Source organism: Equus asinus, chromosome 15 (assembly GCF_041296235.1).
Source record: "Equus asinus isolate D_3611 breed Donkey chromosome 15, EquAss-T2T_v2, whole genome shotgun sequence".
Lineage (NCBI taxonomy): Eukaryota > Metazoa > Chordata > Mammalia > Perissodactyla > Equidae > Equus > Equus asinus.
In genome coordinates this window covers 29732367-29983673 of record NC_091804.1, presented here as the reverse complement: position 1 = coordinate 29983673, position 251307 = coordinate 29732367, and the positions used below count along the sequence as shown (strand labels likewise).

Sequence of the window (251307 nt, the reverse complement as noted above, 5' to 3'; positions counted from 1 at the left end):
CAGCCTCCAGAACTGTGAGAAGTACATTTCCGTTGTTTAAGCCGCCCCGTCTGTGCTGTTTGTCACGGCAGCCTGAGCTGATGAACACAGTAGCATTCCATGAAGGGAGCACAGTTTGTCCCTCCACTGGTGGCAGCAGTTTTACAGATGAGGAAGCTGAGATGCCCAACAACTTGCCTGAGGTCCCGCAGGTGAGCTGGGAGCTCAGACCGAGTCTGTGGGACTGTGGAGCCTGTACTGCAGCTGGAGGAGCAGCATGAAACTAGTGCTTGCAAAAGCCAGCAGAGGGGGAGCCGGTGCCCTGGGAGTCCGGACTGCCCCAGTCGGAGCCCGGAGGACCATGCCAGGTAGGAGGGAATGAGTAAGGGGGAAGCTCCTTGCCTTTACTTTCAGACACAGGGATGCACCGACCTTCAGCAGGAGGCCAGCTGGAGGGGTGGGCAATGCCTTCAGCAGGCTGAGGAGGACTGGGGGCAGGAGAGAGAGCCACAGACAGAGACTGTCCAGGCCCAAGGAAAAGAAGGGACACTGGGGTCTGGGCCAGCCCACCAAGAAGCATCCTGTGGCTTCTGGCACGCTCTGATACCCTGTCAGGCTATTCATACACCTCTATGAAAAGCATGGCTGTCGTTCATTCATTTATGCATTCATTCCACAAATATTGGCTGGATATCCTTTGTGTGCTAGAAACTGCTCGATGCTGGAGATGTGATGATGGGCAGAACTGGGTAAGTCCTGGCCTCTGGGTCTTCCAGGAGAGGAGGTGGGCATCAATCACAAGATCACTGTCTTGTAGTCTTAAAGGCCCGGAAGCCATCCTCAGAGCCCAGACCGAGAGGCCGTGTCTCCGCTCTCAGCAGAGGTGCTTCTTGGTGGGCTGACCAGAGAGGGAGTGAGGAGCTGTTGTTCAATGGGTAGAGTTTCTGTCTGGGAAGATGAAAAAGTTTTGGAGATGGATGGTGGTGATGATGGTACCAACAACGCGAATGTAATTAATGCCACTGAACTGTACACCTAAAAATGGTTAAAATAGTAAATTTTATGCTATGTACATATTTTTAACAGTGGTACAGTATACATAACTCCACAGTACTTAAATCATTCCCATGGGTGGTCAAGGTCACCTTCTGTCTCAGTGGGGTGGCCTGGTGGCCATGGCAGTCTTCCATGCAGGGTGAGTCCCACCAGGAGCTCCAGGTGCCAATGTCCAGGCTGCAGGGTGGGTGGAGAAGGCTCAGGAGGGAGGAGATAGGGCAATTTAAGGGGACATGTCCACTTAGGTGATTTTCCCAGTAACCCACCAAATCTGCCAGCCACATGGTTCCTTTCCTTCACCAAATATCTCGTGAGTGTGTGCCAAGTGCAGGTTACCAGGCGGGGCTGGGGTGAGGGGTGCAGAGGCAAACTAGGCCCAGGGGCTGGTCTCCGGAGCATCCAGGCCAAGAGGAAAGGCACGCTGCCCACATCTGTAAAATGGGACTAAACGTCCCCGTGGGGTCAGAAGGGATGAAGCCTTGAAAAGCTCCTGCACAGGGCCTGGCACAGAGCAAGAGCCAAGGAGCTGCCACCACTGTGCTTGGGTTTTTGACGTTTAACCCTCATATGAGGTAAGAGGGTCCAAGTTAGTTGGCCAGGGGGTTCGGGGTTCTGTGAAAAGGGGCAAAGCCAGAGAGCGTATCTTTCCTGTTTAAAAATTTCTTTCCAATATAGGAAAAAAACTCACCAAGGGAGCAAAGTGGGTTTTTGGCTAAGGGTGGTTTTTCCGCATTTCCCCACCCCCACCCCAGTCAAGAGCCTGATCTATCATCAACCGCCTCCCCCCACATTTCGTGCTCCCACCCCCATGACTCACGCTCCTCAGATCCAATTGTTCTCCGGCCTCCTCAGTCCAAAGCTCTTGATGGATTTGGTAATTGGAGTAATTACGGTAATTTTACCTTAAAGACAGGCAGCTGCAGATTCCCTATTGGGGAGCTCCCTCCCTGGGCCTCCTGCCAGCCAGCGTTCAGGGACAATGATAAGTGGCTCCTGTTCCCCTCCCCCAGAATGCAAAGTGGCTGGGGTGGGAATGAGGGGTTCTCAATAGAAGGCATCTCCTGCCTTCTCAGCAGCCCCCCAAGGGGCGGGGGACAGCAGGATGGGTTTGCCATGGTCGTTTTCCTTTCCACCACCCCAGCCTTGGTTCCAGGACTTGCAAAGCACAGCAGTGACATTTGCTTGTTCCCCATCCAGGCCTGAAAACTGAGACAGGGGACCCCCGAGTCTGTGGATGAAGTCCTTTACGGATCCTTTAAATCCCCAATTGCATGTATCCTGTGGTCTCCAGGTATGAGAGGCAGGTAGGGGTGATGGACCCTTGGACGTGGCAGGGGAGTCACCTGCCCACAGGCAGGTACCAGGCAGCACCTTCCCTTCCTCACCTGAACCAGAGCTGGGGCTGCCCTGCCCCCAGTGACAGCCTGAGGAACACTCACCTTCATGTCTGTGCCGCCACATGCGAAAGAGCAAAGTTGTGGGGAGGACACGGAGGCAGAGCTCTCTTCTGATGTCAAGGTTAGAAGGCTTCTCAGAGGAGGGACTTCAATGAAGGCTTCGAAGAATGAAGAATGTGCCAGACCCCTTTGAAGGGCCTGGGGCAGGGAGGGACCCTAGCCAGACCCCAGAGCAGACCTTCAGGGCAGTCTCAGGCAGGGCATTTGGGGGCTGTATTTAGGGTTGCTAAGGGCAAAGCTGGGGGCGGTCTCAGAATTCCCAGGCTAGGTGGTTTGGTAGATTCAAACCCTTCCAGTCTTCCCAAACCTCTTTGGATCCATTTCCAGTCCCTGCCCAGTCTGTCCACTTGTCCTCTCTCAACTCCAGGCACACCAGCCTTTCAGCGTCACCATCACGCCCAGCTCGCCTGCTCAGGGCCTCACACATGGTTCCTTCTGCCCAGAATGCCCTTCCACCAGTCACCTGTTCATCTTTAAAGTTCAGCTTCAATATCACTCCTGACAGAAACCTCCTGGGAAACTCCAGAGCTGGTCCACTTCCCCTGCCCTGAGTGTCTGTGGCTTCCTCTCCTTCACCACTCACCACAATTTAATTATATAGCAATTTGAGGGACGAGTTACTTTAACGTCTTTCTTCCTTCATGAGACAAAGCTCTGAAAGGAAGGTCTGTGTTGATTCCAGGTTCCGTCCCCAGTGCCTGGCTGTCAACAGGAACTTCTGTTGTTGCATGTTGAAAATTTTCAACAAGCAGAAATCGGCTGAGGGTGCATTCCAAGAGAGGGAACAGCATAAGCAAAGGCTCTGAGGCCAGAATAAGTTCAGAAAATGTTGGGGCCAAAGGCAGGGAAGGAGCGAGGGGACAGGTGTGGGGTGAATGGGAAGGGGCTTGCTCCACTGCTGGGACTAAGCGCTGTGGTGCTGGTTGGGTCCTGCCAGTGAGGAGGAGTATTGGTGGGTGTGGAACCCCCAAGGAAGGTGCACCCTGGAGACACCCTGCCTTGTTGCAGAGATGCTTGAGTTGGGGAGCTGGGAGAAGGGTTGAGGGAGCAAAGGTCAAAGGAGGATGTGGTACCCTAGGTTAACCTCGCAGGTGTGCAGGAATCACTGAGGACTGGACTCTGCTTAGCAGAATAATGAACAAGTGAGGTGACACTGTTTGTACTCCATCCATAGCCCTAAGGCTTTGTGACTTCAGTACGCTCCAGAAAGTTCCAAGCACATAGGGCTTCCCCCAACACACACAGGCTGGCAGTGCGGGGGAATTAGCCTCAAAACAACCCTCAGCCGATGACTGGTGGGGCGGGCTTTTAAATACTCCTCTTCCTCGCCCCTCAGGGTGAGTAACTCTGAGAAGTGTTCCACGCTGTCCCCGTGCATTCCTCCCTCAGTGGGCTTCTGCTTTGATTGCCTGCAGTGGCGGCTGGTGTGATGATGTCCTCTGTGCTGGCTCCTTCCCTTCCCTGTCTCAGGCCCCCACCCCCTGCTGTTATTTCCTTCACCAAATACACCACTTTCACTGAATCTTCATCCCAGGGCCTGCTCCTGGGGACCGGCACTGAGACAGCCCAAGCCAAGGGATGCCAAAGGGCACTCTAGGGTGGGCCCAAGGGATGTTCTGATGGAATATCCAGGGCCTGGGCTCTGCCCCCAGCTGGGCCACTGCAGACAGGACACCCCTTTGTGGGGTCCATACTCCAGTGAGCCTCCCTGGGTCACCTCACTGCCATTCTCCCCATCTGATCTTGCCACTAGGCTAGACTAGGGCTCCCTGGGGTTGCTGGGCGGGGGTGGGGGTGGCTACTTAGGGCCAGAAGGAGGCATGCCCCCCATGTGACATGTGACGTGGAGCATCACTGAATGCCCAAGGAGGCTCATCCCTGTCTCCTTGAGCACTGGGGAAGTGAGGGCAGTAGCAGCTGCAGAATTTCAGCTTGTCTTGCCTCTCACCTCCCTCAGGTGGGAAGCATCTCTCCATCCCTTCCACTTCCCTCAGAGGCCAATGAATGGATGGGGTTTCCCAAAGCCACACCCACTCTTTCCTGGCCAGCCAATCACGGACTCCACTGTAGATAAGTACACAGTGGGGGAGGGGTCTGGATGAGGTGGGTGGGGAGGGCAGGGGTGAAAGCTCTGGGAGGGGGCCAGATCCATCACTTAGCCTGGCTGCCACAGACAACCCCTCTGCCAGAGCACATGCTGCTCCAGCAATGGCCTTAGCTGACGTCTTTCTGTTCCCTCCATATGCAAACCTCTTGTCCTGGCTCTCCTGCTGGCTGGCCCTTTCTTATCACTTTGGTGTCAGTTCAAGTCACCTCCTCGAAGAGGCCTTCTATAGCAGATACTACACCCACATCTACCCCACTCACATCCCACGGCCCCCACCGTTCCTGTCCTCGCTGATGGCTTCTGTCATAAGTCCCTAGGACTCTCTGCTCAAGGTCGTTCTCTAACACTGGCAGTGCTCAGCCTTTGTGCCTGTGGGATGGACCAGACGGGCCAGGGAGTTAACACCCCAGAGCAGCACTCATCCAATTGAGGAGGAAGAGGTGGATGACACTCTGTCTTCTTTACTCCTTGGTTGGCACGTGTTGAAGGCAAATCTACGCCGTTTCCCAGAAGTCTCTGCAGCACCAACCCTCAGCTGCCCACCGCTGTACGCTGCTCATTAGCACACCCTTCGCGGGCTCCAGACCTTCCTGTCTCACGTCTCCACTCTTGCCTCCACACTACCACCTCCCAAATAAACTGCTTGCCTTCCAATTCTTGGCTCAGGGTCTGCTTCTGGGGGTCCCCAATCTAAGATCCTTCCATGACCCTTGAAACAAAGATCCACTCAAGTTGTCCACACCCTCACTCCTCTCTGTGTGCTTTATTTTCTCAGCAGAATTTTATCACAATGTGAGATCATTTTGTTTCTTAGTGTGTGCCTCTCTCGATAATCTAGGGGTTCCATGAGGGCTGAGAGCCTCCCTGTCTTGTTTATTACTCTGGCCCCAGCCTAATCCAGTATGGTTGCATAGTGGGCACTTAATGTCATTGTCGTATGACTGCAGTTTCCCTCATTTCACCCTCCCCACCCTCTGCGATGATGTAGAAACAGTTTGAGTCTCTGAGGTCACAGAGAGGTTGGGCAAGTTACCTGCAGCCCCACAGCAGTGGACTGGAGCCCAGGGTCTGCCATCCAGTGCACTGTGGCCTCCTCTAAACACTGCCTCTCCCAGGGAGCCACTCACCTGGATGCCAGGTGAGACATGCCCTCTGCTCTCGGGTCAATTCTCCCCTGAGGAAACACTCTCACTCGAGGGCATCTTTCTGGGTCCCACCTGCCTCCCTCTTAGAAGCTGGAGACGACAAGAGCTTGTGTCAGTCTGTTTGGGCTGCGTAACAAAACACCACAGGCGAGAGGGCTTCAAAATCAGACAGTTGTTTTCTCAGTTCTGCAGGCTAGAAGTCCAAGCTCAAGGTGCCAGAAAATTTGGTTTCTGATGAAGACTCTCCTCCTGGCTTGCCAATGGCTGCCTTCTCACCATGTCCTCACATGGCCCTTCTTCTGTGTGTACGGCGGGGCGGGGCGGGGGGTGGGGGGGGAGAGAGAGAGAGAGTTGCAGTGTCTGTTCTGTGTATAAGGACAACAGACCTATGGGATTAGAGCCCCACCCTTATGACCTCGTTTGACCTTAACGACCTCCTTAAAAGCCCTGTCTCCAAGTACAATCACTGTGGAGGTTAGGGCTTCAACACCTGAATGTGGGGGAGACACAATGCTGTTTGTGTCAGGGCTCCTTAAAAGAAACGTGATCACAGCCCCAGTCGGCCCTAGACTGCAAAGAGTCTGGAGAAGCTGGGCACCCGCTGGGAGCCGTGCTAACCCAGCGGCAAGGCTGGTGCAGGATCATCAATCACCATGATGAGCCCTCAGATAGTGCCCAGGATGAATGGGGAAACTGACATGATTAAACTGGGATTGTCGCGATGGCTGACAGCCACTCCCAGTGCAAAGTAGCACCACCAGGCCTGGGCTCCTGGCACCCGCCAAGGCCCCTGCCCCTCCTCCTGCCAAGGTTAAAGGGTTGTCCCTCCAACCACACAGCTCCCTGTCATCCCAGCATGAGGGAGCAAGGGGTGCAATGGGACCAATGCAGGTGCTGGGAACCTGGGGGGATAATATCATCAGTCACCATTCAGGCGGCCTGGCCCTTGTTAATAATTAATAGTAACAAGGAGGGCACTGAATGAACACTTGCTGTAGATACTTCAGGTGTGTTTCCTCATTTCACACATCAAACCAGGGAGGTCAGAGTTAAGTCAGGTGGTGAGGGCAACAGTTTCTGGAGGAAACAGACAGATGGGCAGAGAGGGTTTCATTTCTCCATTTATTCATCTATTCACCCAACTAATTTTTATTGAGCACCTACTACGTACTATTATATCCACAAAGGTGAGCAAAACCCACATGGTCTCTGCCTTCCTGGGGCATGGATGATTAAAAACTAATTAAATAAGATAATTTCAGGTAATAATAAACGCTAGAAAGAAAATTAACTAAGGTGGTGCAAGAGAGAGTGGGAGAGGAAGCAAGTTCAAATGGGATGGTCAGAGAAGGCCTCTTGAGGGAAGGGACATCTGAGCTGAGACCAGAGGTGGAAGGAGCTGGCCATGGGAGTCGCTGGGGAGAGTGTCCTAGGCAGAGAGAACAGCAAGCGCAAAAGCTCAAAAGCAGCAATGAACTTGGTGCATCTGGGGGGTTGAAAGGAGGCCCCTGAGGCTGGCTCTGCAAAGTGAGGGGGGTGTGGGTGAAGTGGCATCAGAGACATTAGACGGGCCTCGTAGGACAAGGTTGGGAGTTGGGATACTATTTTAAGTGGAATGGGATCCCTCTGGAAGGCTTTCAGTAGAATTGAAGTTTTGTTTTAAAAGAGCCACTGAGGCTACACTACAGAGGATAGACAGAAGGGCAAGAAGGGAGAGTAGTTACAAGGCGTTGAAGCCATTGAGGCTTCGTACCACTGTCACCACCATCATCACCATCACCACCATCACCACCGTCATCACCACCGTCATCACCATCATCACCATCATCACCACCACCACCATCTTCACTGCCACCACCATTATCACCACCACCACCACCATCACCACCATAATCATCACCACTGTAATCATCACCATCAGCATCACCACCACCATCACCATCATCAGAGCCATCAAGATGATAGTGAGTTGGACTAAGATGGTCATAGGAGCAAAGGAGTGAAGTGGGGGGATTGGGGTGTATTTTGGAGTGAAGTCCAACAGGGCTTGTAGGTGGATTGTGGGGGGTGGGGAGGAATTGGGGAGGAGAAGCAGCAACTCTGGCTGAATCCCATGGTATTTCCCCCACTTGGATAATCTACCCAGTCTCCCTGCTTCTGTCTTGACTCTCCCGTCTCACTAGCAGCTCCCAGGTCCTGATCCTGCTTCGGGCAATCGTGGTGTGGCTGAAAGGGCTTGGAATTGGGCATCCAAGCTTCTCACTCTCTGTGCGACTGAACACATGGTTTAACTGTCCTGAACTTCAGTTCCTTCATACGCAAAATGGAATGGTGGTAATACCTACCTCATAGGATTATGGGGCTAGTGCTGGACTAAACTTGCACTTCATCCAGTCTGGGCTCTTTGGATGGGGTGGCTGCGGAGACTGAGGCCACTCAAAGACTCTTAATCAGCTACAGGTTCCAAACACCCTGTCTGGCAGTTCCAGAATTAATGTCAAGAATCTCTTGGTTAAGGAAAATGCCTTCTTTCCAGTTCTGAGTGTGTGTGTATTGTGTGTGGCAGGGAGAGAGAGAGGGAGACTAAGGAAGTGACTATCATCAAAAACCTTTAAATATGGATATTTCAGGCAAAATAGTTTGGATTTATGGTCTAAAACAGTTGAGCTTGAATCTTTATACCAGATTAACCTGCATTGGAATTGAATCCTGTCACCTATTAGCCATGTGGCCAAGTAATATTAACTTTCTGAGCCTCAGTTTTCCTGTCTTGTATAAAGGGAATAATAATAATGTGTCTCGTAAGGTTTTTGTGAGAATTAAAGCCTTAATTTATGTAAAGTACCTGGTACTTAGCAAGTTCTTGGTGACTGTTAGCTGCTGTCATCACTTCATCACCCAAACTAAGACACTGGATTATTGTGAAGATTAAATTTGAAGCTCTTGGCATCATCACCATCACCACCACCATCATCACCATCACCATTGTCACCATCACTATCACCACCACCATCATCACCATCACCATTGTCACCATCACTATCACCATTACCATCATCACCATCACCATTGTCACCATCACAATCACCACCACCATCATCACCATCACCATTGTCACCATCACTATCACCACCACCATCATCACCATCACCATTGTCACCATCACTATCACCACCACCATCATCACCATCACCATTGTCACCATCACTATCACCACCACCATCACCATCACCATTGTCACCATCGCTATCACCATTACCATCATCACCATCACCATTGTCACCATCACTATCACGACCACCATCATCACCATCACCATTGTCACCATCACTATCACCACCACCATCATCACCATCACCATTGTCACCATCACTATCACGACCACCATCATCACCATCACCATTGTCACCATCACTATCACCATTACCATCATCACCATCACCATTGTCACCATCACTATCACCATTACCATCATCACCACGGCTATCACCGTTATCATCTTCACTGTCATCAGCATCACCTTACAGGGTGAAGCAGGTACCATCAATGTACCACCAACTTCCCTTCAGCGTTTACCATTTCAGTGTACCGTGGCCACCTTCTAATTGCCACATCTGTATCTCTTTACCCAAGGGCTTTCTCTGGCTCCCGGAACCCACGAAGCCTGTGCTCATGCAGCTGGAAGTGCCAGGGAAGAAACGCCCACCCTCCTCAGGTTCAGCCCTCAACCAATGACTCACAGGAGTTGAGGAATAAATGTCCCTCGGGTGGGGACAACTCTGATGAATATCTTCTACATGGGTTCTCAGAGCTCCCCGGCAGAATTAAGCTCTGGTTGCCCACAGTGGTAACTTGCTTGATCACTTTCATGGGCTGCCTCCCCTTCTCTATCTCGCCTCCCCACTGTCTGGTGTTTCCTGGGATCACTATTTGCCCTGGAATCATTGTCTCAGGGGCAGCTTCTGGGGGAACTCAAGTGGAGACACTGGATCATTGTGAAGATTAAACTTGTAAAGCTCTTCACATATACCAAGGGCTTAATAAATTTATTGTTAAATGAATGAATGAATGAGGCTTCACCTGCCCCGAGGAGACAGACCCAGGGTAGGGGAAGGAGGAAGGGAGAGACCTGGGAACTTGGAGATGAGAGGGGTGGGGAGGATCCCAGAGAAGCTGCCCCTGCAGCACCCGCCCCCTGCAGCAACTGTCATGACTCCGCCCCTCCTTTTTCTGAGTTCTCTTCCCGGCCCCTCCAGATGGCTGCAGGTTCCAGGTGTGGCCAGACCGCACTGAGAAACAGGAGGACGTTCTCATCGCCAGGCTCCCGTGTTAACTCCCCAGGAGGACCACATCCACTGAGAGCTGGGTTCCAGAGAACAGAACTTGAATGAAGTAAAAGTCACATTCAACGTGTGCCTTTCATGTTCAAACAGAATTTAAATATCGTATTACAAAATGACAAGATTGTACAAAGCAACATTTAAAACATGAGAGCTGTGAAGGGAAGTCTCCGTCTTTCTGGTTCTCACAGGGCTGTTCACGGCCACAGTATTTGACCCCCCCCCCCCCCGAGCCCCAACCTTCTCATATCTCAAGGGGGCTCAGAGAGGGCAAGGGGCTTGCCCAAGGCTGCAGAGCTCTTCTAGCTTCATCTCCAGTACTGTCCCACTATACGCTGTAGGGCCACTTTCAAAGCAGTTTTTCGAGGGGTGGGGGGGTGGGGGGGTGTGCAGAACTAGCCTCTTGATAGAGGTGCTGCTTTTTTTCTTCTCCTCAGGGCTTGGAATCACGGACAAAAATCTATGGAGACCCACGTGGTGTCCTGCATGGTGCAGGAGCCGGCTGTCCTGAGGGCTGGGGAACACAGGGAGTGAGGGCTCTGTGTTCGAGGTTCTGCGGGGAGGATGTGAGAGGCATTTCAGAGGAGAACACGCCTTGGAGAAAGACGGAGACCTTCCCCTTGAACAGCTGTGCTCCCACGCTGGGTACACAGGCACAGAGTCCGTGGGGGCAAGGACATGACATCCAGGGCTGCTCCTCAGAGTCCTAGGGCTTAGGTGGGACTCGGTTTAATGACCCACTCGCCATGCGGGTTGGCGCGGTACAGATCAAAGAGGTAGGCGTCTGGGTCCAGGCGATGCTCACCTGTGGGAAGCAGGGATGAAGGAGATTGAGGTGGTGGCTGTGGAAGATGCTGCTGGCTGCCCGGAGCCCCTCACTGGCCAGGGGACCACTCCCCGAGCTGCGTAACCCTTGGCTGCTCTGGCTCACAGCTGCCCCACTCTCTGGAGAACTGACCTTCGCTGATGTCAGGTGCCTTGTCAGGGAAGTTATGCCCCCTCCAGGGCAGCCCACGGCCAGTGATTGACTGATGCAGAGGTAGGAAAGACCATTCTCCCTGCCTCTGAAGGAAACCATCCCAATGCAATTTGCGCTCCAGAGCCCCCTTGTGGCCAAACTAGGCTTCACCCCTTCCTCTCCTTCCCTCCCCTCCCTTGTAAGGCTTTGCCGGAGGAGCACTCCCTCAATGCATCAGGACTCCCTAAGCTTTGTTTAACCTCTGCTCCTTGGCCAGTGGCTCTCAAAGTGCGGTCCCTGCACCAGCAGCCTCAGCAGCACCTGGGAACTTGTTAGAAATGCAGATTCTCAGGGCCCAGGTGGCTTAATGGCCCGCGCGGGTGATTCTGATGCCACTGAAGTTTGAGAGTCGCTGCTCTGGAGAAGGCAGCTGACAACAGCTGCCCATCCTTGGTTCCCACAAAGCCATGGGACTCTCAGAGCTGGCACACGTCTGCAGAATTCCTTAAGGAATCGATGACCACTGGCCCTGGAGGAGGTCCACTTCAGCCTGGGCGGCCCAGAGACATCAGTGAAACAGGAAATTCTGCCCTCTCCATGCCCACGGCCAGCTCCAGGCAAAACTCCAAACTCCAGGGTGGAATCCTAAGGCGTGGCCCAGGCTGAGCCTAACCTCACAGCAGGGTTCCGTCTGGTTTCAAGGGGGACAGAGGCCTGAGGGGATGGCTCTTCCTGAGGTGGACTCTAGCCTCCCCCAGAGAGGCCCAGTGAGCCGTCAAGGTCAAAGAGCTCCCAGGGTCCTGGGCTCCGACCCACTCCCCACCGGAAACTTACTGATATTCCCTCCAACTTCATACAGGAGGATGTTGGCTGACATCACGGACCTGCGGCTGCAAGACAGAGAGAAGAAAACTGCTGACCTCTTCTTCTGGTGGCAGCGAGACCAACAGCTGCTCATGGACCCCAGGCCTGGAAGGGGCAGCCCTCACTGATATTTGATCCCAGGTGGGAGATGGGCAGAAGGACCCTCCTGAGAGAGCCGGAGCCCAGGGACAGGGAAGATGCAGTTGGGCTGCACCTGGGGAGGGCCAGCCATGGGTCCCCCTGCCGCAAGACCCCTACCTACTGGACATCGAATGGAGGCTGCGAGGGTGGGGGGATAAGGAGTGATAGACGGGCACAGGAGCCTGCTGTGAGGGGCGAATTCTGAGGCAAGATGGACTGTGGATACTGCATAATTATGTATGAAAATTATAATTATCATACAGGTATCATATAATTATCATATGATAATTATGGATAGCCTGAGTTCAATTCCAGAATCTGTCCTCTATTTGCTGTGTGGCTCTGGGCAAGCCCCTTCCCCTCTCTGGGCCTTAGTTTTCCCATCTGTACATCTAGTCCAGGAACTGGACTAGATACTTGCTAAAGACCCACAGTCCAAGAGTCCTTCGTGCCAGTCCATCAAGGAGGCTCCTGAGAGCTCAATCTGTTTCTTGCATCCTGGAATGACAGAAGCATATCGGCCCACTGATCCTCTTTCAGCTCTTTGGCCATGCTGCCTCAGCACCTTTACTTATGCAGTTTTCTGTGCCTGGAAGCCTTACTTCATTCCCCAATCTATACCAGGTGCCTTGTTTTACATTCACATTGTGCCCTGTATTTCTTATAAAATCTAACACAGTTTGTAACTTGGTATTTACTTTGTGGCTATTTGGCTCATGTCTATCTCTTCCACAGGGCTGTGAACTTGCAAGGCCAGGGCCCTTGTCGGTTCTTTTCATTATGATTCTAGCATTCCACATGATACCTGGTCTATAGTAGGTGTTTAGTAAATACCTGTGAGTGAATGAATGAATGATGACTATTATCATTATTATTTGGAGCAAAGAAGCTCTCTAAGAAGGTTGGAGAACCCAGTTCTGACCACCCCAGAAGGGGAAAGGCCAACAGCACGTGCAAATCCCCTCAAAGGCTTCAGCTCTCCCTGCACCTACTGCCTGCTCCCTGCAGGGGAGAGCTGCTTATCTCAGGGGGGCCCCTTACCGTGGGAGGAGGCTGTCTGTGTCCTCATTGCCCTCTTGACCCTGGGAACTGGCGCTGAGGTGCTCTGTGAACTGCCTGAGGACGTGGGCCACTCTGGTGCCCGGGGTCAGGGGCACCTCCAGGGGACCTTTGATAGGCCAGGCCACCTGGATCTTTGCTACTTTGGGAGTCTGCAGAGGAAGAGAAAGATCCATACAGAGGCACACACATGCATGCCTGGAATTCAAATGTGTGTGCATAAACACACTTACACAAATACCCACACTCAACATGCAAAATGCACACATACACACCAGCTGCTTGTGCACAGATCGTAGCATGACCACATACAGAACGTCCCCCAAAGTGTGCATACATAGACACAGGCATAGAAACATATGTGTGCACAGGCGTTCATACTCGTACACACAACAGGAGTGCATGCAATGCACTTAGAAACGCATGCATCTAGGTTTATATAAACACCCATCATGCACAATGCGATACTGGTCAATCAATTTCTCTGTTCTGGACTTTCTTAAGAAACCCGGTTCAGGACTCTCCCCAGGATCATTCCGTATTCTTGGAAGGCCTTTCCCTTCTCCTGCCCACCTGCACGCCCCAATCACTCCAGACAGCGACCCCTACTTCCCCAACCCTCAGTCAGGGACACGAGGGGCTGCTTAAGAACGGCGCAGGGGAGATAGCGTCTAGAAACCCCACACCACACCAGTTTCCCCTTTCCTCAGCCCGTCATCTCCCTCGTTTCCGAGACACCACCTCCTCGCTCGCTCGCTCGCTGTGATGGGGCTGGGGCGCCCCCTGGTGGCCGAAATCGGCAGCGCCGTGCCTGGTGGCCCGGCAGTCAGCACCTGGAGGATGCGGATGCCTTGGGCCCCAGGCGCCCTCCGGCCGCCCATGGTCCCTTCGTCCCTCCTTCTGCCGCGGGGGGAGGAGGGGCGCACTCACCGCCTCGAGGCCGTCACCCGTCTTGTCCTTGTCTGCGTGTATCCTTCGCAGCCAGGTTGTGAGGCCCCCGTCGCAGAGCTGGGGGCGCCGCCCACTGCTGTCGTTCAGTTTTCGCACCTGGGCCACCAAGAAAGAGGCGACCTGTCCGGAAAGAATCAAGTCTTAGCTGGCCCGGGGCTACTGGGTAAGAGGCAGAGCCCTCCAGGGTCGCTGTGGCCTCTTGCCTGTCCCAGCAGGGCTTGGCAATACATAGTGGCTGACATACTAGTTTGGTGTGAGGAGGGGGGCCATTTAACCCCTAAAGAGGGCCATGGAGTAGGGATCTCTGAGAATAGAGGCCACCCTTGGGCTAAGTGGACAGTGGTGTCCCCTCACAGAGGCTGGAGCGTCATGCACCTGCTGTGGGACAGCTGCTCATTGGCACACTCAGGCGGGGTGTCCCCAAGAGCACACCTAGAGTGGGCTAAGGCTCTGAGAAGCCCCAGCCAGCCCCAGAATGGCAAATTCCCAAAGACGCCCAGGTCAACCCACTCACCTCTGTGCAAACAGAACCCAGCAGGCAGAGTCAGGAGAATCCAGACTCCACGGACTCTGATATTAAGAGCATGTGCCCTGAGGTCTGACAGAATGGGGTCCATTCTGGGCTCCTCTAATTACTGGCCCTGTGATGCCTGAACGAGACGATCCACACAGTGGAAGGTGAGGGGAACGCTTCCATTTTACTTTATCTACATTTATGTTGCCTGAAAATTTAAAAGAAGGCACTTGGGCATTTCTTGAATTTTTGAGACTCCCTACAAGAAAAAGTATTAGAATCTAATTTATTTTAGTAGTCACATTACCTCAGAGAGCTGAAAGAGCACAGAGAAGCAAGGAACTATGGGAGTGTAGGCGTGTACCTGTGTAGGGGAGGGAGGGCTGTCAGCAGAGGACGTGACTCTTGAACTAGGTCTTGAAGAATGAGCAGAGGGTACCAGGCTTCTGCCCTTTCTAAAAATGGAAGGGGGGGGGCTGGCCCCGTGGCCGAGTGGTTAAGTTCGCGCACTCCGCTGCAGGCGGCCCAGTGTTTCGTCAGTTTGAATCCTGGGCGCGGACATGGCACTGCTCATCAGACCAAGCTGAGGCAGCGTCCCACATACCACAACTAGAAGGACCCACAACTAAGAATATGCAACTATGTACCTGGGGGCTTTGGGGAGAAAAAGGAAAAAAAAATAAAATCTTTAAAAATGGAAGGGAATTGCAGGCAGAGTGAACTGCATTAGGAAAAATCCAGAGCTGTGAAGTACAGGGTGAGTTTGGAGAACCAACTGGCATTTGGTGTGTTTAGAACACAAAGGAGTGCCTGGGTGTGATGGGGGAGAAACTGCGTACAGTCAGAGAGCTTCACTTGCTGGTTTCTGGAATTAAAAAATTGATCCTGATGACTTTATGGATGGAGGAAGGGATAGGAGGAAGGAAGAGAGAGGGAGGGTGAGGGAATGGATGGATGAGTGGAGGAGTGGATGGGTGGGTAGGTGGAGGGATGTATGGGTTGGTTGGTGGGTGGGTGGGTGGATGGGTAGGTGGAGGGATGCCTGGATTGGTGGGTGGGTGGATGGGTAAGTGTAGGGACGTATGGATTGGTGTGTGGGTGGATGGGTGGATGGATGGATGGGTAGGTGGAGGAATGTATGGATTGGTGGATGGGTGGATGGATGGATGGGTAGGTGGAGGGACTCATGGATTGGTGGGTGGTTGGTGGGTGGATGGATGGATGGGTAAGTGGAGGGAAGTATGGATTGGTGGGTGGATGGATGGGTGGATGGATGGACGGGTAGGTGGAGGGACGCATGGATTGGTGGGTGGATGGATGGGTGACTAAGTGGAAGGATGAATAGAGAAACGGATGGCAGAGGCTGCATCTCTCTCAGTACAGTGGCCTGATCAGCAGTGGTGGGCCATGCTACCTTGTGTTCGTGGGAGTCTAGAGGGCTGGCCAGGTCTTCTCAGCGCTCCTCCTCCACCCTCAACTTTCAGCAGGCCTTGCATGCCCACAGCACCAAGGGGTCTCTCTCCCAACTCTTGCCCCTCGCCCTTGCTCTGGATTCTCACTCAGGGCAAGGCTCTCGGGGGCGGAGACTGTCTTGATTATCTGGCTCTGGGCTCTGTCTTAGGCAGGCCCTGTGCTCTGAGCCTCACGGGCAGGGCTTTTTCAGCATCACTAAAGCTTTGATGTGAAGGAACCCTTTGTGGGAGCTCAGGGAACACCCATAATGTGTGGCAGACCAGATGGCAGTGGACTGACTGAGAGGTGTGGGAGTAGAGACAGAAAGTGAGGACACCTCTTGGACGCTAAGCCAGGGGGAGGAAGAAGACCCTGGCCATACACAGGATCCCACAAAGGTCCCACAAGAGACACAACCAGGGATTCAAAAGGACAGTACCCACAATCCTGGATGGCAGGGACATCAGGGCAGCTGTACCCAGAGGAGGACGGCGGCCTGTCCCTGCTACCCGGATGGACAGCCCCTCCCCTCCACTCCTAGCTGGGCAGCAGCACTCACCGTCCAGAGCAGATCCTGGTAGTGCACCATCATCCGCACCACCTCAGCTGCCCCCTCCGCCAGCTGCTTCTCCTTGCTCTTGGCGAGTTTGGGGGGCCGCCCTCGGTGGAGGAAGAGATTGGGGGCCATCACTGTGGAAACGTTCCACAGCGTCATCTTGTTGCTCTGCTCCCGGGCCACCACCTTCCTGAGGAATTCCAGGAGAGCCTGGGGAAGGGCACAGCACTGCCCTCAAATCTCAGCACATCCCTGGTGCTCCCCACCTTTCCCAGAGCATCCTGCTGTGCAGCCTGCGGGTACTGGAAGAAGCCAGGGACTGGAATAGCGGTTTTCCATCAGCCCACCCCATGACCTCGCTGTGTCTCAGGTTCCTGCTCTGTGAAATGTGGCCAAAACCTTTTCCCTTCCCTACCCTCTCAGAGGTTAATGAGGCATCCAGTTCAGACTTCAATTTCCAGGCCCAAAAGAGCCACAGCTCTGGGAAATGAGTCTTTTCCTGGTGAGCCCCAGGTCAGCTCCTTCTTTCTGGGGTCTAGATCTGCCCAAAATGCAAAGGAAAGACTAGGGAAGCAGAGACAATGGGAAGAAAGGAGGAAGATGATTTTACCGACCTACCATTTGTTAAGTATTCTTTGTGCTCCTGGCCCTGTCGTTAGCACATGTATTTAATCCTCACAACAACTCTATAAAATAGGTTTTACCATTGTACCCATCATGCAGAGAAGGAAACTGTGGCTTGGAGAATGTGCCCAAGGCCACACAGCCAGTAAGGATGAAGGAAGGGAGGGAGGGGATGGAAGGATGGAAAGATGAATGGATAGATGGAAGGAAGGAAGGAAGGAAGGAAGGAAGGAAGGTAGGCATCTATTGAGCACCTGCAAAGTACCACATCTTCTACTCTATGATTCGTCATGTGTTAGCTCTTGAAATTCCCAAAACAATCACACAAGATGCTATTATAATCCTCAGTTCACTGAAAAGGAAACAGAAACTCAGAGAGGCTGTCTCTTTAACCAAAGCTGAGGCACAAGGAGTGGAGGTCCCTGGAGCCCAGCTCCACCTGATTACAAAGACTTCTTGGGGCCTCATACGCCCACACCAGATGAGGACTCCAGGAGACCTGGGGCCTCCTCACAGCTTCACCCTAGAGATGCATCTTGGGTTTGACCCAAGGACAGCCAGGAGGGCGCTGGGAGCCAAGTGAGGGCTGTGCCCCAGCTCCAGCCCCCAGCCCTGAGCACCCACCCCTGTAGCACACAGTGGGAGTTCCCTGAGGGAGTGTTTCCCAAACTGGTGCCCCACAGAACACCAGTGCCATGTGAGGATTTCCACAAAAGAGGGAAAGTGCTACCTACTCTAGCCCCACTCAGAGAGCCCTCTTCCCTGTGCCTCCTGTTGGCACCACACAGAAGTGATGCTCGGCAGTGCCCACTCCACTGAGCACTTGTGCCTTTCAAGATTCATCTGCTTTCTTTAGGGAAAAAGTCTCAGAAAGGCCATGGCCATCACTGTTGGTCATCCCTGCACCCCAGCACCTGGCAGAGTTGTTGAATGAATGCATAATCACATTTGGAGCCCTTACTGTGGTTGTGGGCTGAGATGATAGAACAGAGGCAGCTCATAGTAATTCTTACCTTCAGAGCGTTTCTGTTGGGTTCCGGAAGGATCAGGATGAGCAGGTGAAGGGCCTGCAGGCGCTGTTTCAGGTCGGGGATGTCTGAGGGAAGAAGGGGGGCCTGGGTCTCTGCTCTCCCAGGGGAGGCTCAGGCTCTCTCCTTCCCAGGCCCCTTCTCAGGGAGGGAAGATTCCAGAGCTGGGAAATCCCCAGACACAGCCAGGAAAACCTTCTTTGGAAGGCCTGGAACTGTTTCCTGGGCTAGTGTCAGAGCCAGACAGAGCCCCAACTAGTGCTGGTCGTGAGGTCACTCTCGATGCTGTGTGAATGAAAGGAACACACACACACGTGCATGCGTACATGGCCACACACATGTGTGCACATACAGGCCCAGATGTGCAGTCTGAGAGCTGTAGCTCAGGGTCAGAGATGCAGTGGGCCAGCAGTCACCCTCAGGAGGGGAGGTGGATAGCCTACTGTCCTGGAGAGAAGGTTTCAGGAAACCCCATGCATTCTGAGGCTTGAAGAGGAAAAGCTCTCCCGCACTGGGGCCAGGGAGAAGAGGAGGTGGGAGGTAGAGAATTCAGAGAAAGAGTTCACCAGAACCAGGCCAGACCAGCAGCTGAGAGCTCGCTGGAGCCTGGAGACGAGATGCGGAGGGGACACAGAGGCTGAGCGGCCCAGGCTTCGCCCCCAGGATCCCCTGTGGCATTCATTCATTCACGCACTTGACAAATATCGTCAAGTGCCTATCAGGTGCCATGCTCCAGTGCAGGGACCTCGGACACAGCAGTGAAGGAGCCAGACAGGTCCCAGACTTGTGGAGCTTATGTTTCAGGGGAGAAGACAGACCATAAACAAGCAAAGGAATAGCTGAGTATCCTTAGCCACTGCCTCACCCTGAGAAGAAACTGAAGCAGAGTCCTCTGACAGGCGGCGTCTGGGTCTGCCAGGCGACCTGGCTGCCAGGTCAGGGAGGGCCTCCTGGAGGCGCTGGCATTGAGCCGACATCTGAATGGCAAGAAGCAGCCAGCCAAATGAGGGGGACAGAGGATTTCCAGGTAAAGAGAGCAGCAGGCGCAGAGGCCCCGAGGAAGGAAGAAAATGGGCCTGTTAAAGCCGATGGTGGGGACGGAGGGGGACAGGAGGAGAAGGATCAGAGACAGGAGGGCCTGAGCACGGAGGAGCGCCCTGTGGGCCCAGGTCGGTGGGGAGTGAGGGTTTATTCCAGAGGGGTTCCAGGGGGTGTGGAGCCATAGAGTGACATGATTTGATCTGATCTATTCGAGAAGCAAAGGCTGGAGAGGATTTCTCAGAGGGCCCGCCCTGGCTTGGGGGTGGAAATCAGGCTGCCAGGAGCCCTGCAGCCTTTTAGAGAAAACAGAGTGTGAGGAAGAGAGCGCGCCTCACACCTGGGCTCCCCTCCAGGTCACCAGCAGGCTCTCAGGTGGGTCGTTTTATTCTTTTGAGAAAAATAAAAGTGATGGTGTTTGCGCTCTGTGGATGGTGAAGAAGTCCAGGCAGGAACATGTATTTGCAGAATATAGAGAGGGATCTGTGCAGTGCACGCCGATCTACAGATGTGCACACAGACAGAGGACAAGGACACACACGTGTGCCCACAGATACACAATTAGATGAGCCTGATAAGCTCAACCCCGTGGACATCATGACGGGGAAAAAACTGTCCATGCGAGGACGTAAGGACTGTGGTGTGCAAAACCTTACCCTCCTCTTCTCCCCCATCACGCTACACACACACACTCATGCCCATACACAAACAACACACACATGCACACACATGCTTATATGCACAAGCACTTGTACATATATGCACACACATGCACACACACACGCTTCTTCCTCCATCAGCTCGAGATCACAGGGAACAGGTAGTCCTGCCTTCCCACCACTTCCCCTCTCCAACCAAGGTCGGTGGCATCGAAGGCTCTTCTCCGCCCGTGCAGAGGGCTGGGGCACACTCACTGGGCACCACAGCGAAGGCCGGGAGGTACTCGGCAGTGAGCAGAGGCGCCGGCAGCTCCCGGATGAACCTTTTGAGCAAATCGGATGCGTCGTTGTGGTGAACCTCGTCCCAGCTAAAAACGCCAGTGTAGAAATCCCTCTCCAGCTTTCTTTCCAGCCCCTGGAGGAAGGAGGGACACTCATGAGAAGCTGGCCCAAGGCTCCAGTAAAAGCTCCTCCACCACTTCTCTGGGCCTCAGTTTCCTCATCTGCAAAGTGGGGACAATTCCTAGCAGCCACCTCCCAGGGTTGATATGAGGATTAAACGGCCAATGCGTGTGAGTCACTTAGCACAGGGTTCTGCTCAATACATGCTGGCAGTCTGACCCCAGGGCCCACACTCTTAAACCCCATGCTGTGTCCTGCCACCTCTGCCCTTTCAAACCCTCCTGGAATCCCACCGCTCAAGTAGAGACCAAAGACAGAACACAGGCAGCTAGGAACTGGATTCTCTCCCGGCTTAATGCGAAGGTGAGGGTGCTGGGCGATGCAGCCTCGATGAAGGCAGGGGGCCAAACCATTACCTTGACCCTGGCCTGGGACCCAGGCACCCTGAGAATGCCTTCCGTGTCCAGCCCTCTCTTCTCCAAACAGGACAGCAGCTACGACAGAAAGAAACCAACGTTTAAACCAGCAACTATTGAAAAGTGGGATTCTAACTGGTGTGTTCGTACCCTTGAAAACCGGGAAGAGGAGAGAGCTCAGAGAAGGGTCTCCCTCGAAATAAGAACAATAGTTTTCTTGGCCACTTCCATGAGCCAGGAGTTGCTCTGAGAGCTTTATATGCGTGTTTCTCATTTAATCCGTAATAACAGGCTACTGTTGTTATAACCCCACTTCACAGACACTCACCTCGCAAGTGTTCGAGGCTGAATTTGAAGCCAGGTCTCTCAATGCTAAAGTCACGCTCTTATCCCCCAGGCGAGACACCTCCCAACAGTGGCACGCAGGGCCAGCCTCTCAAGGGCTAAATGAGCCCAATCTGGGAGCAACTTACGGCTTGAAGGACCAGCGGGACCTGGGTGCTGGGGAGGGCTTTGCGGTCAGCTTCGAGCAGGGCATCGAGGGGCACACCAAAAAGGCGAGTTTCTGCGGGAAGTCAAGAGAGCAGAAGGGGCCTTTCGCTTCCTGGAATGACAGCTGGGCTCCAACCTGAACGATCTGGGTACCTAGACTTGGACTCCTTTCCCTGCGTAAGGACTGAGCTCTCTGGAGAATGGCTGAGCTCAAACCTGCCCACAGTTCTCGCACAGAACACTCGGCCTCAGCAATAAGGAACACGGTAGGTGCGTCACAGAGCAGAGTCCCAGCGGGATGAAGGCATTGAAAGGACAGCGAGCTGCTGCCCCAGGGAGTGCTGGGTACAAGATATCAGAATGATCTGGGTAGGTGTCTAGCTCTGCAGGGATGGGCCACATTCCCAAGAAATGTTTCCCAGGTCTTCTCACCCACCCCACCCTGTAGTCTTCTCGGGCCAACTCCTCCTTCTGAATCTACTCTGCAATTTCCTCCTTCTCCCATCACCCGCCTGCCCCTTTCCCTGCTAAACCCCCACCCCTGGTCTGTCTTATCCACCATCCTCTTGTCTTAAAGAAACAAAAAAAGAAATCACAACGTGTAATGTTGACAGCGATGCAGTGAGATGAACGGCCTCACACACTATTGAAGGGTGACATATACCAAGAACTTGACCATATTCTAAAATGATCGAAGATGCATTCGAAGCTGCATGTACAGCAATAGTGATAGTGCTTTATAACAGGACAAACACAGAAATAATAAATGTCCACAGATGGCTATATCCATAAGGAGAAAAATAGTGCCCTCATTAGAAATTATGTTTTCAAAGAATGTTAGAGTTCTGGTAAATGATATATTGTTGTAAGTTCATTACCCCTCCAGAACCCACACCCTTGGCCATGTGAATTTGCTACTCCTCCCATTAAAGAAGCAGAAAATACTTCCCCACTCCTTGCTAGATATCTTTGGCCAATGGAACGCTGGCCTCCGTGATGCAAGCAGAGGCTTAAAAGGCATTGTGTGGCCCATTTGTCCTCTTGTGCTTCCGCCATGGCCATGAGAACAGGCTCTGGCTTGCCTGCTGGTCCCAGGAGGACGAGAGACAAGAGAAGCAGACCCAGCCCCAGCCCACAGCTTGGAGCCAAGACCAGCCCGGAGCAGCCAACAACGCCGAGTCCGCCCCTAAACATGCCAGCAAGAGTTTTAAGTCATGAGTTTTGGGGGTGCTTGTTACGTAGCATTATTGTGGCAATAACTGAATGGCACAACTGGGAAGTGTCCATTAGTCTATAATATTAAGCGCAAAAAGGATATAAACACATGGGGGAAAAAAGGAACAAGATAACACTAAAAGTTAATAGCACTTACATCTGAATTGTACTTTTCCTTTTTGTATTTTACTGTTTCCCAAATTTCCTACAATGAGCAGGAATTGTTTTCATTCATATGTTTTCAGAAAATACCTATAACGGAAAGAACTATGGCAGCCAAGCACGTTTGGGTGGAAGATGCCCCACGCAGCTCCTGGATGAGGAAGCCGGGGCTTGAGCCGCTGGGTCTGAGATGCTGGGACTGCTGACCTGTGGCCTTGCGCTTGGCTGCCTTGCTCCTCTTCAGGTCCAAGCCCAGGATGTCACAGAGCGCTGTCAGCTCGATGAGGGCCAACGAAGGGATCTTCCCCATGTCCTGCAAGGACAAGTCTCCTATCCTTGTCAAGCCGAGTCTGCCTTTGGGGATCCTAAACTTCTAGGGAGGGAAGTAGACACGATCGCTCAGGTCAGTGAGGGGTCTGTGTGTCGAGGCTCCACCATCCCCTCCCCCAGCGCCCCTGGCGGTCAGCAGGAGGAAGAGCCGAGTGGAGGAGAGCAGGGGCTCAGGATTCCATCGTAGCTCAAGTCCAAGCTGTCCCTGTGACTGGATCACAGGCTGAGCCTCGAATTCCCCATCTCTAATCATAAAATAGTGCCTACCTCAGAGTTTTTGTGCGGGTAAAACGGGATAATAAGTATAAAGCGCTTAAGGGTGCCAGGCACATAGCGGATCCCCAGTCAATGGAAGTTGTTTTTACTACCTGTATTCCAACCTGAGGAGCTGGAGTAGAGGGTATCACCCCACTGGCCTTTTATCACTGCTTCTATTCTGCTCTTTTGTTGCTCTCCCTCGCCCCATCTGTCCCTGTCCTTGGCGGTGCCACCACGGCTCAAATGCTCCTCTTTCTCACTCTGAATAATAGAGTATTAATTGAAAAATAAAGGGTGCTCGAGCGCGCCATCTAGAGGCCACAGTGGGGATCTGCAGGCAGCCCGGCGCCTTCCTGCCGGCATCGGGTGAAAAACAGCAAGAGGTGGGGACGGGTCTGTTTACGTTGCCGGGGGGACTTGACCAGATTATTCCCCAGTGTCCCCTTCCAGTGCCCTAAGGGGGGAAAGGAAGCATACTGTGGTTGTAGGTAATAATATTCTGGCTATAATACAGCCTAGTGCTCACTGTACGGCTTATGGAGTCACACTCTGGGATCAAATTCCAACTTTTACCTGTGAGTTTGGGCAAATAATTTACCTTTCTGTGTGTCAATTTTCTCATCTGTAAAATGGGGTTAATAACAGTATCTACTTCAGAGGGTTGTAGGGGAGATTAAACTACATAAAGCATATAAAACACAATGCCTGACACATAGTGAGTACTCAATAATTATAACTATTACTATTTTTTGTTTATTTACACCCACAATTACTGTCAACATAATAGAATGAAATTAAATAGTGTATGTAAAATTCTTGGTATAATGCCTGGGCCATGGTAAAAGGTCAATATGTGGTACCCTTGGATTATTAATTATTATCATCATTCATAGTTTAGTGGGGGAAGCCATCTCATCAAAGCTAGAAGATAATATTGAGCATTAATTATCTCTGATGCTTTACAAATAGAAAGTCATTATTTAAGAATTTTGTTTGATGTCCTATGGTTGCCTAAGAGATCACTGAGAGAAAGTAGGTACAGAGTACTTGGAAACTCTGTACTATTTTTGCAACTTCTTGCGAGTCTAAAATTATTTCAAAATAAAAAGAAAAATTCTATTTGAATGGATGAAATACTTTCACATTGCAGTAGAGGTTACTGCGGGGTTGGGGGCAAATTTCCTAAGCAGTAGGGAGTAACGGTCATTCAGGAAACCTCTGGGGGCCCCAGCATCAGCCGGCTCTGTCACTTCTCTATGAGCTTCACTTCTCTGTTTTCCATCGGTAAAGTGGGGGTGCCATGACAGCACCCACGTCCTAGGGCGTGGTAGGGAAACAAGCCAGTGTGAGCAAAGCCTCTGGAACAGTGCCCCGGGGCCAGGGAAGCCCTCAGTGAAATGTCACCTAGGATTACCCAAACACATCAAATGTGGTCATTGAAGAACCTCTTCCCTTAGGAGCAGTGGGACCTGGGAAAAACTAAGCCTGATGAGAGTTACCTGGTTACCCTGGGGGAGGGGTCTTAACTGGGAGAGGGTATGGGGGGCCTTTGAGGGGGTAGAAGTGGGCTATGCCTTGATCTGGTGGGAGTCACACAAGTACACACATCCAGCTGTGCATGGCAAGTATCTGTGCACTTTACTGTGAGTTTTACCTCAATCTTAAAAAACTGAATATAAATGATTATATCCTAATTTGGAAGGAACTGTGCTGAAACAATTTGGAAAAGAAAAAAACTGAGATGTTGGGTCTGTCTCACACCAGACACCAAAGTTAATTTTAAAAATAAGTAGAAAAATATAGATAGGTAGATAGTTGTCAATTTGTTGGATGAGGGAAGACCTTCTAAGGCTAAAAGCAAAAAAGAAGGGCATAAATGAAAATCTTGATACTGTTACTAGACTCTAGCTCCCCGCCCCCAGTCCTTGACATGGGCAGTCACTCAGTAAATATTGGTGGCATGAATTAAATGAGCGAATGATTCAACAACTGTCGTGCTGGGTGCCGGGCAGCATGGAAGGGGTGGGGGCGGGGGGGGGCAGGATGCGCTGGTGCCTAAGGATGGGGCCTGGCCACCAGCCCTCTGGGCAGCGTCCTCACCGGCAGAGACCCTTTGCTCCAGGCACAGGGGCCTCCCGGGGACGGCCCGCCCCTCTGCAGGAGCAATGCAGCTTGTTCCGAGTAGGCAGAGTCCATGTGGAAGGCTTCCTCCCTCCCAGCCTGCGCCTGTGGCCCCTCGGGCTCTGCTGCCACTGGAGAAACAGAACAGAGCAGCAGTCAGGTCCAGCTGCCTCCCTACCTGCTCCAGGCCCAGAGCCCCAGGAAGCCATTTCCCAGGCTTGTGTCCTTGCTCAGGCCCCGGGAAACTCAGTAGCAATTGCCTAAGATTAGGGGGCTGAGATCATGTCCCCAGGAAGCAAGTTCTTAGGCTGAGGACTCAGGCCCTTTGTCCCAAGAAGTGATTTCCCAGGTTCGAGCTCAAGCCCCAGGATCAAGTCAATAAGCTTCGGGCTCAGGCCCACTGCCCCGGGGAAGAAATTTTCCAGCCAAGGCCCATTGCTCCAGGAAGTAATTTTCCAGCTAAGGCCCATTGCCCCAGGAAGTAGTTTCCTTGCTAAAGTTCATTGCCCAGAATGTGATTTTCCAGGCTGAGGCCCAATGGGCCTGATGGGAGAACCCCATTCAAGGGCCCAAGTTGTCCCCTTGGGGCTCCTTCCTACAGACCCCAAGCAGAGAAGGCAAGGAACCAACAAGAAGGGGAAAATGCTCAGAGGTATGCGCCTTCTCTTACTTCACAGAGCAGCCCTTTTGTGCAGCCTGGAGGATTCCCAGGGCCCTGGAGAATGAAGGCCGCTTACCTGGACATGTAGAAGTCCCAGAACTGAGTTGAGTCCATTTCATACCCGAGTCTCCATTCTCTGAAGTCATTTCCTATGCAAGTTGCAAATTACAGACAATTCCCCATGAGTTGTGTGGGAAGCAGATGATGCTCACACAACACTGGGAAATAGGAGCCATCCATGACCCCTTCTTCACAGAGCAGCTGAAGCTCAGAAGGTCTTGCCCAAGATCCCATGGCTGCTAAGTGGGGGAGCAGGCCCTGGGACCCAGGTCTGTCTGGCTTCAATGCCTGTTGTATTAATCACATGTTATGCCACTTCAAATCTATTCTGAGAAAGAAGATGCCCATGATCTGTCAGGTTACAGGTGCCAGCAGGATATACAAATGACAATAAAAGGTATTATAATTGTACTGATAATAGTTATAGAGAGAGAGAACCTAAGCTTTCAGGCCCACCCAAGGACACACAATGGCAACAGGCAAATACACACCTGCAACATGGGGCCACAGTGGCATGCAAGCAGGTATGCCAGCACACGCCAACACAGCCCTGCAGCAGAATCACTGCGTCCCCTAGGACGTGGTGGCATCACAGAGGCCCCAGGCAGACAGAGCCTGCACTGACTCTTACGCCACTTACTTACTCCTGAATTGAAAACCCCAAAGACGTCCCTGACATCTCTGACAGGTGCCTTGTGTCGTCTTCGGGTCGAGCGGACATAGCTATCCAGCCGGCGACACACAGCGGCCACCTGGGTCTGTGTGAGGGTGGACAGGAGCCCCTGGTGATGACTGTCCAAGTCCAGGCCACCAAGGAGGCCCGACAGGCCTGTGTCCTGCAGCCACTGGGATTCAGTGTCTCCTTCTGCCAACAGAGGGAACAGCCAGATGAATATACCCAACTACACACTCAGTCACACGCACTAACCAAAGCCACATGTAGAAACACACACTCATATAGACGCAAGGAGCATCCACGTATCTGATCATGAGACCCACTGACACCAGCCAAACTCTTCAACGGGGAGAAGATCTAACAAGACATCTGAGAATGTGGGGGGTACCGATGGCGTCAATCAGTTGGATTTAAACCTGTGCACCCTGGGAAACAGAGCAGGCTGAGGAAGGGCACCTGTGTGTTCTGATCCTGGAATGTAGCAATGAACTCTCATCCTCTCCCAAATCTAGCAGAAGCCACCCCAGGGTCACGTGGGCCCAGCCGTGCAGAGCGTGGGCAAGCAGTTGGTGTCCCCTTGGAAAGTCCCTCTCTATGCAAGACCTTATTTATGTTGGAACAGTCCCCTCAACTGGGCTTCATAAGGAACTGCTGTGGTCCTACAGTAAAACCCTTCATCCAAATCGTGGGGCCCGCTGAGACCGCAGGGTCCTGGGTCCCGCCTCCAGAGATCCCGTCCCAGGAGTTCAGGCCCAGGGCCTGGAAATCTGCACTTGGATTGTCCTCCCCAGATTATTCTAATGCAATGGGGTCTTCAGATCACACCTGAGAACTGGCCTGGCGAATTCTTTCCTTATTGTGGGGGAAACAGGTGCAAGTTCGGGAAGGAAGGGGTATACACGTGTGAGCAGATTGGGGGCGTGTATTCAGTTGTGACCAAGTTAGTCAACCAGGCGCTGGTGGTTCAAAATACCTATCCTGCTTTTCAGGCAGCCTGGGTTGTGCGGATAAGCCAGACACAGAAGTCTTTCCCCCAGATCTCCCTTCGCTTGGGAATCAAACAAATGCTTCCGGGGCGGCCACAACTTTGTGCGTCCTCCCCGAACATGTGTCAGCTGGTGGAGGTGCTGAGGCTATTGTGAAGCCAGGACTTCCTTCTCTCCTGCTCACCACGGGGTCAGTCGTGCAGGATCTTATCAATAAACCAGTGTTTCCCGAAAGGCAGGCATTCGCCAACCACTGTATAATTTTTATCTGTACCTAAGAAGTCCTGGAAAATTATTTACTAAGTGTTTTTCCCTAATCATGGGTCACATTTTTACTCAATCTATTTTAAAAGGAAACACTAACCCAAGCATAAGTGGATCATCCACCATCACCTGCCATAAGTAGAAGTTAATGGGAAAACAATGAATATATTAACATTCCTGGCTCCATGCCACCCAGAAGCTCCCACTGCCCCGTGAGTCTAAAAAAGCCCCTGTTTCATTTAGTTGTCCAAAAAAAGTTCTCCTGGGGCCAGCCCAGTGGCGCAGCAGTTAAGTGTGCACATTCCGCTTCAGTGGCCGGGGGTTCACTGGTTCGGATCCCAGGTGCAGACATGGCACCGCTTGGCATGTCACGCTGTGGCAGGTGTCCCACATATAAAGTAGAGGAAGATGGGCATGGATGTTAGCCCAGGGCCAGTCTTCCTCAGCAAAAAGAGGAGGATTGGCAGTAGTTAGCGCAGGGCTAATCTTCCTCAAAAAAAAAAAAAAAAGTTCTCCTTTCGCCACCCTGACCCCAAGCCTTCTGTTTTCTTTGACATTAGATTGCTGGTCATATCACGATGCCTGGCAGCTGGCCTGTGGTGGAGGGCATCTCTTAGAATCCGCTCTTGTACCACCAGGGATTTGCCGTCCACACTTGGAGACACTGCAGGAGACCATCAGGCCCTGGGGAAGTCTGGATCCCTTATCACCCTTATCACCATTTGTGTTTTGTGAACCATGGCCTGGCACAGCTGAATTCTATGCCCCACACCAAGGAGGTTTCCGCGTGGATGCCCTTTTCATTCCCTCATTCACTGAACAAGGAGGATGGAGCATGAGAACGTGCTCAGTCTGTTCCAGGCGTGGAGGATGCAGCAGTGAAAAGGACAGACAGTGTCCCTGGCCTCCTGGGGCCTACGTTCCAGTGAGGGACACAGATGAAGGGATGCCTGTGTCATGGCAGGTGACGATAAATAAAGCCGGGCAGGGGCTGGAGAGTGAGGGGCAGGGGTGCTGTTTACACAGGGAAGCTGGGGACTGTTTTCCGAGGAAGTGACATTTGAGCCCAGTCCTGATTGGAGAGAACAAGCCACACAGGTCCTGGGGGAAGAGCTGCGAGGCCAAGGGAGCAGCGAGGACAAGGTCCTCGGGCAGGAGTGTGGGGGAGGCCAAGTGGCGAGGGGCAGAAGCAGAGAGAGGCAGAAGCAGAGAGAGGCAGACAGGGCGGACGAGATGGCGCAGCTGGGGCACAGGGGTGATTGTGTAAAGCCTTTTAAGCGATGCTGTGGTGGGGCTCTGTGTCCCCGAATTCCTCTACTCTCACCCCGCTAAGAGGTGGGGTCTAATTCCCTTCCTCTTGGAAATCAGCTGGAACTAGGCAAAGAAGATGCAACAGAAGAGATGCTGCCCCGCCTCGGAAGTTGGTCATAACAGTGAGACAGCTACCGCCTGGTGCTTGCTCTCTCTGTCTGTCTCTCTCTGTGTGTCTCTCTCCCTCTCTTTCTCTTTGGATTCTTATTATTAGAACCCAGTCGCCATGCCACGAGAAAGCCCAGGTCACACGCAGAACCCAAGAGTGGGTATTCCAGGTGACAGTCCCAGGTAAGGCCCAGATGACGGTCACATCCACGGCCAGACACGAGTGAGAAATCCTTTGAGGTGACTGCAGCCCCAGCCACTATCTGACCGTAACTGCATATGAGTCCCTGAGCAAGAACTGCCTAGCTCGACCCTTCAACTCCTGGAACAGTGAGATCTAACAATTACGATAATGATGATGATCGTTGCTTTACCCCGTTAAGTTAGGGGTAGGTTGTTACGCAGTAATAGATAAGGAGACACGTGGTTGTCTATTATTCTGAGAGAGAGGGGGAGACCTTTGGGAATTGTGAGCAGAGGACGTAGAATTCCACTCAACTGTTACCTCCACAGGGGACTTTGTTTTGTGTCCACTGTTGTGTGCCCAGTGCCTAAAACAGTGCCTGGAAAATAACAAGCCCTCATAAACATTTGCTGAATGGATTCATCTAAGAAGGGACACCATCTAATTTACAAGATTAAAAGATCATTTTGACTATTGTGTGGAGAGCAACAGCAGGAAGCAAGGGTGGAGCAGGGAGCCCAGTGAAGAGGATACAACAGTCCAGACAGAGATAAGCCCTTTCATGTTCTGGTTCATGTCTGGACCTCTCGCATGTCCTCCCCTGCATAAGACCCTCCCTTCCGCCCCGCAGGCCCCAGCCGGGGCTCCTCACCTTCTGGGAGCCGGCCTTCGCTCCCATGGCTGTTCTCTTCTTTCAGTTCATCCCTCTGTTGGATCCACTCCACCTCCGTCCAAAAGCCATCCATGGACGAGCTCTCCGCTGGGGACAGCCGGGAGGGGGAGCCCTCTGCCGGGCATGCTGCTTGCACGAGGTTCTTCTGGGGAAGCTGATTAACTGGGCCTGGGGAGGGGCCAGAGCTGCGGCAAGTGGGTAAGGAGGAGAGGAGTCAGGCAAGGCTCTGCCCGTGGTGGGGTCTGTCCTGAGGCTTTGTGGTTCTCCAGAAATCTGCCTGGGGCCCCTGGGAGCCGGGCGAGCTTCCCAAGCACGTTTCTCAGGGTGACAGACACACGGCTAGTCTCAGTAAATGGACCAGTTTACCCATCGCCCCACCAGAATCACTCAGAAACAAATGACGCTGCAGAGGATGGAGAAAGGGCCAGGAGGCTCTGCTTCTTTCCACCTTCTTGGGCAAGGTGAACAATCTTTGACACACGTGGTAGAGGAAATATTAATAAGAGGGAAGTAAACATCAGGACAGGTGAGGAAACCACAGGGCAGCCCCTGCCTCATCTCACTGGATTTTTACCCAAAATGTCTATTATCTTCTGCCTACCCACACCCCTTTATTTGTGACTCTGACTTTCACTGCTCAGTTTTCCTATTTATAACATGTGACCACCTTGTCCCTTCCCCTCCTCCAGCCAGATCTGAACAGACCGAAGTACCAGACCACAGAGGTGCTATCATCAAACGAGCCAATCAGATTGTCTCGAGTTGTTGAACCAAGAGATTGAGGGGTTCAGTGTCAGGCACATGAACTAGGAGGCCGTGTAGAAATGGTGGGGCTGGAGCAGCCATTCTTCCGAGAGAAGCAGGCGGGACCCTCTGCAGCCATGGAGAGATGGGGGACCTCAGTTTGCTTTTCCAGGTCCCAGTTCCAGCCTCTCCTGGCCCAGCCAGCAGCTGTGTGATTTCTCTTAGGTCCCGGATTCCCTGCATTTTTCCTTTAATCCCCCTCTTCTGCATAAACTTCTACACATATTATTTGATTCCACTTCATGCAAACAATCCCAGAATAGGACAGTACAAATCTCTTGGCCCAGATTAATGATATTCTGGGGCTCCAGATGAGCTTGGGGATAAAATTTCTATGCTGCCACCCAGAATCCTTGAGAAATGGTGGACTCGGGACTGGAATCCACATAGACCTCTGAGACCTATCAGCAAAACGGATCATAAACCGCCCTGCCACTAGAGAGAGGAAATACATCCCCAATGTCCTCAAATGACGAAAAAGTATATTCTGTAAATTCTACAGATATTTGAGTTCAATAATGATCCCAGGCAAGATTATAGAACAAATTTCTTTATTCCACCTGCAAACAGACAAAAGGCACAGAATACAATAAACATAGATGGTCTGAATAGCCCTATTAAAAAAAAATGGACTCGGGGCTGGCTCCGTGGCCGAGTGGTTAAGTTCGCGCGCTCCGCTGCGGCGGCCCAGGGTTCAGATGCTGGGCGCAGACATGGCATCGCTCGTCAGGCCACATTGAGGCGGCGTCCCACATCCCACAACTGGAAGGACATGCAACTAAGATATACAGCTGTGTACAGGGGGGTTGGGGGAGATAAAGCAGAAAAAAAAAAACAGGAAGATTGGCAACAGTTGTTAGCCCAGGTGCCAATCTTTAAAAAAAAAAAAAGGACTCAATTTGGGTAAAAAAGAAAGTCATCCATTGTCGCTTTTAAAAAGCACATATGCGGGGGGCTGGCCCCGTGGCCAAGTGGTTAAGTTCGCGCGCTCCGCTGCAGGCGGCCCAGTGTTTCGTTGGTTCGAATCCTGGGCGCGGACATGACACTGCTCATCAAACCACGCTGAGGCGGCGTCCCACATGCCACAACTAGAAGGACCCACAGCGAAGAATATACAACTATGTACCAGGGGGCTTTGGGGAGAAAAAGGAAAAAAATCTTTAAAAAAATAAAAAAAGATGTATAAAAAAAAAAAAAAGCACATATGCGCTAATCATCAGGGAAATGTGAATCAAAACCACAATGAGATAGGGCCGGCCCTGTGGCATAGTGGTTAGGTTCAGCAGGCTCTGCTTCGGTGGCCTGAGGTTCCAAGGTTCAGATCCCGGGCTCAGACATGCACCACTCGTCAGCCATGCTGAGGTGGCGTCCCACATACACATGAAGGAGGATTGGCATAGATGTTAGCTCAGGGTTAATCTTCCTCAAGCAAAAAGAGGAGGATTGGCAGCAGGTGATAGCTTAGGGTGAATCTTCCTTACCAAAAAAAAAAAAACAACAACAAAAAACCCACAATGAGATATCACCTTACATCTGCTAGAATGGCCATCATCAAGAAGACAAGAGATGACAAGCATTGGCGAGGATGTGGAGAAAAGGGAACCCTTGTGCCCTGTTGGTGGGAATGCAAATTGGTGCAGCCAGTATGGAAAACAGCATGGAGGTTCCTTAAGAATTAAAAATAGAGCCAGCATTCTCAGTGGTATTGGTCCAGCAATCTCACTGGTATTGGTATTCATCCAAAGGAAATGAAATGAGCATCTCAAAGAGATACCCGCACCCCCATGTTCATTGCAGCGTATTCACAATAGCCAAGACAGGGGAACAACCTGTGTCTGTCGATGAATGAATGGATCAAGAAAATGTGATATATATATATGTATACACACACACACAGTGGAATATTATTTGGACATAAACTGAAGGAAGTCTTGCCATTTGCAACAACATGGATGGACCCTGAAGGCATTATTGCTGAGTCAAGTAAGTCAGACGGAGAAATACTGCATGATCTCACTTCCATGTGGAATCTGAAAAGGCCGAACTCATAGAAACAGAGAGTAGATTGGTGGTTGCCAAGGGCTGGGGGCGGGGGTGGGGGTGGGTATAGGGAGATGTCGGTCAAAGGGGAGAAACTTTCAGCTATACGATGAATAAGTTCTGGGGATCTAATGAGTAGGAGAGTGACTAGGGTTAATAATATTGTATTGGATACTTGAAAGTTGCTAAGAGGGTCTATCTTAAATATTCTCACCACCAAAAAAAAGGGATAGTAATTATGTGAGGTGATGGAGATGTTAACTAACCTTTTTGTGGTAATCATTTTGCAATATATATGTATCAAATCATCACATCGTACTCCTTACACACTGTTATATGTCAATTATATCTCAACAAAGCTGGGGGGGAAGCACACATAATGCAAAATAGCCAAGGGTAAAGTAAAAAAAAGATGACCAAATATTGGGTAAATGCCAACAAAAATGACAAAGATATCAATAGTACTTTCAGATTAAAAATCATTCAAAGAGGGAAGAAAGAGTAAATCCACAAAGAACCTATGATGTTAGGAACCTTGATGCACTTAACAGCACAGCAAAAATGTAAGCAAGAACTGCTGGAAATGTGAGATTGACAGAAACACGCCAGCCTCATAGTTTGCTACTCCCCACATGAACCTCATTTTCCAGTTATGAGTTTACAGGTTCTCCGGTCTCTCCCATACCTCCATGTCTTTGCATAATTTGTCCCCTCTGCCAAGGCAGGGCTTCCCCAATCCTGGCCACTGCATCCCTTTTACATGAGATCTGGCCCTCTCCTGTTGCACTGGCGTCATTCTTAAAATGAGAGCTTGGTGAGGTAGAGAAGGCAAGTCCCAATGACAGGCGCATTGCAGGAGGCCGTCGGCATCATGGGACAAGGGCAGGATAAAGGCAGGTCACACCGTCACAAGTGAGTGGAGCACAGGTGTAGTGGACATCATGGCTGCCTTCCCAACATCCTTTCCACTCATCCCCATTGTGTGGCAGCCACCACCCACTCCATCCTAGTCACCGAAACAGGTTCAGTTACGCTTAGGTTAAGATCCACTGTGTAAATGCCTGCTAATGGGTACAGCGTTTCTTTTGGGGTGATGAAAATGTTCTAAGATTGCTTGTGATGGTGACTGCACAATTCTGTGAATATACTAAAAACTGTCTGATTGTATGCTTCAAATGGGTGAACTATATGGCATGTGAATTATATCTCAATAAAGCTATTATTTAAAAAAAAAAAACAGAAAAGAAAAGAACCACCGTGTGCATTCCTCCAGTCACAAGAATTAATTCAAAGAAGGTAAAGCTCAGGACTTCTGTTGGGAATTCTGGGATATAGACAACTTGCTGTAGACATGGGTGAAAAACAAGTAGCCCCAAGGAGTTGGTGGTCACACGATGGGGATCCAGGCTTAGAACAAAGAGGACACCACATCCAGCAATAAAAAGAAACTTTAAAAACTAGGTCCTAGACGATATCATTGAGCAGTTCAATCTCAAAAGGGACACCCACACAGTGCATTTTACACAAGATGTCCTCATCTGGGGAGGTGCCGTGGTTTTTCATCCATCCCCTCTTGACAGATGCTGGGGTTCTTTCCATTTATCAATATCACAAGGAACCCTGAGATAAACACCTTACTCTCTACCACCTTTTCCTTTGTGCCGAGGTAACAGGAGGAGAGAGTGCTACAAGTGCCACTGCTGAATGAAAGGGGTTGTGGAATTTTGACATTTCTTGTCAAATTGGCTTCCAAAAAGGATTGTTCTGTTGGATTTGTTTGCTTGCTTTTGTTTTTGCAGCCCAGAACAGGGTGTTGGTTTTGCTCCTGCTGTCTACCTGGCCCCATCTTGTGTGGTCCTGTGCCCTGGAGGCCCTGAGGCTGTATTTTGCCCTCAGCTTGAGACGCCACCCATAGATGTCCCCCCAACTTCCGGAGGTGTGAGCTACCACTCAGGGCCAGCGTCAGCGAGGTATGACCTGCTCAGTCACACAGGGACCCATGCTTAGAAGGGCCTCATGCTTGGTTTAATGCCCCACTATTATCATCTTGAAATTCTCGGTGATTTTTGAACAAGGGGCCTTATGTTCATTTTGCATGTGGCCTCTCCGGCGAGCACCTTACCCTTAGACTTTGGCTGTGCCTTTCCCCAGGAGTCCTGTCACACACCGAGCTCGACTCCAGGTTATAAACGCTCCCATCCTGAAACACACTCAAATGTGGAAAGCAAAGAAATCTCAGGTCCACGAGTGCCCACAGGAAGAGGCAGGGCACACAGCCTCTCCCCGGCAACAGCTTGGCCGTTTTCCCCAAGCAGAAGCTTCACTGGAGACCAATTCCCAGTTAATTATAAAATTGGCTGTTCCGCTTTATTTATTCTTTTCAAGAAAACTGCTAGTCAGTGCGCCTCCTGTGAATCTGTTTGGTACCCCATGCTGGTGCACAGCTCGGTTCCTTTCATTGCTCTGCGATTCGCTTGGAAATTACTAGCATCTGTGTGTTTTCACGACAGTTTGAAAACCGCGGTGAGTAAACCAAAACAGAAGGCGTCAACTGTGTCACCGCTTTGACGGCTAAGTGGTGAGAGGGGAGCAATCATTTCTCTGGGTGAACTTTTTGAGGCAATCAGACAGGGGCACAGGAAAGAACAGAAATGAAATGACATCCCATGGTTCTCAATGTGTCATTGTTCCAAGTTCCCATGTCGCAGTGTGGCAATGAGTCCCCCATTTAGCCAGAGAACGACGGGTACGCAGCACATCCACAGAATTTGTTTCGAGCTTCACAAACAGGTCAGGTTTTTTGTGTTTTGTTTTTAACATTTTATTGATGCATAGTGTTTGCAGAAAAGTGCACACATCCTAAGTGTACAGCACAATTAATTGTGTCTAGTTGTAATTTTGTTTTTAAGCTTTTACTGAGCACTGCCTGCTTGCCCACTAAACAACGGATAACCAGATCGGCAAGTTTCAAAGTTCAGACAGGCCTGACTTCAACTCCTGGATCTGTCATTGATTCATGTAGTGATCTTGGGGAGCCGTGAACCTGGCAGCCTCAGCTTCCTCATTTTCACAGGGAGACTGCCTCAGGCAGCACAGTGTAAGAGCTCCTTCTTTATTGAGCCTCTCGATGGCCAGGTAGAGAGGTGGAGAAAGGTGCCTGGAACAGGAAGTCTTCCGTGAGTGTTAATTTGATGAATATGTGTTGCTTCTGGGCGCTTCCCACCTGAGACTCAGGCAGGATGAGTGACTTGCCTGAGACTGCCCAGCCGGTGAGCAGCTCCTAGCTCCTGTCCTACAGCAAGCAGCCAGAGTCGTGCGAGCCCAGCTTGTGGATGAGATACGCCACCAGATCAGAGGGCCAGGGCAGCCCTCACAGCTGCTTAGAACTTTCCCGAATGCAAAGCCTTTCTCTCCGCATAAACAAGCTCCTTCTCCCTCCCGGTGACCTGTCCAAGCCCCTCCTCACTCTCTGTGTGACCGTGGATGTGGCCCTTTCTCTCTCTGGGCCTCAGTTTCCATAACTGTAGAATAGGCAAACAAGGGTAGGGATGGGAGATTTGCAAGACCCTTGCCCTTGGGGTCAGGGCAGGCCCCAAGAATCAGATGACAGGGCGGCAAAAGCAGTTGCCAAAGGGCAGGGCCGAGGAAACTCAAGCTCAGCTGAGAGCCTGCTTAGAGAGGCCAGAAGCCAGCATGACCAAGGGACCAGGAATGCAGCACATCAGGAGGTGCGGGTGGAGGCGTGGCTGGCCTCCTCTCCAGCTCAGCCTGGCCGAGGCCTCCCCACAAAGTGCAATAGGGCTCTTAGGCAGCCCTGGACTCCTCTCAGAGCGCCTGCCCTTGCTGTCGCCTCCCTGACTCTGATGAAACACTGACAGGTTGCAGAAAAGGGCAGTGGCTGCGTGGGCAGCGTTCTGGAGTTAAACAGAGGCTGAGCTCCATCCTTACGCCTTGACATCCTGGGGGAGAGGTTTCACCTCCCTGAGCTTCCATCTCCTCTGCAAAGCAGGGGCTAATCACAGCCACCTTCTCTGGGAGGACCCGAAAACATGTAAATAAGATGGCTGGCGAGATATCTGGCCTATACTAGGTGCACAAGAAATAGGAACTGTTGTGATATTAATTATTATTATTAGCAGCATCACCACTATCTTCATCTTGATTGTTCCAGAAGCTACAATGAGTTAAGAAGGCTCTAGTCACAAGCACAGCCCACATGGTCATAGTGACAAAGTGACCCTGACACAGGCCATGGAGTGGCTGGCACTGAGCACTCTGACCAGTGTGCACTAACATTTACCAGGTGCAAGGTGCTGCTCTGAGCACTGCAACCGGGTCCCTCCCTCAACCCGGGACCCTGCAACATTTCGGTTGGGTCATTCTTTGTCCTGTGTATTGCAGGATGTTTAGCAGCATCCCTGGGCTCCCTCCACTAGATGCCAAAAGCATCCCTCCCACTTATGACAACCAACAATGTCTTCAGACATCACATGTCCCCCGGGGGGCAAAATCTCCCCCGCTGAGAACCTCTGCTTTACATGGAGTAACTGTAATCCTCGCAAGTTCCTACTGTTATTACTATCCCATTTTACAGATGAGTAACTTGCCCAAGGTTTCCTGGCTAGTAAATGGTAGGACTGGACTTTGAACCCAGGAAGCCTGGCTCCATAACCCATAGTCTCAACCACTAGGCAATTAGCCCCTTGTGTAACTTTTTGTCCTTAATTCTGACTTTAGCTTTTTTTTCACTGGCCAGATGCAGCCTGTGGTTGGAAAAGAAATACCACCGGCCTGGACTCAGCCCCAGCTCTCCCTCCTACCAGTAGTTCCGACTCTTTTGAAGATTCCTTGTCTCCTAGTTATCGTTGGATAATAATCTATCATAACGAGATGGACTGAGCTCAGTTCCCAGTGGGGCACGCCGGAGGAGCAACAGGCGGTCACTGTTGGGGAAAGGCCAAGCTTCACTTTGCTGAGTGGGGAACACAGGCAGGTAAGAAGCTGTGAGTGAAGAGAAAGGAGGGACAGAGGGGATGAGCTGATGGCCAGAGACGACTGCCCCCACGGGCGGAACTGCTGTATGGGTGTGATGTGATCTGTCTTTTTTCTCCTCTCCGAACATTCAGGAAATCAACGTTACCAGCCAGTGCTTTAGGAGTTGGGTTGTTTTAGAGGCCATATGATGAAACACGGACACCAGTCTCTGGTTCAGCATGGGACAAGGACAGTTGAATGCTGAATGCTCAGAGGAGCCTGGTGACACCCAGTGACAACCGTCCTCGACTTTGAAGAGTGCACAGGAGAAGATGCAAGAAGGAAAAAACAGAGACAGTGGCCTTTCCACAGTTTGCTCCCTGTTCATACTCTCCCATGAACTTTTATACATGGCATGGGTGCCAGTGGGGGCTTATGATGGAGGGTCTCTCCTCTGCTGCTCTAGGACTTGCCAGTAAGTCTGGATTCTCCATGCCCACACATGCACTTTTGTATAACTTACATGGCTATGATGTGGATGGTGCCCCTTTGGATGTAACATCTTTATGCAGTGTACAACCTAAACATCAGTACACAGCAACACTGCCATCCATGAAGCAATCCCTATGGGGACAGGGTGGCGGTGGGTCGTAAAAGGCAAATCCTGCATTTACATTTTTGAGTTTCATCTTAACTGAGCTCCTAAAACCCCTGTAAGGCAACAACTTTTCCCTTAAGATAAGACTGGCTCATTCCAGCCAGTGTGCTCATTCTTTGAATTGTTCAACGATGCTCACCATATTTCTTCCACATAATAATCCTGCTGGAGCTGATCTCTGGGTTGTGGAATTTTCAAGTATGGCTATTTTGTGCTATAGACAGCAAGAATGAGAACATTCTGAAATACAATCAATGGAATTTAGATTCCTGAATCAGATCTGAGGCTGCGCCTGGAGAAAGAGAAAGGCACAGCTGGGGGTGCTCCCTTCAGCTGGTCAAGGTGGGCAACAGCCAGAGAAATGGGAGACCCGCTGGCCAAGAAGCTGTGTTTCAGGTGTGGAGACCAGGCCAGTGGTTCTCAGACCTCACTGTGCACTGGACCCACCCAGGCAGCTTTTCAAAGTCCCAGCGCCCAGGCGACACCCCAGACCCCTGCACCAAGGCCACTGGAAATGGGACCTGGGCATGCATATTGTTCAAAGCTGCCCAGTTGATTCCATTGTGCAGCCAGGGCTGGGAGGCACTGCCTGGGAGCATCATTATGTGGCTGGGGTTCAAAGAATTGCACAGAAGGTTTCAAAAGTGGGGTGGGAATGGATGGATTGCATTGAAACTCACATAGCACTTCTGGGAGGGGCAGCCTGCATTTTTGAGATGGCTGGGGGCAATTAAGTTACTGCCCATGACCTCTGAGATGACAGATGTTCCCAACCAGAAGATCAGGATTGACCATTCTCCATTTGAAATGGCAGAACGGCCACCCCCACTGGCTTTTACCACGTATGAATGTAGCTTGCCATCATCTGAACAGGAGGAGGTCTCACATTTAAAAGTCCTCTAGTTTCAATTTCTCTTGGGAAAAAAATCAAAAGAGATGATAATCCTGGGGCCCCATCCTTCAGTGACAACAATTAGCTGAAGCCGAGTGGTGGCTGCCCCTTCAAATGAGCTTCCAGCCAGCTGTCCATCCCCTTGGTGCTTGCCAGAGAGGTTCTGAAAGCTCCCCAGGGGTTTGAGGCTGGCCCTGATCCTCTCTTTGCACAAGGTCATAGACACTAGCTTGTTCCTCCCTGAGTCACTTAATCAGATATTTTAATATGCTGGGCAACGTATAGAACAGTGTTGGCCAATACGGTAGCCACTAGCTGAGTGTGACTACTGAGCACTTAAAATGTGGTTAGTATGACTGGAGATCTGAATTTTTAATTTTATTTAATTGTAACTAATTTAAATTTAAAACTGGATGGTTGATTCAGTTACTAGAAAACTTGGATATGCGAATCTCTCCAACTTGGATGTGCAAAATCTACTCTGTAAATTCTCAGTCCTCGTCCAAGATCTACTGAATGAGAAACTCTGGGGGTGGGTGCAGTAATCTGGGTGTTAATAAGCCTCCTTGGTGATTCTGATGCACCCATCCAACCTGCAGCTTCTGCAGGGGTGCGGCGGGGTGAACTCCTGGGGGTAGAGGCAGCTGACTACGGTTTGGAGAAGCCGTGTGGAAGAGTGGCTGTGTAGACAGAACACTGCCCTTCCCCCGAGAAAGGCGCCCAGGTCCTAGCCTCTGGAGGCTGTAAATATATGTTACATGGCAAGGCGGGATTAAGGTTGCAAATGGAATTACGGGTGCTGATCAACCGACCTTGAGATGGGAAGATTATCCTGGATTATCTCGGGGGCGGGGGGGGGGGGCGGTGGAGAGGAAATGCCAGGGTCCTTAAGTGAGGAAGAAGGAGGCAGAAGAGTGAAAAACAGAGATGACAGCATGACAGGGACTCACTGGCTGCTACTGGCTTGAAGACGGAAGGAGACCATGAGCTGAGGGGGCAGGCAGCCTCTAGAAGCTGGAAAATGGGTTCTCCCCTCAATTTTCCAGAAAGGACCACAGCTCTGCCAACACCTTGATTTTAGCCCAGGAAGAAAGACCCATTTTGGACTTCTGGCCTCCAGAGCTATAAGATAATAAATTTGAGGCAATTTGTTAGGGCAGCAATAGGAGACGTTCCACGCAGTGGCCAAGGGTTGATGCCCTGGAGTCAGATGGTCTGAGTCTGGGTCTGTCATTTTGATGTGTGACCATGGGAAACTATTTTAGTCTTCCCTCCCTCACCCTGCACAATGGGGATGATGACGATGACGATAGTATACACAGGGCTGTGAGGATGAGGTAAAATAGGACATGCAAAACATTTGGCTCATCGTAAGCGCTCCAACAGATGTTTAAAAGCAAAACTGTCTTCTGACTAATGAGCTGCCTACAAACCACCTAAGATGGAGCAAAGAGCCCTGAGGGACAGAGCAGGAACCAGAGCAGGATGGGCTGCAGAGAGAAGGCTTCCTGGAGGAGGTGACGTTAGAACTCAGTTTTAAAGGAAGAGTCAGTGAAAGTCAAGGAGGGAATGAGATATGCAAAGCTCAGAGGAAGGGGGCAAGTTGTTATGCTGATAAGTATAAAGGAATTTTGCTGGATGGATAGGAGCCTGCATTAGGGAGTGATGAGAATGGAGTTGGGAAAAAATAAGGGGTGGTGGGGAACACCTCCCCAAGCAAAATAAAATCCAGAAGCCATAACTGTAAACACCTGAAGATTGACTGTATCAAAATTTAAAACTTCTGTATTACAAACAACACCATAAACAAAATCATAAGACCAGTGATCAGCTGAGAGGAAATATTTGCAACAAATGATGAAGTGTTATTCTCTAGTCTATATAAAGAGTTCCTAGAAATCAATAAGGAAAAAAATATCCTCAAAAAACATCCAATAGAAAGGTAGACAGCAGATATGAATGAACAGCCACTGAGGAGAAAATGTAAATGCTCAGTATGAAAAGATGTTGAACCTCAGAAGTAATTAGGGAAACGCAGACTAAGACAATGAAATATTTTCACCCATCAGATTAGCAAACACCAAAAAGATTGCTAACACCCAGGGTTGACAAGTGTCACAAAAAAGACATGCTCACGCTCTGTGAGCATGTGCTGGCCAAACCTGGCAGGAGGGGGGATGGAGAATCCCAGAGTCGCGAAGGGCGGCAGCCTAACCCCTCAGTGAAGGGGCGCCTTCTCCTTCTGCTTCACTGTGAGGCAGGAGAGGAAACAGAAAGGCCTGTCAGAAGGGACCCGCCCCTTGCTGGTGTGTAAACAAGAGTCAGCCCATTTCCTCCTGCTGTGAGGCCTGGAGAGATGCGCCTGCAAGAGCATCTGCTGTAAAGCCGGGCGGAACCACCAGGGCTGCAGCCTAGTCCTAGGGGCTGCAGCACATGGTGACAGCTCTGTAGTGGAGATCTGGGAAGACGTGTGTAAACAGCAGCAAGTATTAGAATGGCACTTATTTTGCAAATAAAGGAAGCAGTTCAGAGAGGTGCGGTAACTTTCCCAAGGATAAATAGAGGATTTAAGACTCAGATGCAGGACTGGCCTGGTGGTGCAGCGGTTAAGTTCGCACATTCTGCTTCAGTGGCCCAGGGTTCGCTGGTTCGGATCCCGGCTGCAGACATGGCACCACTTGGCACACCATGCTGTGGTAGGCGTCCCACATACAAAGTAGAGGAAGATGGGCACGGACGTTAGCTCAGGGCCAGTCTTCCTTAGCCAAAAGAGGAGGACTGACAGCAGATGTTAGTTCAGGGTTAATCTTCCTCAAAAAAAAAAAAAAAAAAAGACTCAGGTGCGGATCTTTCTATCACTCCAAGGAGTCAGGAGGCTTGAATTCACTGATCACATGAGAACAAACCTGTGCTATGTGGGCTGAACCCCGAGACCTTTCCTCTAATGGCCGGTGTCTGGCACATAAGGTGCGCTCCCTTCATACTGCCCTGTGCTGAGCCCTTCATACACATTAATTTCATTTCATCCTCACAACAAGCCTAAGAGGCAGGAACTGCCGTTCACAACCATCCTACAGAAAAGGAAACTGAGGCTCAGAGAGGTTAAGTAACTTCCCCAGAGTCCCACAGCTGGTAGGTGGTGAAGCTGGGCTTTGGTGAAGATTCAGGCTGTCCTTCTACCACTGATACATTTAAACTGTGTGTGGTGATTCAATAGGTGCTTGGGTTCACATACAGGGGTGTGTGTCTGGAGGTTTAAGGGTACAGGATATCTGGAGAGATCCATTGACATTATCCTCAATGGCAGAGACCTCAGAGCTGCACATGAGCAAAATACAAGTTTAAGGGCCGGCCTGGTGGCGCAGCGGTTAAGTGCGCACGTTCCGCTTTGGCGGCCTGCGGTTCGCTGGTTCGGATCCCGGGTGCGGACATGGCACTGCTTGGCATGACATGTTGTGCTAGGTGTCCCACATATAAAGTAGAGGAAGATGGGCATGATGTTATCTCAGGGCCAGTCTTCCTCAGCACAAAGAGGAGGATTGGCAGATGTTAGCTCAGGGCTAATCTTCCTCAAAAAAAAAAAAAAAAGAAAAGAGTTTAGGTGGACTTTGTAAAAGTGAGTTATTCTGCAAAATACCTGTGTGCAATTGGTCGAGTCCCTTAACCCACTGTTGATTAAGGGAATCTGACTGCTGCTCTAGATTCAAAATGAGTCTTCTTGCCTCTGATCTATCAGACTCTCAGCCTGTGAAAAGATGCTCAATTGCACCAATAATAAAAGAAAGTGAGTTAAAACAAGATACAATTAGCAAAGACTAAAAAGAGCAATAATGTCCAGTTAAGAATGTCAAGAACATAAAGAAACAAAGGCTGGTAGCCTCTTAGTGAGTCTGTGCAACCCTCCTGGGAAACCACTTGGCAATATGTTTCAAAGTTTTAAATGTCTATACCTTTGGACTCAGTGATTCCTATTCTGGGACTTTATCATAAGAATAAGTGAACAAAGATATATACCTAAGACAATGCAGTGTAGTTTATAATAACAAACAGAAAGGAAAAGAGAAAGAAACAGTCTAAAAGCCCATCAGAGGAGGCTAGTTAACGAAAGGACAGTTCAGTCATAAAACGAAATATCAAGCAGCGTTTAAAGGGAACAACGTAGATCTCTATTTCCATTAAAAAATTTTACCAAGTGGGAGAGGTTGTTTCACACTACTACAGGTAGTATAATCCAATTTGCGTATATAAATATAATCACATACATAGCCTAGGTCATAGATGTTTTCCATGTATGTAAATATGTTTATGAAGCATAAAATCTTACAGGCTTGACGCTGAACTGCTCACAGTTACTATTCTAGTGGGTTGGAGGGGGGAGGGGGGAGGGGATTTCACTTGCTGGTTTTTGCATTTCACAGCAATCGTGAATTCACAGAAAATACACGCCTATTTGGGAGCGAGGATGGAGGGAATCCTAACAGAGTTGTCTTGCTAGCGTTGGGTCATTAAGGCTCCTCCCAAGCTAACACTGCAGGATTCTAAGACTCAGTCCACACAGAGAGCAAACTCTAGTCCCATTCACTTTACAGGAGGTTCTGTTTGATGACAACACTGACTCCAGTCGCCGTTGCTCAGACCTTTCCCATCAGCATTTAGTGCATCATATTGTAGCGGACCAGTCTTATATCTTCCTCCTGCACCAGGCTGTGGACATCCTAAGGGCTGAGAGAGCATCTTACTCATCCTCATACCCCATGCCCATCGTGGGACTTCACACAGAAGCAGTGAGTGTCATTCATCCAGCAAACATTTCATGAGCACCTACAACGGGCCAGCCCTGCCCTGGGTGCTGGAGATACAGGGTGAACAGAACAGACCCAGCCTGGCATCTGAGAGCTTACCGTCTCCCTGGAATTTATTGAATAAATAAATGACTCACAAGTGAGTGACCAGTGAGACAAATGAACTCAGAGGGATGGAAGAACTGACATAGTGACCGTGTTGATGAGGATCAAGGCTGCCCCTGGGAGAAGCCCCAGGCGTCCTGCCCTACATACCATCTCCGGAAGCATAGGACGTCCTGACTTAATCTGATCTGATTCTTATCTAAAGTTATAGGACCACCCAGTAACCAGACCCCACCTGCACTGATAACATTTTAATGATTTTTTTTCATGATCTTTCCTTTGTCTTGTAGAGAAATAACTCACATACCTCTGCCTTATAAATTTAGCTCTAACCCTCAGCACATTGCAGCTCTTCACTGCCTGTGGGTCCTGTCCCCATGCTATTCTCTGAATAAAAAAAGCACTACTGTTAGACCTTGAGAGTCCAAGAAATCTTTCTTTTGACTCCTTGAATCACCGAGCCCGAGCCCAAGCCCGTATCAGTGTGAACCATCCACAGGAGCATTGGCCTGGGGAGGACAGACCAGCCCTGCCCCAGGGAAGTGGTTTGCACATTTTTTTGATAGTGGAATCTCCTCTCAATGAACAAAAGAGAGAACAATGATATTATTGTAAACTCATTTTATAAGTTCAATTTAAAGTGTTTACAGATCATACAATCTATATCATTTTGATAGAGACAAAAAATATTTGGGATATACCACAGAAGTGTGTGAGGTGTTTTTTACTAGTTTTTTGATATTTAAAAAATAGAATAAAAATTAAATTCAAATAAAACTTTGACAGAATTCTGGAGTTTGAAAAACCACTGTTTTAGACGTAAGAGTGCTGGATTTGGGGGTTTTTTTGGTTGTGTGTGTGTGTGTGTGTAGAGGAAGATTGGCCTGAGCTAACATCTGTGCCAATCCTCCTCTATTTTATGTGGGATGCCGCTATAGCATGGCTTGATGAGCAGTGCTAGGTCCATGCCTGGGATCTGAACTGATGAACCCTGGGAAGCCGGAGTTAACCACTACACCCTCCCCCCCCACCCCCAACCCCCCCCCCCCCCCCAGCCAGGCCCCAGAAGTAAGAGTGTTGTTTTAAGTAACAAAAGGAATGCAACAAAATTCATTTGTTTATTCAACCATTAAGTATTGAGCACATCCAATGAGTCAGGCACTCTTATAGTGAATTCAATACTAATAGCCTCAGGGATCACAAGGAACCAAGAGATTAAGGGAAGGCCTCGGGTTGTCGGAGAACAGCTGCGATAGATAGGTAGGTGGGTAGATAGAGAGATGGATGAATGGATAATTAGAGACAGAGAGAGATGGAGAAAAAGGGAGAGAGAGAGATGATAGATGATAGATAGATAGAGGATAGTGTGATACGTTGAATAATAGCCCCCCAAAGATGTCCACTTCCTAATCTCTAGAACCTGTGAATATGTCAGCTCACATGACAAAAGCGGCTCTGCAGACGTGATTAAGTTAAGGATCTTGAGATGCGAAGAGTCTCCTGGATTGTCAGAGTGAGCCCAACGTAACCACAAGCGTCCTTATAAGTGAAAGAGGGAGGCATGAGGATTGGAGTCAGAAAAGGAGGTATGACAGAAGTGAAGGTCAGAGTCAGAGAGATTGGAAGATGTTACACTGCTGGCTGTGAAGACGGAAGAGGGCCATGAGCCATGGATGCAGTCGGCCTCTAGAAGCTGGAAGAGGAAAGGAAACAGCTCCTCCCTACAGCCTCCAGGAGGAGCACAGCCCTGGTTTTTAGGATTTCTGACTTCCAGAACCATAAGACGATAAATTTGTGTTGTTTTAAGCCAGCAAGCTTGAGGTGATTTGTTACAGCAGCAATAGGAAACTAATACAGGCTAGAGAGGGAGAGAGAGAGATAACAGATGGATGGATGGATGGATGGATGGAAGGATGGATAGCTGGATTGACAGATATGCAAACAGGCACGTCTTTGGCTTATTAAGATGGATTCGCAATAAAATCACGTCCTGAGTAATTTTCGCCCAGGATAGGACAGAGCCCCCCACGCACAGGAGCTCAGTGAACACGCTGAATGAATGAAATGATCTCCCTGAGCTCTCTGCCTCTTCTCTGAGCCTGGAAGTTGTTCCCGCATCTAGGAATTCTGTGGGCTCAGTTGTTCTAGGATCAGGTCCCCCCATTCCCTGACTCCACTCTCCACAGTCAGGCCACAGTCAACCTTCAGGTCCTAGGGTGGAAATGAGCAAGGCAACGGGGTCCCCTGCTGTAGGCGTGTTCTGAGCTACAACCTTCTTGGAGCGTAATTGGGCAAGATCATCAAGATTCTAATTCTTCCTTTCAAACCTGCAATTATGCTTTCAGGAATGAGTATTACCCACACAAATCCCCAAAGATGTCCATTGCAGTATTGCTTAAAAGGGTTAAAAAGAAGATGTGGTGTATATATATGCAATGGAATACTACTGAGCCATAAAAAAGACGAAATTGTGCCATTTGCAATTACATGGATAGACCTGGAGGGTATTATGCTAAGTGAAATAAGTCAGACAGAGAAAGACAAATACAGTATGACTTCACTCATCTGTGGAAGATAAACAAACACATAGATAAGGAGAACAGATTGATAGTTACCAGAGGGGGAGGGCGAAAGGGGTAAAGGGGCACATATGTATGGTGACAGATGGAAACTAGACTCTCGGTGGTGAACAGTATGCAGCCTAAACAGAAGCCGAAATGTAATAATATACACCTGAAATCTATACATTATACACCAATGTGACCTCAATAAAATAACTTTAAAAAATTAGAACCAAGCTAAATGTCCATTAGCCAGAGACTGCTCAAAATTAACCAAAGAACATCCTATAAAGTTGGATTCTGGGACGCCATTAAAATGAATGAGTCAGATCGCTTTGTTACCGACATGTAAAGATGTCCATAACGCTAATTAAGGGATAAAAGGAAGCCTAGAAGCACACGGTAGTGGGATCCTATAAAAATGTTCTCCCAAGGTATTTGCCAAAATTTTAACAGTAGTAGATTCTGGAAATAGGCATACAAACTTCTGAACTGTTTGAATTTTTATAATAATCATATCATAATATGCTGTAATCATAGTTGGGGAAAAATGACTTTTTAAAAATTCTGGCCTGTCAGAGGCAGACTGAGTAGGGAGGAGGGGTGAGAGTTCTCAGCCGAGGTGAGCACACGTTCACATCGAGCCAGCTGAGACTCCAAAGCTTAAGGTCCTGAATCTGGAGCCCCAAATAACCCCTGGGGTCCCTAATAATCTCTACATCCAGAGGAAGGGGAAATGGCACATACTGGGGGTCACTTACGTCTCTAAGAATCGAAAAATGAGTGACCCTGCAGGGGGACAGCAGCAGGAGCCCAGGGCAGTGTGTGTCCCAGGAAGGGCCTAGGTTTGGGGTCCAGGCACCAGGGTTTGAAATACGCACCCCCACCACTTGGCAGCCAGTAACCTTGGGCCATTTACTGACCTCGCAGAGCTTCTGCTTCCTTATCTGAAGGATGCGAGGGGAGTTCCTGCCTCACAGGGATGTTGTGAGGACTGATGACATGCACCCCTGGCACATAGTAGGTCCTTGCTTTGGTCTCCTCACCCCTCAGGCCTGGCCCTGAGACACCAGAGGCCAAAGGACACCCTCCCTCCCTGCCCCACCGTGATGTCTGTACCTGCAGCCCAGGTCCACCCAGCGCCGGGCACAGTGCCCTGGCCGCCTGGCGATGCGGGCCCGTGGGATCCGAGGACACGGTGAGGCCAGGGAGAATGGGGCCAGCCGCTCCATCTGGGCGGTGGGGAGAAGGGCAGGCTCTGCCATGGGCTGGCACCTTCGTGGTTCCTGGGTCAGCTGCCTCGCTGCTGCGGCCGTGGGGCTGATTCAAGCGGCAATGAGCACAGGAGGAAGGCTACAGGGCCTCTGGGGCACACCCAAGTCCCAGACACTCCCACGCCGGGACAAATGTCCAACCCCCTCCTGGGTGGGGTTGGCTCAGCCAGGGCCACCTGCAGGCAGACACACACACACACACACACACAAGAGCCCTGCCCACCTGCCTGCAGTGCCGTGAAATGGGAACGGCGCCTTTAAAAACGTCATGAGATACTACTCGTACTGTTGTTGTCACTACCTACAGCTATCTGATTTTAAATAAAACTGAATCAATAAAGTATAGGGCTAATGTGGGTAGAAAAAAGCAGCCATGACCCAGAGGTCTTCACCCTGGCCTGGCCACTCCCTTTGTGCCTTTGAGCAGGTCACTTGCCTTCTCTGAGCCTTGGGTTCCTCCTCTGTGAACCGAGGATGATGACATTTGCCAGGAAACAAGAAAGCAGGCAAACAGGAGTGTGTTGAGCGTGTGACAGGGCAGGGCTTGGGGTAGGGGAAAGGGGGATGCTAAGGGAGGATGCTAAGTAAACAGGAGTGGCCGAATGTTGGGGTCCAGAAGGGCCTCCCTGGGAACTGACATTTTGCCTGGAATGTGAGGAAGTCGGAGCTCAGCATATGCAAAGATGTAGAAGTGGGGCATTTAGGGACAAGTAAGGGACATTCCTGCCAGCTTCCCTGGCTTGCTTCTCACTCCCCATATCCGTTACGCACCAGGAGTCCCTCCTCTTGCTCTCTGGCCAGGACAGAAGGCCATGGTCATCCCCAGCTTGGCCTGGCCCACCCTGCCTGCCTCTAGAACTCTGGGTGTCAGTGACACTCCCGGGCAGCGGATTTGCCTTCACACTAAGAGCAGCCCCAGGAGGAGAGGCCCAAGTCCATGGGTCACCATGGTCTGCCCTGGCCTTGGGGAAGCAAGAAATGAAGCCTAATACCTGGAAGTATTGCCCCACTGGAGCCACAGTGCCCAGGACGATGCACGGCCCAGCATCAACAGATAGGGAGGAGCTCACAGGACAAAGGGTCCTCAGGAGCCCCAAGTCCCTGGCCGTCACTGGCTCCCATGTGCAGACTAGGCTGTGCAGAGAACCAAGGGCCCACTTTTCCCAAGCCATGTCTGGAACCATGCCACCAGAAGGCTGAGAGCCGGGGTCCCATCAGTGCACAGATCCTCCCTCCCAATACGTAAGCTGAACCAGCAGCGAAAGTGGGTGAAAAAGCACATTGACAGTCATAAGGAGCTTTGTGTGGGCAACACGGTAGGTGCTTAATAAAGGATGGATGGATGGATGGATGGATGGATGGATGGATAGATGGATGGATGGATGGATACGTGGAATAGTGAATGGCTGTGTACCTGAATGTGCGAGAGCATGAGTGAGTGAATGAATGAATGAATCAGTGAGCCATGAGTGAATGGGTGGATAAGTCAATGAGTGAATGAATAAATGCCATGCTCCGGTGAGTAAACAAGCTAGCACCTGAGTAAATAAACTTCCAGTCCAGAACAGAAAACCTAATTTGTTGTCACCTCCCCTAGGTGCAGGGAAGCCCTGGGAAGAAAGCAAGGAGGGAGAGTAGCCTGAATCTTGAGCAGGCGGCACTTTCAAGCTTCCTTAAGGAAGCACCACTTCTCGGCTTCCTGGAGAGCCGTGTGTACTCAGAATGAAGTGAAGGGTGCCCGAGCTCAGGGCAACATTCCTCGGCCCCGCTGGGCCCTGTCCCAGCCCTGCAGTATCGGCCAGGCCGGTTAGGTCACAGTGGAGTGACTCAGACCTGATGGCCCTGCCCCCTGGCAGCCAGTGATCCAGCCCACCCTCTCACAATCTCTGAGACGCATTTATGCCCCTCGGGTTCAGAAAGCTCCCCAGGGCTGTGTGCTGTGTGCTCAGCATTTCCTCCCTGCCTGTCTAGCCCTCCAAGCAGCTCCCACTGCCCACTGTAGCACTGTCCAACCCAGCATGAGGTAGTGGAGCCTCAGAGGCATGGGGTGAGCCTCAGCTCTGCCACTTAAGCTGTGTGTCTGCAGGCGAGTGCCTTAACCTCTCTGAGTCATAGCTTCCTCATCCTTTAAATGAAAATCTTGCCTGTCTCGAGGGGTGGTTGTGAGGATTCAGTGGGATATGGGATCGTACATGCTGAGCAACCAAACTGTGCCCGGCACATAATAGACACCAAGCACCTTATTCCAGGTGCTCGACTTTTTCTTTTGGCAGCAGTTTATGGAGATTTTATCGAGTGCCAGCCAAGCACAATGCTCAGAGCTTTACGTGCATTACCACATTCAGTCCTAACAAGGAGGGCGTTAGGGGTTGAACTACCCCAAATGTACACAGACGTCCTAACCCCCAGGGCCTCAGAATATGCCCCTATTTTGAAATACGATCTCAACAGAGGTAGTCAAGTTAACATGCAGTCATTAGGGTGGGCCATAATCTAATGACTGGTGTCCTTATAAAAGGGGAAATTTGGACCCAGAGGCAGACACGCACAGAGGGAAGACGAGGTGAAGACACAGGCAGAAGCCGCGTGAAGATGGAGGCAGAGACTGGAGTGAAGCGGCCACAGCCAGGGACCGTCTGGAGCTGCCAGAAGCTGGAAGAGGCAAGGCAGGCTTCGTCGCCTGCAGGTTCAGAGGGAGCTTGGCTCTGCCGGCACCTTGATTTTGGACTTCGGGGCTCCAGAACTGGGAGACAATGAATTTCTGTTGTTCTAACCCACCCAGTTTGTGAAACTCTGTTGGGGCAGCCACAGGAAACTAAGGCAGAGGGATGGGCCCCATTTTGCAGATGATGACACTGAGGCTCACAGGGATGGTGGTGAGAGGGTGAGGGGCTTGCCCTTGGGATTCCAGGGTTCAGGGGTGGAAAATACAGCCCTTCCTGGGAGATGTGTCGTGACAAGGGGTTCAAGACTGTCATATGGCCCCTGCAGCTCCCCCACCGTACCCCAGTGACTGTCCTCCCAGCCTCCCTGAGCTCCTGAGGCTGGGGAGCCACGTGCACTTATTGTTCTGAGTTTACTCGTGTTTCCTACAGGCACCAACAGCGTAACCTTAAGCTGCATCGCTCTAGTCCAGGAAGAGCCAGGGGTATTACTGTGGATATTGAGAAACACTTGTCAGTTAAGGGGCCAGCCCAGTGGCGCAGCAGTTAAGTTTGAATATTCCGCTTCCGCGGCCCAGGGTTCACTGGTTGGGATCCCGGGTGCGGACATGGCACCTCTTGCCAAGCCATGCTGTGGTAGGTGTCCCACATATAAAGTAGAGGAAGATGGGCACGGATGTTAGCTCAGGGCCAGTCTTCCTCAGCAAAAAGAGGAGGATTGGCAGTAGTTAGCTCAGGGCTAATCTTCCTCAAAAAAAAAAAAAAAAGCGAGAGAAATACATCAGTTAAGAGTCAGAAAATTGAGCCACTTCCAGGCTGTGTGACTTTGGGCAAGTTACTTAACCTCTCTGACCCTCAGTTTCCTCATCTGAAAATGGAACTATGACCTACCTCACAGGATTGTTGCAGGGCTCAAGGAAGATAATGTGTGGGAAGCGCTTGGTGCTGGGGCAGGCACACAGCAACAGGCACTCAGCCGTGGCTGCTATAACGGGGATGATATCTCTCAGGGAGCCTACCACTGGAGGATCACAGGGTGTGTTTACCAGACACACACACACGTCTCCTGCTTAGCAGGACAAGATGCCAAAAAGGCGGCCCCAGTCCACATCCTCAGAGGCCCACCCAGAGCAGGCAGGCGTCTCCCCACACTTCCCCACCAGCTACCGTCCAGAGCCACTTACCGGCCAGGGGCCCCAAGGAGCTTCCCCCTTGCCTTCTGCCACCAGTGCTCCCAGGAGCATGGCCAGACATCCTCCCTGCAGAGCCCGGGGTGCAGAGCCTCGCCGTGCCCACTCTCCCCTGGGTCTGAGCTCCCCCGGGAGGTCCTCTGGCTTCCCCAGAGTGGCTGCAGGTGGGGGGGCGGGGGGGGGGTCCGGGGTGCGCTTGACTTTTCTAGATCAGCACAGAGGGGGACAGTCCTCCGGAGCCCGACAGCACAGGGGGCAGTGGCCGACTAGCTGTGCACAGGACTCCATGGGGCAGGCAGGTGGAGAAAATGCCAGACAAAGGCAGGGAGGAGCTCCAGCAGCAAGCGGGGCTGGTTACCAAAGCATCTACTCTATGCCGGGAAGGCTCCCGGGAAAACACAGCCCCGACAAAAGCTCATCAGCCAGAGCAAAGCACGCGTGGAGAAAGGAGTGCGTGGGTGTGCGTGTGTTTTAGGGGGTGTACAGTGGGGGCAACTTGGCAATACCTCCAATATACAAAAGCGCAGACCTTATAGTCAACATTTTCTCCTTTCAGAACTTATCCTCCAGATGGAAGGACACTTGTGTACAAAGATCTAAGTTCAAGGGTGTTCACTGCAGCCTTGTTGGTAAGAACACAAACCTCATGCAGCAAATTCAGTGGGGCTCGGATCCCAAAGGGTGGTTCTCTAGACCACACAAAGAACTCTGACTTTAGCCCTGGGACAATAGGGAGCCATAGAGGGCTTTAAGCAGGGGGAGAAATATGTTCTAATTTGTGCTTTGGATGGATGGTCCTAACAGGGCAGAAAAAGCAGAGCTGGGGAGACCAAAGGCCAGGAGATAATAATTCAGGCTCCATTCTCTCACCTGTGGACATTTTAAAAGCCTCGTAGGGGCTGGTGGGATGTGGGGTGAGAAAGAGAAGACAAAGACAATACCCGGGACCCGTCCCCTTCTCCAGCCCATCAACCCTGCTGCCTCTGAGTAACCAGTGGGGGCAAGGACAAGGGACTTCTTCAAAGGTCAGACTTTGCGCTCCCCTTATGTTCCCCAACACTCCAACCTGGAGAACTGGCCCAGTGCATCAGGCTGGGCTCTGGAGTCCCAGGGCCTAGGTTCAAATCCTAACACCACCAATGTGACCCTGAGCAAGTTACTTGACTGCTCTGCGTCGCATTTTCCCCATCTATAAAACAGGGATAACCAAAGCCCCTACCTCCTGGAATTCTTGTGAGGGTTAAAAATGACGACGTGTGTAAAGCATGTAGAAAAGTGCCTGGGACACAGTAAGTGCTCATTAAACGGGAGCTATTCTTATCATAACCAGGCACGTGGTAGACACTGTAGATACCTGTATAATGAATACTTGTTATCAAAATCAACCTGAAGGCTCATCAAGGAGTTTGAAACTAGAGAAGGGAAGTTCACAGCAAGATCCCCCAGTCCTTTGAAGACATGGGAAAGAGTCAGGGGTTCCCACACAGCATCGGGGACACAGCCGGGCCCCACAGCTTCTTGAACAAATGGACTTGCTCAGGCCCAGCAGGTTTGTCAGGGGTCTCCTGAGCACAGGCATCCCCTCATTTCTTTAATACGGACCCACAGCCTCCATTCCAGCCCTGCCCCAGGACCTCCTCTGAATTCAGTTGGCCAGCTTCTCCCCGTGCACCTGCTTACACCATCTTCACAGACTCGGGCTCCTCCATGGGGCCCAGGAGGCCATCTGCAATGGAGACTAGCTGAGTCCTCTGGAGGCTTTCGTGCATCCATCAGTGGAGGAGAGAAGTTGGGGGTCCCAGGTAAGCACCTCATTGGCCAAAGTCCTCTTCCCTTCCAGGTAAGTCTTCCCCATCCATTTCGGCCATTGCCGCTGCCCAGCTGACTCCGGGAAAACCAAGCTGGAAGCAAATGGAAGGTTGGGTCTAGGGGTGACGATGGAATGAAAGGGGACAGATACGTGATGGGCTGGGAAGGGCTCTACATAAATAGGACAGGCACCTTGAGCAGAGTCCGAACGTCTCCTTCTCTTACCTAATTGTAAACAAACATGACAGGTTACATAATTTGTGGGGCCCGTTAAACATGAACATGTAGGGCCCCTTGTTCAAATATTAAGACTTACAAGACAGCAGCAGAAGAGCACTAAACCAAGCATAGGGCTTTCATGAACACGGGACCTTGTGGGACTGCAGATTACAACCCGTGAAGCCAGCCCTGAACCTAAAACCCTGAGCATATGCAGTTTGCGTTTTTCTGGGGAAGGGCCCCTCGTCACAGTCATGACCGGGAAAGTTTATTTATTTATTTTTGGAAGATTAGCTCTGAGCTAACTGCTGCCAATCCTCCTCTTTTTGCTGAGGAAGACTGGCCCTGAGCTAACATCTGTGCCCATCTTCCTCTACTTTATATGTGGGACACCTACCACAGCATGGCTTTTGCCAAGCGGTGCCATGTCTGCACCCAGGATCCGAACCAGCAAACCCCGGGCTGCCAAGAAGCAGAACGTGCGAACTTAGGCGCTGTGCCACCGGGTTGGCCCCCGACTGGGAAAGTTTAAGAATCGGTGTAATTGAAGTGAAGCGAGGGGCCCTGCTTCTCACTCCCACCTCCTTTCTCCACTCAGACACGCAGGAGCTCCAAGCTGTGACTCAAACGGGGCAGAGTGGTGGGTTAGTGACACATCGCATGAGCAGACTTTGGAGTAGGGCAGGCCATGGTGGCTGTGGGGACAGAGACCAGTGGATGTATGAGAGATGGAGTCCAGGACTTGCTGATGGACTGGATGTGGACTGGAAGGAAAGAAAGGAATGAAGGAGGACTCCCGGATTTGTGGCTTGAGCAACTAGACCAACAAATGGTAGTGCTGTTAATGGAGATGGAGAAAAGCTGGCAGAAGATCAGGTGTTGTGTTTTGCTTTGTTAGGTAGAAAAAGGAATCAAGAATCCCATTCTAGCCATAAAAAGGTGTCAAGGGGCCAGTCCCATGGCCGAGTAGTTATGTTCCCACGCTCTGCTTCGGCAGCCCAGGGTTTCACTGGTTCGGATCCTGGGCACGGACATGGCACCACTCATCAGGCCATGCTGAGGCGGCGTCCCATATGCCACAGCTAGAGGGACCCACAACTAAAACATACAACTATGTATTGGGGGGATTTGGGGAGAAAAGCAGAAAAAAAAGGTGTCAAGCAGACAGATCACAGAGCTCAGAAGGAGGATTAGAGCAAGATACACACATTTTGGGGTCAACGGCATAGAACTGGCATTTAATTCCATTGCAATGGATGAGGTCTCCAGGCTCTTTAATGGATTCTAGAGCTCTGTTCTTTGGGCAAATTATTTCACTGTACTGCCACTCAGAGTTTTCATTTGCAAAAAGGAGAATAATATCCTCTTCGAAGGACTTCATAAATGAGCTCATGAAAGAGAAATGTTTAGCACAGGCCCTGGTACCTATGAAGCACCCAGTGAATATCAGCCATTACTATTATTATTACTATTATTATGTCATTCCTACAAATATCTGTTGAGCCCCCCTTGTGTGTCAGGCATTGCTGTGGGTGCTCTGGATACATCAATTATCGAGCATGTCAGAAGGCGGTAAGTCCATCTACCGTAACGGAAAACGTAGAGCAGAATAAGAAGGGTCCAAGAGGAGGGGGGAGATTGCAATATTAACGAGGGCGATCAAGGTGCACTACTGAAAAAGTGCCATCTGAGCAAAACCTCAGAGGCGAGGAAGTGCACCAAGTGACGTCTAGGGAAGAAGGGTTCCAGGCAGAGGGAACAGCCAGCCCAAAGACCCCAAGGAGTGTGGTAGGAAGTGAAGTCCTAGAGATAAAGGGTAGGGGACCTTTGTTAAAAAAAAAAAAACCCTTCATGGGAGAGGTGGCTGTTCTCTTATATGGCAAAAACAGGTCTCCAACACAACGAGACAGAAGGTTCTCCAACATGGCAGAGATAGCCAGCTCTCCAGCATGGCTGAGGGAGCAGACCTCCAGTATGGTGGAGGCGGCCAGCTCTCCAACATGGCAGCCACCCTAGGCTTTGGGCAGGCCCTGAGGCTCCCCCTTCCAGCCTCCTACCCCCTAGAAGGGCCTCACCTGGCAGAACAGACTCACCAGCAGGGCCTCTCCTCCTCTTGGCTATGAAGTGTCTCCTCCCAGCAAAATTCAGCTGGGGCTTTGCTCCAGGGCTCCCAATCAAAGCACAAATCTGAGTCATTTTCCTCTGTATCTGTGAAGGTATGAGACAAGGGCCTCTTGGGTGGTCACATCCTGTCTCGTCCCCCTGACCCAAAAGGAGCAGCCTTGTCTGAGGCCAGGGAACCAAGGCAGAATCCTAACATATGGACAGCCCTGAGACCTCAGGAAGACTTCAGGGCCTGGAATAGTGAACAGGGACCAAGAAAGAAGGTTGTTCTGTGACTTGGAAAGTAGCCATATCCATCTGCTAAACAGGGAAGGACCCTGGAGGTGAGCGAATGACCTACCTGCATTGGGTGTGGTCCAGGAGCTGGCACGGAGGAGACACAAACTCAACCATCTATTCGTCTATCAGTTCATTCATTACCAAATATCTGAGTATATACGTACAATGCTTTCCACTGAGGCCCTGTTTTGTGGTACACACACACACACACACAATAAAACACCTTGGAGACCATGTGTGTGCCCATGACGTCTGGCTGACTGAAGTGCAGCACACTCACACCGCATGGAGACCCAGCCCATCCATCCAATGGCGTGTCATGAAGCTGTCAAAATGACTATATTAGATCTGCATCTTTCCGCTTGCAGGATGTCTATGATAATCATCACAAGTAAGTTGCAGAGAGATGCACAAATGTTTTTTTAAAAAAACAAAGAACAGACTCCCCCTTTTTGGGAAAATCCACCTTATTAAATGGGTACGTGAACTTGCTAACATGGCTTCTCTGGGAAAGGCAAGGTGACAAAGGACAGGGGGAGGGGAAATTATTATTTTTCTTACTATACGCAAGTTGCTTCACTGGTTGCACAGAAGTAAAGGAGGCTGAACAGAGCCCTCAGATGCAGACTGAGAGCAGGAGATAGAAGAGGCTGAGCCTGCTCAACGATGAGGGTTAACTGAGGTAAGACACGCAGAACAGGCATTCCACAACACTGGCAGTTACGATGAGCCAAACACCAGGGCGATGGCTTGAGGTGACTGTTCTTCACTAGAGGTCGATTGCTTTTTGAACACATACTATGTGCTAAGTGTTTTACAGGCACTATTCTCACTTAATCCTGTTAACTTCCTGACGGCGATCGCTAGGCGATCACTAGTATCGTTCGTATTTTACAGATGGGGAAGGCTCAGCAAGGTGAAACACCTGGGCTCACAGCCAGGAAGGGGTGGTGCTGGACTCAATCAGCCTTCTGGCTCCGCGTGCAGTTTCCATTGGGTGCACTTGTTTGAAGTCAGGGAATTCAAAGGGAGCTTCGAATTTAACATCTCGCTCCAAGGACCACCACAAGGGGGGTCAGGACGCTCAACAGGCACAGCCTGTTGTGTCCACTCCTGTGTTTCAGCCCTAAACCCTCTCTTTGGAGGTTTCTTCCTTCTGCAAATTCCTTTCCAATCGCAAAAGGAAACCATCCTTGGCAGAGCATCTTCCCTTTGAAGCACATATGTGGCTTCATCCTCTCTCCCCGTGTCTTAGCCAGGGCTTAGCATTATCCCCACTGGCCAGCTTCCCCGGGGCTCAGCTGCCCAGGATCATTTTTTGCCTCAGTGCCAGTCGCACTAGGCAGCTCCCTTCTCCTCCCCTTTTGCTCCCCCCTTGACTTGGGGAAGCATGAATTCTTGGGTCACGTGGCACTCGCTGCTCAATTCTCTGTCTTCTGGGCCCTCAAACTGCCCTGCTGAGCCAGGCCAGGAGGGAGGGGGAAAGGGGGCGTCAGAGCCACGCAACTGCTTTTCAGAGTGGATTCCAGGCCAAACCGATTCCAATAAAGAGATCCACAGCAGAACAGAACTCCATATAATGGGGTGCCCCAAGCCCCGGGTCCCCAAGCCCTGGTGGGCCCAGAGCCTGGGTTTGGGCCAACTCCTGGCACAGGGACAGAACAGACGCTACAACACTGAGAGTTCCAAGAAAACAGGAAGCCTGAGCGAGGACCACTCGCCTCACTTTAAGGACGGTTTCTCTTCATTGCAAAATTAGCAAAAGGACTTATTTCAAAATGCCATGTGAGATGAGGAGAAAGTCTGAGAAGGGGTCTGGCAGGGCACACTGTGGATGGCTTTAGAGCAGAGCCTCCAAGGAGAATGAATTGCTGGAGGAGATTAAAGCTTTACACCTGAGGTAAGGTGTCCCCCACTTCGGGAGAAGGCATCCAAAGCCACTCCTACACTTCCTCCTACCTTGATGAAACCGACACTCACTGGATTATTTCTCAGCCTACAAGCACCTACTACAAGTGTACGCATACTGTGTGCCCTGCCTTGACGTGCATCTCTCCACAGCCCCAAAGGGTCAGCACCATTATTGTCTCCACTTTGTAGATGAGAAAACAAAGGCTGAGAGAGGACTCCCCCAAAGGCACACAGCTGGCAGGTGGCAGATCCAGGATCTGGTTGACATCAGACGATCGGCACGCGGTACTTCACAGGTGCGTGAGCTTAAGCAGGTTGCTTCTCTTCTCCAAACCTCACTTCCCCCCAACTATACAATGAGGATTACTTCACAGGGTTATTCTGAGGACTAAGTGATATAATGCACATCAAGTGTTTACCACAAGGTCTAGTACACAGTGTTCAAAAAGCTATCGTTATGAACGATGAAGGGGCGAGGCTGCCATGTAGGCCCACGTCTCCCAGACTCTGGAGACATGGCTTTTATAGCCACGATACACACAAGCGCTCTGACTTCCACCAGCCACTGGCCCGACACCTGAGTTGTGCCCCTCAGGAAGGGCTGTGACCCACCATGGGAATATGAGAAGAACATACTTTAAACCAACATTTCCTGGAAGCTCTAGCCAGGAACTCCCAGTAACTGCACAACTACCAGCCCCCACACTTGAGACCATGGGGCAGATTAGGGGGTGAACTGCTCACCCTATCTGAAAGCCATCTGACCAGAGCTGTTAGCACACTCAGTGCCCTCCTTGCCCAGCTGGCCAAAGGTCATGAGGCTGAGGAGAGGAGGCGGCAGGTCAAGCAGTCCCCAGAAAGAGGCCCCTCAGTGAAGGGAGTGTCCAGGGAGACAGGACACCTGAAGAGCGGAGTGTCATTCCTGCCACATGGTCAGGCTGCATCCCAGGCCCACTGGCCGCCTGGGTCCCTCATGGCCAGCTCTGCCCCACCTCCTACTCCTCTCAGTGGCATCTTGAGCTCAGGACAAATGTCAGTTGACTTCCATGATCCTGTGTTCCAGAGAAACCCAGATCCTCCCTGATTTGTGGCCTGGGCAGAAAACAGTATGAGTGGTCCCTGGGCTCCTGATAAATGCCTAAAGCTGCCGTACCCCATTGTGCAAGTTCTTTACTGCACAAAAGCACCAGGCCAAGGGCGTGAGGGGCTGAAATCCAGCCTACGCTCTGCTCACCGAGCCTTGCGCCCCAGCTGCATTCACAGGAAGGGGCACCTTTTACTAATTCATCTGTCCAGAGGGGCTACCTCTTTCTGACTTGTACGAGAGAACTTACGTGCTAGCAGTGGCCCTGAGGGGACACAGATGTGCACCCACACATCCTGCTTCTCAGGCAAACTCAGGGATCTGCTTTTGGACTCTAGGTGAAGAAACTAACTACCAAATCAATCCTCTTCTCTTATAAGTGGCTGCCTGTCAACTCTGAGCCAGCAGTGAAAACGTCTGAAGGAAATCCCTCTCCGCAATTGTTTCAGGATGCCCTGCTCTATTTGACCCCCTGCCCTGCTCCAGGATCAGGGCCCTGCCTGGGTGGCTCACCCTGGCTAAGAAGGAAGCGTAGCCAGACGATCGACAAGAACAAGAGCAAGCCCACGGGCAGGCAGAGCCAGAACACCAGGAAAGAAAATGTGAGGTCGTTCACCAGCGGCACCAGAGGGTACTTCATGTTGCATGTGCGGCTAAGCGGGGCCAGCCTGGGCTGGGCTAGCAGGGCTGCCCTGGGACCTGACGGGCCAGACCACGCTCTGCTCTCAGCCCAATTGTGACTGAGCCTGTGACATAACAAGGCGGCCACAGGGTCCTTCAAGCGAAAGGAGAGCTGTTTTAACAAACAGGCAAGAGCCAGGGCAGTGAGACAGGCTGGCTTCCAGGCAGATAGGCAGGCAGGCCTGAGTTTGAATCCCTGCTAAGATGTTATGGGTTTACACGACAACTCCTTGATGCTCTTGTAGGATGGAAATAATTCTTACCTCATCATTCTGCTAAAAGTTAGAAAAATAAATGACGAGATACAAATTGCCCACAGGTGGGTCTTCATATACTTGAGGTCACAGATTCCTCCAGGAACCAGTCAGGTCCCAGGTCCCACAATTCAGGCTACACATGCTCACGTTTACACTTTGTGGGAGTGCTGGGGGCTGAACAACCTGGATGGAGCTGGGTACATCTAAAGCAGGCAGGCAGCAGTAGCTCCAGCCAATAACTGCTACACGAGAAATGCAGGTCCAGTATGGCCAGATCTCCTGACTTTTCCAAGAGAGCCAAAAAAATCTGGATTTTTATGTGAAACCTCCCAATTTAAAAATGTTGAATCAAACCTTGTTAAAAGATTCTTAGCTAAACAAAACAAGTCAGCTGAGCCAAACTGGGTCACTGGGCTGCCTTTTAAAAACCTTCTAATCTAGTAGGCCCTCAATAAATGACTATTATTTAATCTAGAAGCTTCCGAATCTCTCTTTATAGGGTTTTCAGTGAGGGGCTTCTAAGACCTTAATCTTGTTCCTTTATCGCCCAAGTGGGCAGAACACTCCCAACTGCCAAACTTCTCTCCCTGCCTCTCCCCTGTCATTCATTCATTCATGAAGTAATTAGTAAACCTCCATGTGCCAGGCCCAGTGGCAGGAAGAGACGCTGGGCCTCTCAGGGCCTGACAGCCCCTAAGCTGCAAGGAGACTCAGGCCAGACTGGGAGCCTGATGGGTGCAGGAAGTCCACAGGAGGAGCAGCTGCTGCTCATGGAGGGGAGGGGACAGAAGCTCAGTATTCTCCAAAAGGGTACTTGGACGACCTGCCTCAGTCACTGCCAGCAGGTGGGTGGGGGCTGGAGGCTACTTACGAAACCGGCCCATTCCCAAGCTCACCCTGCTCTACGGAGGCAGAACCTCCAGGGGGTGAGGCTTGGGACTCCACACGTTAATGAGCAACCAGGCTGATGAAACTTGTCTTTGAGACCACAGCATCTCACGGAGCACAAGTTGGGAAAATCAGGCAGACCCTGTTCCAAGCTCAGGGAGCAGCTGCAGGAAGTGGGTGGTAGACCTAAGGGGAGACATGAGGTGAAAGGACCCCCTCATAGGCAGACACCAGGCCAGGGAAAAGGCAAGAGGGGCCAGCCATAGTAAAACATAGGGGAGGAGAGGGGACAGCTGGAGTTTAGAGGGCCAGGGTGTTTAGAGGGAGTCTGAGCCCAGCTGTGAGATGAGCAGAGTCCCCAGAAGAGGAGGTCTGGGCAGATGGTATTAGAATGTACGTCCAAGGAGCATAGTGCCCTGGTGGACTGTGCACTCAGGGCCCAGAGGCCAAGAACAGGAGCGGGGTGGTCTGGGTTGGGGCTGAGCATGATTTCTTGGCACGGGGTCCTGAAGGGGCTGAGGTCAGAAAGAGCTGAGCAGCACAGGTGGGAGAGGCTTGAATATATTTTCTTGCCAGACCCCAAAACAGGGCCACTGTGCAGTCAGCCCAGGGAGAAGCTTCTCTGGCCACCAGGGCCCAGCTGGAGGTCCTGTGGTGAGCAGGCAGATCAGGTATGGATACACAACTGCGGGGGAGGCCCCTCCCAGCTCTGGCTTTAGGGTCAGGCTGGAGCAGGTGGTGCTCGGCAGAGGCATGCACCTTACTGCTTCCTCAAGTGGTACAACCACCCCACCGTGTGTAATCTAGGCAGTAAGGTACTAATCTGGCCCCATTGAACACAGCCAACCCTACTCATAGGGGTAGCAGGTGGTGGGGGGATGACCTCCTCTGCATCTCTCCCCTTTCCTGACTGGCCAGACCTGGCAGAGCTCAGATCTTCGGCAGGCAGAGAGCATAGCTTGCATTTTTGTGTTCCCAACTCAGAGAGAGCCAGCCAGCCCCTCGAGAACTGCAAACCTCTGTAAGGTGGCACTCTGTTGGCAGTACTTTAATTATACAAGCTCCTTCTAGCATACAAGTGCAAATACTTTTAAAATTAATCAAATTTCGACTATTTCCTGAAACTCTACAAAGCCAGAGTGAAAACCCACAGATCTAAATTACGAAGGGCAGCCAAAGCAGAGCTGATGGCCCTGGGAAAGGATAAATTAGGAACACCCACACAGGAGTCAATCCCCCAGCCTGCAACCAAAAGCACACACGATGTTATTAGATAAGAATCTCCTTAAAATTTAATTGACTAAATGTATTACATTCAATATTCCATGGGTTTCTTCTGGACAAAGGGTCAGCATAAATACAAACGAGCCTCTGGGCCTTCTTCCCTAACCAACGAAGAGAACACACAGGAGGCGAGGGGGCACAGGTATGCCTTCATATTTACATTTCGCCTTTACTTTACAGTTCAGTGCCAGAAATATTTACAGAAAATACAATAAGAAAAAGATCATGTCTTGGCAACATAGTGAAATTCATACAAATTGTGTATATGATTTCAAGCAAATAATGATACTGCTTATGTTTTAGCCACAACTGCCAAGCCCTTCAAGGAGAAAGATGTTCTTGGTTACTGCAAGAGACAAGGGCTTGAGAAACTTGGTTTGCTTCAACAAATAGTTATTGGGCGCCTACTATTTGCAAGGCACTGTGGAATCCCAAATTATATCTTTTCCCTCACCATTAAAAAAAGAAACTCTGAAGAACATGAGTTGATACTCTGAGAAAAACACTATACAGTACATGGCTTCTTTAGCTACTGATAACCCACAGTTTGATTCCACATCGAGCGAGTAGATTACCTCCAATCTCTCCATCTCAGGAAAAGAGGCTGTCATGGAAATGCTTAAAACAGACCATCTAATTCAACTCACCATTTCATGTAAACATATAAATCAATTCTCTTTAGGAAGATATAACCTGAACGGGTTTTAAGATGCTGAGTGGAGAACGAGAGCCAGGAGGAGTGCCAAATTCCCTCCAGCACATCTTCACATCTGCCATGAAACGTGTCTTTAAGCAAGGCTGACTCCCACTTTGGGTATAGTTTCACTTTCCAATAGACATAAATACTCTTGAAGACTCTGCCTGTCTAAAAATCACTCTGCAGAGCCTGACAAATGCTTCCTCAGTGTATGTAGAAAGTAACCATTCAGGAAGGCCTCACACACGACCTACAGGCAACCGACATCACTGGCCAAAGATGCAGGTATTTTGTATTTATAAATGAGTCCAGAGGAGAACGGGCTGCCCTGAAATAGAGGACCTAGAGATGGAGGACAGCATGCATACGTGTGTGTGTATATATGGCCAAGGCAGGAGGGGGTCAACCCACCACCTAACTATTCCTGTCAAAGGGCTAATGGACAGGAGCGGGTCTTAGGAGGAAGCACCAGACAAAAGAGAGCTGGCTGAACACAAAAAAGGCAAAAGCCCTCCTCACTGTCCTCAGTGCTCCCAACCAGAGAGTAGGAGGAAAGCCTGCGTTCCCCAAATGTGAGAAGGGACTATGAGAGTCTACCTGCCTCCGACCCTTGGGTAATGTTTTTCTTGTCACCAAATGCCACACTCATCCACCCCCTGGTACACCTGTCACACGTAGCAACTAAACTGCACAGACCAAAGTGGTCCTGGCTTCCCGCCAAAGGTTATGAACATATGCTAGCAAATTTATCAAGTGGACTACTACAGATTATTATTAAAGACTAAATATGCTCCCCGGCATTATTCTACTCAACGTGATTTTTAACAAAGGTAGCTGGGTGAACTTAGTGACCATGAACTCAAACCTACACTAGTGAAAGGTCCAAGGGTCCTCACTACACTTCCTTTTTAGGCAGATGTTATTCTGAGCAGAAGGAACCAGCACCTGAAAGGTATACGTACACCATATTCTGTTTGTGCCGTACACACTGGGTTTCATGCCTTCGGGAGCTGCAGTCCTGCATTCATCCCTTCTTCCCTGGAAGACCACAAAGTCTTCCAGATCACAAACTGCATTCAACACGGCTGTTCACTTATCAAGGCCATTAGAATTACAAAGAGTTGCCAGAAATTAGAGCAAAGTGAAGGATCAGGAAGCTCACCCCCAACACATACACCACTGTACATTTTGCTGATAGTAAAACTATACCAAAGATAAAAATTTTATCTGAGGAATCACACTGAGGAAGCAGACCTACATCAGTTATCTTTAACCTCTGGAATGTTATAAGTTGCACATCAATTTACACCCTTCTTCGTTCACATCCACTATTACAAGGACCCATTTTTCCCTTGAAACGTCAATCTGGAATTTCCATGAAAGTCGTTAAACCTCACCTTAACATTTTTAGGGTAGAACTTGCTAATCTTTATCATATATCCCCCTCCCCTGTGCTACCTTCTGGAAACATCAATTTATTGCCCAGATTAAACATAAAATCAAATATTGAATAGTATTATACCTGAATGGAAACTGGAGTCATAGAAGGAAGAGGTTACCTTTACCTGAGCTTAAAAAAACACGAAGAAAAGGGTACGGCAAACTTAAAACCAAGAGCTGCTATGCCCGCATTTCTTACTCACAGATGACAAAATACATACTTCTGGAACAGAAACATCTGCACAGGGAACTAGGTCCTACACTATCCCTCTCTAATTAAACTACAAAACATCAAACCAAACAGACCACTGTAGCCCTGACCGAAGGAATCTACTGACTTCAGAATTCAAGTGGGAAATCACCCCTTATACAACTGTGATCACTCCTCTTTGGACTTTAAATTTCACTTAATCTTAACACAAAATAATCTTAATAAAGAAGAAAGCACATAAGAATAGGAGAAATGAGCAGTGTACACTCTAGCACTGTAACAGGAATCCTCGTAAGGATGTTCTGGGACTGGCCACCTCAAAACACTTATCCCTGGCTGAAAAGGAGCAGCGAGGTAACAGCAGTATTTCCAAAACCCCAGGCAGGGATTTGTTGTGCCTTCAGCTGGCAAAATAAAGAAAATATGACAACAGCCATTTCAAACAGCAGCCACCCAAGGAGGCGGCCACTAATGTTTGCCAATTATGATGAAATCCAGTAGCTCTCTACGAGAAATCTGAATTAGGAGCATTGAGAGGCTATTTCCTGAACCCCAAATAGCATCCTTCATAAACTACTGCAGTTTCCTGCTTGGTCCTGAAATAAGAGACAATGAACGAAACCAAATAATTTTCAACCCTTGTTGTGAATTTACATTTCTTAATATTTAACCAAGAAATTACCAAGGAATTACAAATGTTTAACCCATTATTATGTCATCAAGCTAGATAATAATGGAGAGCGTGGAGGCATCACTACTGTCTTACAACTTTTAACTCCACAAACGCTATTTGTATCCCTATTAAAGGACGGGGCTATGCCTCCATTTCAGATCTGTTCCTGGGCTGCCCAGAAACTGAGGCCTTCAGACAGATCTGTGCAACAATGAGAATGAAAGCATTTTGAAATGTGGAAATAATGAAATATTTTAATGTCAGACTTCTTATCTGAGCAGAAAACATTTACGTTCTTTCTGTCAGTTTGACAGTTGGATGACAAATGGACGTGTGAGCGAGCAGAAAGTTGAGATTTCTTTCCTTCTCCTCCATGCTATCAACATGAGTCTTTAAATGTGCTGGAAGATTTTGAGACAGATTTTAATTTTGAACACAACCTCCTAAAAAGTGAGGTATAAAACTATCTTCAACTTCTAATTTGCAAATTTGATACTACCAATGCATGTGTTTAACTGAGATGCATCAAAGCCTTTCTCTTCAAAAGGCTTATATTTAACTAAAATTGTCACTTTTAAAAGAAAGTTTATGGCTAAAATGTGTATCATCATTACCAGCAGGAATACAATTGTGTCTGGGAGCCCATTTCACTAGAAAGCCAAAAGTCTTCCATCAAATGGGTTTACAGTGTGTCCCTTCTATTCTGGTGATTAAACAGTGAGCTCCTGGGGAGTGATTTGTTTTTATTTTTACAGTGATCACCTATCAAATTGTTTTGCTTTGATGTTATAGCCCCAAACTGTAGTTCAACAGTCCTAGACAGACAGTGGTCTAAGAAGTGCAGTTCTTGAGTCCAACCTCCTGAAAAAGTGAAGTATAAAACTCGGGCTCCAACTGCTTGTTCCGGTACTTGTTGACAATGTCGGTGATTTTCTGTTTCCGGCGGACATGTGGGGGACTGTAGGAGTCACTCTCCAGTCTCTTTCTTCTACAAATATTAATTACAGTCTGCCTCACCAGAAAACCTTGAAAACAGAGGGTTTTAAAATCAATGTGAATAATCAGTCAGCTAGGTGAACTATACAGTATTCAGGGGAACTATGCTCTGCAAACTCAAACTATTTCATTCCACTCATTCCCCGGAGAGATGGACAGAGATTTACTAAGATAAAACTGTCAGAAGAAACACATAATGACAAGGAAAAACAGAATCAATATCTGCTCTGACAACCCGTTTCCTGCCCTGGATTACAAACAGCTATCTTCACGTCCAATACTGGAAGTTTGTGAATTACAGCTCCACTCATACTTATTAGATTAAGCACTGTTCAAAATAGAACAAAACATGCTTCCTTTTTAATAAGAGCCACAGCATTTTCTACATGTGGAACCTATTAAGTATTATCATCACTTCCTTACTTCTACTACTTTTTGGTTCATAAAAATGTCAAAGACAAAAGGAGAAAGTAACCTTAACCCTTGAGCCACATATGAAGACCTTACCGAGTGCTCGCCTGCTGACAATCATCCCATCCACAAGAGGGATGACCATGTTAAATTTTCCAGTGGCTCCTTGAATTTTTATCCGGAATAATCCAGTGTTTAAAGGGTGGATGAAGATGACAGGAACTTCTTTTTCAAGAGTGGTAGATCTTAAGGAAAAAAAACACTTTTTACCCCAAATCCTCAAGAGTTGAAGTCTCCCACGCGTAATATAAGAATACCAAAAGGACTTGCTGCCAGGTAGTGTTTGACAAGAGCCAAGGGGTCAGTCTGCTCAAAATCCTCTTTCTGGGAGCTCATGTTGAAGCCCCCCATCAACACCTGACCCTAAATGGTCATCACAGGGGTCAGGCCTTTTAAGCTGACAAAAAAGGGGCTAAAAAATGTGCTTAGAAAACCACTGGGGACATGGGGGTGGAAAGAAAGGCCAGAGAAATATATTGTCGGGGGCTACAGATCTAGCACCCAGCTATGGGACTTTCACTTACTTCCTCCTTCTTGTAAGAGGCAAAAGTGGGGCTGGCCAGAGTGCAGGTAATTCCACCACAGTCAACACTGCAATCTCAGAACAGAAGTAGGAATATAGCTTAGGCTCACTATGGGAATCTTTGCTATAATTTTGTTTTTCAGGGGTTGGGGAAGGAGGTTGGGAGGGCCATTAGTCTGGGCCACCTGCAAGCACCCTCCTTAGCAGAGGTGATAAATGGCTGCATCGTGGCAGAGCCAAAGCCCTCAAAGCCTCTGAACAGGTAACAGGTAGTAAGGTCAGCAAAGGCACCTTTGGAAGACTGAGTTACATATCACGTGTCAGGGATATGCCAACGCATCTAGAGTACCCATGCCACTCTGATGCTACACGGCAGGTTGGTGTTTCTTCCCCGCAAGACAATGAGCTTTCCTTTCTATATAGGTAAAGTGATTTCAGCCAAAGAAACAGTGCGTTAATTTTTCAAGACATTAAATAAAAATCAATCCTGTATTAATTCTGTCCCAAGACAAATTCCAAACTTTGCTAATCTAACAATAAAATACAAATTTTACAATCTAATTGTATTAGAACTTTTGATCTAAAAAGATTAAAACAACAACAAAAAACAGTACAAGACACTTAAAGGTTCTCTTCCAAACTAGTTTGAGAGAAGTCCACCTCATGAAAACTATTCTAGTCTCTTCAGCAGGTGGTGTCATGGAGAAGAAAAGGAAAACAGGACTGTTCTGGATTAAAAGAGACTGAAAGATTTAATACCAGATGCAAGGTCCTGGAGTGGATTCTGGTTGGAACAAACCAGCTGTAAAGGATATTTTTCAGGGAAAATGCATAAATTTGAGTATGAACTGGTTATCAGAAAAAATTAAGGAATTGTTATTAACTTTATTATTGTGACAACATTTTCTATTTGAAAAGTGTTCTTAATTTTTAGCGATGCATACTGACATATTTAGAATGTTAGGATACCTGTAATTTGCTTTAAAATACTTTAGCATAAAAAAACATGAAAGTTTTAAGAATGATTTGCCCCCTTCCAGAAATTTAAAAATATGATGTTAAAATAAATCATCTTTACTGACTTCATTTCTAAACAATAATCTAACACATGCAAAATGAATCAGATCATGTAAATAGAAGGGACTTACTCAAAGCTAAAATATCAAGTTTAACTTGATATTAAGGGTAAGTCTGTGATGTGGGAGATGAAGTTACCATTTGGGGTCAGGGGCCTGGGTTCAGATTGCTTTCTCCTTCATTTGCTGGATGTGTGACATTGAGGAATAACCTCTATGAGCCTATTTTATCCCATTTATAAAATGGAGAAGATAATTGTACCTCTTGAAGCTGTTTTAAAGTATTTGTTTAAACCAAAAACAAGCAAGCTAAAAGCCCAGAAACTATAAAACCTATACAGATAAATTGTTACTATTCTTGGAATCATAATTTTTTAATCCTTTTTGTGCATGGGGAGCTAAAATAGAAATCTTAACATTACAATAAAGTTGGTACAGTCATGCACTACATAATGATGTTTCGGTCAACAAAAAACTGCATATACGATGGTGGTCCCATAAGATTAGTACTATATAGCCCCGGTGCGTAGTAGGCTATACCATCTAGGTTTGTGTAAATGCACTCTATGATGTTTGCACAATGACAAAATTGCCTAACAACGCATTTCTCAGAACGTAGCCCCATTGTTAAGTGATGAATGACCATATTACATTTTACTTAGAAACATTTTTCCATTAAATAGTTCATGTGATAAGGACATTTTAACTGCTATCTATCCAGAATGTTTTGGCCAATTTAATTCCATTATTTCTATCTACTGTTGCTACCCTATTATCAGTCTTCATTAATACTTAACTGCCTCCACTTCTTCATTTGTCTTTTTGCTGCAGATAAATGCAAAACAGTAATTAATTATGCCATTTACAAATCCTTGCTAATTTATCACCTTGTACATTTATCTACAACTTCCTAATTTGATTCTTTTTCAATAATTATGTTTATTTCTTATTGCCTTCATCCCTTTTGTTTCATTAAAAGTCTTTATTTCTTGATTAAACCGCAATCAACATCTAAAAAATAGGCTTCTCTATGCTTAAAGACATGCTGATAAACTTTGAGCAAATAACAGTGTACCTCAGAGACGTGCTACTATTTGCAGTAGTTTCCACACCCGTACTGATTTCTGTCATCAGGTCTGACAGGGGAAAATTTTCTGGAAGAAAATAATAGCATTATAGTTAATATCTCCCTCTTATTTCCTAAATAAATAATAGGAAATCTAATTTCCTAATCTCTTTACAAGTAGGCAACAAATATATGGACTGTGCCATCCTAAAATATATAATCCTGACTATTGCTCATAAATAAAAAAGAATGCTCCCTCCTTTATTACAGTTCATCTAAAGCAGAGAGGTTTGAGAGAAGATGACCTGAAGTCTTTGAGGGCTTTGGAGGGGCTGGAAGGCAACTATAACACTTTCCCCCAGACTCTGAGCTGCAGGAGACCGTAGGTTAAATATGCATTTCTAATGCTCTGATACTGCTTACATAAAACTCACGAGAAACTTATTCATAGCAGAATTTCTGTTAATCTCTACACTAAAACTAGACACAGCAGGGTTCGTGGAAAGGGGGTGAGGGAAGCGCTCCCCCTTCCCCTTTCCAGAGGTCGCAGGGTGACTGGGAGCTACGTGCAGTGGCAACAAACCACTGTCATACCAAGAAGAGCTAAAGACTTCGTACCCACCAGTCTCATCAGATCTTCAGGACTCTGAAATGAGTGTCACGAATGTCTCCATTTAACAGATAAGTAGTCCAAGGCTTAAAGAAATTAAATGAGTAGTGGAACTGGGATTCAAACCCAGGCTTGCTCAACTCCAAACCCAGTTCTTGGCCCACCACACCATGCCTATGCTGCTGCTTAGACATTCAGCAAGTCACTGTCATTCTATGCTAATTTTATTTATGGACAAAGTCCTTATACAGTACCTATATCATCATAGCGTTCCACCCAAACTACAGAAACTCTTGTCTCAGGTCCAAGGGGAGGCACAGGGCGACCCTGAGGCAACTTCTTCATTCTGGAACTGGGACTGAGCTATATGAGGCAGAGAAAAGCAGAAGAGGGGGGAGAAAAAATAACTGGCTTAATAAAACTAAAACCATACATTCATCAAGCTGCCCAGTGACAGTATCAGGTCATGGGCAATCATTTCAGAAAAAAAGTGTGAAATACATTTGCAAAAAAGCTCTTCTTCAGCTCCTCTGTTTATCAAGTCTCAACCTAGATCAAGGAAATGAAGGCCTAAAATCCTCAAAGGAAAAAAAGGTAAGAAATACTAAACACTTATGTGACACTAATAAAAATTAAATTTGTGTGCTATGTCTTAGTGAGAGCTTAAAAGGCTCTGAGTCTACCTCTATGGCCAGAAAGCAGTAAGCTTTCCCCCTCACAGCAACATCCCTGATTTGCCTGGGGATTCTAATTTCTTAAATGTTCCATTAGAAAGTTATTCCTAGTTCTCAGACCAAGTATTTCCTACTACAACCTAGACCCCCCGAATTCCTTTTTCTTGTCAGCAGAAAGAAAAAAAGAGTTGCTTAGGTCTTTGCTGTCAGGCACAGTTTGCTTCTGGCTTCCCTGCCCACCCAATCAGCTTTAGGTTTCTTTGAGAGGCTAGCAGGACTATGTGGCTCCCCATTAGCAAACTGGCACTCTGAGCTTCATCATTTTTAGGGCATGCAGCATAGCTGAGTTTATGCTAAAGCCCTACACAAAGCTATGTGTACAGAAGGGAGAATCCCATCCTTGAATTTTAAAAATAAAACTGCTTTATTAGCAGAGAAATATACATATCTTTACCGGATGACAAGAGACCATGGCAACTCCCCTGGATTCTTGTTTCTATTCTGGTATTCACAAAAAACAACTGTGACCAAGAGACTTTGCCCAAACTAGTTACAGACATCCAGCCACACTCATGGACTATTTTCTTAGCATCATGGCTCCTAATCAGCTTTGAATCTCTGACTTCCTCCATCTCTGTCTTCCAGCCCTAGATTTAAAGGGCTCCTGTGACTAGGTCAGGCCTACCTGGGTATTTTTCCTCTTGATTAACTGAAAGTAACCTTAGTTACATCAACAAAACCCCCTTGCCATATAAGGTAACATAATCACAGGATATATCATCATATTCACAGGTTCCACCCACATGCAAGGGGAGGACATTATACAAGGGCAAGAGTCATTGGGGGTCATCTTAGAATTCCACCTAACACATTGATCTTCTTCCCTGAAACCTTGCTCAATAGATCTGGTAGATTTTTAAAAATAGATTCCTCAGTATTTTCTACATACATGATCATGCCATCAGCAACCACACAGAGTTTTATTTCTTCCTTTCCAATCTTTATGCATTTTACTTCTCTTTCTTGTCTAACAAGACAGAAATATCCCAGTACAGGACCTCCACTACCACGTTGAACAGAAGTGGTGAGAGGAGACATCCTTGCCTCGTCCTCCATTCAGGGGGAAAACTTCAAGAATAATGTGTAAGGTATCAGTATAATGTGAGCTGTGGGTTGTTGGTAGAGCTGTTTCAGGTTGAGGAAGTTCCCTTCTATTTATGGCGTGCTGAAAGTTTTCCTCATGAATGAGTGTTAAGTTTTTGTCAACTGCTTTTTCTGCATCTATTAAGATAGTGATTTTTCTTTTTTTAGTTTGTTAGTAGTCTGCAATAAAAACATGATGCTTTAAGAGTTGTCACTCTTTGGATTTTAAGGCTGCTGGCATTCAGAAGATGAGTACAAGGGCAGCCAGTCACCGACTATGGATCTGACTCAAGTCCTGCATTACTGCCAACACTGACTCGTTCATCTCCTAACCATATTCTGTGAAACCTTTGTAAGCAACTCTGATTTTCAAAATCACTCTACTTCAGAGAGTCTTATACAACTTAACTATTTTCTCCTAAATCAATTTTAAAGGTGAAAATCTCTCCCATACTAACCATATACCTATGTTAAAAATAATTTTCACTATAGAAGGCGCCAAATTAAAATCTTGTAAAACGGAAGAATGGCTTCGGTCAAGTTTATACTTTTTTTTTTTTTTTTTTGTTCTAAATCAATCTTCTTATACTTATGAACTGATCCTGTACTCTTCCTATCACTACTTGACCACTTTCCAGTAAGGATTTAGAGATAACACGAGGGAAAAACACAGATAAAGGCACAATATCCACTGATATAGTAAGAAAAAAGTATAAAAGCAAAATGCTCTCAGGGGCTGGCCCCGTGGCCAAGTGGTTAAGTTCGCACACTCCGCTGCAGGCGGCCCAGTGTTTCTTTGGTTCGAATCCTGGGCGCGGACATGGCACTGCTCATCAGACCATGCTGAGGCAGCGTCCCACATGCCACAACTAGAAGAACCCACAACGAAGAATATGCAACTACGTACGGGGGGCTTTGGGGAGAAAAAGGAAAAAATAAAATCTTTAAAAAAAAAAAAAAAAAGCAAAATGCTCTCTTCTTATAATAGCCACTGTGTGCCTCACTCAGCATGTTTATTCAGACACTGGGCTATTCTCCCAAATGCTACCATTTATATATAGTCATACTTGTTTAAGTTGAATGTTGCATGATTAAACATGTGAAGTGTATAGCACTGCTGTACCTTTAGTGGATTATTTCAGGGACCAAATAAAAACCTAGGCCTGAGAAGGAATGGGTGAAAGAACCCAGCATGGTACCAGAATGGCTAAGTCAAGGAAAACAACAAAGGCTGTCTTAGAATGAACTATTTGTTGAAAGCTGAAAAAGAGAAATTCTGAGAATTTGATTGAAAAAATAAAAAAGATACTAATGAATCAGTACTGCTATAATAACACTCTGGGTTAAACTTAAAAGCTTTTCAGGTACGATTCTATAATTACCCCCATTTCACTACAAATTTTTGGAGATACATCAGCAAAGCGACTTACCCTTTGTGAGGAATTAAGATTGTCTGTGTGATTAGGGAAAAGCTCAAGTGTCAGGGACGGTTGTTTCAGAATTCCTGGCATAAGATCCATGTTTGAATCACTATCTTGGTCCGAGATGTTACTTTCCAGTGAATCATCTAGGGGGTAAAGAAAATAAATAATTGTAATACCTACTACTTCTTTGGAGCAAAAGTGTTAAAACCAGTTATATTAATAGTTTAACCTAAGTCACTTAAGCGAAACATCGCTTCTAGATTAAGGTTTGGCAAACTTTTTCTGTAAAGGATCAGGTAATAAATATTTTAGGCTTTGCTGGACATACAGGTCTCCATTGTATATTCTTCATATTTTATTTACAACCTTTACAAATGTAAAGCCTGTTCCTAGTGTTCTGAATCTAATCTGTATGCTGTGGTATGCCGGCTCCTGCTTTACAGGATAACTGAGGTAAGAGTAGAAAATATTTGACTTTTTAGATGTAGAATATAATAAAAGCCATCTGCTATTCTCTGAATTACTTTGATTATATATTCAATCATGCAGCACAGTGCCAAGTAGCACTGGGGCACCCCAAAGCTACAGAGGACCTTGTCTCTGTGATTAAGGTGTGATCTAGTTGGAGACAAGCACACAGAGATTTATAAAAAACAAAAACAAAGACAGACAAATCTCAAGAAACAGGAGGAGGCTGAGCAGGAGCAGGAGCACAGTTGGTAGGGAGGCTGTGTCATGACAGGAGGTAAAGACCTAACTGTGGGAACTACAGTGCAAGGACAAGGATCTAGCTCTGGGAGGACTGCGTTGGTGCAAACAGGATGGGCCAGAGACACTAGGCAGGGACTCAGTCCATGGAGGACAGACAGAGCCTGGTTCCCGGAATTAGGGTGGCAGATTACAGCTTTCACATAAAGGCAAACAGCTGCTAAGATACTGACCTAGACCATGGAAGGTCACTCCTGCCGGAACACAACTGGCCCCAGAGTATGAGATAGGGAGGGCCAAGAGTGAAAAATCAAGAGTCCAAGTACACAGGTTAGGAGGCTGCCAAGGTAGGGCACACAAAAAGTCATTAGCCTAAAGATGAGACTGTGAAAGTGTGACGTGTAGCACCCCATCCTACACATGGTCTCAGTGAAGAAGGAGGTGAAGTTTTCCACCTACCACCTGGTCAGGCACAAAGAAACAGGCTTAATTTGCAAGAAGCAAAGGTTCTAGGCAAAATAAGACTATGAGTTTAGACTGAGAAATAATAATCACTCCTGATCCTTAAGAAGAACAGGCTTGATCACTGTCTTTTCTAGGCTGCTGAAGTTTCTCCCACTTGATGTTAGAAAACCAGCCAGGTGCCAGCATGAGAGCCTTCCAACTGCAGGATTCTCTGAGGTTCCATACAAAGGCTCTCACACGAAAACAGGGAAATAGGTGGGCACTCACTCAGAATTAAAGAAAAAAATGAATCAAGTGGAAAACAAGGCTTCTACATATTGATTAAATAATTAAAGAAACACGAAAAATGAGTTGAAGTGGGTCTCCTTCATTATTTAAAAATTATCAGAGGGTCAGTCTGCTTGTCTTTAACTACTTTCCTTAAGAAAGTTAAGAGAAGCTAACATCCTGTACCTTTGCATAGTCTAAAGCTATCATGTCTCAGAAGCCGAGGAATGCCTTGGATGACTTCAGAACCTCTCCAATGCAATAACACTGTACAAACTGGTGAATACAAAAATAGATCCTAAAACAGCACCATACAAAAAATGCTCTTACTTAAGGACTCCACAGGAGAAGGAACCACAAAAGCTATTTCCGTAAGGGCATCAGCATAATACAGCACTTTCTTCTGTCCATTGAAAATGCTAGCCCCAACATCTTCAGAGGAAATCACTTCATCTGGAAATAAGAAACACTACATTATTGCTCCAAAAAGTGGGAAAAAACCAATATCATCCTGCTCGTGAAATTTTAACTAGTTAATAAAGTGATTAATAAGAAGGTATGTTTTCAACAAGAACCGATTAGTGTGTAAGAATAAACTATAAATGTTCATTAAATGTCTTTACACTACTTTAAATCATAAAATCTTAATTTCATAGTTTCTGAAATTACTCTAAATCAGACTACTTCTGATTAGCAGGGCCTTTAGCTCATCTGTATGAAGGGACAGTCTTTTTGGACGAGGTAATAATGAAAAGAAAGAAGACCACCACAGTCCCTCTGAAGGGGTGGAGGCAGGTGTCTGTGTGTGTGCTCCTGCTTTTATGGCATTCCTGTCCCTGGTCTCTCTCTACTGCTCCTCTGCTCTGTTTCTGCTCCATTTTCCCCAATGATCAGTGATATAATATTAAAATGTACAGGCAGTTTTAGTAATAGTATCTGCTCTAAGCCAGCAAAACTGAATTAATAAAAGTAACATTCCTGAGAGCTAGTATAGTTCTCAATTAAAATGAACACAGGGGCCTGCAGTAGTTAAGTTCGCACATTCCACTTCAGTGGCCCGGGGTTTGCTGGTTTGGATTCCGGGTGCGGACACGGCACTGCTTGGCTTCAAGCCACGGTGTGGGAGGCATCCCACATATAAGGTAGAGGAAGATGGGCATGGATGTTAGCTCAGGGCCACTCTTCCTCAGCAAAAAGAGGGGGATTGGCAGTAGTTAGCTCAGGGGTAATCTTGCTCAATAAATAAATAAATAAATAAAATGAACACAACGTCTTACCAGTAATACATTAAAGACCAACAACCTGACAAAAAATTTGGGGAAGGGAAATTAACAAGTAGTTCTCAAGAAAGAAAGAAAAATACGAAAAGATGCTGAAACTCAATCACAACTAAAAAACAGGAAATTTCTCATTTAACAGATTGGAAGATACCTAACATACATGGCAAACAGGAAGTTTAGAGCAGAGGTTAGTAAACTTTTTCTGTAAAGGATCAGACAGTAAACAAGGCTTTGCCGACCATATGGTCTCTGCCATGACTACTCAAGTCTGCCATTGTAGCAGGAAAGCAGTCATAGACAATACATAAATAAGTTTGGCTGAATTCCAATAAAACTTTATTTCCAAAAACAGACACGGGCTGTAGTTTGCTGACTCCTAGTTTAGAGGCTGGGAAGGCACTTTGCATCTACTGTAGTAGACACTGTGGTTACTGCCTCAACACCCACCTCACCCTCCCCTCCTCTGAAGCAGGCCTGAACTGTGGGTGGGACTGACCCTTCATACCAGCTCTACCTTTCCTATATCTATAGGGTCATTCCATCTCTCTTGCCATAGCAACAGGTTCAGGGTGGTCCAGTCACTGCATGTCTCAGGATCTGGGGAGTAGGGAGGTTCTGAGACCCAGCTAATCTCTTCTCTTCAGGCTAGTGTGGTACACCAAATGCAATGCCTGGAAATGCCTTTTTCCTACTGTGAGAGAAGCCAGGCTGGGGACAGAGTCAACACATGGAGAGCAGAGGTGAAGGAAAATTACAGAGAAATAGAATAGGAATGCCGATCAAATGACAACAAAAATGTACACTAATCTCTGGAATTTTCAGTTACGTAAAGCAATAAATGACCCTTAAAATCTAAACCAGTTTGGGTCAGGTTTTGTTACTTGCAACAATAAGCATCCAACTTACATTTTTATCAAACTGAAAAATGTTTATGTCCTTTATCAATTCTACTTATGGAAATTTAGTCTACAAATATACTCAAGCACATATTAAAAGATATGTGGAAATTAAAATTAGAGTATATCCCCAATACTTTGCTTCAGCCTTAGCTGAAATAAGAAAAATCTACATGCCACAAGTCACAATGGTATTTAATGGGAAACCTTGAGAGAGTATAATCGTGTTGACGGAGGAACTCTGATAATTCAAAGCACTGGACACAAGCATTACCTACTTCAGAGAGACAAGATTAACCTTCTGGTGACTTCAGGAGCCCTCAGAACAAAGAACATAAGCCAGGTGGGGCAAAGTTCGCAAGTTTAAATTTATAATTGCTGTGGTACTTGTTACCCTGACTATAGTTCCTTAGGAGGGTTTGTAGAGATGGGCATGAATCTGTCAGAGATGGTCAGCTGTTTACTACAAAGGTTTTTATATAATATCCCAAGAATGTAACCTTTAATGATAGCCACAAAGTCTATAAAACATGCCTCTTAATAGAAAACTACATTTATTAGACAAAGTACACTTCTGAGTAAACTGTATTGTTAGTTATAGATAGCCTAAAATTATTATAATTTTTTTTTTTTTTTTTTGAAGATTAGCCCTGAGCTAACTACCGCCAGTCCTCCTCTTTTTGCTGAGGAAGCCTGGCCCTGAACTAACATCCATGCCCATCTTCCTCTACTTTATATGTGGGACGCCTACCACAGCATGGTGTGCCAAGCGGTGCCATGTCCGCACCAGGGAATCGAACCGGTGAACCCCGGGCCGCCGAGAAGCAGAACATGCGAATGTAACTGCTGAGCCACCGCGCCAGCCCTATTATAATATTGTTATAGCAAATGGAATTTGTTTACTCACACTATAAAAAAGGAACTTATTAGCCTTCTGATAATTAAGCCATTAATTTTGTATTAATTAACTCTATCATTATATACATACACACAGAAAATGTCTGGAAGAACATGCAAACTATTATTAAGTGACTTCCTATGAGGTCCAGGATTAGGAGAAGGAGGATTCTCAGTTATACACCTGTTGCTTTGTTTTTTTAATAAGCCTACAAACTCATAATAAAGGGGAAAAAATCAAGAGTAACAAAACAAGAAAAAACAAATGACCGTTACGAGTTTTACCTTGTTCGGGTCCTTCAGCATCATCACAAGTGTTAATAGACCAACTAGTAGAAACGTGCCCAGTCCAACCAGGGTGTTTGCCCACATCTACTGACCAGCCAAGAGAGAGCAAAAATTCTAGGAAATGTGGCTGAACATTTCTGGAAGACTCCACATTCTTTAGAATCTGAAATACATACCAATCATCAACTATAATGAAGGCAACAAAAGAGCATATCAAAATAAATCTTCATAAAAAGTGGTTAGCTTTGATGTGTCTGACAAATCGAGTCCAAGCTCAGAATAAACTTGTGACTATATCACTATTGTTAAAAATGCATGCTTTTGAGTTAAACAGATTTGGGTTCAAATGCTGGCTGGGCCTTGGGCAAGTTTCTTAACCCCACTGTTTCAGTTTCTTCACCTAGAAAGTCTGGATAATAATGATGGTTGTAAAGATTAAGTAAGACAATGCAAGTAAAGCCCTTATCTCCCTCCCTAGCAAACAATTATTGAACCAGACAGGTTTATAAAAAGTAAACAAAAACCCTATGCCCCCACCTTCAGAGTTTACTGTCTGATTAGTGAGAAACATTACATAGGTATGTGATTATTTAATTACAAATCTTGACAAAAGTTATCAAAAGCACAAATCTATTAAAAATTCAATAAAGATTAGGTATAATTAATAAATGAGCATGAAAACATCCTTCTCTTAGTCCAAAGAAGAGAATGTAGTCATTCCAGGAAAAAATGAAGTGACTAGAAGGTTCTCTCCTCTTCACTAAGTACCAAACTTAACACCTGGGCTTTTTACTGGCCTCAGAAAGAAAAGTCCCTTCTTCTAAAACAGTGGTTCCAATGGAGCTGATTTTGCCCTCCAGGGGACATCTGGCAATGTCTGGAGACATTTTTGTTATCACAACTGGTGGGGTGCTACTGGGTATCTCGTGAGGAGAAGCCAAAGATGCTACTAAATGTCTTACTTACAGGACAGCTCCCAAAATAATTATCTGTCCCCAAATAGTGATAGTGCTGCTGTTGAAAACTCTATGCTAAAGGAAGGAAAACGAGAAATCCTGTACAAATTAAAAATGAAAGGGGGAGAGAAGTGTATCAAAACCACTTAAAGAATTTCTTAAACGTAAGATTCTCTTAGCCCACTCCAGACCTCCTACATCAGAATCAGCAGAGGCAGGATCCTGGAATTACTATTCTTAAAAGCTCCCCCAAACGACTGTGATACAGCCAGTCCACAGATCACTGATACGGTTCACGCAAGGCTAATCTACATCAAGACCATCCGAAGGCCTGATAAAGTCAAAATATGGGGTGTTAAGTTATTACTTCTCAATCCACTGTGCATCACTGCCAGGCTATCATCTCTTAAACACGTTCTCTCTTGTCTTTAGAAGTGTACTGTTTAGTTCACCCATATCCCTTCATATTCTTATAAGTGCCAGGAAACTGATTTGACAGCCAGCTCCAGTTTTCTTCAAATTAAAATTTTTATTCAGAAGTAAAACTTTTAAATAAACAATTTATCGATCTTTTTGTAGTTCTTAAGTGTGATGATTGGGTGTTCTTGCTGTTGTGTGAGATGTGCCTCCCACAAACCTTGTTACAATGTCAGCACATTACCCGTCTGACGTAAAAAAATAAAATAAAAAATAAAAAACTTCTGAAAATTTAGTCGAGATGCAATAAGTGAGTCAAAATCAACTTGCAAGCCACCGGCTGGCAGCTAGAAATGAATCTAAGATCTAGTTCACCACTATAATCCTGGCACCTAACTGATAGCACACACTTACTAAATATTTATTGATTCAATAACATGAAATGAGAAGAACTTTCTTATAAATCAATCTCCTTTTCTAGCAGCTCACCAATAACTGGAAACAGCACTATAAACAAACATTTTGTGACTCTGGAAATTTCTTAAGCTCTGCTCAATTTGATTACCTAATGGTCTTACAATGATTACAGTAAAATTCCAAGATCATATAGTCACAGTGCCCTATGCATCTGAACACTGTACTTTACAGATCTTCCTTTGGCCCTTTCCTAGTGACAGTTGGTAACTACCTGCCCCACTCCATGTTTCAACTATCGATTTCCAACACACACTTCAAATCCCTTGCCTTTTGCTCTCAACTTCCCATTCTCACCCATCCTGTATTTTTCTTCATCCTTCTCCTAGTCTCTTTATGAAACACATCCAGCTGTGTTTTACTTAGTCTTCTGTTTTTATCTTTTACTTAATTTCAGGTGTTATTTTCCCCCACTGCACACTATGCATGCCTCAACTGAGATTATTTGTCCATGAAATTAGCTCAAAGGGGAGCTTCTGACAAGACGACTGTTATTCCCCTCCATATCCTGGCACACTGAGCCACAGGGAAGATGTTCAGTAAATATGTTGCTGTTGTTTTACTCTTTCTAAGCAATCAGGCCTAGCTTTACCTTCTTGTGGTTAACCTTCCGTATTTTCACTTCTTTTCTCTTATAATCTGAATTCCTTAAGGGGAAAAAAGACATGCTATAGCTCTTCTCTAAATCACATTCATGGAGAGTCAAAACACTCAGGACTCTTGGCATCATAGTTTTCATTAACTCAGTTTCAGAACTTGTTCACAAGTCTTTAAGCATCAAGTACAACTCATCTCCTACTATGGATAAGCACAAGCCATGTACAATTTTTCGTATTTATTGCATAAAAAATTATCCCCTCAATCTGGAAATCTTACCTCCTGGTTTGTTTTCTGACCCGGTTTCATATAGAAAACAAAAACTGTGTCAAAGGGACGACATGGCAAGAGGTCCAGATATCCAATGTCATCAAAAAATCCAGGTATTGTAGAGTCAAGTGCAATAAGGTGAGGAGGTAGACGACTATTTGCAGGTTCCTACCACCACAGAAAGAAAGAAAGAATTATCATCTCTTTTCACTATTCTAATTATAAAAGCATGACTTGCTCACAGTTTAATAGGTAAAAAAATTATAAAGTGGCAGGAATAAGCACAACCATAAGCCTAAAGAAACTATTTAATATTCTTGTGTACTTCCTTCAAGTTCTTTTGTCTTTTTTTGTTAAAGACAACTGAGTATTATTCATATAATTTCGGATCCTATTTTCTCTACATCATACCACCTTCTAGCAATTTTTTTAATGCATTTTTTTCTCATTCATTACTGGTTGGAATGCAAAATGGTAAGCCACTTTGTAAGATAGTTTGGCTGTTTCTTGCAAAGCTAAACATAGTCTTACCACACAAACTAGTCATCACACACCTTGGTGTTTAGCCAAATGAATTAAAAACTTATGTCTAACAAAAACCTGCACATAAATGTTTATAGCAACTTTATTTATAATTGCCAAAACTTGGAAGCAATCAAGATGTCTTTCTCTAAATGAATGGATAAATAAACTAATACATCCATACAATGGAATATTATTTAGCAATAAAAAGAAATGAGCTATCAAGTCACAAAAACACACAGAGGAACCTTAACTGCATACTGCTAAGTGAAAGAAGCCAATCTGAAAAGGCTATGTATGATTCTAACTATAAAACATTCTGAAAAAGGCAAAACTGTGGAGCCAGTAAAAAGGTCAGTGGTTGCCAGTGGTTGGGGGAGGCAGAGAAGGAGGGGTGCATGGGCAGAGTACAGCAGCAGTGAAACTAATTCTGTACAATACTGTAATGGTGGACACATGTTATCATACATTTGTCAACACCCACAGAACTGTACAAGACAGAGTAAACTCTAACGTAAACTATGGACTTCAATTAACAATGCATGGATACTGGTTCATCAATTTTAACAAATGTACCACACTAATGCAAGATGTTAATAATAGGGGAAACTGGGGAGTGGGGTGGGGAGGGGGAGAGGGTATATGGGAGCTCTCTGTCCTTTCTGCTCAATTGTTCTGCAAACCTAAAACTGCTTTAAAAAACGACGGCTATTAATTTTTTAAAATGCATTTTTTTGTTTTGTTTTCCCCTAATCCCTTATCTTCTTTGAGATCTGATCTTGCCCAACAAGATTTTGCCATCCATGGTATTTTTCAGGAACGCACCCACCAGAGATGGCAAGGATTACTCTTTTCTACATTAGCAAGGATTGTAAGCCTGGTCTTCTAGTCTGTTACATAACATTCCTAGCAAGGGCTGGGGCAACATCCTACAACCAAAGACACTAACATTTCTGCAAGGGAAACCGAAGAGTATTCACACTAAGTGAAATAAGTAAAGACTACAAAGAGCCTAGTGTTAATTCTGGTCAGATTTTGCCACTCAACGAATCTGCTACAAAAAAACTCCCGGTTTTCAGCTTTTATTTTGAAATCATGGATAATGAATTGTGGATCTACCTTTAGCATGCTGTAACAGACCTTGTAAGGCAAAGCTTCCAAATTTTCTTTTCTTTTTTGTGAGAAAGGCCCTGAGCTAACATCTGTTACCAATCTTTCTCTTTTTGTCAAAATCCATCTAAGATTGTCACTGGGCTAACATCTGTGCCAATCTTCCTCTATTTTATGTGGGATGCCACCACAGCGTGGCTTGACAAGCAGTGTTAGGTCTGCGCCTGAGATCCAAACCTGCGAGCCCCAGGCTGCCAAAGTGGAGCATACAAACTTAACCACTACACCACGGGGTCGGCCCCTTCTTCTTTTTTAAGTATGCTGCTTCATCAGCTTGTCCCCTTCTTTTTTTTTTTTTTGAGGAAGATTAGCCCTGAACTAACTACTGCCAATCCTCCTCTTTGTGCTGAGGAAGACTGGCCCTGAGCTAACATTCATGCCCATCTTCCTCTACTTTATACTTGGGACACCTACCACAGCATGGCTTTTGCCAAGTGATGCCACGTCTGCCACCCAGGATCCAAACCAGCAAACCCAGGGCTGCCGAATCAGAACATGCGCACTTAACCGCTGAGCCACCAGGCCGGGCTGGTCCCTGAATCATATTTTTAACTGGATATTACAGCTGCAGTCTTTAATTTCTGTACTTTTTTGTGTGGTGATCTTAGTTTTCTCATTTATTTCAAACATTTTATTGAATCTCTTATGGTTGTCTAATTAGAAGTCACATTACCTGTGAACTGTCTTCTTTCCAATGGTTTTTTACCTCTTATTTAGTTTCTTTTAATATTTCATTGATTTTCCTGGTTTTGACATTGTAGTATAGTTATGGTAAGATGTTACCAGTGGGAGAAACCTCTCTCTCTTTTTTTTGCAACTTTCTGTTAATCTACAATTATTTTAAAGTAAAGAAAAATTTCATTGACTAAAAATTCTCACTGTTAAATAGTGGTTAAGGTAGATACCCTTTGCCGCTGATTTTAACAGAGGGTCCTTCCAGTTTCTCACGGTCTGCCATTTAATGAGATCGACTTTACTGGTCCTGGTTAAGCTTTTGTTTTCTTGTTTTTTTTTTTTTAAATCAGAATGAATATTGTTCTACTGAATACTGATATATTGTTTTATTGATTGGTCTGCTAAGAGGATCAAATTACTTTCTTAATGGCTTTATTAATATTTCTCAATAGCTAACTCGCCTTGAGTTCCTAGGATAAATCTTACTTGGTTGTGGAAGGTAATTTGCTTAACATGCTGCTGCATTGAGTTTTACTAGCATTCTCCTTAATATTTTTGTACATAAAATCAAAAATAAGATTGGTTTATAGCTTTTTTTTATGTGTGCTGTCAGGTTTAAGTTATTAGAATGAGGTGCTAAGATTCATAAACCAGGTAACTTTCTGACTTTTTCTTATGTTCTCACACAGATGAGAAAAAAGCATGAGAATTATTTTCTAGAAAACTTAAAATTCTCAACTAGCATAGATAACATGAATGGAAAATTACTATCTCAGAGACAGTGCTATTAGGGCTCTTGTCTCCCTTCAGCTTAGGGGATGTAATAATTTTCTTCCAGTATATTTTTATCTACTGCTTCTATTCTGTTCAAATTTCTCCATTAGGAATATCACTAATCATTTGTAGGTTGTATCTTTGTTCCTTGTCTTCCATATTTGCCACTGTATTTCTCATTGTTTTCCTCTCTCCTCTTTTCTTCTACATTTTAAAAGAGTTTTTATGTTCATACTCCCCATCACCAACTCACTTTTCTACAACGTAAAATATCTTCCATCTATATGCTGAAATCCAAAATCAGCCAGCCATGTTCCCTGCTTTCCCAAAAAGTTAAACGACCTTTGATCAAGTAGATGCTAGGGAGTAAGGGCAGAGGATAACCTGTGCAATAAGCAACTTCTTGCCTGGCAATCTCAGTTGTGCTTTCCAAAAGAAAGAGGCCCTACTAAAATAACCAAGACAAAAAATAACAAATGTTGGAGAGGTGGTATAGAAAAAGGAACCCTCATACACTGCTGGTGGGAATGCAAACTGGTGTAGCCACTATGGAAAACAGTATGGAGATTTCTCAAAAAATTAAACAATAGAAATACCATATGACCCAGCCATCCCACTGCTGGGTATCTATCCAAAGAACTTGAAATTCAAAGAGATTTATGCATCTCTATGTTCATCACAGCATTATCCACAATAGCCAAGATGTGGAAGCAACCTAAGTGCCCATCAAGTGATGACTGGATAAAGAAGATACGGGATATATACACAATGGAATACTCCTCAGACATAAAAAAGGATAAAATCGTCCCATTCACAACAACATGGATGGACCTCAAGGGTATTATGTTAAGTGAAATAAGCCAGATAGAGAAAGACAAACTCTATATGACTCCACTCATATGTGGAAGATAAGCAAATACATGGACAAATAGAACAGATTAGTGGTTATCAGGGGAAAGGGAGCTGGGGGGTGGGCACGAAGGATGAAGTAGTGCACCTATAATATGAATGACAAATAATAATGTACAACTGAAATTTCACAAGGTTGTAAACTATCACAACCTCAATAAAAAAAAATCTGAGGGAAAAAAAAGAGAGAGGCCTTAGTACAAACCCCAAATCCACCACAGGCAAGCTATTTCACATTTTTGAGCCTCTGTCTCCACATCTGTAAAATAGGGATAGCACCACTTTCCTTGTAAAATTGTTTTAAGGATAATGGAATTAGGAATAATGGCAATATTCACCTTACAAGCTGGCTTACTTTGTGTTAAGTACTACACGAAGCACCTTACACAACCACAATGAGATGGATACCTTTATAATCCCCATTTTTTTTATAGATGAGGAACTAAAACTCAGAAAAGTAGGGCAACTTGGCCAAAACCATCTAGCTGGTAAGTAGTGATGCCCGGACACAAACCTAGATAGTCTGGTCTCATCTTGGAAACTGTACAACTTCAGAAGCGCCTAGGGGGCTGGGCTGGTGGCGCAGCAGTTAAGTGCACACGTTCTGCTTCAGCGGCCCGGGGTTCACCGGTTCAGATCCCAGGTAGCGGACATGGCACCGCTTGGCATGCCATGTTGTGGCAGGCGTCCCACACATAAAGTAGAGGAAGATGGGCACGGATGTGAGCTCAGGGCCAGTCTTCCTCAGCAAAAAGAGGAGGACTGGCAGTAGTTAGCTCTAGGCTAATCTTCCTCAAAAAAAAAAAGAAATGCCTGGTTCACAAATACTTCCTCCTTTTTAAAAGTGGCATGAAAGAGCAGAGCCAACTGTAGCCCATACTTTTAGTAATAGATTTTACTAGGGGAAGATTTTAACATTCCTTTTCTAATTATCTGTAGATTTCACTTATATATCTAACAGGGGTCCTACATTACCCAAGAAAATTCAGAGCTGGAGGTATTATCAAAGCAGTCTCCCCAGAAAGAACTCTGAAAGCATTCACAGGACCGACTGTCAAGGACTCGTATAGTAACCTGCAGCACCACAGAATCTCATTTACTTGCATGCAGAGCTTAAGATTTAATCAGGTTTTTCTTTCTTAATTACCTCTAGCCTCATAAAAATGTTTTAGCTATCATCAGCTGAATGTTAATTTATGAATATATATTCTCATAAAAGTTTAAGAAAGTTACCTTCAATGCTTCTAAGGACAAAAACCCAAAGTGTGAAAGGAAAAGGCGTGCTGTTTGGAATTCCTGGGCTGGAGGTGGGGGCTTACAATCCGTAATCGGATCAGGAAAACTTCTCTTCTGCAATGCTTCTTCACTTTGTTGTTCGAGGTGTATTTCATAAGCAATCTGCTGGGCCATGCCATTCCTTAATTTTTCATGTCTCTCTTCCAACTGAAATAAACCAAATATTTCATTTTTGGTGAATTATTATAAAAGTAATAGGATTAATCTTATTTTAAAATGAAAATAAAGCTACATGCAACAAAGTAAATGAAGATAATTTTCAGTGATCGAGTTTCAATTCAATACAGAGTATGCAACCAAGCAAACATGTTTCAACATTAAAACAAACACCAAAAAAGTTCCCGTATAGCCTCAACAATCACTCCTTCATCTCCTTGCTATAAATGAAACCATCCTGTATCTGCTTCCTTTCTAGCAGGCAAGAAAAATGGAAGAGTTGTTGCTCTCACGCGCCCTTCCAGATCAGTGTCTACCTTCATCCTGCAGTGACCCCCCTCATGTTTTGGTCCATATGGATTACTCCACTACATTCTCAGGAACTCCCGCTGACCCCTCCACACTTCCCTTCCGATCAATCCTAGTTAAAACTTCATCCTCTTTGGTGAGCAATGATCCTTCTAACAGCCTGGCCTCTATTTCTACAACTTCCTCAACTTTCACAACTTTGGCCATCCATGAGCACATTTTGTACCTCAGATGCGCTGTACTTTCAAGAGCTACAATTCTGAAATTCCCTTCTCTAATCACAAACCCCCTTCCTGCAGCTCTCCCATGGCTTCACTCCCCGAGCAGTGCTGTCTCTTCAGTGTGAGGCATTCAATTCCTCCCTGTATTTTCCCAGGCCATTAGCTTCCTTCTGGCTTCATCTACTTCCCAACCAAGCCTAGACCCCCAAATCTAACACCTTAATACCTTCTCCTAAGCATATAAATGCCTGTCTTTCCTTATTCTTCTGTATTCTCACCTCTGTCAACCTCCATTCCATTCAAATTTTTTACATATGCCTCCAGATCCCAAGGACTTTTGAAGAAAGTCAGCAGAGTAAGTTAAGTAACTTCACTACAAATAATGTTACTTAACCTCAGGTGAGCTGCCTGGCAATTTTAAGACCCATTTTTGATTCAACGCTTTGTTCATTGCTAAGAACTAAGATTAAAGTTTACATAAGCTCCTTCAATTTCCCTCCTTTCTACCTTTAAATGTCTTCGAATCTTCACCTACACTCTCCTCTCCTGTCTTACCAGAAGTATCCCTTTTCTAGACACAATCACACAGACTCTTGACCCTAGTGCCTCCAAGGCCTTACTCTATTACTTGTCATTTCCCCCAGTCCATCTTACAGTGTTAGCAGATACAGACCACTCTCCACTGGTTCCTTCCTTTCAACCTCTAAGCATGTTCATACTCTTCCCATCCTTGAATTAAAAAAAAAAGAAAAGAAAAAACTAGTCTTGCTTTTCTCAGTGAGGTCATTTCCTCACACTATTATCCACTCTGTACCCTTCCCTTTACTGCTAACAGTGTAGTTTAGATTCACTGCCTCTCACTAACCATTCACTACCCAGCCCCTTATATTCTGCCCCTCACTTTAACACTCTGGAACCTGCTATCAAAGGTCACCTACAATTTCATGCCCCCTCCTCTTAGCGCCCCTTCTCCCTGATCTCACTAGCACTTAATAGTGCAGGCGGCTTCTACTCTTGCCCTTCTGCTCTCTCAGGCCCTGACGGACCTCTGTCCCCCATCTCTTAAAATTCTTCTCTCATGACCTAAGATACCAGTGACTTCATCCAATTATCTAAATTAATCTAAAGCCAAATAAATTTTTCCTGTCTTTCCAAACCTGTCCTCTTCATAACGTTCATACTTCCGTAAATGGCACCGCTATCTTCCTTCTCACTCAAACTCAAAATCTAAAGTTCTCTGGCTCTTTTCCTTCCCTCAGCAATTCGAGACTACCTGGGTCTACGTCTACAATACATTCCATATATTTAAACTTCCACTATCAATGAGGTAGTCCTTCCTTTCCCTTGCCTGGACTGTCCTAACAGTCTCTGAATTGGTCTCCCTTTTCCAAATATCCTCCACTAGCATGTGATCATCTCACCACACTACTGAGATTACCATAGACCAGCCGAGACAGCTCAGCGACACCTCTCTCTAAGAGACACGTAATTACTTTCAATCAGCCACAATCTATACTTGCCTTACTACGTGGTAACCTCTCAGATAACAGAGATCCAGGTCATCTTATGAATCGCTTCTAATAACACTAAAAGAAAGGCAGTGTCTTGCCCATGGAAGTTGTTTAAGAATGTTTTTAGTCATTCCCTTAACAAGAGCTAACAATAATTTTTCTTACTTCCTCAGTGACGATTTCATGCAAATCTGGAATGCTTAGATCTGCTTTCACAAAAGGAATCTTATCCACTTCTTCTGGAAATGGTCGATGTTTCACAGTATATTTAAATCCAACATCATTTTTAGGAACTGGACGAGGTTCAGGCACAAAAAGCTGTTAAAACAAACAACATTATATTTATTACTCCTAGTGTCATCTATAACAACCACGTATTTCCCTGGTCTCTTAGATGCCTGTGTTTCCCCAGGATTACATAACACAGAAACTCAGTAAGAATCTGCAGATACTACTGCTAACAGTAAAGGTAAACAGTCTAGTGTATTCTATTTTTAGAAAAATGTTCTTTTCCAGAAAACTTATTCTAGATTTTGTGACTGATAAATGGGGTTGTGAATCCCAGTACTCCAGGCCTGAATCTTCCATATTAATGGGAAGCCAACAGATAAGGCATTTCAGAGCTTAAGCCTCAAACTCCCTTCTTTCCCAAGTGCTCTCAAATCATTCCATATAATGAAGCACAAGTTTAGGCACACTGGGCATCTCTAGACAGTGAGTTTAATTAGAACCGTAGCTGGCTTAATTGAAAGAATATGGGCACAGAATCTAAGTCTTCATGGCTCCAAATCCCTGCTCTAATATATATTAGTTGTGTGGCCTCCGTTTTCACATGTGAAAAATGGAAAAAAACCCAACACAAGATTGTTGTAAGGATTAAATAAAATACATATGAAACATATTAAACCACCACCAAGTTCTAGTTCCTTTCCTGATCTCCTTCCTCCTCAGTCTTTGATGCTAACTTAGTGGCTTACAGTGCTGCTGACAGAATATGATGTGCATGATGCCACCAAGAGAAAATAGAAGTGTGCTCCTCATAGCGTAATAAACATATCTCATCTAACAGAGACATCTAGGATTTTAAGTGATTTTAGACACACGCTCCAATTTTGCAGGTGTCTCTTAAATGCTGGTAAAATTTTATTGGCACGTTTTAAAGATTTTTAGTAACGTAAGTAAAAGCTTACTATGTGATAAGTGAAAACAGCAGTATACAAATATGACTCAAATTCTATTTAAGTGTTATTGTGTATAGAAAGGAAAGACTGGAAAGAAATCCACTAAAATATTAACAGTGCGATCTACTTTTGGAGATTGAGAAAACAGGTGATTTAAAATTTCTTCATTATTTGAATTTTCCCACTTTCTCCCATGAGGAAATTTTATTCACATAATTACAAATGTTATAAAGTAAATAAACTATGCCAAAACAAAAGAAGATTTTATTAAATTATACAACACATTAAAAAAATTACAGAGACTATTACCAATTATACAAGAATAAATCATATGAAACAATTTGAAACTAAGTCCTATTGCCAGAGTCATCAAAGGTCCAGCCAAGTTTTTTTTCACATATGGCATGTACCTGAGTTTTATTATATTTAACATTGCATGAAAAAAATTGGGCCCACTGTTCAGAACAGTAGTTCTCAATCATAAGTGGATGTCAGAATTACCTAGGAAGCTCTTTGAAAATACACCTGCCTTGAACATGTCTTTAAAGAGTAATTCAGTGGATCTGAAATTCTAAGCTTCTAAGACAATACTGATGTGAACCCACTGACTGAGAATCTGGCTAGGACCAAAAATATTTATTTTATCTGTGATTTTTGTTGAAATGTTATTTAACTTTTAAATCATAACACACACATGCACACACAATCACATTCACTCCCAGTCACTTCTCTGTAGCTTCTGATGGATACCTTCTGATTTGCTTTTGCTCCTCTGGGTAAAAGGCAAAGTTGTTGTGCCCAAGCAAGTCTTCCAGACATTCCCCGGACCAGCACAGTGACAGAGGGGAAAAAATCATCTAGAATAAAATGTTGGTGTAAAAGTTTTTATTTCAGACAACCACCGCTCAAAATACACCTATTGTCAACTGGAGAGCCTCTAATAATCAAAGCCCTAGCACAGTGTCATCCTTTGTGTACCACCTCTGTGGTTTCTGCCATACCCATGTACAATAAGAACTATTATCTTACTTTCTATCAACCACTTTCTTTACTTTTTTTTGAAACAAATTTATTTTAAAAGGAAATTGTATATCTCTACTTTAAATGAGAAACCATGAACTTTGGTGTGCTAATTATCTATTTTTTAAACACATGTTTAAAAGCACATAATGTTCACTAACATATTGGCTAACATCATCTCACAGACCTCCAGTGGTACACATAAACATTTTTGGGAAACACTGTCCTGGCAAATACTGTTGGAAACGACCTAAGCACAGGAAGACAGCCTGGGTGCTGGCAGGGCTAATGTTACATTCACCCATGCCTTTCTGTACCTGCTGTCCACCACAGGATGGCACTGTTCCATCCCAGCAGAAGTTCAGGGGCAGGAAGAAGGGACGTAAAGAACTCAGGATGTACTTCCCGAGTGACCCAGATCCTTCTTATTCCCTTTCGTCTCTGGTGTGGGAGTTGAACTTGCTCAAATGTCTCTCCCTCACTTCCTCTGTTATTAGCCATACAATGAACTATTAAAATGTCCTTGTGAATCCACAAATTCCAATTGTTTATCTTTTTGGTAGACTTCCAATGCAATAAAATTACTTGGAATGAGAGTAGGGGAGTCCTAAAAGTCTGGAAAAGGGTTAACACTTACCCCGGGAAACCCGGAGGGGATACTGGAATTTTACAGACTCCTTAGCAGGTGGCTTGGGAGTAGGAGGCCAGAAGAATCATGAATAATAGGTACAAGCCAGGAAAGAAAGTCAAGCAAGCCCTACGTCTGGGGTAGAGGAGGAAGAGGTGCCTGCAGGAAAGACGGGACCACCACGTTGGAGTTGGGCAATAATAAAAGGCCCCATCTATTTCATAGTAAAGTCATTGTATTTTACCAAAACATAATGGAAACCCGTGATGGCATTCATTCATCCCTGAACTACGAGGAAATGTCTCACTTTCATTCTGTGAATTTAGAAGACCCTACTCATATATGCTCAAAATAATTTGCATGGGACTCTAATACCCTGTTCACCTTTGCAAAGGTAAGAAGGCAAGTCTTTAAATAATGAGGAAAATCCTATCACTGTGCTGCAAAGATAACAGAAAATTTGGATTCTAGTCCCTTCACACTGTATACTTCTCAAGTGACTCTGGACAAGTCACATACCTTCTCTGAGCCTCAGTTTCTTCACCTGTAAATGAGGGAATTGTATACTAGGTGGTTCCCTAAGGTCCCTTTATGTCCTCCCACAGATTCTGTAATCTTCACCTTCCTTCACCTTCCCAGCAGTAAGGATCTCTCTAAGAACATGCTTCCTTTACAAACTGGCTGATTCCAATCACCATCAGGAAAAAGTGTACTGTGAGTAGTCTGGGTTACAGTGGTAATCACATGCCTTGAGATGGTCTATAACTGGGGGAAAGGAGAGGAGGAAAATGGTACACATTGTGTCAATGGAAAATCACTGAAGGGTTTTCAGGAGGGCACTGGCATGATCAGATCTGTATCTGAAGATGAATACTATAGTGGCAGCAAGTAGGATGGAGGTAAGGGTAAACAAATTTTGGAACTGGAAGGTGCGGGGAGAGGGGATCAGATTATGTAGGAAGCAACTGCAATAACCTAGGTGAGAAATAATAAGGTCCTGGGGCTGGCCTGGTGGCATAGCGGTTAAGTTCGCATGCTCCGCTTTGGTGACCTAGGGTTCGCCAGTTCAAATCCTAGGTGCGGACATATGGACCGCTTATCAAGCCATGCTGTGGTAGGTGTCCCACATATGAAGTAGAGGAAATGGGCACGGATGTTAGCTCAGGGCCAGTCTTCCTCAGCAAAAGGAGGATTGGCGGCAGTTAGCTCAGGGCTAATCTTCCTCAAAAAAAAAAAAGAAGAAGAAATAACAAGGCCTTGCATTTGGATGTACAGGAAGGGATACAGAGGAAAGGAAAGATATAGTAGTCACCAGGAAGACGGAAACTTGGAAACCAATTACTTAAGGGAGAAAACAGAGGGGAGCAGGCAAATATGACTCCTCAAATTTCCAACCTGTTTGGGTGGCACCAATAACTGAAAGAGAACAACAGGGGGTGAGGGGCAAGATCTGAAGTTCAAGAGGGAAGGAAGAGTGACAATAATTTTTATACCCAGTAAACCACAGAAAATATCCCACTAAAATAAACTTCTTATAAAACTAGAGTTCTTCTCCAATATTTCAGACACACATAAAGAGCCTCTAAAACAGTCTATTTAATATGTATATTCCATTTTCTGACCCTCTATTTTTTAGTCGCTATTATCCCACAGCTAGAAGTCTTTTTGACAAATGCAAAATTACTTAGAACTTGCAGTCTTTCCTTCCCTGATCTTGGGAACAGCTTGCTGGAACCGATGAACATGTGATTTAGAAGAGGAGAAGGCCCAAAGTGCTGAAACTTACTCTGTTCATTTCCAAGAGGTTGCTCCAGCATTGCCAGGATGACACTGTTATCCAGGACAAAGTACCGGAAACTATGCTTGTTTATGGTTGGCAGCCTGGAGTATTTAATCAAAGTGGTCTCATTCACCAGACTACAAGGAGAGGCAGGACCACTGGGAGAAGGAAACGCGCCAAGCAACTGCATTATACTATGGAGAATGGAAAAGATAACAGTTAATGCCCAAAGGAAATCTTAAGTTTACCTCATGCATCAATGTGTCTTTCTGCTATTTTGAATTTTAATTGACCACAGCCACACTTCTACTTCGCAGGTCAGATTTACTCCCTGTAGTAGATGCTGTGGTGAGCTATCCAGATTTGCCCTTCCAAGACTGATTCATTCCCCTAGATGCAAACAGATGGCGGTCCCAGCTTTCAGCTGAGTCCATCTCCAGGACTTGCCCTCAGTCACAAGAACCACCTCAGCCAAGATCACAGCTTTCCCCTGAGAGAGCCAGCATCCAGTGAATTGTTGATGCAGGGGTATTAAGTCCCAGCCCCCTTGCCCCAACTTGAGAGAACTCTGAAGGGTCAATCCAGCTCCATAGCTCTTGGTTGCAACTGCATCACAGTTTAGTTCCCTCTGCTCAATCCCACATCCTTCATTTCCCCCATAGGGACTGATCCCGAGAGCACTTTCCAATAAACTCCTTGCAAGCAAATCTCTCTCTCAGAGTCTACTACCCAGGGAACCTGACTAACCACACTTTCAAATCATGAAGCTGCTAAGGATATATTTAAAACTTTTGTGTGCTTCAGGTTTCAGAAGTATGCTAGCCAAAGCATTCTAGACCTAGAAAAGGACCCAAAGATCAGCCAAACCCCTTCAATTTTTCAGATGAGGAAACTCAGGCTCAGAAGAGATAAGTGATCATTTAGAGACTGGAAACCAGGGCCTCCTGCCTTCTCACTGTGTGGCCATGAGTGGACAGCCTCATTTTACAGATAAGGAACTTGATGCAGTAATAGTTACATCTCACAGAAATGTAGTAATTATTAAATGAGAATATACAGGCAAAAAAATGCTTTGTAAACAGGAATTCAACTGATCAAGACTTAACATTCAGAAATGTTTATATCCATAGATATTTCCACACATTCACTGAATAATAACATATACAGCACTTACCATGTCCCAGGCACTGATCTAAGCACTTTTCACACACTATTTTATTTAGTTATTATAACAACCCTATCATAACAACCCAAGTGCCATTATTATTCCCATTTTACAATGAAGAAACTAAAGCACAGAGAGAATTATCTAGTAATGAAAACATAAAGATTTTATCTTGTGGTTCTAATATCACCTGACCCTTCATATGCAACTCATTTGGAAAACTAATATTCCCAACACCACTTTGATGATCTCAATCCTGAGCTTCAGTGGCCTCTTTCTCTTTCATTCTAATGCTTGAACCCAAACATCTCTGATAATGGACAGCAACAACGCTCAACAGATATTTTCCTTCCATTCTGTCGCCTCCTAGGAGGAGGATTATCTAAGAATTTCACAGACCAGGAGAATCTGATGATTAGCTCAGGCCTAAGGATTTGTGGAAAATAGGCAAAATACCAGGAGACCAGCAATGGGAAAACGTGGCTTTGGTTTTCTAAAATGGGACAGAGATGAATGCCCCAAAGCATATAGACCACGTGAGCATGTTGTGTTCCATGCAAGATTCTAAGACATTACCAAATAGGTTGCTAGCAAGGGAATAGGTCACTATGATCAAATCACAGCAGCCTAACCACATTTTCTCTTCTTGATAGTGACTACACTGGAAAGGCAGAGAAATAGTTCTGAAATCAACACACGCAAGTATGTGACAGTGTACCCATTATAAACTTGTAGACAAGATTTAAAATTCACTGTGAACCTGAAGGGAGTCTACCTCTGTTCAATATATATATATATATTTTGGTGAGGAAGATTGGCCCTGAGCTAACATCTGTGTCATCAGTCTTCCTCTATTTTGTATGTGGGATGCCGCCACAGCATGGCTTGATGAGCAGCGTGCACCTAGGATCCAAACCCACGAACCCCAGGCTGCTAAAGCGGAGGGCACGAACTTAACCACTATGCCACTGGGCCCACCCCTCTATTCAATATTTTTATCAGTATCTTTGATTAGGACACACAGGACAGGTTCATTAAATCTTCAGTTGACCAAAAGTTGAGCTACAGAGTTAATCTATCAGAGTAAGAGTTGGGATTCTAAAAAATCTTAAAAGACTAAAAATAATGAGGTAAATCTTACATAAAGAGATTCCAGATTTAAATGTAAAGTTCTGTAAATTATATCCAAATACTCCCAAACAAATAAGTAAGGATGAGAAAGACAGACGGAAGGTAAATGTGTGAAAGAAGACTCAAAAGATTTTAGTTGACTTAACGCAAATCACAGGTTCTCAAAAACCCAATGCAGTCTCCAATACATTTTAATGAAAATGCAATATTCTAGAGTTTAAAGGTCACCGGACCCCATCTACTAGCATATTATACTCAGTAAATGACCTTTAAGAGGTACATAGTCAAACCTATGCCCATTGGGAGGAGAATGACCAGGATGATAAAGGTACTTGAATCCTGTCATATGAAAAACAGCTGAAGGTACTGGCAGAAATGACTCAGAGAGAACATGAGCATTGTCTTTAGACATTGCTACTGCTTGGATTTCACTACCAAAAGTTTGAATCAGGACCAACAGGTAAAAGTTAAAGTGGGACAGCTTTTAGCTCAATGTAAACATCAAGTTTTTAATAATTAAAATGAAATGGGCAACCTTGGGGGTTAGAGTATCCCAAAATTAGAGAGTAAACAACTTGGTAAACATGTCTTAAAGGCAACTTAAGCAGAAGGGCTGCCGAAATGACTCCCCAACATTCTAATTCTGAACTTATATTTATATATATATTTTTAGATATATTTACTTTTATAAATATATTTATAGTTATATATATATATATATATATATATATAAAAAGGGAAAAAACCCAACCAGCCAATCTGCACTCCATAATTGTCTACTGTACGCTCAGCACTGTTTGGGGTGTGAAGAGGGAAACATGCCTCTCTCCAGGTTGAGGGGACAACACTAGCACATACCGAATATAATCAGGTATGATCATGACAGTATAGAATGCCATGCTCTGCGGTAGGGTCAGACTGAACGAGCATAGAGGTGCAGAAAAGAGTCATCATTCAGAAGCAGAATAACCAAAGAAGGTCCCACAGAGGTAGCTAGATTTGATATATACACTGAACAGTGGAGGATGTGGCTGAGGGGGAAGAGGGAAGTCCTGAAACCCAGGGGAGGTACATAGACAGGTATGAGCATGCCCAGTTCACAACCACAAGTGGCCTGCCAGGCCTGACTATGGCAGAAGGGATGTGCTGGGAAAGATGAGACAGTTCGAGTGGGGACAGAATAAGGAGGGCCTTGAAAACAAGACAAAGAAGTTCACACAACATGGCAGGAAACAGAGATCTATTCAGTTTTCAATTCAACTCAAGCAGTGGAATTAAAATAGTGCCTACGGATAACGAGTTGAGCAATAGAACGCAAGATGAACAACCAGAAAGGTAAGAAACTGAAAACAGGGAAATCAGGAAAGAAGTGACAAGGGTCTGGAGTAAGATACTATCTGAGGTGAGAGGGGTTGGAGGAAATACTTTCAAAAGTCAAGTCCACTGGGCTCAGTCACTGGCTTCATGTAGGGAATGACAGATAAAGCAGAAATAAATAAAAAAAAAAAACCAAAGTTCTATGTTTGTATAACTGGAAAACAGCAGTGATACTGACACAAAGCTCTAATTGTGAGGGAACAAAGAAATTTGGTTTTGGACATGTTTCATGATAACAGCACTCTTCACAGGGCACTGTTCAAGACGGTAAACTGGAGATACCCTTTGTGGATTTACCAGCAGGGACGAGACAGATGAGCCATCTAGGTAACTACTGGCTAGGTTTGGGGTAAGCATCCCAGGGCTCTCTACTCATTCTGAGTACATATCCAATCCTCACTGCCAATTATACTCCGATAGGAATAGCCCATCCAGGGTAGGATGAAGCCAACTTATTTCTGTATAATGCAGACTTCCTAGTAAGAAATGTCCTGCCCCTTTCTCTCCATATCCTTCTTAATCTTTGAAGTCCACATCAAGTCTTAGTTCTTTTATAATTCTTTTGAGTCTACTCCTGCCCACACATGGTCTTTTCTCTGAACTTTTATTATTTCTAGTACTCATTCACATTTTTCCTTACTTTTTAGCTATTAGCCAAACCTCCACAAAGTCACCAAAACCCCGCATTAGCATAGTGAGCAGGACTAAACTAAAGCAAGTATGCTTCTAAAATTTGACTGGATGACCTTAAGCCCATGAGGAACAGAAATAAATCCAACTTTATGGTGCACACCCTAAGTTATCAACAGACCACTGAACTCACAAAAGATTCTGGCATCTTGGTAAGGGCTGATTTACACGCAAATCTTCAAGCAATCTTGCCTGCTACTTTACTTAAAAAGACCAAGATGAGCCAACCCAGAAAGACCTGACATTTCTTCCTGCTTTTATGTTTTTCCAGGTTTTCATCACATTTATCCCTTCATAAGCCCCATCTTTCCATCTGTATTGATTCTACCTAATCTTCTCCATTTACCTCTTCCTTTCAGTCCATAAATGTGCCTAAACTGCCTTCCTTCACTCCTTCTACTCTTCTCACAAACTCTCTCAGCTCTCTTGGGTACTTTTTCAAGGTATCAACCCGTCTCCGTCCCTTCGCTAACAAAATGCTTGAAACAGGAATCTTCTCTTGCTGCCTTAACCACTCAGTAATCTGGCTAACAGCTCAAACTTTACCTATCCTCTAAGAGGCAAGGCCAATGTCATTTTCCCTAGGAATCTTACTTTGATTTTCCCTTATCTGGAAGCATTCATTTCCTCCTTCCAACTCTCCAGCATTTTATTTGTATCTCTTCTCTTAGAGCACGTCTTTTCCACCTAATATCACAGTTATTTGCATTCATATCTTATCTTCCCTATTGAATAAGAAGTTCTTTGAGGGTGGTGATTGAATCTGATTTATCTTTATGATCCTACTTCCAGTATAAGAAGGATTTCATAAATCTTGGCTGAATGAACCTGTAACATGTAATATAAAATAGCGTAGCAAAGAATATAGACCATTGACCTAGAGCACAGGAAACCTGATAGTGTGACTACAGACAGATCCCGTCTCTGGACTTAGTCATCAAAGTGAAAGGGTGGAGTAAGTCTATCCAAGATCCGTTCTAGTTCTAATATGATGACTTGAATTAACATCAACCACCATGAAAAAACAAGAACCAAACTCTCAGCCCCAAGTTCCTGGTTTCTTTTGGTCCAAAAAAACAAGACATTTTCTTTTCCATTTTATTTCTGGAGAAAAAGTATCCTCAAAGGGTTGTGTCACTTAATGTTAACAATCGGGGATGAGACGAAACAACAAGGATCACAGGTAGCCCATCTAATTCCTAGGCACAATCCCTGTGCAGTCACTTTCATACCATGTTAGGGTGGCTTCGGCAGCATCCTTTACCCTCATAGATGCAGGGTTTGGCTCCTTATCTCCTTTGTACTTGACCTCTTGCTCACTGTTCTTGGACTTACTTCCTGAAATACCCAGTTCCACAATCTCCAGTACTTCCTTAAGACAGTCCTAGAAGCAGGAAAGGCAGATCAGTTTTTGTAATACACTTAGAAGAGGAGAAGAATATACACCAAAATGCTAATAATGGTTCTGTTTTGGTGATGGGGCTCTAGTTTCTCATCTTCTTTAACAGGTATATGTTAATTTCATAATAATATTATAAACTTTGCCTCCCCTAATTTCTCTTTAAAACTAGTGTTCAGAGAGTTAGATAATAATGATAAATTCAATTCAATTTTATCAGTCACAATTCTTTAAAATTACCATGTACTGTAAATCATGAAAGCCCAAGAGAAAGAGATGTAACAGAAATTCACTTAAACCTGGATGGTTTAAAACATATTAGATTATCCAAAGGGAAGTTCATCAGTTATTGACATTTTTAAGCAATTTCTGGTACCATAACTTTAGAAGCCATAATGAAAATGACTAAGACTTAATTGACAGTATTATTTTTAAAACTATAAAGCTCTCTACAAATATCTAATGAGCCTGATATCTTGTCTTTTTTTTTTTATTTTTTTTATTGAGTTATTGATAGGTTACAATCTTGTGAAATTTCAATTGTACATTAATGTTTGTCAGTCATGTTGTAGGTGCACCACTTCACCCTTTGTGCCCACCCCCCACCCCACCTTTCCCCTGGTATCCACTAAAATGTTCTTGGTCCATAGTTTTAAATTCCTCACTGATATCTTGTCTTTTATTTACACTGTGAATTCTTTATAACTGCCTGCCTCCCCATAAGAAAGGTATTACATGGAACAATGCCAGGGAAAGCAGCCTAGGTATCTGTGTCTACATGAAGATGGAGAAATGTGTGTGATATGAAATTTCTTAGATACAAGCAATCTTTAAAGACAAGCTGTGCTCTAGGTTTGCAGCCTGGCTATCAACTGCCCCCCCCCTTTTTTCCCCCTTTTTCTCCCCAAAGCCCCCCGGTACATAGTTGTATATTCTTAGTTGTGCGTCCTTCTAGTTGTGGCATGTGGGATGCCGCCCCAGCATGGCTTGATGAGCAGTGCCATGTCCGCACCCAAGATTCGAACCAGCGAAACCCTGGGCCACTGCAGTGGAGTGCGCGAACTTAACCACTGGGCCATGGGGCCAGCCCCTCAACTGCCCTTCTTGGTGTGATGAAGGATGACCAAAGTGCCTACTGGCCACCTCAAGGCTACCATCCTTTCAAGAAAGAACACTCTTGATAGTTCAGATAAATTAGTCGAGACCTCATCTTTCAAAAGAACTTCTCTATGACTTAATTTGCAAACGAATATAAGCACAATGACCGTTTTTAAGTTGTGCTCAAAACGACAAGTGTTCTACAGAAATATAACAAGCATGTTGGGTATAAAGTATGCAGTATTGTATTTAAATTTAGATATTCTCTTTTAAAAGACATTTCCCAGTATACATTTTTGTTTCTATTTACTGTTTAAAGATCTAGTAAACTAACCTTTTCATCAAGCATATCAGGGTGCTCTGTAAGCCAGACACAGAGACACTGAAAAGCGGCCACTATCATGGAGTGCAGATCCCGGGAGTGAAAAGGAGCTGGCCGACTACACTGGTACACAATATAGCTGCATATGGAACTGATGGCTCGCTTCCGGTCTCCTGAGTCAACCATCACCTTCACCTAAGCATATTCATATGGGGAACATAGTTAGCTGGGAAACATTGTACCAATTTCAAAGCATCTGTACTGAAGCCCAGCCTTTCTGAGAATGTGACACACCACTGGAAGCCTTGCTTTTTAAAATATTATTTATATAGAGGAACAGAATATTTCAGATGTACTATCATACAATACTCTATAAAAATAGAGGACATTTTTCAAACACTAAAGCAGTATTTCCTTTCAGCATACTTTTTCATGCCCTAAAACCTAAACTCTTGGGGTGTACCTACTCATTACTGCCAGAGATCAAAAGAACAGCTGGCAATAGAACATGTACACATTTTTTAAGCCCCCTAACACAACCTCGCAGTAATACTCTATGGGCTACAAACCTCTGTGCAGATGCTTAGAGGTATAACTAACATACAGTAAACTACAGGTATTTAAAGTGCACAATTTGATAATCTGGGCATAAATATACACCTGTAAACTATCACAATTAAGATAGTAGACATATGCATCACCTCCCAAAATCTCCTCATGCACCTTTGTAATCCTTCCTTCCACTCCTTTTTGCCCCCTCCCTACATTACTGCTGGTCTGCTTTCTGTCACTATAGGTTAACTTCCATTTTCTAAAGTTTTATATAAATAAAATCATATGGCATTGTACTCCTTTTTTGCAGTGGGGGAGAGGGGTCTGGGTTCTTTTACTCAGCATAACTACTTTGAGATTTATCCACATTCTTGTGTGTATCAATTGTGCTTTCTTTTTTATTGCTGAGAAATATTCCATTGTATGGATATACTACAATTTATTTATCCAGTCACCTGCTGATAGACATTTGGGTTGTTTCAAGCTTCTGGATATCACAAATAAAGCTACTACGGACATGCACGTACAAGTCTTTATATGGATATATGCTCTTATCTCCTAGGAGCATAATGATTGGGCCATAGGATAGATGTATGTTTAACTTTTTAAGGAACTGCCAAGCTGTTTTCTAAAATGGTTGCAGCATTTAACATTCCCTTCACCAGTGTGTGAGAGTTCCAGTTCTTCCACATGCTCACCAATATTTGGTATAGTTAGTCTTAAAATTTTAGTCATCCTAATAGGTATGGAGTGGTATTTCACTGTGGTTTTAACTGCCTTTCCCTAATAACTAATGATATAGGGCATCTTTTGATGTGCTTATTTGCCATTTGTATATCTTTTTGGTAAAGTGTCCAACTTTTTTGCCCATTTTTAAACTGGGTTGTTATATTATTGAGGTCTTTTGTTATTATTGTATTGCCTTTTTAAAAGATTTTATTAAAGGTCTTTACAAAGCAACATCCAGACTCTAGATTCAGTTGCCAAGAAGACCCTGTTATGCAGCAGAGACTGGCTAGCGCATGGTAGGCAGCTCTGGCTTCCTAACCTGTTGTCCTTGAGATGGAGATGGTGGATAGTATCTCATCTTTAGAGTCCACAATGCTCCTATGGTCAAGTAGGGACTTCTTAGGGCCATTCTTCACACATGGGTCCCAGGACAGCATCATCTTCACTTTGACACCCAGCATATGCGATCTGAGCAGCACGTGGTGCAGAGTAGTATCAATATAGTAGTTAATAGAGTCCCTAGTGTGGATCATCACACCATCCACAAACTTCATGGATTCAGCCCCGTCCTTGTAGTTTCCCTGACACCATGACCTTGTAGCCCTTGGCCCCACTCTCCATGATGAACTGCAGCACCCCATACTAGGCTCTCCACACAGCAAGCCCTCCTAGGAGTTTGTAATGCAGAGACTCTGTCTGGGCAATGGCACACAGACCTATTGTGGCCACCTTTTCAGCATGCAGCTCTACACAGCACCCAGGGTAGCCGATCTTCTGACCTTCATTGGCCAACTCCCAGATCCACTGGTCCTTCTCACCAAGAACATTCTGCATCGTGGAAGCCAAGGTAATGATTTCTGTCCTGGTTGGTAAAATTCAGACTTCATCTCCAGGGTAGCCATCTTCAACAAGTCTCTGAGCGAGTAACTCATTCAGTTTAGCTCTGAAAATGCCATCACCAACAAACTTCCCCTTCTTGGAAATCTGCACCACCATACTACTATTGCACATTGCCAAAAGGAAAGGTTATTATTGAGTTTTGAGTTCTTTATATAATCTGGATACAAGTCCTTCATCAAATATGTGGTTTGTAAAGATTTTCTCCCAATCTGTGACTTGTCATCTCATTCTCTTAACAGTGTTTTTCAAAGGAGAGTAGTTTTTAATTTCAATGAAGTGCAATTTAATAGTTTATTCTTCTATGCTGTAATATCAAAGAAATCTTTGTATAACCCAAATCTTTGTACAACCAACAAAGGTTTTCTTCCATGTTTTCTTCTAGAAGTTTTAGGGTTTAGATTTTACATTTAGGTCTACAATCCATTTGGGGTTAATTTTTGTACATCATGCAAGTTATGAGTCAAAGTTTTCTTTTTTTTGTATGCAAGTAACTGATTGTTCCAGCACCATTTGTTGAAAAGACTATCCTTTCTCCTTGGAACTACCATTGCACCTTTGTCAAAAGCAGATGTCCACGTATGTGTGGATTTCTGGACTCCCTATACTATTTTATTGATCTGTACAAACTTACTCCAATACCAGACTGTTTTGATTACTGTAGTTTTATAGTAAGTCTTGAAATCAGGTGGTGTTAGCCCTTTATCTGAAGGGCTGGAGCAGCACTCTATCTAGGGCTAATTATTCCTTAATACTGAGAGTATACTGAAGGTCACAGGAAACAGTACCTCGTGCTCAAAGACAGTGTGGTCCTGCATGTCTCATGAAGGGCTGTTCTTACTTTCTGCATCAGTAACTGCTCCTCACATAATGATGGCCATTACATCTATTCCTGACAATCTCTGAGGTAAGCTTAAGGGGCAGTAAGAACACCTTAGGTTTTCTTGCCTATTTTGTCTCTCATGAGTTAGTAAGTCAAAGCCTCTGCTCACCTGTCCCTACATCTGTAAAACAAAAGGCTTGAACTTTATCATCTCAGACAATATCACCTTATGTATGAACATTACCTTTTTGTTCAAAAAGTGTCTTACGTATTTCATTTGATTTGATCCTGATAACACCAGGTGTTATGCACAAGATAATCCTGCCCATTTTACAGATAAGAAAACACTTAGACGTTAGTGAGAATGTAGAGAAACTAGAACCCTCATACATCACTGGTGGGACTATAAAGAGATTCAGTTGTTGTGGAAAAGAGTCTGGTAGCGTTATTCACAATAGCCAAGAGGTAGAAAGAGCCCAAATGTGCATCAACAGATGAATGGATAGACAAATTGGTGTATATAAATATGATGGAATATTATTCAGCCATAAAAGGGAATGAAATTCTGACATATTCTACAACATAAATGAACCTTGAAAACATGTTAAGTCAAAGAAACCAGACACAAAAGGTCACACACTGTATGATTTAATTTATATGAAATGTCCAGAATAGGTAAATATATAGAGAGACAGAGCACAGATAAGTGGTTGTCAGGGACTGGGGGGAGGGGACACCAGGAAGCAACTGCTTAATGGATACAAGGATTTCTTTTTGGGGTGATGAAAATGTTTTGGAACTAAAACATAGAGGCGGTGGTTGCACAACACTGTAAAAGTACTAATAGCCACTGAACCATTCACTTTAAAATGGTTAATTTCACATTGTGAATTTCACCTCAATAAAAAAAGAAAATACTTGGAGAAGTGCAAATGGCCACCCAGCTCTAAGCTTCCACAAAACTGAAATAATAGCTGTGAAAGAAATTTGAAAGTACAGCCAATTTTCACTTACTTCTGATAATGGAAGATAAAAAAGTCACAAAAAGTCCCAAATGGTATATTTTAGAATAATCACTCTTTGTAAAAAGAGCCTCTTTTCTTCCTTTACCAAAGCTGTGTTTGTTTATTAAAATTAGATGATCCTATAATGGCACAAAATGTCATGCTGAAAATTTAAGGGTACTATATGCAAATACAAAATCAATAGGTATTTTATTATGTCCCAATAAATAAACAGCAAGTATTAAAATGTTTCCTGTAATTTAACAGCAAAAATATCATTTATACTCTTTGAACTTATTAAAAAAAAAGCAAAGGCCATTTTGTAAAGTCTCACTTGGAGGCTCATTCCTGCACACTATGGATACAAACTATGTTTGCGTATAACCAATACTGCAATACCCACACCAAGTGATCATGAGATACAGAAAAAAGAGCCAAGATCCAAGTTCGCAGGGCTAAAATGAAAGGGCTGCCCTTCTCACCTTTGCCAGGCCAGAAAGGAGCTCCAGAGCAGCCAGTGATATGCTCATGTCTTGCCGCCACTGGGAATTAAGTCTTTGGGTGACGAGATGAATGCTGCGAATCAGGAGCCCAGCAGCTGAATCTGTATTAAGAGCTAGGATATAACCCCAATGCCACATCCCACAGGGAGGGAAAACAACTAAGCATTAGTAACGAGAAGCACAGCATTCCACCAGGCACAGACCACAGCAGCCACAGTGAGCACAATGGGCACCCACACAGTGCTATGCTCCCCGCCCCACTGACCTGAGCCATCAAGCCTGACTGAACAACAGTGCATGGGGCACACACACTGGACCAGGGCAGCTCCTAGCTCCCAGCTCAGGTACTTTCACACAGACATCCACCGGGATTTGGCAGTTTCAATATCAATCTTATAACAATGTAAATCTTAAAATTTCTAAATTAACTCAATAGAGTTACATTTTCAAAAAAACAATGAAAAGACTATCAATTATTTCCTTGGAATGTTATAGAGGAATAAATTCAAATTTTAGAATCCCCTCAGATGCTGGGAATTATCTGAAAGCATCTGTTGAAATTGTTCTCAGGGTTTAAACCATCCAAAGTCACATGCAATGCCTTTTCAAACACATGTTAACATTTAATTCTCTAAGACTACTTTAATACTTCTAAAAAGAATTAAATAACCACGTCATTGTGTTTTTATTTGGCCTCCAATTCTATATTTAAAAGTAATTACTACTTAGCTAATAATAAATTAGGACAATTAAACTGAATTTATAAAAGAAGCTTTAGGGACATTATACCTGTCGATCCTATCAGAAAGAGGGCAGTGACAACAGAAAAAGGAATGATCATTAAAGAGAGACATTCATGCGACACTAACACAAATCTGGATTTCTTAGTAAAAAGTATTTTACGACATTACAAGCAGAACTCACTAACACCAGTTCAAAATGCTGAAACAAACAATACTCACTTCAAACATTTATATTAGAACACACACAATAATGCAAATATTTCTTTAGCATAAAAGTGTTTTAGAAAGCATGAAAAATAAACAAATTTTCACCAATAGTATACTTAAATCCACAAACATAATGAGTAAGATAATTTAAATAATTTCTTCAAAAATGCCATATTTAAATCTGTTGAATATCCACAAAACGACCTTATGTATCTGACAGGCTCAAGGATACTTTATAGCAAACTTAAACCACAGAAACATGCCTGCACTCCTAGGCTCATAAACTCTCCAGATGATTAAAAAATTAAACTCACATCTAAGAGTCTAGATTTCATTCCAATCTAGTGGGATTAATAGTCACAGATTCAATACACTAATTTGTGAATAAAAACATAAAGGCACCCACAAACTTAGAGAACCCGTAAGGTAATTGCCCAGGGTAAGGACCTCATTGAATAGGATGCTCTGTTGGCAAATGTTTCCTTAAATTATAGGTTTTAAACACGAAGACACTCTCCTCTGGGTTACCAGATAATGCATATCCCATCATGTACCCTGACCACACTGCAATAAGTGCTGAACTGGCAGACTCTGCCATTAGAATTTGAGGCACAGCCCATGTCCTATTTGACTCTGTATTACCAGCATCTAGTACAGAATCGAAAAATGTTTCCTAACCACCTCTTACAATCCTTTATAAAATCTAATAAACTACCCAAAGTCTAACTGCTAGAAGCTATAGAGCTAAATTTAAAAGAGTTTTCTTTTTCTTAATCTTTTAGACTAACAGCCTCTCTATTACACTTAAGTACATAAAAAATCATGAACATTAAAATTTTTTTAAGAAATGTTTGCTTGTTTGTTTTGTATATCTGGGCATTAAAAGTCATTCCACAAACAACGAATTTCAAAAAAATAAACGTGGCTTACCATAATCTCTTAGGAGAGCTTGAGCAGGTCTTTCACTATCAGGAGTTGTGGGCTCCGTGCTTCCACCACTTGCTGAACTAATACCACTATTAGTGCGACTGTGACTCTTCAGGTTATTTTCTCCACCACCCTAGTCAAATAAAAATGAATCAAACATTTGAGGGCTGTGTACATAGTTTACAACTATAGACAGAGGTCAATCATTAAAAGGTATGTTGATAAAATAGAATGTGCTAATTAACCAAATAGCACAAACTGATACACAGATAACAATTAACAAGGGATTAAAACTGCCATGATGTTTTTGCATAGACACCAGCTACTGGAGGGTAAGAAAGGTCTGATGATTACAGGTGCCCATTCTGGGGTCTTCTTTGCTGCTGTTTATAAAGGGCAGCCCAGGACCTTTTCCATCATCACTAGACTTCACTAGCTAATGACTCTGGGTCCTTAAAGAAATACCCTAGTGCCTCTCAAGCAAACTTCAGAACAGGAATACAATCTTAAAAAAACAAAACACAAATAAACAAATAAAGTAACTTTCAAATGTATTTATATAATGAAACACAAACAATAAAATACTATGGTTAGGGGCCAGCCCCGTGGCCGAGTGGTTAAGCTCCTGCGCTCTGCTTCGGCAGCTCAGGGTTTCCCCGGTTTGGATTCTGGGCGTGACGTGGCACCGCTCATCATGCCACAACTAGAAGGACCCACAACTAAAATATACAACTAGGTACCAGGGGGATTTTGGGAAAAAGAAAAAAAAAATACTATGGTTAGTATAAAGATTAATTCCTATATGTACAGGGGCTAACAAAGCTATTAAAGATTTCCTCTTTTTTTTTTTCCTATATAAATACAACTCATTATAACCAGATCAGTTGATTATTATTAGCCACCTACTGGTACATGAATTTTCTTAACAATAATTTGATTGCCCATGCTCCATCCACCCAGCTCATCCAGTATATTCTACTAATTTCCCCATTCCCCTGCCTCCACTCTAGGTATAGGGATCACATATCTTGAAGACAGAAGCAGGGGGCATTGGGAGTCTCTGGGAAGCTTTTCTGATTTAGGAGCATTAGTGCTTTGAGGAACCTTCAAACTTCGGTCTAGAGTGGCTAGAAAGAGCTGATGAGATGGTAAAGAATAAACCAGATGCTTGCTTCCAGCCAGCACTAGATCTACCAGGGATGGAAGGATTTATAGAGTAGGGGACTTTTCCTACACTATTCAAGCCAACACACCAGCACAGCAAAAGGGACAAGAGCTTTAAGTAGACACTGTCCAGGAATAAAGACTGCATTTAGCCAGAATTTCTCTCATGCAAAATCTCTCAAGGCCCTGACTTACAGTTGAAGAGCCAATGAAAGGTATGAAATCTCAAAATACATGACATTTTAAAATAGGATCCTTATGAATCATGGAGCTGAATTTACAAACAAATGTCTTTAAAAATCACAAGCACAGGGGGCCGGCCCCATGGCTGAGTGATTAAGTTCGCACGCTCCGCTTCGGCGGCCCAGGGTTTCTCCGCTTCGAATCCTGGGCGCAGACATGGCACCACTCATCAGGCCATGCTGAGGTGGTGTCCCACATGCCACAACTAGGATGACTCACAACTAAAATATACAACTATGTACTGGGGGATTTGGGGAGAAAAAGCAGAAAAAAAATATCCCAAGGACAGACATTTTGGAATGTAATTTACATAAAACTAGATGTTGACATTCTCTGACAGATAACATGTGGTATGCTTCTTACCATCTCCATTTGGCAACCAATGGCTTCTAAAAGTGCTGAATCTTGAACAATATTTAACATTGCCCCTGCAACAGAAAAAAATGCATTTTATTTAAATACATAACAAGAATATTAAAATGGCCAAAACATCTCAATTAACAGTAGAGATAAGAACATGATTTTAGCTGAGTACTCCTGAAATTTCCATAAAATTACTAACAAATCCATTGGTTGGTCAGAAAGATACTCTTTAGAAATGCCCTAATTCTGATCTGCCCCCAAAGTTTTAAAACCACATTTTTCTAAAGGTCGAACTTTGCCTTACATAAAAACATGATGATTATCACATATTTTTTAATTGCTGCGAAAGACCAGACATAAACATCTCAATTTCAAGGGTAATACAAACTAAGAAAATATTATGGAATACTTTTAAAACCCAATGCTGACCTTTTAAAAATAAAAACAACACAATAAAAATCACAGCTATTATCTTTCTGACTGACTGCTTTTTAAGAATAATTAAAGCCACATGGTTGCCCATGGCAGCATATTCTAAAGGCAAGTTGCATGTATTTATCAAGAAACTCATAGCCCTAGAAAGGGTAGGACAGAAACAAAGATGGTGAGCCTAGCACACTGCTTCTCATCTCCCTGGGAGAGTACTCTTGCCCACAATGAAAAAAGAGAGGAGAGACGCAGTTTTGCCAATCTATGACAAGAGTGACAAGTGACTCTTGAATGTACATAGGGAGCTCTTTAGAGCAAGAGTAAAGCAAAACTACTCTATCAACTGTAGAAATCATCTGATTTCAAGTGATATGCTATTTGGATAACCTAAAACACTATAATTCGGAGGCTCTCTCATATCGAGATCTAACCTCTGTTCTTTCAACTCCCTTCCAAAATGAAAGGATTTACTCTTCCCTATGTCCTTGTCCTTGTGATTGCCCCCGTCCTTGTGATTTTTAAAGACATGTGTTTATAAATTCAGCTCCATGATTCATAAGGATCCTATTTTAAAGTATCATGTATTTTGAGATTTCATACCTTTCATTGGCTCTTCAACTGTAAGTCAGGGCCTTGAGAGATTTTGCATGAGAGAAATTCTGGCTAAATGCAGTCTTTATTCCTGGACAGTGTCTACTTAAAGCTCTTGTCCCTTTTGCTGTGCTGGTGTGTTGGCTTGAATAGTGTAGGAAAACCCCCCTACTCTATAAATCCTTCCATCCCTGGTAGATCTAGTGCTGGCTGGAAGCAAGCATCTAGTTTATTCTTTACCATCTCATCAGCTCTTTCTAGCCACTCTTTCCACCTTCTTGCTGCATAACATACTATCCTTCCTGAGCACCCACTCCAACCACTACTGCCATCACCAATTCTTAGGCCATGTCATTTCCTCTCCTAGAATGAAACCCTGACTTCATTTCTGCCTATTCAAATGCTGTCCTAAAAGATCCATATTAACTTCCACTTCCCCCTATGAAGTCTTCCTTGCTCTTTCAGTTTGTTCTCTCTCAACACTGAGGACACCCCAAATGACATGACATGAAGGCAACAAGCACTGCCTTCTGTTGTTACCTGACAATTTTGTGAGGGTATTCCAATCTCTGCAATGAGACTTGTTCAAGGATAAAAGCTATGCCATTCACTTCTTTAGTATTCCCACCAGAGTACTGTACCTAGGACGAGGCCCTTGGCTTTGATGAAAAGCCAGAAGTACAGAAAGAGACAGATGCAGTAATCAAGCTGAGACGTGAAGAGGGCTCAGAATTCGGCAGTGGCCATATAATGATGAGCCAATTAAGACAGAGAATCAGTATGATTAGGAGACCAACAGAAATCAATAAGGAAAAAGGCAGGAGGCATAGCAACAGCTACTCCTCAATTTCCTCTTGGCAGGGTTCTCACAGGGCTTCCAGAATTAAATCCAACTCAAAATATTTTCACATATATGTAATGGGCAGGAGGAAGGGGAAGAGGCAGAACTCAGGAAGGAGGAAAAGAGAAGAGAGGAAGGGGGGAGTAGTGGGGGGAAACGGGGATAGAAGGAGAGAGGAAGGGCTAGTAGAAAAGAGAAAAACAAAGAACACAAATAAAACTAAGCAAAAATGACCTACCAAGACCACTGTAATGCTTTTCTTCTCTCATCTCACCCCTTTAAATTTTTTCACATATAAAAGCAAACAAATTCTGCCTCTGATTCAGAATAAAGCTTCAGGCTTGGGCTTCCACCCCTGACCCCTGCCTCCTCAGCAGGCTGGGGTGAACAATAACTGGATTTTCACTTCAAAAAAATGAGTGAACACAAACCTAGTATCATTTGAGTGTTGTTGGGGTCCGTTTCCGTTTGCAAGGCACCTATTAATATATTCACAAGTCTCAACTTCAGGGACAAAAAAGTTATTGGTTTATCATAAGAAGAGCTGTCATCATTACTAAACTTTCCTTCCAGGACCACCTACGGAAGAAACAAATAATTTTTAACATCAACTGTTGTGGTACACTATGCCCAGGTAGGAACTGCTACAGTGCACAAAGGAAAAATGAGTCTAACAAGCAAGGCTTTCAGTCTGCCTAATATTAGCCACTGTGCTAAGTCTGTCACTAACTCACACAACATATGGTATCAGATGTCACTAACCTAACACCACTTGAAATGGTAGACCAAGGCATGATGGCTGACTGACAGAAGAAATACCACAACAAACCAACTTTGCTGATTCACTTGAAATAATTTGAAAACAATTTTTAAAAGCTCCTATTCCATTTTCAAAATGTAATTTGACTTGAATTAGTACACAAAACAAAATACAGACTATGAAAAACTTTAATAAAACATTACCTCAGATTTGACTGTGCCAAAGTGATGCGGGAGGGGCAACAAAGAAAGTAGGATATTAATGGAAGATCTTCTCAATTCTGTTGGATTTACATAACTTTTGAATTTTGAGAGTTCTCTGCCAAAGAAAAAAAAAGCTATTAGCATTTCTGAACTAAAGTATATTTTTAGCTATTGCCAAATATACATTATGCCAGTTTTTCACAATACAAGCACTGGGTTTGGTCTCATAGAGAATGCAGTAACTACTTTCCACTGACTTTATATTCTGCAATTTGTATGCGTGTGTGTGAATCTCTATGTTAAATTGTTGGGGAATTAAACTAGACTCTGACAGATTGATTGACTGATTTTAAATGTAAGGTGGACTCTACAAAAGTAGGACCTCTGAGCTACTGCTGCTCTTACTCCTCTACATCAGGCCAAAAAGGATTCAACCAGCTCATGGACAAAGCAGAATGGAAGCAGTTCAGGGATGAGGTGGGTCTGGATGTTCTACACTCATTTAATGTGGCCTGAGTCTCCTCGGGCTACGAAGACAACTGGATAGGATAAATCAGGAAACTGGGGAGGCAGCACCAAAACAGACCAGGTCAAACCCGACAACTGATATACTAGTACAGAATGATGGCTTACCTGTCTGGCAAAATGGTTTCAAGAGCTGAAATAAAGTAAGGAACCACAACATCAATCCCTTTCAAGTCACAGCAGAACAAAGGAGGGGAGTTTAGAATAACGCTGGCCAAGACAGGATGGCACACATAATCATTTATCTGCAAACCTTGAATTAAAAGCATGTAAAATCTAGGAAAGCAAGAAAAAAATTTTAAACAAACTGCTGATCAACTGTTTTTATAATTATTTATATTTTGTACATAGTCATCTGAAAGTCTACTTCCACTCTTCATTACTTCTATCTTTAAAAGCTATTACTGGAGTTAAACAATTCAGAATCAAATACACTAAGAAACAAATGTTCTTTCCTAATGAAAAGGAAGAAAAGATTCACATCTATTATACCTTCTGGAAGTTTTAAGCCTTGTAACTCAAAGTTACAGGTGCCTGCAAATGAAAGCAACCAAAACAAAACCAAACAAATGGCTGCAGTAATTATCAATAAACTGGAGGAATTACTGAATTGAATTCCACATCAGTAAAATTTTGCAGCATTTCACAATTCCTAAAAAAAAGTGTGTGGTTGTGCCTTTTTTCCCCTTCCCCATTAGTTTTGGAGGGACAATGAAAGGAAGAAACCTCATTCAACCATGCGTTCATCATGATATGAAGGTAACTGTGAGTAAAACTCCTTTTGAGAATATACTTGCGTATACCTTACTTTTAACCTCTACCCCTCACCCCCTATCCACTAAGTGTTCAATCTTCCATCTTTCAGAAGCAACTACATCAGTATACTCTTCTACTATCGTAAGGCACTCTTCTCTTCTCTGCAAAACTCTCCAAAAACAACTTCCTCACCTCCTGGTCACTGTCAACCCATTTCAATCTATCTTCTTGCTCTAGAACTCAACTAAAACCAGGTTAGCAAATAACCACTGGCCTCTCAATTGCTAAATCCAGAAAACATATCTAAGTCTTTGCTTTGCCTTTTTAAAGCATTCAACCCTTTGATTACTTCCTCCTTCTCTCTTTGTTCTTCTCTGATCTCTATGGCTATTTCCTTTAACAGATTCTCTTACTCCACGGCCTCCTAATATTGGTGTTCCTCAGTTCTCTAAGATATCTCTTCCACTAGCCTAGTTTTAAACACTATTTAAGCCACCGAATATAATCCAATCAGTCTCTAAAAGCCCCTACCTCTCAACTGAGCTCCAGATCTATTAGCCAAAACTGTACTGGATACCCGAGGGCAGGACATGTCTACTGATTACTCCAGTACTCCCTGTGCAGTGTCTGGTACAAAGTAGAAACTTAGTAAAAGTCTGTAAATATTTGTTGATAAATATCCCACAGGCGCTTCAAATAGGTTCAAAACTAAGCTCATCACTGGCCCCCTCACAAATCTGCTCTTTTGGTTGGTCATACTACCACCCATCCAGTCTTATGGGCCAGACAGAAAGCTCATGGTCACAGCCTTCTCCCTTCCTTCTATTGATACCATATGGGGTATCTCCCCAACCTTAGTCTCCCTCCTAAGAAATGTGGCCCCACTGCAAGGGTGCCAGCATCCCATGTGGCCCACCTTCACACTCATAGCTAACTAGACAAGAGGTAGACATCTGATTAATCAGATCCTCTTTCCCAGGAATCTGAATATTCGGATTCAGAGACACTAACTGGCCCTGCTGGTCACCTAGACCAAGGCCACGGAAATTAGGAACTTAGAAGTAGACTGCAATACAAGATAATGATCTGCAGAGACGAGAAGAATGAAGCAGTTCTGGGAGACCATTTAGACAGAGAACAGAAAGGAGGAAAGTTGTTTTGGTCCTTGAACACTTTCTAGTCCCTGGTTCCTGCCCTTTGTGAGGCCCTACTGCATGTCCTGACCTTAGAATATATTAAATAGCACTAGGTTCTCATAAGTCATCCCCATTTTGCTTAAGTCGCATCGAGAGGGTTTTCTGTTACTTAAAGCCAAGAGCCTATTAAGATATCCCTGATCAGTTCCCAGCATGTACCACTCTGTTTCATATCTATATGCTTCTGTACTTTGTTCCCTGATAGAGTCAATTTAATCCTCTCTCCTGAGAACCTAGTAGGTACACACACACCTGAATGCTCTTGATATTAACATCACTTCAGTAGCTATGTGAATGATCATGTGAGGAAGGAAAATAGAGTCAAGAAAAATAGGAGGCCATTACAAATTCATTTAGGAAAAAAGTGACAAGACGTGAAGTGTTATGGTGGGAACAGAGAGATTAGAAAGAGGATTAAGATAAAGCAGAAAGGCAGGAGTTGGTTGACCAAATAAAGATACAGAGGGAAAGAAGAGGAGTCTAAAATGACTCCTAGTTTCTTGCCTGAGCAACTGAATGAATGGCAGAACCATTCACAAAGACTGAAGTCATAAATTTGGATAAGATGATCCCACCCAACTTGCTAACACAGTCTAAACATTACCCATCCTTTATAAGTCGAGCACAATCACCCAATCCACTATAACTCCTTCCTGAATCCTCAGGGTAAGTATATGCTGCTTCATCCTCTGAATGCCCACAGCACTTTATCTGTGCCTCTCTCCTCTCTGACTTCCTATTACTATTGGATCATTATTACCTGTGTTCATGGCTTTGCTCACTCAGAAAAATAAGCTCCTCAGAGGCAGGATTTATAGTTAACATTTATGGACCACCTACAGAGTCGAATATTGTGTTAAAAATTTATTTAAAAATTACTGTGGTCGTTCCAAATCTCTCCATAATTAATAAAAGGCAAATAAGATCAAATAAATAATACTTCTACAATAAAAAAGGTCTTAAGGATCTTTACCAAACCTGATAAGGCAGGTAAAATGAATGGAAGAAGTTAGGAAAAATTTTTATTACTTACAGACATTTGCAGGTACTTCAAACCAACATTTACTTATCAATTCAGCCTACGAAGCCATGCTACAACAGTTTCACCATCAAAACTATATAAATGGAAAAATAAACAAAAAAATTCTAAGACCTGGATAAATAAGCTGGCAGAATCTCTTCTCCAGTCTTCTTGCTACAAAAAATCCTACATAGTGTCCCACAAGCCTCAGCTCTTCCTGCTTCATAGTTATCAGGAAATTCACTTGCATCAAACATAGGATTGGAAACCATGGTGTCTGTGGACATTTGTGACCCTTTCCGTCGAAACTCCATGCTAGCTTGTGTTGTAATGGCTGGGGAGAGAAAAGGAGGGTTTTATTATATTTGTCAATATGCAAATAGGCTCATGGGACCCTGGACACAAAGATCAAATGTTGGTGTCATTAAATAGCTACTTGAATAGAATCCAATAATGCTTTTGTTTAGCAACTATGTCTTAATTTTTTTTTTTTTTAAAAAGGGCTCTCTGGAATCTTTGAAAATGGGTAACAATTAATTTACAGTGGTATAGTCATTTTAACAAATTCTACAAGAAGCATTTTTCAACTGAATTTTTGATAAGCAGAATACATTTGTAATATATCTGTATGTGAATACAGATACATAACACAGAATTTGGCTTTTCTATTATTTATTCTGTTTCTTTCCTCCCCCTATAGAATGATGCTTAAACATTAAGAAAAACAGCTACTGCAATTTATACAATACCCCAGACGGACATATCATAACTGAATGGGCAATCCCATGCCAGTTTGTATACTTTTGGGAGAGGGCAAGGAAGGATGAGAAATGGGTAGGGAGGAAGAGAGAGAATTCCCACCACCCACCCAACTCCAAACACACACCAAAGAATCGCCCAACCAAGCAAAATGAGAATGAATTTTAACAACCACAGACAGCAGCTAACTTGAGGTTGATACATCAGAAAATCGGATTGGTAAGAAAGATTATCATGGTCATTTGTTGTCACTGAAACAGAAGCCCTTCGAAAGTTGCTTTTATTTTTAACAAAAGATTTCACAGTGTAATGAAAATCACTCTGAAATCTTTTATCACTCTACATGAAATGTTTAAATTATTTTGTAATAATAGATTTAATAGAATGCAGAGTTAAGCATAAATCTTTATGCAACTTCCCATGAGCCATTTTTCGTCCTGAATAAGCTATCCAGCAATAATACATTTGAAAAACACTACATGCAGAATGCATACAAATCAAACACTAAATCTGTATAAAAATAAGCTTAAAGCTTTAAAAAAAACAAAAAAAGCCAAAACACAGTTAGTGCAAAATCCTGGAATTCATGACATGACCAGACTAGTGTACAGAAATAATGGGACTGATTCAGGCAGATTAATTTGCTTTTGCCAACAATCTTCCCCATTCAAAACACAGAAAAGTATTTTTCTTCCCAAGTGCAAAAACTACAAGAGACAATGACAATCAAATTTTTTAATGGAATTATGAAAAAAATAAAACATGACTGCAATTAAGGAGAAGCTTCTGGTTCCTACTTACAAGATTTATAAGAAAGAAGAATTTGGATAAAAGATGCTGCAAGATAATAGAAATAAATGGAAACAAATCAAAGGACAGCAGTAATTATAAAATACTTTAAAGATGGTGAAATTTTACAGTAAGTTAAGAAGCTTTTTAGCTTTTTAAAAGTTAGATTAAAAGCTTTATGATACCACAAGCTAGTTCAAAAACATAGGAAATTGTGCATTCAGATCCAAAATTATGATTTTTGTATCATGCAAAACAATGAACGAAGAATATTACACAACTACAAAGAATTGAGATTTTTGAACTGCCCATAACGTGCATTAAAATTTTAGTTTATTAACCCTTCCCAGCTCAATGTTACTTTTACAAATCACAGTGTACTGTCATGTAAATCTAAAGCTATCCAGTTCATAGAAGCAAACACTTAAAGTTAGAGGTGAACTGCATGGCAGAATTCCTTGATGGCAGCCAGTACTTAGAAAACAGACTAACAGTGTTAGCATTCCGAAACCTCCCACCACCCCCAACACCTCAAGAGTGGCACCCAATAGCACTCTAACTCATTCAGCTATCTGGACACTCCTATCTCCTGGGTCATGTAACAGACTTTCTCACCTGTGAATATGGGGCATTGGGGAGTGTGAGGGGGGCGGTTTCTAGCCTTTCCCCACCAAGGCAAATGGTAAGAATTAAAAACAAGAATTTGTTGGGGCCAGCCCGATGGCAAAGCAGCTAAGTCCACACTCTTCACTTTGGTGGCCCAGGATTTGCCAGTTCCGATCCTGGCGTGGATCTATGTACCACTTATCAAACCAGGCTGTGGCAGGCATCCCACATATAAAATAGAGGAAGATGAGCACAGATGTTAGCTCAAGGCTGATCTTCCTCAGCAAAAAGAGGAGGATTGACAGCAAATGTTGTTAGCTCAGGGCTAATCTTCGTCAAAAATAAATAAATAAATAAGAATTTGTTGCCCACATATGATTTGAATTCTGGTTTCTACCTTTTGGCACAAAATGCTGAGCAAAGCTGTTACAAACTCCCTAGAGTGGGAAGATCAGTAAGTTCCCAAGGAGGCAGTAGGTTGAGCCACTCTGGATTCAGAGATTTTAGTGTCAACAGCTTGATATCAAAAGTTACACTGTAAGAATTGCATCTTAATAAAAATAAAAATGACATACAACTGACTCATTCTAGAAACCACAATACAAATTATAAACAGAAATCCCAAAATATAAAGCACATGAACATAAGAAAATAAGCCAAAAATGGGTTTTTAAAAGTTTTCATTTAGTCATAAGTAAGTACATTTCCTTATCCATAATTAAGCACTACTTTCAAACTTGTAAATAAATATAATATGGAAATGGTAGAATATAAAGTGTCTGAATTCAACAAAATAAACAAAGGAATCCCTAACTCAACCATGCAACCTCAAATTATATTCCTGAAAAATGTCTTTATATTCACAACCCTTCTAAATTATTTAAAAGATTTGTAAGAACACCCAAAATAAATGTATGTGTATAATGCTAACAGACACAGACCTTAGTCCTAAGATGATACATAATAGCTAAGAATGCATTTCTGAGAGAAAGCAGAGACCCTTATGACCATTACATTAGTTTTACCCATGGAATTAACATTCTCCCTAGGGATGCATAAACTAATGCAATTAGGCATCCTTTTATCTCAAGCTATTTCCAACCCCAGTGGAAATGTGCTTTCTTAACACACAACCAATATACTTATTAACGCATATAGCACAGTGCCTGGCACCGAGTAACTGCAGCTCAATAAATCCTGGTCATCATTATTCAGCTTTATAAGACATGTCATAAATATTCAGTACGTTCTGCAGTACCCCACCCTCCCACCCTGTACCCTATTGCCACTACTTCTAAGTATAATGGTAAGATGACAAAAATAAATCAGATTTTATTAAGACAGAGTTTCATCACTTCTGTAATAAAATCTAAATGAAGATATCAGGGTTATTAATTCTCCACCAGTCTTATTTAGTTACAGAGCAAATGGTATTTTTGAAATAAAGTTCTCTATAAAACCTAAGAGGTTAGAGTCTTTTGTGAAGCGAAAATTTTCCGATATTTATATGTACTAATGAGTGACTGGTTGTCAAAATCTAAGAAAACACTTCTTGTAAATAAATTTCTGGTCAAAATCTTTAATTCTTTATATCAATATTATTATCCTGGCTGACATGAAGGTAACTTCCAGGTCACCTACTGAAAGGAATTTGATTCAACAAAAAGTGGCTAACCTGAAGTAAATAAAACCAGACAAAAGCCAAACCTCATAGAACATACATAAAAAGGACAGGTAGGAAAACTTCCAAAATTCTGTTACTTCAGCTGGAAGGGGTTAAGCACAAGACATTGCTTGGTGAGAGACAGAGAGCTTTTTAAGAAACATTAATCTTGCAGGTAGGAAAGATTAAAAAGAAAAAAGAAAAGGAAAAAACATGGTAACGTATTTCTTGAGCAATATTTACCAGTCATGCTGCTGTCTCTGTTTATCCCATTATGAAGTTTACAGTGAACAAATGCCGCATCAAATAACCATGATCCAAAGAGATTCAAGATGCTGTTAACCTTTGGTCTCCGAGGTGCAGGCAGTGGCCTGGGTTCTGAACTAGTCTGATTTGGACTGGACAGAGGAGAGGTGGAGGATGTCTGCTGCTGAACTTTCGAGGCATGAGCAGTACTAACCTATTAGAAGAACACAAGAATACATCCACACATGAAAAGTTTGAGAAAACAGGAGGACTTTTTAAAAAGGATGGCAGATTAAAAAGCCAATCTTTATACAGCATAATAACGGTGATGAAAACTCTTACTGTGCTTGTCTTCATGGTGGCCTTATTCACAGTAACAGCCCGGTGCCTCCGGTTATGTGGTGGAGTGGTACTGACAGCAGTGCTTTGAGGCATACTTAATCTATTCACGGGTGTTGGAGGAGCACTGTCTGATCGGGGTCTAGAAATGCCTTAAAAAAAAAAAATGGAATTAATTTTCATAGTTCAAAAAAGATGGTCAGAAAATCTTCCTCAAGCAACACCAGTGAAGGCTCAGGACAGATTAGAGCAGAGACGGCTAGTTGCCTCCCAATATCCACTTGCCCTTTCTCCCTGAGAAAGACCACAAATTTTAGCTGAAAATGACTACTCAGAATAAACAACTATATTTTGAAGCCTCCCTTACAGGTAGATGTAGCCATGTTCTGACCACAGTGAAGGGGGTGACTGTTGGATGGATCTTCCAAGAAATCTCCTTAAAATGGCCAATCAGGGGCCGGCCCCATGGCTGAATGGTTAAGTTCACACGATCTGCTGTGGCAGCCCAGGGTTTCGCCAGTTATGATCCTGGGCGCGGACATGGCACCGCTCATCAAGCCATGCTGAGGCGGCATCCCACATGCCACAACTAGAAGGACCCACAACTAAAAATATACAACTATGTACCAGGGCGCTTTGGGGAGAAAAAGGAAAAATAAAATCTTTAAAAAAAAAAAAAAAAAGACCAATCAAGTGTTGACTCTCCTTCCTTCCTAATTCCTGAACAGGATGGCTGGAACTCATTCAATCATCATGGCCCATGAGTGAGTGCACAAAGGATGGAGAGTCACAAGACGGAAGGGCCATGGGTCCCTGACAATAATGGAACCACTATAGCAGCCCTGTACTACCTAGCCCTGGGCTTCACATGGGTGAAAATAAATTATCTTGTTTAAACCACTGGTATTTTCGATTGTTATGTGCAGCCAAACTTAATTTGAACTAATATATTACCTACGTAACATATGAACAAAGTGTACAAAACAGTCGTTTTAGAAAATGATAGATATTAAATATCACTGCCTTTCAACAACAGGTTAAAAAAGTTCTGATTTTTCATATTCCTAAAATGTGAAAAACAGTTTAAAACAGTAGTTCACAAAAGGTATAATTTGCTTCCTAATGATACATCTAAGAATGACCCCTAATGCATTTTAATCTGTATTTTCTTATATTACTAATGAGAATGAACACTTTTGTCTTTTGTAAATCATTTATTCACATCCTTTGTCCATTTATCTACCAGGTCTTATTCTTTTTCTTAGCAGTGTTTAATCTATTTATATGAAGACAACCAAAACTCCCTAGCTATAACATTTCTTGCAAATAATTTTTCCCAGTTTGTTATTTATAACCAGATCTGTTCATCTTTTTCTTTGGTCTTTCCAAAATAGTTTCTAAAACTAGACTTTAGAGTCATCTACATTCAGCTCTTCAAACATCTAGCAACATACACAAAATTCACCTAAGAATGCATCCACCAGACAGCTGATTCCACGCATGGCACGAAAAAATATTTGAGGCAGATGTTTAAGGCAGGGATACTGATTCAATTCTTGTGGCATTCCGCTCACATTCAAGAACTGTTCCTGAAATTTGGGAGTAGAGCTTATAATGGCTGGGTTACTCAAATCCACGGGATTACTATCAAAAAGAGAGAGAAGAATTAATTAAACATTTAGAAGTTCCTTTAGCAATAAAACGCATGCAATCTAATTTAACACCAGGGCTGTCTGTGCCTATTTCTTTGATTCAGAGAGGAGAATGATCTCTATTTAATAGGCTAGGGACTCAAACGTCAACACTCCTTTACAGAAAATTTTCAGTATGTTTACACAAACTTACTCTGCCTGTCCAGAGAATGAGAATCAAAATAAGACTAGAAGTTTCTAATTTTTTAAGAGTATATGTGGATATTTTTCTAATATGTTTGGAATTAAGTGATGGAATGGTAAAACTATAAACCAATCAACAAGAACCCCAAGGAAAATATCTTATTTTAACTTTTCCAATTTCTTAAAAACTGTCTGAAAATCAGGATTAGTATTTGTGTTCATGTGTAGTTACTAAAATCATGTATTTCAAAACAATGCATCTGGGCTTGAGTTATATTTTGTGTATAAATAATTTTAACTATTTCCATTAAAAAACAGATTTAGATTTATACTCAAAATGGTCTGCTTAGCTGTCCATTAAACAGCCTATTCAACTCAAAGTAACCTTGTTAAACAATCTATAGCCAGCATCTGGAAAGAATTCCTACCAGCTACAAAGCCAAAAGAACTAGGCTGAGAAATACAAATCAGTGTACTTCTCTGCCCTTTGAAATCTCATTTTCCACCCACACAGAATCTTAATTTCAAATAATTCCAAGTGGGGAGAGGGAGCACATGTGCATGTAGGGAAAATGGGCTTCTAGCACTAGGACATTGTACCCCTAGAACTGTACTCCATCAGGTGGGGAGAGAAGATGAGGAATCTCTAGCAGCACTGCCTGCCAGGGGTTGCAGTTCATCTGTTCAGAAATTATGAAAACAGGCACTAAGGTTGGAGTGGACTACACCTGAGTGCAGCAGAGCTCTGCTAAATTCATGTCTACCTGACACTGAAAACTGAGGAGACAAAGGCATTATACCAGTTTCACTAGAGGTAAACTTGAAATGATTTTATTGGTACTCAAATATTCAGAGAACAGATTGAAGAAAAAAATAAAATTCGAAATGAGAACAGGTAACAAAGAATATGGATTAGATAATAGAAACTGCCTTCCTGTAGCTCCTAATGCCCTGAGTATCTGACACATTTGGAGAGCCTGTTAAAAATCCAGATTCCACCCAGATTTACTGAAACAGAACCTCTGAGCAGGGCCTGAAGGTCAGGTGGCCACGCACAAACAAGTCCAAGGACAAGCATTTGAGAATAGTAGCATTCAAATCAAGTGAAATATTTTTTTACCTGGAAAAAGATAAAGCATTACCATACTAGAAAAAATTTTGGCCCCTGTCTCACCATCATACTCAGCCTCTTTCTAGGAAATTTGCTAATGATCATGGGAGCCCCTTCTGAGTAAGACCCGAATAAGACTTTCATAGACCTGCCTCCCACCCAGCCACAGCTCATTTAACCAGTGGGGTAAAACGTCCAAAAGGTATCCAGAAATCTGCCAGAGACCTACAACTGACATAGCCTAACTAACAAAAATAATTTGATACAATTTGTCTCTTTTGAGAATCTGAGCAAAGGGAAAGCCTCAGTGAATTGAAAGGGTTAGAGTCGGAGAGTCACACAGTACCACAGCTATTTACACCACTGGGCAGTTATCATAAGGCTGTGTGTACCCCAAAGGCAGGAGGAAACGGGCTCAAGGCAAGCCTGAAGGAGAAAGTAAACCGTTTGTATGCACAAGAGAAGCAAAAAAGCCAAGAGAAAAAGAGTCAACAGATGACGGAGAAGCTTGTCACAAGACTGCGCTCTGACCACTCCTCATCATGAGGACTGCTTGCTCACTGCTGCTTGCAGCCCGATGAAACCTCTCCATCATCACACAATAACCCCTCTCTTTCACCTGTGTTTGCTTAAGGAGGTTCCTAGTCTTTACATCCAAAGGAACCCTGAATGAAATACTCAAATTTTTCAGCTCAACAAGAAAGACAAAGCTTGAAGAAATTAGTTAATAGTGAAGAAATGGGAAAACATTATCCAAGAACTAACTCTCAAAAAAGATTCCAGGACTAAAGTTTTACTGGCGATTTATTTCAGACTCTTAAGGAACACATAACTTTCACGGGACAGAGCATGGAAAAGGATAGGAAGTTTCCTATTCTATTTTTTTTGTAAGCTACCAAAACACAAATTAGTCAAAAACTAAAACTAGAGACAATTTGGAAAAACATTAAAAGAACAGCATTCCATAACCAAGCAGAACTTTTCTCTCAGGAATGAAGGATGATTCAATATTGGGAAATAAATTAATATAGCACATCAATAAGAAGAAAAACCACTTAATTGCTTAAATGGAGCCCAATATACAATTTGAAAAAAATGAGCACTATTCTTCATTTTATTTATATTTTTAAATTTTACATTTTGTAATTGCTTAGGAAACCAGGATAATAAAAATAAGTATCTACTATCAACAACTAACATCCCACTCAAAATTTCATGTAGTAGAGGCTTTCCAATGAAAATCAGAACAAAAAAAGGATGTCAAAACCAAATCATTCTTTAAACATTCTTTTTTTTTGAGGAAGATAGCCCTGAGCTAACATCTGCTGCCAATCCTCCTCTTTTTGCTGAGGAAGACTGGCCCTGAGCTAACATCCATGCCCATCTTCCTCTACTTTATATGTGGGACTCCTACCACAGCATGGCTTACCAAGTGGTGCCATGTCCGCACCCGGGATCCGAACTGGCAAACCCTGGGCCGCCGAAGTGGAACATGCGAACTTAACCACTGCACCACCAGCCGGCCCCAAAATTGTATCATTTTAATTCAACAGCGTTCTCTAAGTTCTGATAAATGCAGTAAAATAATATACAGAAATAATTACAACAATAATGGCAATTTTTCAAGTGCCTACCACGCTAGACAGTGTACTGTTTTACATACTTTTTCTTCTTCAATTCTCATAATAAGATGGATACTATCATTATCCCCATTTTATAGATTAAAAAGAGACAGCCTCAGAGAGACTACATCATGTGCTTAAGTCCACAAAGAAAAAAGTAATAGAACTAGAACTCATGTACAGGTTTTACTGCAACCAAAGCACTTCTAATTAATCACCACAGCATGGATTACTGGCAAGGAGACACTTCTTATTTGTAGATATGTGTCCACCATACTTAGAAATCTCAAAAGAATCAATGAAATACTCAGTGCTTTTTTAAATACCCAAATATAATATACAAAAAGAAAAGAAAAGAAAACACTTTCTATACAGCAATAGCCATTTATAAGATCTAACAGCAGGAAAAAAGTTAACCTTTCACAACATCAGCAGTAAGTACCTAGGAATAATGGTAAAAGAAATATGCAGATCTTTATGAAGACAACTACAAAACACTTCTGTAAGATATTCAAGATTCTAAAAAAGAAAAACATACTCTTAGGCAGACTCGATAAACTAAGATATCAGCTTTTTCTAAATATAAATACAGGCTTAATATAATTCTCATCTTTGGCAGAGTCTGGCTAGCTGTTCACTAGTTCCTCTTTTCCTCCTATGTTGTCTTGCAATTAAGTGTGGTGTGTGAGTTCTGGCCAATGGCATATGGGGAGCAGCGATTTACTTCACTTTAAGGCCTGGTCCATAAAAACCTCCCACGCAATTTTCCTTGCTCTCTCTTCTCCATCTTCTAGCCAGATACAGAGGCTCCTGAGTATAAAGCTGAGGACCTAATAAACCCACATACTGAAGCTGGAAGAGCCTCTGCCAGCCTGTGTCCCTGAACGACCATGTAAGCAAAGCCACTCCCTACCCTGGACTTTACGAAACTTATACTAGAGTAAAGCCAGTAAGACTTTCAGGTTCATCTGCCAAAGCAGGACATGTTCCCTACCCTAATAAATACACAATCCAAACCCCAAAGTTTTTGTGGGATTTTGCTGTTTGCTTGTGTTTTGTAATCTGCCAAATTCATTCTAAAATTCATCTGAGATGTTAAACAGGCAAGAAGAGATCCAAAAATAATTCTAAGAAATGGAAAAAGGGAAAAAGACATTAGGCCTACCAAATATCAATAACCATTATAAAGTTCAAATAATTAAAAAGTGTGAATCTCATATAAGAATAAATGAGGAGATTAATGGGATAATGCACAACCCAAAGACAAAACCTGGTATATATATTAAAAGGAACTGAATGTCACAAAGGAAACAAAGTCAGAAGACGTAACAGGTGAATATCCATCTGATCAAAGAATAAAGACTTTCTAATTTTAAAGGAAATAGAAATGATCAAAGAAAAACAGATTAAAAACAACACTGAAATCACTGAAAGATAAAAAACACAAACTACAATCTGAAAAAAAAAAAAGACAGAAAATAGTTAACACCCCTAATGTATAAAAAGTCATACAGAGTAATTTAGAATCACTAACACACAAACAGAAAAATGAGCTAGTCAGACCAGAAAAAGATATGCAAGGAAATGGTTTAAGAATCAAGATAGTGCACACCAGGAGCTGGCCTAGTGGCACAGTAGTTAACAGTGTGTGCCCCACTTTGGTGGCCCGGGGTTCATGGGTTCAGGTCCTAGGTGTGGATGTACACACCATTCATCGAGTCATGCTGTGGCGACATGCCACATACAAAAATAGAGGAAGAATGGCACAGATGTTAGTTCAGTAACAATCTTCCTCAAGCAAAAAGAGGAAGATTGGCAATAGATGTTAGCTCACAGCCAATCTACCTCACCAAAAAAAAGAAAGAAAGTACAAAACAGAATGAAAGTTTCACAGAGCACAAAGATGGGGCTAGTAGAGAGAAAGGTAGAAAGTGATGAAACAGAACTGAATAGAATTACCATACAGAAAGAGATAGCAGGAAGCAGCAATTTATCCCTCTGTGCAATTTCAGGGTGTATCTCTCAGTGAAATTTTAAACAAGGCTACTAGAGGCCCTCAGAGCCAGAGTGACTAGTCGGTGCTGATCACAGAGAGGAGAAAGGCAGTCTTCAGTCCCCAAAGAATGTGACAAGGTCTTGGGAGAGATATCATCATCCATGCTGTGACAACAGGGAAGAGAACAAATGCTTCATCTACGCCAGTGACAAACTCCTAGAGTGTGTAGACCAAGAGCAACTAATGATAGCCTGACCCTGCCAGGACAGGGAGAGCAGAAGGCACCTGATGCAGATGTGCGCGTTGTTCAATTCAGCTCCAGCTGACGATTGTGCTTAGCAGCTACACTCTGAACTCCAGCAAGAGTATAGCAAGATTCCTGCCCTAAGACACTTACAGGTAAAGAGCACATGAAATACTAAAATAACAGTACCTTAACATATGTAAAAAGCGAAACCATGTCTGTGCAACACACTCATTATCCATTTCAGGAGGGATCAGACTGGCATCTTCATCAGGAACTTTAAATGGAGGAAATGATGGACCATATGTAAAGCGTAGCAATCTAGAAAATAAAAATGCACACCACTAAGTTCATTTCTTAACAGAATGAAAGATAACATTTATTATACCTCATTGAAGTGAATAAGATAAACGAAAACACTTGTTTATAAAACAGACAAACTAGAAAGGGATTTCCAGTTTTGTAAAAGATCTAAAAAATTTTTTTAAACATTTAAATGATTTACTTAAATAATATCCATAATTGAGTTACATATTTATATTTTTATATTTTGTTATATAATTTTATAAATTTATATATTTAAATATAAATTTATATATTAATATATATTTAGTATATAAAATTAATTACATAAATTACTTATTAATTATATAAAATATTTTAATTTACATGTATATAAATATATAAATTATATATTAATTTGTACTTATAAATTTTATAATTTGTATATATTATTGATTACATAAAATAGTTAATTCTATAAATTAATATAAATTTATATAATTAATATTTGATATATAATTAATATAAATTCATATATTATTTAAATTTATAAAATTATAAGTCATTTATAAATTAAATATATTTATATAAATTTTAATACATTTTATTATGTATAGCTCTGTAATACATAATATGCAATATGTACTATTTATAATTATATAAGAATTTTATAATATGTAATACAAATTGCAAATCATATATTATAAAATAACATAAAATTATAAATTTTTACATTTTTACGTGATACAATTCATAAAAAACTATTTATAAACAATTGCAGATATAATTATATAATATGCAATTATATTTACATAATTATAAATTTAGTCACATAATAAAATTATATTGAATAATTTAAATTATTTTTAAAAAATTCATCCCACTGCAAACTCCTTCAACACAACTAACAACTAAGCTATAATTTATTCATAATAATAACTGCTATATAACTTTACATGAAGTTCAGAATTTATAGTGTAGCTTAAAAGTAATTCAAATACTTAATTTAACAGTAATATTCCAAATGTATTAAAACTGTTCAAAAACCTTTGACTCAATTGTTCTACACCCAGGGATTATATCTTAAAGAAATAACCAGAATACACACAAAGACTATGTATAAAGTATTCATATCAACAATATTTTTAAAGTAAAACACTGGGACTAACATATATCAAAACAACAGGGAAATCATTGAATGAATTATAATTCCATTTATATAATGAAAACCTACAGAGCCATTAAAAATATCATCTCAAGATCTATTTAAGAATGAAAAAAGGCACATGTAATTAATAGGACAAGAATCAGACATCAAATGAAAAAAGTAGATAGTAATACTATACAGAATAATCTCAAACTGATTTTTTAAAAAGAGAACTAAGTGGAAAAAATACATTAAAATTAAAAAGAAGTACTATTTAAAAATAGATTCATAATATTGACATTCGCCAAGATATATTGGAATCAAAATATTGCAAACCTTCATCTCTTAGTTTAAGTGATGACAAAGATATAAACATTTTATTAACTTAGAAAAAGACAAGCCTATCTTCCAATACATAACACCACCGACAAATTATTTGTTTCCTCCTCTACACACTCCCCCAATCAAACCTGAATAAGATCAAGTTTCTAGATCTAACTATCAGTTGACAGGAAATACAGGGACAGAGGAATATGTTAACAGAACTAAGACATAAGCACAAAAATCCAGAATGTAAAATACTCTGTAACACAAAACAACCCAGTTTCTTCAACAATTAAAAAAAACCAGCAAGGAAATAAAAATGAGAGAATGGGCACCTACAGTTTAAAATAGGCCTAAGAAACATGTCAAGTCTGACACGCAATGTCTGAACCTTGTTTGTTTTCTGATTCAATGGAATTAACTATAAAAACAAAAAATTGAGACATTCAGGGAAATTTGAACAGTGAATGGCTAACTGATATTAAAGAACAGTTAACATTTTTTTAGGTGTGATAATGGTATCGTGATTGTTTAAAAAGAATCCTCGGGGCCCGCCTGGTGGCGCAGCGGTTAAGTGTGCACGTTCCGCTTCTCCGTGGCCCGGGGTTTGCCGGTTCAGATCCTGGGTGCAGACATGGCACAGCTTGACAAAAGCCATGCTACGGCAGGCGTCCCACGTATAAAGTAGAGGAAGATGGGCATGGATGTTAGTTCAAGGCCAGTCTTCCTCAGCAAAAAGAGGAGGATTGGCAGTAGTTAGCTCAGGGCTAATCTTCCTCAAAAAAAACAAAAAACAACTACCTACTTTGGTTATAAAGTAGCATGTTGTATTAGGGTCCCATTTCTGTAAAATTATATATAAACATATATAAAGAATTTCTGGTGAACTTAACTTTTTCTGTTATACCCTTCTTGGTTTGCTTTTTTAAAATGATGAATATTTTAATAATCAGAAGAAGAGTGGGATTTTGGAAGGGGGGAGTTAGGGCGCAGAATTTATCTGCTTCTCCAAGATACTTGCTTAATCTGAAAGGTTTTAGATTAGATGGGCACTTGTCAAACTGCTATATCTGCTTTTTAAAAGTGGTTGGATTCTATATCTAAGGTACAGTAATAACAGACACAGGATACAAGTTTTTTACCATGTATTCCATGAATCCCAGAAAGACAAAGAACTAGGGGAAAGCTGCCTAAGGCCAGATGGATGAAGGCAGGCAAGTCAATGATAACCTACCTTGAAGTGAGCGCACAGATGACCTTGCTCCACTGCTCCACCACTGCCGGGTGGTGCCTCCAGTTAGCCACCATCTCCTTGGCTGTTTTCCAATAAGGAGGTGTTGGGAAGCACCGAGTACAAGCTAGTAACCAAACCTCAAAGAGAACACCAATCAACTTCTCTGCCAGATTCTCAGCAATGCCACCTTACCAATAAAAAGAAAGCACATCTTTGGCATACTTATTTTTAAAGCAAAATGTTTAATTCACTGATTTGGGAGAATTGGTCAAAAAATTAAAAAATGCAATGTTAAGTTTTGACTTTCAAATAACCGTTTAATAGCAAGAATGAGAAACCATTCTTACGAGCTCTTATGAAGGAAATCATGGATACATCAACCAATGATTGCTTTGAAAGTTTTCAAGTCATCCTGCTCAGTTCTTATCAAAGATAACCTTCTATTCTTATCAGAGATAACCTTCTAGCAAGTGGGACATGAACACATAGGGGAAAAGGGAAAGGATAGGTGTCTGTGATAAGTAACTGCTATGAGTCAGTTTCTGTGCCAAGTAGTTAACACACACGACTTCACATAATCCTCACATTAATTCTGCAGGATAGGTATTTATAACATCTATTACCAATTATCAATTAAACCTATTTTGAAGATGAGAAAACTTACATTCAGGAAATCTAAGTAACTTGCCCAAGTTCACACAGCCAGTAAGTGAAGAAATCAGAACAAATACCCAGGTCTTTCTACCGCCAAACTTTGTTATAAAATGCTTCAGGTGTTTGAAAGCCACCCTTCAAGGGGTAGGGGGGCAAAGAAGACAGCAAAAGGACTGATGCTGGGCAGGACAGAGCCTCAAACATGAAAACAGAGCTGTTCCTCTGTTGTGAGCCCTGGAACTAGGGAGAAAAGCAGTGGTCTGTACTCTGCATAGCTCCACAAGGCAAACTTGGGACTAGTAGGAAAAGGAATAAGGATGTACATTTCAAACGCACAAAAACAAAGTTTCAACAGTAACAAGCCCCAGAAGGGGATGAACTGCCCACCTTATGTTGCTATTATTCCTGGTATAGGGAGCGTGTAGCAGAGCGCCAATGAATCAACGACTGGCCAGGGTAGTCCTATTATGGGGTCCTTTTCAACACTAAAATTCCATGATTCCTTTTAGATATTTTCCGGGACACTGAATTTATGTGAGAGCACAAGCACACTCACATGTGTTAGTAAAGACACTACACAGATGAATAAGCAACAATGGAACTCGGAACTGGAACATCAACTTACAGTCTGTGTACACTGTGCTGTAACATACAAAGCAGGGCTTCTAAAATACACACTAAAGTCCTATAAAACTGGAGGCTTTTTAATGGTTAGGTAATGAATGACATACTGTCATACTTCCAAATAGAACACTTTAAGACTTTGTAGGTTTCATTTGCTGAACAAAATATCTCCTGTAGCTATCAAGTTTTCAGAGTCTACTTTGATAACTACTTTGTAATCAGGTACACTACTTATAGGCTCTAATTAAATTAATTAATTGTTTCTTATATAGGTTCTATCTTCATATCCTAAAAAAGCTACTATTCCTGTCAATATCAAACGTGTTAACTCACTGAGTCTGTCACTGAGGGTAAAATAACGTCATATTGTGCCTTTCAGGGTTTCCGTTCTGAGACTTGTTAACCTTGGTTTGTCAACTATTGTGCCAAAATTTAAATGCCCACTGAGTCTACTACACATTGAGTTTAAAGTGAACTATATTTGAAGCTCAGAAATAAATTAGAAAAAAAATAAACAAACCTTGAACAGTTGGCGGGGCTAGAAGTATGTCATTAATCTGCAGAAGAAACAACAGTAAGACTTCCCAGGTTTCTCGGGCCATGATGGATGACTCACGGGCCAGTTTCTGAATGGCTCTCAGGACCTGTAAGCATAGTCGAATCTGACTGGAGCCCTGTTCCTGTCTGAAGAAGACAGACAGAGATCACTGACAAGCCTTGAGGAGAGAAAGCAACAGCTTAAGGACAGGTGACTTATAGATAACAACAAGTAATGCATCTGCAGACATGACTAGGTACCCCCTCTTCAGTTCAAAGCCACTTCCCCGTCATACAGTTCGGCACTCTGGGATCTCAACCTTCCACTCCTATGAGAGCTTGAAAAGCTCCTGGCGGGGGGAGGAGCGTGGGGATACTAGAATGTAAGCTTCACCTCTGGATTTTCTAAGTCCAAAATGTGCCTGGAACATAACAACAGGCACTTAACAGGTTTCTGCTGAGTGCATGAATAAATACCCACAACCACTTCTGCCGCTCACGCTGAAGCAGAATGCCCTTTGTACTCTTTTTAAATTTTCTTACACACATTCACAAGAATTCTGCATGCGATTTCATAGTGCTCACAGTCCCTCTGAAGCCAATGTCTACTAGAGAAGAGCCTACGGACCCAATGGAATATCCTAACAGGTCTCCAAAATTGATGAGGCACGGAGGCAATTGTCTCAGAAATGAGCACCTGAAGAGGAAGACAGAAATCCAAGCCCTGGCCCTTATCCCCACTTTCCAAAGTGGACCACCTGAAAATTTTGAGAACAGTGAAAAACCCACTGCATTAGCAAATGGTGAGTTGGCCTCCAGATCTCCTATGTAAAACCCAAGACAAGTAACTAATTTTATTAAAACAAATCTTGAGGACAAGTTTCTATATACGATGACTCATGTCACAAAGAACTGATAAAACATGTTTGAATCAGAGTAGGGAATATCAAAGCCTCCTCGAAAAATCCAGAAAATGAAGTGAGTGCCCATAGAACTCCTACCCAAACATTAGGATAGAGATTCTCAGATTCCGGGCCATGACCCAGAAAGCCAGACACTTACCCTGGAGCTGCAAACAAATGACACCACTAAGTTCTCCCTAAAGAAGTCAGACCTAAAGCGAAATGATGAGACATTCACCTAGGAAAAGCAAAGAGCCCCTAAAAGCAGGGAGATGTCCCTCATTCAGCCAGAGGTAAATCCAGTCCACGTGAAGCCGTGAGGCTCAAGATTTTGTCTATTGCTGCTTGAAGAACGCTAAGAAATTATATAATAGCCCCAAACCTCATCTAGCCATAGAAGAGAAAGCCCAGATTAAGAAATAAAAATTCCACTAGTGGTCCTGGAGCTGACACTCTTCCAAGCTAGCGGTAACACTGCAAGCCTCCCAAATGGTAACCTAGGCCTACCAAGAATTTCCAGGTATCTGCCCAGTGGCAGTAAAGGAAACATCTACTCCTTAGGTACTGTAACCTCACTCACAAGGCCTATGTCCAAGTTTCTAAAGCTAAGAGAAACAACATAATCTTTACTAAAAAATAAACAGAAAGGTTTAAACACCAGAGATTTTCCTTTCCTCCTAATATTTTCAAAAGCAACTTGTGATCTTCAGAAAAACTGTTCTAGAAAGGGGCTGGTGAACTATTGTCCATGGGTCAAATCTGGCCTGCCATCTGTTTTGTAAATAAAGTTTTATTGGAACACAGCTATGCTCATTCATTTACCTATTGTCTACAGCTGCTTTCTCTACGCTAGCAGAGTTGAGTAGTTATGATAGACACTCTATGGTCCACAAAGCCTAAAATATTTACTGTCTGGCTCTTTACAATAAAAAGTTTGCCAACCACTGCTTTGGAAAAATATCATGTTTTTTAAAGTGCAGTATAGGGGCCCGCCCAGTGGTGCAGAGGTTAAGTTCGCATGCTCCACTTTGGTGGCCCACGGTCCACGGGTTCAGATCCCAGGCGCTGGACCTATACACCACTCATCAAGCCATGCTGTGGAAAAGTAGAGGAAGACTGGCACAGACGTTAGCTCAGCGACAATCTTACTCAAGCAAAAAGAGGAAGACTGGAAACCGATGTTGGCTCAGGGCCAATCTTCCTCACTCCCCCCTCCAAAAAAAGTACAGTTTATTTGAGCAATGAAAACCCTAATCGATTTTAAAAGATGGTTCACTCTTCACTAAATTATGAAAATAAGAAATCAAATTGATAGGCAAAAAAGAAAGGTTACATCCACTCTGACAATCTCTAGCAAAGTGGTAAGGCAGTTTCCTCTATTTTGAGTGTCACTTTCTATCAAAACAACTAATTAAGTAAACTTGTTGACTGTTTTGTAAACTATCTGAATCAAATAAAAATTAAAACTTCCAATAATGGTAGATGAGATCATAACTCTCAATATTAGCACTGAAAATATTCAGCTCCCTAAGACACTATTGGCCAGGAGAACTCTAATAGTCAGTTCAATACCCTCTCAGAAGTACTCACACACTTTTGAGAAAACAAGCTAATTACCAAAGAGTAAAATGAACAATTTACAAGGTAATCATGCTTCGCAAAAACAAAAGCCTAATTAACTCAAATGCCATTTTTTCATCAATACAAACTAACCTAGCACTGAGACATAGTAAGAGTACAAGGAGCTGAGATGTAGTGGCAATACTACTCATGAGACTGTTCCACGCACAAAGAAAAAGCCCAATAAATTAGTCTCCTCAATGGGATGACAAGAAAGCATTAAAACTATTACAGTAGTCCCCCCTTGTTAGGAAGATATGTTCCAAGACCCCAGTGGATGCCTGAAATCATGGATAACACCAAACTCAGTATGTACTGTTTTTTCCTATACATATATATCTATGATAAAAGTTTAATTTATAAATTAGGCACAGTAAGAGATTAATAACAATAACTAATAATAAATAGAACAATTACAACAATGTACTGTAATAAAGGTTACCATAGATCTTAGCAACCTCAGCATACAATTTTTTCCTTTCATTATTAAGTCAAGAACGTTCACCTTTTCACTTAAAGAAAGCACCTTACAGCTTCTCTTTGGCATATTCCAATTACCAGCATCACTACTCTTGCCCTTTGGGGTCATTAAGTAAAATAAGGGTTACTTGAACACAACCACTTGGATACCACGACAGTCGATCTGATAATAGGCAGGTAGTGGATACGCTGGACAACGGGATGATGCACTCCCAGACAGGACAGAGTGGAATGGAGTAAGACTTCATTACACTACTCAGGATGGCACACAATCTAAAACTTATGAATTGTTTATTTCTGGAATTTTCCATTTAATATTTTCAGACCTCAGTTCACCATGGGTAACTGAAACTGTGGAAAGCAAAACCACAGATAAGGGAGGACTACTGTATACCATTTTAGAAGAACCTGCTTAGCTACAAACAACACGCTAATTACTTCCAACCATTTCCTGTTATTATTTCTACTTGAAATCAATAAACACAAGCAATCAGCATTTAATCCACACCCACAGTAATACCAGTATTGCGCCAAGTACTGGAAGCCTGAACAACCCAGTTCCTGCCCTCAAATTGGTGAGATGAGGAAATGAGACATACACATTTTAAAAGATCAGCAATAAAACAGTGGAGAGATACAAGAATGACACAGGAAGTAGCCTATAGGTTCAGAGAAGGTGTGATCACGGTGGGCATGGATGGTCACATAAGGCTTCTCTTAAAGAGAAGGCAGAATTTAAGATGAATCAACAAGAGATGTGGACAGGTAGGAGAAGAGGAGGAGGAGGAGGAAAACAAAAGGGTAGGCCATGATGGGGAAGATCTTTAGGGAGTCTTGGGGAAGGTTTAATTTATGAATCTGACCAAAGAGTAGCACTCCTGCTGAATTAGTGGCAGCTAATCTGGTTAGGGGGCCAGATTACAGCAGGCATTTCACACAAGGTAAGGAATTTACACTTGTTCCTACAGATCAGAGTTCTTAAAAGAGATTTTTCTTTTTTAATTCAGATTTTCCAAAGTAATCTTCCTTCTAAATTTAAAAAGCTACAATTTACAGAGAGAGTTTTTGCATGAGTCGAAGTCCCTCAGCATCTAACAGATGAAAAGCTCTAATCAGAACTTTTCCAAAAGGAGGCAAGCCCCCTTGCCCCTTTCTCAAAAAATAGCTGAAAACAGATTTTTCTTACAGGAAATTCCAATGGGTAGGGGACTAACGCTTTCTTCTCCATAATTTTCTATATTTGCTGAATTTACAAGGATATGTCAAAAAAAATTTTCAAGCACAAGTAAGGCACATGTCTTACATTATGATATTTAAGGTCTTTGCCTCAGAAGATGGGGAAAAAAATTAGCAACAAACTGTCAAGGGTAATCTTTTGGCCTAGTACAAATTTGCCCGTAATAATTCCAGTTTGCTTAATTCAATGTCTTCTTTCTCTCATAAGAAACATTCATCTTAAGGTAGAAGGCTTAGTTGCCTTTAGCTTAAGTGGAGCCAAAAATTATAGGCAAAAGTATGTTTTCTGAGTGGAAGGGAAAGGGGTCACAGTATCTTAATATCTAATAACTATCGGATCCTAGAAGCAAAGCCAAAAGCCTTTAAAATGAACACACACTTGTTAAAAATTTCTAGTAAACATTACAAAAGACCATCTTTTGTTTCATATTAATATACTCTATAATTGAATGAGAAATGAAAGTTACTGTTCAAAGGGCTAACAATGAAATCAACTCCTATAAAATAAAAAAGGAACATTTATGGATATTTCATTATGATCCTGATAATAGGCCAGATAGACTGGTGTAGCTTACCTTGGTACAAAAAGATTTTGCAGGTGTTTCAGTATACTTTGAACATACAGATTAGGCTCTTTAATAACTGGCAATGGAATAGAATCTTTCGGCAACACTAAAGCCATAATCCAGTCTGTATATACATCAACACAATATTTTACAGTCTCTCCATCCAATGGAAGGGTCAGTCCATAGCAAATTACTTCCATGGTCCATTTTACCTAAACAAAAGAAAATATACATATAAAATTATCACACATCCCTATCTATACCTCAGTAGACTGGTTTAAAATATTAACCTCTTTTGGGCCTGGTCCAGTGGCATAGTGGTTAAGTTCATGGACTCTGCTTCAGCGGCCCAGGGTTCATGGTTATAGATCCCGGGTGTGGACCTACACACTGCTCATCAAGCCATGCTGTGGCAGTGTCCCATATACAAAATAGAAGACGACTAGCACAGATGTTAGCTCACAATCTTCCTCACCAAGGAAAAAAAATTAACCTCTTTTATTGCCAAAAACCTCTCAATTGACACTATATTCATCTCAACATACATATCAGATTTATTCTAGAGAAGGTACTTTCCAAAAATAAGACACACTCAGACCGTATTTCCTAAGCAAAAGATTTAAGAAGAAAATAAATTACTTATTTCCAAATACCAAGCCTATATCAGCTTTTAGCCTTGAGACTTTATTATTGTTTGCTCTGTAAAATAAAAAGTAAGTACAGGTCATCTTGATTTTCCATAGAGATTGGAAGCAGAGAAACAGAAAACTTTAGATGTCTTTCTCCACTTAATTTGCCTACAGGTATGTGTGTCATTTAGGAAACCACACACATAAATTCAATCACATTTATTTTCCAGACTACGCAATGAAGACAAACAACAAAAAGGAAGATGAACTGCTCAGCTCTTATTTTGTGACTATTTTCTCTGCCAAAGAAAATAATATTTTAAATGGAAGGGGGAGAACAAACACAGGTGAGAAGGGACTAAAGCTGGGTAAGATTTTAATAAGCCACTTAGCTGCACTAAATGAGTTTCAGCCTCCTGACCCATCTCAATCACATCCTAGGGGCTGAGAGAACTTGCCTAGGAGACTGCTGAACCACTGCCTGCAGTCATGAAGAATGAACAAGATGCGATAAGGGCAAATAGCCCAATTTGCAAAAGAGGATAAAACTATATTCTAGATACTGTAGACTGGAAAGTTTAAGTGAATTTCAGACAGAACTCTGGGACAAATTACTAAGCAGATAACCAATGATTACTTATAAGGGGAAGCAAGATCACTGGAAACCAGCCTGCTCAAAAAGAACAAGTCATGCCAGACAAGCTCCATTCCTTTATTAACAGGGTTACTATGAAGGCAACTGATAACTGTATAAGCCTGGCAGTTTACAAAGTATTTCATAAACATCAACTCACCATCAAAATAACTCTGTGTGAGAGGGTGAACTGTCCTCACTTTACAGATAAGGAAACCGAAGCTTAGCAAATTAAGCAATGGTGGTTTGGAAACAGCGGAGTTGGAAATTTGAACCCTAGTCTTCCAACTAGAAATGTGAAGCTATTCTCACCATGCCATTAACAGCCTTCCCTGGCAAAGGAGGATCTGGGCTTTAACAAGAAATTTGGTCAGATACAGGATATCCTTGTAGACAAGATGGAGACTTACAGTCCAGAGGGAGGTAGAATGGCTGGATTTATAACTGGTCGAAACACCACATGAGAGAATAACAGGGGATTAATGTACCAAGATCATTTTGGAAGAAAATGCTCACTGGCGTGCCAAAGGCCCTACCCAGACGTTAATTTAGGAAAAAAAAAAGAGGAAAACAGATTATATGCTGACCATTTGTAGATATCACAAATCTAAAAAGGATAGCTAACTTGTTAGATAGAAATTCAGGAGTCAAAAAGACTTCAATAGCTTAAAACTAAAGTTGAATCCAACAAGATAAATACATATATTGAAATTTTTAAGTTCAAAAACAACCACATGGGGCTGGCCCCATGGCTGAGTGGTTAAGTTCGCATACTCCGCTTCAGCGGCCCAGGGTTTTACTGGTTCGGATCCTGGGTGCGGACATGGCACTGCTCATCAGGCCATGCTGAGGCAGTGTCCCACATGCCACAGCTAGAAGGACCCACAACTAAAATATACAACTATGTACTGGGCGTATTTCGGGAGAAAAAGCAGAAAAAAAACAAAAAACAATAACTATAAAGGCTAAGGGTAGAAAATATATAATGGCAATATAACTAATATAATGTATAACAGCAACAAATGCTAAAGAAGACTATGACAGCACAGTGAAGCTGTGACAAATTTTAGGGGGGCAGGTGAGATTCAGCTGCACAATAGAAAAAAGTTTAAAAGAGGTTGCAAGTCCCTAATTATCAGATAAAAGACAAAGGAGGAAATATCTTTGGTGATATCTTCACACAACAATTTAACCGTATAATTCTAGAGGACACTGGATTCAAGGACTGTTCTCTCATATCCTTTTGAGGATGGGAAAGGAGAATAAACAAGGGCTGCAGTGGAGCACCTCTATTTACTCACATGCCATCTCTTCCCAGGAGAAGGCAGCAAGGGATTACAGATACGCCAAGAGGGGAGAGCACCAGGGCAAGCAAGCACTGGTCCTCAGGGCTAAGTCTCTGCTAGGGTACTCTGAGGAGAAAAAAATGCTCCTCAGAAAGAAGGGCTTTGCCCTTTACCAAGCCATGGCCTACAGAGGGTAAACTGCCTCCAGAACTATAAGCTTTAGTCTTCCATTTGGATTAGTCTTCTATCTAGATTAAACCTAATCTCTCCTTCATGAGAAATCAAAAAGTAACAGAAAAAAACGGCGGGGGAGACGGGTAGGTCTGAAAAATAGGTAAACCCAAAGCCTGAAGGTTCTATGAATGTCCTCAAGCACAGAGGACAAAGTTCTAATCCTGATCTTAGCCAGAATTCATACTAGCAAGCTCCTATATCACTCCATTCTCAGGGCTCCTTCATGACTTCCCACTGGCAACTTAACTTCAGCTCAGTCCCCTGAATCCAAGAACAGAGGACCAGATCCAGGCGAAGCCACTCCAAGAGCCCCCTATCTTTAGTGACAGCAAGCACAACTCCAATTCCAACCACTTGGGCTCACATCCATACAGGTTTAGCTGTTCTGCAGCACTTTTAAACCTGGAAGTCAGGTAAGGGTAGGCAGGGATGGAGACACGGGGGAGCCTCAAGCTCAGTGCTTATGTGCAGCCTGAAAACTTGACACAAGATAGGCCTCCAGTCAGAGGCCATCCAGAGGTAAGAATGAACACCTTCCAAACACACCTCTGAATAGAAATCTGAAGACTGAGCCTAGAGCTTAAGGGAACGGGCCTGACACTCAAGTCTCTGTCTCAGGCACATAGCTCAAGTGGAGAATTTGGTCTGGCTAGTGGGAAGTCCCAGTAGCACAATGGTACAACCCATTCCTTATAACTCCCACAAACTGAACCAAATCTCAAGTCAAATAAGATCAAAATTGAGAAGCCACACTATATGGAGCAGAAATCATTAAAAAGACAATGTTACATAAATTTATATTGAGTAACAAACATATTTTCACATAGCAGAATGAAATGAAGAAACACTTACTTCTTTGTCAGTTTTTAACAAACTCTCACTACCAGCCACTGAAGGGGTGCCTAAGGCCTGCCCAAGAGGATGGACCACTGCATTTGCCACCTCTCGCCCAACACTCTCTGGATAGCTGTGCAGCACACTGGTGTGGCCCTGATCATTCTGAATCACCAAATGCAGCGACCTCCACTCAGAGTACATCGTGCCGCTAAAGGACTATCGAAACGGCACCTGAAAAGACAAAACAGAATTATATGTCAAATTATACCATTGAAAATTAACAAAAGTAAAACACAGATTTACCCTACATAGCAAGACAAAGAAGCTATAAATACATTGCCTCAAGAAGACGGAGAAAAAAATCATGTCTAAATGTTGTGAGAATGTCCTAAAATAGCCTCATGGTGAGATCTGGTAGGAAAGCAGACCCTGAGAAACAGCTGTGTGAGCACCTCCCCAAAAGAGCCTTCAGAAGCCCTGGAACAGAGCTAGGGCAGACGGCCACTATGCAGGGGGATAAAATAATCAGATTTGGTACACTCATAGCATGAGGGAATCTTCCTCATTCTACGTTTCAGGATAGAAAAAGACAGAAGAACGGAGTGCCCTAAGTAGGAAAGGGAAACAAAGGAAAGAGTTTAAGACTCAGATTTTTCAGTCAACAGTTTCCGAGTACCTATTACAGACTAGAAACGTACCCCAGCAATTTCCTACCACCATCCTCAAAGCAGACAAAAAATTCTTTGAGAATATTTCATTCCCTACAGCAGTGGCACACAAACTCCCAGTAATGGAACACCTGGAAGTGACAGCGTCCTTCAGAAAACATATTAAGAACTGCCACTTACTGAGCATTTACTACATGCTACTCATGCAGACATCAAAACAACTCTATGAATATTAAGTAATGTTATCCCTACTTCACAGATGGAAAAACTGAAGCTTAAAAAGGTTTACTTCTTATCTGAGGCTTCAGAGCTATAACACGGCGGAGATGGATTTTGAACCTAGATCTGTTGGGCTCCCAGGGACCATGCTCTTAACCACGACAAGTACTGCCTCTCCATATCCCATAAATTCTCCATGATGTGTACTGCTCCTCCCTATGCTGTTCATTCTCCATGAAATGGTATCTATGTCTACCATACAAATGAGAAATTTTAGCCACAGAAAACATATCCATATGAATGCAATGCAAATATTACAATCATAAATGCCACATTCATAAAGAGAATCAAGGATAGTTAGCCCTTTCCAATCAATTCTGTTAACTTTCACTTTCTACTTGCTCTGAAATCTGTTTGCCTAGCCAGCAAAGTTTAAGCAAAATACATGGTTACACTTAATCTTTAAAAAGTTCTATCCCTTAAGCAAACTTTTCTTCAAACTGGGAAGAGACTAGAACTGTTTACTTTTATCTTGGAAAACCTCTTCCAGCTCAACAAGTATCAGTGTTTTTCAAGAGGATATGACGTTTGAGAATCATGGGCCTACAGAATAAAGATCAAATTCCTTAGCACAAAGGTAAGGTCATTCATAGACTGGTCCGAAACCACCGTTCTTTGTTCTTTCTTCTTTCCATACAGAGGAACCTACTACCTTCCCTCTCCTCTCCTGTGTACCCTCCCCTCATCTTATTCAACCTTCTCAGCTTCTTTTGAAGTCTCATGGACTCTGGGCCCAGTTACCTCTCAGTGACCCTATGAGGTCTGATGTCCTCCTCCTCTGGACCAAGAGGCCCTGAAAATGGAAAGGCAGGAAGGACGGACCAGAATCAAACAAGGTACCTACAATTTGAAGGAAGGGTAGATGCAACTATTAAAATTGCCTGTTTCCTCAGGATTTATAAAGAATCCTCCCCAAGGCTATCCTGGTGCCCCCCATAAATAAGCACTCTCAAAAATGGAAAAGGAAAAGCTCTGATAGGGAGCCATCCCCATCAGATGACAACTTATTCCCACACCATACATTTTTTCTCACCTTTTTAAATTAACATATATACATACATACATATACATAATACACACATTTATATAGTATACCATACAGTATAATATATATGTACATACACACACTATATATATTGTCTTACATAAATACACATGAATGTTATACTACACATTTTTTTTGTTTATTTTACTGTAGTTTTTCATCCTTTTCATTTTTTCTTTGGCTTCATTCCTTGTCCAAATAGTTCACTCCCCTGGATAGGTAATCCATCTTAACAACCCAACATTTCCTCTTGTATTTTGCTGTGCCCTAAGTCAATCATATTAAAATAATTTATACACATGCATAGCTAGGGACTGTATATCTTTTTATATATTGTTTTCTTCTGTTCAAGAGTACCACATCAGTATCCTTTCAATTTAATACTCTTTTTAATGACTGTGTAATATTCCATGGCACAGGTGTGACATAATTTATTCAACCAGTTTCCTAATGATGTGCATTTACTTCATTTTCCATTTTTTTGTCACCAAGAAATAATGATGCAATAAATATCTTGTTTATATATCCTTGAGCAGTGGCCTTTTAATTTCTATGGAACAAGTTCCAAAGAGTGAAACTGTTGGATTAAAGGGTATATATATATTTTAATGTTAATAGGTCTTGCCAGATTGCTTCCCAAAAAAGCTCTAACAACTCTCACTGACATTAGGAATGGATGAGAGCCCTTCCCTCCTCTCACCCACAGCCTCCTGCCAGGAATCAGCTTCCTTCTTTCCTTCCTTCCTTCGCCAATTTGATGGGTATGAAATGAAATTTCATTATTCTAGCCAAATATTTTCCTGTATTTTATAGCTTCTAGTTTTGAGTCTGGCTTAGGTGATTTCTCCCTCCCATTCCCTTTATCAGCATTCCCCAAATTATGGGTCATGAAATAAATGTAATGGGTAATACTTTTGTTTTTAATTATGTGGAATAGGATATACAATAAAGGCATCACACATAGTAAAGGTAAGCAATGTTCTGTGATGCTTGTTTCCCCCTTTACATATGTATACGTTCTGGGTCACAACACAAAATACATTTATTATGTGTCTAGGCCCAAAAGTCTGAAAACATATCCCTAAAGTATATATGCAGTCTACTAGACTTCTTTGCAAGATAATTGCTTAATCCTTCACACTTAAGTTTTATATTCACTTAGAATTTACTTCTATAAGTGGTATAGCAAAGATCCAATTTTATTTTCTTCTAGACGTATAGTCAGTTGTGCCAGCATTATCTATTAAAAATACATCCTTTTCCACTGAACTGAAATTTTGTCATAAATTAAATTCTCATTTATAGAGGAATGTGTTTACAAATCTGTTCTGTTCAATTATTTGTCTCTTCTTATGCTAATACAATAATGATTTAAATTCAGTGGCTTTATAGAACGTTTTAATACCTGGAAAGGAAGCCCCCTCCACCTCAACTATTCTTTTTCATAATTTTATTGGCTACTCTCACGCATTTTTCTTCTATATAAAATTTAAGATGATTTCACCCAATTAAAGAAAAGAACAAAACAAAACCTTGCTAGAATTGCAACTGAAATTGCTTATTCCACCTTCCTAGCCTTCTTCTACGGCCACCTTCCCACACATACCCACCTCCCACAAGCTATGGCCACAAAGAACTACTGCCGATTGCTCAAACCCAACAAGTTTTTCCAAACCCTCTATTACTGTTCATGCTACTCCCACTGACTGAACTGCCATTCCCCACCCTGACCCGCCTTATGAAGTACTCATCCTTCAAGGCACAGCACAAACGTCCTCTCTGGTAAAACTTTTCTTGACTCCTCAAATCACCCCTCCTGCCCAGCTCTGAATGCCTATTACAGGCTGTTCATAACAAGCTGCACGTTAGCTTATCCGTTAACTGTGTAAAGATATCTTCACCACAAGTATGTCAACCTTTTTTGAGTGGAAACCTCACTTCCTGAATCTTTGAGTAGTTCCTGGCACGTAATGGATACTGAATAAATGTTTCAGGATGTCAAGGTTTATCAATGGGGACAAGGAAGATGTTAGAAGGTGTTCCCTTAATTCCACTGAAGTATATCCAAAATTCTGCATGCTGTGTACAAATAAAAATTGAAAAATGTCCATTTGTTTCAAGCTAATTATTGGTCAAAACAAAACAGTTGGATGGTTTCCAAATACTTAAGGGATATTTAATGAATATTTAGCATCCTTTCCAGACAACACAGTATTGGACGAAAAAATGTTTTAAGAAAAAAAAAGAACTAGCAAGCTCTCAAACTCCATCGTACACAAGTCATCAAGGTGGCTCTGATTTAAAATACAGACTCCAAGGCCCCATCCTAGAAAGCTCTATGTCTAGACTGGGGCCTGAGAATCTGCCTTTTTAAAAAACAGCTACCACCTCTCCCAATTATGAAGACAAGATTACCATTCTTTAAAAAACACTTTGAGGAGCTGGCCCCATGGCCCAGTGGTTGAGTTCACGCGCTCCGCTGCAGCAGCCCAGTGTTTCGTCGGTTTGAATCCTGGGCGCAGACATGGCACCGCTCATCAAGCCACGTTGAGGCGGCGTCCCACGTGCCACAACTAGAAGGACCCACAACTAAGAATATACAACTATGTACCGGGGGGCTTTGAGGAGAAAAAGGAAAAAAATCTTAAAAAAAAAAACAAAAACACTTTGAAAGACCAATCAAAAGAGGTTTAAAAGCTCTTAAATTCTTCTTAAAAACGATACAGTTTTTAAATGCAAGAAATTTTAATTCTTTAAATGTATTAATGTTTAAATGGTTAAATGTAAGAAAATGAAATAAATGCTTTCAGGAAACATAAAGTAGAAAACTATAGACAGGATACAATGAAAAAGTTGAATTAAAATATTAAAACATACGTAACAGAAAAAACGTTAAATTTTTTTAAAATACATATAAAACAAAAATATTAAGACAAAGACTGCATTATAATTACAGGCAAATTAAATAAAACGATGAAGAGAAAATAAATTTTGGAAACAAACATGAAATCAAAGAAACACAAAGTAAAGCAACTAAGGTATCATTTTGTACCTATTAAACTAACAAAACAAGCAATAAAAACTCAATTCTGATTATACTGATTAGGCGGTAAGGCCAACAGAACACATTCAAGATCTTAGGGCAATGGTTTTCAATAGAAAAGAACTGCCCCCTAGGGGGCATTTTGGAAACAGTAAGTGCACTTTTAGTTAACAGAATGATCAGGGTGTGCTATTGGTATTTATGGGCCGAGTCAGGAAATCCAGACATCCTGCAGTGCAGGAGACAGTCCTTGCAATGGACAATACTGCTACATTTTACAGGACGTTTAAATGTCTGCCAGAAAATCATCCTGTTCTTAATTGTTTAAGCCTAAAAATCTAACTCCCTTTTACACATAAATACAAAATATTTTGTGCTATTTTAATATACACTGAATTTTCAGTAACGCAATTAATCATGTAAATTGAGGAAAAATTTAACGTTTTTATGTACAGACTCTTACTACACTAAGAATTATTAACCATTTCAGAAAAATCACATCACCAAAGGCCATGCCACTTGTGGTATCTGAGTTGCTAATACTACACACTGCTGTGAGGAACACTATCACGAGAACTACCTATTTACTGATTTATCCTTTATTTCAAAATGTCAAATATAAAGAAAAAGTGCCACATTACAGTCTTACTTCTCCACTTGTAAGGAGACCCAAGCATCGACCACTTCATTATGTCCTCTACTATAGCTGTACCTGAGCATTTTTATTGAAATACTAATTTTATTGGAAGGATAGTAATTTATGTTTTTCGTTTCTTACCATTAAAAGTTTCATAGGTTTTTTAAAAATTCTATGCGTTGGTAGGTTATATATTGTTAATTTCAGAATAATAAAGAGGTCACTAGCAAATATTAGGTCTGAGAAGGATGAAAACCACCAGTCTAGGAAACAAACACGTAGTGTAGTACATAGTGAAGTGGGTAGAGAGGGCGCTGTGGCAAACTATAAAATACAGGCTCTCCTTAAAGGGCACAGCCACTAGTCAGCCCCGGCCAACTACTACCTTGAAGGAATGTAGACCCAGTGTTACCACGTGATCCAATTTTTCAAGAGACATAGAAAATCTGGACATTTCTGAAGTCATGCGCCACATAACAACATTTTGGTCAACGACAGACCACATATACAATGGTAGTCCCATAAGATTAGTACCATATAGCGTAGGTGTGTAGTAGGCTATACTGTCTAGGTTTGTGTTAGTACACTCCACAATGTTCACACAACAAAATCGCCTAACAAGGCATTTCTCAGAACATACTCGTCTTTTTTATTTTTTTTTAAGATTTTATTTTTCATTTTTCTCCCCAAAGGCCTCTAGTACACAGTTGTATATTTTTAGTTGTGGGTCCTTCTAGTTGTAGCATGTGGGATGCCGCCTCGGCATGGCTTGATGAGCGATGCCATGTCCGCGCCCAGGATCCTAACCTGTGAAACCCTGGGCCCCTGAAGCGGAACATGAGGAACTTAACCACTCAGCCAGGGGCCAGCCCCAGAACATACTTGTCTTTAAGCAACGCTTGACTGTGCTCTTCAAATGTTGGCAACTAAGTCAAGTTTAAAAAACACACACACAATGTAGGCTAAAAAGAACTCATTTGTGGGTCAATTGATGCCTCTAATCAAAGATAAGGGCATATGCTAGTTTTGGTAACTGAATTAGCACAGTTCTTGGGGAGGGAGGAGAGAGACGTATGCTATGGATGAGCTATTGCTGCTCTGGAAGTCACCCCAACCTACCTGTGCTCCAGGGGCTGGGCTTATAACCCAACTACGGAGATCCTATAACTTCATTTGGTTTATTTTTGTTGCTGTTAGGGAAAAAAAAAGATGAGGGTAGAGTGTAGTGTGACAGATTTGGTAGGGTGACTTCTGATGGGCCCAGTTTTGTCAGTGGGAAGCCTACTCTTAAATACACAAACAAAAACCTCCTCTTACTGTTACCTCTTACTTAGCTCAGGCTGTCCAAAGCAACAAATTCAGAGATCTCAGAGAACATCATTACTTTCAGGAAGCAGAACTGCTGCACAGCCTAGGTCCTCCTGGGCAAGGATGTTCATATCTGCATCAACCTCTTGGGACAGCACCATGCCAGAACCTTGTTGAGCCTTGATCACTAGTTCACTTGCCATGGGGTTGTTTGTAGCTCTATCCCATCAATAAATTGGCACACTTGTAAGGCACCTCAGGCTGATGCCATTTTTCTAACCATCTGGCCAGGGATAGCATGACTCTTTTGCCAACACATAGCAGGAAACACAGTAGGTGCCTTGACCCAGTAATACCACTTAATTTATCCTTATAAACCAACTCAACAGAAAAATGCACAAGACATTCACTGTAGCACTGTACACAAGATTGGAAAGTGGGCATATTAACTGTCCATCAATAATGGGGTAACTTCGTAATTAGGGCATATTAACTCTATATGCTATAACGTAGCCATTAAACATAGAGATGAGAAGCCTGAAAGGCATATACAAGACTGGTTAAGAGACAGGGTTCTGAAACTAGACTTCTTAGATTGAAATCTCAGCTCCACCACCTGCAAGCTGGGAAACCTTGCAAAAGCTACTCTGCCTCTGTGTTTGAGCATCCTCATTTGTTAAACGGGGAAAATAGCCTACTTCAGTGTTGTTGTGGTGATTAGAGAATCAATATATGTAAGATGTCTGGAACACATCCTAATCAAAAGTAAGCAATCAATAAATGATAGCTAGTATATGGAGGGAGAAAAAGTATATATCATGATTACAACTAGATAAACATATAAACATGACTAAAGATTAGAAAGAGCACAGAGAAATGCAAGGAGTTTTAACTGAGTGGTAGAACTGTACAATTTGATGTAATAAGTTTTTGTTGCTAGATCTTCATGTCATAGAACTGATAAGTATATATCAGCATCCTGACTATACATATGAACACTGAGACAGTGGCAGAAACCACCAAGGTGATTTACTCAATAAATAGTTATTAACCACCTACTATGCATGATGCAGTGTTAAGATCAGGAAAGAGAAATATAAGTTAGAAAGTTAAAGTGCTAAATGCCATTTAAAAAAAAGCCATAGGCAAGATATTGTGGAACTTCAGAAGACAAAAGATTACTCTTAAGTGAAAGAAGGGTTGTGCCGGAAAACAATAGGATAAGATTAGGTAAGACTTTAGTATGTGGGGCATATGATTTGGGTATTCAAGGAAGGTTACAATTTTAACAGAGATAAAATTGAGTGGATGAGAGTGAGAGTAAGAAGGGGCAGGTGGAGGAAAAAAGAAAAATATATAAGAGGAAGGGTGCTCACTTCAAGGAGCAAAAAACAGCACCAGAAAGTAAAAACCCAGAGTAGCAGAAGAGAAAGCTTTAAGTAGAAGGTGGTAAGGTTTCAAAGATAAGAAGTGGCCAATTTTGAAGGACTATGAATACTAGGATTGGAGATTTGTAATTAATTTAGTAAAAACTGGGGGGAGAGAATGAAAGTTTAACTTTATCAAACGAATGATACAACAGGAACTGAATTCCTATTAAAGAAGTTTGATGGAAGTGTCCACAATAGGCTGAAGGGACAAGAGAAAAGCAAACTCCAATGTGGCTAATAATTGAGGAGGAGGAGGCAGGAAGGCTGGGGATGCGGCAGGGAGGGTTGCACTGCAGTGAGATATAAACATAACTATAGTCAGATGATTAAGGGGTTTGACTGCTATGTTTAGGATCCCATAAGTCTCCTCCCCAGACAGGCTCTGCCCAGCTGAGCTGCTAACAGAGAAGTCTCCACCTTCGATGCTCCAGAAGTAAATCTGATAGGAGGAGGGGGAAGAAGGTGAAAGTGCTCCTCTACAGATCACTTAATTTCTTTCCCAACTCTACATGTACCCATTTTCTAGATAATCTCTCTGGAGGCTTCCATTCTCAGGTGACTGTGTTCTGGTTAACAGCTTACGGCTTGTAGGCTCTACCACAGAGGAACATGAAGGTCTGGTCTAATTGACAAATTACCAAAACGATCGATATAGTGGTGGACACACTAAGACCAGAGCCTGACATTAACTACATCAATTGATTCAACCAATATTTATTACATGCCTTCTATACATCCAGCACAGGGAACATAATAGCAAATAAACATCATCCCTATTCCCAAGGAGCTTCAAGTCTAATTACAGAGAACAAATTTTAAAACTTCATAAAGTAAATCCACATATCAGTTATTGCATTAAACAAACACTTATTCAACACCTGCTACGTGTTAGGTGTTATCCTAGGATGTAGCTACGCAATATAAACAGGACACAATGGCTGCCCAAGATAAGGTGTCATAGTGAGGAAGACAAGAGAAATCCATGACACCACAATAAAATAGAATTCAACAAGATAACTGACATGATGAGGTATGAAGGTAGCATCACAAAACAGAAAGCCTACTGGAGATCTTGCTTGATAACAGTGTACCTTTGTATAACTGATCATTTTCAAAGAGTTTTCACGTTACCTCATTTTATTCCAATAACAAGCCTGGAAAGTTAAGTAAGACAGATGTCATCATCCACCAGGTAATGGAAAGAAAGTAAGGCTATGACTTGCTCAGGGTCACATCAAGTAACACTAGAGCTGGGACAAGAAACTCTACTTCCTGCCTCGAAGTCCAATGCTCTTTCCTCTTTTTCTGACTCCATACCTCATCGTATGACCTTGGACAAATCACTTGGCATTTCTTTCTCATAGTTTCCTCATCTGTAAAACAGGGAGAATACCGACAGTACCTAGCTAAAGTGACTTGGGAACAGGATCAAATAAGGCTACATAAGTCAACATACTTTGAGATGTACAAATGCCAAGTACACATTATCAGGCATACCTTGCTTCTCTCAGGAAAAATAGGGTACAGAGTGCCAAAACACTGGTAAACAAATGAACTGTGCTAGATTTTAAGGCACACAAGTGCACCTAAGGTCATCGATATAACTTTATGACTAACAAAGGCAAAAAGGATCATAGCTCATATTTGTTGTAGTCTGACTGATCCTGCAAGGCAACTATCAATCAAGTTTGGCTAAAGAGGAATGATTCACCTATGCACCAGATTCTATCTGTTAGGAATCCTATCAAACACCTGAATTACAAAAAAGACAGACAGGTTCTGCCTGCATTCCTCCCTAAAGTGGAAATAGGTAGTTTTTGATAATCTATCCAAAAAAAAAATCAATACCCTGTCTGCCCCACCCAAGCACCACCACAGTTCTCATCTCTTATGACTCAACTCGCTCTGTCCAATATCCACACGTAACTACTTAAATTTAAATTAAATTAGAGATTCAGTTCCTCAGTTACACTAGTCACATTTCCAGTACTCGAGAGTCATACGTGGCTAGTGGCTATCATATTGGACAGCGCAAATAAAGACAGTTCCATCACTGTGGAAAATTCTAGGGCAGTACAAATAAAGACTGTTGTATCACTGCGGAAAATTCTATTTGACAGAGCTGCCTTAGGCACTATTACTTTTATTACAACCCTGACTAGACTATAGACTCCTTGAGGACAGGGGCTGTGTCTTATCTACCTTGGTATCCCCAGTTTATATCGCAAACTACATGTCATACATCAAGCACTCACTTTACATCTAAGTGAGTATCTCAAACACAGCAGACTACTCTGTCCACTTCCCCCATCCCCAACACACAAAACAACAAGACATCCTCTCACGGGTAGAATGGGGGTGGAAGGGGACATTGCCACCAGGGGAAGGAGGCCTGCTTTCTAGTACTAGATGTGCTAGAAGCCAACCAGGTATTCTTGGGCAAGTATGTACTTTCTTCATCTATAAAAATTAGAATTAAACTCCATGTACCTTAATTCTAAAACTTTAATCATTTTGCACCAAAGGAAACCATGTATTCTATCAAAAAGGCCTTTACACATGACAGGGAACATACCTGGTAACACCGATGGGTATCTCAAATTAAACAGAATCCATTTCTAGGTCTCAGGCTATCAGGATTAGTCACTTTTGGTCTTTAACTGAGTATGTAGAATTTTTCACCTTTACTTGGGCAATCAACTAGACTTAAACCTCAGGCTTAAAGATTGAGTTTCTTCCACGTGCTGAGGCCAGAACTGGATACTCTGTCCATATCTGATCAGAGAAACAAGGGCAAGTTTCCTGAGTATCTGAATTTAACATGAATTGTTCCATCAGTTTCTCTATTAGCCTTAGCCTAAAAATTGACAGAACAGTACAAAACTGAACCAAGAAAATCTTTCAACAACAATCCTTATGGTGTAAAGAACGTCATTATACTAAATGTGTATGTTTTTATTCAGTCCACATACTTCACCACATTTAACTGCTTTAAAAAAATCGTTACTGTCCAAAAACCTCTTCATAAGGACCCTGACACACATACTCACTTTTATAAACCTTACAGGGTTTTAAGACCGGCCAAGAACAAATACAATCTGAATCACTGCCCTGCCTTCCTTCAAAACTTGTAAATATGTTAGGCAATAGCAGTTCAGGCATTCTGCAATAAATATATACTAAGTTTGTCAATTCCTCTGACATCAAGGTTTTAATCTTCATTAAGTGCTTCTTCTGTCATCTCTCCTGGTGACTAGGGTGAATATCAACAGCAAGTTTATCTACTAGTATTTCCCAAGTACCAATAGATCACTAACACTCAGTGGATGACAACTAAACACTTTGTTGGACAACGACGTGGGGAATATATGCAAAGTCCTAAGGGCAATAAAAAGGTTTCCACTACAGGACTGATTGTGTCTGACTGTGATAAAATCAGACATTAAAAATCAACCAATGTTGACCGCACATAGTCCTACATAGTGCCTTGCCAGTGGTAAGAACTCAACATGTTTGTTCAACTGCTAGATGGATAAATTAATGAACCTAAGTAGAGATTTCCCAGCAAAAAAACAAAACTCTATAGGCTAAGAACTACCGAACACCTTCTGCAACAAAGGAAACAGAGAAAAATGTTTGCAGTATGAAGTCAATGACATACAAAGGACTCAAACTTTCCATTCAGTGAAATCTTTATATGTCAAAGCACTGAGCAGAACATAGAGATGAACACATGGTTCAAGTTGCTCGTAATCTAGTAGAAGAGACAGAAATATGACACAGAAAAATAACTGGTAAATTCCATTATGACGTTAAAGAGCAAACAGGAAAGACCCATGGTGGCTGGGGGGGTCACAGAAGACGCATCTTGAATGTCGGGAATGTTAGGATTCAGGCAGCCAGAGATGGGAAGAAACAGATATGTGGATGAGTGTTAAGAGGGAGCAGAAGTGTCTGCGTTTGTGTGGAGGGGGGAGAAAGCATGGAAAATAGTCTCAGCAGAGGAACAGAATACACAAAGACCCAGAGGTTGAGACACTATATCCATATGTACTGTCTATTCAGGAAGATTGCAAATTAACAGTTTTGCATGAAATGTATACACTTTAAAAGGTCCAGCTGACCCAGAAATACTGCAGAGAAAGTTACTTCCCACCCCAAAAAGGCTTTCACAAGGTGTAGCAGTCAGTGGGCCTAATGAAATGATTCCTGCGGGCGGAACTTGCATTTTCAACAAACTCTGATGATTCTCCTCCACTTAACCTGGAGAAATAGTGAAACGTCTGTTGAGATGCAGAATTACCTGCTGCGGCAGTTCCCAAACTTTGTTGCACCCTGGAATCAAGCGGGCATCTTTCAAAAAAAAAAAAAAAAAACTAATGTCTGCCTCCCACACCCTGATTTAATTGGTCTGGGCGTGCCACCCGGGCAGAGGGCATCTTTAACAGCTGCCCCAGTTGATTTTAACGTGCAGTAAAGTTGGAGAGCCACTGACCTCATTGTTAAGAACTTGAATCTAGAGTTAGACGGCCTGGGTTCAAATTACCAGCTGCGTGACTTTAGGCAATAAGTCACCTAACCATTCAGGGAGGGCCTCAGCTGCCTCGTCAGTAAAATGGGGATGATAACCCTACCTTGCAGGGCTGTTGGGAAGTTAGATGTGGTGAACGTAATGGCCTGGCACGATGCCTGGCCTATAGTAACCGCCCAACAAGGGCTGGCTGTTTATTCTCACTATTAACTCTTCCTCACCCGACTGTCACCGTGCGAGGGGCAGCATCGCCCCCACAGGGCGGCAGCAACTCGACCAACCTTGCTCCTGGACCAGATTCTTCGCCGGAGTTGTCGAGCTCCGCTACAGACCCGCCCCCTCCCCCTGGTCGCCGGGAGGGAGCTTCGCCCGGCACTGGCAGCCCCCAAAGGCTAGACTGGGACTGAACCGACCCCACAGAAGCCGCCGACACCAAGGCCAAGCTGCCCAGGGCCCCGCGGGTCCCCCCAAAAATGCCGAGATGCGGTTCCGAAGGCCGGGCCCTTGGAGCACCAGGGGCCGACAAGCAAGGCTGAGCCGCCCCGAGCGCGCCGGGAGGGGTAGGGCGGGGAGGGTCCCGCCGCGACGGGGAGGGCCGCCCGGTTACCTGAGGCGACGGGCGGGGCCCGCATCGCTGGGGCGGGCGCCGCCGCCGCCGCCGCCGGCCGCACTCGGCCTTCCGCCTCACGCCACCCGCGCCATAGGGTAGGCGACTTCGTGCCCCGGCCGGCTGTCCTCAGGCGGTGGGTCCGTTCACCAGTCAGCTACTAGCCGAGGGTGCCCGGGGACGACGAAGGCCGGTCAGGCCGGCCGGCCGGGCTCTGCTCAGGCAACTTCCGACTGCCAGGGGCGGCAGCGTCAAATAACTCCCCGAGCCGAGTGGGTCACTGCGCGTGCGCGGCGCGCCTGATCAGAGATTTCTCCGAGTCCGAAGCAGCGGCGTCAAATAATTCCCGAGACATGGAGCCGGAAGCTGCGCGTGCGCAGATATCCCAGATCGCCGCGCGGGGCATTCCCTCCTCCCTTTCCGGATTAAGTGGAGCGGGAGGAGTGGGATGACGGATGCGCAGTCCCCATCGAAATCCGGCTGGGGAGGCGCTGCACTTGTGTCCCTGAGAATTCACCTGCACTCCGCCTGTGTTCGGTGCGGATGGAGTAAGGGTCTTCTCTGCAATGTTATGCCTCACCCAGGTTCTAGGAATTTCTCACATCCCACCATTACAGCACCCTTCCTTTGAAATGTTGTCTTTTACCCGCCGCCCCTTATTACCTGGGCATAGCGTTAATTATGAGCAATGCTCCCTTCCAAGCCAGGTGTGGGTTACAAAAATGAATCAGACATCAGATTCGGAGCCTGTCATTAAGGAGCTGAGTCTGATAGAGGCGATAAAACATTATTAATATAATAGCAAGAGATACCAGTTTGAGCACCTACAATGCATCACGCATTTTGTAAACTACCACTTTCAATAATTTGGTTTCAGCGTCATCGGAGAAAATAATAAATACCATTAGAGAGGTACAGCTCAAGTGGCTTGGGAGTGTAAAGGAGGAAACTTGGGCTGAGAGAGAAGAGGAGAGAGAATCTGTCCTTGATGTTCAGAGCGGAAGGCATCAGGGTGTTGAGTAGTGCTGGAGGCATGATTATCTGAAAAGAGCAGAATGGAGCAAAGAAGATGCTGACTCCTTACCCTCAGTTAGAAGAGACCATGAAGGAAGGAGTGACAAGGGAATTGGTCTCCTCATAGAGAGGATAAAAGAGAGGAGTGTTTCCTCAAGACCTTGTCTCCGCCCACCCCCCAGCCCCGAGGAAAGTAGCTAAAGGAGAGAAAAGGAAAAAGAAGTAAGAATGTTCCAAGACAGGAACAGGGCTGTATCCAGGTCACTTTGTGGATCAAAGCAATACATTTCAGTTAAATGCAATGTGACAAATACTGTAAGAGGCTCACTCAGTGTTTATTCCAACCGCTTATCCCTTGCCTTTCTACACTACAGAGGCTGGCAAGCAAAGCACAGAGTTCCCAACCTCTCTTGCAGCTAGGGGCAGCAATGAGACAAAGTTCTGGCCAATAAGATGTAGGAAGAAGTTCCAAGGGAGAGCTTCCCTTCCAGAATAAAAGGGAAGTCCTTGGAGAAGTTTGTAACCTTCACCTTTCCCCTACTTCATGCTTGGAACTGAGGCATAATGCCTGGAGGTGCAGTAGCCATCTTGAGACCACGGGGAGAACTGTGCTAAGGAAAGTGGAACAGAAAGACAACAGATACCTGGTTCTCTAGGACATACTCAGCAGCTGCACAAACCCTGGACTGCCTTCCTGTTTTAGGAGGGGGAAAAAATTGTTATTTAGACCACAGTTTTTTGGGTTATCTGTTACTTTCAACCAGACTCATTCCTAACATCATAATATTGGACACCTGTAATATTTCAGACAGATAAGGGGCTGATAATGGGGGTGACAAGTTGGAAGAGCAATGAGTGATGGGAACTGGAAAAGTGACAGACACAGAGGACTGGGAAACTGTCTAAAAGCTCTTGGGGAAATGATAGAAATACATCTATCTCCCACTTGGTGACTTTAATTCATTCCTGAAAATACTGTCTCTAAGTGAAAAGCCGTTAAATGAAAAAATACGTATTTCCACTAATTTTAGTGGGAAAAATATGTGTTCAATTCTAACCCAAGACACCTAAATATGTTTAACAGAAAAAAAATATATCAATGGAACAATGCAAACAAAAATTGTGTAAGCAATAAATAATTTTAAGTTAAGAATATGGCTTTTAGGGGCCAGCCCCATGGCCGAGTAGTTAAGTTCACGCACTCCACTTTCGCAGCCCAGGGTTTTACCGGTTCGGATCCTGGGCACGGACAAGGTGCCATTCATCAAGCCATGCTGAGGCGGGGTCCCACATGCCACAACTAGAAGGATCCACAACTAAAAATATACAACTATGTACCAGGAGGCTTTAGGGAGAAAAAGGAAACATAAAATCTTTTTTTGAAAAAAAAAACAGAATATGACTTTTACATAAAAGGTAAGGTATGAGGGCTGTTATACAGACCAGAAAGACAAGATTTAATATTCAGTGGGGGTTGGGGGAGGAAAGATGTAAATGAGTTATTTTTTTGATGTGATATTATATTTTTCTTTACCAATTTTTAAGATTTTTGAGGGCTTCACTTAAAGTAACATAAAAATAAAGTTGTAACACACAGAAAACACCTTGAGGGAAAATTAAAGACTAAACATCAGAACACTTTGGAACATGAGGGGAAGCTGAAGAGTAGACCGAAGAGACATATGAAATGCTATACAGAGTAAAACATGATGTATTCTCTAGATACAGTACACAATTCATATTTGTTCCACATCATAATTTCTACCTAGAAACAGAGAATAAATTGGGGGAATGTCTTCATCTGAAACTGTTATGTCAAAGTATCACTTTGTATCATGTACTTATTTACTGTGTATTAAAAGGCATTGCACTTGAAAGAGGAAAAAACGGAGCAGTTGTATTAACCTGTTGTGGCAGACTTTTTTCCAAAGTTGGCCGCACCAATATGGATATAACCCATGCCATGGTTCTTCCTACAATGTAACCAACACTCTTCCCACTGAGAGATGGGAGCCATATTCCCTCTCCTTGAGTCTAGTTGGGGGCTGTGACTGTACTGACCAACAGGGCAGAAGTAATGCTATGTGACTTCTGGAGCTAGGTCGTAAAGAGGATACAGTTTCCGCCTTTTGCAGTACTCACCCTGGGAACCCACCCACCATGTGGGAGGAAACCCAGGCCACATGAAGAGAGCATGTGGAGGTGTTCCAGCTGACAACCTGAGCTGAGGTCTCAGCTGACAATATCTATGGCCAGACATGTGAGCGAGGAAGCCTTCAGATGATTCCAGTCCCCAGGCTTCAAGCCAACCCATCTGACACCAAGCAGGGCAGAGACACTGTTGAGCCCAGTCCAAATAGCAGATTCACGGGCAAAATAAATAATTGTCATTCTTTTAAGCCACTAAGTTTCGGGGTAAATTGTATACAATCATAGTAACTGGAACACTTTTTAAGAGCCATAACTGAGAAAAGTTGCTAACGGAACAGTTATATGACAGGTATGTTGTCTCTAGCCAATTTTTCTTTTTCTCCCTTTTTTAATTGTGCGGAACTAGCTTGGGGTAGATAACAGCTGGGAAGACTGATACTGTCTCTCCTGAACCTAACACAATACGGGCATAGCGTAGGTGCTCAGTGGCCGTTTGTTGGATGGATGGGGAGGTAAATGGATGGTGGATGGATGGTTCATTGGCTCAGCATTGAACCCACTTTCTTGCTGCTACTGTTAAGTCTTAGTGAATAATATCCAATGGCTAGCGGTAGTACCATCATCAGATCTAGGGAAGAGGTCCCCTGCCCCAGACCCTGTGCGTCAAAGAGTACTGCGCCTTGTACTGGTATTCCTCAGAATTTTCTAAGTGTCCCTCCAAGGCCAACAATGCCATCTTGGTAGGGTGCCCCAATCCAGACCAGGCCCCATGTGAGTCTTGTTTGCCAAAAGTTTCTACCTTGAAATTTTGTAAGTCTCACTCCAGTGGTTGGGACTGGCCAGAAGCAGAAGTACCGTCCCGGCAGGGTGATGCAGTCCCAGACCATGTCCATCCCCTGTGGGTCTCATTCTCTGTTTCTTCTCTTTGAAGAGCTTTTCAACCCTCCATCTTACTACCGCCCCTCTCTCATTTATGTGCAGAGTTGACCAGATGCCCTGAGGCACTCCAGGGCTCATATATGGAATCATCCTGGACCTCATGGCCAGCTGTGGTCCCAGAAGGACAGCCTGGCAAGGAACTCACTCTTGCTAGCAGTGTATTTGTTTTGCCAGCTTGTGTGAGTTTGGGTGGCCAAAATAGTGTTGGCATGCTGATTTTGGTAACTCTCACTCCAATTGAAACCAGGGTGAGTTTAAGACCCTTAGCTACCAACAGACCACTGCAAACACTGGGGCTTGAGCTGTATGTGTCTGCCTGGGCCTTGGCTCATACCTCTCTGTTCAGACCACAGTGCCACTCTGACCTACTGCAGCAGGGATGATGAGGGAGAGGGACAGTGGGCATCACTTGCTCTGTGTATTTTGCAGTCCCTCCACAGCTGGCCCCAAGGTAGTCCCTCACCCTCTTTGGCAGGAGGGGCCGTGCCTATCTCCTCCAAGGACTTCTGAGACATTGCTCCGCAATGCAGTGTACTCTTCCCAATGATGTACTTTCTTGCCTCCAATAGATGGGATAACATGCTGCTCTCATCTGTCTTAAGCCATGGAGAACAAGGGATGGGTGTATCTTGTATAAATGGGACTGCTCTTCTCACTCTACTCACAGGCCCCTTTCCTGTGCTCCCCAAGATGGTGGTGTGTGGAAGGCAGGAGTGTGATTGAAAGCAATTACACTTTAGAAATGCAGTAATTATGGCCTAAAGAGTTCAAGCCATGATTGGAAGATATGTCAGTCTATGTTTATGAAACAATACTCCAAATGGTAAATCTAACATGACCAGAAAATAATTATCATTCACATTTTCTAGCATACTCTGGGTAAGATTTGTATTTGTAGTTCTCATCAATGAGGCACAGTAAAAATCTTTGAGAGAGTCGTTGGAAGCCAGTAGTCAAGGACCACCCATGGATGATACAGCATCGTGAGTAAAGATACAGAATTACTATATGATACAGAATTACAGAATTATGATACCTAGAATTAAATAAATGTATTAGAGAACTACGTATTGCTTCAGTACTAACAGATTCCAAACAGCATATGTATTTTTGCAGCAGGAAATATGAAATTAAGCAATAATGATATATTTTACAATAAAAAACATGAAGAGATGGTTTCTGGACTTAAACAGGAAGAGATGGTGCCTGGATACTACCAAGAATCTTCATATGCACTGATAGGAAAATAAATAAAGTCCCAGTACCTCTTCTCTACCCATTATTCTAAATCTCCATCAATAAATCACTATATTCCACATGGGCCCATGAATTTTGTAATACTTTTTTTCTTCTTTTTTAGGAAGATTAGCCCTGAGCTAACTGCTGCCAATCCTCCTCTTTTTGCTGAGGAAGACTGGCCCTGAGCTAACATCCATGCCTACCTTCCTCTACTTTATATGTGGGACGCCTACCACAGCATGGTGTGCCAAGCGATGCCATGTCCACACCCGGGATCCGAACCAGCAAACCCAGGGCCTCCCAGGTGGATTGTGCACACTTAACCGCTCCACCACCAGGCCGGCCCCTGTAATACATTTTTAAGCAAATTGTTTATATATAGACAGGTGCCATGCAAAAATATATTTGCCCAAGGCCTTGCACATACTAGGACAGTCTTGGCTGGTGTCCTCCTCTTCATCCTATAGCCTCCTCCGGTTCCCCATAGTTCCCTTCCTCTACTTTTTTTTTTGAGGAAGATTAGCCCTGAGCTAACATCTGCTGCCAATTCTCCTCTTTTTGCTGAGGAAGACTGGCCCTGAGCTAACATCTGTGCCCACCTTCCTCTACTTTATATGTGGGACGCCTGCCACAGCATGGCTTACCAAGCGGTGCCATGTCCGCACCTGGGATCTGAACCGGCGAACTCTGGGCCTCCGAAGCAGAACGTGCACACTTAACTGCTGCACCACTGGTCCAGCCCCTCCTCTACTCTTGAGAGCACTATTTTCCAGGCCATCTTAATTGCCAGCCTCAGCCCCCACTGGAGTGGCTGCTCATGCCCCAGAACATCCCTTCCAATCAAAAGGTCCAGTTCACACATATACTTCTCCTGCTTGGAGGGAGTGTGCCTGCTCTTTGATTTTTAACAACAGGAAGTAAATTTAGTGCCCAGCAAATAAGGGCAAGCCACTGAGAATGGACTGTTGTCTGAATGCCATGAGTAAAGGTTATCACAACATGTTTATTTTGAGACCTTGACATGCTGCCTGTTCACTGGACTCTCTAGTTAGGTAGGCCAGTGTCATAGATGGGAAAGTCAACCTGGAAAAGCAAAATGCCTGCAGTGCCTCATCCAAACCCTCCATGGAATACCCTAGAACTGGCCATTTGGGTAAGTTAAGGAAAAAACTCAGGCTTTTAGCCAGGATGCATTGGTGACAGAAACCTAACTTACGCTTAAAAAAAGAAATATTTATTGGAAATCTTATGTAATCAAATGAGGGGGAGGGCAGAGATCAAGTTGGGCCCCCAAGACAACAAACACCAGGGACCAGAATCCCACTGGGACTCCCTGCCCTGCCTCCCTGCCTCTCTCTCTGTGAACTTCTGACTTCACACTCATTCTGGCTCTTTGCATACAGTGAGAGACATATGTTGGGTTTATCCTGGGGCACATCTCCATCCATCTTCCACTGAGAGTAGGCAGGACTGCCACATACGGTTGTGCACTGCACAACTCATGGGAGCCGTTCACATCATAGTCCGTAGCTGGGAAGCTGAGATGCTGGGGATGCTTAGCTGAGCCAATGCCATAGAAAATGCTTGAGCTAAAGGGAGGGGAAAAAAGGATAGGTTTTCCTAGCACATCCTTCTTTGGTGGAGGAGAGTGGCCCTTGATGAGCCCATTGCAGGGGAGTTCAAAGAACCCTACCCTAACCCCTGATGACCTCCCTAATAAACTGCCAGGACATAGCTCAAAGGCATTGGCTCTGTGAAGCTATGTATTCCCAGCCTTGATTCACGTCAAGCAGAAGATAGTTAAACCTGTGAAGGCAGAACCCATAAAGGGTCTATTAGAAATGGTGAGAGGTTTACAAGGAGTGTGGCACCTTCAGAAAAATGTAGCACTTAATGGCAATACCTGTGACATCGGAGCAGCCACACTTCAGTTACTTAGAAATTAAAGACAAAAAGGTTGAAACTACATTCTTGTGTGAGTTGCTTCACTATGGAAAAGCTGTCTGTCTTGGATTTGGAAAAGACAGCATTTTTTTTTTTTAATTATAAAACTCTTGCCCCGGACAAAACAGTGTCTCTCGCAGATCTAAATTAAACATAACGTAAAGCCTGGTTTCCTTCAACACCTCTGAGGGATATCACAAATGCAACTTATTTCACAAAGCTAGGGTGGGGAAAACATCTCATGCCTTTTCTTTGTAGAATCTAATAGAATCTGCTCTGGGCCTCCCATTTCCTGAACTGGTGGGCCAGTCATCTCAGTTGTTATGGGGTTCTGATGCCCTTAGGGTTCTGATAACGTCCTATAGGAGTGCCAAGGACCAAACGCCGGGGAGAAACCCTCTAAACTCTCGTCTATACTGGTCAGTGCAGGTGAGTCTCCTGTGTGAGGAGTCACATGCTCGCTTACTGGTGGGAAATTCCCAGTGAAAACATTAGAGGTTATCCATGTCTCCTTAGGTACTGCTTAGCTGCATTCCACAAGTTTTGCTGTAAGGTATTTTCATTATCAGTCAAGTCTAAGTATTCTCTAAAGTTTGTTCTGTTTTTTATATGTCTTTCTCTTGTAGGCACATATTGTAGTCTGATACTGACATATTGGTATTTCAGAATTGCTTTGCAGCCTAAAATGAGGTGAATATTTGTAAACGCTCTAAATGTGCTTGAGAAAAATATATACTCTCTCACTGTTGGGCAAAGATTTTGAAATATGTTTTCTAAAATATCTATTAAAATCAAGCCTATATTCCAAAGACTAGAGTATGGGAAGGGAAAAATAGTAACTTTAGAGTGGAAAATGTGGCAGTCACTGCATTAACCAAGTAATCAAGGTTAATATCACTGGTGATAAGTAATGTTGATACCACGTACCCCCTGATATGATGTGATGAGAGGAGCACTTCACCTCTGTGATATTCTTCTCAAAAACCCATAACTCCAGTCTAACTGTGAGAAAACAGCAGAAAAACTCAAATTGAGAAACATTCTACAAAATACCTTACCAACACTCTTTAGAACAGTCAAGTTCATGAAAAACATGGAAAGACTGAGAAACTGCTTCAGATTGGAGGAGATTAAGGAGACTTAATGACTAAATGTAATATGGTGTTCTGGATTGGATCCAGAAAACGGACATTAGTGGGGAAACTGGTGAAATCCAAATAGAGTCTGGAGTTCAGTTAATGGCAATGTACCAATATTAATTTCTTAATTTTGACAAATGTACTGTGGTTACATAAGGTGCTTATTAAGGGAAGCTGGGTGAAGGGCATATGAGAATGCTCTGTGCTAGGTTTTTAACTTTTCTGTAAACCTAAAATTATTCCAAAATAAAAGGTTTACTTTAAAAAGTCGTCTGTTATTTGTATTGTTCAAGTCTTCTAATGAAAATAAAGGGGGAGGGTCTGTCTCCACTTCTTCAACCCCAAAGTCCCAAGACAAGAAAACAAACACCAGACTTGACCATCTTCTTGATAAGGTGCAGAAGAACCTTTAATAGATAACAACAGAGGTCAAAAATTTAACAATGACTCAGGGCACCTGCTATACCAAGAGTTTTCACACATCACTCTGTTTGATCTTTACCACATCCCTCTTAAGGGGGTAACTGAGGCCCAGAAGGGTTGAAACTTGTCACCCAAGTCACCCGGCTGAGTTGCACCAGGTCTATGTGACTCTGAAGCCAGTGCTCTTACACCCCCTCCAGGCTGCTGCCCTAAGCCTAAGGGCTGCATACCGTCCACACTGGTCATCTTTGAGCTCCTCCCTCTATCCCCGACGCTGCTTTCGCACGTGGACCACTCCTTCTTTGCCCAGTTAATTCGACTTCCTCAGGGAGACATTCTCTGACCCCCAAGAAGTCGTGTGTCTGTGTTTAGTCTCACAGCACCTCTCATCTGTCCTTCATAGCATTTCTTACCGTTTTTAATGATTTCTTCGTTTGTCGGTTACTTGCTTATCATGATGGGCCTGTGAGCTGACAACTGTCTCTGTTCACTGGTGTGTGTTCCCAGTGCTTATCACAGAGACTGGCACTTAGTAGGTGCTCAACAAATAAGTAGTGACACTGAATGAACAAACTCTGGGCATACTAGGTTATCTCCAGTAGGTGGGACCTGTGCTGGGGAAGCACTATGGACTTGGCATCCTGCCTCCAGAAGGCTCTGGAACACGATGCAAGTCTCCATCAGGCACACCTGATATATATCCAGCCCCACTCTGCCAAGATGGGGTATAGAGATGCTAGAAAATGGAGGACCCAGGCTGGAGCAGCATCTTTAAGCCCCTACAAGATGCAGCAGCCTTTCTGTAAAGGAGCATCCTCACAACTCTCCTTTCACGGAATTCGTCTTGAGCCCCTCCTTGTCTGGGTCTACGCCGTCCGATAAGGTAGCCACCAGCCACATGTGGCTACTGAGCATTTGAAATGTGGCAAGTTTAAACTGAGATGTGCTGTAAGCATAAATACACACCAGATTTCAAAGACTTAGTTTGGGAAAAAACTAAAATATTCCATTAAAATTTTTTACATTGATTATATGTTGAAATGACAATATTTTTTGATGTCGTAGGTTAAAATATATTACTAAAATGTGTCTCATCTGCTTCTTTTTAGTTCTTTAATGTGGCTACTAGGAAAGTTTTCAACTATAATGTAGGTTGCATTGTTTCTATTGGACTATGCTATTCTGGACTGTAAGACCCATGACGTCCTTCAGCTTTGTTCAGAGCTGTCCACTCAGCTTAGAGCAGGGCCCAGCACATAGTGACTGTTCCATAAATACCCAGCATGCAAATTAATAGAACTTACAGTCTATATACTTGTGTGTTATCCCCCTGAAGGCAGAAATTTTCTTTTTTTTTTCTCTTTTGTGAGGAAGATTGGCCCTGAGCTAACATCTGTGCCAATCTTCCTCTATTTTATGTGGGATGCTGCCACAGCATGGCTTGATGAGCAGTGCTAGGTCCACGCCAGGGATCAGAACCTGCAAACCCCAGGCTGCCAAAGTGGAGCGCATGAACTTAACCCCTTCGCCACTGGGCTGGCCCCAGAAATTTTCTTATTCATCATTATATCCCTATTCTTAGCACAGTGCCTAACAAACACTTTTTGAATGGACAAATGAACCTTCATTCTTCCAGTTCTCTGTTCTCCTGGCTTGATTCTGCTATGTAATTCTTACCAGCTGCTTCACCAGGGCCTCTGGTGCCAGGCACTGATTGTCTAATAGGATCGTGGCTCTTCATGACCTTAATCCTGGTTCTTGGGCCACCTCGCCAACACCCTGCAAAGGTTTCCTCGAGCTCAGAAGACCTAGGATGACTCCTGTTTGAGACACAACAATGATGAGAGGCTGTTATTTTAGTGTTAGCTGAAATAAGCCTCTTGTCTCTGTACACATCAGGTTCACAAGTTCACTCCTCAAGACTGTTGATTAAGACGGGGAATATTTTAGGAAGACTGGATAATAGGCAATAATTTGAAGCAGATGGAGGGAATAGTAAAATATCCTAATTTCCAGTATAAACAAGCATCTGACAGCCTGGTATGTTCATGCTATTTATGAAATCAGCCTGCAATGTTTTTCACTATTTAATACACCAGGAAATGGAAAACCAGCTGAGCTGCTCATTAGAAGAGAGACAGGTCCCTTCATTTCTCTGAGACTTGGTTTCCTCATTTATAAAATAGAGGATAATTAAATCTACCTCACTGGGTTGTTGTGAAGATTAAATGAGGTAATTATACATGCAGACTTACTTATCACAGTGTATGGAATTTAATAAAAATTCAATCAATAGTAGCAATGATTAACACCAGCCCCACTGGGATGTCTGCAAATTGCAAAGTAGAAAGTATTCGTGGTGTCACATTAACAGATGAGTCTGTCATAATGACATTTTGTATTTGTTCTTCATTTTAACTATCAACAAGCTAGAAGTGCACACCAAATAAAAATAGCTGACGTTTATTGAGCCCTCAGGATGAGGCAGGAACTGTGTTATGCATTTAACCTGCATCATCTTATTTAATCCTTACTATTTGAGGTAGGTGCTATTCCCATGGTCAAATTACAGAGCCAGAAACTGAGGTTCAAGGAGGCAAAAAAAACGTGCTCCAAGCACCACAGAAATTAGGGCAGAACGTCAGAATTCAACAGGCTCTCAATGATTTCACCAGACTGCTTCCCAGTGCAGGCGGCGTTAGGTATCCTGGTGGCACGACAGTCGTAGTCACAGGGGCAGAGGGGCCTCAGTGAGCTATTCCTGGTGCCCACGGTCAAGGGCACCACTGCCTTCATTCCTCATCCTTAAATGATGATTAGCTCCTTGCCTGTGTCAGTCACTCTGCTGATAAGTAATACCGTTTAGGCTGTTATGAGCAGAGACTCATTTGGCTCCCTCTAGTAATGGCACAGCAGTGGTGAACGTAAGGTCTCACCAAAAAAAGGGAAGATGAGAATTTTGGTACTTGGCTTATAAAAATTCAGGGAAAACTGAACCCCCAGCCCTGGTGGCAAGTCTGAATGCTGCTCATAGCCAGGACTTGTCAAGTATGAACATGATTTGGAAATTGAAATATCATTCTCTCCCTGTAAGAGTTCTAGAAATGGTTCTCTCACCTGCAACAGGAGCTCATTGGTCTGTACCTTTGGACTCTGCTGTTAAAGGAACTCAATTTCACTGTCTCTTCCTGTTTCTGTTCCTACAACCAATTACTCAGGCTCCTGACACACTCAGAACTCCCCAAGAGGAAAACCTGCCTGGCTTGGTTACCACTGCTCTTTGTCCTAGACCAAGGTCATGAGTTAGGCCTGTTGAGGTTGTGGGTGAGGCCCGCCCTTGGGTGCCTGTGCTTCCTTAGTCCACTGAGCTGTGTGTGTGTGTGGGGCGGGGGGGGGGTAGACATGGGGCTGCAGAGCTGACAGCTGTAGAGCCTGCCCTCAAGACATGCACAGCCTGGTGTGGGTAGCCAATCCCAGCCTGATTCGGCCGCCACCCTCCCCACCTAGCAGACGTTCACAATCAGGTAAAACACCACAGTGGCCTTGCAGGTCTCTTGTCTCCTCAGTCCCCTGAGCCTTTCTCTAGCATATTACACGTTTTAGTACTGGATTTATGGTATGTCTCTGACATCTAAAATGTAAGCACATAAAGGCGGGAATTCACTTTTTTGCCTTCTTTTGCTTACCACCTGTTCCTAGAATTGTGCCTGCACATAATTGGCACTTGATATGAATGAAGGGAGGGCAGGGAATCCAGTCCAGGCGAGGTTTAGCCAATGAAGGCTTCTGGAAGGAAGTGACACCAGCTGAGTCGATCAAGCATCTGAAATAGAGGATGCATTCCAGGCACACAGACCAGGGAAAGGAGAGCATGTTCAGACACCTTAAGTAGTAATGTGGCTGGGACCTATGGTGCTTGTGGGAAGTGAAGCGTGAGATGAGGGTGGACAGGCAAACCACAGGTAGTGAGGAGGGCCCTGCATGTCACCCCTGGAGAATGAGAAGTCTATGTGGGGGCTGAGGCTGAGGTGGGGCGAGGGTGGCACAAGGCATGGGAGGGCAGACCTAAGAGACTGGGCCAAGGCTGAGGATCATTTACAACTGGAAAGTGAAGAAGTTAATGATGGAGAGGAGCTGTCCTTCACTGAGTGTTTACTGTGCCAGGGGCTGCGAGAAGCACCTCTAATGCCTTACTTCATCAACCTCCACAGCCAGTCATCATGCTGGATGCCACGCAAACAGGGCAGGCGACCTCCACAGCCAGTCATCATGCTGGATGCCACAGAAACAGGGCAGGTGATCTCCACAGCCAGTCATCCTGCTGGATGTCACGGAAACAGGGCAAGCAATGAGAGAAACCTCCACACACTGACCATCTGGCTTATTAGGAAGGAAATTTTGGCGATCTTGGGCTGAGCCACGGGAAGTGATCACGCCTCAAGCGCCCTATACTCCCCTGCCCTCCCCCATTTCACCAGCCACGGCCCTTTCACCTCTTCCCTTCTTTCCCAGCACTCCACCACTGTCCCCTCCTACAGAACATAGGCAAAAGGACATCATGGACCCCCAGGCTATAGGATTGAGGTAGGGGTCCAAAAAACTATGAGAGAATAAGCAGAATAAAGGGCAAGGGAAGAAGGTGCAGACACCACCACTGAAAGCTGACGCACGCTGCTGAGCAACGAGGGACAGTCAGGGTCGAAGAAGGAGGTTCGCAAATGTCAAGGCGACAACCGACAGGAAAACTTCACTGGAAAGGAAGGAACTTTGGCCACGTTGAGAAATGTGTTCATTTCTCACTAGAGGACTGGGGCCACGGTTGGATGAAACTGGCCCAGAGTTGGAGTAGGTGGGAGATCTTAAGAGAGCAAATGGGAGATGTCACATGGTCCCTGGGGAGGAATGAAGGAGAGGGGCAAGGCAGAAACAAGGACCTCTGCTGGAAGTGGCGGGAAGGAGGCCCTTCAGCCCCGAAGAGTGCCTCCCGCTGACAGAGGCCATCAACGTGCTGAACTCACCAAGCCGGGCCTGACCACCTGGTTCCTACCTCAGCCCGTCAATGTGCTTTCAATTTCAATGGAAGGGATGGACAATCAACCCCTCCCTCTCCACCGTGGCCTTTGGGAGTTTGTCTATGTGGACTACACCTGAAAAATGAGGACAGAGTAACACGTGCCCACAGGGTGGTAAAGCACATCATCGCCATTGTTACTGAACATAATTCCCAAAGACCAAATCTACCTTCTGGCAACAGTAACAGAAACCCCAACTCCCGGCCTTTGCCTACCACAGCCCCAGATTCTCCCAAGGACAGCTGTTCCTCACACACCCCACTCCCACCCTTGCTCAAAACCATTTTCCTAAATTCACCCAGTGTACCCTCACTCCCAGAACTCAGGGCCCTCCTGCCTTCAAGTACTTCAGCCCCTGAATTTGTCTCTAAGTCCACCCACCTTCATCCTCTTTTCCAAAGCCCTGGCCCAAATGTCTCTCATCCAATTCGATCCTAAGAGTTTCCTTCTCCCCTACACCTGAGCCACTTGGGATTGTTCAACCCCTAGTCCAAATTCTACATCCCACCTCCTAGCCCCTGGGTCAAGGCTTCGCACTGTGCTAAGCGGGAAGTCTCAGTGCGTGAAAACCGGAAGATCTACCCTGTGACCCACTTTCTCTGTATCCAGCCTTGCTGACACTGGGAGGTATTGGCTTAAAAAAAGAACAAAAAAACAAGCAGCGGGGCAGTTTCAAGATTTATTTGGTGGGTGAGAGGACAAGGATACAAAGCACAGAAAACTCTTGGCTCTAAAAAGTTACAGTGGAGGACAGGGGGACATGGAGGCCACTGGATGACCTGGCCCAGATGAAAGGAAACCAGTCTTCTTGGTCCATGACGCTCTGCGACATTGCTGGGGAAGGGCAGAGCCAGCTCTGGACATAAGCCTCATGTATCCACTCACTCTGAGGGAAAAGTCCTCCTATGTTTTGCTGATACAACAGGGTTAGAAGGTCTGGCGAGGTGTCGTGTGGCAACATCACTCTTCACTCTGCTACACCAGTGTCTGTGATGAACTCCAAAATAATCTAAAGGAGAAAGTCAATAAGGCCAGCAGCTTAGAATTTTCATCTCAGAAACAAAGGCTGACTTAGCCCCTTGGCATTAACTTACCACGAGGAGGCCTCTCCAGGAGAACTGGGACCCAGGTAAGCATCCTGAGAGGGCCGATGCGTCCAACCCCTTGAGGATTCCTCCAACGAGCTCCAGATCTACAGCAGCACCCCTAGAGTGACAAGGAAGCCACAGAGCAGGAGGTCACAAGGAGTATTTGGTCTCCAATGTCATCTCCTCTTTCTTCAAGCTGTCATCAGTGAGGATGCCCCCAATTAATCTGGGATGAGCTGCCAGTTTTGTTTTTCACACTAAACTTGACTCAAAAAAGAATCTCAGTGCTCTCAGAGAAGAGTTAAAAGGAACAGGTCTTAAAAAAATGGGCTTTTTCAGGGCAACACAGACATCTGCTGTGTTGCCCTGAAACTGCCAGAGCTCCTCCCACTGAGCCCCACCACACCGTGGTGGGAGTGAAGGGCGCCACCTCAGCAGCTGGCCCTCCACACTGTCATTACCTGCCTGCACATCTGTCTTCCCAGGTGCCCATGCTCACCCCGGCCTCAAAGTCGTCCTCATGTTGCTCCCCTCCCTTGAATACTTTCCTATGGCCCATCACATCCCACCCCTTCAAGGGCCTGCCCAGGCTTACCACCTCCAAAAAGTGCTTCCCTTTGAAAATCTTCTGGCAGTCACTATATACCAACTGACATTGCACTTATTCATTATGCATAATTCATCCTGGCTCCTTACACCCCCTAGGGTATCTAAACCTGACACAGACATAGCCTGGCTCAGATAACAGGAGGCCAAGCTGAGAAAGGCCGAGCTAAGAAGCCTCCTGTCACTGAACCTCACACAGCAGCCCACGATGCCTGAGCGCAGAAAGCACTGGCTGGAGGGAGGTGGGAGTGTGTGAAAGCGCCAGCATTTGAAAGGGACAGGTGTGGACCCTCCAAACACGGGAAACTGCTTTCAACAATTCCTCTCCCTGCATTATCAATGACCAGAGCACAGACAGCCCGTGATCACTTTTGAATGCAGGTGTGTACAAGGGCAGAGAGAGATCTGGAAGAGGAGCAGGTGCCAGCAGCCTGTGGAATAGGTTGAGTCTGGGAAAACAACCCAGCCAAGCACAGGACCCCAGGAATGGCTATTCCTTCCTGCGAAAGCCCCACAGAACCTCGCTACAATCAAAGAGAAGTCACTTCGGGCAAAAACATTGGGAAAACATTAAGGTTGGAAAGGATAGGAATCATGTGGGCTTAAGTACCACAAAAGTCACCTCTATCATAGCTTTGTTTTTCAAAGAAAGAAAAGAAGGTTCTGAATATGTCACTGACTGAGATGGCAGCAGAAGGGATTCAAACCCAGGACGGGCGTATCTGATGCTTAGGTCCACCCATTTTTCCATTACAACATGCTTCTGCTGACACTCCAGGGAGGGTGGGCAGATACCCCAGAGACCTATCATTACCCAAAGGGGACTCCAGAGGCCCCACCCCTGCAGCAGCCGCTAAAGACATGTAAAGGACCAAAAGTGATCTAGGTTGCCTGGGGCTGGGGTAGCGAGTGGATCTGGGAACTCATGGACACTATCTTCATCTCAACTCTCAGCTCCCCTACATCTTCACTGAAAGCCCCTGGGAACACAAACAGGACTCTACTGGATGCAAGGAACCAACACACTAGAGAACAGACCCTCTAGAGATCTTACCTCAAGGACGCTGGGGTCTAGAATGTTCCTGACATGATAACTCCCATGACCACCTTGGCACACAGTGGACTCATCTGAAACAGAAAGAAGCCGTGAATGAGCACCTCACTTGTCCCTGCTCACAACAGGGCATGGTCGGCATCAGGAAAGAGCTGAGCACAGTAGTTACCAGATAGTAAGCAGTCCACAAATGCCTGCTGTTATTACTTCCTAAACAGATACATTATTTTCTCATAAAAAGGGATAGTAGTTAACTCTAAAGAGTTAAAGAGGGAGACAGTGGATGGCCTACGGCAGGGTGGGCAACACTGATTAACGTGTAATTAATCAGCGATAGGCTGAAAAGGATGCCAAGGCCGGGTTTATGGGAGTGTGCCATGGCTGACTCACAGCAACCGAGCTGGGCATGAAGCGGAACTTAAGCAACACACATAGCCTGGTTCCCAACAGCAGGGGCAGGAAGTGAAAGCCCCAGCAATGACACCGACACACACATGACAGCCCTTAAGGCCCTGGAGGCCCAAGGTGTGTGTAGAAGAGAAGTAGGAATGTGGAAAAGCTCCCAGAACTGGAAGGGGAGGATGCGGACCCTCCAACATGGGACAATCCTCTCCACGTTTCCTCTGTCTGCACTACCAATGAGCAGGACACGGGCAGCTGTGATCACTTCCAAATGCAGAGGCAGAAAAGGACAGAGGGCTTGCTGAAAAAGGAGGCCAGTGGCAGAGGCCTGGAGGAGTCAGCCTAGTTGAGCACAGGACCGCGTAATTGCTTCAATCCTGCAGAAAAATTCCTTCAACTTGGCCCAGACAGGAGAGGAAAGGGTGGACACCTCTGAAAGAAAAGCGATAGAGTTGTTGGGTTGTAAAAGACAGGGGCTATGCGATCCTAAGAAAAATGGCCTCATTGTATTCCTGCTTTCTGGATGATGAAACCAGGGATAAGAGAAGGTCCCAGAGCTAAGAGGGGGCAGAGAAGTGACTGAGACCCGGGCACAGGCGAATATGCCAAAATCCTTCCTGTTTTCGATTCGGCCATTCTGATGCCAACAGATCAATTTGAGGAAGGGCTCCCCAAGGGCTCTCAGAACCAAGCACATAAAGAGGAAGCAGGTGCATTCTCAAAGGCCACAGAGAGTAAAATTGAGGGCCAGGACAGAGCCACCCTCCTGTCTCCTCTATCTACTTCCCCGACGATATCACACCCAGGGAACCTGCAGGCGCCTGTGGGATGCAAAGCCCCAGATTTCCAGAGAACAGACCTCACCTTGGGAGCACTGTGGTCCAGCTGCTTCCTGACAGGATGGAGACACCTCTCAAGGGCCCCTCTGCGCCGAGCTGCCCCCTCTGCAATAAACAAGAAGCCCTGGATGAGCAACCTAGATGTCACCTGGTCACCACATGTCCTGGTAGGCACATGCAGAGTATCTAGCACCATAGCTGGCTGCTTCAAAATGTGGGCTATTGTTACTAACCCACAAGCTGCATCATTTTCTCATGAACAGGAATGAAGTTTACAAGTCCGCATGGGACAACAGATCATCTACGGCAAAGAAGGCTTTTCAGGTCATCTTTTGTGTGAACTCTAACGAAATTGTGGAGGTTCTGGAAGTTGGACCTTGAACAGGATGTAAAATCCAGGACAGGTTTGGGAGTGAGTGGCACCTGACAGGCAGTGCCTGGCATGGACAGGGAGGCAATGGGGCAGCAGCACCTCAGATGGCCCGTGAAGGTGAGATCTGGTTTCTATTTATATCAGCCTGGTCCAATTTCCTTACTGCTCTGGTTCCTATGACCATGACCGCAGGCCACCAGGAAAGTCGTCCCCTGGTGGACTAGGCTCCGTCTCATGCCAAAGGGCCTCCAATGGATACAGAGGAAGCGCTCTCACCTCCCCCTGGTTGGCTCCCACGTAGTCTTTCTCTGATCTTCCACAACGTGATGAGGCCATGCCACCTTACAAGGATGTGTCTCTCCTTTTCTTCTCTCTTGTTGTGCATTTGTTCACAACTGGTGAACACTGGACCCCTGCCAGGCGCTGAGCCTAAGGAGAGGTGAGACTCAGACGCTGACCTCAAGATCAGAGCTGAGAGGGGCAAAAAGACTAGCAAAGCAACAATTTTCACAAGGTATGATTAGTGCCCTCATCTCACGTCAAGCCACTTCCCAGACTACATCACACCAGGAAACATGCTTGACTAAGGACCTGGAAAATGGAGAGAAGGGAGGCAAAAGTGGCTTCCTGGAGGGAAACTCTTGGTGAGAAATAACCCAATTAGTGGCTCCACAACCAGCCCATAGTTCCTTGAGACACGGACCACGCTTTCTCTTTTTTAAAAGCCTCACATAGAGAGTGCTTAATAAGCAGGATCCCAGGGGACAGGGGTCATCCAAAAGGTGGCAGGGGGAGGAGGTGTGGGAAAGCTCCAGGGTTTGGAAGGGACAGGATGGGCCCTCCAAACACGGAGAAAGCCTTTCAGCACTTCCTCTCCCTGCACAATCAATGACCAGGGCACAGGCAGCCCACATCACTTTCGAATGCAGGGGCACAAATGGGCAGAAGGCGAGCCAGGAAGAGAAGCCCACATTAGCCCACTGGCCCCCCAGGAAAGCTCAGAACCCCGAGCGCTATCAGAGCTTCATAGAAAGATGCCAGCTCCCAGCATCAACACAGTCCACAGGAGGAACAGCTTCTGGTAAACATGCCTCAGTTCTTTATTCACCCCACAAATACTGACTGAGCTCCTACTGGGCGCCAGGCACTGTGGCTTCAAAAACACAGACAAGGCCTCTGTCCTCCCAGAGCTCCTGCGGTTCCCCTACTTGAAGGAAAGGAAAGCTCAGGAGGATGAAGTAACTCACCCCAGGTCGCCCGGCTAACGAGGGGGGGAGTCAGGATCTGAGCTCAGTCTTTCTGACTCCAAACCCAGCCCCCTACTACACCAGGCCTCCTCCAGCACAAGGGCTTCGAACACAGTTCTCAGAAGTCACCTGAGCCCCAGGACCACCCCCTCTGCGGGCAGCAGGAAGCCACCGAGCCCCCTTCAAGGCGCTCAGGAGCCGCAGCTCTCACCAGGGCACAGCCTCAGCCGCTGGACACGGAGGGCGCGTCGGGCAGCGCGGGTCAGGGCCCCGCAGCAGAGCAGGGGGCGCCGGCGGACGCAGAGCCCGCTCAGCCGTCCGAGGCCGAGGTCCCATCTCTCCGCGAGCTCGGCAGCCGCAGGGCCTAGGCAGGGAGAAAAGGGGAAGGGGCTTGAGCCAAGGGGGGCGGCGAACCCAGACTCTGCCCCTCGGGGCCCTGGGGGCGTCCTGAATCCAAAGCTCAGCCACCCGGTCTGCAGAAGGGAGCTTTTAACACTTCCCTTGAGAGGTTATTGGGGAGAAATGGCTTAACGGCCGTGAGGACGCTTCACCTGGTAGGAAGCGCCGAGGGGCCCTGGGGGATCGAACGCCAGGAGGGGAGGAGGTGGGGCGGAGAGGATCGCGGGCTCGGCGCCCTCCGGCCCGCTTCACCCGGGCTCCGCACGGCGCCCTGCGGGCCCTCGGGCCACGCGTCGCCGGGCCCGTCTCCCGCCGTTAGCGGGACGAGTCCTCCCACCGGGCGCTGAGATCGGGGGACCGCACGCCCGCGGCTCCGGAGCAGCGGCGGCCGCCCTGCGGGCCCCTTTCTCGAGGACAGGAATCCCAAGAGGACCACCCCGGCCGAGGGGGCGGGCACGGAACCGGGGCGGGCCTGGGCTGGGAGCTGACCACTGGCCGCTCTCCCCGCCCCCGCACGGCCTCAGTTTCCCCTCCTGTCGGGGCAGGGGGACGCAGCTCCGGCCCTGGAGGCAGCCGGGGGTTCCAGTGCGACGTGGTCCAGCAGTGACTCACCCAAGGGGCCAGGACTGTCGGCGACGGGTCAGAAGGGACGGCGCGAGAAGCTGCGGGATGGTTTGGGACAGCTCGGGACGGGAGCCACAAGATCAGGACACGCCCCCCACCCGCCCTGCGCCGGAGGAAATGCGGCTGGCGCTCAAGCTACGGCGGAGAGCCGCGTCTCCCTGGGCCGAACCCGCGCATGCAGTCCCTTTGCGCCCCCTAGAGGATCGGAGCTGAAAATCTGACTTGCGAAGTATCCAAACATCCCTCCATCTTCCAACCATCCCACCCATCCATCCATCCCTTTATCCAGAAAACGTTTATGGAGCACCAGCTTCCTCATCCGTCCGTCCGTCCATCCATCCATCCATCCATCTGCTCATCCATCCATTTATCGTCTCATCAATCTGTTTATCTAGATTCCCATCCATCCAGAAAAACCTACTGAGCAGCTACTTCAAATCAGGGACTGGGCTAAGCATTGGAAATATACTAAAGAAGACAGACGTGGTTTCTGACTTTGTCGGTTATATTCTAGTGGGGATAATAAACAAATGAGTCAGCAAATGCAATCATGAAAATCATGACAAGTGCTACAAAGCAAATGGGCAGGATGGTATAGCAGACAATGACAGTGGGGACCTACTTAGCAAGGACAGCAGGGGCCTCTCTGAGGAGATGATATTTAATCTAAAACCTGATGGAAAAGGAGGAGCCAGGCATGAAAATATTAGCAGACTATGCTCAGGAATATATGTAGAAAGTAAAACAGTGTGAAGATGTGAAGTTCACGGAGGCAGATCAACTGTGTTTGTCATAGTATGACATCTGTCACTGCCATGCCCCTCTGTCAACACTACAGGGAATACAAGTATAGCGTCTAATATTTTTTGAGCAAACACAATATTTCAGGTATTTTGATCCATTTAGTCATCATACCAATCTTAAAAGGTAAACACTAGTGTTGTCCACTTTGCTGATGAGGAAACAAAAGCTCAGAAAGTTTAATTGACTTGTCCAAGGTCATGCAGTTAATATGTGTTAAGAACTGTGCATAGTCTGAGAGTTAGCCCTACTTTCAAGCTAAAGAGTCAGCCTGTTATTGTTTCATGGCTGCTGGCAGAGGACGTGAAATTCCTGAGTCAGGGTTCAAGGACTCTGTTACTCATGGCAAAGCAGAGGGAGCTTCACATTCATGTTGGTTCTTATGCCTCACAAGTCCCATGGGGGTGGCATAGGGCCTGTGATGAATGCCTGCACACACACTGTTACAGTGTTACAGGAGAGGACAGTGAGCTTGCAGAATTCAACATCTTTAAAGGAAACAGAAGTCAGCCTGCTGTTAGTCTGAGAGGAGACTTTACCTCATCCCTCAAGGTTACTCACTGCAAAACATGACGCTAAGAGACGGCCCAGGAAAACAGCAGCCAGGGCCTTACATTCTTGGCAAACCCAGCAGGAAGGTACATAGATGCTCAGGGTCCATGGCAGACTGCCTCTCCTAACAGTAGGTATCAGAATCTAAATTCAAACTGGAAAGCAAGTCTAAGAGCAACTTAATAGGTGCTTGAAAATGTGTTTGATAATATTTAATTTCTGTTACTGTTCAGAAAAGTATATTTTGGAGTACTTGGACTAAAGGGATATTTTCATCATGTGATCCAGACCATCACCAGCCAACAACATTATATTTCAAGGAGAAACTTTAGAGGCTCTCTCAGAAAAACTAGGACCAACAAACCGCCTATTCTCACATGAATCTGGATATTAAATGGCTAGGATATCTGTAGTTTTGACCTATCTACTCCTTCGCTCTGATTTTCTTCTGGCATTCACTCTTCCTGTTGAATTCAGTCTTGTTGAGAATGTCAATGAGAGAGTCCTGCCCTCCGCTGACGACGGATTGGATGTGGGACCCAAGCTGGGAAAATTATACTTTCTTCCTTGATTTTGTATCTTGAGTGTGAGGAAGCGTGGATCCTAAAGGAGCTCGGAGGCTAGTTATGGAGCTGTGAGTAGAGTCAGTCTTCAATCAATTTCCAAATAAGGTGGCTTCTGGGAGGTGGTGTGCCTTGGTGCAATTTTGAAGGACTCAAATAGAAAGGAGGAATAGCAAGATGTTCAGGGAAAGGGAGGAAGAGGAAGTCTCAGCAGCTGAAGTGGGGGAAGGGGTGGGGGAGTGGACGCATGTGTTGATGTGTGAAGAAGTTAGGAACTGGATGGGGCAATATCTTGACATCTCTTTGCACGGTCTGTAATAGAGGATCTTTAATACTGAGACAAGAGAAGAAAGAGACACTCTCATTGTTGCAACAGGAGAGGGACTCAATTCTGAAATGTAAGAAAAATTCCATGTGTCCCAGTCTGCTCTTGGCTCCTGAGGGCTTGAAAGATGAGACAAACGACAGTTGAACTGATCCAAATAAATTAAAATCAATGAAATAACAAGAACAGGGACTAAAATGGTAGAATTGAGCATAACCATATTTACAGCAACATAGCTAAACAATTTCAGGAGTGAGAAAGGGGACATGGTATAGTCGGAGCAAAAAGTAAAAAAGAGAATAATATGTTTGACTTTTTGCTTGTAAAATTTAAAATTTAGATAAAGTGATACATTCCTAGAAAATATTTAACCAAATTGCCTTAAGGAAGAATAGCAAACCTGGATAATCTTATAACACTTTTAAAGATTGAATCAGTAGTTAATGATCTCCCCAAAAAGAAAACATCATAGCCAGGCGTCTTTATAGATAAATTCTACAAAGCTTCGCAGCCTTACACAGTCTCCCAGATAGGAGAAAAAGATGGAACGGTGCTTAGTTCACAAAATTTTCATGACCCCCAAATTAGACAGGGTCAGTAAAAGAAAAGTAAATTACAGGCCAATACACTCATGATTATAGATATAAACATCCTAAAAAAATATTGGCTAATTTCAGGTGGAAGCAGCTTTTGTCAATGGTGACAGGTGGACATAGGACCCAGCTCTGCCAGCTTCAGTCTTCTCCTTCCTTTCACCGCTGGCTGCAGGCTCTCCGCCCACTGCCTCACTGGGTAGCACCTGCCCAGTCAGCTCACCCAGGAAGGAGCTGGGTCTTGGCCAAGCATCCCAAGCACAGGTAGACCACAGAGGCCCTGAGGGGTGACCTGTGCATGTGTGACATCCTCCAACCCCCTCATGAGATGAGAGACCTCTAAGATGGGTGACTTCTCCCAGAGCTATGAAAAGGGTGGAAGCACCTATCCTTTGGCTGTGAAGTTAACTTTGAGAATTGAGAGTTTGAGTATCAGAGGTCCTAGAGTTAAGGGCTGAGTTTTCTCAGAAAGCCCCTCTACTCCTTGCAAACCTTTCTCTTCTTCCCTGTCACAGGTTTAATTATCTTCTGCCTGACCTCATTAAGCTTGAAGGAAAAAGTTCTGCCAAAATGTTGCCCTTCAGAGATAGTCACAAAGGTCTTTATTAGAAGGGCCCACCATTTGAGGATTAGAATGGGGATTTTTGAAACCCCCCTCAAGAAGGTAAAACACAGGGTCACTCTGCTGTACCAGAGGATGTGCTAGGAAAACATCAAGTGTTTTCTGGGTTCAGCGAAGCATCCTCAACATCTCTGCTTCTCAGCCAGAGACTATGATGTAAATGGTGCTTCCATGAGTTGGGCAGTACACAACCTGCACAACCATATGTAGCAGTCCTTCCTGTCTTCAGTAGAAGATGGACGGAGATGTGCTTCTGGGCAAACCAGCACATGTTCCCCGACTGTATGCAAGAAATAAAGGGAATGTAAAGTCAGAAATCCACACACAGAGAGAGATGAAGATGCAGGGCAGGGAGTCAGTGAAATTCCAGTTCCCAGTGTTTGTTGTGGTGGAGGCCCAGCTTCACCTCTGCCCTTTCTTTTGTTTGATTACATAAGTTTTCTAGTAATGTATTTCTTTTTTTATCATGTTAGGTTTCTGTAACCTACATTCCTGGCTATCGGCCCAAGTCTTTTCCTTAACTTGCCCCAAATGGCCAGGTATTAAGGTATTCCGTGGAGGGTTTGGCTGTTGCATGAGGCAGTGTGGGCATTTTGCTTGTCCAGGTTGACTTTCCCATCTACAGCTCTGGCCCAGTTAACCAGGGACTCCAGCAGACAGGGAAGCTTGTCGAGCTCTGGAAATAAATGTGTTGTGAGAGCCTCTGTTCTTGGCATTCAGATGACAGTTCTTTCTCGGTGGCTTGTCCTTATTTGTCAGTCAGCCGATGTGTCGGCTGACATTAAAAACAAAACAACACAGCAGTACACTCTCCACAAGCGCCAGAAGGGATGTGTGTTTCCCGTGGGTCTTTTGCCAGGAGGGAGTGTGTGGGAGGCCTACCAGGCAGGAGGAGGCTGGTGATTCGGGCTCCGGGACCACGGCTCTCTCAGGAGTGGGCCTAGGGGGCTTGAGGTGGCTGTGGGGAGAGGAGGAGTCACCAGCCACTTGGAGCCACTGGTCCTTAAGACAGAACAGTAGCAGCAAAAAGGAGGCAGGGACACTGAAGAGCCAATGAGCCTTCCAGTCATTCATCCCTTCATTCATTCATTCAAAACACAGTAATTGAGCTCTTCCACTCTGTGTGGCACTGTGCTGGTGGGTGTGCCCACAGCCTGATTCTGCAGGAAGTTGAAAAAGAAACAACAACAACAACAACAACAAAAACTACCACCCAAATAATTCCCCAAACAACTCTTCAGTTAGTGTATTTTCCCCATAAAGGCACTTGAAAAGCTATACCACTTTTCTAACAACTGCTTGTGCTTTTTTTTTGGTATAATGACTGGGAGGTAAAGGGATAAATGAAAGAAACCCATAGTGTCTGCCTTCCTCCAAGTTTATAGTCTAATATGAGAATCCACCAATATCAAATAAGGTTTGTGCCATAAATGCAAGCTTGGTTTTATATTGGGAAATCTTATAGTAGATTGCATCAGGCGGTCGAAGGTGTGGTAAATATCATGGAGTTTGGAGGGAGACAGATGTTACAGGTTGAATTGTGTCCCCTCAAAAGATATGTTGAAGTTCTAATACCTGGTACTTGGGAATGTGACCTTACTTGGAAATAATCTGTGCAAATGTAATTAATTTGTAAATTAAGATGAGGTCATGTGGCAGTAGGGAGGGCCCTTAATCCTACATGACTGGTGTCCATATAAGTGAGGAAAAGGACACTTAGGGGGAGCGCCATGTGACTCCAGAGGCAGAGACTGGAGTGTGGCAGCTGCAAGCTAAGGAACGCTGAGGATGGGCGGTCACCAGCGGAAGCCAGAAGGGGGCAAGAGTTTCAGAGGGAGCGTGGCCTTTGCCGACACATTGATTTCAGACTTCCAGCCTCCAGATAGTGACAGAGTAAATTTCTGTCATTTTAAGTCACCCAGTTTGTAGCACTTTGTTAGTGGCAGCCCTAGGAAACTGATACAACAGACATACTTAACATTCTTCTCGACCGTATTCTAGCCGTAGGAGCAAGCTGCTTAATCTTTCTTTACCTCAGTTTTTCAACTTAAAATAGATAAAATACACAAAATAGAGCAGCTGCTATGGTAAATAGTATGGCACTTGCTCAAGAAATTAAAAATAGAGTTACCATATGATCCAGCAATTCCACTTTGGGGTATATTCTCAAAACAATTGAAAGCAGGGTCTTTTTTTTTTTTGGGGGGAACTATTCACCCTGAGCTAACACCTGTTGCCAATTTCCCTCTCTTTTTTTTCCCCCCTCCCCAAAGCCCCAGGGCTTGGTTGTATATTCTAGTTGTAAGTTGTTCTAGTTCTTCTATATGACCTACTGTCACAGCATGGCAACTGACAGATGGGTGGTGTGGCTCTGCACCCAGGAACTGAACCCAACTGCTGAAGTGGAGTGTGCCAAACCATAAGCACTAGGCCATCAGGGCTGGGTTGAAAGCAGAGTCTTAAAGAGATATTTGTCCACTCATGTTCATAGCCAAAAGATGGAGGCAACTCAAGTGTCCATTTATGGATGAATAGATAAACAAAATGTGGTTTATATACACAACGGAATATTATACAGCCTTAGAAAGGAAGGAAATTCTGACACATGCTGCAACATAGATAAACCTTAATGACATTATGCTAGGTGAAATAAGCCAGTCACAAAAAGACAAATACTGTATGATTCCACATATATGAGCTACCTAGAGGAGTCAAATTCAGACAGAAAGGAGAACGGTGGTTGCCAGGGGCTGGGGGAGGGAGGAATGGAGAGTTGTTGTTTAATGGGGACAGAGTTTCAGTTTTGCAAGATGAAAAGAGTTCTGGAGATTGTTTGCAATTAATGTACTTGACACTACTGAATTGAATATTTAAAATGGTTAAGATGGTAAATTTTATGTTATATGTATTTTACCACAATTAAAACATTTAAAAATAGATAAAATAATACATTGAAATGCAGTACTATAAGTGCTTTTTTAATAGTTGTTGGCTTATAGAAAGCTAGTTTAATTAATTTTAATTATCATCATTATAATTACTTGATAAAAATTAATATCCATTCATAACTTTTAAACATTTGTAGAATTCTAGAAATAGAATATACATCTTAAACCATCAGCCAATGTCATCCATAAGGGTGAAATCATAGAAGCATTCTTCTAGTTTTATCCTGGAAGTTCGAGAAAAAAGCCAAGGATGTCTAATGCCCTTGGCCAGGAAAACCCAAGGTGTTTTTTTTTTTTTTGCTGAGGAATGTTTGCCTTGAGCTTACATCCATTACCAATCTTCTTCTTTTTGTATGCGAGCCACCACCACAGCATGGCCACAGACAGACGAGTGGTGTAGGTCCACACCCGGGAACTGAACCCAGGCCACTGAAGCGGAGCACACCTAACTTAACCATTAGGCCACTGGGGCTGGCCCAGGAAAAATCCAAGGTCTTAAGAGTGAAGAACTGATGTGGTCAGCTAGCATGGTGAAAGATGATAAGTCAAAATCAAATATCATTATCCTGGAATGCCCAAGTATTCAGGCAAGAAAGTTAACAGTTCTCAAGCCAGGAAAGTTTAAGTAATTGGTCACAAATATCTCAATTAGTTAGTTAGCAAGGAAGGTCCAAATTTGTTGTTCAGGGAAGCCCGAGTTACTTAGCTAAGACCATCCAGATTCTTTAGTCAAGAAGTTTATTTTCAAGGCTTGTCCACCACTGACAGAAGGTCTAATGTCACTGGCTGAGGTCATGAGTCTTTGGCTAGGTCTTTGGTCTCCCAGGGCCAAGCCCTGCCGGTTTCTGAAGGGAAAGGCTCACCTCTTCCTATGCCTGTCCCCATGGCAGAGGCCTGAGCCATTTAAACCTTCTTTGACCCCACATTGATCCCCTCTCCAGCCCCAGTGGCCTTCAGTCCAGGACACAAATAAACCAGAACCAAAACTGGCAATAAAGAGGCTGTGGGGATCAGAGGACCCAGCTAGGGGACCCAGGAAGAGGTGGTGCTGAGACCTAGATGGAAGCTGACCCTGCTGAGGAGACCCTCTGTTTCATCTAGGTCTGCCAGAGCATCCAGTGAGGGCCTTAGGCCCCAAAACAGGCCAAGGCCCAGGCCATGGGGCAGCTCAGGAAGACCCGTCCTGCCTGAGAGGGCCTGGGGGGGGGGGGGGGGCTGGACCAGCCAAGACTTTCATCAGGCCTCGGTCCTAACCTGGAGGAGATGGAGCTTATTCCTCTTGAAAGATGCAGTAACAGAGGAGCAGTAAGAAGCAGATGAGGAGGACGAAAAGAAACAGCAAGACCTCCAGCATGGTAGTCATTCTTAGTGCCGGCACCGCGGCTGGAGCTCCTACAGCCCTCACCGGGTCAGTTGCTGACTTCCAGTCTAGATCCTGGGCACCACCTCTTTGGGACAATCTGTCCAGCCAGCTGTGACTTCATGTCCTCTAGGGAAGGGGCTTCAGGCCATGGGGCTCTCTCAGACATTGTGAAGTCACAAACTCCAGGAGAGTGGAAGGTTGGCCTTCCAGCTGCAGCCCAATCCTTCATTAATGCAACCAGTACATTGAAAGCAGGCCCCCTGGGATGTAATCATAAAAATATTTTTTGCCTGTCTCTTTAGACTTTCAAAATGAAAGTATCTTTTCCCTGTCCCTAGAAAAATATCAGGCAGGCCTCGGAAATTTTCCAATCATTCTTGGGTAGTAAGTCTTGTAATTACTAAAACTGGGGAAACAGTTTCCATTTAATTATTTTAAATGTCCAGCCTAATGTATTAATCATGCTTGCAATGATCAATTGTAGGTAAGGCTTCTCTCCTCTCCACCAGCTGGGGCCAAGCATAGGGTGGGCTGCTGTCGGCTGGGAGGGGATGAGAGCCTTCTGTCTTTGTTCATCCAAATGAGTCTTTCTTCACCAGCAGTTTCTGCCCCCTCACCCACTCCCAGTACCTCCAGGATCAAAACAGATGGAATAAAGAGTAAAATAGAGGGGAAATTTCTCTCTTGATGCTACTGTTGCAAGAGGGCCATGTCGTCCCCAGGCTGGGCACATTCTTAATGTTGTCTTCTCTCTTGGCCTCTATTTCAGGGCTTGTTCAGACCCACTGGCCTCTTGGAGCCCTTTGGCTGCACCCCTAGTGATGTGAACAGGCCCTCTTCTTGGGATGTCCTCACCCTAACAGGATCCCTCTTGGGCAGGACCTCTTGAGTAGCAGGTGGACATTCCTGCCACAGATTCTACCTCTGCTGAAGGAGATGATGAACCATTGGCTGAGGAGTGGGTTGGGCACCGGTCACCTGGGCTACCCAACTCCAGGTGACATATACCAAACTCTCGCATGTTCCTGCTGAAGCTCCTCTTCCTCTTCCTCTTGGGGCAGTGGGTGGGACTATTTTAAAAAATATAATTCATAATTCCCCCTCTTTTTAATGTCTAAGTCTGAACATCCTCAAATTAGAAGGGAGGATTCAGAGTCACAAACAACCATTTTTTAGTTATTTTCTGCCTAAATTCTGTATCTGGTCCAAGATCCTCTTTGGAAGGCGGCTGCCATTTTACCAGGTGGAATCCTCAAAAATTCAACCAATATTCAACCATTTTTAAATTGCCACAACAGCAATTTGTTGTTGTTCAGCAGTCCATTCCTATATCTTGGTGCTCCCTTGGTGCCTTGGCTGAAATGTCCATTTTAACATCCTGTCACGCTAACGATTAACAAGCGTCAACCATACCTCTTAGATGCCCAGCCTCCTCTAGGCACATGGAATGCAGAAATGAACCAGCCCAGATCCCCTCCATGGTGTCAGGGCAGCAAGGGGTGCAGGAGAATAATCTCGGTTTGAATCGTGGCTCTGTCCCTTCCCAGCCTTCTGAGGGCAACTTTGCCTTAATCTCCAGCTCAGGACAATGAGGCCCCCAACCTGAGTGGTGCAGGAGATCCACCCCTCCTAGGGGTCCCAGGCTCTTGGATGGGGGTCTGTGGAAGGGACATGCTCTCAACCTCCTGCTTGCTGCTTCTCTCCTCTGGATCTAAAGGGCCGATCAAACCAGATGGCCTTAGCCCTGCGCTGATGGACAGCAGCCACAGCCACGTATGGCTATGGAGTACTGGAAATGTTGCCAGTCCAAATTCCAAGGTGCTCTCTGTGTAAAACATGCACCAGATCCCAAAGACTTTGTACAAAGAAAAAGAATAGTAAATACCTCATCAATAATTTTAAAATATTGATTACATGCTGAAATGATAATATTTTGATTATATTGGGTTAAATGAAATATATTATTAAAATCAATTTCATCTTTCTTTGTACCTTTTTATGTGGATCCTAGAAAATTTAAAATTACCTATGTGGCTGGCATTATATTTCTACTGGACATTACTGCCTTAGACTTTTCAAACATAGCACATACCCTCTCTGCCTCATAAATAATCCCACAGTGTCCTCACAGTGACAGAAGCCCTTGGCTTTCCCAGAAATACTAAAGCATAGCAACTACCATGCCTAAGCCATTTGCTCTGTGCTATGCTCTTGATAGGAATCATTTCACTTAATTCTCATAGCAACGCTATGAGCAGGGAGCTATGACTCTGCCCATTTTTCAGAAAAGGAAAACTAAGGTTGGGCAGAGACTTTAGGGCACTTAGCCAAGGTCGCATGGAGAGTAAGAGCAAGAGCAGGAGGTAGGGAGGACACCAGGGCTGTGTGGCCACAGTATGCACGCCTGACCCCTTTTTCCAGCGTCCTCACAGCCACAGCATCCGAAGGCTCCTCCTCATCACGGAGACCCCCAACGTTCTCACAGTCTTAGAATCCCATCGGCTCCTCCCAGGGACAGAATATTATGGAGTGTTCTCACCCTCAGAGACCCCCATTTCCCACTTGGTGGCATCAGTCAGGGCTGGATTTCCACATCGTGCTGACTTAGTGAGTGCCAGGAATCTGACTGGGGCTCCACCTCTTCAAGCTGTTTACACTTCAGAATGTGGGCCAGTTAGTGGCAGGGTGGCCTCAGGCCCAAGAAGTACACATGGCTCAGGATGCAGGTAGTGTTAGTGCTCGTGAGGTTTGGGGGCACTGAGCCCCCACTCCAACCTGTGTGCAGTGTGCTATTGGGATCACGGGACCTCGCCTGTCTTCTCTGCCACCATGCAAATCTGATCAGGTCCCTTCTGCTTCAAGGACTCTTTACTTGTAGGGCGAAGTCTAGCAAAGCACCTGCCCGCCTCTCTAGGCTTATCTCCTTGTCACCCTCACGTTCAGTTAGGTCATCGGAACAATATTTTAGTCTGGCGATGTCCAAATATATATATGAACGGAATTCATTCATTTGTTCAACTGTGCCAGCCTCTAACCAAGGTATTGTGAATACGGTGGTCAATCAGACAAGATCCCTATGGTTCAAACCAAACGCAATCAACGTGATTTGCTAATAACAGCTCCTCACGTGGAAGAGTAACCATTCCTACACATTAATGATAAATCAATGACAACAAACAGAACAAACAGAAAAGCAAAAAAGTGAGGGAATGTTATTTCCCAAAGTCCAGACTGCTTTCGCAAATCATTCCGTCTTCCAGAGAACGAATTTGACCTCCATTCCGCCAGGGGCCGCCGCAGGACTACGCGTGCGGGAGCCGCCCCGGAGCCGCCGCTCTAGGCCGCAGGTCGCGCCTCGGCTGCATTTCCGCCGGCGCTGAGCGCGGGAAGCGGTTTCCTGTTCTACTGGAGGGAGTCATCCTCCTCTGGCGCGGTTTCGCGGTCTTCGGCACCATCCCCCCAAAATCTTCAGACATCTGCACCTTCCCGCACTGCAGGCGCTGTCTCTGTCTCTGTCCCGCGCCGTGGGTCGCCGCGCTCCGGTGAGTCCACAGCGGGGAGCGTTGGGCACGTGGTCTGCGTCCCCTCTATAAGGGGGAACTGAGGCCGTGACGGGGCTGGGAGAGCGGCCAGAGGTCAGCTCCGAGCCCAGGCCCACCCCGGTTCCGTGCCCGACCCCTCGGCCGGGGTGGTCCTCTCGGGATTCGTGTCCTCGAGAAAGGGGCCCGCAGGGCGGCCGCCGCTGCTCCGGAGCCGCGGGCGTGCGGTCCCCCGATCTCAGCGCCCGGTGGGAGGACTCGTCCCGCTAACGGCGGGAGACGGGCCCGGCGACGCGTGGCCCGAGGGCCCGCAGGGCGCCGTGCGGAGCCCGGGTGAAGCGGGCCGGAGGGCGCCGAGCCCGCGATCCTCTCCGCCCCACCTCCTCCCCTCCTGGCGTTCGATCCCCCAGGGCCCCTCGGCGCTTCCTACCAGGTGAAGCGTCCTCACGGCCGTTAAGCAATTTCTCCCCAATAACCTCTCAAGGGAAGCGTTAAAAGCTCCCTTCTGCAGACCGGGTGGCTGAGCTTTGGATTCAGGACGCCCCGAGGGGCAGAGTCTGGGTTCGCGGCCCCCTTGGCTCAAGCCCCTTCCCCTTTTCTCCCTGCCTAGGCCCTGCGGCTGCCGAGCTCACGGAGAGATGGGACCTCGGCCTCGGACGGCTGAGCGGGCTCTGCGTCCGCCGGCGCCCCCTGCTCTGCTGCGGGGCCCTGACCCGCGCTGCCCGACGCGCCCTCCGTGTCCAGCGGCTGAGGCTGTGCCCTGGTGAGAGCTGCGGCTCCTGAGCGCCTTGAAGGGGGCTCGGTGGCTTCCTGCTGCCCGCAGAGGGGGTGGTCCTGGGGCTCAGGTGACTTCTGAGAACTGTGTTCGAAGCCCTTGTGCCGGAGGAGGCCTGGTGTAGTAGGGGGCTGGGTTTGGGGTCAGAAAGACTGAGCTCAGATCCTGACTCCCCCCGTTAGCCGGGCGACCTGGGGTGAGTTACTTCATCCTCCTGAGCTTTCCTTTCCTTCAAGTAGGGGAACCGCAGGAGCTCTGGGAGGACAGAGGCCTTGTCTGTGTTTTTCTTTGTTTTTGAAGCCACAGTGCCTGGCGCCCAGTAGGAGCTCAGTCAGTATTTGTGGGGTGAATAAAGAACTGAGGCATGTTTACCAGAAGCTGTTCCTCCTGTGGACTGTGTTGATGCTGGGAGCTGGCATCTTTCTATGAAGCTCTGATAGCGCTCGGGGTTCTGAGCTTTCCTGGGGGGCCAGTGGGCTAATGTGGGCTTCTCTTCCTGGCTCGCCTTCTGCCCATTTGTGCCCCTGCATTCGAAAGTGATGTGGGCTGCCTGTGCCCTGGTCATTGATTGTGCAGGGAGAGGAAGTGCTGAAAGGCTTTCTCCGTGTTTGGAGGGCCCATCCTGTCCCTTCCAAACCCTGGAGCTTTCCCACACCTCCTCCCCCTGCCACCTTTTGGAGGTCCCCTGTCATCTCCTTGAGTGCTCTCTGCCTTGGCTCCTGGTTTCTGTGAGGCTTTCAGAAGGGGTAGTGAGAGTGGGTCCTGCTTCGGGGAATGCGTGGGTTGGTTGTGGAGCCACACCTGTGGTTTTCTGACACTAGTCTCCAATTTCAGCAGTGCTGAGTCCTTTTCTGCCCCTGTGTGAAGTGATTACAGCCTGCCTGTGTCCTGGTCGTTGGTAATGCAGGCAAAGGAAAAGTTGGGAGGTTTTCCTTGCATTCAGGACATCCATATGTGTCCCTTCCAAACGAGACAGCCTTGGGTGACTAGGCAGTGACCAAGCATGAGGATGGAGGGAGACAGGCTGTCAGTGCATTCACCTCCTGACACCTGGATTCCCCCGGGGTTTTCCTGTTGGTGAGCAGAGTGGTTTCTGGGCGTGCTGTAAGCAGTGCCAAGTGGGCAGATCATGTGCTGGCTTCTTGTGCCCTGCAGGAGTGTCACGTGACTGCTGATCCGTGTTCATGAGAGGTGTCCTCAGGGAGAGCGTGGATTGTGAAGTCCCAGGTAAGTGGTGTCCTGCCTGGTTCTCTAGAGCTCAAGTCTCTGCAGGCTGCGAGGCCACAGGTGTTTAGCTTATGAGGTGTGGGGAGAAAGTGCAGGCGAAGGCTGCTTCCCAGTGCCACCGCCTTTGTCCCCTTGAGCCGGCAGGCACAGGTCTGGGCCTGCTTCTGAGAGTCCCCAGTGAACGCCACTATGGTGTTGAGAGGAAAACAGCAGTGTGCTGGAGTAATGGACAGAGGGCTGCATTTCAGAGTCAAACCTCCATTCATATTCAGTGACCAGCTGTGTGTTCTTCTGTAAGCCTGAGTCTCCTGTCAGGTGTGCGGTATTGGTACCACTTACTCCCAGTCTTTCAGAAGCCAGGGATTCTCAGTATTTGTGCTGTTAGTCTTCTCTCCAACTCTTGGCAGGGAGTGGTAAATAATCTCTGTAAATCGGGGGTAGCTGCTGTAATCTTAGGCTGAAAATCTGGTCATTGACTCGTCTGCACATCTGTTCCTAGTTCACGCTCCCTCCCAGGATGCCGGAAAGCCTCTCTCCTCAGCTCACTCATGGGCCCTTTCTGCACCTGCATTCGAAAGTGATCGTGGGCTGCCTGTGCCCTGGTCATTGATAGTGCAGGGAGAGCAAATGCTGAAAGCCTTTCCCCGTGTTTGGAGGACCCATCCTGTCCTTTTCAAACCCTGGAGCTTTTGTACACGCCATCCTTCCTGCCAGTTTGTGTGACTTCCTGGTACCTGGCTCTGGGTGGCTCCCTGGGCACTCCTCTTGCCAAGCAGGGCCCTGCCTCAGGGAGTTGATGTTAATGGGTTCATGGTCACTCCCCTCCTGGAGGCTTTCTTGGCCTCCCCATTGCACCCCTTCCTGCATTCTTGGCCCCGCCCCTCAGCATAATCACACCTGGAAATTGGGGCTTACTTCTCCTGCCCTGTGCTGTAAGCTTGAGGGCATTGCCTGACTTGTAGCACCTGGACAAAAACCCCAAACAAGGAGATGGAGGTGACACATGGTTGTGACGTGATAGTGTTCAGCCAGTTGTGGAGTGTCTGGGGAACAATGCCCTTGAGCATGCCCACCTGCCCAGGCTGAGGCAGTCTCCTTTTCTTCTCCCACTGGAGTGTTGTTTCTCTGCTGAGGGGTAGACTTACTTACAGTCCCCCTTGAGTCCTGGCCGTGGGCAGGGCCCATGGTCCACCGGGGCTGATCTTCCTTCTGCCCTTAGATTAAGAGACAGGGACTAGTAGTAATTGAGCTGGGCAAAGCACAATATAGTTGAGAATATATATAAAGCAGCCCTTACACTAGTTGGTGGACGTGGGGCCCTCCCACTACTGGTTACCCCTCCCAGTCCATTCTAGTCGCAGCCACTCAGCTATGGCATGCTCCCCAAAACCAGGCCTCGGCATCCTTTAACAGACTGATTAGCAACAGATTGATCACAGTTGGCACATAGGATAACATGGATGTTACTTCTGTCACAGGTGATCTGCAGACCCCTTCCTAGAGTTAAATTGTTCTTGTCCTAAGACAGTAGTGTGGCCATTGAGGTGCCAGTAGTAACAGCCTGCATTTGTGGGTGCTGTAATCTGCCAGCCACTGCCCACCAGGGCCTGCTGTGAGTGCCCGTTCGTGCCTTGTCTCTTGCAGATGTGTCTGCAGTGCAGAGGCTTCGTGGGAGGCATCGTCTTCATATCAGCCAGGTGCTAGACCCTGGGCCCTGCGGTAAGGTTTTGGGCCATTCTCTGGATTTGCGTGTGTCTCTAAAGTCATGTGCATTTTCCCTGGGGCTTTGGTGATGATGTGAGGAGAAATGAGGTGGCAGGTGAACGTGGCATCCTGTGAGTTCCCAGTTGTGTCCCGGCTGTGGGGCAGTCCCCCACGTGCCTATAGGGGAGAGGCCTCTAGAAACTCGCTTGGATAGAGGGCTCCCTGGGCATCTCCCTTCAGAGGACTGGGCTGTCAGCAGCGTGCTGTGTGGAAAGCACGTGTATTTAGGCACCAGAGACTCTGGTTCCACCTCTGGGCCCGTGCAGCTCTGTGACCTATTCTCAACCTCCATTTCTTTACCTGAAAAGCAAAGCTGGGATAGCAGAGAAGGTTTTTAAAAAAATTTTCATGGTGATGTCATGACCACGTGATTCTGATCATTTCCAACCCAAAAGCATTTCCAATTTTTTACGCTGAAAGTGTCCCGGCTCCCTATGGCAGGGAAGTTTTATGGGGTCTTCACAGGACACATCAGAATCTACTGGGGCTCTCTGCTGGGCTGGGCCACTCTCCTCGACTCAGGCCATGCCCCAGTTCCCTGGCACCAGCCTCCTGTCCTTTGTAGTTCTCTTTCTGTCCTTTTCTGCCCCTGCATTCGAAAGTGATCGTGGGCTGCCTGTGCCCTGGTCATTGATAGTGCAGGGAGAGCAAGTGCTGAAAGATGTTTTCCCCGTGTTTGGAGGGTCCCATCCGTCCCTTCCAAACCCTGAAGCTTTCCCACACTAGCTTTTCTCCTGCCCTTCCCCTCAGAGCTTGGGCCTTTGCTGGCCCCCATGTGCTATGGTGAGTGGGCTAGCCCCGTGACTTGTGGTTCACTTTGTCTTTTCAAGTTAAGGGTTGTCTTGTCAGAAACCAGTCTATGCCTTTATGTTTGGACCTCACACTGGAATAAATTCAGATAGTGCTGAAGGGCACAAGTGCACACTGTAAATCATGGGTTCTGCTTTATGAATTTATAGGAATGGAGGATAATCCATAATAATACATTATTCAAGACAGCTTGTGACCTAAATGCTTGTTTGTGTGTTGTCTTTGCTCGTCTACTCTTTCTTGAGCACAACTTGTGTCCCTTCTCCAGGAGCTGTCAGTAATGTCCAATAAGTGGAGAAACAAAAATAAAGGTGGGGGCCAGGTGTAGGGGCAAAGAGGGAGTGATTCAATTCTGAGTCAGTAAAAAAAGTTCTCATTTGTCACGGTCTGCCAGCAGCCCAGGGAGTTTTCTTGTCAGCCACGGATGAGAGAGGAGTACGTTGACTTGCCAACCTGTTTGTAACCCTCCTTTCACTGACTCTTACTCTGTGCTCTTGTGGTTTGTCTTGAAAAGAGAAAGGGTCTCTTGACCCCAGGAGTTTATTAGAGAAGAAGTTCTCAGGCCTGTGGACCCTTGAAATCTGTATTTATAGACTCAGGACTCCCTAGGGTGCTTTCTGGCTCATGTTAGTGAGAATATTGTGTTGCTGCTTGGGCTCCCTGCCATGTAGTCAGGGATCAGCAGGTAGGCTGACCTTCTGCCTTTCATTCTGTGTGCTGCAGAGGTGTTCCGTGGGAGGCAGAACCCTGTGAAGGTACCTTCATCTGTAGACTCAGAAGATGCTCCACGGTGCTTCTGACAGTCGTGTCTTGGCTCCCGGGTAACAGGTGAGGCGAGGTTGGAGGTGAGGTCAAAGTATCTATCCCATTGATCCTCCACTTTTGGTCCCATGGCTCCTGTCTGGTTCCCAAGTCCTCTTCTGTCTACATTCAGGACTCTTGTCTTTGAGGATGGGGTCCTGTATTTTGTTCCATCTCATGAGACGTGAAGGCAGTGAGAATAATATGTGTGAACTACCTGGTACTCTGTAGCCACCTGAGAGCCCCCTGGTCTTTCAGACCTGCCTTCTGCCCCTTTTGCATCAGCGGCTTGTCCTGTTCCACAGCCTACTTCCTGGTCCTGCAGCTCCTCAGCCAGTCTGGAGGGTTTAATGGACAATGACAGTTTTGAAAAGACAGTTTATCTTCCCCGACCCCAGACCTGGTAATTTAGACCTCGGTGTAGAGTCTTGTGGGTTGAGTTGCAGTTCACTTGTTTAATGTCCTCAAGTACTGATGATGTTTTCTTATTTATCGTTCAAATGGGCCTGGCAGTCTTGATCTTCAAAGATCTGGGCACCTAACACATCTTGCTGGAAGTTTACCTTTCATTTGCCTTTCTTGATGCGTCATATTAGATGGGTCTTTGCAGAATGGCGTGATGGCTGCTGGGGCCTTGTGACAGGCTGGGCAGACAAGTAATGACACTATGGTAGGAGAGCTGCTGAGGAAGGTCTGTCCTTTTGATCAAGATGCAGTGGGACTTCAGTGTCAAAGCCCCTGACAGTGAGCACTGAGCTGTCTTCCTGTGAATTACCCTGTCTGGTCATGAACTGCTTGAAAGGAAGTCATTTATTATAAAAACTAGACTTTTAAGATGTATTTCCTTTGTTACCCTTTCTATTCTGGTGATAGCTAGTTCGGCGTGCATAAACTGGGAGCTTGGGTCTGGGTGACTGGGACTCTCAGTGATGTCACTTGGGAAGAAGATGGCGTTGGAGACTAAACGCTAGTATACATCCTCTCCCTCCTAGGTCAGCCTTACATCCGGAGACTCTTGAAGGAAGTCCCAAGGCCATGAGTCTGTGACCCTCGGGGTGCCTTGAGATCTGGGTTTGCTGATATTTCTCCCCTAGGTGAGTTAATGCCAAGGGCTGGGAACCCACAGCCGGAGGGAAGCTGGTTTGCTTTTATGCAGGTGGGAACTCCAAACCATTGGTCTCACCTGTCCTTTTTTTCAGATTCTCTTGGTGGTGGTCTTGGACACCAGATGGGGCAGAGAATGGAGATTGAGGTCCCCACATGAAGCGTCATCAGAGCTCCCCCTCATTGTCTGCTCAGAGCATCATGGAACAAGTGTTCATTCTGCACAAGAGATCAGAGGGAAAGCGCTGGGACTGGGGGCTTGGGGTCCACTTCAGCTGGCTCTGAGTCTTGATACAGCAGTACCCTTAGAGGGCCATGGACAGGGAAGGCCAGCCCCGTGTCCCTCTGCCACGCATGGAATGACTTTATTTTTTTTTGAGGAAGATTAGCCCTGAGCTAACTACTGCCAATCCTCCTCTTTTTGCTGAGAAAGACTGGCCCTGAGCTAACATCCATGCCCATCTTCCTCTACTTTATACGTGGGACGCCTACCACAGCATGGCTTTTGCCAGGAGGTGCCATGTCTGCACCCGGGATCCAAACAGGCAAACCCCAGGCCACGGAGAAGTGGAACGTGCGCACTTAATCGCTGTGCCACCGGGCTGGCCCCAGGAATGACTTTAATAACCAAGAGTTTTTCTCTTGAATTTGTAGCTACTCATCACTTTCCTCTCTACTCCCCCATTCAATAAACCTTACACACTTCCTCCACCTGCCTTTTAAATCAGTAACAAGCCACATGCCAGCGAAGCTTGGCCTGGAGAAAGTGGGTCACAGACTAGATCTTGTTTTCTGTCCTTGAGCCTTTCCTCTCGCACTCCTGAGGCTTGGCACATAGGCTGTTTTTTGAGGTGTTCACTTAGGGCCGGGAGGTGAACAAATGCTGGTGGTTGGCTCAGATTTAGGACCTGTGAGGGCTGAGAGTGTTGAGGAACAAGCCAGAGCTTTGGAAGGGTGGCCTGGAGGGAGACAAGTGCCGGTGTCATCTGGGGAAGCTGGGATGTCCTGGAGTTCTGGAGCCTGGCTCATGAGTAAATGCCTGCTTGTGTGACCATCTGTCCTAGTTTGCTTGGAATTGAGGGGTTTCCCAGGATGTGGGAGTTTTCGTTGCTGAAACCAGGAAAGTCCCAGGCACACTGGGACAAGTTGGTCAGCTTATCTAAGGTGTAAAATACATGGTGTCAACTTCAGAAGACAAGTTACTGTGTAAAGATGGGAGCAGGGTGAGCACGGAGCAGCTCCCATTGGTGGACATCGGGAATGTCCTCAAGGTCAGGCTCTTGGAGATAATTGGAGTAAAATCAATAATTGCAACAATGTGATAATGTGCTAAGGATATGCGTGCATAAACTCTTTAATCCCCATTTTACAGATGGAGGGGTCTATATGAAGGAATGCGTCCCAAAGGCCATGATGAAAGGCTGGAGTTAGTTGTCCAACTGAAACCACTTTGGCTGAGCTGAGGCGGAGTTCTGCCTGGGAAGCCTTCCTTGATGAGTTTGCCGCCTTCATGGTCTTCTCTGCTGGAGCAGGCATTCTTCGTGGCTGAAATGTTCACTCTGCCAGCCAGTTGCCGGCAGAAGCATCCAGAAGTCAAAAGTCCTTTTTCTACCTCGCCCTGAGGACTATCCTCTGACTTCTGTTTGCCACCTTTAGTCAGCTGGTTGTAGCTGCCTAGAAAGGTGCCGAGAGAAGGGATGTGGGTCCACTTGAGAAAGCTGTGACTGGTTGTTCATGTGTGTTGCACACATTTGTTTTTGAGCCGGACACCAGGCTAGAAATAGGGGTACAATAGTGAATAAGAGTTTCTGCCCTCAAGGGAATCACCAATAAGTATATAGGTAACGTGTTCATACACCAAACGTTTATGGAACATGCCCTGCTGCTGTGCACTGCTGTAGGTGTTGGGGATACAGCTCTGAACAAAACAGGTTGCCCCACAGACCTTGTTTACAGCTGCTGTCCCTTATGGTAAGACACTAGCCGTGTGTGGCTATTTTTTTTTTTGAGGAAGATTAGCCCTGAGCTAACATCTGCTGCTAATCCTCTTTTTGCTGAGGAAGGCTGGCCCTGTGCTAACATCCGTGCCCATCTTCCTCTACTTTATATGTGGGACGCCTACCACAGCATGGCATGCCAAGTGGTGCCATGTCCACACCTGGGATCTGAACCGGCGAACCCCAGGCTGCCAAAGTGGAACATGTACACTTAACTGCTATGCCACCAGGCTGGCCCCATCTGTGGGTATTTAAATTGATTTAAAAGTTTAAAATTCAGGTCTTCAGTAGCCCCAGCCAGATTTCAAGTGCTCAATAGCCACAAGTGGCTGCTGTGTAGGACAACACAATACGTAAAGTATTTCCCTCATTGCAAGATCAGACAGCGCTGATCTAGAAGATAAGGAGTTCAAGGCTAATTCTGTGAAAGAAGAGTGTCGCTGGGACACTTACAGGAAGGCTGTCATCTGAGGAGTCCAAAGAAGGCTGGTGTGCCCGATGCCGGGTCCCTGCCGATGAGGGTGGTTATGGTTATGTGGGTGCGTAAGGCTGGGGCAGTGGCTTGGAGGGGGTGTGAGATCACCGGCTTTAGAGTCGCACAGACGAGGTCTAACCCAGCTGGGTGACATAAGGCAGGTTTCCATCACCTGACCTCAGTTTCCTCTTATAAAATAAGGACTATAGGAACGTGTTGAGGTAAGGATTAAACAGGCTGATGTATATAAAAACCTGTGTGGTGTGTGCCTTCAGGAAGTGTTAGTAATTGATAGCTATTTATTGAAGGTTCCTCTGCACCATACCAAGATTGGTCTTTTTGAATTTTTTTTTTCTTGTCTTGGGGGCTTTTGGGGTATAATCCCTAATGCTGAAGTTTCCAGGAAAGTAAAAATAGTTCCCCTCCTTTTACAGTATAAGATTTGTGTAATGTACTGATTAGTAGATATCTAGAAGCATTTACCCCCAAATTAGAGGATATATGGTATTCTCAAGCATATAAAGAGCATTTACAAATACCTCTTATGTTCTAGGTTACACAACAAGTCATGAATACCGAAGAATCAGTCATACTACATTTGTACTACAATAGAGTTAAGGACCAAAAAAATTTTTAAAAAAGCAGGTTTGAAAAAATGCTTGTGTTTGGGAAATTTTAAAACGTGTTTGAAAATAACTCATCAAAGATGATACCATAAGGGGAGTTAGAGAATAACTGTAACTGAATGGTAATGACAATTTGTACGTACCAAAACTTGGGGGATGTAGCTAAAGGAATTCCTCAGGAGAAGTTATCCTTCACATGCTTAGTGTAGAAGAAAAGCTGAAATTTAGTAAGTAATAAAAAAGAAAATAGAAGTAATGAGAATAAAAATGAGCAGAAACTCAAGCAGAAGGCAAAAACAATAATGAAGATCAACATGGCTAAAAGTTGGTTTTTTGAAAAGACATGAAACTGATGAAAGAATAATTTTAGGAAGGGAAAAGGACATAGGACAGAGCTGTGATTAAAAAGTTGGAGAATAATATAGATTACTTTCTACCTATAAAAATTTAAACTGACGAAGTGGACACATCAAAACATCAAACAAAATTGCCGCAAGGAGAAATGGAAAACTTGAATAGTCTGATAAAAACCCACAAGGGACAGTTCAGTCAGAAAGCCTTTTGCAACATGGACTTTTTTTGTCATTGTTAAAGCTGTAACTTTCTGACGAGAAATCTTTGATCCGTCCTTTAATAGACATATGACCAAAAAAAAGTCCCATTGCTGGAGACGATGAAGAACAGTCCATTTGGAGGAGTGTAAAGGGACCCTGAAGCTTTGAACATAGTTTATCTATACATAATTAACTCGGGAAGATGGACCGTCTCTTTTGTCAGTTTTGTGTTTTTTATCCTAAATTTGGTAAACAAAAACTGTCACAATTTTGGGTTGGAGAATACTAAAATCTAATTTTATCTTTCATCCTTTTTAAGATGAAGGAGCAGATCTTTGTTTACCTGGTGGCCATTCAAGGAAACCGAAAGATAGTTTAGGCATAAAAGGCATTTTAATCACTTTATTATTGTGAATTTGGGAAAGGGAAAGTCAAGAAGAACTGTAAGAGGAGACAAAATGTGAACATGTCACAATTTTTCAATGTAAAAACATTATTATAGACAAATTTTTTTTAAAATCACAGCAAAATAAACCTGGCTATTTAGAAACTTAACTTTTTTAAAAAATAAGAAACTTTTTTGTTAAAATGAATCAAGAGTATCCCAGATGTATAGTTAACAATAGCTGGTTGACAAAGAGAAGTCTGTGGGCACAGAATAATAATCATTTTACAAAAAACCGAAATTCTAGTTTTTTTGTGTGCCTATCATGTAACGATGCAGTAAAGGATTTATAAACCCTTTTCATTATTAATAAATCCATTGAGCCAACTTTGTCAAAAAATTATAATAAAGTTCTTTGTTTTTTGAAAACATTGTATTATATCCCAAGTCAAAAAATTTTTACTAAAATTTGTACATTTACAGTATAATTTTTAAATTTTTATTATTATAGACTAAAAAATGAATCTTAATGTACATTTATATGTATTTGTTTAGACATACACAAATACATAGCTATGTAAATAGATGATAAAATTAAAGCTCAACTTTAATTTCAAAATATCATTAACCTTATCAACATATTAAACAATGTACATAGCATAGTGAATTTGCCATCATAATAAACTGTCATAATTCCCTTAAAGTACATGTATTATCTTGTATGCATACTTGCATCTCCCTGTAGTTATACTTAATATCATCTTAGTCATTCTTGTTAATTACCATCATTAGCAAAGTAAACACCCTTTGTTTTCTCTAGACACGAGAAAACTGGAAGCAGGAAAACAACCATCTAGCTATTTTTTTCTATTAGCATATGTTTAATATTATCATATATTTTAAACACATCACCCAAAGGGATTTGTACATCTAGTTAACTTATTCCCATTTTTAAATGTATTAGAATAAAGATAAATTAAAATCAGGTTTAGTGATCTAAGTTTAAACAATTTTTTAACTTAGAAATTGTCCAATATCCAAAAATTATTAGTCATTGACTCAAGTTAACATTTGTCTGAGCTTTTAGAAAAGTGAGGATCTGAAAATTATAGTTTTAGCTAAAACATGTCTTCATGATTGGTAGTGCTATAAAGATTTTATAAGATTGAAACCCCTGGAGGGCTTCAGCTTGAGCTGTGGCAAAGAGGATCCCCTCCTGATTGGAAGGTCTGTGCCCCATTGTCCTTTAAGGGTGAGAGTATTGCCCCTTCCTTTAAATATTCTGAGTCCCATCCCAGGGGAGAAACAGGAATCAGGCAGATAGAGATCAAAATGTCAACTTTATTCCTTATGAGGGCTAGGTGGCAGCTTAGCTCTGCACTCACTAGTGGGAGGGCTCCCTAATACCTAATACCTGCTGACTGCAGGCTGTGCCCACCGCCTACCCAGGACACATCCTGCATGAGACCCGACAGGCTTCTTTACGAAGACTTGCCTGTCTGAGACTGGTCCAGCAAACTGAGGCATCCAGCAATCAGGGAGGTGTGCTGAGCTCTTAAAAGATCAGATTTTGGCTGAAAATTATCCAAGAATTCTGATGACCAGCTAATCAGGGAAATCCTGAGGGGGCTGAGTCACGCAGGCTCAAGGCCTTCCAAACCCATCAATGAGACAAGTCAGGTGAGGGAGCCCCAGCCATAGGTCGAGCCGTTTTTCCAGAGCTTCAGGAAGGTCCCTGTAGGAATGGAGGAGGAGAGAGGAGATGGCTGACCCCACAGGTTTTTTGAGAGGAGTTTTGCTAACCTGTCTCAGAAGGATTGGGGTTGGAAGTAAGAGCTAAGGGAGGCAGAAATGGTCGAAGCAGAAAATTCGCCCATCATCTTGGAAGGGGAGGGGGGATGTTGCAGGTTCTCCACACAGCAGTGACCAGATCCTTCACAAAGCTCCCTTCTCCATGAAATGACAGGTGGTGACAGACCTCTGAGCAGGCGAGGTGTCAGAGGAAATGGTCTTGGGCAAGAGACCCACGTGCCCAAGCCTGGCTTGGAGAGGCAGGAATTCCCGCCTTGGGGAATTCCTTAGTGGACTCACTGGACAGGGAGTTTGTCAGCACAGAACAGAGTGGGCTGGAGGCCAGCGGGGTCCCCCAATGTTCGGGACTAGGGAACACCTCCAAGACCTTTATATGTGTCTGAGGGAATAAGGAAACCCAGTAACAATGGGGGAAGAATTTCCCAATAGTTCCATAAATGGGGCACAGAGGAGATTACGTTTGATTTAGCCAAGGTGAAGGAATGAGAGATTTGCTACGTAGTTTTGTGGAGTAAGATGCATTCCTGCTTTGTAGGAGGTGTTGAAGGAAACTGGGCTTTACTTCTAGACGCTGTCTTCTTTGACCAATATCCCAACGACCACTGGGGAGTCTCCGTAACAGAGAATGTTCTCCTCCCCGAATCAAGGCAGACAACTTTTAAGAAAATGTACAATGAAAAAATTTACTTTTATAAATAGAGCTTTGACAAAAAAATCTCCCAAGTATTTTTGGGGCTTGTGTGCTTTTGTAGCACAAACGTTGCGGTTAAGTGCTATGCTTCCTGGAGCGCCCCCACACTTCCTGTAAAACCGTCTGATTTCTATTAGGCCTGCACGAGTTTGGCTCTCAGCAAGTTCGGCTATCTTCTGCTTAATGAGGGTACATCTTGGGAATGGAGAACTCCACAGGGGCTTTACTCTTAAGGTATTCTCAGGTGGCTTTATTAATGAGACCAGCCATGTAAGGGTTAGGGTGGGGTTTTCCATCTTCCCCTGGGATGGTCACAGGGCCATCCTTCGCCAAAGTAGGATATGCCTGGAGAACATCTTTCCTTTGTCAGTGGTTCTCAACAGGGTGCTCTTTTACCCATCTCAGGGACTTTTGGCAATGTCTGGAGACATTTTTGGTTGGCACAGTTGCGTGGGTGTGTGTGCTACTGGTATTTGATGGGTAGAGGCCTAGGGTCTGCTAAATTTCCTGCAATAAAAATGGGCAGCCACTCACAACAAAGAATTATCTGGAAACAGTTCAGTGATTACCAAGGGAACGGGGGTGGGGGGTGCCACAGGGGGTGAGGGGGAGCACTTATGTGGTGAGAGACAAGAAGTAATGTACAACTGAAATCTCACATCGATGTAAACTACTATGAACTCAAAGAAAAAAAATTATCTGGCCCCAAGTGTCCATAGTGCTGAGGTTGAGAAACCCTGGCTTAAGTCAAGCACGTTCTATAGCATCTCCCAACATCTTTGCATCTCAACCGTAGACCATGATGTGATTGGTGCTCCCAAGAGGTGTGCAATGCCCAACTTGCACAGCCATATGTGGCAGTCTCACACACCCACAAGGGAAGATGGGTAGACGTGTGCCTTGGGGGTAACCCTGGCATGTTCCCCCGGGGGAAGAAGGAGTGGGTGTGAAAGAAGGACGCACACATACGCACACACACAGGTAGAGCTGCAGGACAGAGTCCTAGTGGAATTCCGGTCCCTGGTGCTTAGGTCCTAGAGGCCTGGCTCTTCCCCTGCCCTTCCACTAGTTTGCCTACATGAGCTTTCTGATCAAGTCTCCTATTTTCTCTATAAGCCCAGTCAAGCTGGGTGTCTGTCACCTACAACCCAAAGCATCATGGCTAAAAGGCTGAGGCTTTTTTGAAGCTTGCCAAACATGACGACTTATTATTAGCATATTCTCTTACGGGCCTGGCCCTTCATGAGTATGAGGCCCAACAGGTGTTGCACTTTAGGAAGACTTGCCCACTTGTGACACTGGCCTAGCTAACCCAGGAGTCCAGCAATCAAAGTGGCGTGCTGAGCTCTCTAAACAAGCTTGTGTCCCTCACAGCTTTCAGACAACAAACCGTTCTCGGAGGCTCGGCCTTGTCAGTCTGCATACATGTCTGCTGATATTAAAAATAAAACAGCAAGCGCACTTTCTGCCCCAGGAGAAGAGGGGTGTGTGTGTATAGTGGGCCTTTTTGATTGGAGGGGGCATGCTTCTACCCTAAAGATCCAAGAAGGCAGCCAGGGTTGTCCAATGACCTTGGCCTGGAAAATCCATGAAGAACAGGGGAGCCCATTGCTGCCCAAAGATGCAGAAACAGGAGGAGGGGCACAGGAGGAGGATGGACAGTTTCTATAGTACGTTTCTCTCAAACAGCCCATGATTAGGGCAATAGAATACATACAGTAATCTGAAGGAAAAATGATAACTTTCTTTGCTGATTAACTGAACATTCCAGGATAATTTTAAGCTCTGGTTCATTATCTTTCACTGTCCTTGCCGACCATCTCACTTCTTTGCTCTTAGGCACCTTAGATTTTCCTGGCCAAGGTCATCAGACATATCCAGCTAGTTTCCTGGGCCTTACAAGATAAAACAGAAGGCCTCTGATTTCACCATAAGTATGATATTGGTTGATGGCATAAGACAGATTTTTCTAAGTTTGAAAATTTGTCATTCTACTCCTAGTATATAAGGGATTTTTAATAATTAGGAATGGCTGATGGTGATGATGCTGATAACTGTAATTTATTGATCTAGCTTAGTATGAGCCAAGAATTGGCCAGATCGCTTTACATACTTTATTTCAATCTCTTATTTTCCCTAGGTCATGACATCAAACGACATGGACAACTAAGTTCTACATGTTGAACATGGAGCAGGATGCCTTGGGTGGCATGGCGATGGGCCGCTGCTCATGCTATTTTAAAGTTGAGGAATCTGGGGGTTTGGAGAGGTTTAGTAAATTACCGAGAGAGCTAAGAGGTGATGGAGCCACAGTTCTAAAGCAGCTCAGACTTGCTCATTATTACTCACGTGACCAGGTATGATAGGTTAGTAAATCTAATTGCAAACCAGGCTTGCATTCATGGTGTAAATCCTACCCTGTTGAGTAGTTGCCACAGAGACCAGGTTTACGGACTTTATTTAAATCTCACATTTTCCCTGTGTCATGACATCAAATGACACATACAACTAAGTTGTTCTGCATGTTGAATGTGGAGCAGGATGCTTTGGGCGACATAGAGACTTGGCACTGCTCTTGCTTTTTTCCTTTACCGAAGTTTATTCTAACGACAGACAGGTGAGGAGTCATGGTTGCGCTCTCCAGAGAAAGCCTGAGGACAGCTGCAAAGAGGGCATGTAAGGACATGGGAAGGAGGAGGAGGAGAAAGGTGGGGAAGGTGTCCCATGGTCAGGTGTGTCTTCAGATGCCACAGGCTCCCTGGTGACTAGTGTCCATGTCCTCTCGTGGGAGAGGAGGCAGAATGGCTGCCGCCTCTGGACCTCCGCAGGGGCGGGGGCCGGTCCAGCTGTGGTGTCAGCTCCTCCTCCAGCCACAGTTGCTCCTCCTCAGTCTTCAGCCTCGTTGATGTTGGCCCCCAAGAGCAGGAAGTTCTGGGAGAAAAGGCATAAAGGACACACAAGAAAGATCATTTTCTGACCTGAACAGAATAGGAGCTTCCCGAAAGGGAACCCTTTTCACCATTTACTGGGAGAGACAAGTTTTCACTCGAACCAAAAAACAAGTCATTGCAAACACCAACCCTTAGGTCTTGGAGGCCTTTGTAAAGTACTGTCCCTCTCAGCTGCCTACCCCCAGGAATTTATCCACATTTCCAGATCTTCTGATTTCTGGAAGACATCCATAGATGTCACTCTCCTCCTCCAAAATTTTTTTCTCCCAGGAGGACAGTGCACACCTGGATGCTGCCTAGTTTACTCCTCTGACATAATTATTTTATGAGGCTTTAGTTCCAGATTACTTTAGAGTAAGAACATATTATGAACAATGAAGACACTGGCAAACTAGTCCCTCTGGATTTATATCATAGAGTGCACTATGATTGTCTGTGTCGCCCCTGATAAGTTTGTTCCTCTAGAAGGCATGGTCAGTTTTCCCCAGGACCATCCCTTGCTACTGTGGGTGGGAAGGCTCGCTGGTGGCCCAGGGGGGGCCTCTCACACCACTGAGGAGATTCTAGGCTTGTTCAGGTGGCCCCTCATCAACCCAGCAGTGATGCGTCTAATCTGACCCCTTTGCACGCTCCCCTCCTGTCATACACGGCTAAAGGGCTGTGCACATTGTAGATGCTCAGTTACCATGTTTGAACTGAATCTTGGGAACTGAGCTATTCTACATGAAGCCAAGATTCCAGATAATCAAAACTTGCCATTTACACTTGAAAATTTTCAAAAAATATTTTTTTCTATAAAAATTAGGTCCAGGATGTAAGTGGGAGTCAGGGGCTCCCCCTAGTATCCACCAGCCCTAAAGCAGCCCTCCCGGGAGGTCTTAGAACTCCCCACCTAGACGCCCCTTCCCACTGACCTTGTGGATTTGGAGCTCCAAGTCGTTGAGGGATGTGTCCTTTGACAGAGGGAGCGGGAATCCCTCTTCAAGCTTTGCTGGAAGATAAAGAGCAGAGAGAGGTGGGCTGGACAGAGAAGGCTGGGGAGGTGTAAAGACACAGAACATTGCGTTTGTAGCTGGCCAGTGAGAGAGTGGGCTCTTTTGAAATGTGGTAGCTAGTGGATTCAGGGCTGATTTTATTTTGGGGGTGGGGGTGTGGGGCATGTAGAGGCAAACGCTTGGGAAGTGCAGCCTCCTCAGGAATGGACAGCCTCTTGGGCTTCTATTAGTCCCTTCGAGAGCCCTCCCTGATCCACCACCCGAAGTGGCCAGGCCTGGACCATGCAGTGTTTGTATCCAGGGACTCATCCCCGAGGACCACCATCTCTTCCACTTCTCTTTCCCAGGCCAGGTTCACAGCTCTTTGCTCTTGGTCATAAAAGGCAGATGGTGAGGCCAGTTGGAGAGGGCCCTGGCGTGGGAGGAGGCCTGCTGGGTTCTCAGGCAGCAAAGCAGTGCTCCCATCAAGGCTGCCCAGCAAGCCAGTGACCTGACCTGGCCCAGCGCCCAGGAATGCCAACTCCATGGGGCCGCCTGGAATGCTCCTCCTCCCTTGGCTTAACTCCTTGTGCTTTGGGACTCAACTTAGCCCTCACCTCCTAGACATCTAGACTGACCTCTAGGTCATGTTCAGTGCCTCCTCCTGGCTCCCAAAGCCCCCTGTGCTTCCTTCTGTTGTAGCAGCTATCAAATGGTGTCGTCATTGCCTGTTACACCTCTGCCTTCCCAACAAAGCGTGCACTCCGTGAGGGCCAGGATCATGGGTTGCCAGTACCCCAGCCAGCAGAGAAAGAGGCCCAACTTTTCGAATCAGTGAACCATCAATGCTACAGAAAGGGGAGAATTCAAGCGTTGCACGGGGCCAGCAGCAGCAGCTCTTCTTACCGTTGAGAGAGGGGTAGAGGATGTGGAACGCGTAGTAATTGAGGATGGTTTCCATCGACTGCACCTGGAGCAGGGGAGGGGCCAGAGCAAAGGGGGCAGACAGACATGAATAAAAATAAAGGTCCAAGGGAGGAACATCTGGCCCTCACCTCTGGAAACATCAACATGTCATTCCATTTGCAAAACAGAGGTTGACTGCAACTGTCACCATTCCAGAGAAACGGCTCCTTCTTCACAACCCCCCAAGCCCCAAACCTCTGCACTTCATTTTCCATTAGTGCATGCAAGCTCATTTTATGGCAAAACGTAACCTGAACTGTAATGGCACTATTTAGTGTTTCTTTATTCCACTTTGTGTGAATATTTCTAAATTTTGTTGCAGAAATATTAATGTATTTGATTATATAGTGCTGCCCCAGATCCTGCTGTGAGTGTCATATCACATAGGGTGCATGCCCCATATCACCTCTCAAGAATTCTCAGTTGTGAAACCCATCAGTCCTAAGGGCTTTGGATAAGACATTATGTACCTAGGCCACTATTATTGCCATAGTGAACCTACATGAGTGCTTACTGTGTGTGAGACATTTTGTCAAAGTGTCTTGTGAATTCATTGCCCCATTTCATATTATACCCCCCTTTTGAAGTAGATGCTATTATTATTTCCATTTTACAATCAGAGAAACAGGCTCAGAAAGGTTAAGTGATTTGCCCAAGGTCACACAGCTAGCAAGTGGCAGAGCTGGTATAAGAGCCCAGATCTATCTTCCTCCAAAGTTTATACTCTTAATGTCCATGTCCTGCCACCCTTTAGCCCTCAGCAGTGTCCTTGTTGGATGGTCAACTTTGAGGTGGAGTCTCCCATTTTCTGCAAGACAGCAGTGTATCTCTGTCTGGGACCTCGTTGCTTCTCCTGGAGCCCCATGAAGCCCTGCGTGGAGAAGACATTCCAGAAATGCTGAGAGAAAACTCACATTGACGAAACCGACGTTGGAGTGTTTCAGTTCCAGGGTCAGCCTACTGTGGGGAGAAGGAGAGAAGCACGGGTCACCCAGGCCCCGGCTGGGACTTTTTTGCAGTCACCCCAGTGGGGTGTGCAGTGCTTATGTCCAAGAACATTTCTGGTGCTGGGCACCCAAGGGTCCCTCTGCAATGTGGTGCTTGTGGGCTTAAGGCTTAAACACGCCCTGTGATTGAAGAAGTGGCTTTGTTCAAAATAGGTTTGTGGGGGGCCGGCCCCGTGGCCGAGTGGTTAAGTTCGTGCGCTCCGCTGCAGGCGGTCCAGTGTTTCGTCAGTTCGAATCCTGCGCGCGGACATGGCACTGCTCATCAAACCACGCTGAGGCGACGTCCCACATACCACAACTAGAAGGACCCACAACTAAGAATATACAACTATGGGGGCTAGCCCCGTGGCCGAGTGGTTAAGTTCGCGCGCTCCGCTGCAGGCGGCCCAGTGTTTCGTCAGTTCGAATCCTGGGCGCGGACATGGCACTGCTCATCAGACCACGCTGAGGCAGCGTCCCACATGCCACAACTAGAAGAACCCACAACGAAGAATACACAACTATGTACCGGGGGGCTTTGGGGAGAAAAAGGAAAAAAAAAAAAATAGGTTTGTGGGGCCAGCCCGGTGGTGCAGCGGTTACGTGCACACGTTCTGCTTCGGTGGCCTGGGGTTTGCTGGTTCGGATCCATGATGCGGGCATGGCACTGCTCAGCAAGCTATGCTGTAGCAGGCGTCCCACATAGAAAGTGGAGGAAGATGGGCACGGATGTTAGCTCAGGGCCAATCTTCCTCAGCAAAAAGAGGATTGGCAGTGGATGTTAGCTCAGGGCTAATCTTCCTCAAAAAAAAAAATTTTTTTTAAAAATCAAAATAGGTTTGCTGAGCATCTTTGATAACTTGAAGAAATGATGATATAAATCTTAACTGGAAGAAGTGGAATACAAAAAGTAATGCACTGTGTGTCTCCAATTATATAAAAATGTATTTTAAAAGACTGGAAGGAACTGTGAAACAATCGTGATAGTCTATGTGGCAAGGTCATGGGTGATTTGGGTTTTTTTTAATACTTTTATAATTTCCAAGTTTTTCTTGCCATGGGCATGCATTATTTTTATGATATGGGAATAGACAACAAAAATGGAAACAAGAGGCGCTACAAATGATGCTGGTATGCAGGTGGCACCTGATGGAGTGAGGAAGGGAGAATGACTTAGGGCCCCTCGATTGCTCTCACTACACAAGCTGAACCCCAGTTTCCCCCACTGACCCCCTCGAAATGCCTTCCTCTTGCCTGCTGGCCTGATCCCCTTGTCCGGGGATTCTAAGCACCCTGGACAGATCTCTCTGCCTTCTGCTCATGGGCAGAGTAGTTTTGATAATTCCTTGATAAAATCATCATGTGAGATCCTCTCAAATCCTTCTCGCTTTGCTGTCTCCTCATAGTTTAAGCCCTTGGCTGTCCTCCCCAGTACTGCAGAGACCACCCCCCAAGCCAGGTCTATGCATAAACTCAAATTCCAGGACCCCCAAAAGCCCCAAACGCTCACCATTAACTTCTCTTTTTAAAGACCTCTTAAGGAGATGTTCATTTTAACGGGGTCAGGGCATTCTATCAGCCAACAGACCTCTAACCCTGAGGCCAAGAATTAGTTCCTCTGATGAACTTGTTGCACCTGTACCTCAGCAGGGAGAAGCACCCAGAGTGGGTGAGACGTGGCACACAGGTGAGGGTTCTGGAAAGAGGACAACACCAGGGCGAGTGCCAGCCTCAGCAGGTGGTGTAGTCCCTCCTGCCCAAAGCTCGAACTCTCTCCTCGCTGACTCACTGGTTAAATCAATACTTGCCTATTGATTGGGTATCTGGGCAGTGAAGCAGCAAGCAGTGGCTTGGGGGCACCTTCAGTCCTCCGTCCAAAATCTTCTCCACTTTTCGATGTGTAATATTGACAGTTTTTCTCAATCTTATATGTAAAGTCCTTGCAAACACCATTTCGAGCCCCACCTTCTCCAATTAGGCGATCGTTCCTAAGTACCCTCTTTGCAGAAGTTCCAGCTCCTCCTACTGATGCCTTAGGGGGGAAGTGAGGAGCCCAAGGTGATAGGGGGCCTGAAGGTAACCTCTGCTACCTGGCAACTTTTCTCGGCTTCTGGCTTTTCCCCTGGGACATTGGAAATATGCCTTTTCCTGAGGGGCTCCTGGAGTAAAGAATGAGCCAGTCCCAGTGGAGATCTCTGTTTCCAAGGGTCAACCCCAGCCATTTCAGTGAAGCAGACTAGATGCTCTGATCACCCATCCCACCCCCTTTTATCCCCCACCCATGGCCTCTTACCTTACTGAGGTCAGTGAAGCAATAATCCTGCTGGAGGTCACACCGATGGTGGCAGAGATGCTGGTTCTCTAGAAAAGCAAAAGGGGATGACCCAGATTCTCAGCCCATGTAAGCATCCTGTTGGCTCCCAGTCCAGAAGACAGATCTCCAGAAAGAGACACCACAGCCAGATGTGGGACTATGGGTGAAAAGCAACTACCTAAGGATTATGGACTGAGGATGAAGGATGTTGGTGGCTCCACAGGTGACTTTAAGAAAGGTGAGCTGAGGTTTCAGAGGTCTTCCTCTTAATGGAAGCATCGAGAAGGGGGAATAAGCCCAAACTAAAGACACAGAGCATTGAAATAGGGAGACCTTCTGCCCAAAAGCATGACTGAGCTTTGGAGCAGGATACCAAGGGAAACTCAGAGAGTCCCCGAGCCCTACGGACATTTAAAGGCACCACCAACTGGCAACTGTGTTTGAAGATGGAGCCTGGCCTGCGAGGGGTGGAGCTGAACCAGGGGACTGAATCTGGAGGCCTTGTAAAGCCTGTCCCATCTATAATGGTTAGCTGTTCTACCTGAATCCACTTCCTCTTACCAGGAGGTGAGCTCTTACCTACAACTCTGAAGTGAGTGCTTGTGGTGACATCACTGAATAGCTCCACTTTGAAATATAATTGATGTCCCAGAGGCTTGTGGTGGGAAAAAGGGAAGACTATTTGTGTCACAGTCAAAGGACAGAAGGCTGGCTTCTGCTTCGGCATGGGCAAGGTCAGCATCAGTTTGAAAAGTGACCAAGAAGTATTGAAGATGGACAAGGAAAGTCCTGTGGCAGAGCCCGCTATGTGTTTACCAAGACTCACTTCCTTTGTCACCTGGGCACCCAGCTGGACTACATTTCCCAGCCTCCTTTGCAATTAGGTGTGGCCATGTGACTGAGTTCTGGCCAATAGAATGTAGGCCTAAATGATGTGTGTTGCTTCCACACCTTGTCTTGGATTTCCCAGCCTCCAGAACTGTGAGAAATAAATTTCTGTTGTTTAAGCCACCGAGTCTATGATATTTTGTTATGACAGCCCAAGCTGACTAAGACAGCCTGAAAAATATTGTACCACTCTCTTCTGGCCTCCATGGTTTCTGGTGAAAAACATGGTACCCGTGGAACAGTTTTCCCCCTACAGGTAAGGTCATTTTTTTCCTGTTTGCTTTCAAGATTTTTCCTTTGTCTTTAGTTTTTTAGAAATTTAATTATTATGTGTCTTAGCATAGATTTCTTTGGGTTTATCCTGTTTGGAGTGTGCTCAGCTTCTTGAATCTGTAGATTTATGCCTCTTGCTAAATTTGGGAAGTTTTCAGCCATTATTTCTTGGAACACTTTTTCAGCCTTCCCACTTTGCCCTCTCCTGAGACTCTGACGACATGAATGTTAGATCTTTTGTTATAGTCCCACAGGTCGCTGAGGCTCTTTTCTTTCTTTTTTCAGTCTATTTTTTCCTCTGTTGTTCAGATTGGGTAAGTTCTATTGTTTTGTCTTCTAGTTCACTTATATTTTTCTCTGTTCCACTGACATCACCCAAGCAGAGGTGTTGGGGCACCTTGTCACAACCTCATGAGAGTGGAAGTCTAGGCTCCCCAATCAGCCTTGGCGATATGGGTGGGGTAAGGGCCACATTTTTTCTCTGATGTTTGGCTGCAGTAGAGCAGTTATTTCTAAAAGTTTTCTATCTTACCAGGCTGTCCTTTTTCTGGCCCTTTGGCTAGAGAGAGGAGACTTGTTGGGGCTTTTTTTTTTTTTTTTTAAGTCTGTATTTGTTGGTATTTCTGGGTTGACTTTGTCAACCCCAAATTGGGATATGAAGGGAAAAAAGAAAACCCAGGGCACTCATCATCATGTTGTTCCCTAGATCCTAAGGTCCCTAGCTGATTTGCCTTCTTCTCTTCACCTTTGAGAGTCTTCTTATGTTTGTCTTATTTATAACGTCCAGGGTTTTTAGTTGTACTTAGCAGGAGGAATAGGGAAATGTGTATCCCCTCCATCTTCTCAGAAGTGGAAGTGCTTTGCCCATTTTTAAATTGGGTTATTTGTCATTTTTATTACTGAGTTGTAAGAGTTCTTTATATATTTTGGATACAAATCCCTTATCAGATAAATGATTTGCAGGTTTTCTCCCATTCTTCGGGTTGCCTTTTCACTGTCTTGAATGGTGTCCTTTGAAGCACAGAAGTTTTTAATTTTGATGAAATCCAATGAAGTCCAATTTATCTATTTTTAATTTTGTTGCTTGTGCTTTTGAGTCATATTTAAGAAGGCTTTGCTAACCCAAGGTCTTGAAAAATTACCAGCATATTTTTTCTGAGAGTTCTATAGTTTAAGCTCTCACATTTAGGTCTATGATATATTTGGAGTAATTTTTGTGAATGGTGTAAGGAAGGGGTCCAGTTTCATTCTTTTTCATGTCGATATCCAGTTGCCCCAGCACCATTTCTTGGAAGTCTATTCTTCTAGTTGTCTTGGTCCCTTTGTTGAAAATCAATTGACTATAAATATGGGGATTTATTTCTGGACTCTCAATTCTATTCCATTGATCTATATATCTATCCTTGTACCAGGGCCACACTATCTTGATTACTGTAGCCTTATAGTAAGTTTTGAAATAGGGAGTATGAGTTCTACAACTTTATTTTTTTCAAGATCATTTTAGCTATTCTGGGTGCCTTGAATTTACATATGAATTTTAGGATCAGTTTGTCAGCTGGCAAAAAATCCAGCTGGGATTCTGATAGGGATGGTGTTGAATCTGTAACTCACTTTGGAGAGTATTGCTATCTTAAGAGTTCTTTAGGTTTTATAGCTTCTTTAAAAAGGAAATTTGATGATTTTTATTTAAAACAATTTAAATAGGGTTATGCTTTAAATCAAACAAATTTTTATAGCGAATGTAACAGAAAGCTAAAATCTTCTAACTCAGCTGGAGTAAATGACTTATCAGGTTTCTGGCAACTCTGACAGAATATGATTTGATTAACTAGGCCCTTGGGAAGCCTGGCTGTTCAGACCAGGAATTCCAAGCCCACTTATGCCCTGGAAATCAATAGCCCCCAGCATCTGTCAGCTGTGTAGTCCCCTGGTCCTTCAGCTGAAGGAGAGCAGAGGGAGAGGCTTACATCCAGGGCCAGCATGACCCTTTGCCGCCCTGGCCAGGATCAGACTTACCACCCTGAGCTGGAAGAGTGGCTTGCGGTCGGAGGAGTTGGGTGGAAGGGCGAAGGTTTGGATGTCCATCACAGGCAAGAGGGTCACATTTCCAGGGGTGAACATCAGGAAAGGAGCTGATTCAGGTGATGTCTCAAACTCTAGCTGCATATTTGGGTACAACTTGGCCAGCTGAAGAAAGAGGGCAGAGACTCAAAGGAGGGCAGGAGACAGACAGAGGGACCCTTAGCTATACTGGGGATATGCCAGATGTGCAGAACTCCAAGGCTCAAATCTCCAAGGGCCCTAAACCAGCAGTGGAAATATCACAGGATTTTAATAGGCAGCTGTTGTGGTTGGAAAGAGCACTTTGATAAAGTGATAAAGGGGATGGGTGAGACAGCCCAATGGGCTTGCTCCCATAACAGCAGATGGTCGCCACACTGCCTGCTATGCAGTCCAGCCTGTGTTGACTAGCGTGCAAGTTTGAGGCCAGAGCTGAATTGTCTGGTTGAAGAGAGGAGACGCTGAGTGCCTTCTCCACTCTGCTCCTGCCACTTGTCAGCTAGACTCTACATAAACATCAAACACATATTGATTATTGGCCTAGCCCCAAATTATTAGCCTGCCCAACATGGCCCCATTTGTGTCCTGGAAGGAAGCTGTGTATTTATGCTGGTTGAGTTCTGTTGTCTCCCATTTGATCCTCCCTGCAACCCAGTGGGGCAGGTACTATTGTCCATATGGCAAATGAGGAAAGTGAAGACCAATGAGATTGAGTTCCCAAGAGAGAAAACAGAAGACCCCAGATTCAAACCCAGCCAATCTGAATCCACATTCTGCGTCTTTATGCCACAAGGAGTCAGAAATGATGGGAATTTTGTACAAAAAAAATTAATTTAGTAACTTTTATCCTTCCCCACTGCTCTAATAGGTAAGGTGTCTGCCTGGAGAAAGTTGATGCACAGCTCATCCATGTCCAAATGCCGTCTCCACATGTGGCTGAGGACAAGGGCTTGTGGTGAGTGGGCAGAGGCTTACCTGAGGAATCAGGGCCCGGAATGAGTTGGTGTTCAGGGCGATGGAAGAGTCCAGGGGGATCTGCAGCAGGAGAAGTAGGAAGCTACTCGCGAAGCAGGACACAGTAGCAGTCAGGGATGTGGACTTTGAGGTCTGACAGCTTGAGTTCAAGTACTGCTTCCGCCACTTTTTAGCTGACTCATTGTTGGCCAGCTTTGTCAGGCTCTTCAGCTGTAAAATGGGGATGGTAATAATAGCACTTATGGTCCAGGGTGTGAGAGGATTAAATGAAATACATGGGTCAAGCGCCAAGTGTGGTGCCTGGAACATGGTAAGTACTTAATGAATGTCTGTTATTGTTATTTATTATTTCTCAGGATGCTCCCCCAAAGGGCCAATGAGAGCCGAGAGCCTCCACAATCTGGATTTAACGTGCTTCCAGAGATGGCTTCACCCAGACTCCTTTGCCAGCAGTCTCTCATGGTGCCATTCTCTACCCACCCCTAGGACTTGCTCATCTTTCAGATGGTGAGCCCTGCTGACACCTGTTCAAAGCCCACCTTCCTCCATCTCCCCTCCTCAGGATCCCCACTCTTTACCTGGGCTGCTCCTATAGCACTTGTCATAGTGCTTGGCTATGGAGGGGCGCCGCTCAGACCTGCCTGCAAGGGGATCAGCTGCGAGGAGGGCAGTTGGCTCACGGCCCCCTGCCGCCTCCCATTCGGGCCCCACTCCATTCACGCTGGCAGCCCCCAGCCCCCGACTGAGCAGGGCAGGGGCAGTGGAGCTGGAGAATTTTGTCAGAGCGCTGCCGGGATTCCAGGTGGTCAATTAAGACAATGAGCAAACTGAAAGTCACAATTAAGCCTTTATTCACTTACTGCCGTAGCGTAAGCAAGAGGCTTGACTGGAAAGGGCGCTGCCCCCCAGTGTCCCATTTTTCCTGGTGACATGGCACCTGCGAGGGGCAGATGGGGGATCATTTATTGCCAAGGGGGCCCTGAACAAAAGGCTCTTGCTGTTTTATGGACCCAGGGGTGGAGGGGGCAGAGAAAGGGAGAGGCCAGGAGTGGAAAAGCACTGAGTACCACACCAGACTGGAGAAGACTGTCTTCAAGGCCCCCACTGAGGGATGTCAGCAGAGGCACCTGGACATGTCTCAGCTGAGGCTCCCCCCTCCCCATCCATAAGGAGGCTTCTGAACGGAGGTGTCTAGCTAGGAACGCGGATATGCATAAGAGCATGGCCATCCCAGGGGTGGCTGGGGGGCTGGGCCTGAGCCCCTAGCTGCATCTCCCGCAGAGGCTGTCAAGCCCCGGCCATGCACCAAGCCTGGTCCGGCGAGACTGCCAGGGAAGCTTTGTAACTGCTCGTGGTCGGCTCTGAAAGACCACACGCAGGCTTGTAGCCTGGAGGGGTCTTCTCCAATCTCCGCCTGACATGGCCCTGCTCTAATAAGCAGGCTTTGCTCTGGGGCTCCCTGTCAGCTCGCCTGAGACTTTCTCGGAGCTACGCAGGAGCACTTCTCCGACCGCGCCTGCCTTCCTGCCCTCTCTCCCTTCCCGCGCAGCAGCCCTGCATCACAGTCTGAGGGCCCGCCCCAGCTCTCCTCCTTCTCTCCTTTACGCATCATGGGCGTTTCCTAATAAATCTCTTACAAGTCTAGTGTCGTCTTGGCATCCACTTCTCAGAGGACCTGATATGACCAGACACCAGAGTCTGTCTTACTTTTTAAAGTACTACTAATAACAGCTAATATGTATTATGTGTCACTGAGTTCTACAATCTCTCATACAATCCCTGGGGAATAGGCACGATTGGGGTCCATGTGCACAGACAGGGAAACTGAGGTACAGCTTGGATCTGAACCCATGTTTGACAGACTCCAAATTCCACCTTTTCCTCTGGCTCCTTAGAGCACACAGCGGGTCTACAGTCCCACATGCCGCTTTCTCCTGGCACCTCCAGCCCCCTCCCCTCCCCGACTCACGTGCTCATTTTGGATGATGAACTTCATGCGCCCAGCCTGGTGGTAAACCCTACTGGCCGTGTTGAAGACGAAATCAGAGACTGCAAAGTAGATCATGCGGTCATGCTCCTGGGGCAGCCTGATGGGCGGAGCATCGAAGGGGACTGGAGAGTGCCAGCTTCGGCCAAAGAACTCACCCTGGAGACAGAAGGACCTATCAGTCACCCAAGGTTCCTCGAGAGACGGTGTCAGGCAGAGGCGTCCAGAGCCTGCCTGGGGGAGGCCGCCTGTGCCCGGGCCGGTGGCTGGGTTGGTGGTTCTTCTCTAGGATGTGCGGCCAGGGATCCTGAAAGATTCCTTTTGGCCAACAACATCTAGGCCCTGACAGCTTCCTGAAATCCCCCATTATAGTCGTCGCTGTGGATGGGGAGGTGCATCCTCTGTCTCCCAGGCTCAGGGCGCAGGAGAGGAAGCCCAGCCCGGGGGGGGGGAAAGCATGGACTCCAGAGCCTAACTGTTCGGGTTTGAATCCTGGTCTGCCACTTCCTAGCTCTGGGACCGTGGGCAAGTCGCCAACTTCCTTGTGCCTCAATTTTCTCACCTGTAAAATGGGGATGATGCTAATGGTTTCTACTTCAGAGAGGAGGTATGACATTTAAATAGGTTAATATTTGTACAAATACTCAGAACAGCGTCTGGCACAGAGTAAGAGCATATAAGCACTAGTTAAATAAAATTGGAGGAAAGTAGCGCTCCAGGGCCTGGCTTAACCCACAGGAGAGTTGTGGAAGAGAGGAATCAAGAGGGGGTGTACTGGTCTCCCATTGCTGCTGTTAGAAATAACCATAACCTCAGTGGCTTAGAACAACACAGAGTTATTTTCTTCCATTTCTGGAGGCCCTTTGGGGGCTTCAAGGGCAAATCTGCTTCCTGCCATCTGCACACCTTGGCTCGTGGCCCCTTCATCACGTCACCCTCACCTCTTGCTTCGCTGCAGCCTCTTGCTTCCGTGGTCACACTGCTCTGCCCCTTATCTCCTGCTGCCCTTTTATAAGGAGCCCTGTGATTGCAATGAGCCTAGCAGGATAATCCAGGACAATCTTGCCATCTCAAGATCCTTAATTTAACCAAACCTGCAAAGTCCCTTTTGCCTTATAAGGTAACATTTACAGATCCCTAGGATTAGGACATGGACATTTTAGGGAGCCATCCTTCAGTCTACTATTGGGGGTGAGACAGGTAGTAATAACAGTGCCACCTCACACGTGTCCTATGTGCCAGGCACTTGCTGAGCACTTTATACACATCTCACTTAATTCCTACAGCAACTTTACCAGGTAAGACTATTATTATTCCAATTCAATAGAGGCTCAGAGAGGTTAAGTAATTCTCCCAAGTTTCCCCAGCACTTAAGTGGTAGAGCCAGGATTTGAACTCATGGCTTCTAGACTCCTGACAGATTTACCACGTTGGCTCAGAGATCCTGTCTGAGGTGTTGCTCTGCAGTGCTAAGTACCACAAATGCCCACTGAGGGCACTGGCCAGGGATGTGGACTGACAGGCAGATGGACTGGAGAAGGAGGGCAGAAGCTGACTCTGGGAGATAGAGTTGATTTTCTGCCAACCCTCAGCTCTACAGCCCTTTTGCCACAGCCCCTTACCTTGAAGGGTGTGTCCAGGCATTGGGAGGTCACCTGGGGAGCTCCTACTAAGCTGTAGTCAATGCCAGCTACCTGGTCAATCATCGAGGTGACTATGGAATAGGAAAGAAACAGCATTATGAACAGGGTGGCCAAACACAGTTGTACCAGCTGTGTACTGCATAACTCCAGGGAGCTCCTTTCACATGAACTGTAGCCTTTGGAGAATGGAAATGGGGCTGGGACTGATCCATGCTGCCTTCCGTCACAAAGAGAGTTTATCCACTCATTCATTCATGCAACATTTATTGAGCCCCTGCTATATGCCAGGCGCAGTGCAATGGGCTGATAAAATTCTGAGTGAGATAGTCAAAGTCCCTGTCCTCATGGGGCTGACAGTCCAGAGGGGGAAAAAAATAGTCAAATACTTGAGAAAATAAGTACAAAATTGCAACTCTGTTAGCGTAAGTCTGTAGGATGATGCCAGCCATAGAACAGGGGCAGAGTCGGGGGAGGGAACTTGATTTGGACAGGGACACAGACGAGGGGTTGCCTGGGCTGAGATCTGAAGGAGGAGTAGATGGTGATTGGGCGAAGTGGGGGTGGATGTGGGGGAAGGACATTCCTGGCCGAGGGAACAACATGTGCGAAGATCTTGCAGCAGTGAGGAGCATGGCACAGCAGAGGAACTAACAGGGACCAGAGTGGCTGGCCGAGTTGCCCCCAAGAGGAAGCTGGGGACAGCAGTGTGGTGCGGCGGTCAGGGCCAGACCACACAAGGCCTTGGCACCCACAGCTGGGCTCGGTATTCTGAGGAGTCTTTGATGGGTTTCAAGGAGAGGGGGAGGCCTGACCTGATGTGAGACTGTGAAAGGGCCCCATGGCAGCCAGAGGGGCAGGGCTGGAGGGCCCCCAGCTCCGCACAGGGGGCTCAGAGCACCCGTGTTTTGTTAAAGCCGGCAGTCTGGAGCCAACACACTGGACGCTCTGCCATCCCCTGCCCACCGCGAGCTCCTAGCAGCTTTCTGAGTCAGCGCCCTGCAGTGCCTTACTCCCCCTCCAGAGAGCAGACCCCAAGAGAGGAGTCAGCCCATGTCCAGCTCTAGGATGGAGAGATGCTCCATGGGGAAAATTCTTTCAGGGCTCTCGGGAGACCATGGTGATGGTGCCAGCGGTCCCGGGTACCAGGGCATCTTTCTGCACCCAGAGGAGGGAGAGGGGCTCCAAACCTGGCAGAGTTCGGAGGTAGGGCTCCAGGCGTGAGGTCGTCGACATCCTCACCATTTCACAGATCTGCCGAAAGTGGGTGAGAAAGCCAGGTGAGTCCTCCTCCGCCTCTCTCCTTGGCAATGCCCCCACCCCCATCCCCACCATCACTCCAGGAACCTGGGTTATATCCCCCCCACCCCCCAGTGGAGGTAGGTGTGTGAGGGGAGGGAGAGTATGGTGAAAAGGGAGAAGAGACCACAATCCCATCAACACACAGCACTTGGTCACTGTCCCATCTGGAGTGGCCTCTCACACAGGTGGGCCCTGCTTAAGTTCCTAGACTTTTCTGGAATCCACATTAAAAGTGGATGGTGGTCAATCGGCACTGCCATAGGGTCTGCTATTGTCATGGTCCTCAGTTCAATGTCTCAGTGGCTCAGTGGCAGGTGGTGTATTTATTAAAGAGCAGAGGGGACAAAGCAGAAGAGTGTCTAGGTGCAGGAGGCAGGTTGTGAATCGGCGGCTCCACCCCACCATCCTCAGTCCCTTTGTGTCCGTCCTCTTCCTGCTTGGGTTCCTTGCCGCCTGGGAATGAGGGATCTGTAAAGAGCGTGGTGCCTGGTCTGCAGCAGTACCGATTAGGGCCACCAGAGGGCCCCAAAGCAGAGCCACAAGGGGGGGTCCCCGGGAATTTCCTTCCTCTGTCAGCCACCAGCCTAGTCCCCCATAAATCAAGAATTCTAGACTCTTGGTGGTGAACATGATGCAGTCCATATAGAAAATGAAACATAATAATGTACAACTGAAATTTACACAATGTTATAAACCAATGTGACCTCGATAAAATAATATAAAGTAAAAAAAAAAAAAAAAAAAAAGGAATTCCGGCTGGGGAGATCTCAGAAGCCCCTAGTCCACAATTTCCTGACTTCAGCTGTTCCTATGACTTTGCCTTTCTCATCTATTAATAGACTTAAAATTTTCTTTATGCCAAGTGGCCTTTTAAAAATTACATATGTTTAGCAAAAAATACAGAAACTTTATATCACTTCTGTCAATGGGAAACTGGTATCCCTTGGCATAAACAGAAAGTGACTGGGAAAAAGAATACGAGGAATTGGAAAAATGCTCTGGAAGTCTGGCTAGACACTGTTGTCTAGTTGGATAATGCTCCCTTTCTGTGAAACAAAAGTGTTCAGGATACATTGGCCCCAAACTGCTTCCCCTTTGATGTGAGAAGAAAGAAAAAGGACTGACAGGGAATCACTTGTTTGCTCCATCATCCTGCATGACGTAATACTGACACTTTGCATCACTTAAAATCAACTCTCCTTTGGGGGAAGTTTCTCACTTTGGGAACCATTGTTTTGTTCAAACTCCAAGGCAGCCTGGGTCAGGTGGGCCCGACCTGGCCTCTCCTGGACCACAGAGGAAGAGCAGCGCTACCCAGGCAGCCAGCCCTTCTGGGGCCTGAATCTGCCCACCCCAGGTCCTTTGGTCAGAGGTCCTCTTTCTGCAGAGCCACTCAGGGCTTTGCACTCACGGCTCCGTGGAGGCCAAAGTCATTGACCACATCCTCTGAAACTGTCCATTCCTTGGGCTCAGCCTCTCTGGCATCAGCCCCATTCTCCTTTGGACACATGCCTCTGGCCTCAGCACAGGGATATTGGGCAATGAAAATAACCTAGCCCCATTTACCCAGCTCTTCCTCTGTACCAGTTGATGCCTGTGTATATGACATAATGGTATATACACCATATGGTATATATGTCATATGTGTATATGTCATATGGTCCTCACAACAACCCTGCAAGGTAGATGCTATGATTACTCCTATTTTGTAGACAAGAATCCTAAGCCTCAGAAAGGTTAAGTCAGTTAACCGAGGCCTCAGAGCCAGCAAAGTGGCAGAGCTGGGGCTTAATCCTAAAGTGTCTGATTGCAGAGCTCATGCACTCAACAGGGAAGACTCAAGGAGGCAAAATCCAGGTGGGAAATGACACTGAAACAGTAATGATAGTGACTGCTCTGAATACCCGCTGTGTACCAGGCCCTCTATGTTATCTAATCAAATCCTCACCAACACCCTTCAAGGTAGGGGTCATTGTCCCCATTTTACAAATGAGGAGACAGAGGCTCTGAGGGAATCCATCAAGTTGCCCAAAGATACACAGAGGGGAAATGGAAAAGCCACCTCTTTGCCTTCAAGACCAGGGCTTTTTCCAGACGTGAGAGATCCTGACAGCCAACCCCACGACTGTTCTCAATATGGTGCATTTGGGGGGCAGGGGGAATCTGATTGTTTAAGAAACATTTTCTTCTCCTCAAGGTGAGAAAGATATCCTAGATTTTCTCCTAAAAAGTTTTAGATTTGTTTTGGTATTTAAATCCTTAGAACACCTGGAGTAGATTTTTGTGTATGGTGTGAGGGAGGGGTCCAAAGTCACTTCTCCATATCTCCCTAATATTACCTACAACTAGATATCAAACACTGTGTCAGTTCCAAATGCCAGTTCAGCATATGTGGTCACACAAACTGGAGAAAGCCTTGAAGTTTGCCTTTGCACCATGAATGAGGAAGGTTTTGCTAAGCAAATTCAAATGACAACATACTTAAGAGACAAGGCTGTTGTCCAAATCTCAAATACGTACATGCCAAAGATCCTTGTGTTAACTACGGATCTGATGATTCTTTTGTTTACCTTTTGTTCCAAGATATTTTTGAAATAGATTTCCATAATTCCATGGAAGAAGTTCTGGATCCGGCTGTAGAAAAGAGGAAAGAGGGTCAGGACCCACTTTGTGATTAACTGAGACTCCCAAGAGGAGGGCTATCCATGAATCTGACCTTTCCTCATGTTATCCCAAGATGGGACTGAGCCATTTAAATTTAATCCAAGGGAGGGTGACCCATTGTATTCTCCCGAATCAGAAATGTAAGTTGGGATGTTAACTATGGACATCTCTGATTTTAACTTCTCCAGCAGCCTTTCCTTTCTTCAAACCCACTTCTTCTCCATTTCCAGTCCTTGTGGTTCAGTGGGACTAACCCTACGCCTACTCCCAGGTCTAAGGGTGGGTCCTAGACCTTGGCTCAGCCAATAAGAGTCCATAATGCTTGGTCCAGGGATGGGCATGTGACCCCACATTGGCCAATGAGAGCTTTTCCCAGCCCCTGCCCCCTCCCATGTTGTATGGGAAGGCTGTTCCCACTTGCTGAGATGGCAGCACTAATGGCCAGGGAAGCCTGGAGCTGCTTGCCACCATCTTTGCCACTCTAAGGATGGAGGACCCTGCCTGAGAAAGAAGCAGACCTAAGGGACAGAGAGATTCCTGGTGACATGAGTCAAACTCCTGGATCCAGACACAGCTTTGGATTCATTCCATGCACTTTTCAGGCATATGTGAGCCAGTCAAGTCCATTCTTAAGGCCGAAATGTCTGAGTTGAATTTTTTTTAAATTTTTTTTTAAATATTTTATTTTGTCCTCTTTCTCCCCAAAGCCCCCCGGTACATAGTTGTATATTCTTTGTTGTGGGTCCTTCTAGTTGTGGCATGTGGGACGCTGCCTCAGCGTGGTTTGATGAGCAGTGCCATGTCCGCACCCAGGATTCGAACCAACGAAACACTGGGCCACCTGCTGCGGAGTGCGCGAACTTAACCACTCGGCCACGGGGCCAGCCGCTGAGTTGAATTTTTGTAACTTGCAACTTAAAGGAGGCTGGCGAATTTAGAGGTCAGAAGTCTTGAGGGCTGTTTGGGAAGGGGGAAAAGGTGGACAGAGAGGATAGGAGTGGATATGAACAGACTGTGCAGAAAAAAGGAAGTATGTGACGCAAATACATATAAAGATGCTCAACATTACAACAAGATAAACACTGATTAAAACCAAGATACCCTCAGCTTTCAGAGTGGCAAAAAGCTAAACCTTTGGTAACACACCGTGTTAGTGACAGTGAGAGGAAACAGACGCTTTCACACCCTGCTAGTGGGAGCAGAAACTGCAAACCCCTGGAGGGCAGTTTGTTGGTATGTATTAAAATCACAAACTGCACACATGACTTTAAGAATTCATCCTGTAATTCATTTGCCCAGGTGCAAAATGATACTATGCACGAGGTTATCCTTCGCAGCACCGTTTGCAGCAGCCCAAGACTGGAAGAAAATACCCCAACGAAAAGTCTATCAACAGATGCCTAATTATATACGTTTTAGTGTCTTCATATAATGGGATCCTTTAAAAAGGAAACTCTTGTGTTCTGATGTGGAAGGGCTCATAAATACATTGGTAGTTGAGAACAGCCAGAGAAATAATAGTGAATATAGCACACTACCACATGTGTAAAAAATAAAAGAGAAAAATATCCAAGTGTGCAGGCATAGACTTGCTCAGGAAGGATACGTGAGAAACTGTTAACGTTGGCTGCTTCCACCAAGGAGAACTGGCCGGAGTGGGGGGGGATGGGGGGGGCGACCAGAGTGGAGAGGGATTTTTTTCATTCTGTTCCCTTTTGCACTTTTTGAATTTTGAACTATACAGATGAATTACCCACTCGAAAACATTTAAATTTCTTTAAGGTATAAGAAGGGGAATAAAGGCCTATTCTTTTTTTTTTTTTTGAGGAAGATTAGCCCTCAGCTAACTGCTGCCAATCCTCCTCTTTTTGCTGAGGAAGACTGGCCCTAAGCTAACATCCATGCCCATCTTCCTCTACTTTATTTGTGGGACGCCTACCACAGCATGGCGTGCCAAGTGGTGCCATGTCCACACCCGGGACCCAAACCGGTGATCCCCGGGCTGCCCAAGCGGAACGTGCGAACTTAATCGCTGCGCCACCAGGCCGGCCCCAAGGCCTATTCTTTATACCCTCCAAAGTCCACCAAACAACTTACCTGGAAGTTTAGCAATTAGTCACTCACTCACTCATTCATTCAACAAACATTTACTGAGCCCCTCCTACGGGTCAAGCACCGAGTTAGCTGCTGAGGGGTCTCTGGGGGGTAACCTCATGGAGCTCACAATGTGAGTCTAACCCCTTCAGGTGGAGCTGCCCACAGAGAGCCTCTCCCAGCCACAGCCCCCGCTCTGTGAGAATGTGGCCCAGAACAGGGCCTTCCACCCTGTGTTCTCGTCTGGGGGGTCACCGTGAGAGGTGGTGGGAAATCAGTGAACTAAGCTGGTGGAATTACTTCCAGGAAAATCTTTTCTCCCATAAAGTTTTCTTTGCCATTCAATGCTTGCTGATTGAAAGATTGGTGATGCAGATTATGAATGTGTGTGCCATAAATTCATGAGGGAACTTCAGACACAAGCGCTTCCTGGGGTTCTGCAGAAAGCATCCTGAACTTTCTGGGGCTCCGTCCCCTGAGATAGCCTGGGACTCATAGTTCAGCTGAACCTTGGCCCCTGGGTGGGCCTGAGGGACACTGGCTGTAGAGACCATGGCTGAGGGCCTGACACCTGTGGTTGGGATGCCGCTTCCAGAAAAGCTTGCCCCCTCCGACATCTATGGGTACCCCTCCAACAACGAGTCAAGGTCTAAAGACTGAAGCAGTAAGAGACTTTCCGTGGGTCACAGACTGCACAAAGTTAGCCTGGACTGTTCCTCCTCTTGTTGCCCAAATTCAATCCCACCTCCTAAATACGCCTAGGAGCATCCTTTCCCCACCTCCACTGCCACTGGCTGCCGGGGGCATCATCGTCTCTCCCCTGGACATCTGCCTCTGCCTCCTCTCCGCCTCCCTCTGTCCAATCTGCCCTCTTTAATCTCTTCTAAAGGAAGTGATCTTTCAAAAAAGCAAATCTGATTATATCACTGCCCTTCTTAAAATTCTCCAAAGGCTTCCCACTGCCTAACTTTAAAACAAAGACTAGAGTTTGGCTCCTGCCCACTCCCTTCAATTCTTCTAATTACTTACTTCCCCTCCAGGTACACTGACCTTCTTTTACCCTCCGGAAAGCACAGGCTTTTTTATGCCTCAGGATCTTTGCACATGCTTCTCCTTTTGCTAGAAAAACTCTCTCCTCCTCCCCGTTTGCTAGAATTCAAGGCTAGTTTCAGATATCATTTCCTTGAAGACACTGTCCCTGCTCCAAGGCTAGGTAAGTCCCTAAAGAGTGCCACTCACCCCGGAGACTGCCATCATTCATTGAGATTCCCCGAGCATCCCCTCCAGGCCAGTCACTGTGGTATGCTGGGTTGCCATTAAAGACAATCTTGCCCTCGAGTAAGCGAACTTTTTCTTAAAGAGCCAGAAAGTAAATGATTTTGGCCTTGCACGCCATATGGTCTCTGTTGCAACCACTCAACAGGGCTGTCATAGTGCTGGAGCAGCCAGAGACAAAATGTAAGCGAACGAGTGTGGCTGTGCGCTAGTGGGACTGTATTTACAGAAACAGACGGTAGCTGCATGTGGCCTGCAGGCCTCAGTTCACTGACCTCTGATCTTGATGGATTTTAAATCTTGCCCTTATGCCCCATCAGGGACGTCCCCTGGGTGATCTGGATGCCGAAGCAGCTCTGACAATCTCCAGCAAGTGTATGGGGTCACTTACCTTAGGGGTCCAGAGATGTTAATGTCGATGCCGTCAATGGAGCTGTCACAGTGGACCACAGAGGCAGTGGGTCGTCCAGACGGGTCCTTGCCCAAGTTCAAGGAAACTGAGATGGAAATGCCATCCACACTCAGACCAAAAGTACCATTTAGGATGCTGGTTGGGAGAAATGAGAAGCAGATGGTGTATAACCAGTCACCTCCAGGAAGAGGAGCCAGAAGAACGCAGACTCAGATCTGCCTTCCGGTTCCCCACTGACCAGCTGTGTGTCCTGTCTCAGCCTCAACTTACCATTAGCGCAAATAGCCAGTGTTTATTGAGTATTTGCTATGTAAATACTATCTGCTAAATGCCTTGCAGCTGCTATTGTATTAAATCCACAGCTGCATCCGTGAAGTGGGTTATTATTAGCCCATTTTACAGATAATAAAACTGAGGATTAGGGATAGTCAGATCTGGGTCCTTTATAGACTGGGCATTTGAGAACCCAGAAAGCCTGGGGTGGGAGGACAAGCCCTTGCCCAAAGCTGAGAGACATTCCAAGCCAAGGACTACTCACACGAAAGCCGTCGTCACCTTCCAGTTCCCGCTGACCGACACGTAGTTATTGAAGAGGGAGGCGCGGACACCCCGCCCTGGGCGAAGACTGAGATCCGAGTTCCTGAGCTCCAAGCTCTGGATCCTCAGGCTGGGCGAGGAAGGCAGACCATCAAACCCAGACAAACCAGGGGCACACCAGTCCTCTGAATGAGACCCCTCCCACGTGTCACACTCTCTTTCAAATGTATTGACCTAAACCACCCAGGACGAACAAACCATCTCCTTCACATGCTTCAAGGTCTGATCAGACTCTGCCTCCTCCAGGAAGACTTCCCCAGCCTTCCAAGACCGAAGACCTTCCTCTCGCCTTTGACACCCACCCCCATTCGCTGCTCCTGTCCATCCTGCTCACTCCACCTTCAACATCGCGAGGACCCTGTGAGCTGGCTGTGCATTGTGTCCTGTCCCTGCAGCTGGGGCCAGGGCTCCTCCAGGAACCAGCTTCCCCTCTGGGCTCCCCACGCTTCAGATACAAATAAGGGCTCACGATATAGATAGGAGATCACCCGCTGGTCACCTGTGGGTCATATTTATGATACATAGACTATAGATATGCTTTTCTTTTCCTACAGCATTTAAAAAAATTTGAATCAGTTGCCAACATTTTAAAATTGGGGAATTTCACCCTAAAAATGTGAAGGAAAAAAGACCTAAATTTCTGGCTTCTCTTGAAAAAATCAAAAGACAATAATCATGTTCCCTTACAGCATCAATCAACTGCAGGTGAGTAGCAGCTGCCTCCTTTAAATGGGGCAGGTGCCCTCCAGGTAAACATCGCGCTGGTCATTCTCGCATTTGCTCTCAGGTCCATTCCCTGCCATTCCCTTGCTCTGACCTATATTGGATGGGACTGCCCTGTACAAACTACATTTCCCAGGATCCTTTGCCACTGGCTTCTAGTTAGGATTGGCCAATGGGAAGCACTGGGGGGAGGTGAGTGAATAGGAAAAGGGGAGAAGACAGGGGATGCCTCAGATTGTGTCTTTGACAGTGGCTCCATTTCTGTGTTGGGACCAGCTCCTGCCAGACAACCCCTTCCTTTATGATCCTAGCTGCCACCCTGGAGGGACTGGCTCCTGTGGTCTGTTGACCCCTCCTCCCCTTCTTACCTCTCCAGCTCTAGGGATGTTAGAGACTCTTCGTTGTTACTAATTTCTGGGTTGCTTCGCCACTCCCTCTTTTGCTTTTCAGTTCTTCTAACACCTTTGAAGCAAATTCCCTATATTAAATCCCCTCCATTGGTGTTCCTGGTGTGGGTTCTGCTTTCTTGGCTGGTCCCTGATGGACCAGCATGCTCATCTACGTTACCCACTCCCTTGTGACCATTTGGGTTTGTGGCTCTTGTCAGATCCACTCTCATTACTTCACTCAACATTCACTGAGATCCTGCTCTGTCAGACCTGGTTCTAGGCACAGAGGCGACAGAGATTCAAAACTCAGTCCCTCCCCTTGAGGAGTTCACAGTTGGTGGCAAATCTGGATGTGCTAACAGACCACAGGAACCTGCTGTGAAAAATAGGTGCAAGGGGTGCTCTAAGGCTGTGGGAAGGCATTGCCCTCTAAGAGGCGTGGCCTGGATATCTGTGTGTGTGTGTGTGTGTGTGTGTGTGTGTGTGTGTTTTCAAATTTAAAATAGCTCTTCTTTGACTACTGACTTCAGGAAATTGTCTGAGATTTGGAAAGGATTCCAAGAAGCAGCCTTTTCTATCAGTGATAGATAATTCATCCCCAGTGACCTATTCTGGACACTGAGGAGGCCGGAAGGAAAATCCATGCAACTAAAGAATGGACGAAAAAAGAGTAAGGGGTGAGGGCTTTAAGACTGAATGTGTACAAGCTGGAGGGAGATTAAGATCAGTTAAGTCTTATGGGGAGGGTGACGAGGACCAGGGCTTGTCACCAGGAACCAGGAGGTCCTCTGCTTTATTCCTCACTGGGGATATGTGTGGATGCTACCCTCAAGGGGTATTCTGCAAATAATATGTGACTAGGTTCCAGAAAGACTTAAAGTCCTGGATTACAGACCCTTACCATGTTCTGGAGGGATGGATGGTATGTCTCAAGCAGGTCCCTAATCTGGGCAATTAAGAGAGTAGCCAGGAGTCCTTGGCAGAGCAAAAATCCAGGGATAATCTCTGCAGGACTGACGTAGGGGCTGGTGAATCATTTCTAAGTGTCTCCCTCCCATCCTGATGATTCAAGAAACACATAGAACCTTCCAGAAAACCCCACAAGAGCTGGTCATGATCCCTCTGCCATTAGTCCAAGTGATGGTCCCAAGTTTATGGCCCTCCCCCATGACCCCAGGCCCCCATTCTTCCTCCTCTGCTGCCCCTGTGGTAGAGAACAGAGACCTCACCCGTTAGACTCGTAGCTCACTCTTCCAAACCAACCGACTTGGAAGCTTCCTAAGAAATCAGGGACCTCGATGGCTGACAGCTCCTTCTGCAGGGCGGCTGCTACACGTTCGTGGACTGCAGGCAAACAGAGGGAGTCAGCTCGTTCAGTGGAACGTAGCTAAGTGTAACCGTTGAGTGGCTGGGCTTTGTGATAACGTGAACTGGGATCGAATTCAGGATTTGCCGCTTACTATTGATAGAATCCCAAGCAAACCTCTTAAATTCCCTGAGCCTCAGTTCCCCCATCTGTAAAATGGTAATAATAATGGTGATGCCAACCGGAGCCTGAGAATTAAATTAGATCATTAACTCAAAATGTCAGATAAATGACAATCATTGTTATTTATTCATTCCACAAGACCGTGGAAACGGTGGTGGAATACAGCGGGGCTTTTGAGGCATCATTTAGTTCAGTGTGGTCAAACCGTAGGGTTTCCACTATTGCTTGAGCCATATGTTAACAATGCAGGTTCCCAGGCCCAGCTTCGGTCAATCTTCAGTGGATCTCTAGAATCTGTATTTATTTGTCTGAGCAGTTCTCATGCAGGTGGTCTACAGACCACCCTGGGAAAAATGCCGATCTAGTCCTATCTTTAGCCTCTGATAGTTAAGATGAGGAAACCGAAGCCCAGGGGTGACATAGCCAAAGTTTCTAAGACAGGGAGTGGCAGAACCCGAGCCTGTCCTGGTTACCAAAGCACTCTGGTGGGCAACAATGGGCGCTGTAGGAATGATCAAACCCCCTTACCATATTTCAGGCCTTTTCTGGTGATCCTGGCCACCAACCCAGGATTCGATGCCCCTTCTCCAAACCTGGCGACCTCTGCCAGCAGCAGTAGGACCACTACCACACAGTATAGTCTGGCCATCATCACGTCCTCAGCTCCTTCCTGGGCAGAGTCTCTTTGTAAGAGCCCGCCTTACTGAAGGTGACAGCAGAGGCTGAGATGCTTATAAACACAGGGGCCAGATGAGGAAATGAGCCAGCTGGGAGGAAGGGCGGGGAAGATTCAAGGCTTTGGGGCAGCCCAATTTCCAGCAACTTGAGATGGGGAGAAGGTTGCTTGTGAAGCCATTTGAGGTTTATTTCTGGTCTGAGAGTAGCGGAAGTGGTGCCACAAGCTCCAACCTCTTCTTCTTCCAAGCACTGGTACCCAAGGAGCCTCCTGACAACGCCGTTCTCTAGCCGAACACCCTCCATTCATCCCCTGTTGTCTGCAGACTGAACTCTCAGCACCCAGCCTGGCAGTGAAGGCCATCACAGCTTGGCTGCAATGAAGCTCTCCAACTGGACCTTCCACGGTCCGAGCCTGCCCAAGCCTGCCTGCACTGTGGCTCTGCTGAAACCCGCTGTCCTCCACTCCCATCGTGCAAGACCATCTGGGGCCAGGCCACAACCATGACGAGTGGGTTCTGCAGCTCTACGCTCCAGATGCTTTCGGATTTTCTCTTGCCTATATTCTCTTAGTAAAGTCAATCAACTTTATTAAAGTATAATTTAGATGCAATAGAATGCACACATTTTAAGTATACAGTTCAATGAGCCTTAACACATGTAGACAGCTGTGTGACCACATCGTAGTCAAGATAAAAACACTTCCATCACCCCAAGAAGTTCGCTGGTACCTCTTCCCAATCTCCTTCCCCACCTCTCATCCCACAAAACCACTGATCTGCTTTTTGTTCCCATGGATTCATTTTGTCTGTTCTAGAACTTCATATAAATGGAATCATCCAGTATGTTCTTTTCTGACTGGCTGCTTTCATGCAGCATTGTGTTTTCGAGACTAATCCATGTTGTTTTGCATATCAACAATTCATTCCTTTTTATTGCTGAGTAGTATTCCACACAGTAGCTAGAACGATCCTTTTATTTGTATTGTATTTTTAATTTTCTTCAAATAGGAAATACATTTACATGGTTCAAACATCAAACAGTAATAAAAAGATGTATAGTGAAAAATCTTGCTCTCTTCCCTCGTTTGCATCTTCCCAGTTCCTCTCTCCTCCCCATCAAATTAACAAAAAATTCTCCTGGGATAAGCGCTAGGAGACATGGAAGGTACTTTGAGAGCTTACATTCTAGGGCTTATGGGAGCACAGAGAGGGAGCCATTAAGACAGTAGAGGTGCTCGAGCTTGGTTTTGAAGTATGTGTAGGACTTTGGCAAACAGACATAGAGAGGGAAGTTATCCTAGGCAGAGAGGACAGCGTAAGCTAAGGCATGGAAACCTGAGAGAGCAATGCACATTCTGGAAGGCACAAGGAATTGTGGGAGAGTAAGGGGTGAGGGCTGGGGATGGAGGAGAGAGTGGCGGAAGAGGAGACACAAACCCATCCTTGTTGAAGTACGAACATGGGATAGTTCTAATTTTCCAGTGAGAGATACTCCCTATGCTGTGTTAAAGTCTCCTTTTTCCCTGGAGAGGGGGCTCCCCTCATGACATCTCAGTCCTGATTCGAACGGTTCAGTCATGTTTGGTTTAATTTTCGACTTGGTCTTGTCCATGTAAAACCTCCATCTCGTCTTCTGCCTGATGTTTTCCCTCTCCCTGTGGAGGCTTCCTGAGGCTCCCCTGGCTTGGAGCAGGCAAGTCTGTGTGTGTGTGTGTGTGCGCGCGTGCGTGCATGTTGATGTGTGAAGAGCTGGTCTTCTCTTTCATGTACCCCTCCCCCTTCCCTGCTCTGTTCCTGTAAGGGAGAGGGAAGGGAAGCCACCTGGGGGAGCTGGAAGTTCTCTTTTTATCTCAGTGGTGATGAAGTGACCCTTGTTGAAGGTCGTCACCACGGACCAAACGTTGTCTGACAGTTCAGGGTGGGTAAACAGAGGCCCCGTAAGCCCTGTCAACGAGGGACTCAATTCCAAGCAGCTGCTCTAGGCAAGGATCAGCCCTTGGGGGAATCCTCCTCTGCCTGCGGCCGCCATTTCACGTCCTCGACCCTGTGGCCAGAATTGAGTCCAGTTTTCCTCCTTTGGAAGATGGGATCCCAGGGAGGTGGTCCCTGCCTCTTCTTTGTCTGCCCTCAGCACCACTGCCTCCCTCATCAATGTTCTTTTCCGGCAAGCCCTGGGCTCAGCTGACAACCAGCTAAGGAAATGCGATGTCAGTCTCTGCTTGTTGCAGAGTCTCTACATTTCTGAGAGTGGTTCTGTTGGGGGCCCTTCTGCCTTGGCTTTGTTTAGGGGAAGCAGCCAAGAATCCTTCCCTCTCCCATAAGACGGTGTGGGGAAGGGATCGCCGAGAGTCTTTCTTTACAAACCCCAGGAAATGGTTTAATCAGCAGAGCGGTCAGCTCGGGTCTGGGCTCTACACAGAGGTCCAGCAGCAGGGGGAGGACGGAGATCCGCATTAAGGATGCCCACAGTGTTGGACTCCAGAATGGTTTAGGGGATGGAACATTCTGCCTGTATCAGTTTGCTGGCTGCCGTAATGGGGTACCGCAAGCTGTGGGGCTTACACAACAGAACTTTATTTTCTCGCAGTTCCAGAGGCTAGAGATCTGAGAGTGAGGTGTTGGCGGCATCAGTTCCTTCTCAGGGTTGTGAGGGAGAATCTGTTGCAGTCCTCTGCCCTCGCTTCTGGTGGTTTGTGGGCCATCTGTGGCATTCCTTGGCTTGTAAACGCATCACCCGAATTCTGCCTTCGTCTCTACATGGCGTTCTCCCTTTGTGCATGTCTGTCTCCAAATTTCCTCTTTTTATAAGGAATTCAGTCATATTGGATTAGAGGCCCACCCTAATAAACTATCTTAACTAATTACATCTGCAACGACCCTATTTCCAAAGAAGGCCACGTTCTGAAGTTCTGAGGGTAGGACTTCAATATAGGAACTTGAAGGGGACACAATTCAACCCACGGTGTCCCCTCAGCTGTAAGGAGTGAGGATGGCAGTTAAAGTCATGGCGGTGCTGAGATTTGAGTCAGGATTCTGTATAACTTTTCCTCTATGAGCCTGTATCCCATCCCCTAAATGGACATAATATTACCCACCTTGCAGGGTTCTTGTGGGGATTACATAAGATAACGTTTAGGGATGTACTGAGTGCCTGGTACCTGCTGAGCCTGGACAGTTAGGTCATCTGGATCAGGGACCATCCCCTGAGCTGGACTCCTGGGATCTCACATTTGCTGGAAATGTGGAACCGCAGTAGAGAAAAACTCCCAATTATGGCTTTCACTCCTCCTTTGGCTGAAATTTGAGGTTAGGGCCAGGAAATTGGGAGCTCATGCTTTAGAACTCAAGGGTTAGAGCTCCTCAAAACCTCTGGGCTGAAAATGTGCCTTTGAGACATTTTTACAGGTGCTATCCTCTTCATCCGGCCCCCAGGGCTCTTGAACATGTTTGATTTAGTGTGTTCCCTTTGCCAGTTCATCCCAGGATTGGTCTCCCCACTGCCCTCTACCCCAATGCCTCTTCTCCCAAGGACAGGGAGCTAGCTCACTCCAATCTGTGAACACCATGGGTGTCCTAGCCTTGGCATATTTTCTTCTCCTCCTGGGTGGGACCATTTGACTTGTGTCTTGGGTCCACCCCAGGCCTGCACAGATCTTGACTTGCAACAAGGGTCCTTTGTCTGGCTCAATTCCATTCGTCTGCTTCTTCCAGAACTGGGCTGAAACTCCAACTAGCCTGATTGAAAAGCATCTTCCTGGGCAATATCTGTACACGATAAAAAATGGTACATGCAGTACAAAAGCATGAAAATAACTCTTCCTTCCAGCCCTGTCCCCAGTCCTCCACCTCCCTTCCCCAGAGGCAGTATCTTTCTCATCCTTCCAGAAGCACTTTGTGACCACGGAAGCATGCATGGTAACTCAAGTTCTCTACATCTTGCTTTTTGCACTTAACAATAGAGCTTGGAGATGGTTTCATATCAACGTGCAGATCAGGCTCGTTTATTTTAATGACTGTAGAGTATTCCATTATCTAGAGGTTCTCAATTTATTTAACCTGTCTTCTCTTGATGGACCTTTCGATTAGCTCTATTCTTGCCATGACAAATTACACCGCAAAGAATACCATTGTGTAAATGTATTTGTGTGCAGTGTGACTATGTCTGTGGGAATTATTCTTAGAAGCAAATATTCTGGCTGGCGGCTTATTTGCATTGACAAGTTTTGCTAGGTTCTTGCTATACTTCCTTCTAACAAGTTGAACTCTTTCACATCTGTCTCGTTCATTCTGGGAGGAGCTGGGACCTTTGCCTCTGAAACTTGTGCCAGGAACTGAAACCCACTTCTCATTTGTAGCCCATCACATGTCTATTTCTTGCCCACGTGGACCACTTTTTTATAACTTTTTTTCCCCTTTAAAAAAATATTTGGTGCCATTCTGTCAAAAACACATGCTAAAATACATTTACCACAAGATAGTCTTCCTTATCTTATTTACAACTGTATATCTACCTCCCAGCACATATCTGACACATATTAGGCACTCAACCAATATTTCATAAATGAGTGAGTAAATGAATTAGTGAAGGGAGTCTGATGAACTTAAGACCTTGACTTTTCATCTCAGACTCAAGTGCTCAAAATGAAGAAACATTGTGTAGTAGACCCAGTTGGCTGCCTAACCCAAAGCCATTTTCCTGGGAGCAAAGCCTAGGTTTTGTTCATGTCCACTCCTCCTCCATGTTCGTCTAGTAAATTCTGACCTGTCTAAGTCCGTCAATACCATTCCCTTGCCAGTGATTAGCTTAGAAGAGGCATATGATCCAATTCTGGCCACTGATAGATGTAGAAGTCCCCTGAGGAAGGGGGACTGACTGTAAATAAACTGCCTGGGGAGACATAGCACCTCTTCTGCTGGAGGTTGTCATGTCAGTATGTGACACCTGGAACTGTGGCAGCCATCTTGGGTTCGTGAGGGGAGACAGCCAAGGACAGACTGACATGTGGAGGATGGCAGAGCAGAAAGAGAAAGAAACTATCTCTCTGGTTAAATATGAAGCCACTGAATAAGCCAAATGTGGAGCTGCTGACATTGGTACTTGCCGTTATGTGAGATGATAATTTATTACCATTTCCTCTTACTTGCAGCCAAAAGCATCCTAAATGAAACCTATTACCTTGATGAGTTAAAAAACTCACATACCTGAAGTGCATTTACAGTGCAGACAAGGGACATTGGAAATGCCAGAAGACTTGTATTGTGAATTTGTTTTGTCTAATAAACAGGAGGAAAAACAAAAAGGAAAGTACTATATATGCACTGTTGAAAACTTGGCAATACAGGCAAGCACAAAGAGAATAAAAGATTTCCATTTCTTTATCATTGAAGGTAAGCACTTTCAACATTTTAAAATATATCCTTCCAGCATTCTTTCTCTATCTCTGTTTCTTTCCATAAGAAGTATATATAATAGTAAAATATAGTGGCAAATATCTAGTGTGTTTTTTTGTTTTTGTTTTCAGTAAGCATAAACATTTTTCTCTCAGTTGTCAAACAGCCTTTGATAATGTGCTTTTGGATGGTTGGTGCATTTAGGGAACTGCTATGCTGGATTTTCCATTGTAGCACCCTGCCCTCCAGTGAGGGACATCTAGTTACTTCACCTTCCACCTCCCTGGTTGTCAACAGTCTAAAGGATGGTGAACAAGTGTGGTGAGCCTGTTTCTCAAAGTGTGGACTTCTAGTCACTGCAATAAAAATCACCCAAAGAATACTTTAAAATGAAGATTCCAGGAACTTACCACAGCTGTGTTGAAGAAAACCCTATGGGTAGGGCTCAGGAGTCTGTAACTATAACCAGCCCACTAGGTAATTCTGATGCACACTGAAGTGTAAGAACCACAGTTCTTGTCTCTGATCATTTTCCAGGTGAAAACTGCCCACTCACAACCTGAGTTGGGGCACTTCTTCCCTGTCCATCTTGGGTGGGTTAGGTTTTAAGCCAGTCTCTCCCTCTCCTGGCTTGCACTATTCTTTATAATTCTTCTGTAAACAATTGCTCCAGACCCTAGGGAATCTTGAGCTAATTTCTATTATCAGTATTTTCTACTATCAGACTTATAATTGATAACTCTTTCCTTCTTCTCTGCAACTTTGACTTGTTGGCCCCAGTTCTGACTCTAGAATTGTCAAGAAAAGCCTAATCCCTTTCACATACAATGTTTCATCCATTCTTTCTTTTCTTGGTTCATTCGATATAAATGCAGTGTGTCTCTACCATGTGCCAGGCATTGTGCTGGTGCTAAGGTCTAGTAGTGAGGCAGACTGTTCCCAAGGCTAACTGCTCCTCATCTGTCAGGTTCCAGCTTAAGTGTCCCCCTCTCGCTGGATGGCTCTACCTAAATGGGATCCCACCCCCAGGCACCATTTTTATTGTCTACTTCAGTATCCTCTTCATTCCTTAATTTATGTCCTCTTCATTCTTGAAGGATACTTTTGCAGGGTATAGAATACAGTTTTCCTTTCAATGCTTTAAAGATGTTGTTACACTGTTTTATGGCCTCCATTGTTTCTGTGAACAAGTCATTGATCATTCAAATCACTGTTCTCCTGTATGTAACATTTTCCTCTAACTTCTACCATAATTTTCTCTTAATCATTGGTTTTTAGTAGTTGTATTATGACGGGTGTAGGTGTGGTTTTCTTTATATTTATCCTGCTTAGAATTAGTTGAACTTCTTGAACCTGCAATTTTATATCTTTTGCCAAGTTTGAGAAACTTTTGGCCATTATTTTTACAAAAATTTTTTCTGCCTTATTCATTCTCTTTGCTCTTTGTAGGACTCCAGTTACATGTAAGTTGGGGTTTTTTTTGATATTGTTCCATAGGTTCCTGGGGCTCAGTTCATTATTTTTTCAATCTTTTCTCTCTCTGTCCTTCATATTAGATACTTTCTTTTGAGTTTGCTCACTCTTTCTTTTTCTACCACCTTCAATCTGCTGTTAAATCCATCCAATGAATTTAAAAATTTCAGATACGGTAAGTTTTCAGCTCTTGGATTTCCATTTGATTCCTTTTTAAAGCTTCCATATTTCTGCTGAGATGTTCTATTTGTTCATACATCACGAGTGTATTTCCCTTATGTCCTTGAGCATAGTTACAATAATTACTTTAAAATCCTTGTCTACCCACAACTAAAATATGCAACTATGTATTGGGGGGATTTGGGGAGAAAAAGCAGAAAGAAAAAAAAGAAAGAAAGAAAGAAAAAAGATTGGCAACAGTTGTTAGCTCAGGTGCCAATCTTTAAAAAAAAAAAAATCCTTGTCTGATCATTTTAACATTTGGATCCTCTAGGTGTTAGTTTCTTTTAGTTGTCTTTTCTCTTGAGGGGGGCCCATATTTTTCTGTTTTTCACATATTGAGTAACGTAGGATGTATCTTAGACATTGTGAATGATGTGAAAACTATAGATTTTGTTATGTTTCTATAGATTACGTTATGTTATGTTTTGTTATGTATTGTTTTTTTTTTTTTAGCAGGCAGTCACTTTGGTTGATCTTAAATGGAAAACTTGGTCTCCTCTGTGCTGGGAAGCAGCTGAAATCTCAGTTCAGTTACTTCAGCTGTAATTAGGCTGTTTAGAGTCTGCACTGTGCATGCACAGTTTCAGGAGTTAGCTGGAGATTTAAGCAGAGTTTATGCACAGAATTTGAGGCTCCTCCCTCTCTGAAAAGTTTCTTCCCTCACTTTCAGCCACTATGGTTGCCACAAACTCTGTCTTCCGGTTCTTCAAACCAGCAAGACTGTGGCCTTTCCTTAAATTAAAAAGCCATAAAAAATGGGAAACTCACTCAGTGCTTATCCCTCATTTCAAGTTTTAACTCCCCTCCAGCATCTCCCTGTTTTGAATGCTATCCAGTGCCTTCCGAGAGTTGTTTTTCACATTTTGTCCAGTGTTTAGAGTTGTTATATAGGGGAGGGTGGCCTGGTAGGAGCTACTTGGCCAATACTTGATGAAGAATCTCCATTTTCTTCCATGCATGTCATATTTTAAAATTTATTTTTGATCATTTATAATTGTCTGCTCTCCCAACAGACTATAAATTTCTTGGGGGAAGGTGGGGAAGGTGATGTGTCAAGTTTGTTCATAAGTGCATCCTCAACTCATCGGTACAGAGCACGCGATAGGGGCTCAATATATGTTTGTTGACTATACTAATGAAGGTAGTCAAAGTCCTTACCCGCATGGACCATACAGTCTATCAGAGAAGACGCATATTATACAACTAATTACAAGGTTGGAAAAAGGAAACATGGAGTTAAATAATATAAGTAAGGATGACTAACAACATGGTGTGCCAACCATTGTGCTCAGGCCTTGACAAGCATCATTTTGTTTAATCCTCATTATTATCTTATAAGGTAGGTGCCTTTGTTTCCTAGAGCTGCAATAAAAAATTAATGAAACTAAATGCCTTAAGACAACAGGAATTTATTCTTGCGCAATTCTGGAGGCTAAAGTCCAAAATCAAGGTGTCAGCAGTGTTGGTTCCTTCTGCAGGCTCTGAAGAATCTGCTGCAGGCCTCTCTCCTAGCTTTTGGCAGCCTCAGGCATTCTTTGGCTTGTAGATGGCATTGTCCCTGTGTCTTCACATCATCTTCCCTCTGTGCATGTCTGTCTGTGTGTACAAATTTCTGCTTTTTCGAAGGACGTAGTCATATTGGTTTAGGGTCCACCCTAATGGCCTCACATTAACTTAATCATCTGCAAAGACCCTATTTCCAAATAAGGTCATAGTCACAGTCCTGGAGAACAGGCCTTCAACATCTTTTTGGGGGGACACAATTCAACCCATAATAATACATGGTGCACCTGGTAGGAAAAATTTTCCTCCTGATTAAAATGCAAAAAGTAGATAGCATTTTATTATATATAATACAAATATAATATGTAATATAGTATTTTATTTATATAATATTTATATTATTTTATTTTTGTTTTTATTTAGCATATCTGTCTATCATCTATGTATCTATCTGTCTATCTATCTGTCTGTCTGTTGAAGGACCTTTCCTTGGACTTTTCCTGTTCTTTTTAGCCTTAAAATAAGACAGGACAGAATCCACTGAAATGCTCTTTCATCAACCCTTCTTTCTCCGTCCTGGCCACAACAGAGACTGCCATGTGCTTGGCTAAAATCTTTCTTGGATTTATCTGCCCAAGAGGTGACTGAAGGTGGTCTTAGCAAACCCGTGCCAGCTCAGTCTGACCTTCAAAGGCCTGGAAAAGGCCAGGGAAGGAGACGCGCTTAGCAGTGAAGAGGGTCATGTGATGTGCAGAGAACACCAGTACTGCCACCACTCAGCTTGAGACCCGGAGAAATCATATCCCCGCTATAAATGTTCGCATTTGTTTTATAAAATCTGGATGATGATAGTGACCTCTCAGGGTTGTGGCAGAGGAGGGAGTTGGAAGTGTTGAATCCCAAAGAAAGAGACACGGGAAATCACAGCGTTCTTACAAAGGCAAGGAAGAGCTGGGCAGGGGATCTTAAGAGCTGCTGGATTGTCCTTTCCTGGTTGGTTTTCCCCTGCCAGCTATTGTGGTCGCCAGAAAGGAGTTGCTTGTGTGTGTTTATGTGCACAGCATGTTCAGTTCCTCCTTGGTAGGATGGAGGGAGCTTTTTCCCTCTCGCTGCCCTACAGACCAAGCAGGGGGCTTTTTGGGGGAGAGAGCTTCTTCTTCCTTCCAGCAGCTTTGAAAATCACCCGGGACGGATGTAAGAAACAGTGGACCCAAGGCAATTACAGGACAAGAGAACTGGAGTGCGAATTCACAGTCATGGTTGGGCACCTGCTTCTCCAGGGAACTTCTTATGAACATATCTGGGACCCATCATGGAGCAGGTAGTTTAGTGGGGCTGGGGCTGGTCTTGGGTAACAAAATTTTAAAAAGTTAAAGAATGTGGATGCTACACAGAGTTAGCAATGTGGGGCCAAATGCACACACTGTTGCTAGAGTATAAATTTACACATTTCAGAGGGGTATAATGGATTGAATAGCGTCCCCCAAAAATTCATGTTGGAACCTCAGACTGTGACCTTATTTGAAAATAGGATCTTTGCAGATGTAATTAAGGTAAGAATCCAGACGAGGCTCTACTGGACTAGGACGGGCCCTAAGTCCAATGAGAGTGTTCTTATAAGGAGAGGAGAGGACACACAGAGAGACACACAGAGAAAGGTCATGTGAAGATGGAGACAGACATTGGAGTGATGCTGTCACAAGCCAAGGAGTACCAGGAGCCACCAGAAGCTGGAATAGTCAAGGAAGTACCCTCCTCTAGAGTTTTTGGAAGGATTGTAGCCCCGCTGACACCTGGGCTTCAGACTTCTGGCTTCTAGAACTGTGAGAAATAAATTTCTGCTATGGTAAGCCATCAAGTTTGTGCCAATTTGTTACACAGCAGCTCTAGGAAGCTAATACAAAGGGCAATTTGATAGTATTTATTTAAGTTTAAAATACTTTGACTCATTAATTCCACTGTCAAGAAATTATTGTAAGGGTATTCTCTCATATCTACACCAACACACATGTATGAGGAGTCATTGGTGGGGAAATGAGGATGAAAATTTGCATACTACAATTCAACTATGTGAGAATGTAATTTTATGTTTTGGTAGCTAAACTAAATATAGTGAAATATTAATAATCTGGCAATCTTGGTGAAAGGGATATGGGAGATTTTTGTTCAATTTTTGCAACTTTTCTGTGAGCTTTAAATTATTTCAAAATAGAAAGCTACCAAAACATAAAGTTACATATTAATTGACGTTCTGCTATAAGGAAGAGCGTTTCCTTCTTACTTGCTCACTTACCTATTTACATCAGTGTGGACCCATGGATCTTTATTTTATTCAGTGGGTTGTAATGCATTAATGTCATTATTTATTTTGATGCTCAGATTATCCCACATTTCTTCAGTGGGAGTCCATTCAAGCTGGCTCATGTGTCCTCTTGAGGTGTCTCCATCATTCTCTGAGCACTTCCTCACGTTCTGATGCAGGAAGATATTTCAGGCTCAACTTATACTTTTCCTGCCTCCGCCTTGGTATCATTCACTTCTCCAAGGAGCCTGGTTTCTTTTAATGGAGACTGGTGTTTAGAAATCAAGATCCAGATGGTAGCTGTGCTCATTGCCCTCAAAAGGATGTTATGTAACTCCTGATATGACTCTAATAGAAGTAAGTACACAGACACATCTGTGAGTATTTTTTGCCACAAACTCAAATCTGAATGTGACCAGCCATGAATCTTAATAGTTTACAGAAAATACAAGGGAAAGGAATGTAGGGGAGGAAGACATTTCCTCTTCCCAAATGTGGGTTCGTCTGGCCGGAGAACGAATTAAATTCACATGAGACAGACTAGCAAGAGAAAATTAAACAAAGCTTTATGAGGAACCATGGCCCTTCAGGAAGAAAGGGCACCGAAGAAGTGGGGTGCACATAGTGGTTATATACCCCCAAACGGGGTGTTTCACATGTGATTGAAATGTCCCTTTTACAACAGTCATGAGGCTGCTCTGTCAGCACAGCGCTTGATGGAGGCAGATAGGTCTGCTGCCTCAGTGAACACCGCGGGGTGGCAGGTGTGCTGCCTTGGGCTGGGGGGTCACAGATGAACGCTGCAATGGTTCCCAGCCTAAAGAAAGATGCTTAATCTTTAAGGAGATGCCAACGTTGGGAGGGGGAGGGAAGTCAGTTACAGGAGGTTACCAGAGAAGCACAATAAAATGCAGATTTAAGTCCTTGCCTTTGGTATTGATTAAGAGTTTCTAGAGAGAATGTCATCTCCTTTCTTCTTCCTGGTACAGCAAGGGAGGCACCTTTTACAGATAGAGATTTACCTTACAAATGTAAATGCGTCCTAACAAAGAGCGAGTTCCATTCCTCCTTCCCTGTCCCAGTTTATCAAAAGCAATCAGCCTCAAATAATCCTGATGCTAAAGAGACATATCTTGGGGTGGCCAATTTCAGGTCCCCACAGGAAATATGTTCACTAACCCCATAGGGATGTAGTTAGAAAAGTTAAAAATATGGGAAATTCTACAGGACAAATGATCTGGTTTCTTCAACCAAAAAATGGAAAAGAAAAAAAGTAGATATAGGGGACAGTTAGAGACTTAAGAGAGCTTCTTTGGATCCTGGTACAAAAAAACTGAGGAGGAAAAAGCATTTATGAGACAATTGGAGAAACGTGAACAGTGACTGGCTATTTTGAGATATTAGTGAATTAGTATTAAATTCTAAGATGTGATAATGGTGTGGGGACTGGAATTGGCCACCCCAAGATATGTCTCTTTGGCATGATTATTTGGGGCTAGTTACTTTGCAGACAGGAAAGCAACTGAAAAGTAGAATTTACTTACCCTTTGTAAGATACATTTACATTGTAAAGGAAATCTCCATCTGTAAAGATGTCTCCCTCTCTGAACCAGGAAGGGGCGATGACCTTCTCTCTAGAAACTCTTAATCAATGCCAGAGGCAAGGACTTAAACCTGCATTTTGTTTACTGTACTTGTGTGGTAATCGCCCATGATCACTCCCCCTCCACCCCAACATCCTCCTTTGTCTTTAGATATTTAAGTGGTGGTTTTGGCCATTTTGGCGAGTTGCTCAGTTTGCCTGACCTCTCTCAAGTATACATGTTATGAAGCTTTGTTTAATTTTCTCTTGCTATTCTGTCACGTGAATTTAATTCGTTCTCCGGCCAGATGAACCCACATTATGTAGAGGAAAAGTCTTCCTCCCTACGATGGTACTGTAGTTACGCAAAAAATTCTTACTTTTTAGAGACTCATACTGAGCTACTTATGGAAGAATGTCCAGGATGTCCATGATCTTCTTTTAAAATAATCCAGTGGCAAGAATGGGGAGTGACAGGGGTTAGATGAATTGCAAGTGGCCATAAGTTAGTTACTGAAGCTAGATGATGGGTTCATGGGAGTTTATTATAATATTCTTTCTACTCTAATATAAGGTGAAATGTTTCTTATTAAAAAAGAGTTTTTTTAAAGGTTTCCAGCCACCTGCTCAGCTGTTGGCTTATAGCTTTATAAGTCAGTGTCTCAATAGGAAGTGGAGGACACACTTAGGACAATGCAAGGAGGGTTTATTTACAAAGGGACTGATTTCAAAGGTAAGGGCAAGATGCAAAGGAACCACAAGGGCTGGTTTAGGAACCCGGAGTTAGTGACAGCTGAGCTGTTATACCCCCGGGCATGAAAGGAGAAGGGAGGAAGCAGTCACTGGAACTGGAAGAGGAGAGTGGTATAGAGGCCTCCTCTAGAGGATACCCCGCTCATCTTCCTCCCTCTCATCTCCTGCCAAACTCACTTGGAACCCAGACGGTAGGGAGTCCATTGTGATGTGGAATAAGGCTGCCCCAGCTAGAGAAGCCCAAGGTGACCTGGCCTACATGCCAAACTATACGACCCAGTGGACTTTTTTTATGGTATGAATTAGGACCGCCCCAGGGAGAGAAGCCCGGGGCATCCTCACCTGCATGCCGATCTATATGGCCAGATTCGTATCTAAAGTTATATGACCGCACAATAACCAGACCCCATCTGCACTGAAATCATTTAATGACTTTTTACATCATCTTTTCTTTTTCCAGTAAAAATAAGTCACGTACCCATGCCTTATAAAATTAGCCCTAACCCTCAACTCAGGGCAGCAGCAGGAGCTCTGACTGCCTGTGGGTCTTGTCCCCACACACTAGCTCTGCCTGCCCATGGGCCCTGTCCCCATGCCAGCGGGGGCAGCGGAAGCGGCAGCAGCAGAAGCGCTGCCTGCCCATGGGTCCTGTCCCCATGCTATTCCACACTATTCTCTAAATAAAAGAGCACTACTGCCAGATCTTGAGAGTCTAAGAAATCTTTCTTTCGACTCCTTGGCTCACCGACCCCGCATCACATTGGTCCATACAGATCAGCCTCCCTGGGCACAGAGCAGAGTGGAGAAGAATGCAGTGTGGGCCAGGAAGGGCAAATAGAAATTCAGTGGCTCACAGCAAAACTCCTCTACTCATGCATGGCTTTGGGGGCTGTGATAGAGTTTGGACATTGTTCTGTTAAGGAGGAATTCAAAGCAGATGAGCTCAACAAGCTGGTTAACATTTTCAACAATCCCTCTGGCTGTTGAGCAGAGAATAGTTTGGAGGAGGCTGAATGTTTAAGAAGGAAGCCCTATGAAGAAGATATTTGATCTGAGGAGGGGTGACTGAGCCTCAGATTTGGGTGGCAGTGTGGGTGGGGCTTCTGATGTGTTGGGTGTGGGGGTAAGTGATGCGGGGTCGGTGAGCCGAGGAGTCGAAAGAAAGATTTCTTAGACTCTCAAGATCTGGCAGTAGTGCTCTTTTATTTAGAGAATAGTGTGGAATAGCATGGGGACAGGACCCATGGGCAGTCAGAGCTGGTGCGTGGGGACAAGACCCACGGGCAGTCAGAGCTCCTGCTGCTGCTGCTTCTGCTGCCCCCGCTGGCATGGGGACAGGACCCACGGGCGGTCAGAGCTCCTGCTGCTGCCCCGAGTTGAGGGTTAGGGCTAAATTTAAGGCATAGGTATATGATTCATCTCTTTACAAGACAAAGGAAAGAACATGAAAAAAAGTTAAAATGGTATCAGTGCAGGTGGGATCTGGTCATTGGGTGATCCCATGACTTTTAGACAAGAATCAAATCGGATTAAGTAAAGGTTAGAAAGGTTAGACGCCACCACCCTAAACCAGTTACATGAGATTGCCAGACAGCAACCAACTTCAGTTCTTGCCTTCCCCATTAAGAGCTTCTAGGGACAAGGTCATCTCTCCTCTTCTTCCTGGTACAGAGAGGGAGGCACCTTTTACAGATAGAGATTTACCTTACAAATGTAAATGTTTCCCAACAAAGGGGCAAACAAATTCCACTCCTTGGAGCCTGAATCTCATCTGTAGTTTTAAAACTAACCAGCCTAAAAATCCTCATCATAAGCCATTTTAAAATTAAGCAGCCTAAAAATCCTCATCAGTAAGCATGAAGGAGAATCAAGGATAACTCGCTTTTTTGGGGCTTAGATCATGCAGGTTGGGAGATCCATCCATTGGAGTGGGTAAGATCAGGGAACCATCAGTTATGAAATCAAGATCTCCATGTTGGACGTATTTGGATTGGCAGGTCTGTGGTTCAGCTGAGTGAGGCTGTCAAGCAAGCATTTGCATATATGAGGGCGGGGGAGTGATCTGGGGTGAAGATATAAATCTGGGAGTCCTCTGTATTTGGATCCCATTAAAGGCCTGCTGGATTAAAGAGGCTAGATAGTCTCCACTGGACCCTCCACCCTTCTCCATGCTGTCTATGCCCTCGAGGGCTGACATCTACAGAGGTGTTACTGGGACTCTGTTGTCCTCATGCCTCAGGTTGGTTTTCAGACAATTGGAGGAACTGGCAGGAGATGAGAGTGTGAAGTAAAAAAGAGAAACCAGGCAGTGGCTCTCCCCAAGGCCACAACTCCTGTTGGGGGGCTCCTGTCCTCTGGTTAGTACTCTTTCCGGTAATAGCTCCTTCAGGTTCAGGGGTCAGAAAAGCTTTCAGCTATTGCTAGTCCCCAGTGTTTCATCATTTCTTTTTGGTCCTCTTATCCTCACCCACATCTTTATAAACTCTGCACCTTATGAAATCCCCTTTGAATCAGCCATGTGCTTCCTGCCGGGTCTTTAATGGTAATAACGTGGATGGATGAGGTCAAGACACAAAACTTCCAGTTTTAAAACGGAGACAGTCTTGGGCAAACCTGAATAGTTTGATTACTGCAGCCCAGGTCCCCTAGGAAGGGAATGAAGAGATGGATGAGTGTTAGGATCATGGCCTTGAGGCACGGCCACATTTAGGAGCCCAGGAAAAGAGGTGGAGCCCACAAAGGAAGCTCCGCAGGAATGACTCATGGTGGAGGAAGAGACTTAGGGTATTTAGAGTCACAAAAGTTGAGAGAAGAGAGCCTTTTGAAAAGGACCAATGGTCAACCATGTAATATGCTACTGAGAAGCTTGGTAAGGTGAAGTCAGAGAAATGACCACGGGGTCTGGCCACATGGCTTTGCTGACCCTCACAAGCACAAGATGGAGTAAGTTGAAGAGGGAAAGGCAGGTAAGAAGGTTGAGATGGTAGTGTGGGTAACAACTCTTTCTGAAGATTTTGATGGATGAGAAGCAGAGAAACGGGATGGTAGCTGGAAGGGGAGGGGAGGTTTTATTCATTTTTCAATAAGGCTGGAAATATCACATCTGTTTGCTGCTAGAGTGATGTCGCAGAGGAAGAGATTGGTGAATCAGGAGGGGGAAGGAACAAAGTCCTGGAGAAAACGAGGAGGGTCCAAGACTCAGGTGGAGAAGCTTGGCCTTTGAAAGAGCAGCTGTAACAAAAACACCACAGACTGGGCAGATGAAACCACAAGCGTTTCTTTCTTTTTTTTTTAAAGATTTTATTTTTTTCCTTTTTCTCCCCAGAGCCCCCTGGTACATAGTTGTATATTCTTTGTTGTGGGTCCTTCTAGTTGTGGCATGTGGGACGCTGCCTCAGCGTGGTTTGATGAGCAATGCCATGTCCGCGCCCAGGATTCGAACCAACGAAACACTGGGCCGCCTGCAGCGGAGTGCGCGAACCTAACCACTCGGCCACGGGGCCAGCCCCACAAGCGTTTATTTCTGACAATTCTGGAGGCTGGGGAGTCAAAGATCAAGGTGCTGGCAGATTAGAGTTTGGTGGGGGCCTGCTTCCTGGTTCCTGGCCACCTTCTTGCTGTGCCCTCACACGGTAGAAGGGGCAGGGAAGCTCTTTGGAGTCCCTTTTAGAAGAGCACTAATCCCATTCATGCCGGCTCCACCCTCACGATCTAAATACCTCCCACAGGCCCCACCTCCTGATACCATTACATGGGGGGTTAGAATTTCAACAGATGAATTTTGAGAGGAACACAAACATTCAGTCCATTGCAAGCAGGGACACTTCTATTGTGAATGGCCAGGTGGAGGGCAGAGAGCTCGAGGACAGATGCAGGAAGCCTTGTAAACTTGGTAGCAGGAACTTGAGGATGTTCCCCACAAGTTTCTTCTTTCTAAAGAACTATGAGGCGAGATAAGGAACTGTTGAGCGGGTAGAACTGAGGAAAAGTCGGTTTTTTTTTTCTTCAGCATGTCAGACATTTGAGCCCAATGTTCACATGACATATGGAGTCACAGGGAGGAGAGAGGAGAAAATGGAGCTGTGAAGAGCGATTAGCAATAAAACAAAATCTCAAAGAGGGTAAAAGAGTTCTGGTGGAGGGTTTGGCCTTGGAAAGACAGAACGATCTATCTGACTCTTGTAACGTGTCTCATTTGTAGCCACTCTTTATGCTGAAGAGCTGTCCTTTATGTTACTCATAGTATCCAGGCGTGAAGTGGGTGAACCTTTTTTCAGACCCTCATATCCTTGAACGCTGACCTTCAAGTTCATCCTGACCTGGTCCCCAAGAAATAACAGCACCTATAACCACTTCTGCCTTCCAAGCAGGTGGCTTGTATTCAACGGAAAACACTGATTATACAAGTTTGAGACTAGACTTCAGACACAACTGAACTTATTTATATTGTAAAGGGGTGGGGATTGGAATTTCAGAGCAGTAGGAAGTGAAATTCAGAGGAGGGAGGGGACCAGAGAGGAACCGCAATGAAGACGGAGATGAGTGAGGTGAAAGGGTCAAAGAAAACTCAGGTTGCAAGTTGCCAAAAGGGACATTTCAGAATGGCAGTGCTGACTGTGGGCTTGAAGATTCTCTGAGTGGTGCATTCTATACTCTCCTCTTGATGGCCTCCAATTTTTTGATAAGTTCTGAGGTGTTTGTTGTTGTAGTTAGTGCCGTGGAGTCAATTACGACTCCTAGGGACTCTGTGCACAGCAGAGTGGACCCCTGCCTGGTCTTTTTACGCCATCCCCTCATGTTCCGGCTGGTGCTGCTAACCCTGCTGGTATTTGAAATACCAGTGGCATAGCTTTCACCATCACAGCAGCAGGCAGCCACCGCAGCATGACAAAAGACAGATGGGTGGTGTGGTTCCCTGACCTGGGCCACGGCAGTGGAAGCGCTGAATCTGAACCACCAGACCACGAGGGCTGGCTCTGAGGTACCTAGGAATCTTTATTTTAGTGGATTTCTTTGGTAGAAACTGGTGAAGGAGCTGCATTTTTTTAAGTTTAATTTTTATTGTGGTTATATATAACAAAATTTATCATTTAACTATTTTTGAGTGTGCAGTTCAGTGACATTAAGCGCATGCGCATTGTTTTGCAACCATCGCCACCATCCTTCTCCAGAGCTTTTTCATCTTCCTAAACTGAAACTTTGTGTCCATTAAACACTACCTCCCCATTGCCCCTCCCCCCAGCCCCTGCTAACCACTGTTCTGCTTTCTGTCTCTATAACTTTGACTAGTCTAGGTACCTCATATAAGTGAAATCATGCAACGTTTGTCCTTTTGTGTCTGGCTTATTTCATTTAGAATAATGCTTTCAAGGTTCATCCATGTTGTAGCGTGTGTCAGAATTTCATTCCTTTTTAAGACTGAATAATATCCCATTGCATGTATATACTGCTGCAATATTGTGATTTATTAGAAAAACATTTATTTGATCACTCAGATGACCAAAATATATTTCTCATATATATTTGGTCTTTTTCCACTGTTCCTAGCTCACGGCTCCCAAAACCCTTGGAATTTCCTAAATGTTGAGGCTGATCAAGGTGTCTTTTGTTATGTTAATGAGGTGAATTTTGGAAAGCACCTCAGGATGGGGGCTGGCTGCCAGTGGAACGGACCATGTGGTTAGAGGGTTGGAACTTTCTGTGCCACCCGCTGACCTTGGGGGATGGGGGAGGGGATTGAGTTCAATCACCAATGGCCAATAATTTAATCAATTATGCCTCTGTCATGAAGCCTCCATTAAACCCAAAAGGATGGGGTTTGGAGAGCTTCCGGGTTGGTGAACATGTGGAGATTTGGGGACAGTGACGTGCTTGGAGAGGACATGGAAGCTCTGTGCCCTTTCCCCGTGCTTTGCCTTACACATCTCTTCCACCTAGGTGTTCATCTGTATCCTTTTTCATTTCCTCTTATAATAGACTGGTAATCCAGTAAATAAAATGTTTCTCTGAGTTCTGTGAGTCATTCTAGCAAATTAATGGAACCCGAGGAGGGGTCTTTGGAACCTCCAGTTTGTGGCTGCTCAGTCAGAAGCACAGGTGGCAGCCTGGGCTTGCAACCAGCGTCTGCAGTGCGGGGCAGTCTTGGGGAACTCAACCTGTGGAACCTATGCTATCTCCAGGTAGGTAGCGTCAGAACTGAGTTGAACCCTCAGACACCCTGCTGGTGTCTAAGAATTGCTTGTTAGTGTGGGAAAGCCTCCATCCACAAACACACACATTGGAATCGGGTCCTGGAACCCAAAACCAACCACATTTTGTTTATTCATTCATATATCGGTGGACGTTTGGGTTGTTTCCACCTTTTGACTATTGTGAATAATTGGCTGCTGTCGATATTGGAGTACAAATATCTGAGTCCTTGTTTTTAATTCTGTTAGATATGTGCTCGTAAGTGGGATTGCTGGATCAAATATATTCAATTTTTTGAGAAACCAAGGAGCTACATTTTATGTTTAGAATCGAGGCTGTAAGTGTGGCACCACTGGATACAGAGGAAACCATGATAGATGCTCACAAAATATAAGTCGGGTGAATAAGTGAGACTCTAAGCCCACCAGGAACTCTCCAGAATCTTAGGGAGGAGATTCCACTTTCAAAGACATTGCAACTCAGGGGCAGAAGTATTCAAGCTAATTTTTCCAGATGTCCCAGATGAATTCTGGACAACACACAGCAAGCTCAAGGAGTTTGCTTATATGTATAATCAGTTCACTTAAATAGACTTCAAAGTAACTTACAAATGCAATAACACTACGATAAGCTGAAAATAGATAGAGAAATCTAGACAGATAAAGAAATTTAGATAGATAAAGAAATCTACCTAAAGAAAATAAAGTTAGAAGAGTGAGGTAAGACTGGAGGAAAAGTTAGCGTGTAGAAGGTTACTAGTGGTAGACATTGAGCTTCCTTACAGCCAAATGGAAGTGGTAAACAAGATCCACATAAGGTATGGAGAAAACATACAGCTATTCATAAGAAGCAAAGCATCTCCTGGTTGCAGACCTGAGAGACTTTTCCCCCCTGGCATCACAAGCGGGACACAATCGATGTAGGGGTGATGTCTGCTATCACATCACTACATAGACCAGAGAGTTTCCCATAAGCCTCTGTGGGCCAGTTGTGGGCATGTGTGCTCAAGGAAACTTTAGCAGGAACTGCAGGGAACTGCAGAAGGGATCAATAATTCATCTTTATTCAAGCAGTCGGTATGTCTTGCTTGCCTGGAAGTGAGGGGAAATGAAAAACGTGGGAGGTGGTCTCTAACAACTTCCCAGTTGTAGGCTGAAGTTTCCCCAAGGCTGCTCGGGGGAAAGTGTAGGAGGAAATAGAAGAGAAATGAGAAGTGGGGGAACATCTGGAGTGAGGAAGAAAGATCTAATTAGGAGTCACAAAAGAAAAGCCTGCTGCCGTTCTGACCTTGGGCGAGGGAGGAAGGAGAGGAGAACAGAGAAGCAGGAGGCAAATGGCTAAGATGGGGCTCCCAGATTCCCTTCTCTGGACTTTGGCTTAGAGAGGGAAACGTGCATTAGAGGGGACACTGAGGACAGGGAGGGGAATCAGTGACTCTGTGTGCAATTTGACACTCAAAAGAGGCCACCTCTTGGACTGTCCTCTGCCCCAGCCGTAGCATAGCCATGACAAGTGGACAGCTGGTGTGGTGAGGCAGAGGGAGGTGTCTAAGTCAGCTAGAGCTGTCATAACAAAATGCCACAGCTGCGTGGCTTAACAACAGAATTTACTCTCTCAGTTCTGGAGGCTGGAAGTCCAAGCTTAAGGTGCCTGCCAACTCAGTTTCTGGTGAGGGCTCTCTTCCTGGCTTGCAGATGGCTGCCTTCTTGCTATGTCCTCACACGGTGGAGAGAGAGACAGAGAAGAGAGTGGCCTCTCTGGTGTCTCTTCTGACAAGGATGCTAATCCTACTGGGTTAGGGCTCCACCCTGATGACCTCATTTAGCCTTAATTTCTTCCTTACTCCAAACACAGTCACATTGGGGGTTAGATTTTAACATGAATTTGGGAAGGACGCAATTCAGTCCATAGCGGAAGTCTTGGAATTTAGTTTCCCTGAGATGCTCTGGGGTCCTGAGTGGTCTAAGCAGACCCAGAGGTGACGGAGGGGCTGGCTGGAGAGCTTGCTAGCAGGGATCACAGTACCAGAGTGAGGTACCAGATCTGCCCTCTGCTTAAGATCCAGCATGTGCTGTAGTGAATAGCTGGCACTTGGCAAATGTTCATTGCAAGAATCAGCTGTGACTTCTTGTTGCGTGGATGAGTGTCCCCAGTTCTCTAGCCTTTAGGAGTCACCCTTTCCTTGGACTTCTACTGAGCATCAGCCCCCGGCTCTGCAGGAAGTATGTTTGAGTCTCTAGAAAATGCTGACGTGTTCCAACAGATCCATCCTGTGGCTGTTTGTTGTGTTTTGCTCTGAACAGCTCTGTTGCTCCAGGCCTCTTCGTGTTCACCTACGGCCACTTTTTAACCTCCTCTCCCAACTGTCGCTCTTTTCCTGAGCCATTTTGCTCCAAACATCCTCGTGATTAGCTAAGGCTGGCTCCAGGACAGTACAGACTCCAAACTCTGGCCTGGTCCCGTTTCTGCCTCAGAAGTATGTGCTGTCACGGCCTCAGTTAGCCATCAATATGCCTTCCAGCGCATCCAGGCAGGCCTGCTCTCAAACATTCAGCTGGGAGAATGTGACAATTTTCTGGAGCTTGATAATCTTCTTTCTTTCTTGGTGATCCCCCAAGAGGTCTCGCAACTCTGCTGGGGTACTTAGATGGAATCTCAGGGGCTTCTGAGAAGGTGTTGGTTTATAGGGGAGAAAGGATGGGAGAAGATGGGGGGGGAGAAAAGACGGTAGGAAGCAAGAGAAGACAGAAAGAGGAAAAGTTATCACCACTTAACCCAAATTAACTCAGACTGGAATATGCATCCAAATCACCTAGAAGGCTTGTTAAAGCACAGATTGTGGGGCCCACCCCAGAGTTTCTGATTCAGCAGGTTTGGGAACCAAGTCTTCTCATGTCTAATAAATTCCCAAGTGATGCTGATGCTGCTGGTCAGGGGACCACACTTGAGGATCACTGACCCCATCCAAAACCAGGTTGGAGACCATGCAGCCCTTTTGGATACAGTGTTTTGCTCCTCACAACGGGTAGGCAGATCTTCTCCTTCCAAGACAGACTTGCAGCCAGCAGCCAAGTCCATCTGTTTGTTCACCCAATAGCGAGATGACCAACACATCTCTAAGGAGGCTAAAGATCAACTTGGATCCAGCTCTTTATTGTCTGACAGATGAAAGGCATCCAAGCTTGGTAACGAGCCTTTGCTGCTCTCCCAGGCTCTGTGGCCCAAATAAAGCACCTTGTCATCTATCTGGTAAAGGCCTTACCTGACAGTCTTAGACCAGAAAGCCTAACCACGTCACATGCTCCTGGGTAGCATCTACTTACACCTCACTAAACTGGGGGAGCACTGGGTGGTTTCTACTCTCAGAAACCCATTTATTACTCTCTTGGTGTGGAGGACAGGAGACGGCGTGTGTCCCACTTTGTGCCAAGGCCTGGGACGTGATCGCCCCTACTCCCACTCACCCGTTCCATCAGCATGTAGTAGGCACCTGCGTAGTCTGACCCTGAGCTAAGTGGGTGCGTGGGGGCAACGGTGAAACGCATCCAGGATCTGCTTCAAGGCTAGGCCTGTGCCAGCTCCCAGCTGCGCACAGATGAGGCCTTAAGAAATGTCAGCCTGGATTATCATGGGTGTGATTAAGGAAGGAGAGTCCCAGTCTGGGTCTGGTATAGAAGCTCTTGCTGATGCAATTCACAACCTCCTTCTGGGAGGAAATTAGCATCCCTGATAAATGCTCCAGCAATTTTCTGATAAACTTTAACAAGATGAAAACCTCTTTGGGGAAATCAGCTACCCAAACGCTCAGCTGATTATCAGACTATCTTTGTCTTGTATTCAGTGTAATACTGATTATTTAACCTTTCTATAATTCTGTGAAATGGCCTTAACAAAAGGGAACTGTGACTCGGCTTTGTGGCAAGATTGAAATTAAACTCTGACACACGCTCATAACTAATTTATCTGAAAAAATTTAGAACAGTCATTATGCAGATAGGACATAGGAATGGTAGCCAACATTTATTAAGTACTTGCTGCTCGCCAGACATTAAATGAAAGGTGCTGTACAGCTCAGCTCATTGACTCTTCGTAATGAGTTCGGTTATAGCAGCTCACCTTTACTGACAAGATGCTCAGAGAGGTGAGGTGACTTGCCCAGGATCACACAGCCAGTAAATGTCAGAGTCAGGTTTTGAATCCAGGCCTGTCTGAGTTTGGAGCTGGAGCCAGCAATAGCTACACACTTCCGCCTCTGTCAAAGGAATGCTAATGGGAGATGGAGCGTGGGATAGGTGAGAAGGACAGGTGTTAAAAGGAAACAACAGGCCCAAGACGGAGTCACTCATGCTAAGCCCCACCAAGATTTAATACCTAACCCAACTGAAGTTCCAGCCTCTTCCAGGAGTGGAATTTTAAGCCAATCAGTCTGGAATTTCCCCACCAACCCTAATGAGGCAATCTGCCTGATAAGACCCCTTGCCTCCCCCCAAGGGAAGGTGACCTTGCCTGAAATAATTCACTCTTTCAATTTCTTTGACTGACTCTCTTTCTTCCTATAAAAAACTTTCCATTTTGTACAACTCTTTGGTGCTCTTCTCTACTTGTTCGACGGCTTGCTGCCTGATTCATGAACAAAGCCAATTAGATCTTTAAATTTACTGCTCGAGTCTTTGTTCTTTAACGCAGGTATGGGGTTGTGGGACGTGGAGGAGGACAGGGCCTTGGGAAGGAATGATGGGAGAAGAGGGGGCTCAGCCCCAGAGGAGGTAAGGGAGGGACGTGTCTAGAGAGACGTGGGCCAGCAGCAATGACATGCACAGAGCCCAGGCCCGGGCATGTTTGGAGGAGATTGTGGAGCTCACTCTGGTGGCCGCAGGAGCGGTCCCCAGTCCTTTGAATAATGAGAACCCCGTCATCTAGTGTTGTGGACTGTACACGCTGCTAGTTGGTTTTTATGACTCTGGATTCAGAGAGCTCATCCCAGTTCCATCTCTTACTAGCTGTGTGACCTTGGGCAGATCACTTCACCTCTCCAAGGTGGAAGTTTCCCCATCTGAAAATTAGGGGTGATATTAGCATCTCTCTCATAGGATTGCCATGAGAATTAAATAAGATAAACCATGAAAAATGATTAGCACATGCCTGGCTCCTACTAAGGGCTCCATAAAAAGGTGAGGTGTGACTGTTTTAATGTGTAACTGAACTTGTGGTGCCATTGTGTCACTATTTTCTTCAGGAGGGCTGTGAAAAAAAATGTTAGCTTCTTATTTTTGTAGAATTTCAGATTGTTAGAAAAGTTGCAGGAACAGTACAAAGAATTCTTGAACGCCCTTTGCTAAGATTCTTTCCCTCCTGAATTATCTGCAAGTCAGATGCAGACCTGATGGCCTTTTACCCCTAAACACATTGGTGTGTATTCCCTAAAAGCAAGGACATTTTCTTATATAGTTGCAGTACAATGATCAAAATTACAGCCCCCCATAGTATCCTTATAACAAAAGAAAGTCTTGGGTCATATATTGCACTCAGTTGCTCTGGCCCTCTAATCTTTTTTCTTTTTCTGCTTTATCTCCCCAAACCTGGGGAGGTACGGGGGGGGTGGTACACAGTTGAATATCTTAGTTGCAGGTCCTTCTAGTTGTGGGATGTGGGACGCCGCCTCAACGTGGCCTGACGAGCGGTGCCATGTCCACGCCCAGGATCCGAACCCTGGGCCACCGCAGCGGAGCGCGCGAACTTAACCACTCGGCCACGGAGCCGGCCCCTGTCCCTCCAATCTTGACTCAGTAGCAGTTCCCCAGCTTCTTTGTCTCTCGTGACCTTGACATTTTTGAAGAGTACAGGCCAGTCACTCTCTTTGGATTCGTCTGATGTTTCATCAGGATCAGATCCAGGTTGGGTATTTGGGGCAGGAGAACATCTCAGTGCATCACGTCATCGTGAACATTTTTGTTCACAACTTTAAAACAGCGTCCCCTCATGGGAAGAGGTGGGGAGCCCTGGACCCCCCGCATGAGAATACCCTCAGGGACTTGATAAACATGCGGATCCCCCCAGTCCTCCTGAGAGCGTGAGCCAGGAGTCCACCTGGTTAACCCATATCCTACGTGACCAGTTGTCTGCCTTCCTTCCAGCCATAACGTTCCAAAATAGCGCCAGTAGATGGCGCTGTAGTCCACACTTTCAACGCAGCTCCCTGGGTTTCGGAAAGATCTGGCTGAGATGCTGCCTGTGGATTCAAGCTAAGATCCAGGAGAGCATGACTGCTTAAGCTGCCTGCCTCCTGCTCTCCCTTCCTGCCCCTTCAGAATGACT

General features: G+C 45.1%; 4 protein-coding genes, 7 non-coding genes and 1 pseudogene across 22 annotated transcripts; 4 read left to right on the top strand and 8 right to left on the bottom strand.

Moving 5' to 3' along the window:
- Positions 1 to 9773: 9773 nt before the first annotated feature.
- On the bottom strand, positions 9774 to 48480 carry ARHGAP40 (Rho GTPase activating protein 40). 3 transcript variants are annotated; one of them, XR_006514001.2, is made up of 16 exons: positions 48203 to 48480; positions 30227 to 30432; positions 26690 to 26910; positions 26062 to 26134; positions 25304 to 25455; positions 22823 to 22988; positions 21220 to 21311; positions 20747 to 20824; positions 20184 to 20343; positions 18217 to 18299; positions 16583 to 16789; positions 14037 to 14177; positions 13089 to 13258; positions 12480 to 12545; positions 11877 to 11932; positions 10809 to 10889 (listed from the first exon to the last, which is right to left on the bottom strand). XR_006514001.2 is itself a non-coding variant. In XM_014847192.3 (15 exons), the coding sequence occupies exons 1-15, from the start codon at positions 48346 to 48348 to the stop codon at positions 10798 to 10800; spliced, it is 2043 nt and encodes a 680-aa protein (XP_014702678.2). In that variant the 5' UTR covers positions 48349 to 48480; the 3' UTR covers positions 9774 to 10797. The 3 variants fall into 3 exon arrangements, 2 of the variants coding, with proteins under 2 accessions (XP_014702678.2, XP_070342028.1); XM_014847192.3 differs by lacking the exon at positions 12480 to 12545 and having other exon boundaries at positions 9774 to 10889; XM_070485927.1 differs by lacking the exons at positions 10809 to 10889; positions 11877 to 11932 and having other exon boundaries at positions 12411 to 12545.
- A 5277-nt stretch (positions 48481 to 53757) lies between these two features.
- On the bottom strand, positions 53758 to 60421 carry ADIG (adipogenin). The gene is made up of 3 exons (XM_014847191.3): positions 60150 to 60421; positions 56314 to 56446; positions 53758 to 54111 (listed from the first exon to the last, which is right to left on the bottom strand). Exons 1-2 carry the CDS (start codon positions 60274 to 60276, stop codon positions 56328 to 56330), a joined length of 246 nt encoding a protein of 81 aa, XP_014702677.1. The 5' UTR covers positions 60277 to 60421; the 3' UTR covers positions 53758 to 54111; positions 56314 to 56327.
- Positions 60422 to 62728: 2307 nt separating this feature from the next.
- RALGAPB (Ral GTPase activating protein non-catalytic subunit beta) lies at positions 62729 to 153352 on the bottom strand. 9 transcript variants are annotated; one of them, XM_070485921.1, is made up of 32 exons: positions 153061 to 153284; positions 152226 to 152275; positions 139528 to 139743; positions 135902 to 136104; positions 131072 to 131235; positions 129274 to 129460; positions 126476 to 126607; positions 120944 to 121122; positions 119482 to 119630; positions 119137 to 119353; positions 116637 to 116672; positions 115209 to 115410; positions 112212 to 112379; positions 111579 to 111693; positions 111047 to 111194; positions 108755 to 108819; positions 106988 to 107117; positions 105087 to 105220; positions 100612 to 100794; positions 99013 to 99164; positions 93424 to 93611; positions 90740 to 90846; positions 88974 to 89126; positions 86549 to 86758; positions 81275 to 81433; positions 78549 to 78714; positions 75521 to 75643; positions 73757 to 73893; positions 70764 to 70872; positions 69909 to 69987; positions 67271 to 67419; positions 62729 to 66792 (listed from the first exon to the last, which is right to left on the bottom strand). In XM_070485921.1, the coding sequence occupies exons 3-32, from the start codon at positions 139711 to 139713 to the stop codon at positions 66599 to 66601; spliced, it is 4524 nt and encodes a 1507-aa protein (XP_070342022.1). In that variant the 5' UTR covers positions 139714 to 139743; positions 152226 to 152275; positions 153061 to 153284; the 3' UTR covers positions 62729 to 66598. The 9 variants fall into 9 exon arrangements, with proteins under 9 accessions (XP_070342022.1, XP_044604784.1, XP_044604785.1 ...); XM_044748849.2 differs by lacking the exon at positions 152226 to 152275 and having other exon boundaries at positions 153061 to 153295; XM_044748850.2 differs by lacking the exon at positions 152226 to 152275 and having other exon boundaries at positions 105087 to 105208; positions 153061 to 153295.
- On the top strand, positions 80075 to 80178 carry LOC123277497 (small nucleolar RNA U13). The gene has a single exon (XR_006514448.1). It is a non-coding gene; the product is annotated as a small nucleolar RNA U13 (small nucleolar RNA).
- On the bottom strand, positions 102040 to 103033 carry LOC106835084 (small ribosomal subunit protein uS3-like; annotated as a pseudogene).
- Positions 153353 to 168924: 15572 nt separating the features above from the next.
- On the bottom strand, positions 168925 to 169058 carry LOC123277478 (small nucleolar RNA SNORA71). The gene has a single exon (XR_006514429.1). It is a non-coding gene; the product is annotated as a small nucleolar RNA SNORA71 (small nucleolar RNA).
- A 1220-nt stretch (positions 169059 to 170278) lies between these two features.
- LOC123277484 (small nucleolar RNA SNORA71) lies at positions 170279 to 170410 on the bottom strand. The gene has a single exon (XR_006514435.1). It is a non-coding gene; the product is annotated as a small nucleolar RNA SNORA71 (small nucleolar RNA).
- Positions 170411 to 172142: 1732 nt separating this feature from the next.
- LOC123277482 (small nucleolar RNA SNORA71) lies at positions 172143 to 172274 on the bottom strand. Its single transcript, XR_006514433.1, has one exon. It is a non-coding gene; the product is annotated as a small nucleolar RNA SNORA71 (small nucleolar RNA).
- Positions 172275 to 186216: 13942 nt separating this feature from the next.
- LOC123277481 (small nucleolar RNA SNORA71) lies at positions 186217 to 186348 on the top strand. The gene has a single exon (XR_006514432.1). It is a non-coding gene; the product is annotated as a small nucleolar RNA SNORA71 (small nucleolar RNA).
- A 1136-nt stretch (positions 186349 to 187484) lies between these two features.
- LOC123277480 (small nucleolar RNA SNORA71) lies at positions 187485 to 187617 on the top strand. Its single transcript, XR_006514431.1, has one exon. It is a non-coding gene; the product is annotated as a small nucleolar RNA SNORA71 (small nucleolar RNA).
- Positions 187618 to 189272: 1655 nt separating this feature from the next.
- Positions 189273 to 189407, top strand: LOC123277479 (small nucleolar RNA SNORA71). Its single transcript, XR_006514430.1, has one exon. It is a non-coding gene; the product is annotated as a small nucleolar RNA SNORA71 (small nucleolar RNA).
- Positions 189408 to 200381: 10974 nt separating this feature from the next.
- On the bottom strand, positions 200382 to 225609 carry LOC106835090 (lipopolysaccharide-binding protein-like). 2 transcript variants are annotated; one of them, XM_070485920.1, is made up of 15 exons: positions 225429 to 225609; positions 224641 to 224755; positions 222241 to 222369; positions 221682 to 221837; positions 217828 to 217891; positions 215146 to 215209; positions 213938 to 214029; positions 212298 to 212474; positions 210329 to 210538; positions 209309 to 209479; positions 206111 to 206178; positions 203746 to 203791; positions 202772 to 202835; positions 201806 to 201882; positions 200382 to 200871 (listed from the first exon to the last, which is right to left on the bottom strand). In XM_070485920.1, exons 1-15 carry the CDS (start codon positions 225550 to 225552, stop codon positions 200827 to 200829), a joined length of 1602 nt encoding a protein of 533 aa, XP_070342021.1. In that variant the 5' UTR covers positions 225553 to 225609; the 3' UTR covers positions 200382 to 200826. The 2 variants fall into 2 exon arrangements, with proteins under 2 accessions (XP_070342021.1, XP_070342020.1); XM_070485919.1 differs by lacking the exons at positions 200382 to 200871; positions 201806 to 201882 and having other exon boundaries at positions 202453 to 202835; positions 225429 to 225580.
- Positions 225610 to 251307: the final 25698 nt, after the last annotated feature.

Bases quoted from the DNA above. Each gene is read 5' to 3' on its own strand.
- LOC106835090 (XM_070485919.1), bottom strand. From the start codon at position 225,552: ATGATGGCCAGACTATACTGTGTGGTAGTGGTCCTACTGCTGCTGGCA. The intron at 222,370-224,640 runs GTGAGGTCTCTG...TTCCTCGCCCAG, and splicing joins GTGAGCTACGAGTCTAACGG to CCTGAGGATCCAGAGCTTGG. The intron at 212,475-213,937 runs GTAAGGGGCTGT...TTCTGTCTCCAG, and splicing joins GCCTGGACACACCCTTCAAG to GGTGAGTTCTTTGGCCGAAG.
- RALGAPB (XM_044748849.2), bottom strand. From the start codon at position 139,713: ATGTACTCTGAGTGGAGGTCGCTGCATTTGGTGATTCAGAATGATCAG. The intron at 136,105-139,527 runs GTAAGTGTTTCT...TCTTTTGTTTAG, and splicing joins TGTTAAAAACTGACAAAGAA to GTAAAATGGACCATGGAAGT. The intron at 131,236-135,901 runs GTAAGCTACACC...TGTCTTCTTCAG, and splicing joins CAAAATCTTTTTGTACCAAG to ACAGGAACAGGGCTCCAGTC.
- ADIG (XM_014847191.3), bottom strand. From the start codon at position 60,276: ATGAAGTACCCTCTGGTGCCGCTGGTGAACGACCTCACATTTTCTTTC. The intron at 56,447-60,149 runs GTGAGCCACCCA...ATACCTTCACAG, and splicing joins ACGCTTCCTTCTTAGCCAGG to ATACAGAGGAAAATGACTCA.
- ARHGAP40 (XM_014847192.3), bottom strand. From the start codon at position 48,348: ATGGCAGAGCCTGCCCTTCTCCCCACCGCCCAGATGGAGCGGCTGGCC. The intron at 26,911-30,226 runs GTGAGGAGCCCC...CTCTGTTGGCAG, and splicing joins CGAAGGCCGGCTCCCAGAAG to AAGGAGACACTGAATCCCAG. The intron at 26,135-26,689 runs GTAAGTAAGTGG...CAACTTGCATAG, and splicing joins TTGGGGTTTTCAATTCAGGA to GAAATGACTTCAGAGAATGG.